The sequence below is a fragment of the Sebastes umbrosus genome, chromosome 21 (assembly GCF_015220745.1).
Source record: "Sebastes umbrosus isolate fSebUmb1 chromosome 21, fSebUmb1.pri, whole genome shotgun sequence".
NCBI classification, from domain to species: Eukaryota; Metazoa; Chordata; class Actinopteri; order Perciformes; family Sebastidae; genus Sebastes; species Sebastes umbrosus.
The window spans coordinates 20,320,473-20,608,830 of NC_051289.1; the positions used below are offsets into that span (position 1 = coordinate 20,320,473).

General features: G+C 41.0%; 3 protein-coding genes, 1 long non-coding RNA gene and 1 other non-coding gene across 13 annotated transcripts; 3 read left to right on the plus strand and 2 right to left on the minus strand.

Annotated features, from left to right (window-relative positions):
• Window positions 1–33,835: 33,835 nt before the first annotated feature.
• c21h11orf65 (chromosome 21 C11orf65 homolog) lies at window positions 33,836–38,693 on the plus strand. Of its 5 annotated transcripts, none has more exons than XR_005205030.1 (10): window positions 33,852–33,925; window positions 35,339–35,429; window positions 35,525–35,617; window positions 35,691–35,744; window positions 35,848–36,057; window positions 36,337–36,467; window positions 37,725–37,895; window positions 38,036–38,091; window positions 38,285–38,346; window positions 38,461–38,693. XR_005205030.1 is itself a non-coding variant. In XM_037757529.1 (10 exons), the coding sequence occupies exons 1-9, from the start codon at window positions 33,921–33,923 to the stop codon at window positions 38,293–38,295; spliced, it is 822 nt and encodes a 273-aa protein (XP_037613457.1). In that variant the 5' UTR covers window positions 33,852–33,920; the 3' UTR covers window positions 38,296–38,342; window positions 38,461–38,693. The 5 variants fall into 5 exon arrangements, 3 of the variants coding, with proteins under 3 accessions (XP_037613460.1, XP_037613459.1, XP_037613457.1); XM_037757529.1 differs by having other exon boundaries at window positions 38,285–38,342; XR_005205031.1 differs by lacking the exons at window positions 38,285–38,346; window positions 38,461–38,693 and adding an exon at window positions 37,486–37,517 and having other exon boundaries at window positions 33,844–33,925.
• A 329-nt stretch (window positions 38,694–39,022) lies between these two features.
• Window positions 39,023–39,094, minus strand: trnac-gca. Its single transcript has one exon. It is a non-coding gene; the product is annotated as a tRNA-Cys (tRNA).
• Window positions 39,095–39,219: 125 nt separating this feature from the next.
• LOC119480901 (proteasome maturation protein) lies at window positions 39,220–42,971 on the plus strand. Its single transcript, XM_037757533.1, has 6 exons — window positions 39,220–39,369; window positions 39,668–39,765; window positions 41,134–41,194; window positions 42,187–42,288; window positions 42,430–42,523; window positions 42,618–42,971. The coding sequence occupies exons 1-6, from the start codon at window positions 39,310–39,312 to the stop codon at window positions 42,683–42,685; spliced, it is 483 nt and encodes a 160-aa protein (XP_037613461.1). The 5' UTR covers window positions 39,220–39,309; the 3' UTR covers window positions 42,686–42,971.
• Window positions 42,972–46,991: 4,020 nt separating this feature from the next.
• Window positions 46,992–214,384, plus strand: LOC119480373 (matrix metalloproteinase-16-like). Of its 5 annotated transcripts, XM_037756529.1 has the most exons (13): window positions 46,992–47,176; window positions 60,397–60,601; window positions 98,437–98,582; window positions 151,545–151,693; window positions 153,478–153,492; window positions 153,856–153,978; window positions 159,860–160,164; window positions 182,619–182,780; window positions 187,090–187,307; window positions 197,380–197,518; window positions 202,689–202,839; window positions 203,852–203,967; window positions 209,128–209,462. In XM_037756529.1, the coding sequence occupies exons 4-13, from the start codon at window positions 151,590–151,592 to the stop codon at window positions 209,460–209,462; spliced, it is 1,668 nt and encodes a 555-aa protein (XP_037612457.1). In that variant the 5' UTR covers window positions 46,992–47,176; window positions 60,397–60,601; window positions 98,437–98,582; window positions 151,545–151,589. The 5 variants fall into 5 exon arrangements, with proteins under 5 accessions (XP_037612457.1, XP_037612455.1, XP_037612456.1 ...); XM_037756527.1 differs by lacking the exon at window positions 60,397–60,601; XM_037756528.1 differs by lacking the exon at window positions 60,397–60,601 and having other exon boundaries at window positions 98,437–98,570.
• On the minus strand, window positions 206,478–223,178 carry LOC119480374. Its single transcript, XR_005204902.1, has 3 exons — window positions 223,168–223,178; window positions 220,495–220,496; window positions 206,478–206,522 (listed from the first exon to the last, which is right to left on the minus strand). It is a non-coding gene; the product is annotated as an uncharacterized LOC119480374 (long non-coding RNA).
• Window positions 223,179–288,358: the final 65,180 nt, after the last annotated feature.

Consider the following 288,358-nt stretch of genomic DNA (forward strand, 5'->3'; position numbering starts at 1 on the left):
CTCAACGGAGAAAGTTTGGAGTGAAAGTAGGATGAAAGTAGTAGTTGTGGTAAAAGCAGATTTGAAATCACTGTGTCATCATTATAGTAGTTGGTATGCACCCATCGCCTGCGGAGCCACCAACACCCCAGAATTTAAATGCTGCAGACGTCATGAAAACTTGAGAGTTGCTGTTTGAGTTTTAACAGACTTCCTGTGGAATTATATAACATCCACACGGCTGATGGTAGATCGTTCGGCAGCCTGGCACCCAATTCATACAATCAGAAAAGTCTGATTTATATGGGACTCATATGAAGTTACTGGAGGACAATTATATGGTACCACTTTCTGATAAGGATTTTTTAGCAAAATTTGGTAACACTTAATTTTACAGGTTCGCAAATATCATTGTAATTAGGTGATGATTAACAAGTAACCTATTTGAAATTTCTTTGGAATTACTGCCAAATTACCCCAATATTTACCTCAAAATGTATCAAAAATTACTTTATTCGTATATATCCCAAGAAATCAATTCGTATGTAATCCATGTAATTGTAAACCAGGAAGTATAAAGAGCGTCCAAAAAATACCAGACTTTTGCCGCTGTTCGTGTTCCATGTGAAACAAAGAAGTCAACGCTGATTTATTTGTTGCGTACCTTTTGTACATTACGCCACTTCCGGAGTTATTTTACCCCAAACCACGATCTTTTCCTAAACCTAACTAAGTAATTTTGTTGCCTAAACCTAACCAAGTCGTTTACTATGAGGACAGAACTTTATTATGTAAAGACTGTATGCATGTCACGAGCAAAAATTGACCCGTGTGTCACGTGTTGCTGGATATTTGTAGGAAAACGCGCAAAAAATTAGGAATAACTTGTTGTATGATGATACGTTGAGCGGTATAGTGTACCGTGGGCTTTTGGAGCTGCATGACTTTTATTTGTAATAGTTGATTACAGTTTAGAAGTGGTGCTAATTTTATACCGAATTTCATCCAGTATCTGTTATTTACACTGTTAGACTTTATATACAAAACGTTTTCCTATTAATATGTCATCCATCCATTTCAGCTCTGTCAGTAATTTACACTTACACAGAAGTTTAAAGTACTTCATTACCCAGAAATTATATAACGTGACAGCCTCATAAGTTTCAGGTCTTCCTGTGTTTGGAGAACTTTTCGTGCCAGCGCCAACATTTCAATGGGCAAACTGGGTGGATTCAAAGTGTCCCATTAAACAGGGATGGGACACTCCTCTCTGCTGCAACCCCACATCCTGATTTAAGATGATAACATTTGTATTGTGTGTTTTTTAAAAATCGTCTATAGTGCAGCTTTAAATCACTGCCACTTTTATATAAACTCACCAAGAGCCGGTTCCTCTGTTTATGTTAAATCATCCTGAGCTACATGAAGAGTGAGGAGAGTAAAGGGAGATATTTCACCTCAGTCTTTGTGACAGTAGATCCAGATATTAGACTCATTACAGGCATTATATTCTTCAGGCAGATAGGACAAACTAACATCTTTGCTAGGCTTTAGGAGGCTTGTCCAGACCTAATTTGCAATATTAATTAACTCTCCCTTCATCCACTCCCTCCTTCCTCTAACTCTACTCTCTTCACCTCACTGCAGTCGTCCTCTCCGTCTTCCCCACTTGGCCTTAAAATGTTTCTTGCATAATCTTTCCCGTGGGTGGGTAAACTATACCCCTGACCCAATTTGCTCTCTGACAAAAGAGCATTGGCCTGTATGATGAAATCACACACAAACATTTGCACAGCATACACTGGCAGTTTTATAGTTTGTTAGCCTGCTCCATCTCTTGGGAAACAGGAAGTTGACTGGAAGCTACTGGCTGAGGTTCCCATGGAGGATAGTTGTAGGATATATAGGTCTGTGTCTTAGACGCAGAGAGTAAGATAAATCAAATAATACTCATGGGGTGTTGATTAAGTACTTAGGGTACCTGCACGCAATAAATATGAATAGAAGAAGAAGACAAGAGGTCATGGAATAAGGGTGTAACAAATTTTTGTTTAACTATATCATAATTTATATTAAAGTTGGTGCCTGTTGGTCCCCACTATGTACCCTATAACTACATCCGTTCTCATCCCAACTCGTCACATACTGACGCTTTGTCAGGACCCCGTGGCGTCACTTTCTAACGCACTGGGTAGCCCAGCGCGTCAAACTCTGACGCTTAGGTTTAGGCAACAAAACCGCTTAGTTAGGTTTAGGAAAAACATCATGGTTTGGCTTAAAATTACTACGTTTGTAAAGTAAATATGAAACTGAACAGCCGATTGTAACGTGAAAGTGAAACTTAACGCACGGGTCTGGAACAGCGTTCTCCTGGATGAAAGCCTTGTGTGTGTTGGACCCATCCACCTCCGGTCCCGCCCGCCCCTTAGTGTGTCTTTTCACTCTCTAAACTACATCACCACACTCCCGGAGCACTTTCTCTGAGCATTTACTGTTGCTACGGATGGGTTTACATTGTAGTTAATGGAAAGAACAGTGCGTTTCATACAGGCACTAAAAGGTGTGTGACAAAAGGGGCGTCACAAAGCATCAGTAATTGACACCCTGGGAATGAGAATGGTATCTGACATGTACCCGACAGTAAAGAAAGTACTTACAGAGTAATTTGTTTCTATGTCCGTCCCCTGATTCCCTTTACTTCTTACTTTTTTACTCACCAGTATGTACTCAGTATGTATTTTATGGTACCATCTATGTACAAAATAGTTATTTTCAGGCTATAATCTAAATAGTTACTGATCCCTTACATTTTATATGTATTCAGGAAGTCAAGCGAAGAACTAATTTAAATTAAAACAGTAACTTCAAAACAATAAAAAACATCTGCATATTTCATGGCTCTGATGTTAAAACTTTTTTTGCTAATTTAATTTCCTCCCTCCGGACAAGCTTGCTGCTCTCGGCTCCCCGCGGGGATAAACAAAACAGATGACAGCAATTTACTGCTCACTGCTTCCTCGATGAAGGACCAGACTCCGAGTCGGCCGGTGTGTCTGTTTGTGTGCTTTAAAAAAAGTTTTTTAGTGACGCTACGCTGCTCCCCGACAGCCTGAAATGTCCCCTGATTATATCAACACACTAAACTAGATTACAGATGGTTGTTTTTGTGGATGTATAGATTTTTCTTATGAAAGACATCAATCTCAACGATGTAAACCTGTGGTTTGTTTATTGCAGGACACAGAGAGTAATGAACGCCCAGAGGAAACAGAAAAAGCCTTTGAGTTATGAATGCAAATTCTCACATTTAGACAGCGACTCATATTGCTGTATTCCATCATAACACAGTCAATCTGACAGGCTGAGTTTGCAGATAGTGTATATCTTCCTGGGCTTTTTAATGCCTGGTTGGATATGGTTGATACCAGCGTTTTAGGGCATTCAGAAAACACACAGAGAGAAAGAAATCTGAAGAATTTAGATATCAGCGAGGTGTTGTGCTGATAACTGACTTTTAAAATCTCCCGTGAATGCGGCCTCTGCGTCTGACTCATCATCTTATCTCCCTTGCCGCTCCGTCTGAACACCTCGCCTCAAATGGCATCAGCTACGTCTGTGTGGGCCTCTGTTTGTCATTATGCAATTACACATCCAGTGACATTAGACAGGTCGTGCTCCAGGTTTTTTTTTATGAGCAGCTGAACACCTGTGTCCTCATGTGTGTGTGTGTGTGTGTGTGTCAAATGCCATCAGAGCCCAGTCGGCACAGAGCAGGTCAGTGACACTCTGTCAAATGGCCTTTTCTTGTCCTTGTAGGAAGGGAACAAAGGTTTTTTAATGTCACATAATCTGACGTCACTCAGTGCTTCTGAAATATCTTTTATAAGGTTAAGAACAAGGGTTAAAAGACAAGCTGTGAAGTAGTTTTTTAACTCACTTTAGTCTGTGCAGTGTCTCTTCTCATTCTTCTTATTAACTCTTATTATTAGCGTTTCTTTCAGGCCTCATGTGGCCCTAACTCATTTCCTTTCCTCATTAGCTGCTAGGCTACCATCAGACTGTAATTGAATTTCCAATTAAAATGTGTTTTTTCTTTTATCACCTCAAAGTCTGTAAATGTTGTAGTTGCACACTATAAAATGTATTCTATAAATTACGAAACTTATGCTAAATGTTGGCGAGGGAAAAACTGTCATGGCCATTTTCAAAGGGGTCCCTTGACTTCTGACCTCAAGATATGTGAATGAAAATGGGTTCTATGGGTACCCACGAGTCTCCCCTTTACAGACATGCCCACTTTATGATAAGCACATGCATTTTGGGGCAAGTCATAGTCAAGTCAGCACACTGACACACTGACAGCTGTTGTTGCCTGTTGGGCTGCAGTTTGCCATGTTATGATTTGAGCATATGTTTTATGCTAAATGCAGTACCTGTGAGGGTTTCTGGACAATATTTGTCATTGTTTAGTGTTGTTAATTGATTTCTAATAATAAATATATACATCCATTTGCATAAAGCAAACATATTTGCCCACTCCCATGTTGATAAGAGTATTAAATACTTTACAAATCTCCCTTTAAGGTACATTTTGAACAGATAAAAAATGTGCGATTAATTTGCGATTAATCACGATTAACTATGGAGAATCAAGCAATTAATGGCGATTAAATAGTTTAATCGATTGACTGCTCTAGTTTTTACTAAATCTAACAAAGTAGTTTTGTTGCCTTTTTTTGTTTTGTTTCAATTTAAATTGACTTGAAAACTGAGACCGTAATCCGGGAGAAAATAAGTTTCCCTTGAAAGATAATCGAGAATGCAGTTTAGTTGTATGTGAATGTATTTTTATAGGAGACAGGGTTGATTTTTCAAGGCTGGATTTTTACTTATTAGCGAGTTTGAAATGTCAGTGTGATTTTAAATGAGGTTTTCTCATTTCTGCAGCAGAGTTTTTCCTGTTTCTGGTCTATAAACAGTAGGCTGATATGTTGGGTGACAAGGGCAGTGTGAACTCGCCCAAGTGCATAGAAAATTGCCATGGCAACCTATTGGACCAGATCAACCGAAGTATGGGTGAAACCACTCTTTTGTAATGTACACTGCTCTGTTGCCCTTGTTTTGATACTCTCCATTGTCCTGATACGGCTCAAACCTATTTCCCGGGAAAGCGTCACATTAGCATAAACACAGAGAAGGCCAAAGTCCCGACCTGCTTTAATAACTTCTTTACCGCGGCGTCTTGTCCTGTCACGGTTCCCATGTGCTGGTACACATGGATGAGGTCAGAATCTGCTGACCTGTGTAAAACTATAAATGGTTTCCTCGCAATGGTCGCCCTTTCTTATTCATCTCCGGTCACATGTGTGCTGATTGGAAGGTACAGTAATGAGTCTTAGTTTATGCTGGCAGTGACCGCGACCCTCACCTCCCGCTGTTAAGGCATTGTGTGTATGTGTGTGCGTGTGGAAGGAGGTAAAATAATGAGTCAAAGTTTACCTTTCCTTATGCACCTGCTGGGTTCAGATGACCCTGCAATGTGCATGACTGAACACGCACACATGTCAGGAAGTGATAAGCATGGCTGAATGTGATGGTGACTGTGAGCACAAGGAGCAAGGAGACGAATGTGAGAGCTCAAATTAATTTAAAGAGGACCTATTGTGCTCATTTCCAGGTGTTTACTTGTATTTTGTGTTTCTACTAGAACATGTTTACATGCTTTACTGTTCAAAAAACACTTTGCTTTTCTCATACCGGCTGTGCTGCAGCACCTCTTTTCACCCTCCGTCTGAAACGCTCTGTTTGAGCCCCCCCTCCCTCCTGAAAAGCCCAGTCTGCTCTGATTGGTCAACTGGCCCACTGTGTTGTGATTGGTCAACCAAACTTGAAAATGTGTCACTTGGTGACATCACCACATTGCAGAAGAAAAGGCGGGACTTCAATCAAGGCGTTTCAGGCAGTTCAGGAGCAGTGTTTCTGTGGGGGAGAGTAATGCCCTTTGGTGTGGACTTTGGGCTTTGTAACTTTGCAGACCTTTCACACGCACAAAAAAACTATAGAACACACTAAAGGAAACGGAAAAAAAGCACAAAAGCATAACAGGTCCTCTTTAAGTCATTCATCACATTTGTGTATTCACACATTCCTACAGTTACATCACTTCATTTAACAACCCTGCTTGCATTTTTACCTCATTACTCTTCAATTAATTTAACCTTGAAATGAAATGTTTTGCTTTTTTCAGTTGAAGCTGAAATGTATTTTGACTTGTTGACTGCATAGTGACTCTTGAAATTCAAATTAACGCTATATTTGGCCCAGTCTCCAAAATAGTCATACTTTCACGAAAAAAAAAAGTCTAATATTATGATGTAGTCATAATTTTATGAGGAGGAATCATTATATTATGAGAAAGAAGTTATAATATAATGAGAAACATTTTGTTATTATGAGAACAAAGTTTTGAGTAAAAAACATATATTATTTTGAGAATAAAGTCAAAAAGTTATGAGAATATGTCATAATAATATAATATTTAATAATAATAACAAAATATCTAATTGAAAATGTAATTTTTTTGACAATAAATCATAAGATTATTAAAACGAAGTAGTAATGTGTATTAAAAAAAACATTTTAAGAGAATAAAATCATAATACTGAAATCTGTCAAATCAAAATACTATTTAGCATTAAATCATAATAATTTGTCAAAAAAAGGAGCCTAATTTCTTTGTAGTAAAACTTAAGAGCAACCATGTCAGAATGAGGGATGTGGGATTATTTGTAGGACAATGACAAAATTTAGGTTAATTACCATCAATGTTTTCACCCTACATTCATGAAGTTTTACCCACTTTAGGACATCTAATGGATGATGGATAGAAATGCATCTATTTTGCATTTGTTTCCCATTCGGAAGCTGTCTGATCATCCATCACATTTCGGCAGAACGTAATGTAATTTCCCATAGCTGTGTTCTGCCATTTTCAGAGCTGTATTCCACAGAGGAATGGCAAGCTTCTGCTGCGAACGTCCCAGTTTGTGTCTCTGATATAGTGCTCGATTTGGTAAGAAAAGATGGATGGGAGAGAATTGAACATGCACTGAAACCCCTTCCTCGCTGACTCAGTGTACTGTAAAAAATAGGGTGTATATACCATAGAAGACAGACAAGCAATATGAAACGTACAATGAATGGATGAAAGTTCTGTGTTTCAGCATTGTGGGAGGAAAAAATGAAAGCTAGAAAGAAGGAAGCAACGGTGTGATTACATAAACGCTTCCATCCAACCAGCCAGTCTCCACCAGTTTTTCTGTTATTCACTCTCCTGGACACATCCTAACATTTCTCTAAACAGAGCCGGCATAATTCAGTCATTATCCCCCAGCAGACTTATGAATACCGTTGTGACAAATGATCCGAGATGTACCCGGAGGTGTTCAGCCAGATGGATTATTATGGGATCCTATAATGGCTTCAGTTAGAAAAACAAAAGGACAAAATAACCCAATTTCAGATTGAAAGATGGCAAACGATGGTGTGTTGCTGGTGAGGTGTTCTGCCAAACTAAACTACTTTTTAAATAATGCTGTTGAATTGATTGAAATAGAATATCAATGTAAGCTTTCCCTCACAGGCTTTTTATCTCGGTGTAAGTTTGCTCTTTAATTGGATTGTCTTCAGCATTTTATCCTTTGACAAGGTGTAAAAATAAGTCATATTACAAATCTCTCCTAGTGAAGATGAATATAATCCCGTAATGGGGTAAGTGCAGTAGATCGTCTCGTCTGTTATCCACAGAGTGCTGTGATGTGTGGGGTTATGACAAGCCAACAATGCGTCTAGCTGTGCAGGGCCCCTCTGTCATCCTTGATTCCTCTTCTCTTTGACTCTTTGCCCTTTTCTTAACGTCATAGATCTCCTAAACCCTCTCCCTGTCTGAAGCTGAGGTCCCATCCAAGTGTGTCTCACAAATTATTATTAGGAATGGAAACTCACAAGGAAAAACTGCAGGTTTTTATAGCTCGTCCTCAAAATCGCAAAAAAAGTCTTGGCATATTTTCCAATACCAATATAAATGTTGTGATGTCTTGAGGTCATGGAGATTTACATGTCGTATTGAAAAACCTTGACCGTCTGCTAAACCCCGACCCCTTTTACAGCTACTGCTACTACTGCTGTACCAGAGCATTATTCAGCCAATCCTACTCTACTGTTCCACCTGCTTTTTGAACATGTTATCTGTCACTCACCAGGCAAAACTCACACACATAACCAACACTGCTGCCAGGATAATTTGTCTCCCCACACCCAACCTCACAGAACTAAACAACAAAGCCATTTCACGCATTGCAATCTCAATAGCACAGGACATCACACATCCACTCAATCACCACCTTACCATAATGCCCCGCTCCGGGCACCGGTACAGAACACTGAGGTGCAATAGGGCTCGCTTTGGGAAAAGCTTGATGCCTGCAGTCATAGCCGCCTTAAACAACAGGCGTCGCTGAATAGGCCTGAGTGTGTACTGCTGTCCGTCATTTTCTGTTGTTGTGCTGTTGTATGTATTGGTGTCTGACAAGTACAGTGCTGTGGAAAATAATTTCCCCTTGTGGGACAATAAAGACAAAAAAAAAAAAAAAAGTAAATTTTTCCAGCTGACTAGTTTAGAAACAATTATGCTGTAAAGAGTTTTGAATATGATATATTATATTGTGCTAAAACACCAATATAGCCTACGTGATCTCACAGAAATATGTGAAATGACCACGACCTCTTAACATTAAGTGGTGGCGGCACGTAATGTGATAAAATGACTAATTATTTTGCAGACCCCCTGACAGAGTACCACGGACCCCACTTTAAGAATCACTGCAATAGGACATTTTTTAAACTATTGGGGTTTTGGAAAAATGGGCTACCAATAGCATGGCACCGCTCAGATAACCTGAGGTTGCAGGAAATTTCCAAAATCCAATAGAGCCGGACAGAGCCGCTAACTTTAGCCAAAACTCGGTAGCATCCAGGACCAGCTTTCATACAATAGGGAAATACAGTAGGCTACACAGTGGGCTTGTGAACATAACCTGTAACCCCATAAAATAAAGAAGTGTGAAATGCCCCTGGTCTTGTAAGTACATTATGCTTGGTAACAACTGTAGGTAGTAAATGTAAGTCAACTTTTACATGCACACAGCACACACAGTGAATTAGCCTCTGTATTTGACCCATCCTATAGGAGCTAATTAGCCGAACATGCAAACAACAGCAGTTTGTGTTAGCACAGACACCTTTTAATCCATTACTTACTCTTTTGCTCTTGTGTTTTTGCTTTTGAAGTCTAAAAAAGGACACCACCGACCCTTTGAGGTACCGAATATTGCTCTTATTAGAGCCTCCTGCATAACCTTTCAGCATGTGGAGAAATCCAAAGATAAGCTGTTCCTGCAGTACCTGCTCGCGGTTGCTAAGATATGATGAACACTCGCTTCAATTGAGGTTTTCCTACATTCAGGACACAGACTAGTCTGGATTAAGTACTGATTAAATAAGTATATTTAAGGCTTTTCCTAGTATTAGAAAATGCTAATTCTGCACAAAGTTATCCCCTCCAACAGCACGGAGATTACAGGTCTTTGTTCTGCTCTAACACTCATCTCTATTTCTATTTCAGTCCCATTATCGAGATGCAGAGGAAATGGTGGAAAGCTACGTTGTCATAGTGCCAAAATGATATGTTATCCTCAGTCGAAATACCGTTCAAATTTAATCGGAGGCAGGAAATATTTAGCTTAATAAAATCACTGTAATGTAATTTTCTTTACATGGCCTTGAGTCAGAATGGTGTGACGGCCGTTTCCTGGTGTCTCTTGGGGCTCCTTCTCCCTTGTGTTCCTCACTCCTCTTGTCTTCTATGTCCTAGTTTGTGTGTGTCCGTGTGTGTGTGTGTTCCTGTCCTGCCAGCAACCTGGGCGGCTCACCTGCCGTCAATCAGCTCGTCACCTCTCCAGGCTCCCTGCTCTTGACACACCTGTCAGCGATCCACTCATCAGCTCCTCAGTATTTCAACCCTGGCTTTCCTCCCAGTCCTCGACAGATCATTATGTCAACTAATAGGGTGGCAGCGCTCAGGCCAACTTTTGTTAGTGAATCATTCACCTTGTGTTCTTGTACCTGAACTAATTCTTGTCTGTTTCCCATGAGACAAGTCTGCTTTTGCAACCTCAGCCTGCCCACATGACTCACCCTCACCCAGCCCAGTTTCACAATAATGATAACAATGGCTCATGGACTAATCAGTATAACCTCATCTCATCAGAATTCTAACACTGTGAGATGCTAGAAAGGATCCGTCTTGTGTAAAACTCCCACAAGAGTTCAACTCCCCACTGAGACAGACTGTGCGTTTCAACACCCACACTACCATGCTATTTAGTATGCAAGAAACATATTTAGTATGTCCCAAGACATAGTATGTCAAATGCAGTATGCCAAAAATACCAGGATGTATCACTACATCCGGTCATATTTTGCAGTATGCGAGCCAGCATGCTTTTCTGGCTATTCTGACCCACAATCCTCTGCACAGCTGATATATGAGCGTCAAAGTTAAAGATGCAATGTTATAAGGAAGTACTATGTCCCATTTGTATGCATACTGCATGCAACAGTATGTACTTTGTGAGAGCAGCTGCAGTATGTACTAAAAGTAAAAAAGAAAAAGTATGCACTTTGGAACGTAGCTAGAAATCCCCCCCAATTAACACTAGCTATACTTTACTCTTCATGTTATCTTTTTGGCGCTAGCAACCTTATCTTTGCCCATAGATTGAAGCATATATCCTCCTGCCAACCACCATCAATGGTGTTCCTTCAAACATGTTGTATGTCCCATTTAGTTTTTTACACAAATTAAGTTCTGAGAAAGACAGCATAATAATCTATTTGCCTTCGTTCGTCAGATAACTTCAACTTCAACTTTTAGCCAAGCTTTAAAATGTCTGACAATTAACGACAATCATCAAAATTCTCATCCCTTTTGCCAAAGCATTTGTTCTCATTGGTCATTACAAATTTCATCTTTGTTTCCTTCTTTAGTCATCAAAATCATTGACACGTTTAAAATGATTACTTGGTTGTCATCCATAGCCCTTCCCTGTCACTGAGCTTCCCGCCCACCTCGAAATCCCGATCCCTTCTGAGCCTTTTTTTATCGTCACAGAGTCGCTTCGATTGCCACGAGAATGTGACATCACTCATAAGACGGACCGTTTCTAAACCGACGCAGGCAGGGAGAACATGCAGACTCTATCTAATAATAAATCCAAGAAGTGGCCATGCAGGGTGTGAGGGGGGGGGGGTGTAAAGAAAGATGAGGAGATTGGGATGATGAAACGGAGCAGGTGAGGGATGGTGCGTTTTCTACCATCAGAGTAACTTTTGCCAATTTCACGACTTTCTCGCTCGATGAAGCAACTTTTCAGACCCTCTTAGCGACTTCAGTGAGCACGACTGTGCTGGCAGACAAGGGGATTCAGTCTCTCTCGCACAGATATAGCTGTCTCACTTTCAAATGGTTTCATTCAGATGTAGAGAGACGGTGGGTTTTTAAAGGAAATATGATAATGATCTCGTAGCTGATACGGCCATGGCAGTGGCTGTGTTAGTTCCAACTGTGCCTCTCTTTACACTGGTTTTATTACTCCTGATCCATTTTGGTATGTTGATTGAGTTAACGCAAACTTCACTGTCAAATGTCTGTTAAAAACCATGAAAATAAACTCCCTGATGTTAACACGATGCTGCACTTTGACAGTCAGTGATTACTTCCGTGAAAAATCCCCCAGGAGAGAGATATTGAGAATGAAATGTTAATGTGAAGCAGACACCACCACAGCTGGTCCAGGCTTTGCCCGAGGTACTGTTAAAGGCCAGTTATTACAGCTTCAACAAAGCTTAATCTGCAAACTAGAATAAAACAAATATACTGCTGTGCCCTCAACTTACTGCTTTGGGAGCGTTTCATAGCATCTTTCAGCACTCCTAGGCTTTGCCAGGATAAAACATTTAAACAAACTGCAACATGGCCTTCATGGAAATTGCCTGAATAAGCCTGTAAAGCTCTGATGACACAAGGGAGCAGCTGAGGCTGTGCAACAGGAAGAAACACACTTTTACAGTTTATATGTCTTATAAAAACCATTGATTCAGAACATAACACATTATAAAGCTTTCAAATTTGCATTGTTGTATAATGCGTATGGATTGACTACAATTGTCAAGGTTTATCTAACAACCTGGTAATTCAGTGTGAACTGACTCAGAAAATGCATCCCTGTGTGGTGTGGGAGGATTTTAATCAACAGTCTGTAAAACCTGTGATTGCCTCACCCTGCCTCAAGGAGCTGTCCACCTACGTTAATTAATATCATTAGCACGACTATCAAAGGAGAATTTAAACCTCCCATGGGGACCCGTGTCTGCTGTTTCAGAGGCATTTCCACCTCATAATGATAACACTTCAGGAGTAAGAGGATTACAACCTGTAATAAAATAAAATAAAAATAAATAAAGGGTAGGCGGTGGATTGAGGGGTGGAGGTTATTGGCAGCTTTCATCCAAGACTATGGAAGCCCATCTGTGCCAGGAAAAAAATATTTAAATGGAAAAGTAAGTTCTGAAAATAAAAATGTCTAAATCAAAACCGTGAGATAAAATCAACGTTATGAGATAAAAAGTCAAAATGTTGACAGGTGGGGGTTCAAGCGATAAATTTGCACGTCAATATATTTTTTTTAACTGTTGTTTTTCTCATGAATACTTTCACACAGAATGCAAATATTAGGCGGCAAATAAGCAACGTAATTTTTTTCCGGAACGAGGTCGATAATAAAGGCATCAACTAATCATGTTGTGCGGAACGGGATGAGTTTTGCCTATATTTATGAAACAACAACACAGAGACTCCGTAGACCAAACCAAGACAGCAAACTTTATCACTCCTTTCAACCTTGAAAAAGGCGGCGCAGACCAGATCCACTCCTTCCGTTCTTACCTTCCACAATAAAAGCCCTAGACATATAATATTTGCAGGTGAGTATTTCGCATTTTCGGGTCGTTCATTCATCACAGCCCCGGTGTGTATAGGCCTTAAGTCAAAATTATCAAATATTGCATCAAAATTATGAGACAGTAACTCAAATTTGTTTTGGTTTGACTAGTACTGTCAAACTTAACGCAAATTTGTTTTAAAGCCACTAACTTCTTTAATAATAACGAATTAACGCAACTTTCAGGTTGTAGCGGGCTCAGTTTTAAAGCTAGAGTGAAGATATTGGTATCATATGAAACTAGAAAACCTTAAAAAAAATCATTGGTATCAACCATGTCATACTAGCTTATCGAGAAGGAGGCTAAATAACGCTCTAATTTTGCGCTAAATTTTTGGCGAGGAAAAACTGGCATTGCCATTTTCAAAGGGGTCCTTTGACCTCTGACCTCAAGATATGTGAATGAAAATGGGTTCTATGGGTACCCACGAGTCTCCTCTTTACAGACATGCACACTTTATGATAATCACATGCAGTTTGAGACAAGTCATAGTCAAGTCAGCACACTGACACACTGACAGCTGTTGTTGCCTGTTGGGCTGCAGTTTGCCATGTTATGATTTGAGCATATTTTTTTATGCTAAATGCAGTACCTGTGAGGGTTTCTGGACAATATTTGTCATTGTTTTGTGTTGTTAATTGATTTCCAATAATAAATATATACATATGTTTGCATAAAGCAAGCACATTTACCCACTCCCATGTTGATAACAGTATTAAATACTAGAAAAATCTGCCTTTTAAGGTTCATTTTGAACAGATAAAAAATATGCAATTAGTTTGTGATTTAACCCTGACGGACCATCATGCAATTAATCACGATTAAATATTTTAAACGACACCCCTCTTTAAGACTGACTTTTTATTTGTTTGACTTATTTTGCTGGTGAAAATGGGCTTCCATACAAATTCCAGGTCCTCCAAAGATTGCCTATTTCTTCGATGTAAATTTCATCTCCCATTGTTCATCTATTTGCAGGTGTGCCTGTAATATATGCAAGTGTGTGGAGCCTTTGTGCCGATGTTAATTAAGAAGCACGAAAAAGGTCACATGTTTATCAGCAGCACATGTTCCACAACATGTCTCACTGTGAGGGTGCTGCCCTCACACCGTCATCTCTATTATAATATTGATCATAACACATGTTAATGATGTTCGCAGCAGCAAACACAGCGGGATACAGCAATGAAAAACACATTAAACATGTAATGTATTGAAACCATGATGCTGTATGTTATTCAAAATTAAAAATGATGAAAAATATAAGAGGCTAAATGGGCTGCACCTGATTTGACTGTTATCAGGCCATATAATGACATTACCAGTCACTATAAACACCATAGATGTGGGTCATTAGGGGCCTACTATGCCTACTACGCTGTAAAAGTGAAAGTGAAACTTAAAAGCAACACGTTCTAACACATTGTAAAACTGAATGAAATGTCACGTTTTGAACACAAACAAAAATGCTTCTTTAGGGTTAGGCAACAAAACTACAACTTATTTAGCTTTAAGCAACAAAACTACAACTTATTTAGGTTTAGGCCATAAAACTACAACTTCTTTAACTTAAGGCAACAAAACTACAACTTCTTTGGCTTTAGGCAAAAAATGTGTTTTGGGTTAACATATTTTACAAATAAAAAGACAACTACATATTGTTGGGGATGCAACGTCCAGTCTCCTGTGTTTAACCCTGTGTTTTGTGTCCCATCCATCATCCCCAACCTCCACTCCTTATGGAGTTTCACGCTGTCTATACTACAGCGCCCGACTTCCTCTTCTGCTCCTTTCATAAATACTACGTTCGCTAGACGTCGCTGTTGTGTTCTTTTATACCTTCTTGCGCTGATCTACCAAGTGAATAGATGATAAAACCTACTAGTGGGTGTAGTAGGGCCCTATTGACCCACATCTATGGGGCTTATAGCGACTGATAACGCCAGTCTAATCGGCTGCTGAATTGTAGTACATTCTTCATGTTAAAATAGTGAAGGTAGTTTTCTATGTGAACAGTCACTGGATTCTGATCCTGTAGCACACTGAGATGCCTGTTGACATAGAAAGCTACCTCTTAACTGCTGATGGTAATGATTAAGGTGTATTCTATCTGAATTATTACAAGTATTGTGTTTTGATTTTGCCTGCCTCACAGCTCATAAACCCCACAAGTCATGGTTTATGATATTCACTTTCGTTGTGTGATTGAAACACACATTTCAGCCTCTACAGAACGCTCACCGTGGGAGTCCAACATCCGCCGGAGCTCGACATAATTATGACAGATGCCTGGCAATCAAAACATTCGACGAAATCATTCCTCAGCTTTACAAACGGTGCGGCGGCCAGTGTCATGCTGCCTCCACTCAGAAAACACAAAGCAAACATCATGTGATTAATGCACACAGGCTGCCCAGAGGCATTTATGGTAATGCATATCATGATGAGGAAAATTTGTTTTTATTTCACCTCCCGTGCGTTGTGTAACTATAGCACCATTTGTTTTCAGGGTAACTACTGTATACTTTTCTCACATACAAGCCACCGATGTAACAGTTGCTTTCAGGTTATCTCAAATGGCGTTCACTGCTGCTCAACTTCATTTAGGTTATTATACACTGATAGATTTTAGTGTTGGCCTCGTGAGGACATTATGAACAGAAGTAATTGGATTAAAAGGATCCTTGATGGATCTATTGAGACCGCTGCAAAAGCAAGAAGCATCGGAGGAGAGGATGAGGACATAGATGTTGCATAGAGAAGGGAAGGAGCAGACAGAAGGACAGGAGAGAATGTGAGGTAATGTGGAGGAGGCAGCAGGGGAGATCAGAGGACTGATGTGCCATGAAAGACAAAGAAAAGGGAAAGACTGAGAGAGAAAGGTAATTATAGGACTGGAGGCGACCATAAGGGAGGGATAGAAATGAGAGAGAGGGTACAGACAGCTAGTGGGAGGTGGAAGAGGAGGATGTACTCCTCTCGACTGCTGTACATCATTCAAAGTGAACTCTAAGAGATGCAATGAGGCACAAGTACAAAGACGTGTAGAGGTTAGTGTAGTCGGTTTGTCATCCACTTTACTTTTTTTGGCATTTAATTGGAGGGTCTCCAGTATGAAAATGTCATCGACTGATTTAAGAACTGTATCTGGAAAGACAGTGGAACTGAATTTGCCAACATTGACCTCAAACCAAACACAGGTCCAGATGAAAATGCTCAGCTTGTTCGACCTGTGTGTCAGTCAAAATGTTTTTAAAGGGGCAAGGTCGTAGGATTGGTTTCAAAACTGGTTAGGGACACAATTGAAGCTGAAGTAGGCGAGATTGGAGCAAATATGATTAAAAAAAGTTAGCTTTATAAAACGGTCGCTATATCGTGACAGTAGTACATGAAACAGGTAACCTGAAAAATATCATGTGCCTCTGTCCTCCGGTGCTCCTAACAGCATCTGCAAGATTTCACAGACCGGAGGAAAATAAGCAGTAAGAGCTGATCTGAGGTCTGCTGTCCAGCTTCCGTCTATGAGAGCTGGCTGTCAATCACTCGCGAAATCCGACCAAACGGTCAAAATAGGCAGCGCTGAACAAATATGAATCAATATTATGTGACGTTAATGTCTATTTCTCGCCTCAAATGTTTTCAGAATCATCTTGTAGTGCACAGTTTAACTGTAAAATGAGAACGTTAGTGAAACGGCCATTATTGTGAAATCTGTTGAAGGAACGCCAAGTTTCGGTCACATGACCGGAGCACATCGATTTTTTAAAGCCTGAAAACAGAGCCATGAGGAGGTTCAGAAGTCTAGTTATCTCTCAGAACACTTGAATTACAATATGCTGAAAGGTTATTATGGAATTTTTGCCCAATGATGCTAAAAATATACTGTAGTTCCCGGTGCTTTACATGGCTTATCTTTGACTGATGTTCAATTCTAGGGTATTTTTAGGAGAATATAAAAATGAAAATTTGCAGCTTCACTGGCTGCTGCTCGTTACGCTAATTGCTTTGAGCTCATGGTAATAACTGACGGTGACTCAGATGAGCGTATCAGCATCTTCATTAACTCAGATCTTCTCTCATTTGGACTGTGGTGGTAGGACAATGTTCAGACAGACTTTAGTAAGAAAATTAACCTGAAACAATAAAAGTGAGGGGGACCAAATGGGATTTTGTAAAACGAGCCACTGGTATGGGTCAAACTCGTATACTGTATACAAGAAGTGGATGTAGTCACCATTACGTCACCCATTTTTTTGTGGACTGCCGTTTTGAAGTCTACAGTTCAGCATTTTGGCCGTCGCCATCTTGTTTTTTGCAACCAGAAGTGACTCCAGAGGGTGGAGCTAAGTGCAACCGAACACTGAATAAGGCAACCTGTCAATCACAAGGTAGCCCTGCCCTAAGGCATACCCTGCTTTATTTGACACTAAATGGAACCATAATTTACTAAATGAACATCAGAGACCATAAACTCATGTTTACAATGTGTACTGAGGTAATAAATCAAGTGAGAAGTAGGTTCATTTTCTCAATCAGACTTCTTTTTGCAACCAGAGGAGTCGCCCGCTGCTGGCTATTAGAAAGAATGCAAGTTTAAAGCACTTCCGCATCAGCTTCACTTTTCAGACCCAGAGGTTGACAACAGGTCAAACTCCAAATCCTCTGGATCTTCCTATAATGCAACTTGATGGCATTTTTTGTTAGCCTTTCCTGCATGCACACATTTTTCAATCTCCACACCCCAGTTTATAACACAGGCTTTCTGTTATGAAATTGAAAACTCCTATCTAAACTAAACTGAGATCACTGAAGTGATAATCACTTGAGTTTTCTCAGATTTGAGAAAGCTCCTCCAGAGCCACGGAGGACATTAAAATACTGATTACATACAGGCTGAGTGGTGCCCCTCGGACATGTAGGCCTACTGTGTCTAACTTTATGCTGAACATCATATTACACAACACACTGTGCATGAATAGCATTTTGTCTCCAGCTTCACCAGAGGGCTTTAACTTATTCCATGGTCTAGAATATATTAAGATACTCTCATTTTATAGTTACAAAGTATAAATTATTGTTGCACATTTTTAACACAGTAGCTCCCAGCATGCATCATCCAAAAGTTGCCTCTTATAAAAGAGCTGGATCAGCAGTTTTGGGGAAAGTAGGTAAATTGAAAAGCTCAGCTGCCTGTGTAGCTCCCGTTAATCATCCTCCAATAGAAAAATTCCAAATCCATGAATGTTAATGCTGACATGTAGATATAGCCTAACGTATTATGAAGCTGAGTCAGAACGACAATGCATGAAATCATATTATACTGTCCAAAAGCAGCCATGCATTATTAATAAAACTTCCTCACGATGTAATAATCCTACATATATCCTCCATTGTTACACTAGGGACCATTTTGTCGAAAAACTGAAAAGCATAATAAAATGTAATCTCATTTCTTTACAAACTGACTACATCAGCAGTTTGTATATGATTCCTGGTTGTATAGCGCCCGGGATGAGTGTATAACATGGGTGAGTGCACACTGAGTGTCAACCAGTAGAAGCCACCTTGTGACACATAATAAACAGCAGCTGCCAGGCTCAACGTTGCGCAGTTGACAGAACAATTACAACTCCTCACTCTTAGAGATGCTGTCTGGAGCCAACTACAAGACATGATGATGGCAGAGAAGCCTCTAGAGAGGAAAGCTGAAGGAGATTATTCTATACTTACATATTGTACGTACAGAAGTTTTGTATAACATTAGCTGTTTGTACTGTAGGGAACAGGGAAGTCCTGTCCATACTTGTTTTTCATCCCATCTTTCCAGCTGTAAGTTATTCTCTATTGACTCAGTATGTCAATAGCTTCCTCTCCTAATGGTTATGAGTGATGACAGCCATTTCCCTGCTGTCTGGACTGCAGTTATACGAGACTGCTCCCTTGTCATTTCCAATTTTCGAAGACTGAGATTTTAGAAATACAAAACAAAGCCTGTTGGATATTATAGCACCGATCCAAATCTAGTGAGATCCCTCAGAACAAGATGTCGGATATCCACCAATACACCTCTGCCTTTAACAAGCCTTTATGACTCCACAGGTATTTTTGAAGTTAACTTATTGCCAAGGGCAACAAGCTCCATAAACTTACAAACATTTTTGTACCCAAAATGTTTCAATGTTGCTCGTCCAGGAAGGTGTCCACTTTGGATTTAATTGCAGTGGTGATTATCGATCAGCTCTGCTGATAGGTCGATCTCTTCATCCTCTGTGACAAATAGTCCGTAATTTCGATGTTTACTGAGCCGACACGCTGCAGAGATTGTGCACAGTTTGCCAGTTTGCCAAATTTAGTTTTGGGCAAAGACAGACAATTCATTGCCCAAATGTATACAGACACACGGACAATGATCTGTCCCCTTCCCTTGTCAGAAAGGGAGGCAGGTATTAACAACAACCACATGTCTCCTGAAACAGTTACAATAATTTGATTTCAAGCTAAATGTGTTGAATATTAAAGGACCAGCATGTTGGATTTAGGGGGACTTTTTTGGCAGAATGGAATATAATATTCATAACTATGTTTTCAAGTGTGTAATCACCTGAAATTAAGAACCGATCCTTTTATATGATTATAACATCAAGTTATTCTGATTGCATACATTTTGTTTTTCAGAAACATTAAACAGCCTTGGTGGTAATTGATGCAATCTTTGTGTTTTCAGCTCATTCATCTCGGTGTCCCTGAGTTGGATAAATTGGTTGTTCTGGTGGTTTTATATGCACCTCACAAACAAGAACCAATAGAACTTATTAGAAAAACATACCGTCAAATGAGATTGATGCTCCTATTATATCTCAATCTTGCTTATTTCTAATTCTTTAGCGATAATTCTCGGCTCACAAATGCTCACACGGAACCCCGGGGATAAATAAAATATCCATCTACTATACTCTTTTTTTCCTATCTCTTTCTTGGATGCTTTCCATAATATTACGTATTTTGGAGACGAGGATGAAGAAGAAGGGAGGTGGTTTAGCCGTGAGTTCATTGCAGGTTAATTTTCTGGTGTGGCCTCAACAGCAGAGCTCACAAACAGAACACGTTAGAAGTTGGTTTACTTGGTCAATTGATGAAACAGGGTGACTGACTGGGTGTTTAATGGCATTTTGTTCACAGTTTTTAATCAATAATGAGTCATTGAGAAGGGAAAAAAAGTTATTCGAGCTAGCTAGCATGATAACTATTAGTTAACAAACTTCTGTCTAATAACTTTCTGCATACAAGTACTATTTTATGATTTTATGGAGCAGTTTACCCCAGTGGCAGGTTTGCCTGAATAAAAGATGCAACGCAGGTATATATGCTGCGATAGCTTCCTCTATATGGTACTCTCTAGCTCTCTGTTCCCTCAGCACTGTTAAGATGGTTTGCTGTTGGTCAAGGGGGAGAATTTGCATGTCAAAGTCCACTAACCTTCTTCAAAACATTTGTGTGGATATACCTCAGTGATGTCTACATTTGCACTGGTAATTTGTGGCGAGTTTTTAGCCACTGTCATTTTTAAATTTCATACTGTCCCCCACACAGGTCATGTCAGGCAGTCATTAATAACCCAGACAGTGTCTGGAAAAGCTGACATTTACTAGGCTACGTATCGTACAGATGGTAGACTGTGCTATGACTCTTTTGGCATAAAGATAGGAGAGACCTCAGGGAAATGATCACCAGAGTGCTAGGATTCCTAGGGGATCTGTTGAGGTCATATAATCTTTTATAATCTAAAAGTCTGCTCTGGTCAAGTGTGACAGGATCTGGCTCATTCTCCCTCCTGTGTCTCAGTGGCAGAAACCATTGGCAGGTATGTTTATTTCACACCTGCTGTATGTGGAGTCTCTAAAACACGAGAGATTAATTTCTTTTGTGCAGCGAAGGAAGAATAAAGGCTTCAGAAAGCAGCTGGTGAAGGAGCTTGAGGGCGCACCTGAGCAGCCGCATCCAACTCTGTACATCAGTGAACGTGTTCCAACTCCCATCAAAGCAGCAGACAATGTAACTTTGAAGTCAACACCAGGGAGGGAGACAGGCGAGCTGCGTTTGATTTCTAGGAAGTCTGTGAGAGCCGCCATCGATTCTCTCTGCCTTATCTGCCTCCGTCAAGATAGCGAGCAAATAAATTTCCCCAAATGTGAAAAAATATATTGACTTGAGGGCAGCAATACATTGAGGAGACTTGTAGAATTGTAGAATTGATATATATCTGTCAAGTTGATTTGTTTGAAACAACATCCTGTAACATCCATAGCGTATAATGACCTAACAGCCCTGTAATTAGATTTGTGATGGTAACTGATTGCAACTGAATACTACTGAGACCACATACATTATGTAACATAATACCACATAGTAGTAAATATAACTCGGCACTGGTTGTCCTAAGAGGTATCTGCAACAATTTTGGGAGGCAGATTTTTAATGTTTCAGGAACTAAAGCTTATCAAAAAGGTCCTTCATCCCTGTGATATAAATGATTCAAGACACTGTATAAGAAAAGAAACCATGCTGCCAATTATTTTGACCAATTTCCACCTGGTTTAACATGTCATTTGTACCTGCATACTGTAATTGCATCCGATCTTTGGTCCTTTGCATTTCCACCTGGTATTATAAGAGTCCTCATTGTCTTGATTCTGCCTGCATAAACTTTCTCATTTTACAGCTAAACAGTGCGCTACAAGATGATTCTGAAAACATTTGAGGCGAGAAATAGGCATTAACGTAACATAATATTGATTCATATTTGATAAGTGCTGCCTAGTTTGACCGTTTGGTCGGAGTTCGCAAGTGATTGACAGCCGGCTCTCATGGACGGCAGCTGGACAGCAGACCTCAGATCAGCTCTGACTGCTTGTTTTCCTCCGGTCTGTGAAATCTTGCAGATGCCGTTAGGAGCACCGGAGGACACCGGAGGACACAGAGGCACATGATGTTTTTCAGGTTACCTGTTTCATGTACTATTGTTACGATATTGTGACCATTTATATAAAAATACCTTTTTTTTTAAAATCATATTTGCTCCAATCTCGCCTACTCCAGCTTTAAGGAACAAACAGCATCATATTATTTACAGGTTCCATAACTCAAATGTGATGTAATGACATTGATTAGATACGACTGTGCTTATGATTGTAAGTAAATCACAAATGAATAAAGAGCAAAATAGAATACTTTTTTTTTTTTTAAATGATCCATGCATGAGCAGAATAAATTCAACAAGTGCAGCACTCTGAGTAAATTGAATAAAACTGCGGAGAACAAGGCATTTCATGGATTCTCTCTGTAAAACACAATTACTTTTTGAGAACACTATCAGTGCATTAAGCACCCCAAATCCCAGCCTGATTGAAGTGAAATCTACAATTCAAGCACTCGATTTATGGACTGAAACATTACAACTTTAGCTGAGTGAAGAATAACCTTTTGACTCTCTGTTGATAAACATCTTAAATTAACTATATTTGTGTATTCTGAGATCTGTGAGGATGAAAAAGACACGGTTCACTTGTAGGTAGCTTTCGGGCTCTCTGAAGCTCTAAGAGAACTCATTTCATTTTGAAAACAAAAGATCAATTAATGCAGCTTGAAAATGAAAGTGAACCATAACAGGAATAAATTATTTCTGTTGCCTTGATGCAAAGTATAAACAGTGCTAATGATAAAAAAAGAATTAAGGGTGAACATGTTGGCATACATATATTTTTTGTTCGTTAAAGCTCTTTAATCTTAGGTATTTCTCTTTAACATTAAATATTCAAAGCATTTTTCCTTTCCATTTATTTGCATTCATTATCAAGCTGCTGAAGTTGTTTAGAATTCCTACTGGTCCTATAGAGGTGATGAATTACTTACAACCTCTTTAAAACGTTTCCTCTTCCTTCATATAGAGGATATGGCTCAGTCTGTGAACTTTGTTAAAGTAAAGTTAGACTGCAGACTGTATAACAATTAAGATGCCAGCAGCACCTGGAGCTGTACACAGATGTGTTCCTGTTTCCTTTAATATTCAGACCTGTCTTCCTGCCTTCATCTACAGTATACTGCAAACCTCTCTGTGCTGGCTGCTGGAGCTCTTTGGGAAGTTCTGGACGGACTGGAAAGCCATTAACAGGGTTGTCTTGCACGTGCCGGCACTGAGTCACCCGTCCTGTGGAAACTCCTCCTGTATCTGTGTGAAGAGTGATGGCTGAAAGACAAGAGCTCAGTGTTGATGTTGTCTCTCGCTGTAGCAATTTTTACTGAAGTCCAGCTCCAGAATATTACTTTATAGACTTTATAAAGTAATAATTTTGCATATTTTTATATTTGAACATTCTAATACAACAAAATAACAATTCTCACGGGATTCATTAACCCAATACTAAAACCCAGTCTCATGGGAAGGCGTATAAATAGCACAACATTACAAATACATTCTGCGTGTCATGAAGACACATTTTAAGCTTTTCACTTGTTATTTGTGTGCCGCTTTTTGTGTCATTTGTATGCCGTGCAACAAAACTACGGTAACGTCAGCAGTTAGGTTTAGGCAACAAAACCACTTAGTTAGGTTTAGGAAAAACGTCATGGTTGGGCTTAAAATAAGTACGTAAAGTAAGTAAAATACGTACAAAAACAATGTTACATAAGTACGGAAAACTTGTCACAAACATCACTAAAAAACATAACATAAGTTACAAAACAAAACACAGGTCTCCTGGTTGAAAGTCCTGTGTTTGTTGGACCCATCCACGTGCCCACTTGCCCGCCAGAAGCAGTCTTTCTCACTTTTTATTCTATGTCACTAGTTCTGAGCGTAGCATATTTAGGCGGATGTATTTACATTGCAGACAGTACAGACTACATAGCGTACACATTATACGCCAAATGCAATAATGGTGTTCTTATTGCCCGCTAAATGCCTTGCACATTATCGTGTCATTCATATGCCTTTTCGTAGGAACGGGGTAAAAACTAATACAGAGGTGTTACACATGATCCTATTTACTCTTTACTCATGCTATTTGGCTGGAATTAAGGGTTACTAAGTGTCTTTTGTTTTGTTGATTGCATTTGTCAAAAAATCATTTCTGTTTGTCCTGAACACCCTGGGATTCTGCTAATGCTGCTATTTGCAGTGATTCGACAATTAGCACAGTGGGAAAATGCGATACAATCAGTGTCTCTATTCAAACCTTTACAATGGTCGCAGAGGGGAAGAAAATATTGTTTTTTTGTCCCTGTTAAGGCCATGTTAAAATAGCACAAAATATGCGACCCAGGAATAACAACACCGACTGAGGCTATTTGTGCTTTTTCAGGCTTTATCAAACCTCTCACGAACAGTTTTGAACCTGTGTGTTAATCTGGAACAATGGGGGAAGCCGTGACTCAAGCAGCTAAAAATAATAAGAAAAAACATATCTGGACACAATCTGGATGTGTGTGTATGCGTGTGTGCTATTGATATCAGTACATGTGAAGTCATTTTCTTAAGGGGGAAAGGTCAGTGGAGAAAAGCTGCAAAAAGAGGAAGCACCTGTTCTCTCTCTCAACACACACACACACACACACAATGTGCACCATGTTCTATAAATGCTAACGTCAGCATGCTAATATTGACACAATGACAATGCTAACATGCTGATGCTAAGCAGGTGTCATGCATGGTCACCATCTTAAAATACCAGCCCAGTCCCACAGCAGTTCGTGAAATAGTCATAATATTTAATGTATTGATTTGTGTACATAGACACGATTTAAAAAAAAAATTGTGATGGTCAGCACGAAATCAATTCGTATGTAATCCACATAATTCTGAACCGGAAGGTATAAAAAGTGGTGAACCCCGCGCACGGAGGAGGATGGGGCAGATGGGTGGGTCAAAAAACACAGGACTTTCACCCAGGAGACCGGTGTTTGTGTTCGTGTTCCAAGTGAAACCCCAACTCAGAGAAATTGACACATGCGTCCCGTGTTGCTGGACATTCAAAACACACTAAAAAATATGTTGTTAAAAGTCGCGCTGAGCATCACTAAAAAAAATGGGAAATTTGTGTCTATGTACACGAATCACATAGATTTCGTGACTATTTCATGAACTACTGTGAGACTGTGTTGTAAATACTCCAACTACAAAACAGTGATAACTTGCTTGGAAAAGGTTGAATAATTAATTGACCTTTTTCAGCTTTTTCAGCTTGTTAATTGGTCACTGTTTTGCCTGTAGGCGTTGTTTTCTGACTTTTTAATCTTACCATTCACAGAACATCTTGTGTTTTATGTAGCTGCCCACAGACTTTATTGTGTTCTTCAGTATAGATTAATTTGCACGCGTTGGAACATACTCACCACAGCATGGTGCCAGGGATGAAAAGCAAACACTCACCGGGGGTGCAGTCATATTGAGCTATAGCTGGAATTCACTCTGTTTTCTTCCACTTCCTGCAAATGGATACAAAAACAAATTTACAAGCAAACTACAAAATGCTGCTTATGATTAATTTGCAAACATGTCACACTTTGTGAAAAATGAGCCAAGCTTTTCTGTTCCATTTGCTGCTGCCACAAGCACAGTGTCTGTTTAGGAGGCTTTCACTTTTGTGGGAGAAATGTGTTAATTAGTGATACACTCCTGCTGTTTCACACCAAGGAAGCTGAGAGGCTGTTTTGACAGAAGCTTTTCAGTGGCATTAGGGTGACCCGGGGATAAAAAAGGCACTGTCTGTCCTCCACATGATCCAGGTTTACATGCAAAGCTTCAGTGCTCTCTTCCAGCCTTGGAAGTGTTGTCCTGCAGCTGATGATGTGATATTGAAAGAGGAAAAGGAAAGAAGAATTTCCTTTCAAGGAGCATTAAAGAAGCACACTGTTATTATTCATCCTCAAGCTCAAATTGGCTTCTTTTGTGCTGGCCTTGAAGGAAACAATTTCCACCTTGAAGAATCGGCACAACTTTTCCTCACGGTAAAAGAGACACCCACACTCAATACATAAATAATCAGCCTGCCACTTCTATTGAAAATGTCTTCCCTCAGCCTCAACCTGCTATTCTTAGCCAATTTGAGTTTGTTTATTGCTTGTTTAGGTGCCAGTGTGATGGAAAGGATGGAGGCTGCCTATAGGTTTGGTACAAACCATACTGAACACTGTACACACCAAACACACCAAGCTAATAATGTACACACCAAGCTATTAAACAGATACAGGCCATAACATTCATCTGATAATTGTGAAAAATGCCCACAAGTTTCAGCTTGCACACAGTGATAATTAACATTTCAACTAACCCAAATAAATGCATACACCCTCAACACACGGCTGCTATTTTGACAGAATATTAAATTCATACAAGAATATAAATATTCAAGACGTCACACCTCGCTGGCCACATTTATTTAACAACCAAAAACCCATACCACCAGTGAGTCATTCTAAAATACATTATGAATTGTCAGTAACTATTAAAGGAAGTGGTAGCGAAGACCCTCGGAGGCCGCTTTGTTTACCGCCGGATATTTGTTTACATTCAATTACATTCTGGTGGAAAACAGGAAGGCTTTGCCTAATGAAGCCTTGATTCCTGTTGGGCTTCTGCTTAAACAAATTAGAAAACTGAGACAAGAAGGCAGCGGTCTCAGACAGGCTTCTTGTGGTCTGTGATGATGTGTGTGTACGAGTGTGGTTGTGCAATCAACCCTCTTGTCGGTACTGATATGGACAAAAAAAAAGCTCTTGATTGCATACACCTCCACCACACACATACACACATCCCTGTATTCCCTATCTTTGTGAGGACGTGCGTCGACTTAATGCATTCCTTAGCCCCTTAACCCTAACCTTAACCATCACAACTAAATGCCTAAACCCAACCCGTACCCTAACACTACCCCTAACGTAAACCTAATTCCAACCTGAACCTTAAAACCAAGTCTTAACCCTCAAACAGGCCTTTTTAAAGAAGTGAGGACCGGCCAAATGTCCTCACTGTGTTGGTTAAAAACTTGTTTTGGTCCTCACTATGTAGCAAGTACAAGAACACACATACACACACAAGCACCTTCCAGCATGATTACGAGCTTCTTGAATTAGTTTTGCAAGCTGTGATTACATCCATATACAGCATACATTCAATATACATTTAAAGGAGACAGCAATTAAAGTCAGATTAGCTTCTGTTCCTATAGCTTCTGGCTCTCAGTGGAGAATATTATGCAGCAGATAGCATCTTTAATTAATCCTCCCAATAAGCTGAGACATGACACTTCTCTGTCCATATTCTGTGCTTAATTGTGCTGGGCTGTGTCGTTTTAGCTTTTTAACACGGTACCAAGATGAAAACAATTATTTTTCTATGCATTCAACAACTGCAGCTCACATGAATATTAGCCTCATGGCGTAATGGCCTCCCCCCCACCCACCCACCTGGTTTGGAAGTGTTGTGAACGTTGTGCGGATGGATGAAAGCAGATTTAATTGGAATTAATTTAAATGGATTATATTTGCATAATGTATTTATATTTTCTTTTGCTAAAATGAGATATTTACCCAGCTAACAGCCATATTTAGCATTACGAAAATTAGTTAGCTGACGTTCGCGAGAGTGTGTCGCTGAGACAGAGAAAGGTCTCAAACAAAGCTAATTTTCTCCTGATTTGTCCGTCTGAAAAATGCCCTTTTAGTGTCAGAATGTTTGGAAGATATGTGGCTTGTGAAAAATGGGTCCAATATTTACTTTGGTGACTATGGGGCAAACATTCAGTCATAATCTGTGTTCACGTTCACGTCTCCCATTGGAGTTAATGGACTCAGGACATGCCGCTAGTCTCCTAAAGGGGCGGGGCAGTGGCACTGGTAGTCATAGTAAGACCTGTTACAGGAAAAGAAAAATGTTATCAATTAAATTAAGAAAGTGCTATGTCTGAAATTAGTTAAGACTAAGAAAAAAATGCACTCAAACTGACAATATTTGATGTTTTGTTGAGAATTTCTTGGTCGCTTTAACAACCTTCCTGCTTGCTTTCAGCATTTTTACATTGTACAAGTATCAGTGGCTGGTAGGCACCATTCTCAAGAAGCTTATCTCTTTGTAGAGCAGCACATTCTCCCTTTCAGCAAATGGACTGCTGGGATGATAACCAGAGTGAGGGGGTCACTGGGCGGTTCAGAGAGAGACAGAGGGAGGGGAAATAGGCAGACAGAAAGAAAGAAGGCAGATAACAGCGAGGCAGAGAGCAAACAGACAGATGGAGGAAGTGTAGATACAGTAGGTAAAGATTGACAGGCTCTTAGAGGAGCTGTTGGCTTCATGTTCTTTTAAAACAAAGAAGGGAAAAGAGAGGGTAAATAATGAAAAAAGGCAAATTAGTGTTTTCGTCAGTTAGTCTATTTAATCTGAGATGAAGTGACACGCAAAAATAAAAAGAGCAGAGTGAAGAAGGATGAAAAACAGTGTCATTAAAGGAAACTGCATGTCGCCTCAAACCACACGGTGTTGTCACTCTCAGATGACGAGGAAGTTAGGAGGACAAAGACGAAATGAGCAGACGCTGCTGGAGAATCAGAGCTATTAGAGAGGCTGCAGAAAAGATGAAGATGAAAGAACACAAAGGATAAAAAGAGCAAACAGTGGAGGTGAGGAAATGGCGAGGAACAAAAGAGAATGAAAGGACAAACTATGAGCTCCGCCTCTGCCCTCCTGAATCTATTATTAGTTTTATTGGAAGAAGCTCACTATGTTGTCCCACATATTGATTTAAGTGTGTAAGTGCTGAACAGTCTGATGAAGCAGACACACATGGCTTTGTTCTCTGTATTTCTGCTACGTCTTAAAGGTCAGTACAGTAGCATTTCATCTATTTCTTGACATTTTGATGTACAGTCTGCTACTGGAGGACATCCCAGCAAAACATAACCATTGAATTTTAAAAAATAAAATCAAGACAAATGTCTAACCAAGTTTGAAATGAGCCGAGCTGATGGATTGCTGTTTGGAAGTGATGAAGTGTGTTCAACACGCGGTGTAAAAGCAATTTTTCTACCACCCAGAACTTTTGTTGTAGCCAAGTCTCGATAGGTCACGATCTCCTCCTTTCTGCCTCTGTGAGCACATTATGCACATATACTTCTTTGCAGGTTGATGTACGAGCTCAAACATAATGAATAAATGTTTGAAAATCATTCCATAACTTGTGAAAGTATGAAGAATAATGGCCTTGGGCTGAAAACAAACACTATTCAGACTGAAACATCCCAATTTCTGAATACCGAATGAGATCATTTGTACTGTCTGTAGCAAAGCTAGTTTTGATCTTGGAAAAAACGTGATGTGTTATTTGATGCACATAGAAAATAATTGTGTATATGTGAGTGTTTTTGTACATGTGGCCACATGTGTGTACAAAGTGTCATGTTTCAATACCAACGTAGCTGTTGAGTTGAATAATAACTGTGTTCGTCTCTCTTAAGCCTTTTTTTGCAACTGTGCCTGGCAGATTTGATACTGGGACCGGAATGTAAATGCCATTCTTTAAAGTTGCTATAATCAATATTTTTATATTAACAATGAATCACATGACCACCTGTATGTGAAAGGGGTCGCTAGTAGTGACAAACCTATAGAGAATTGTCACCTCAATCTGCAGCTCTACAGCTATATTCTGTAGCACCTTTCCATACTTTAAAAGTTATCGAGTACTGACACCCAGCCCAAGTAGTCAGCCTACTGTAACTGGTTGTTTAATGTCAAGTCAATTTTATTTATATACCCCAAAATCACAAATAATAAATTCTCCTCAAGCTTAGCTACTTGCTTTACAAGTTGTACAGCATACATCCTCTATCCCTAAACCCTCAATTTAGGTAGTTATTTTGATGCTAGATGTGCTAAAAATCTGCACAATTTGTGTGGTTATTTTCCTCCTAAATATAAATGTCGAATTTGAAAGCATAGAGATTATGATTTGGTAAATATATGGCCAAATCATAATTTCTATGGTTTAAAATTAGCAGAGCTACTCTACTATCTTGACATCCTCATTCATTAACACCATCCTGTTCACTCCAGCAAAACAAATGCGGTGATGCTGTTGTATTCATCACGTCTGAATAGAAGGTCTGATTTAAAAGCATTAATGCGATCTCCTAATACAGCACCACTGCCTTTCTGCCTTTGCTTTTTGGTTTTTATCATCACCATAGATCATCAATAATAAAGAGACGTAATGTGTCAATCTACTTCTAAACCAACAACAAAAACCTAAATACACTAATTCATACAGATTTTTTGGAAAGATTGTATGCCAGATGTGTCTGTCACGGTGAGCTAAATATGCATAATCATATCCAAAAACAATCTGGTTTATGACGCATGTAAATGCCACGACCGGGACCTGGATAGGTGATAGATGAATTGTTCAATGGATCGATGGATCGATGGATCGATGGATCGATGGATCGATAGATACTGCCAGAGTGAATGGGTGCATTATTATTATTTGTAGCCTAAATGTAATCTATATAATTCAAAACTTCTTGTAACACTGTTGTTTTCCCAGATGTCTTTACACCTTTGTAACATGTGCATTAGTCTCATACTGCCCCCTACTGTTTAAGGCATGAACAGTTTCCCTCCCTTTTTGTGAATGGAACAAGTTGCCCTGCAGTCGGAACAAACTGCCCTGAGGAACGCTCTGGTTGGGACTGTGATGGCAATTTTCATATCTGCAGTTTAACACTGTACCTTTAGATAATCTCAGGGCCTCACATGTTCATCTTTGTCACCATAGGACAGTGACCTGACATTTTAGTTCTCTGTAACTGCAAACAACAGATTGCTGAAATACTTGTTATGTCTTGTGATGCTCTGTTGTCTGCTGTGTGCTGACGCATTGATACACTTTCTATCCTTCTCTTCTTTTCTTCTTTGCACTTATCTTCATGTTATGCTTTAAATGTATAAATACTGACTACTCTTTGTATTCGGGGCTCACTTGCCACAGTCCACAACAGGTGGCTGTGCTCGTGAGTCCATCTGCAGATGCTTTAGTTATTAATGTATGCCTTTTTATTAAATTCACTGAAAGACAAGTTGTTACGTTGGTTTGTGTCTTGTTTTAACAGAAACTGCCACCACAGGACGTACAGTAAATGCTAATGTCCGTGAAAGAATGCAGTTTTCCCTCGGCTGTGTGAGCTCCATAAAGTGATCGATGGTGTGTAATTGTGTTGGTCTTGATGACAAAGTGTCTCCATTTGAGAGACTCCATCAACATGGCTGTTGTCTCTCCTGGGGCCCTGAGGAATGCTCCTAACAATCAGCAATCAAAGGAGGAAATAAAAACACAGCTACAGTATGAGGCTGATGAGGAGAGAAATCATTCAGTGACACGCTGGCTGTCTAAATTTGGCACATCTAGTTAATATGCAGAGTTGATGTGAAAATGACAACGCCCGTGGTAGTGGAATGAATATGAATTGTGTCCTTGTGTCTTAAGGACACGGCATATTGTCTTCCTGTTCTCATCAGCGGGTGTGCCAGTAACAGGTCAAAGGCAGCTTAATGATACATATCTGTAAATCAATCAGAAACTATATTTTGTATTCCACACATGCAAAGATCATTTTCATTCTGTTACAAAACACTCAAGGGAGAACAGCAAGGCACTGAAGTGACTAAAGTACCATCACAAAAATCACCTCTCCCTCCATCTGAGACACAATCTGAGGTGAAGTTAACAGCAATTTTCTTTTCTCGGGTCCTATGACTCTTTCAGCAGGTGTTTGAGATGTGGCTTGCTGTTGTGGCTCTTGGCAGCCAAACTCCAATTAAAATACCAAGCCATCAACAAATTAGTAGAGCTATGTTTTCTGGTAATCACACAGGACAGAAATGTCAGCTGTATCAACAGCGAAGCTAATACGCAAAGCCAATTTAATTTCACACTTATTTCCCTTTTATAACACCGATTTGTATCACGCACTCGGATATGTATTGGATTGTGGGTAATTCATTGTGATAAAAGCTATTTTCTCCTCTTCTGCCTTCACGACACACATTGTCAAGTCAAGCCAAAGGTCTAGAAAATATTTAGAAATTTAGTGAAGTTATATTTCCTGGAGTATGAACAAATAAGACATTCTCCTTTAGTCTGGGAACCAGGCTGATACAAGTGTCTGTCCTTGTTAGGAGTCAGGATGACAGAGCATTCCCCCTGGAGAGAAAATAAACAGACTGAAAGAAGAAGAAAACTGCTTTGAAGGAACATGGATTGAATTTTGTTGCAAGCCCGCAGCAGGCTTTGGGCGAGGAAATTCATTCTGTGGACATTTGCATAATGGACATGTCTAGTTAGCAATTCTTATCAGCAGCTGTTTTGGCTCTGAATTATGAGCACAATTTGTCTGGAGAGCAAACAAGACTATTGCTAGAGTTATCTGTGTGAGCCACAAAACTGTGCATTTGAATATCCAGCAGCTCATAAATACAGAGAGAGAGTTTCTCATTGTGGATTCACCTTCCCGGTGATTTAAATGTTTGGTCTGAAGCTGTCACAGCTGAATGGGCAGAAATTTAATTTTTCTTTTTTTTTGTATGTGACTGGAATCGGCTGTAACTGGGTTGATTCAGTTGGGTTTGGCCCACATGCTTGGTTGGTGACAAGTTAGTGACTGGCCTTAATAACGTTTAATCCACTGAAAACGTGAAGCGCCAGACATTACGTTGCCAGGAAACACTGCAAATCTGGCACAGGTTGGCCTGTTTGAGGGGCTGGTGCTGTGAGAAATGATCTCTTTTATTTCCCTCACTATAGGACCTTTTGTTGCAACCAGCCCTCTCTAAATGATTGTAAATTCAATTTCACTGCCATTAAAACTAATAGTCATTGTGAAAATTAAAATACGGAAAGCAAAACCATGTGTTTGTGTGTGCATGCATGTCAACATGTATGCTTTTGAGTGTTTCTTTACTTTCTATAAGACTCTCTCAGGCTTCATATGTTTAACTATAGATGCATAAAGTCACTTGAAGGTCTGATTTGCTTATAAGCAGAGAGATCACACACACACACACAGCCTGGGGGATGACACTGCTCAACACTGTGACCGACTAACTGAGAGAGTGGATTGGGGGCAGAGGGCCTGGATATGCATTAAACATGTTCAAAGATCCTTTGGTGTGTGTGTGTGCGCTGCAGCTTTCACAAGCTCAATGTGTAATGTGGAAGTGGTAGAAAGTCAAAGAAAAGCTGCAGGTACTTATTAAAGAGCTCCATCTAATGGCCAACAGGTAAAAATGTCTTTTTATTCACCTTGACCTGCACTCAATATAAATCAAGTCTGTGTTTAAATCAGTTGTTTTTTTATTAAATAATCATGAAATAATTAATAATACAATCAACTGTGTTGTTTGGCACTAGTTTTTTCCAACAGAGTTCAGTGTGTGATGTCTAAATCTACTACCTGATTGTCAGATGACTGTGGCTTCAAAATAAAAGCATGCATGTTGAGAGTGAGGTTGTCTTGAAAAACGAGCACGTATATAAATACCACAAAGGGAGTAATTTACGTTTTTTTGTACTCGGGAATCTACAGGTACTGTATTTGATTAACTTGACTGCCCCATTGTCTACAGTTATTTTTATTCTGAAAGTATATTCCGGAAACCGTGCTTTATTGCAGATCTGTGGCACTTTGACATACAGGTTGCTATAGCACTGGTTGCTAGGTAACCTAATGAAATAATTTGTCAACTAGCAGCAGGCAGACATTCAATTAGAGAGCAAGTCATGAGGTAATATTACTGCTTTCTTGTTGTATGACTATTTTAATGTGTATGCAACATATCTATGTTGTTAAAGCTCATATAGGTTATTAAATAGGTGTGTAGACATTTATTCCCTTACATATGAACAAATAGAAATATTGATTGAATTATATATCACAACAAACACTTAAAGGGACTGTTTGTAAGAATCAGAAATGCTTAACAGCGACACCTGTGGCCGTTAAGTCAACGAAAGTCAGTGTCCTGTTGCTCGCGCTCGCCCATGTGCACGCGCTAACTGAATGTGAGCGATCCGTCAAAACAGTGAGGCGACACACGTCAGCTAAAACCACAATATCACTCTATATTTCAGCTGCTTGGCAGTAATGTTAGCTGACCAGACGAAGGTCTCTCCGTGAATCAGTGCTGATCCTAGTGTTGGCTTTTCCCGCTTCAGCCTCCCGACCACGGTCGGAGGGCGAGCTGAGCGAGCGAGAACGAGCGCGGTGTGTGAGTGAAGGCAGGCAGGCAGAGGAGCAGAGTACAGCAGAGACTCCGGCCCTGGAGACCAAAGCTACGGTCTCCTCCGCGTCCTCCGATCGCAGCCAACACTGTTTTGCAAGACGGGCTTCACTAGATATAACTTTGCGGTTTTGGTGCTTCCGTGTTGTTTGTTTTGGAGTCTGAGTCTGAACAGCGTAGTCACTTGTGAGCGCGCATGGGACACTGACCCGGATTGATTTATACTGTAAGAAGTTACAAAAAGTCCCTTTAAGAATCAGTCTTATCAGACATCTCTTGTGTGACCTGACCTTCATATCATTGACCCCATGTTGGGTCCACACCCAGATCTGGTCTAGCATATTAAATTCAATGTGAAACAGCCTACAGATGCTATACTTAAAGGGACTGTTTGTAAGAATCAGAAATGCTTGTTAACAGCGACACCTGTGGCCGTTAAGTCAACGAAAGTCAGCGTCGGGTTTGCTCAAAACAGTGAGGCGACACACGTCAGCTATTGTTATTGATGCAATAATTGGTAAGCAGCATTTTAATGTTGTAGCAGGTGAGGTGGCCTTACTTTCTATACTCCTATTGTTGGGTAGATTCATCTGTAATGATTGATCATATTTTATAAAATGATCAAATGTTTTTTGTGTAAAATCTTAATTTGTGAAATAACTACCAATCATAATTGGTTAAAAAATATAATATTTCTCTCTGAAATGTAGTGGAGCTGAAGTACGAAGGAGCAGAAAATGAAAATACTTAAGTAAAGTACAAGTGCATACCTCCCATATTGTACTTGAATACAGTATTTGAGTAAATGTACATTCCAGCACTGGCTGTCATTAAAACAGTACTCCTTACAAGAAATATTATTCAAAGTTTTAGTATGACAAGTTACCTCTTGCTGTCTGCCTTCTCTTCTGCCACCAGCTTACAGGAAGAGGGTCCCCAGGAGCCCCAACAGGAGACACTGCAGCAGGTAGCAGCCAGAATAGTTCAGAAGGCCTGGAAAAGATATGTGGTGGGTGCTGCTGCTGTTGTGTGGGCACTGTTGTACATGGAGAAATTAAAGTCAACATGCATAAACTAAAACTCTTTTTCCTACACAAACTGTAGTACAGACAGATCTTCAAGTATTTCAAAGAACTTATCAGCCATTGCAACCTGCTGGATCCCCAGACCTTCTTCAAAAGTGTGAATCCTCGAGAGGTAACAGAAACAATGCTCTCTATAAAATGAAAACAAATAAAATAAATGGTAAGATTTGATATTCCTGTGGCAGGCAGAGTTGCTGGATGCTGCTGCTGGCGTGTTCATCAGGTTTCGACTCGGAGGGGTAGGAGCTGAAACGAGAAATACACTCAACATCACTCAACAGCTATGTGAATATGATAATACAGACATACCTGCTTACATCTTGCTTATACCTTTGCCCTCAGATTACCTTTCCCCCCAGCATCTATTACAAGATCTTCACCCATCGACCCATCGCAGACATGTGTGCCAGCAGCCCGAGGGACTACACACAGCTTGGCCTAAAGAAGCCTGTGGCCCAGCAGACCAACAATCGCTGGCCTCTTATACAGGAGGACCGATCAAGATGGTACCAGCGCAAGGAGAACAACGGCTGGAGGCTCTTCTGTAGCAAGGTGAAGGAAATGTTCTGTTCTGCCTGTTGTTTGTACAAATACTATAGTGAAAAAAGAAAATAAGCACCACCACAAGAATCTGACACACTTGAATAGATAGAACAGCTACAGCAGGCATTTCATGGCAGCATTTTGCCTTGATCGTACCAAACTGTATTTAGCTTCGGACATTGTGTAAGCTGAATCATAATGCTCTCACACATTGTCTATTTAACGCAAAAACTGTTAACCACTAAAAGTCATAGTCTGTGTTTATGTGCTTCTTCTACTCTCTGATAGGTGGATCCCATGGGTGAGCCCAGAGAGATCGGTGCTAACAAGAAAATGGAGTTTCACTATTCCAGGTTGCGCCGGCAGCAGGATGTAGACAAGTGGAGGAAGAAGAGGAAAACTGAATGGCTGAAGCAGATGTGAGTTTTATATATTTGTCTGTCCCTCAAAGCAAGTCTTTTGCTGTGCAACGGCCGCTGTGGCCTCAAATGATTACAGGGTAACGGTAAATGCTAGCCTCAGTTAGTGTCTATTGTGTATTATAAAAGAGGACCTATTATGCTTTTGTGCTTTTTCCCTTTCCTTTAGTCAGAGTGTTATATCGTTTTTGTGTATATAAAAGGTCTGCAAAGTTACAAAGTCCAAAGTTCACACCAAAGAGAGTTCCTCTCCCCCGCAGAAACACTGCTCCTGAACTGCCTGAAACGCCTTGCTTGAAGACCCACCTTTTCTTCCGTAACGTGGTGATGTCACGAAGTAACACTGACATAATACCTACCTAGTGGATAGTTTGGCATGCATCAAACAAAGCTAGACAGAGGGTGATAAGAGGTGCTGCAGCACAGCCAGTATGAGAAAAATAAAGCGTTTTTTTGAACATTAAAGCATGTAAACATGTTCTAGTAGAAACCCAAAATACAAGCATGCACCTGAAAATGAGCACAATAGGTCCTCTTTAAATTCCAGTCACAGAGCTAAGCATGAGTCAATTCCTATTGACCTTTGAAAACCCTAGGTCAATTAACAAAACACTGCTATTTTAATGGTATATTGAAAGTTGTGACTCTTTAATCCATGTAGACACACAAAAACTAAAAATGACTGAAAATATCAAATAATTGGCAATGATTAATATGGACAAATAAAACCGTACAAATTATTGCGCATATTAACCAAGGGCATGGGCAATTTCTGGGTTCTATCTTTATCTAGATTAGAAAATGGACTCACAAAATATTTTTTTATTATGCAGCTAACTGAATATTTTATTTGTTCTGAATGGACAGTTAAACCTTGAAAACAGTTAAGTGTTGCAAAATGACCTTATGGGTTTTTAGCCATAGTGGTGTGACCACTTTGGTCCAGGAAAATTACCATGAAATTTTGGTCCCCAGAGAATGAATCCTTCTAACTTTGGCGGTCTGACTTTTCCTCTAGCGTCACCATGACAGTGCAAATTGTGGTTTTGAGTGAGTGAATCCAAGGATTAGACTATTTTTAATACGTTAATAAGTCTGCCAATCGTCAAATAAATATTCAAAACCAGTAACCATTTATCCATGTACTCTAATCTCCTTTTATGCTCTTTTACAAAATGTGGACGATACACATCTGAGGCAGGGTTATGTGTAGCCCTGTGTATAAGTGTGTGTATGTCCTCTCTCCCTTACATAAAGGTATAACCAGGGGCGTCTGCAGGCTCATCCAGCGCATCAACACATGGCGACGCTGGGGGTGAATTCCGCCCAGGAAGTCATGGACGCCATTGAAGAGAAGGGAGATGATGAAGTACTGGAATGGGAGCTGGATGAGCTGCTGGATTGGACCAACACTCTCAACTTTGAGGAGTAAGAGTCCTCTGCTCACTGTTGACTAGTAGACAGTCTGATGCTTTCTGTTGAATAGACTGGTTGTAATTCAAAACTGGGTCAGAAGTGATTAAATCTCTATCATTTTGTAACATATTTTTGCTCCTTTGCCTGTGCAGGTATATGCGAGAGTGGAGAGGTTTGGCCTGCAGTCGCTCCTCTGAGCCAAGCAAAGGTGAACATTTGTAATGATAGCTGCATGTCTTTGCTGCTTGTTATTGCTACCTATTCAATGCTTTATGCTGTAACGCCATCTGCTGTTTAAATTTAGGACTGATAAAGCTGTATTTCCATCAGTGTAAATCTCACCTATTGTAATACAAGACTTATTGATGACTATGTTTTTGTTTACATACCCCTCTTCTCAGGTAAAACATGATCTTTGGTCATTTTGAAACCGTCATATGAGTGACAGTGACATATACAGTAGGTGTGCATTTATCATGTTTAAACATAAGAAATATCACTGTCACACACAGTCACTTTTTGCTGACATATTTCTTGTTGAATAGAAAATATAAATAAAATATATTGTTTTTGACAGGTTTCAATGTTGAAAATGCATGCTTCTACCTGGGTCTGTGTGAAGAGAGGACTGCTGTGTCTGAAGGATACAGGAAATGTAAGGATATACTGTAGCTCTTTCCAAGTACAGTATATACTGTATATGTTTGTAAGTTTGGGATAAATGCAATTTGTTATAGCTTTTAAGTGGACATATTGACACTGAGAGCAATCATTTTATCTTAAATAAATATCTCTTTGTATCTGAAAAAAGCTTGTGTCTGTGTAGATTTGTTCTTGTTCCAGATATTCTAGCGACATATCTGACTTGGATTACTCTATTTATATTATAAGCTCAATGTATTTTCACCTCTGTAATAAAAGTGAACACTTTTTGTGTGAGAAGGTGTCATATGAATTATCTATTTAAAAGTATGATGGCCTGGGGGAAAAACTGTTCCTCAGTCTGCTGGTGAGGTCTAAAGATATTGTTTTGAGTATTTACAGTGTTGTAAAGTGGCGATGAGTCATCAGAATTACACAATTTAGTGTTCAGCCATCCTCAGTAACAAAACAGTATGCAATTCCTACCTCTGAAAAAGAGGGGGCACCCGGATTTGAACCGGGGACCTCTTGATCTGCAGTCAAATGCTCTACCACTGAGCTATACCCCCATACAGCAACATGGTCACATAGACAATTTATAAAGACATCTATGACTGGCGTTTATATCGTTGCTGTGTTAAAGTGTGGTGAAATTGTTAACGTTATAAATCATACAGTACTTAAAAACAAACCAGATACCAATATAGTGTACAGAAACATAATACAACGGGTTTTTTTTAATGGTACATCGTACACAACACCGGTTTGTACCGGATGTGTTGTCATGAAAACGCGACCCAACCGGATGTTAGTAATAGAAAGTGGAAGAAACGGCATCACCATGGTACTGTTGCAGTCTTATACTCATTTACTATGATTTATACTATCCTAACCATATTAGAAACATTACACTGTATTATATAGTTATACTAATAGTTATTTAACCTGCTCACGGCTTTGTCTTTTGTCTTTGTGTCCTCTGACGTCCATCAGCTGTGAATGTGATTAGTCACTGGAGCTAATGCTAGTTAGCAGCTATGAGGCTCCTTAACGTGGCTGAAGATGATTTCAGCTTTCTGTGTGTGTCAGTGACTAGATATTAGTGGTTGTAAACTGTGAATGTGTGTTTGTGTTTGTTACAGAATACCCGAGGACTTCGCTCTCAGCTGAAGGACAGCGTGCCTGTGGCCGGCTTTAATCCACAGGGAGCGTATGGAGTGCAGGACTCTCTGAGGAGCGGGTGAGACGCTGCAGCATGTATAAACCTTCTCCTGTCAAGTTAGCACAAATAAACCAGTATATCTCTGGTTAAAAATGCCGGGTTTAGTCGTATTTTTATGATATTTCGGCTAGACGAGATCGACTGAAATAATTTTATAAGATAAGATAAGATATTCCTTTATTAGTCCCACAGTGGGGACATTTGCAGTGGACATCAGCAAAGGGGGTAGTGCAAAAACATCAGTAAAAACAAAAATCAAGATACACAGTGCAAGAAGCAAAACAAAAGTAGACAGGCATATAAAATATGAACAATTTAAATAGAAGGAAATATAAAAAATAGGATCAATAACAAGGGGAATATTAAAAATTGGAACAATATATACAGTATTGACAATAAACAGACTATAACACAATTGCACAAGTTTGATGAGTTAAAATGACTAAAACTATACTAATATAGCTACGTTTTCTTTGACTAAGATATGACTAACATGACCAGACTTTTAGTCAAATAAAACTACGCTTAAAAAAATAAACAGGATGAAGTTGACTAAATATGATAAAAACTAGCAAGGACATTTGACACCCGACTAACACCTCTTCCTAACTGGACGCGATGCAAACGTGCAACTTATTTTCACTGGTCAAAATCAAAGCTGACAGTTAATCAATATCACTCTCTCTACGTCCTAGAGATTGACACCGCTTGTATTCTGGACAATTTTTGGTATTACATACACACTGGGTACTTGTCAAAAAATGATTTAACATAATGTATGAGTATTTACTTTTCAATGTATGTTTAAGTATTTATTTACTCACTGGCTTTTAACAAATATAGTACAATTGTCTCACTTTTGGGCAGTGTGTACCTGATTATCCATAACATCTAGTTATCCAGTCTGTCGTAGAGCTGGACCGATGAGTCCTCCAGGCCGATATTAGCTTAATACAGATATATCAGTATTAAGTAAGAAGAAATGACTGGACGAAAGACCCATAGATATGTTTGAGATCTTTTAAAAACAGCTTTAAAATTACACAGTTTGTCAAAACAGAGAGGACTGAGTTTATTTTTCAACTGTAAAATATCCTGCTCATCACATATCCTGAAATTAAAAGCTGTGTCAATATCGTTATCAGCTTAAAAATATTGTTGGTCAAGCTGTGCTACATATACGCTGTTGTGCTGCTTTACAAGTTCGTAGTAGACTTAAACTTTTTTACGTGTAATAACACAATGATGTAGTTTGTGTGACAGCTTTCTCTGTCAAGAGAAGCTGCAGTGTGTTAGTTTTTATTAGTCCCACCCTTAAGCCAAATTACATGTACATAATACAGATTTTCATCTCCTGCTTGTTCTATTTCTTCTTTTGCTATACAGCTTTACCAGCGTAAAGAATGAGCTCCTTCCAAGCCATCCACTGGAGCTGTCTGAGAAAAATGTGAGTAATCTAAATTATAAGAGCTCCTCCACAATTCATTTAGACTAGGCCTCTTCTTAAGACCGTGTAGGTGTTATGGAATCTTTTTAACAGCAGACATTTTGACTTGTGGTATGTGTAAGCATAGGTGGAACTCATAACACTAACAAATGGCTCGGTTACATTTAGATGTCCCAGTAATCCTTGCCAGTGTGCCAGCCAGGCCAACCTGTCCTATTTATGTAGCAGTGCATTTTGTTAACAAAAACTATCTAATAAATTTGTCAACGACTTTTTTTTCCATTACTAAGAAGAAATGGAAGTAAATATAAAAATAGGAACAATAACAAGGGGAATATTAAAAATTTGAACAATATATACAGTATTGACAATAAACAGACTATTAACACAATTGCACAAGTTTGATGAGTCAAAAGGACTAAAATGAATGAAGTTTTCATTGACTTAAACGATACTAATATAGCTACGTTTTCTTTGACTAAGATATGACCAAATCAAAGCTGACAGTTAATCAATATCACTCTCTCTACGTCCTAGAGAGTGACTTTGCTCGTATTCTGGACAATTTTTCGCGCTCACTTCGCCAGAGTTTGCTCACTCGCTGTGTGTTAGGAAGAGGTGTTCGACTACTTAAAATAAAACGACTGACAAAAGTAACATTATTATGTTGTCAAAATTAATGTTATTAATCACACCTGTGCCTTTTCTACTCTGACATGTCAAAATGTCTTTGTAACATTATAATATATGTGAACAGCCATTATTATTATTGATTCAATATTCATATTAATTTCAACAAAAACAATTATATCAGGGGAAAAAAAACAAAAACAATAAAACAGAATGACCTGTACATTCATGAAAACAGATAGCCCTGTTTTATTTGTTACAAGCAGATCAGTAGCAGTAAGAACAAGGGAAAGTTTGATGGTGGAAGTTAAAGTTGTTGTCTTGGGGGGACTAAACATTTTATGTGTTTCTGTGATTTGCAGTTCCTGCCAAACCAGGACAAGATGAATTTCTCTACACTCAGAAACATCCAGGGTCTTCATGCTCCGCTCAAACTGCAGATGGAGTACAGGGCAGCTAGACAGGTAACACACACAATGCTGCATGTCCCAGTGATCCACCTCCTCAGTTCTGATAGCGCTCTTCCTTTGGCTCTTCTCACTGTTTGTTTTTAAGTCATTGTTCTCGCTCCATAACTCTTGATGCCTCCCTTGAACTCCTTCCAGATCCAGCGTCTGCCGTTCTTACCGAGTTCAAACCTGGCTCTGGATACGCTGCGAGGCAGCGACGAGTCCATCGGCTTCGAGGACATCCTCTGCGGTGAGAGCCTCATCCCTTCACCTTTTGTACAGCCATACGCACAACTGTCTGAATATAATATCTAACACTGTGTTTGTGTCCTGTCACCCTGCAGATCCAGGCCAGAGTGAAATGATGGGCGAGCCACACATGATGATGGAATACAAACTGGGACTGTTTTGAAAGAAGATGGACACGCATAATACACAGTTACTCACATAGATTTAGGTTTATTATTTGTCTGCATACATTTGTTTATTACCTCAGAAATCACCAACTGAGGTTTTCTCTCTCTGTAATCTTTTGGGAAAGAAAGGGGCTTAATGGTTGTGTGTGTGTGTGTGTGGGGTGGGGTTACCCTGTTAATGACATAGATCTGGAGTGTTAAACAGACAAGCAATCAGTGCTGCTTTTTGTATGATTCCAATCCGGTTGGTATTTCTAATAAACTTCATAACCTTCCTCATGATGTGGGTTCATTTGACAAATTATTTAAAGGTAGAATATTTAACAGTTGTCAGTTGCTGTTTGTAAACGCAATGCGATGTTCGAGCGAGCTATAGAGTGACTGAAGAGAGAGAGCGGCGTTGGTGAGAACAAAGCAGCGAATCAGAGAAATAAAACGCTATTTTCTGATTGTTTCACGGCGGTTATGTTATAAAACACAAAACTAACTCCACATAACTCTGCGGGAAGATGCCAAGTTGCCGGATTTTGAATGAATGCAAGCTTCCTGTCCGCTGGCTCTGGCTCAGCGCTGCTCTCGTTAAACTACAGACACACACCGATCATAGCTGCATTCACAGCTTAGAGAGGAGCAGGGGGATCACTGGAACACATGCTAGGGCTGCACAATTAATCAAATATTAATCGTGATCACAATTAGATGAACATGATCGTCTGCGATATTGATGTTAAATTGCGTGCTCTGCTCATAGAAAACTGCTGCTTAAATCAAGCGCTTAAACTAACCGCTAGAGATGCAGCGTCAGTCAGAAGCCGATCGAGGCCCGCCGGGTTTCAGCAGTCTCGTATTCACATATCCAAGTTTTTTGCCAGTCAGACACACATGTGCAGCCGCCACATGATGGTTTTACGTCGGCACACAGCGCCACTGTCAGTAACGTTTCACACACATACACACAGAGACACGCACAACATGTTTTCGGTGTGGAAGTTCTTCAGCGTGAGTGAAGAAGACGTAAAGCTGCAATTTGTTACTACTGCAAGTTCAAAATAAGCTGTAGAGGAACAACCTTAAAACATTCGGAACAACTAACTTAATCAGACACTTATTATATTATTATTATATAGCCTCGGTATCAGAAGCCGAAGGGCGTGACAAAGCAGTGGCATTTGATCACCTGAACAGGCTGCACTCCCTGCGTGCTTAGGTTATTGGCTGTCACGTGGGGCACAAAGCCCCCAAGAAGCGTCCTGAGTAGAGCAAAATAACAAGAAAAGTGAAAATCCAGGCAGAGGGCTGCAGTGTCTCTGCAGATACAGACACCACCACACACTTCTGGGGCATACATAAGTGATGATTGAGAGGGATTATTTTTGTACCAGTCCATGCTTTGTTTTTCCCCCAGGCGATGTACTCTTTTCTAAATCCCCAGACCTGCCATCAAACTAGAACGACCTCAGACTGTCTTACCAGTCCTGGTCACCTGACATCCCCCCCACCTGATTAAAATATTTTAGCTATCACAGTATTTGCGAGTTAAGGTCAATTATTGCTTACTTTTGACAATGTAACATCATGTGCCCTTAGAACACATTCAATAAATAATATTTTATGTTAATTTATTACCAACAATCATTGTTTGAATTCGGAAGTGTCAACAGACGGATCAAACCAAAGTGTAAAGCTGTCTACAAGGTGAAAATGTGTCTCAGACATAATTGGAGGTGACATTTACTCAACTTTGCATTGACAAGACCCTTCAACACTTGATGCCCCACACCTCCAGTCTCCACGCTTCAGGCCCTATAACCCTGACGAGTCTAATTAGCCTTCACATACCGTAGCTCTTCCTGTCTGCAGTCCCATTCTCAGCTGTTGTATTAAGAGTTGGCCTCTGACATCGTCTTGTTCTCCTGTCATTCTTTGTTTCAGCCACCTGATGTGTCCGTCTACCACATGTCACCAACCTGTCAGTAAAAAAACCTCACCTTGTGTGATTGATTAAAGGATTTATTAGACAATCTGAAGAATCGTGCATACAGTGTGAATGCAGCTTCACCATCAACTAAGCATATACAGCATGCAATAACTTGAGAAAAGGTTCTTTGAAAATAGTTTTGCGCTTGATTTTCATTTTTTCTTTACAGTGAAGAGCTGACCAAAGTGGAGAAACAAGAATTCAAAAACTTGAGCAGCACATTTCCTCAATGATTTTTTTAGTAATATCATTTACATAACATCACATAGCAGTGCAAACAGTGTTTTAAATAAAAAGTGAAAACAAGAATAACCATCTCTGTTTGGTTTCTCAAAACTCAAATGGCAACAATCTGCAGCTTTTCCACAATGCACTGAGAGTGCACAATATTTATTGTGCCACCCATTTCCAAATGTCAGCTTCAGTTGAACTAATAAATAAAATAAATAATAAATCTCACAGTTTCTGAGAAATCTACATGTCGGAGACTCAAAGCTCTTACCTGACATTATAAAATCAAGGTGTATTAATAACAATTTCTTTGTTTTTATTCAGATAGTCCACAAAAACTTCAGGACTATTTCATATTCAGAAAATACAATTTAAACACAGCATTCCAGTATAATTCTGTTGCTCTATCAAAGTCTAATATTTAGTTTATTCATTTATTCAAGGGTAAATACACACCATGTACAATACTGTATTCGTTGAATATATAATGCCACACTTTATATGTTATATATATGTGTTATTTTAAAAATACATAACACAACAAGAAAATACTGTAGACTACTGTAAACTGAATGACCGACATGACCTCATGACTACATGCATCATCAAATTGTTTCAATCTGATACATACACACTCATACATACTCATACTGTATAGCGGCATACTTCATTTATACACTGAAATACTATTACACTACTTTATTTACAGTTCATTGCACCACTTGGCCAGCATGCAGCTTTTGTTTTTTTACTTCTGTGATTATGAGTGTTCTACAGTATTGTTATACTACATGGTACAAGAGTTTGTCCACTACTTTAAAGTCAAAACTGCTTCACCAAATGAAAATCTGCTCAAAGATTGTAGGTCAACCCCTTGAGAAACTCTATGAATCAGCCTATCATAATAACATATTAAGGCTGGCTAACACCATCGTCTCTGACCCCAACCATGTTTTGAAAAGTGAATATTAACTATTACCATCAAATCGGAGATACAGGGTTCCACGATTTAATAAGGTTAGACTGAAGCACTCTTTCGTACTGTGGCAGCTGCCAATTCTCTGGTGCTTGCTGTTGTTTCCCTTTTCCCTGGTGTTTTTTGGTTGAGTTGCTGAGTGATTAGAGGGTTATTCAGTTCACCTGTTGCGCAGGGTGTGGGGACTGGCTCTTAAATGATAGTTGAGAGCAGCTTGGTGCATTCCCCTCTTGGCCAATCAGGGTGTAACGACGCCCTTTCTGTAGGGCTTAAAAGAGGAGGGAAACTGCACACCCAGGGTCATTCTGATCTCTCCTTCACTCAATGCAACATGTGTTATCAACTTTACCAGAAACTCTGGTCTGTTTTGGGCCCTTTTGGGATTCTGTGATCTTTGTGTTTTGTTTGTTGAGAGTGTTGACTCCTAGTTGGGGAAACAAGTTAAGTGCCAACCAATTAGGTTACCTGCACTGGGACGATTAGGTACTATTTGTGCAACAGCTGGCTTGCCTTACAATAGCCTAACGCCTGCAGGCTGTATTTTTGTATTCTATTCATTTGTTGATTTTCAATGAAACCCTTTATACCCATTTCTTTTAGTGTATTTTATTTGGGAAGACTTTAAAGGAGGGTAAAAGGAAAAACACAAACCAATATTTCAGTTTCCTTAATTGTTTGTTAATATAGAGGCATTTGTTCATTATTATTATTAAGAAGGCATTTTATTTTATATTATTATGTGGATGGGAACAGTTTTTCAGTCTTCTGACTGAACAACTAAAGTCTGGGGAACTCAGTACCGCCACAGTACACCAGTCAATCCTAAAACTAAATATGGAGCCTAATCCCAGATCAAATGTACTTTGAAGGGCCCTGAATATCGTCTCCTGTGATTGTAATGTTTAAATATACATATCCTTGTTTCTTGTCTTTGTCCTTTCTGTGATGTTGCAAATGGAGCTGCTGTGATGCAAAACACATTTCAGACCTGTCTGACAATAAAGTATTATGGTATTATCGTGTCATATGGTATGTATGGTAAGTGACCCTAATTACACCCCTACACCCTTATTAGTAAACCAACAGGTGCATTGTGGGTGATGCTTAAATACTAAATGGTGAACTGGCGACCCCTCCCCTCCACAGGTGTGACAGCAGAGCGCGTTTCAGCTCGAGTGCGGTCGGACAAGGGCCTGAGTGGACTGGTTATAGTGGGACAGAGAAGCCGAGTGAACTGGTTATATGCTGCACTGAGGATGAACCACCAGAGAAGTTGAACCTGGAGGACTTCAGAGAATACTTGTGAGTAGCAGCTAATCATTGTGTGTGCTAGCTAAGTCTGTAGCTGCTGTGGAGTTCATATTGTCTTTACATGTCAGTGTTGGCTGCCTTTGTGATGCTTTAGTGAGCTGATAAAGTGGCAGGTTATTTAATTTATGTCCTATAATACTCCTTGTTCCACCTTTTATGTGTTGTTGGTCATCTTTGGATGATTGGGGCTCTGTGGTAACTATGGGGACGGAGTGATGTTGTTCCAGTAGTGTGTGTTGACATGTCAGTGCACTTTATTTCGTAACTTAGCTTAAAGAAGGTGTTTAATTTAGTAGTTCGGTCATATCACTCGAAGTGCAGTTTATCAGAGTAACATTTTTACCTGGGCGCCCCATGTGTGGGGGTTCAGTCGTTGCCATAGCGATCAGGTGTTCGAGTCTGACCAACCATGTCCGATATCTCTCCCTTTTTCAATACTATATCATTAAAGGTAAAAAAGCTGTTTTATGGCTTATGAAATAAAACTAACAGACGTCCAGCCCACTGGATGAAGCCACCATCAACTTACTGTCTATTTATGACTAGCTGTTGTAACGTAACGACTTGTTATATTTGCTTTAGTGTAAGATCTTTGTGGCCCGCATGCAGACGGATTTCTCTCTTGACACCTACATCATCTTTGATATCCAGTCAGCCGTGCTAGCCACAAAAATTACGTTTTTATCGTCAATAAGAGCTTTATCACTGTATTGTTTGCATTTAGACGATAGTTCAGACTACAGTTTACTCGTTCAAAGCTCATATAAATACCAATACTTGCTGTTTATTAGTATATATGCTTTGTTTATACGTCACACGTGGTTTCCCAGCATGCTGTGCAGCTCAGGATGGGTTTTAAATCTGCCTGTATCATCTCTATAAACAGCAATAGATTTGTTGTATCGCCATGGATATTGTTTAACGGTGTCTACACAATCCACATCCGTTAGTGGACAGTCATATTAATATGTTTACCACCGTGTCTGATACAAAGGAATCAAGGCAGCACTATAAATACTGGAAGTAATCGTCTGCTCCTTTGGCTGGTCCGCTGGCGGTGGGATTTCAATTGATTGCTACAGTGAGTTACAGAACCTCTACGTTTCTTCTCTCCCCTCCCTCACCGCCGACTATGACTAGCTTTTTCACCTTTTTAGCTTTATTGTTTTGAATAATCACACCCCGACATAATTTATTTTTATTTTATTTCATTTTATTTATTTGCGCATATATAAAACTGTACAAAATCCAGTCAATGAAAAAAAAAAACAAGAACTGTGTCAGGAGAGGTTAAGAAGCCACAGGCTTATTTAAACAAAGGACCTCCTCCCAACCACAGGAGAAAAAAAATCAATAACAAAAAAGGAAGAAAGATCTAAACTAACATAATTTTAAAAATACAACAAAAGTTAAACAACAACAACAATAAATATACAAAATGTGCAGAAAAACCTAACCAAACAGTGGAAAACAATCCAATAAAAACGATGAAATACATACAAAAAACGGTACAGAAAATAAGAAAATGTATCTAAACATATCAAAAGATAACAAGACATCATTAATTAAATGTGATGATAATTTCCTTTTAAAATGTTCTAAGGATAATGGAATGGATTTTTTAATGGAAAATTAAATTGCTAGCTTTTACACAACATCTCGTTCCACCAGCTTATTATTTTATATGTATTACCTTGGTAAATAAACAAAACATGAACTCTAAAGCCAGAAAAAAGGTCACTAGAGCTGATTTTGAAGCTTTTATTTTTCAAGAGTTAATTATGTCTTGCTTGTTTTCATTTTATAAAGCTGGAAATCCCACAAATCATGATAATGTAGGCTGCTCTACTGCTGCAACAGAGATCAATGTGACTTGCCAACTGCAAATAAATGACCCTTGTATATCATCTTTCAAACACGGAGGCAACTCAAAGAGCTTAATATGAGGTAATGCATTTAAGCATCATTACATAAACAACAAAATGAAGAGAAAATAATTTATTTTATTTTATTTTATTATTATTTATTTATTATGTATTTATTATGTTATTGTTTTTTGTTTTATTTATATATGTATTTATTATTTTATTGGTTTTTTATTTGATTATTATTTATTATTATTAATTAGTTATTTAATTAATTAAATAACTTAAAATATTATAACATAAACAGACCGAACAGTTTAGTTACAGTATATTTGGGCGGCAGTAACATGGAACGGACTGTGGACTGGTAGCTGGAGAGGTGCCAGTTCACCGCCTGGGCACTGCCGGGCTGCCCTTGAGCAGGGCACCGGACCCCCAAACTGCTCCCGGGGCGCTATATAGTAGCTGCCCACTGCTCGTAATACTAGGATTGGTTAAATGCAGAGGGTAAATTTCACTGTGTGCTGTGCTGTGTACAAAAAACAATGTGTGACGAAAAAAAGTTGAATTATTACATTTACGTTTACATACACCCACTGTACATACATAGGCCTACAGTAAGCTTGCATATCTATATAACATTAAGCCCTGGTGGTTCTGCACTTTTTCTCCATGATTCACACTGAGGTGACAAAACCCAAACGGTCACACACTGAACACATATGTACGTAATATAGTATTGCTTTAAGGATTTTAATGATGAACCAATAACAGATAATTTCAGACCAAACTGATGCAACTCTGCTAAATCTGATGAAATGGCAAGTCTATAAGTGAGCTTCAAGTATATGTGAAACTTCCCTTTTGATTAAAAATTAATATAATACACTTGCTTAGGAAACGCTTGTCAACATAAACAACTCACACTTTAAAGCTACTTTTGATCATGTCCGTAGACAGCCTGGAGAAGATAGATTAGACCATAACAAACACAGATTATTGCGTGGCTTGTGTAAAGTGTAAAGGGTTTCTGACAGTATTTCTAAATAGGCTTCATATTTGTTGTATTGTGTGATGATTAAAAGTAAGGAACTTGACCTATTTTGGTAAAATGTTATTATTCTTTTTAATAGGCACTCTAGATTCAGAACAGTTTTATAATTGAATTTAAAGCAGGCTATTATTATGCCGTATTGGTAACCTGTCAACATCCATGTTTTTATATTTTAAAATAGTATTTTTTAATGTATTTTTTCTATTCTATATTAATTTTTCTTGTCTAATATGCTGAAAACCTACTTGGCAATAAACTGGATTCTGGTTCTGATTTGTTTAAACTGAGCAGCGCATTAAAGGGGCACTCTCAATTTAGTACTATACTTCCATAAAGTAGAAAAGAATAGTCTTTTATGCCCTATTGGGTCAGACTCCAAAAACAATACACTTCCCATAATACAACACAGTAGCATCTTTCATTGAAGCCCTCCTCCCCATGTCTTTCAAACTCCGTCCAAAGAACGTATATTGCCAAGAAGTTAAAGTCAATTGTTTGTTCTATTACAATATCAGCGCTCAGCAGCAAAGCTGCGCTTCCGCCATTTGGGACTGAAAGTGACAACCAGACGGCAGTAAAACGTTCGCCTACAAAGTGGCGTTCAAAAGTAAAACAAAATTATTTGTATTCTACCGAAATGGCCTGAGTTGAACAATAAAATCTTATAAATATAAACGTTTTCAGTCCAAAATGGCTTAAGCTATTGTCAAAACAACACCTGGCGTTTCGTCTCTTTGCTTCTATACTCTTTGCTCCTTCCCTCCAGTATGTAACATAGGCTTTCTGTTCAAGTTTGTAAAGCATTATCCAAGCCCAAGCCAAGATAACCCCGGTGACATCACAATGACATCGTCAGGGTTATTTTCTCTGACTTTACAAATCTCCTCCAGAGCCACAGCAGACATTATACAACTGTTTTCACAGGCTGAGCAGGACAAATGATGAAGAGTAAACTGGTCTTCATTTAAAAAATTGGCGGATTGTCCCTTTAACATAACAAGAAGTGACTACAGACTTTTTTTGTGTATATACTGCGTGTGTATATATGTGTATGTATGTATATATGTATACAGTATATATATATATATCTGCATATATATATATATATAAATAGATTTTATTTTATTTTATTGTTTTTAATTTAATTACATTTTTTACTTGTCTATTCTTTTTACTTATTTATCTATTTTTTGTATATAATATGTTTTTCCTGTATCTATACTGACTTATTTTATATTGATATTAGGTTTGTTTAGTTTCTTTGTACCTAGAATGTTATTATTGGGGACGTTTGTGAATGTTTGTTCTGTTGTTTCAAAATGCAAAACCAAACACTCCCCTTATTTTGTTCAGATAAAAATTGTATACATGGTGTCCTCAGTTCACTCAAATTCACTCTTCAACCACAAGATGGCAGTATTAATCCACACTGAGCTGCCCACACTGGCCTCCAGTTTGTTGCTAACCCACTTTCTGACCCAGCACACTAGTTAAACAGGTCTTGTGTTGGTAAAGGCTCCGCCATGGACATTTTGTCTTGGTGCCTCAGGGGACTCAGCTGACAGCCTGATGTCACTTTTCATACATGGCTGAAAAGAAGCTTTAGCCCGAGGCTGTTAAAGGCTCATGATGACAACAAATAACGCTCCCTGTGGGTCGGCTCAGGGCAGCTGGTAGCCATGATACATACTGTAATACATTAGATCTGTTTGCACCCCGCATGTCCAATCCCCAGTGAATTCTCCACTAACATTGCATATGCTGTCATGGAGCTAATCCACATTATATGGCATGTGAATGCCTGAAAGTACACAATATGTATAAAAATAGTGCATTGATACTGAAGGGAAAAAACATATGTGCAACATAACACGTAAAAATAGAAGTCATGAAGCTGAGAAGTCATTAACATCAGTGTGTTTTGTAAACTGTCAGTGCTGTATGTTAATTAATACAGTTTACAGACTTCTACTGAATAATTAGAAAATAGTTTCCGAGCCCGTGGGCAAGGTTTGAAAAAAGAGAAGTCAACCGAGGTGATTCCTCTGAATGATTATGTTGTTGGTTCTCACTTCTAACGTATGAAGACATTAAAGTTAAGGTTGTCTATTTGATTAATTGGGATCACAAGAGTTGTTTATGCAATGATCTTCACCACCTATTTATTTTTCTCTACATATGTATATAGGACATGCACAATAAATATCCTCACAGGGACAATTTTGACTTTAATATTGCGGGTAAATCCTGAATAATACATTTATTAAACAAAAAAAATTTCAATCACACGCTGTATTTGCTGAGGCGGTGATATCCGTATGAGTGCATGTAAACCCCCACCCCACCTCCCAGCGCATCTGTTCTAGTCGAAGAATGAATTCATCAAGTTCTTATGTCATAAGCAGAAAGTCCTGCAGAGTGCTCCTTTTAAATCCCCATGGAGTTAAACGTACCCTTGTAGTGTACTCTAGTGTACTAGCGTAGTCAGCAGAGTACAGACGTACCTCACTTTGGAGTGCACCCAAGAGACCCTGTGATTATTTACTGTAGGGATGTAACACTGAAGCTGTGGTCGAACATGATTCTGTACCATTACTACAAATTGAGCTTGACTCAAAACTTTTTTTTGTGGCTCAGACTTTAAGTAGAAGATGTGGCACGGTACAGTGTACAAGGCTGTATCCAAGACTGGCTTTTTAGCCGCACATGGCTCGAAGGGTGGCCATGTTGGTTGGTCGGTTGGTTGGTCGGTCGGTCGGTCAGTTCACCATGGTGGTCCATGCTGAAATATCAAGATGGGTTGTCAGGAAATTTGGTCCAGACATTCATGGTCCCTGTAGGATGAATCCTATTGACTTAAGGTTGACATTTGTTGTTTTATAGTAAAAATCCCCGCCAACTGTTTGATGGATTGCCCTTAAAATCTCCTAATTTCCCAGGAAGTTTCCTACAATCCTATTCAGTATGAATTGTAATAATGTGGTGATCCCCTCATCTCGCACCATCATCAGGTAAAAATTTCAATTTGGCCAAATATCTGCAAAACTAATGAAACATCCATTAGCCTTAGCTATTTGTATCAACAAATGTTAGCATGCTACCAAAATCAACTACACCTGTACGAGCTAAACATCAGCACGTTAGCATTGTCGTTGTGAGCATGTTAGCATCACTGGCCAACCTCCCGGTCTGAAAAGTGAAGCCAGTGCGGAGGTGTCTTAAACTTGCAAATAACTAAGACAGTGGCGGCCAAAAACCAAGATGGCGATGGAAAAAATGCCGAACTTGAGGCTTCAAAACCGTAGTCCACAAACCGATGGGGGATGTCACGATGACTACATCCGTTTCTTATATACAGTCCATGGTTAGCATGCTGATGTTGCTCAAAGCAACACTGTGCTTAAATACAGCCTCACACAGCTGCTAGCATGGCAGTAGACTCTTGTTTGGCAGCCTGGTCTCACTCACATGGGTAGTGGCTCTTGGCGTCTTGATATCTACGCACAAGGCACCCTTTAGCGTTTGCATGAGAGGCACCAGGCTAACTCCAATGTAAACCCGTCCGCATCATTATTAGATGCAGAGCAACGGACGTAATATTTAAGAGCAAGAAGTCCGCTAAGGGCGCGTGGGAGCGGTGGTGGATGGGACAAACAAACACAGGATTTTATTTTGACGCGATGTTCGTGTCCCGTGTGAAACCAAAAGTTGAGTGATTTTTACTGACGACGCTATGCCACCGAGTCACATGACGTTACGTCTGTAGCTTACGTTCTGTTACAAAACCATGATGTTTTTTCTAACCCTAACTAAGTGGTTATGCTGCCTAAACCTAACCGCCACGTTCCACCATTTCACAACGTTAACCACGCGCGAACCTTCAATGTCAAGATACTATGCAAAAGGCTGCCCCCAGGGGGCTTAATATGATGAGTAGGGATGAAATCACTTTGCGTTTGGGTACAATGCAATCCTGGAGACACCGTGTGACCATGAGAAATTCATTTGAAATAAATAAATGAATGAGGTGAGTGAGGTATTTAACCTTTTTAGAACAAAGAAAAAGAGAAATTGGACTGAAACCACAACATCAGTAATGTAAATGATATCTTGCAAGACACTGCTACTAAGCATTCACCCACTAACTTGTCAGTCTCAGGGTGGACACTGATCAGTGTGAGTATATTTTAATTAATCCACCTCATCTTGCTACACAACAACCCCCTGCTGCGATAGATCATGAAAATAAAGAAGGGCCGTTAAGACCTAGTTATGATGATGTTAGGGAGATAGATGTATTAGGAGGTTTCGATTGAAATCGAGTTTGTTTCGAGGGCAAAAATAAACCTTGTTTTGGTGTTGGGAGGATGAGAGATCTTTCCCACACACTGCCACTCTGATTTAGCTATTGTTCCAGGGCACTGTTCGCTGAGCCGCTGTGCTATTTTTAAATCCCAGTTAGTAAACCAACACACTCTCAGCTTGACTTTTCATTTCATATCTCAGCTCCGGCGCCCTTCTTTTCCATGACACTCGTGAAACAATATCTCCTAACCCCAAAGCAAACTCTTCCGCCTCTCTTCCAGCTTCACCTGACACATAACGTGTGGTTTAATTTCCACTCCAGACTCGGGTCGTCCTCACCATCCGTGAGTGAGTGCGCGCGCTATAGCAGGCACCGCGAGGATGTCACGCATTAGGCGGGACACCGACTTGTCTCGCTGAAGTGCTCCTTCTCCTCTAGCTGTGTGGTAATTGCTCCACAAATCACAATGACTGCCGGAGGAAGTGGAGAGACAGCGGGCCGCACCGCCGCTCACCATTTGGGAGTGGGTTGCCATGGCCACGGATGCACTTCAACTCGCTGGGAACGAAATTAGTCTTAATTAATGTTAATGATCAGGCAACACGCATGCATTTCGCTCGATACAGCCACACGGAATCTTTTCCTTCTTAACAGTATATCAATACCCTCCTTTACAATATAGTTTTAAGGCAGAAAAACAAGGATTTCATGTATATCTGGGGCTAATAATCACACGTTCTCCTCCTTTTTATTTATACCTGTTGTCCTGTGCAGCAAACAACAATCAAATGTTGTTTTCTACTGTCTACCTTCACAAGGACTTGAACCCACACTCGGTGCGCTACAGTCTTTAAATAGCTGTTGATTGTTGCACTAGAATAGCTGCGTTCCTGCGGAGCCTCAGTGGGTGGTGGATGCTATTCTCCGTGCTGGTTCTCTCAGCCTCTTTATTGACGGCCTGCGCCTCAGCATCACCCACTGACAGGAAAAACCGGAGGCTTTTATTGAGACTTATATAAAAGCTGCTTGAGTTGACTATTTCGAAAACTCTTAAATCGAAGCGTCAATAAGCAGAAAAACCGTAGGTCGCAGTGCAAACGCTTGTTAACGGGAATGTTGTTCCAAGGCATATAGGATGTGTGCAATCACAACAGACAACTTCCTGTCTTCCTTTCATGGGATTTTGAGTGATGTTGCGCAGCCTAACATCAATTTGTTGTGGGTGGTGAACTCTCCCTTCTTTCTCTCTCTTCATCTCAGCCTCTTAGTGGGTGGTGGACGTCTTTCCGTCAATCGCAGCGCAGTAACACAATTTGAACCTGCGTCCCACACCTTGTAAAGGACAGGGCCCCTCCCACTCTGTCATTAAATGCCAGACACCCTCACAGCCTTGCTTTGGCTTCCACGCTGCTGCCGTCTGCCGCTTTGGCCACATCTCGCAGATAGCTAAAATGTCATGCTATTTGTCTCTCACCTGCCTCATCTTTTCTTTTCTTTTCTTTCCTTCTTTACCTGGTCAAATGTCAGTTCAAGTCAGACAGGTCCGATCTTGTGCGGACCGAGTCAAAAGTGGGTCAAGTCCAAGTCAAACCCAACAGAAGATCAAGTTGAGTTACATTACTGACCACAATGCTGCCTGACAAAGTTATATATTTGGTCAAAATGGAGTTAAGAGGGTTAGCTGACTTTTCGGCGTCTGTTTATGACACAAAAAATATTATGCCATAAATGAACTGCCATTGCAACAAGGCAGGCTGGCTGATGCTACACACCTAAAGCAAGAGTTACCTGGTGAGATAGCCTTAGCTAAAGCTAAAATTAATATTACTTTTCCTTTTATCTGTAAATAAAAAAAAATATATATACATTTTTAACACATTCTCACTCCAAACTCATCAAATACGCTCTACATACCCCTCTAAACTTAAACTGTATTTCATTTGTCATATACGTACAGGTACATACACAAAATTTGACCTCTGCATTTAACCCATCCCAAGCATCTAGGAGCAGCGGGCTGCTATGAAGCACCCAGGGAGCAACTTGGGGTTTAATGTCTCGCTCAAGGACACTTTGATATGCAGACAGTAGGAGCCGGGGTCAAACTGCCAACCTTGCGGTTAAAGGACGACACCACTGAGCTCCAGCCGCCCCCAGTGTCAGTTTTGCATTTGTCAGTTTTCGCTTGTTGCATGCATACGCTGTCTTTTCAAAATAAACTTCCATATTTACAGGAAAAAACTTGGTTAGGTTTAGGCAACAATACTTCTTAGAGTTAGGAAAAAGATCGTGGTTTGGGTTCAAATAAGTACCTCTGTAACGTAGTTAAGTAAGTTATGTTAAGTACACTGCGTAACTTAACTTACGTAAAGTTAAAGGTCAGGTCGGTAATGCTGAGAAACTAGCAGAAGTTGACCAGATTTGAAAAGTTATATAAACGAAAAGGCTAGTGTTGCCAACTCTTTTCCAATGAAAGTAGCTAGCAGCACCAGCTTCAAAAATCCCTAAATCTAGTCAGCAACACTGACAGTCCGTCCCTTTTGGAAGCCTCTGGTGACATGCAATGAGTGCACGGGCAGAGTGTGAACAGGTTGGCAGGTAGACAAACAGGTAGCCCGTTACTCGCTGCCATCGCCGCCATTGGTGTCTTTGTGTTGGCCACCGTAGTTCTCCTACATGCTTGGCACACGGGAGAGGCTTCAGTTGGTTGTAATCTGCAACCTCACTGCTAGATACCCCCAGATCCTACACACTGCACCTTTAAGTAACTTTCGTACATATGGATGTTATAATAAATTCCTTTAATTTATTTATTGATTTCAATATAAATATTAGTAGTAGACAGAGCAAAGCAGAGATTTCATTTCATTCCTCTGAGCTATGGACAAAATGCAAAATGTCTTTCCATATTTCTTAAGTCTGAGAGTTTCTCTGTCACATTATATGGCATGCAAACCATTTTCTGTAGCTCTGCAAAGGCTTGTTTATTCATCATGACAGCTATTGCTCTGCTTCCCTTGCTGACGCTAGAAAAGGAGACACGTGGATGCGTGCCACATGTAAAAGTGTCCCTTTAATAAAATATATACACGGAAATTCATTTAAGGCGGCAGTAGTGGCGTGACAGGCGTGACTGCAGCGCTTTCTTAAAAGCACGCCGCCCGACTACAAGCCTTCATATAAAACAATGTTAGGAGATGAATAACCCAACATGAATCTCTCCGAGTCCGGACGATGTTCCTATTCTCATCAAATGTTGTCTTTTTAATGAGATAGAAAAGAAAACTGCTTTGCCTAATGTTATGTGCTGATCCATCTTCATCAAGCACGACATCGAGAGCCACGCCGGCATCCTCCTCGACTGAACCGCTGCCAATAAAACCAATCAGAGCGTGGAGAGACCCCCCTCCGGCGGCCGAGAGATGGTGGGAGACGGAGAGAAGACGGGAGGGAGAAAGAGAGAGAGGCATGGAAGGGAGGAGGAGGAGAAGGGTGAAATGAGGGAGCGGAGGAGGAATAAAAAGTCCTTGAGTCACACTCCATGATACCTCTCAAGGACACAAGGAGAATTCCTCTGAGGCTTTTGTTTGGAGAAACTTCTTGCTCGAACAGTATTCTCGTTACTACCCACCTCACATAAACGCAGCTCAGCATATCACAATGAACCGCGATAAGTCAAAGGGGAGGAAAAAAAAGTGCTGTTGCATACGTTATAAAACCCCAGTGTTTGATATATTGTGTTTTGTTGGGTTTAATGGTTCACCCGGGAGCCTTTGTAGATTCTAATGTCGTTAGATTTTAAAATTCAAGGCAACTTTATTCTGATCTGTATTGATTTTCAAAGGCAGATAAAGTCTTTGAACTTGAAATTTGAACACCAAAGCCTTGTTTCAGCTTTTTAACATTTATTCAACATTAAAAAATGTACTTGTTAAAACACTACAATACAAAAACAACACATTCTATAATAAACAAACTGCATCTTATCCATTATACCGTATTGATCAGAGGTTTTCAAAGTTTGACAACTACACCCCCCCATTTTTGCAAATTGGTGTCATTAAAAGTATGCTGAATTGGCTATATAGTATTTCCCATTTGCAGTGATTCCATAGATGTGCAGACGACTATCGCTGCATTATGTTGATACTGAAGGAAACGTGATGATTCTCAAAGAGCGTCTGATCGCTGTGATTTTTTTAAGCAATTTATGGGTGTGTATTCAGAGATAATGAGTCACACTAGAGCTAATGATATGTGTATCAAGTCTGTATGTGTGGATTTGATTGAGTTATGACTCAGAGAATGAGTGTGATTTTTGACGCAAATAGTGGCAATCGGAAGCTAAGGCTTTTAAAATATCTTAATTGCTTCCTTGAGCTGTGTGTCACAGCCTCCGCTGCTTATTTTTAGCAGCAATTTATTTTTATTTCTCTGCTGCCTATTAATGTTAAAGGGACTCTATGTAAGAATAAGAAATTGCACACAGCTAAATAATAATAATTACGGAGCCGGGGGAGGGGGTTTATATTCTGAGAAAAAAAATCCAATTTCCAAGATTTAAAGTGGCAAATTTAGGAGAAAAATCTCACATGTTTGCGAGATTATAAAGTCGTACATTTACGAAAAACAAAACATGGAAAAATAGTGGAGTGCAAAACCGTGGTGATGACAAATAGAGTTTTTTTTTTTTTGTTAAGGAACCACATCGCTTCACTTTGCAAGATTGGATCAACCTCATCACACCACATATGCCACTGCGGTAACATGAGCCGCCGAGTGAAAAATATATTAACACTATATTGTAGCGGACTATCCATCCATCCATCCATCCATCCATCCATCCATCCATCCATCCATCCATCCATCCATCCATCCACGCATCCGCGAGGGTCGCGAGTGTCCATACGGCCAAAGTGACGTAACACCATCAGAGTCAAAATTATTTATTAAAGATATTTTGGGAAAAATCACAGAGTTTTTTCTCAGAATATTGTCCCACTCCCTCAACCCTTGAAATATATATTTTTTTTAACCTATAATGGCCCTAATACGACGTCCCTACTAATACGCTGTCATATAAATGGCCTTCAATAACATACACCGGTTGTACTATAAATGTATATGTAGGAAGATAGAACAATGGGTAAACTCTGGTGTATTGTATATTGTATCCCAGAGGTCTACCTTGAACATTGAACCCCCCCCCCCCCTACCCTGGGCTCCCCTCTGCTTTCTGTCCTTCTGATAAAGTCTGAAGGACAGAAAGCAGTCCCCACACTTAGTGGAGAAAGTAGTCATCAGAAGTCTGTTTGCATGAAGAACTTTACTCACAGTCAAGAGTATACAGTCCCACAACCTTTCTAACTCTTTTACAGATCATCCCATCACACATGTACAAGAATAATACTGAAAATATACTCATCATATATGAAGCAACCATTCAAACCTGAGAGCAATATACAGACAATATTATTAATATTATTAATATATATTATTAATATATGTAAATCAAATGCTCTGACAAAAAAGGAAAAAAAGCAGGTATCTTTGGCTGTTGCAGGACTGTAATGAACCCGTTCAATCATTTCCTTCTGTCCAAATTAAATGATTGGATGGTCTGCCGACTAGATATAGCAACTTTTGGAGCTACAGTATGTGCTGCTAGCGACTTTAATTGGAAAAGAGTTGGAAACACTGGGCTGGGTTTTCGCTTGGATAATTTTTAGGGGTGTAACAATTCATCTACTACATCGATGTATCGATTTTATATTCCTACGATCCAACTTCATCGATAGGCACTTGGCAAGTTGTCCTTCACGGGAGACGTATATCGATATTAATTCGATTCGAAACACAAAAATCGATTGTATCGTTACTAAGGATTTGCACCTTGTATTTAAGGACGACAAACGTTATATGAAACTGTTTTTTAGCACTTTTAGTAGTAAAGAAATGTTAAACGTTACTCCGGTTCACTCTCCAGACCTGCGCCAGCTTGCCAGCAGCACGCATCCATGCCGTGCACGCAGACGAGCGGCACACTGGACTCCTCGCTCTATCACCCGGTAGCGGCGTGGAGGGAGACGGGCGTCGGTCTGCATGAGCTGCTGGCGCTGCGGTGCTGAGGAGCCGGTCGGCAGAGTTTCAGGCGCTATTAATCCACTCGACGAGGGCGGCTTCACCCACAGGTGCTTTCCCCGTGCGCTGTTGGTTTTACATTCAGAGAAAATTACTTTCCTTTCCCCGTCATGATATCTCTGTGCACGCAGCATCAGACGGTCTGCGAGGCAAATTATCACGAAAGTAAAGTACAAAACAAAACATATTCAACTAACGTTAGTCTAACATAGTTTTAAAATGTTATTTTTCTGTATGTTTTCATGTATGAAAAAAACCCAAATGAACACAGTAGGTGGACTACTTGATTACTATAAGCAAATCATTTAAACAGCGTTTGTATAGGATTGATTCTGTCCCAAGCTGTTTGAGCACTGTAAGCGGTTGATCTCTGAATTATCACTCTACAGTTTATATTGAAAATGAGGACAGAAGCAGCAGGTTAAACCACTGTTCATTTAACTTGAATAGAAGTTGGTTTATTATATTTTTTGTTAAATATTGCACTGCCTTGTATCTTGAGAACTGAGGCAGCGGGTCCTGCAGTTGCACTTCTTATTATTTTCTAATAAAAGGTGTACGTATTTGCCATAAATCGTTGTTTACTTGTTTATATCCATAATTAATGTATCCCTGATTCCCTTACAAGAAAAACTTTGAGGAATAATGGTGAAAGTTATTCCCTCTGCTAAAGCACCTCGCCGTTGCCGTGTCATCGGATCATTTCTGCATGTGGTTCGCTTCACTGTTGCAGGTGAAGCTATACAGAGGAAAGAGAAGAGGAGACAAAGAGAGAGTTCCCTGCAGAGACTCTGTGCTGCTCTAACTCTGGTCTCAGTTTAATTGTGGTCTGTCAGCGAGACGGCCCAACATCTATTTGATCATGTCAGGGTTAAATTGCAACTCCCTCAAGTTCTTGGCCAGCAGATTGAATTGTGAATAGTCTTTTCTTCCAGTTTCTGCTCCTAGTGTCTCAGCCTTGCCTCATGTTTACAGCTGGGTATCAACCATCTCCACAGCACACACTAATTAGTATGAACTGCACGCTGTGAACTCAAGTGATGATTCATCAGTATATGATTACCAGGAGATTACAGTATACTCATAACACGAGTCACCTTTTAACTACAATGATTCCTGCTCACATACCGTGCATGGTTTATATTAGTGAGATTATATAACTGTTGATACATTACATTGCAGTTGCCCCCGGAGGAATAAATCTCAAATGTGTTCCTTGTCAGTTCGCATAAATATGCAAATAAAAATCAAGAGGGCACAAAGTTATTCTCGTTAATATCTTTCCTTGAATATTTGTAATGTAAATGTAATCAGTAGAGTTTTTGATGCGGGAACTAGAAAAACGATTTAACAATTCTGCACTGACCTGGAGGCATGGCTGCAGAATAATGATTGTTTATGTCATATCCCAGTCACCGTCGTTGCCAGTTTTAATAGCGTCACGTCATCATCCAAGCCATGATTACAAAAAGGAAACTCTGATTTTACTGGAAGCTTCGGAATATCGGACATGGCACTTAGATATAAGATATTAGTTCCTTTTTTAAAGTTTAAATTAGGGCTGTTAAAGTTAACGTTTTAACGCAACTTGCGGATTTTAGGCTGTAGTGGGCTAAGTTTTAAAGCCAGAGTGAAGATACAGGTATCATATAAGACTAGAAAAACATAAGGAATCCATTGGTACCAACCATGTCATAGTAGTTTGTTGCAAAGGAGGCTAAATAACACTCCAAACTTGTGCTAAATTTTGGCGAGGAAAAACTGTCATGGCCATTTTCAAAGGGGTCCCTTGACCTCTGACCTCAAGATATGTGAATGAAAATGGGTTCTATGGGTACCCACGAGTCTCCCCTTTACAGACATGCTCACTTTATGATAATCACATGCAGTTTGGGGCAAGTCATAGTCAAGTCAGCACACTGACACACTGACAGCTGTTGTTGCCTGTTGGGCTGCAGTTTGCCATGATATGATCTGAGCATATTTTTTATGCTAAATGCAATAGCTGGACAATATTTGTCATTGTTTTGTGTTGTTAATTGATTTCCAATACTAAAAATATACAAACATTTACATAAAGCAGCATAGTTGTCCACTCCCATGTTGATAAGAGTAGTAAATACTTGACAAATCTCCCTTTAAGGTACATTTTGAACAGATAAAGAAATGAGGGATTAGTTGTGATTAACTATGGACCATCATGCGATTAATCGCGATTAAAGATTTAAATCAATTTATAGCTCTAGTGTAAATGTAAACCACTTTGAAGCTGCATTGTATATGAATTGTGCAATATAAATGCATTTTCCTTGCCTTTCCTGAAAAAACAAACAAATATGGATACCTCACGACAGGCCAGCGTTTGTCGTTCAAGGTAATCAAACCTAAATTGAATGGATATAATGCTATATTCTCATCACATGACCAACTCTGTCATTACACGACTGTCGTGACGGTGGTGGGTCTGTGTTTGTTTCTTTAACTGGTTCTATCAGTAGGATGTTGGCAGCTCTGGTGAATGGCTCATCTCGGAGTGTACGGACCCTTCACTGATTATAGACTGATTAACACTGATATTAGCGTCAGCTACTTTATTAAAAAGTGCCTTTTAATATGCATGCCAAGAGAGAAAGTGCCAAAACGAGAAGCACTCTACTTAATTTCATTGATTGCCTTTAATATGAGTGAATATAACTCAGAGACAGGGAGAGAGCTGGTGGAGGTGAATGCAAGTCTGTATTTAAAAGAGTTTGATGTACTGGTGTACCATCCTCCGTGTAGTCTCAGTTGTGCTGGACAGCAGTACTTTAGGACATAAAACACATAATTCACTACAGCTAACATCTGTGCAGTTGGTTTAATGGCTGTTTGAGCCAAATTAAAGGTGCTCCATTTCCTTTAAACAAGGTTATGTTTTCATTCAGTGTTAAGGCCTTTAAACACTGGGGGCGTTTATGCAGTATAAAGAGTGACAGAGGGAGGAGCTTGGGGTGGATTAGACTTTCCAGACTTTCACCCAGGAGACTGCTGTTCATGTCCCGTGTGAAACCAGAAGGCCATGTTGACTTGTCACGTAACTTCCTTAATGAAGTAACGCCACTTCCGTAGTTATTTTAACCCAAACCCTGATCTTTTCTTAAACCTAACTAAGTAGTTTTGTTGCCTAAACCTAACCAAGCAGTTTCCTGTGAAGACGGAACTTTATTTTGAAAAGACTGTATGCATGTAGCGAGCAGACGTGCGTCATAGGAGAACGAAAATATGAGCGAATGAGGAATAACTTTTCGTAAGATATCATACAAACCATTGTATGAGGATATGTTGTTCTAAAACATACACAAAATGGCTTTGATTTGTAATAAACATATGATTGAACGTGTCTTTTAATATCACCAATAATCGTACTACACTAAAGAGAGAGAGTTATAATAAACAGCAAGACGTGCTGTCCTTTAGTCTCCAAATAAATTGTCGAGATCTGAGTGGCTTTTAACAAAATCTCATCCAACATCGAGGCTGAATTATTGTTCAGAATCTGACAGTCGATCGCAGTGAAAAGTTCAGTTGAGGCAAACTTCTCGGTTGACGGGCTTGTTGACATCGACTGCAGTTTTCCCCCCCGGTCCCTCGGCTCTGTAGGAAATTAATGAACTTCCTGTGAATTGTTGATCGTGTTTCTCACAGAGCAAATGCACCGCTCGGGTTTAATGATTTGTCACTCCTGTTTGAGTCAATGCTGTTTCTGCATCCTTGCCCCCGTACTTCAGATTTGTTGCGTTGCCCTGCGTGTCTCCAACATGCAGCGGGCTCTCTTTCCTCTTTCTGTTTTTTTTTTTTTGTCTTTCCTCTTCACAGGTATGGTTTCTGTGTTTGTCCCCCCTTTGGCTAGCTGTAGGTGGTGAGCTGTTATTCTTATCACATTCTTGCTCTGAAGTCCCCCAAAAAACTCTCTCCGGGCCCTGGAGAACCGTCCTAACCCAATTTTACACCGGCCCACGCTGTGAGGAGCTCAGATGGGTCAATTCTTTTTATTCTGTAACAGTAAACACAGTGCTGTAACTAAGGTGTTTGACAGACTATATATGACACGGCACTTATTGTTATGCTATGTTAACAACACTGGTTTTGCATAGCTGTTTTAACATGAGCTTTTTTTTCCGTGTGCACCACCATTAACAGCCTGCCACACAGGACGCACTCAACATCTATTAATGGAACGATCTGCCATTTCTGATGATGCGACATGTGAAAATAAACTCCAGCACGCAGGCTGAGGAGCTTGGGAAACGGACCCCCTACTGTACACTTTCGTGATTCACGTCCGCCGTTGCCCTGACCTTTTATGCAAATGTGCAATTAACTCATCAAAGACGTCAATAACAACATTTTGAGTCAGTGTATCAGGACATCTAATCTGGCTGGAGCTGGAGGAAAATAGAGTCTAAATGAAAAGGGTAAAGGAATGAGCCAGCACGCAGGAAATGCCAGCGTGTTCCTGGATTCTTGCGGAGGCGAAAAGTTTAACTACAGAGCTGATTTGATTATTGCAATTCCTTGAGCACAAGTCTTACTCACAAATCAATCACTTTCAGCACAGTGAGACCGCCTTACACCGGCGGGGTATTGTATTAGTAGATTTAAAACCATGGTTACAGCTGTATCTGATAATCCTGCTTTAATTAATTTATGATATCATTTACAATTCAAATGACAGCTGTGGTTGTAGTAGACCAAGTATTTGCAGCGGTAGCCTCAGTAGCAGAAGCAGTGGTAGAAGTAGTAGCAGCTGCAGTATTGATGTAATAATAATAGTTATTATTAGAGGTAGTAATAATAATTATAGTGATTATATTATTGGATTTTTATTACTGATACATCTGTGTGTAAGTATCATTTTACTGTTGTGCTTTATATTAGTAAGTATTTTATATACTGTTGGGTAGTTTCATCTATCACTAGGACTGTCAATCGATTAAAATATTTAATCAAAATTAATCGCATGATTGTCCATAGTTAATCGTGATTAAACGCACATTTTTTATATGTTTAAAATGTACCTTAGAGGGAGATTTGACAAGTATGTAATACTTTTATCAACATGGGAGTGGGAAAATATGCTCCTTTATGCAAATGTATGTATATATTTATTATTGGAAATCAATTAACAACACAAAACAATGACAAATATTGTCCAGAAACCCTCACAGGTACTGCATTTAGCATAAAAAACTCTCATTAAACTCTGTTGATGTCATGCTACAAGCGCTACTAGCTACTGGCCGATAGCCGGTTGTTTGGGAACAGAGACGCTAATACGTCTACCACGGTACAGGCTTACAGCGTACAGCCCCTGGGTGTATTATAAGATAATAAAAGTGATGAATTACAGCCAATATATCCATTATTACAGCCTCATACAGCTAGCAGGAACCGGATATGTCATATGCAGGGCGGTGCGGTCCCGTGGGTCTGATGCACGTTCATTATGTCGAGGAAAATAACTCTGGATTGGGCTATTACTTAATTTTACAACTTTAAGGACATAATGATTTAAATGAGGGCTATTTAAGTGTTCGTACTTATCCTCTGATTTACAGATGTCTCTTTATACATTCATGGCTATGGACTCATTGGCGTTTTCAGTCCAAAACGGCGGCAGCGCTACCGCAGCACCATATAGAGGCCATTGTCAAAAAAGCACCGGAGTTTCGCCTCTATATTGCTTCTACACTCTTTGCTGTAGCTTCATCCTTAACGGACAGATATGAGAGTGGTAGAAATCTTCTCATCAAACTCACAAGTGCCTGGAGGAAAGTAGTGAATGCTTCAAAATGAGCAATTTAATCAAGTGGACTATTAGCATAAATGGATATATTTGCTTTAGGGGCTTGCTTTTAATGAAAAGAGCCACATAGTGTTGAAAACCATCAGAATTCTTTAGATTAGACAACCAGAGAGCTCTTATTTAGCACATAAACATCTCACTTACCAGTTTGTCAGCTCATGCTTAAGTGTTGCATTGTTTTCTATTTTAGAGAAAGCGTCGCTATGGCGGTGTGAGAAGTCACTAAATCGAAATTGTCAGCAGCAGTCGAGGTTAAATCGGGTGCAAACTCCGAGAGGCGAGACAGTGGTGTCTAACTTTATGTAGAAACAAACTTTTTTTTCACTCAGTCTGTCCGCAACTAAACCACAACAGTGCCTTTTTTTTTTCTAACGTGACTCTTAAATCAGCACTAAAGCAGCACACACAGCGGTGCCCCCTTTTCCACCGTGGTCACCTCTGTCCTGGGATCCCCCCCAGCCAAATAGAGTCTGTCCCCTGCCAAGCTTCAGCGGCGAGGCCAAATCAACCATTTGTTTCTGTTTAACCTTTCACATAAATGTGACATACAGGAGCTGGAATGGATGCTGGCAGGTAATTTGTGTTTGCGGGATGCATTTCCACTGGTGTGTGTGTGGCGACTATTTCGCTGTGTGGTGCTCTACTCCTCCATCTCTCTCTCGCTAATGCAATGAGTTCCCTGGCCCATCAGTCTACGGCCAGAGAGACTGCAATGCTGCATCGGTCTGCTCATTATTCTCTTTGCTTGCTGTCCATGCTCGGCTTGCCATCAACGTGAGTGCGTGTGTGATCACGTTTTGGAGCTGTCATTTGTCCGGACAAAAGAGCTCTCATAAAGTTCCATAGTTTTTTTCCTGACACCTGAAGTGGCGTACAGCAGCGGTCCCCAACCTTTTTAGCGCCAAGGACCGGTTTAACGTCAGACAATATTTTCACGGACAGGCCTTCAAGGTGTGGCGGATAAATACAACAAAATAAAATGATACGACCGGCATAAAAACAGTGGTATATTGTAAATATAATAATAAACGTGAATGCACTGTGTACTCATATGCAACTTTATTAGCAGCGTCCTCTTAACATCGCGCCAACAACATAACATGAGTATCATCCTCTCTGCCCCCTAACGCTCTCTGGTCGCTATGGTAACGTTTAAACATGCCTACAAAAATAAGATACAGATACACCACAAAAACGAATATAAAGTGCATGAAAAAATTAACTCACCATAACGCTAAATCAATGTGAGCCCTGAGCTTGTTTCTCTGCAACGAGACGGTCCCATCTAGGGGTAATAGGAGACAGTGACACCCGAAGTGTGTTGCTTATGTCCAGTCTACTCCGTAATTTAGTTTTGGTTGCTGTCACTGCAGAAAACCCCGCTTCACACAGATAGGATGTCGGAAATGGCAACAGGGTTTTCAGTGCTGTTGTGGCGATCTCAGGGTATTCTGCCGAGACTTTAATCCAGAACACCGGCAGAGTTGTTGTCTCGAACACACTTTTAAGGCCGCCGTCATTTGCGATCTCCAGCAGCTGATCTTCTTCTTGCACAGACATGCTGGATTCTCCTGGTTTGTTGACAAATGGGTCGCGGATCCATTCCTTGGCAGTTCGTGGGTCTTTTGTGGTTGGGAAGTAGCGCTCGAACTCTTTTAAAAGCAAAGACAGGTGATCGTGCACCAGCTGGGAGAATGAAGGCTCGGGCTCAGTCTCACCCAAAATCCCCGCTAATGTTTGAAACATGTCCAATATGCCTCTGTTCACGCGCCGTCCCCACAAATCCAGTTTGGCTTTAAATGCAGCTACTTTATTAACGTATCACTACGATGTAACGGAGAGAATCCGGTCATTTTTCAAAATAAAACATCATTCAGATTCAGATAATAAATAAAACGGAAATAATGTAAGTTATTTATTCTTTCTGTGCGGCCCGGTACCAAATGACCCACGGACCGGTACCGGTCCGCGGCCCGGGGGTTGGGGACCGCTGGCGTACAGCATTGTTGATTTGTGCATGCTATTAATTAATGTGCCAATACCCCTGGCAGGGGTGAAAGCACGCTTTTTGGAAGAGAGACAATACACAAATGAACACCACGGCAGGCCTATTTCACAAAAATCACATCACACACGTGAAAGAAAAATTCCCATCCCTGAAATATCAATTTGTGTCGTCTTTTTGATTTTTTTTTCTTTATGTTTTTTCATGTGTTTCCTGCTTGGTACGCCACACTGCCAGCGCCTGCAGATGCAAACTGTGCTGAGTCCGTTCTTGCCTTGGCACAGGCACTACTGGCAGATTGGCGGCAAACAAAATAAAACCTGTTGAACCCCCTCCCCCCCACACCGCCCGAGAGCTTGCTTAAACGTCTTGACGGTACGGCGTTTGCAAATTGTGAAGGCATGAAAAAAAAAAAAAGGCAAAGCCGAGCCAGGGGCTGCTTCCATCTGTGGTCCTGGAGTGAATCACCGGGAAGTTGGATGACACTATAACTAGCAAACGTCAAACATGGCGTCGAATAAAGACCACCGCAGCAGAAGACGGATGGTTAAGGGCTGGAACCGTAAGCTGAAAGAAAAAGACAGGATTTGAAATGGCTTGTGGGTGTGCATATGTATGTGTGCATAGCTGTGTCTTTCACCATGTGGGCGCAATCGCGTGGGCACGCTAACAGGCATAATGAAAGTTTTTGGAAGATGTGCGGATGACAAGCTGACAGCCAGCACATTAAGCAAATCTGACAGGAATTCAATTACAAGACACATCACTTGTCTCCATGTGGCAAACGGATGCCAGTCTTTCTTCCGAGCCGCAGAAGCAAAGCCCTATTTTGGGCTGTTAGCTTTCCTTTTTTTTACCATTTTTTTATTTGCTGAAGTTTTTAAATGGTAAAAAAATGCTGCAGGTTAGCCTCTTTGAGAGGATTGAAATGAGTATTCTCCTCACTGAGCATGACACATTTAGACTCCTGCTTTGATTTATGCCTCCTATAGGCTGACCGAACACATGCGTGAGCGGTGTATGTATGTTGAGAAGCGTCGAGAGGGGGAAACATCTGTGGGTTTAAAGTTCTTTGTTTTGATCCGCCAACCGCCGCCACAACAACTCCTCGCCTGCTGTCGGTGGATTTGTTTGTGTTTGCCGACATGCTCCTTGTTAATATGACGTGTGAACTCGCCATCGCGTCAGCCGACTGGAGGGTAAATCCGAGATCTCAGAGATGCTTGACGTGTAGGGAAAAAAACAACAAAACATGCTTATCCTAATGCTAATCTGTGAGCCAGATCAGGGATTTTTAATCCTGGGTGGTCGGTGATGGGAGCGGGAACCAGAGAAAAACCTTTTGTTATGTGTTCATCAGAATATCAGAAATCAAGCATATGGCACCTTTTTAAAAAGTTAAAAAAAAATAACTCAACCACAATCGCATAATCACAATATGTGGAGGTGATGAAAATACTAGGGTTGTCAAAGTTAACGTGATAATAACGCGTTGACACCAATTCGTTTTAATGCCTCTTCTTTAACGCATTAACACAACCTGCGATTGGTAGGTTGTAGTCGAAACTACTAATTACCAACCATGTCATACTAGCTTGTCGCGAAGGAGGTTAAATAACGCTCCAAACTTACACTACATTTTGGCGAGGAAACACTGTCATGGCCATTTTCAAAGGAGTCTCTTGACCTCTGACCTCAAGATAGGTGAATGAAAATGGGTTCTCTGGGTACCCACGAGGGATGAGTCATGATTTTCGATTTTTCGAATAGTCGTTAAGTTATAACATCTTAAAACATATACAGTATATTTCCCTTGTATTAACCGTTGCAGGCGCTGCCTGGTAGTAACGTTACTACAGTATGCATGTGTCGATTATTTGAATAATAATCGACTAATTCCCAGTGATTTTCGAATAGCATTTTTGCTTGGAATGCACATCCCTAGTACCCACGAGTCTCCCCTTTACAGATATGCCCACTTTATGATAATCACATGCAGTTTAGGGCAAGTCATAGTCAAGTCAGCACACTGACACACTGACAGCTGTTGTTGCCTGTTGGGCTGCAGTTTGCCATGTTATGATATGAGCATATTTTTGATGCTAAATGCAGTACCTGTGAGGGTTTCTGGACAATATTTGTCATTGTTTTGTGTTGTTAATTGATTTCCAGTAATAAATATACACATATATTTGCCTAAAGCAAGCATATTTGCCCACTCCCATGTTGAAAAGAGTATTAAATACCTGACAAATCTCCCTTTAAGGTACATTTTGTACAGATAAAAAGGATGCGATTAAATTTGTGATTAATAGGGATTAACTATGGAATTTCTTCCTTTCAGTAATGTAATGCTGCCAGATAAGGTCAAGTAAAATCCAAAGGTTTTGTCAGGCAAAGGGTGCTATAAGGCTAAATTTGTCATGTTTTCGTCTTTTGCATAAGATGTTGAGGTGAACTCCGGTCAGACGCTTGATTGTGTTTGCCCTAATGACACAGATTGCAGATATGCTGGCATCCGCACCGCAGGCTGTTCAGGGATCAGCCGTCAACCCCCAAAGTGTTACTCTTAATCTCCCCCCACAAGTCTTGATGAGATTTAAGTCCTCTCCACTCCTCAAAATACCGTCAACAGCAGCTCTGAATTGGGAGAAGTAGCTCCATATAAATAGATTTCAAATCAGACAGGGATTAAAGTCCACGGAAACTGACTGACTTTGGACATTAGGGCATAATCCATCGACGGCAGAATCGTCGCATTCTTCGTTTCTCTTGTTTGGAGAGTTCATTTGTGGTCGCAGCCATCCGCTAAAGCTCTGCCGTGCTGTTTGTTAGGGGAGAAGGAGGGTTTTTCCAGGACACTTGGATGGATTTTTGAAAGCTTAGATACAGTAGACTGACAATTCTTCCACCCATTTATAACAACTTCTTATCAGCATATTCACAACCCTTTCCTTATGTATTATCAAGAACAAAACTGTTTTTTGTTCCTTTGTAAGAAGAGATAAGATGAGCTGTGTTGTTCATTAAGAGGAAACCTTTCAGAGGGAAATTGGCTAGAAATAATTGTCATTGTGTTGGCTGGTGATTGTTAATTAACAGATGTTTAGCACAAAGCTGCTGTTACAGTTACAAATTTACAGTTTCTGTACAACAGAACGTTTGACATGCATGCGTAGGTGTGGAATATTTTTTCTTTCCGGATTAAGTTTGTATTTGATGTATCTCGAATAGGTTTTATCAAAGTCTGCGCAAGTTTCCGTAGGGAGGAGGTTGTCAAACACGTGACTTTCAACCAGGAGAGAGGTGTTTGTGTTTTGTGTAAAACCAAAATTAACGTATATATTTTTACCCAAAACATGATGTTTTACTAAACCTAACCTAACTATAACGCCAACCGGATCTCATGGGAAGGTGCATAAATAGCACAACAGTTTAAGGACATTCCGCAACTCATTTTAGGCTTTTCACGTGTCATTTACATGCCACGTCTTTACCGTGAAACACTCGTGGTTATGTTTAGGCAACAAAACTACAATAACATCCACAGTTAGGTTTAGGCAAAAAAACACTAGTTAGGTTTAGGAAAACATCATGGATGGGCTTAAAATAAGTACGTAAACTAAGTAAAATACTTACGTAAACAATATAATACGGAAAACACGTTAATATTTTATTCTGAAGACTGGATTGCTATAGAGCCATTTAAGGTTTTTAGAACTTCAGAATCAAATCATTTTGTTAAATGATGCTCACACCACTAAATTCCTTCGTGCTATACATAAAAGTCAAAAGCTACTTTTTACATTGACTCAGAACGTTGCCATTGGACATACTGTATGTAAATTGCGCACTTCCGAATCATCCAATATGAATGTCATTCCTGGTGATACTGATGGACAATTCATACCCTCACATGTTTACTTACACAAACGTTTCTCTGTGCTTCAGTGTTGATATGACAAATAGAGGTGTTAGCTAGTTTAATCAGCAGAAAGCCCACACACAACAAGATAACAATAACTCATTGACGCAATGTCCCTCAAGAGGAAGAATGAACAGGAAAGCCAATAAATCAACAAGCAAAATCAGATATCTCTATGATACCAGAGTTTTATGCTTACAGGAATGCCATTTCTACATCTCTGTAAGTTCATAAACTCATGGACAGCCCTTTACCAAAAAAAAGTTTATTCAAGTGTGCTATTAGTATACTTCTTTTAAACTTAAAATAAGAGAGTATACTTTCAGTTTACTTTTTATGTACTTATCAGAGATAAGTATACAGAAAAGTCTAAGTATACTTGGCTCATACTGACAAGTATACAGAAAAGTCTAAGTATACTTGGCTCATACTGACAAGTATACAGAAAAGTTTAAGTATATTTGGCTCATACTGACAAGTATACATAACAGTCTAAGTATACTTGGCTCATACTGACAAGTATACAGAAAAGTCTAAGTATACTTGGCTCATACTGACAAGTATACAGAAAAGTCTAAGTATACTTGGCTCATACTGACAAGTATACAGAAAAGTTTAAGTATATTTGGCTCATACTGACAAGTATACATAACAGTCTAAGTATACTTGGCTTATAAGCCTAAATGTACTTAATCTTTTGATCAATATATACTTAAGAAAAGTATAATTAAGTATTCTGGGCTTATAGGCCTACAGAAAGGTACTTGGCTTGTAGTTGTGCTTACTTTTTGATGGAGTAGCCTATTAAAGTGTAACGTGATATTTTATAATGTTTTTAGGTAAAACATGCCTCTGCCATTGAAGTCCACTCATATGTCTTGAACATCAGGGAATCTCTCGGCTCGTATTACATCATTCAATAAGCAAACCTGATTGGTTATCTATTTCCAGTAATACTACACACAGTTGCCGAGATGTGACCATTAGTGGACGTGTCTTAAGGGAAGGCGGTGGAGAGCGCGGACGCCATGTCAACAACTGATGGTAAAAGGAATAAAGGTGAATTTAATTATAACAGCACTTCAGGGTATAGCAGCCCGCTGCTACTCCACATTTCTCTGCGTCTAATGAGAGGTTTCATTTACAGAGAATCGTTTGATTAAATTCACCTCACTCCAGCAGAGCTCGTGTTGGTGGAGGAGCTTTATTTTGTTAAGATATGACTGGCCACACAGCTCATGAAAAATTCAGAATTCAACTGCGAGCGATTCTTTTCCTTGAATATGTTAATGCTGATATTCAGAATTCATAAATGGATAAATTGGATAACGATCACGTTCTTAAAGTAAGATGTGTTTTCTGATGCTTAAATTGCCTCATGAGCTGCAACCTCACTGACGTGCACTCCAACTCTCTGAGGATGTACAGTATATGAAGTTGTTCCAGCTTAATGCAAGCTGAAAAACTGGGCCTCCATACTGTTGAACTTATTAATTGTTGACTGAACATTTTTAAAATCAAAACACTGCCAAGTTAACTGTTAACCGAAAAGTGAAGCCAATGCTGAAGTGCCTTAAAGTTGCATTCTTTCTAACAGCCAGCAGGGGGCGACTCCTGTCTATGAGAAAATGACTCTACTTCTCTCTTGATTTATTACCTCAGTAAACATTGTAAACATGAGTTTATGGTCTCAGTCGCTAGTTTCAAGTCTTCTTCAATACAGCATGATGTTCATTTAGTAAATTATGGTCCCATTTAGAGTCAAATAGACCATAAAGCAGGGGATGCTTTAGGGCGTGGCTACCTTGTGATTGACAGGTTGCTACCACGGCGTTGTCCGGTCTGGGTGTTGTTCTACAACTTTAACCCTTTCACAGTGTGTTTTCAGTTCATGAAAGTTAATTGTAACATTTTGGATGCCTAAAAATGTCTTATTCAGCGTTCAGTTGTACTTAACTCCACCTTCTCGTGTCACTTCTGGTTGCAATAAAAACAAGATGGCAACGGCCAAAATGCCGAACTCGAGGCTTCAAAATGACAGTCCACAAACCAATGGGTGATGTCACGGTGACTACGTCCACTTCCTGTATACATTCTATGAGTAAACCACCACACCACTGCTGCTGAGTAATGCTATTGTACTGTATGACTGGATCTTTAGTCATTTGCACTCAGACGTCAGTGTGGTTTTGAATGACGTTTTCTCACTTCTGGAACAGAAGTTCTGGTTTCACTCAAGCTCTCTATTTATCTATTTCACATTGAACACATCAGGGCTCCACACAACAGATGCTCGCTGTCAATCACTCAGGCACGTTGCTGCGTGGGGAAAACAAATCAGTCGGACCGGCGTTAACTTGTCACTCTCCTCACACTTCTCTGTCCGGCTGCTGCGAGCTGATAACAAATGGAAACAATAACCATAAACACATCATACAAATAAAAGATCTCCTTCCCAAACACTTTGCACTCCCCTTCATCATTTTAAAAGTGCGGGGCCCAGTCGGGCGTAAACAGATCCTAAGGAGAAACAAAGACTATAAAAGCCAAAGAGATGTGCTGCTGCAGATAAACATAACAGACAGACCGTGGGGAAGCAAAGCAGCTTTGAGTGGCCTGGGGGATTTATTTATTTTAAAGAGAGAGAGAGAGAAAGAAAAGGGTTTTCCCATACGGAGTGAAGTGGTGTTTGTTGTGAGCCGTTGGACGTCCACTTAACTGAAGTAAACAGCATCATAAAATATCCGCAAAACAAACAACGCCATAAAACAAATGAGCAATGCAGATAACTAACCTAATTGCTGTGGGGTATATCATAAAAGCAAGCAATTATGTTTTTTTTTTTTAAAGTTCCAATTGTGCTCGACAGGAAGGTGAATGACTCTGTCTGCTAGTTCCCTTTATTCATTATTAAAATATTGTTATTTTAATTTGGCCCCGGAGTTGTTTATGCACACTGCAACACGCATTATCCTCTGCAGATAAGCATGGATTATTGCCAGCTAATCTAATCAATATTAATTACAGCAGAATTAACGATTCAGAATGCTGCTAATCATCTATCATTCCCAGCGTGTGGCTTTATATCTCTTCTTTTAAAGCCGTACAGTCATTTCATCATCAGAGTGAATCATCGTGCCGGAGCCGTAAGCCATTTTTTTTATACAGGGGTCAGATGAGTTTTTGAATTGAAGGTCCTGCAGTGCAAAATTGACTTCTCGTCTCTCCTCTCCTGTTGAATGCCATCTTGTAGCTAAATGTCCAGTTGAGCTGACCTTTTTCTGCCGATGACTCATGAGCCTGTTTTTCTCTCTCTCTTTCTCTCTCTGAGCTCCTGTTGTGGTGAGTCAGCAGACAATCACCACTGATCGCTCCAAATATCACATCCTGTCACAACAACAGAAGCTGCACTCGGGTTTGGGGGAGAAAATCCGCTTTAATAAGAGAGCAAGGTTGATTTTCTTTTAGCTGTGAGCTCACAGACTACATGTATGCTGTGTTTTGGTGTGAATTAATTATTTCCATTTTATGCTCCACATAAATGTCTGTCTGGCTATTTTCTATCATCAACTTGTGATTCAGCATATTGGCAATTCCAGAAAGCGTTGTGAACCCCTGGTTGCTGGGTCATCGTCATCTCGCCTGCAGTTTCCCATGAATAAACAGAGCAAGAGCTAGCAGGTAGACATGTGCTCTAAATTCAGATGGAGTGACATATTTGTTATGGAAAAACAGTGAAGAGGATTCTACAATTTATTAGTTCTGGCAGGCAAGAACCTGGCGATACGATACGTATCGTGATACGAGGGGTATCCCTTCCCGAAAAGCCCAGTCTGCTCTGATTGGTCAGCTGGCACACTCTTGTGATTGGTCAACCAAACCAAACTCTTCGGACTCCACTCTAGCTCCGCTCGTCCACGTCGATCCTCAATGTCACTCTTCCGACAAACAGTGTGTGTGTTTGTGCTACGTTAGCATCTGTAGCACTGCTGGTAGCGTCATGCTCACCATTGTATGTGTGTAACTTTAGCGAGTTCTCCGACAGACTGTGTGTGTGTTGTCGGTGGCGTTATAGCTGTGAACGTAGGTGTAGCAGACAGTGTGAGTACAGTTTATTTGTCGGTGGATAAATGATACGAGGCTACAACTCCTCCGCTTAAGCCAGCTATAGACGGGAGACAACTTCCTGTATCTGTTACGATGGCTCAAACTGTCTTAAGGTGGGCTGTTAAGGTGGACCAGCTTTTCTCCTTTAAGTGACGAGTTTTTCTTAGCTTTTTAATTAATCATTAACATTTCTTTTAACCACGTTAACTGATAGCATTAATCAGTTAAAAAGCTTAATGTTGGTTAACAGTTAAACGGTTAATTATAAAAATCCCTAATCACCACGTTACGGAAGAAAAGGCGGGACTTCATGCGAGGCGTTTCAGGCAGTTCAGGAGCAGTGTTTCTGTGGGGGAGAGTAACTCCCTTTGGTGTGAACTTTGGGCTTTGTAACTTTGCAGACCTTTTTTTACATGCAAAAAAACCTATATAACATACTAAAGGGAAGGGAAAAAGCACAAAAGCATAATAGGTCCTCTTTAAATGTATTAGAAAACAGTCAGTGGTACTGTACCAGAATACACAATAATGCAAAACACCAGTAGTCCCATAGCTTTAAAGGCTCACCATAGGGGGCATATAGGCTTATTTGTATGCACATACTGTCTAAGTGAGTTTGTGTATGCAGTGTGTGTACTGTGTGCGCTGATGTGTGAGGTCATTGCGATTGCATGTGCAGCAGCTTTAATGCATTTTATTACGGTAAATGAACGGCAGCGGGGGTCCTGGTGTCAACGTGGTTAACATAAGTGTTTTGGTATTTGGGCGGAGGTTGACGCGCTGAAAGGTCAAACTCACCGTAGCGCCGCTTTAATACGAGCAGAACGACGACCTTCACCTCTCCACTCTCCTCCATCTCTCACCGACAAATAGACACGTGGCTGCTACACGGAGAAGGCTGAGTTTTTCAGAGTAATGCCTGTCTGTCTCCGGAGTAAAGAATTAAGTTGTTGAGTTCCTGAAGAACTCTCTGGGGAATTAAAGGCTTGCGTACAATAGAAAAAGTGTTTTCTATTGATTGCCTGATGGAAATATTTCAAGGTCCTTCGCTGGCTTCTTTGAACATGTTATCTGCCAGAATCTCGCAGTTGTGTTTCTCTCCGTCTTGATGCATTTTTTCTCGGTACTTACACTTCTCAGGCGGTGTTTGTCACAGCTCTTCCTGGAACGTAGACTCTCTCCCCCTACAGTTTCTGCTTTCATGTGTTCTGCTATTCTTTACTTGCCACTGATTTCACACCTGTCTACATGCAGCTCCTACTGACGTCAGTCTGTTATTTTTCCCCCACCTGAGAAGTCCTTCGGGGACACTAAATGCCATATGTGAGACAATCACTGTTCCATGTTTCCCTCCATTGTCATTATTTTGTTCTTCAACTCGCTCATTGTCCTTTTTCTTGCTTTCTCTTCGTTCATTTTTCTGTATTAGTCACCTTTTCTTTCTCTTCGTTCTTTTTCTTGAAAGTTCACGTTTTTTGTTTTTTTTTTCACAATAAGGATCGTGCCGAAGCAGAAAATCACCAGAAATGTATCGGAAATTCAAATAAAATCTGACAATTTCAGGACATCTGCTGATCTAATACATAATTCATCACAATAACAATATCTTGCCAGTCATTTGTTGTTGCTCCAAGAAAGAAAAAACAACATGGCAACTACAAGAGGATTTGCAGAAGGCGTGACTCACTTGACATTTTAAATTTCTCATAACCCAGTGCAACACATGTATTTGACTGTAACTGCTCTCCTGGCTGTGAGATCATGTTACCACCGTGAGTAGGTGCTGTATGGATTCATGCTACACTCAGAGTGATATCATCCGGTGACTTTCTATTGGATGATTACACCTCTGATGTGCCTGTTTGGCCCTGGAGTTAATTACCTGATACCCGATCTGAAAGTTATTGTAACCTGAGAATGCAAAGGTGCATCACAGGAACATGACATCACAGACCATGTAGTCACTGTGTGAGAGTTTCAACCCTTTCAAACAATACACTGTAAACTGTATATGAGAGGTGGACGTAGTCACCGTGACGTCACTCATTGGTTTGTGGACTGCCGTTTTGAAGCCTTGAGTTCAGCATTTTGTCTGTCTCCATCTTGGCTTTTTTGCAACCAGAAGTGACTCTTGCAGGTTGAGCTAAAACGCTGAATAAGACATTTTTAGGCAACAAATTAACTTTCATGAACTGGAAACACTCTGTAAAAGTTGTAAGACAAAAACATGGACAACACCCAGACCTGACAACGCCGTAGTAGGAGCCTGTCAATCACAAGGTCGCTACGCCCTAAAGCATCCCCTGCTTTATGGTCTATTTGACTCTAAATGGGAACATAATTTATTCAATGAACATCATGCTGTATTGGAGAAGACTTGAAACTAGTGATTGAGACCATAAACTCATGTTTACAATGTTTACTGAGGTAATAAATCAAGTGAGAAGTAGGCTCATTTTCTCATAGACTTCTATACAATCTGACTTCATTTTGCAACCAGAGGAGTCGCCCCCTGCTGGCTTTTAGAAACAATGCAGGTTCAAGGCAGTTCACCATTGGCTTCACTTTTCAGAACCGGAGGTTGCCGCCTGCCAAATACCTGCAAAACTAATGACATCAGATACCTGGGTCTGTGTTTTCGTCTTCGAATTTTAACCCTTTCACAGCGTGTTTTCATTTCATGAAAGTTAATTATAACATTTTGGTCGCATAAAAATGTATTATTCAGTGTTCGGTTGCAGTTAGCTCCACCCTCTAGTGTCACTTCTGGTTGCAAAAAAAAAGATGCCGACGGCCAAAAACCAAGATAGTGATGGCCAAAGTGCTGAACTCGAGGCTTCAAAACGGTAGTCCACAAACCAATGGGTGACATCACGGTGATTACATCAACTTCTTATATACAGTCGATGGTATTTGGTCATGAACCAAAGTCTAGGACAAATGAAAATGTTTTCCTGATATTTGCGCTATATGAAAAGTTTAGGGGTCATGGGGCTCCTGTGTAGACCTCTTCCTCTGAGGAACAATGTACAGTATATCACTTTATATTGACTAATAGTGCATCCTTTCCCGGATTAGTTTAACAGTACATTAACACTTGCAGTTTAAACATGATCATTTTTATTCCTGTTCTTTCTTGTCTCTACGTCTTACTTTGCCTTTTTTTCCACCATGTGTTTCCCTCTCAAACAAATGGCCGTCTTTCCTTGACCTCGGAGGAATTAAATCATCTCTTTTAAGAAAGGGAAGAGAAAAAGACACATAAAATCCACCCCCAAGGAAATAAATAATAGACTCAGTAAATAACGGACTGAACGGCTATACTTATATTGTTGTAGAGCAAAAACTAAATTAATAAAAATCTGAAAAAACATCTTGTTTTAGTCATACTTATATAAGATTAATGATATAATAAGGCATAATAAGTCTAAATATGTGAAGATGTGGACATCAGCTTTACATTAAACACCGCTCTGACTCCTTTAGGATGTCGGACCATGTTGACTTTCACATGTCGGACTCTTTCCACGGCCATACATATTTAATATAGGAGCATATGGTTGTCATCGGAGGAGGTCAGTGCTAGAGGCAAAGCTGTGGCTGCGTCCTGTTGGCTATACATCTGCCCTCCCCTCTTTGGACGGGGTGAAAGGGGGGAGGGAGGAAAGTACTTTAGGAGCTGAGAAAAAGAGGAGAGACACTTGAGCTGCATGTAGGACTGACTATGAATAAAACTCAGACAAAATAAAACTTCAGTGACTGTATTATTATCTTAAAGGGGCACTCCCAGGTCAGTTTAGCTCTCTTTTGAGTCTCCCAGCTTTATGAGAGTGCAATACCAAATTGTTGGAATAACCCTTGAATTGAAAAAAAAGGAACCATTAACACACCAGCAGGTGAAATAACAGTCAGCACAACTCAATTTTGAATTGTGTTGAGTTTCAAAACATCAGTGTTTCCATGAAGGAAATGGAGGAATATGATGACGCTGTTTCGGTCTTATAACAAGATCTGTAGCATGAGAAAGGACAGCCCTGGCCTTTTATTCAAAAGCTTAAAGGAACAGTGTGTAGCATTTAGGGGGATCTATTGGCAGAAATGGAATATAATATGTATAAGTATGTTTTCTTTAGTGTGAAAATCACCTGAAAATAAGAATCATTGTGTTGTCGTTAGCTTAGAATGAGACGTTTATATCTACATATGGAGCAGGTCCTCTTCACAGAGCCAGCCGCCATGTTTTCTACAGTAGCCCAGAACGGACAAACCAAACACTCACTCTAGAGAGGGCCATTTGCGTTTTCGCGTCGGCCACCGTAGTTCTCCTACACGCTTGGCACACGGAAGAAATTTCACTTGGTTGCAATCTGCAACCTCACCGCTAGATGCCGCCGAATCCTACACACTGCACCTTTAAAACTTATGTCTTTGTCTTCCTTCTGCGGTCATGCCAATAATGACCGTCACCCTCAGAAAAATGGCAGTAATAGCCGCTTACTGAAATAACGAAAGTTTACAGTCAGTTGCAAAAGCTCACATGCAATAACATTGTTATATCGCACAGGAAGTCCAAGGGAGGAGGTAAGAGTGAATATGGGTGGATGTACAAATCAAGTAGCTCAACTCATCCTCAAACAACGGTTCGTATGATATCTTATGAAAAGTTATTCTTCATTTTTAGTGCGTTTTCCTACGAATGTAGCGACACGTGACGCACGTGTCAATTTCCGCTCAAGTCTTTTCAAAATAAACTTCCGTCTTCAGAGGAAACTTAGTAAGGTTTAGGAGAGGATCGCAGTTTGGGCTAAAATGACAGCATAAGTGGCATAACTTAAGTACACAAGTTGTGTGACAAAAACGACTTAGTTAGGTTTAGGAAAAGATCGCGGTTTGGGTTACAATAACTCCGGAAGTGGCGTAACTTAGGTACAAAAGTTACGTGACAAATAAATCAAAGTTGACTTCTGGTTTCACACAAGGTACTAACAGCGGTCTCTTGGGCGAAAGTCCGGTGTTTATTGACCCACCCATCCACCCCGACCTCCTCCCTACACAGCACTCGTCACTCTTTATACTTCCTGGGCCATAATTACGTGGATTACTTATGGATTGATTTCGTAGCTATACCTACTTTTCGTAGGTATAACTACTAACGGTGTATGAATACGGCCTGAGTAGCTACAGCACCCATGACTGAAAGATAACTACAGAATCTTGCGAATACCCTATCCTATGTTATCTGTTGGATAATAAGACAACTAACTATTTAAAGCTGTATAAGCCCTAAAAACGCTGCCTTATGCATTGTTTTTTGAGCAGAGAGATGGACTTTAATGGATGGCAGCACTGTTGCATGGAAAGTCTTCCAAATAAAAAATAGAATACACACTGTTGTAGGGAGGCATGGAGCAAATTTAATATACTTAAGCTTTAATTGAATGCACATGCCCACACACACACACACACACACACACACACACACACACATAGTATAGTGGTGTGTTCTTCTGCCTTCTCATGGCCAGTTATTGCAGCATGGCAGAGGTTGACGTGGCTGATCTTCCTAATGCACCCTCCTCTGCAGAGGTCATAAATTAGTCTGAAATACGGAGTGGGCTGCCGCTGCCAACCTCATCTGCAAAGTGAGTGAAGTGAAGCAGAAAGAGACAGCCCTGAGATGCAGCGTCAGGCTGTTCTCAATACAGCAGTCTGGCATGTCTGCTTTTCTGACTCAGAAATGAGATATTACATTCTGTCATGTCGGAGTCCTCGCTTTGCTCCGCAGCTATAAGACCGCATCCTGCTCCGACTGTAGATAATATTGACCGATTGGCCTCATTTTTTAAACCCGGCATTAATTAGAATTTCTATGAGTAATAAAATGTATTGGATTTCCATTATTGTGGAGAGAGAAAGATAAGGAGCTCTTTTTGTCTGAGCGGATTTTCTTGGCTTTGCACTTCTCAAAGCGCGAGCAGCTCTTTAAAAGTGGAGAACGAAGAAGAGATACGACATGAAGCAGACATTGCTTTTTCTAATTTTCGATTGTAATTTCATTTCCCTAACCTTTTTGGAGCATTATGGAAATTGAAAATCAGGCATTCCAGAGAAAATACTAATTTCATTTCGACCCCCCCAAAAAGCAGCCTTTTTATCTACGTCTTTCTATTGTGTTCCCAAATGGTCTCTTTGTTTGGTTTGATTGGAAGGTAATTGTGCACTGATTGATATAAACTCAACAAAAGTTGCTTTTATTGCGCGTCTAGTCCAAGATGTCTGTTCAAATCGACTATGATAATTAACAGGCAACTAAACTTAATTGATTCTACATCCACCCACTGCCAGTAAACATTACTGTTTAAAAAAGCAATTTAAATAAGCTGTTTCTATGTCATGCTCTACCATTTGAATGATTTGTGAATATTTACCGAAGGCCTCCACGATAAAAATGAAGATCTGTGTGTACATCAGCACCTCAGAGAGTTTAAGGTGGAGTATCAAATCAGCATTCAGCAGTCTAGACCGTGCCTGGACTATTCCCTGGCTGGGTTGTACAAACACAATTGATTAGCTCCCCTTTCATGTGCCTGGACAATAAAACATTTTTGATGATTAAATATAAATTAAAAATGTGTCTGGTTGGTTGGCTGCATTGCTGCTGCAAATGTGTTGGCTTTTGATGGGAACCACCTCCTCTAACAATAAACTGAATTGTTCAGGCAGTGAAACATGTTCATGTTGCTTGACTTTTGCTCATTTTCTTGTTAGAAAAGTTGAAAATAAGTTATTATTATTATAGATTATCTGAGAACTGTTGTTCTGAAAAGTTTCAGATAATCATAATGCAAACAAAGCAAACAGTTTTTCCTATAAAATATTACAAAGTCATTTTTGCAATGTATTTTTCTACATAATGAGAACTTTTATTTTGAAGTAATATTTGCTGATAATACTTACTTTCAATTTAAGTGAAGGATCGCCACTGTGGTCGTGTTTTCTGGATGAGTAGGTACACCACACACACACACACATGCAGGCAGAGCAGAGTTCCTCTTCCTGTCTCACTCAAGCGGCAGCAATCATTTAACATTTACGGTGTTTAATCAGTAGAAGATGAAGGAAGTCAGTCACCAGATTAGTTTAATCAGCCTCTTCCTGCTCCTCATCCTGGCTCATTACAGTGATCAAGGTGCACATCAACAGGTGAGGCTGATCAACCTCAGAAACCTCACCAGACATCAGCTCTGTTTGGCCGCCTAATAATTCCCAGCACTGAATTATATAGAATTTTAAGAATATGATGCTACGACCACCAAATCTTATGAATCAAAGTTGCAGTGTGTAGGCATCTAGCGGTGATTGCAACCAACTGAAACTTCTCTCGTGTGCCAAGAATGGCCATGTGGTGGCCGGCTCCGTGAAGAGGACCCGCTTCCTATGTTGATACAAATGGTTCATTCTAAGCTAACGACAATACAACAATTCTTATTTTCAGAAAACATTCTTATTAATATGATCTTCCTTTTCTGCCAATAGATCCCCCTATATCATACAAACTGCCCCTTTTTAAAGGTACAGTTTGTAGGATTTGGTGGCATCTAGTGGTGTGGTTGCAGAGTGCAACCAACTGAGTACCCCTCCGCTCACTCCTCCCTTTCCAAGACGGCAGTAACGTGAGCCGAGTGCAAAATTGTGGCAACGCGTTTCGCCTCCCTCAGAGGTCATCCTTACCTTAATAACTCTACTTTAGGAGCAACGGAAGTCAGACGACGGCTGGCGCTACCACGGTTTTGCACTCTGCATCTCACGTTACTGCAGTTTCACAAGCATGTTGGAGAACTACGGTGGCCTTCGGGTAACGTAAAAACGCGAAAGGCTCTCTCTAGAGTGTTTGATTTGTCCGTTCTGGGCTACCGTAGAAACATGGCGGACTCCGTGAAGAGGACCTGGCTCCCCATGTAGATATGAAGGGCTCATTCTAAGCTAACGAAAACATGTTTCTTAGTTTCAGGTGAGTATACATAATGAAACCATAGTTATGGATATTATCTTCCATTTCTGCCAATAGATCCCCCTAAATGTTACACACTGTTCCTTTAACAGAACAGTGATGATAAGTTGTGTAACGTTCTGCCCCTGGGTGTATATTTCTGATGCAATAATCAGACTTTAAAATTCGGACCAAGTAATGCATTACTTTTTTAGAATAACAATATTGAATATTGAACAAGCTCACAGGAACGGGCACGTCAGCCATCTTAATCAGACGCCTCACGTCCTCTCATTAATTAACAGTGTTCTGCGAGATCTTCCCTTTTTTGAAAAGCTTGTTTCAGCAGTCTTTCCCATCGTGCATCAGAACGCTCCCCGCTCACTGTCTGCTGCAGACACACTTAAGATAATGAATAGCTGGAGGAGGCTGGCGTTCTTTACTGCAGCCCAGTAAAAGGCCACCCTGTCTGGATCCACCAGGCAAAAAAAAAAAAAAAGAATTCCGGTAGCATCTGGTTGGACTGTGCAAATCAGCAGGCTGAATCTCTTTCAGATTTCAATGAACTTGGATGGTTGTATTAAAGATGTGCTCAAGTCATCATTGATGTTGCTAAGAAAGATTTGAAAAAGGCCACCTGGGAGGAGATGAAATGTCTTTATCCACACTCTTTTTCCATCATCCCCTTCCTGTGACTGTCCATGACTCTGCACAGGATGGTCAACTGGATCTGCTCATTGCCAATAACTAAAATAGGTAAAGGTTAACTCGAGACAGGCTGGGGGTTTTGGAGGACCTTTTAGAAGGGGGGGTGATGAAACCATTGGCTTTTAATTGTCATCATATTCATCTGCCAAGATGTTGTTGGCAGCATCTTCGAAACCTATTTCAGCGTTAATGAATTCATCTCAAATGTGCCAAATTGTGGGTATCGGCACTTTTAATTACCCTTCTTTGAGCCACAAGAAAAAAAAAGTTGCAACATGCTGCAGGGTAAAATGTGTTAAAACTTATTTTTTGGCATCTTTAGCGTCATATTTGATAAGTTCTTACAGACTCCTGTTACAAAAACCCCAAGTAAGTTTGATCCAGCTTTCAGTTGTATTTATTTAATCATAATCATCATAAAAAAAACTACAATTTAGGCGTATAATTAATCACTTCATACAATTACATGAAAGAAGAAATCATCAAATTAATAATTTAACCAGCAGATTTTTTTGTTAGCACTTTCAGTTCAACCTATCCTCATACAACAGTTGGTATGATATCTTCCGAAAAGTTATTTATTTTTTGTGCATTTTCCTGCGAATGTCCAGCAACACGTGACACACGTATCAATTTCCACCTCAAAAGTCTTTTCAAAATAAACTTAGGAAACTACTTAGGTTTAGGAAAAGATTGACTTGCTTAGGTGTAGGCAACAAAAGTACTTAGTTAGGTTGAGGAAAATATCGTGGTTTGGGTTAAAATAACTCCTGAAGTGGAGTAACTCGAGTACGGAAATTTGAACGACCTCCTCCCTACATTGATTTCATGGAATATACACGAATTACAGTGCAGTACTTTTGTGTAGGTATAGCTACGAACGGTGTATGAGAACAGCCTGTTGAGTTACATGTCATGTATAAATATAGTTGTTCCTAAATAAAGCCTGGCACAGCCGTAGCTCCATATTGCATGACTCCTATGGGTAACTGGTGGTGAATCATTCCTTTGCTCCTAGAAAGTAAGACTGTCTTAACAGCCTTATATCAGTCAAAAATCACATTAGACATGCCTTTTATGCAAGACAGGGTAAACCGTCTGTGACGAAAGCCTGAAATGGGTCATTTAGGGACAAGACGGTGCTCGGGGAGTGAAGAGGTGAGGATTCTGGGGGATTTGAGAATCTGTTTGTTTCATCAACATTTGTTATTGAAGCAGAGGGGATTATGGTGCTGGACTTTTTTGTGGATGTGAATTTCAAGGTCGCTAATTTACTGTAAACTGCTTACATAATGAACTCCCTGGATAGTTGGTGTTCCCAGGCTTGTTCAGGCTTAATCGTCAACCAGGAAGTTTAAAGAATGACAAGCGCTGCGTAGGGACGAGGTCATGGTGGATGGGTGGTTCAGAAAACACCAGACTTTCATCCAGGAGGCCGCTGTTCGTGTCCTGCGTAAAACCAGAAGTCATTTATTTGTCAGATAACTTCCAAACTCACTACTTCCATAGTTATATTTTAACGCAAACCACGATCTTTTCCTAAACCTAAGTCGTTTTGTTGCAAAAACCTAACCGAGTATTTCAAGCGTAGTTGTTTGAACCCAAACAACGATCTTTTCCTAAACTTAACTAAGTCGTTTTGTTGCCTAAACCTAACCAAATCAATCTTTTACTAAACTTAACCAAGTAGTTTTGTTGCCTAAACTTAACCAAGTCGATCTTTTCCTAAATCTAAGTAGTTTTGTTACCTAAACCTAACCAAATCGATCTTTTCCTAAACCTAACCAAGTAGTTTTGTTGCCTAAACCTAACCAAGTAGTTTTGTTGCCTAAACCGAAACAAATGGTTTCCTGTGAAGACAGAAGTTTATTTTGAAAGGACTGTATGCATGCAACGAGCAGAAATTGACACGTGTTGCTGGACATTCGTAGGAAAACGCACGAAAAATTAGGAATTACTTTTCGTAAGATGTTGTACGAGGATACGTTCTATATTGTTTTGTTGTTGTTGTTTGTCGCCTTCTTTGAAATGCAGAAATTCCCTCAGTAAGAGTCACCCACCTCTGATCAGATGAAGGTGTAGTCATAAATAAAATAATTTCTTCAAGAACACGGTGCATATGAATTTGAAACGGGATGTTGGAGCACCCACTGGAGGACCTACTGTTCATCACTGAGATGAATTATTAAAAAAAAATACAGTAAAGCACATTACCTCTGGTCTAGTTGCATGATCTTAAACTGTCAACGTACAGTACTGGTCCTTTCATTAGATTATTGGGGCTATTTTCAAATATATTATCAAAACGGAACCATATGGGCTCATCTTTGTCTGTGCGCATTATTGGCACTAGATAGCGGAACACTACAAACATGATCTCTCCCGAGCGGAGGTTTAATAAGGGCGATGACAGCAATAAATCACGCACATGCTGAGAATTAGGCGTACAGGGAAGATGTTCCAAGGTATATAATTACACGGATCACAAACTTTTTTGGAGAGGGCGTGTGTCCAGCACTCATTTGAACAGTATTTCTTATGAGATAAAAATCAAAAATGGAAATTAGGTTATTGTGACAACAAAAAGTGATATTCAGACATGTAAAAAAAATATATATACAGTAGACCAATAATATCCAAATATATCCAAATATTAAATATAGAAGGTAATATGAAGTGTCTGGAATGGAAATTCAATGGAAAACTGAATGAAAACTGTCTTTAACTTTGGACCAAAATTAATTATTTCCATTTAACTAGATAACTTATCTTGCCTTTGCTTTTACAATGAAAGCTGCGGAGTATGAGAAATTGGTACAGGCCTTTGGTGTGGGTCTTCAAACACCACATATCGGCTGTAAAATAAAACTTTGAAAGCAACAAAGCTCATATTAAAAATGTATAAATATAAAAGTTGAAGTTATTCACTCACTAAGTACCTCCGGGTGTCTTTAGCAGCCTCGTGTACCGCCAGTATCACAGATGTGTCCCCGTTGACTTATTTCAGTCCCTGTATACAGGTCAGGCAATGACACACACTGTAATGCCGAGAGGCTGCGGACACTTCTATCTTCACACCGCAATGCTATACATGAACACCACACACACACACACACACACACGCACACTGTAGGCACGCATGCATGAACTTGCTAGCAAACACAGACGAGCAGGCATGTACTCACACAAAAACACACATATGCAGCCTCGCGCTTACATACACAAACACGTATACGGGGTCATTTCTCGCTCTGGCGCGCTTCCACTCGCTGAAACACACACATGCTGAGCGAGGAGGCCAGATGGAATCACAGCGTGGGCTGTTGGCCTTTCACACTCTGGAGACTTGATTTCTCACTGTTTCTTCTCCTTAGCCGGCCTCTTTTTCCTCTCCTTCCTCATCCCACTTACCCCCGTTCTCCTGCACTCTCTCATCTTTGTCGACGCGTCCTCGCCTCGATTTCACCTTTTTCTTTTCTTTCTATCTGACCTTTTTTTTATTTGTTCTCCGATTTGCCTTCTCATTTTGCAAACAATACATGACAAAGGTCGATTGTGTTGAGCAGTTTGTCCGACTCACAATGAGGCAGGCTTTTTTTTCTGAAGACACTCTTTGACTCCGAAGGTATATGAAAGGTCAAGAGTTATCGCATAAAAAAAAAAACATCACCCAGTTGTCCTGCGCTATAACCAGGAAGCGCACTTTCAGTCTGGCTGCAGTCCTCCTTAATCAAATCAGAGGCAAGAGAAAAGAGGAGAAATGCTTAGTCCTCCAACCCGATGGGCTGTCTGTGCCGTAAATATTGATTACAGGTTAAAGGCAATTAGAATAATGGAGCAAAAACCGTGCAGCCTCTGCCAAAACCCTTCTTGGCTTTGGTGTGCAGTTTATAGAATAAAGATGGTGGAGAAAGCTCGCGAGCAGGCCGGGTTCTGATTTAAAGAGCTGGAGTGTCTTAGCGAAATAAGCCCTTAATACGTCTTACAGAGGATAATGCACATTATACACCACCGATCAACATCCTGAGCAAGGGAAATCGCCTGCCAATGCCCAAGAGCCGAACTTAAAAGGTAAACTCAAAATTAGACGAATAAGTGTGTAAGGAAATCGACTACCCTGAAAACACTGAAGATTTAATTAGCGAAAACAAGTGAAGGTGTTTAAAGTCCCAATAGTCTCTGTTCAGAAGAATAGGAAGCCAGTTGAAGGCAGACATATCGTATCCTGTAGACCAATGGTTCCCACACAGCCCTATCATATGAACTAGACACTAAACACATCTTCAACACCACTTGTCTTGTTCCAAATGTTCATTTTAATATATGTTGGATATTATTTAACACTATGGACTATTTAAAAGTGGATATTGTTAGAATATTTTTTCATACAATTGAGCTTTCAATGTTTAGGTCAGTTTGGTTTAGTATATATTCATACTACTGTACTACCACTTGGAGTGAACTTTTAACCTTTTATCTATTAGGCCTACTTTTTGTATTTCAACCATTTATCCATTACTTTTAGCAAACTATTTAAACTGTTTATCTTTAACCTTTTCATCATTTATTCATTACCCATGAATAAATAAATGATGGTTGTTGTTAGATATTAGCTGATATTACCATTAGCTAATGACTATTTAATATGTTTATCCATTAGCTAACTATTCAAACATTTGTTCATTTTAGCTTTTCACCATCTATTCATTCGCTGTGTCTCAATTTGCGTACTTCCATACTTACACTTGCTATATTGAGTGCATAAGTGTGTTCACACCGAGAAGTATGGCAAAATGCAGTGCACCCTAAATAGATGTTGTACTCAAAACGGTCAAAACGTTGAGGGTGGGAAGCATTCCACACTCTTTGCTTCATAGCGGAAGGGGGGGCACCAACCTTTTTAAAACTTGCGAAAATGGCGGGCGAGGAAGCTGCAGCGGTTGCAATTGAAACCGAACTATACACATTTAAGCCATACATGTTTTGTTTTTTTATAAGTACCACTATACTGTAGTCGAATAGAAGCCATTATTAGGTTAATTTATCAGTCTGAATTTAATTACTGCCGATACGACGTGATGTCCGTGGCTGACTATCAACAGCTGATCTAGCTTCCAGTGAGTGCACAATAGCCGTGTGCGATTTGAGACAACACTACGCTGTCGAAATTCACGCACTACACAAGTTAGTCCATAGTGTGGACAGTGTACTAACGAAAGTATGCGAATTGAGACACCGATTGCCTTTAAGCTAGCTAACTATTTCATCTGTCAGCTAGCTTAACTCTTACTTTTAGTTAGCTAAAAGATACTTTAGTTAACTTTTTCAACCATATCTATTTCTTTTAGCTTTTTCACCATTTAAGCTAGCTAACTATTAGTCCTATAGCCGCCAAACGTGATTAAAGGCCGCTCTATCCCCTGAGCCACTTTTAGCTATTTTAACTATTTTTTAACTTTTTAACTATTCCAACCGTTTATTTGTTACTTTTACCTAACTGAACTAATCCATTTCACTATGTATCCATTAGCTTACTTTTAGTTCTCTGTTCGCTTGATAATTAATTTTCACACACTCTCAATTGCCACACGTAGTGTTCAAGTGTTGCAGCTGACTCGATATGAAACCAAAATCTCTATTTTGTCAAACTGAGCTGCTCCACAATCTTTTCACATATCCCCTTGTAACTACAGGAGTACCCAGGTGGTTGGTAATCGCTCCTGTAGACAGTTCAGTACTGTGCTAGTGTTGTTGAATTGAGTCTCAAATCTTTAGTGGCAGCACTAAAGATGACAGGAAGTTTAGGTATTTGCTGTCAAAAGGAGAGCAGTAAAACTTAACATATGACGATGGGACATGTCTTCAGTGGAACATTGACCATGTACCTGATGGCATATCATGATATAATCTGTGAGGAGGCCTCTTGATGCCAGGCTGCAGATGGCAGACACCCCAGGGTCCTGATTCAAAGCAAAGCATGGGGAGCAGTCCAGTTCTGTCTTATAGTGTGCCATACAGCTCAGGGCAAAGTCTGTATCACACACTCTCTCTCTCTCTCTCTCTCTCTCTCTCTCTCTCTCGGCACAGGCTCTGTGTCAAAATGTCATATAAATATTTAAAGTCTGATCAAGGGACAGTCAGGCAGCCGGAGATTCCCGGAGGGTCCAAACTCCCAATTTCTAGCTCTCAATGCAATCCATTTTCTGGTCAGACTCCACGCGTTCCCACAGGTCCGAGAGTGATCGACTCCAACATACATACACACACACAGTCACTTTCTTTATCAATACAACCATTCAATCAGCAGCACAGTGGGAGTGCTCTGTGGAATATGCTAAACCCACATTGGACTGAAAAAAGTCTACACGAGATAAAGCTTAGCTCTATACTGAAAACTTTATTTTTTTTCCGTTTAAAATGAAAACTTCTCCCAGAACGGCACCTATTCCTTGTTCATCGACCTACTGTGAGTTACTGTTATTTTTTCCAACTGAGGCCAAATAAAGCGTACCATGTGATGATGATTCAGTCCACATCCATAAAGATCCTGCGGCCCAACTCAGCTCTGGTTTTACAAATAAATCAGCCCTGCTTGTCCATTCAGTCCCACCGAAGGGCAGGAATGTGAACCGGGTGACGGTTTCACCTTAAATAAACACGGGGACCCCCGTGGCCCCTCCAGTTTCTCCCTATAACCACCATCCTGCCCTGTGAGGAGGTTTTTAAGGATGGACTGACACATGGCTACTCTCAAATTGACAAGGGGAGTATGTGCAAATGCAGGCATGTGGGGGGCGTGCGTATTTGCTAACATTAATAAATAAACATGTGCAAACATGTGTCCTCCATGTGACTGACTCACCTGTGTTTGTGTGGGTGTGAGAGAGGGGATGTTGTCCTACTTTTATGAAGGCTAATGTTTCATGCTTCACTGGTCCCATTAGGGGTTCGTCATCATTAATGACACACGTTTGACAGAATAGTTTGACACTTTGCAGATAGTTAGATGAGAAGATTGGTACCACTCTCACTTTTGTTTGTCTGCTAAATATGGAGCGTCAGGGGTTCTTAAACCTTTTGGGGCCGTGGACCTCTTACACAGGAGAAAAATGTTCAAGGACACCCTCATAATTGTACTTTTAGATGACATTGGAAGTATCTGTATTCTAAAACCTTTCAATCTAAATACTTAGACCAGTTTCATAGTGATATAGAGAAAAATATTTCAATTTGATTCATTTTAATACCTTTGTTTTGCACTGATATTCCAGGTGATTTGTAATCAGATGTCGCTCTAGCTTGGCTGGCTTCATGGCTTCATTCGCTAGCACCTGAAGACACGTGACGCATTTTGGTCTCCTGTCGCTGGATATACCGTCATCACATTTTCTCAATTTAGCTAGTTTGGTCTTAGCGTCACTTGACGATGCAGACTGACTCAAATATTTCTCCATGCTTGCCAGCTAGCTAGCTGGCTAATACGTCAAGCTAAGCAACAGCAAGAACGGTTTGTTGCTCCCTGAGTGAAGTGACTGATTCATGACAGATTGGCGTGATGTGTCCTATAATCATATCAGAGTTTCTTTTGGCTCAAAGCTAACGTGGGTGGGAGTAATGGACACAATGTGCTTGTTTTATTGGCGCAAATGGTCTCCATCTGTAGATTTGTACTTTTTAATGATATAGCACAATTTTATTAATTATAGCAAATTATTTTGCAGACCCCCTGGCAGAGTGCCACGGACCCCTCGGGGTCCCCAGACCCCACTTTGAGAATCACTGCTGTAGGTGATTAGCTTAGCTTAGCTTAGCTTAAAGTCTGGAACGATTGGAAACGGCTAACCTGACTTTGTCTGAAGTTTTAAAAACATCTCCTTTCAGCACCTCAAAAGCTCAATAAACATGTTATATCTTGTTTTTTTAATCCTAACTGAAATGATGTAATGAAATGGAAAAACAAGTCTACTGTAAGCTAAGCTAATTACATGCTTTATCTTAATATTTAGTGCACAGACACGTTTCCACACAGAGTCGAGGCCCAAGCTCCCGCAGTAACTGGGCTAACATCATTTCACCAGAAATTAATGAAACAAAATGTAGTTATGAAATATTCAGGGTTCAGCCCTTGCCAGCGCTGACTCACAGCAGCCTGGCAGACTGGTCCCATGGAAACTAGACCACATTGAATGCTAATTTTGTAGATACTAACTGGTAGTCTATTTGGTAGGCTATATGTTAACGTTAAGAGAGCAGACCCGGCGTTATGGGGTGGGCCCCAGGGTGCCGGGCCCACCCATCCAGGAATTTGAGACCCAAGAGTAAGGCAAAATGGAAAGAGTTCATCCTCAGAGGAGTATGCATGTTCTCAGTCTCAATGAATCTCACCATTAAATTTGATATCTCTGATGGTAGGATTAGAGGAAAGGTTAGAAGGAAACCAACAAGAGTCAAGCTCTGTGAGGCTGTATAGCGGTATTTTTAGCAAAATGCAAAAAAAAACAGCAAGGCAATAATATGTTAACTTGATAACAATGCTAACACGCTAATCTTTAGCAGGTATAATGTTTACTATGTTCAGTATCTTATTATAACATGTTAGCATGCTATAATTAGCACTAAATACAAAGTACAGCTGAGGCTGATGTCATTAGTTTTGCAGGTATTCGGTCATAAACCAAAGTATTGGATAAAGTCCAATTTTCACCTGATGTTGGCGCTAGATGAAAACTTATGGGATCACCAAATTTAATGCAATTCATCCTGAAGGGGACATGAATGTGTGTAGCAATTTTTATGGTATTCCATCCAATTGTTGTCAAAGCATTTCGCTCAAAACCGCAAATGTCAACCTCATCGTCGTGCTAGAGGAAAAGTTAGGGGATCACCATAGTTTGTAGGATTCATCTTCTGGGGACCAAGAATGTCTACCAATTTTCGTGTCAATCAATCCAATAGTTATTATTTCAGCCTGGACCAAAGTGATGGATAGACCAATTAACGTGGCCATACCTAAGGCAATGTCAACAAAAAACATAATGATTCATCTTCTGGTGAACATGAATATCTACAACTAATTTCACAAGAATTTGGCCTTTTAATTTTCAAGAAAACCTTTAATGACCAAATTGTTGATCAACTGGAAATTTATCCTGGTGGTCGCACAAGATAAACATTTCATGGTAATCTGGCTAGTATTGGTTGAGATATTTTGCACTAGTGTCTGACAAACACACTGACAGATCGGATCAGATCAGAAGTGACATTGTTACACAAGCTTCATGTACGCCATTCAAAGCACCAGCCTTTTCAAAGTAGGGGTGGTATCGTTTGACTTTACATAATCTAAATGAAAACAGTACAAATGGATCATCTTTTAGCTGACAGGAGATCATCTCAGATCCCTGAACTGATCTCTAAACCTCTGAGTTCACTCCCTTTGATCCTTGATCCTCTTCTATCCTCCCTTTCTCTCTCTCTCTCTCTCTCTCTCTCTCAAAAAGCCTCAGTGGAGTTTGTGAAACAGAAACACATCAGGCAGATCAAACAGGGGCCCTTCAATACGGAGACCATAAACGGGCTGAGAGTAGAGACAGTGTGTGTGTGTGTGTTTGGAAGGTGAGATTCTGGGAATATGCTAGTAGAGGGGAGAATGGAAAGTAGTCACTGATTACGTTTGCATGCACAAAATATTCCTGGTGTTTGCCTTTATTCCGAGAAATACAATTCTCCTACGAAGCTGTTTATATTGCTAATGACAATAAATATTCCACTAATATTCCTGTTTATATGCAGCCGTGCATGATCTGCCAACATGACGTACGCCCTCCTTTTTCAACTTAAGTCATGTTGCTCCCATTGTGTACCGTTATTGTCAACGGTTTGGAAAACTGTGTTCGTCAAGCTATTCTTTTTACGGCTATGCACGAGAACATACTCCGACGTATACGCATGCACAGAGTTAGCCATAAACAGGCAAGTAGCGCAAACTTCTGTAAAAACCAGTGGGCAACCTCCGGATCTGAAAAGTGAAGCCAATGCTGAAGTGCCTTAAAATTTGATTATTTCTAACAACCAGCAGGGGGCGACTCCTCTGGTTGCAAAAAGAAGTCTGATTGTATAAAAGTCTATGAGAAAATGAGCCTACTTCTCACTTGATTTATTACCTCAGTAAACATTGTAAACATGAGTTTATGGTCTCAGTAGCTATTTTCAAGTCTTCTTCAATACAACATGATGTTCATTTAGTAAATTATGGTCCCATTTAGAGTCAAATAGACCATAAAGCAGGGGATGCTTTAGGGCGTGAATACCTTGTGATTAACAGGTTGCTATCACGGCGTTGTCCGGTCTGGGTGTTGTCTTACAACTTTAACCCTTTCACAGTGTGTTTTCACTTCATGAAAGTTAAACTTAAAGTTAAATTTTGGTCGCATAGAAATGTCTTATTCAGCGTTCGGTTGTACTTAGCTCCACCCCCTTGTGTCACTTCTGGTTGCAAAAAAAAACCAAGATGGCGATGGCCAAAAACCAAGATGGCGGATGGCCAAAATGAAATGCGGAACTCAAGGCTTCAAAACCGTAGTCCACAAACCAATGGGTGACGTCACAGTGACTGTGTCCACTTTTTATATACAGTTTATGGGAAAGAAATCCGATTGAAATGCATATTCTGAATGTGCTATATAAATGTCCAAAGAATGCTCTCAAAACCTGAATAACATATATATATATATATATATCCCATATGTCTTCATCGGAAAATGCTACATTCAGAATAAGGCCTAATTCGGAATATCCAAACGGATTATACTGTTTACATGACCCGTATCAAATTCGCAATATTGTCATAGTTGGAATAACAGTGGAATATCAGCGTGCATGGAAACATAGTCATTTGCATGTATGTACATTAAAGGTGCAGTCAGTGATTCTAATCCAATACAGTTTTTGTCAAATTCAGCCAACATCTCCACACAGTCCGCTAACTGTCCGGTGTTCATACACAGCCCTGGCTCTGTAAATGGGAAACAAACACAGCACTACTCCAGTCAGGACAGGGGAAAGGTCATGGATGTCTTAAGAGAAAGACAGTGGGAGCGAGAGGGACGATAAATGTGGAGGGGAGTATTTGTTTAAGTGTTGAGTTCAAATATCAAAATCTTTCTCCAGAATCGCTGACGCCACCTTTAATGTGGCATGAACGCTTTCATATATCCAAGTGTGGGTGGGTGTGTGTTAGTAAAAAAAAACTACTGTAAATATGCTTAGTGTGTGTTTGTGTTTGCAAAGGACAAAGGTTGTGTGATATAGGATATGAGCAGAGCGTGGGGAGAGAGAGAGAGAGAGTTGGCAGACCCACTTGGCTAAAATTGCTTCCAGCTTTAAAAGAAAAGAGGAAATACCATTCTGGGAGAGAGATCCTCTGCGTCTGTGTTAAACATCATTGGCATTGTTCATGTCTGCAGAGTCTAAGCTGAAACACCTGCTCAAAGAGGCCCCGTCAAGCTGAAAAGCCACTTTTTCTGTGTTCATTATTGAAGTTTGTCTTTCATACAAAAAGATTTGGACCGGAGAGAGTTGTCATGTAATGGCCTCGGTTAACCTGCCGGGGCCATTAGCATTCAGTTTGACTCAGGAAGGCAGAAATGTTCCACAGACTAAAGCACGCTGGCAGTTTAAAGAGAAAATCACAAGGATCTGCTTGTATTGAACATGTGCTGCAGACAGAATCTTGTAACTCTTTCAAGGCTACTCCAACAACTTCTGTTCTGTTTTTATAACTATGTAGAGAAGTGGGCATACATAATCCACAACTGCTGAGCCAGTTCCTTACTTACCTTGCAAGGCAGCTTGATTCTCGCGATATCACATATAGGGCTGCACAGTTAATCGAATATTGATCGCGATCACAATTTTGGCTTCCCACAATTAAATGAACATGATCTCCTGCGATATTGACATTTATAATGCATGTCTGCTCATAGAAAACGCTGTAGCATATCAAATCAAGCGCTTCTTAAACTAACAGCCAGCCACCGCCAGTGATCGAGATGTTCTGGCTTCACTTTTGGGAATAGATATTATCTATAAAACAAATGTGTTTATGATTAAATTAAGAGTATAACATTGGTTATCTAGCTCTAATTGTTGCTAATTTTGCTCTTGAAGTGCACCAGATTGAAGCATTTAACTTTAAAATGTAGCTAACAAAGGGGTTTTTTCCAACATTGTGCAGCCCTAATTCGACATTAACAGGAATGTAGCACAGCATGGAAGTGAAAACAGTGCTCTGTTTATGTCAATGTGAAAGTGCAATAAAAATGTTGTCACTAAAATCAATGAATAATCGTGATAAATAATCGTGACACCAATATTGATCAAAATAATCGTGATTAGCGTTTTGGCCATAATCGTGAAGCCCTAATTACATATCACACAAAAATCCATCTTGTCAGGCTTCAAGTAATGTGTTTGTGTCCGGCCAATCAGTGACTGGACCAATCTGCGTTCTGTGAGGAGCTACTGGCAGCTGCAGGCGTGGTTTATGTGTGTGTGATGCGACACAGAGAGGTGATTGTTCATTCAAAACAACAATGGCAGCTCTGTCAGAGGTTAGCGTAGATGCAATAGCATCAGTTATATCAGAACTGGAGAGTATTTCTTCGTTAAAAGAAGAGCAAAAAACGGCATTGAAGGTTTTTCTCGGTGGAAAAGATGTCTTCGCTCTTCTCCCGATTTGCAACGGCAAGAGTTTGATTGACAGATGGTTCATCCAATCACCTGCCAAGTTGTTTTTAAAAGTGCCTGCCCTTTTCCAAACAGTTTCCAATGAAGGCTTCTCAGATGCTTCTGTGTAACAAACAATCCGCCGCTCCTTACTACTACTAATGCACAAAAAAGGATATAAAGATATATAGCGTCAAAACGATATGAACATGTTTATCGTTAATATTTTTCTATATTGTTTCTATCGCAATATAGGCTAGGCCTATAATTATTTTTTCTCTATAATTTCTGTTCATTTTGCACTCAAGTTCTTAAAATGACAAAATACTCTATACTCTATTCTCAATACTATTCACACAGGATTATACAAAAATAGGCTTTACCATGTGGTTATTTCTTATATTTATTTATTAAATTACCAGAAAACTTGCTATATTGTGATATATATCGTTATCGAGATATGAAATTACCTATATCCTGATAGAAGATTTTGGCCATACCGCCAAGCCCTACTGTCTAGAATTGCTCCACCTATAATAAAGCTTGTTTGTTGTTGTTGTTGTTGTGTTCTTCTCCCAGTCGCAGTGCAGCATGGCGTATGACCAGTGAAGAGAAGCGCGTGCTGGATAAATCGAACGACAAAGTGTGGAGCGACTTCAGACAGGCAGCCGAGGCCCAGAGACAAGATTTTGGCGAAATCGCCTAGCCCTAAGGTATGACATACTGTAAGTATGACCTGTAATGTATATGGCCTTATAACCATGTTTTTGGGTTTATGTTTTTTTGTGTGATTGAAGGAAAATGGTCATAGCATTTCACTAGGAAAGTTCACTGCGGACATTACCATAATAGTCTTGTTGCGTGGCGTACAAATGACACACGAAAAGCCTAAAATGCGTCCTCCTGACATACAGAATGTCCTTGTAATGTTGTGCTATTTATATGCTTTCCCATTAGAACGGGTTGGATCAAATAGTATAACTATACTGGTAAGTAATTTTTCTAACCAACACACAAACAAAAAAAGCTGTACTGTAGGACTCATGTTCTCTGTATTTTAAAAATCCTGGCTACGGCCCTGCGTATATGGAGTTTAAAACCCTGAACATATTGTGTTAATATATACAGTTAAGCAGACGTTGATTGAAAGGATCCGTAGAAACTCAGTGTTCAGAATGTGCCGGCTGATCCAAAGTACAAATGCATTTTTGTGGTGAAGCATATAGAAAGCAGCTGAAAGGCAAATCCCATTAAACAGCTCCGTGTACGCCAAGAAGAAAAAAAAAGTCTGAGACATTTCCTGAAAAGAGGCTTGTTGCTGATAAAATCAAACACACATGTTATGCATACCGTGCCAGTGATCGAGTATAGATGTATAGCTGACAAACTCGAACCGTTTGGGGAAAATGTTCTGTTTTTGACATCTTTTGATGATGATCAGTGGACAGGTTGTGATGCCTAATGATGATCACTCAGTAGAGGACGGAGTTCACCCACCCACCTCGTCTTATGTACAATTCTTTGGCTCTTCGTCTCTGTCTTTCTCTCTATTGAGTGCACGCAGTATCTCGTCATCGGCCATTTGGGACCAGACTGCAGCGCCAGATGGATAAAACAAGAACCTTTAAGACTGTGAAGGAAAAAGAACATTTTCTAACTGGTGAGATAAGAGGCAGGATGTTTTGACACGTCCAACTACTTTTTACCAAATGGCTTTTTATACAACCAGCTCCATTGATCACAAAAGATTAATTTCCCCACAATATTAGTCAAATAGTGAGAGCTTTTATGAGCACTGAATATGTTATGTGCAGCACAAGACTAAAATGTCTCTTGCCAAATCTCGTACTAACATAAGTCACAAATGGGGCTGCTGTGCACCGGATTCGACTGTTATCAGGCTATTAAATAGGCGTTATCGTCGCTATAAGCACCATAGATGTGGGTCAGAAGGGGCCTACCACACCTCTGAGGTTGTAAAAGTGAAACTGAAACTTAAAAGCAACACGTTCTAACACGCCGTAAAACTGCATGAAACCACTTAGTTAAGTTTAGGGAAAAACATCGCGTTTTTAGCTTAAAATAAGAGTTTCACGCTGTTTATACTACAGCGACTGACTTCCGCCTCTGCTCCTGTCATTGTTACTACGGTCGCTAGACATTGCTGTTGTGTTCTTTTATACCTTCTTTCTGTGATCTACCATGTGAATAGGTGATAAAATCTACTAGTGGGTGTAGTAGGCCCCTATTGACTCACATTTATGGGGGTGATAGCGACTGAAACGCCACTTTATGGCCTGATAGCTGTCTAATTGGCTGTGGGATTGGTCTCAAGCTAAACCCAGAGGAGTATTTTGGTGAGCAAATTTCACTGACCAAAACTAGACTGAAATTCTGAAATTTGTAGCAAATAAAAATAGACTAAAACTAAATCAAAGGTATCAGATGCCAAAACTGCTATTCAGCTGGTAAAAATCATCATATCACCTTGGTGCACCTGGCTACCGTACATTTCCAGTTTTATCCAAGGTTGCTTCTACAAAGAGCTATCGCCATGTTGCTGCAAACACAGCTCTCTTGTGTGACTTTTAAATGAATCTATAGCCTGATAGCCTCACATGTCCTCCTGTTCACCCCAAGGGGCCTTTGAAATAGATGGCATTCTGCAGTGTCTCATTGAGCCAATCGCTCATATGACGAATAAGCTGTTTGAAGGCAGTGATACCCTTGAGGGGCACAATTAACCTAGTGAGTCCACAGTTATACACAAGGATACTTATATGGAAGCACCAACCCTTTGAAAGGCCTAATGAGACTGTTGCTTGGCGAAGACATCATTGATCACTGGAGAAATCATGACGCAGCCCGGTTGCATGAATAGGCGTGTGGATGACACGATAACGTGCGAGGCAAAAGCCTGTAATACGAACGCCTTCCTTGCTTTAGGCGTGTCATGTGTACGCCATGTAGTCTGTACTGACTGCAAAGTCAACACATTCTCACTCCCAACTCGTCAAATACCGCCGCTTGGTCAGTGCTCCTCGGCTTCCGAGACCGACGCACCCCTCTTGCATTACTTTTGGACGGACGAGGGACGGCGTATACGCTCGTAACATGCATAAGGTTCTTTCAAAATAAAGTTCCGTTTTTCACAGGAAGTTACGTAACACAACTACTTTGTTAGGGTTCGGAAACAGTCGTGGTTGACGTTAACTTCTCTAACTAGCGACTCACGTGACTCATGGGGTTGACGATACTAACAGCTCCAACAAACACAGGACTTTCAACCAGGAGACCGGTGTTTTGTTTTGTAAGTTACGTTAGTGACGTGTTTTTTACTGATGTTTGTGAAGTGTTTTCTGCACTTATTTTATTTCCGTATGTATTTTACTTAGTTTACATACTTATTTTAAGGCCAACCGTGACGTTTTCCCTAAACTAAGTGGTTTTGTCGCCTAAACCTAAGTGAGTGGCTTTCATACATGCGTGTAATATTCACTCTTCGGCGAGGCAAAACGTGACAATGGCGCTGTCCTCTGGTGGACATGCAGGTCTATTACACGCTTTGGCTGGTTGCATGACGATTGACGTATCTGCTGAGATTCACATTGGGTTCACGATGAGTTGGAGTTGGATGTTATGTGGCGGCTGGACATTTGAAACTCTGCTTTCAGCCATGGTAATATGAAAGGGAGGCAGGCAGTAGAAGAGAGAAGGTGAGAGCTCAGGAGAGTGAGATGAGATGGTGACGACAGGTCAAAGGAAACCTCATCGGGGGTATGTCAGATATAAGTCAAAGGCAGAACACGGCTGTTGACAGGACTGAGTGCCGTGCACTGCTGTCCAACCCTCCCACTTATAGATTTACAGCTTACTTGCCCTTGACAAAACCAGCCCCGAGACACAGAGGATTATTAGGAGCAGAGTTTGTACTGGAACGTCGATGCGGCTAGAGCGAACGAGACCTCTCGACAAGACAAATTCGGAGACTTCAACTTTCAGCCGAGGCACAGTTAACTGCACATATTGAGCTGCAGTTAACTGCACATATTGAGCTAAATTGTAAACTGTCTCAGTTGACCTCCCTCTGAGACAGAGTAGCATTCCTGCCCGGTGAGTGCCGTGAAGTTGAATCAAATTCTAGTCAATTACTTTCTCCTATAAGTGCAACATGACCCAAGTAAAAGAATATACAGTACTGCAGGCGTGGAGGGAGATGGGACTCATTCTGACTATCTCCAGCAGAGTGTCAGGGGTTGATAACACCCATAACCCCCCAGTGTGTCCAATTTTTCAAGGTTTCACAGGGTTTGGACATAAAAACACTCCCCCTCCCGAGGCAATCATACCGGCTTGATTTTTATGCCACAGTATACTCCGACTCCATAAAAATCATGTCCTCTCATAACTGGCATTGCCACACAAGCAGCAGCGTATTCGTTTTTTTTATTGATCATGATTAGGTGTTTTTCTTTGCCTCCAGCCACTTTCATGGCTCCTGCCTGCAGCACGCGACACAAGCAATAGGGGGTTAATGTCTTTTTTTTAGTGGCGCCTTCATAACTCCTTCCTGCGTATTAAGATTAGGTTTATTATTATTGCTCTCATAGGTGCACTGTCATCGTAAAAGTTTCCCCCAATTCGGTGATGCACGAGCAGCAGTGACGGCCACAGTGCAGGGTTTCAGCGAGTTCGGTTTGCCTAAAGGACAGATAAAAAATAATGGAAGAGCAACCTGTTGTTTTATGATCCTTTTCATATTTGTCAGAAAATAAACTTTGGAAGACTTTCAGCTCTTCTTAATACACTTTTTTTCCACTGCACGCTACACAGCAGCTATTGCTGGCTACAGGCAAGCAGTTTACTGGTTCATTGGATGTAATGTCTAAGTTGTGATGAAGAGCTCTTCTGACTTCTCGAAAGCTAATTTACAGTCATGCTCTTGAAAAGGCACTTTGAAAAGTTTGGTAATGTTGCATTAAAAAACTAAAATGAAAGGAGAGGACCAACTTGAAAGAAATAAAATCTCTCAAATCCTTCTGCTTTTTTCAAAAGTCACCATAATGTCTCACTCGGGTAGAGTATGGCTGACAAAGGTCATTCATTTGTAACTTCTCTTCAAGGTACTTCAGAAAGAACTCCTCTCAGGATGAACAATATATGAGTGTTTCACGAGGTTGAGTCGACATAGAATGAAGCTGGACCGGAAGAGCTATATATGGGGCTAGTGCTGCAGGATTTTTCTACTACATTAAACATATTTTTTTGACACAAGGCCTGCAACTAAAAATTATTTTCATTATTGATTAATCTGACGATCAGTTTCTCGACTAATCAATTAATTGTTTGGTTCGTAAAATGTCAGAAACTAAAAGAAATCACAATTTCCCAGAGCCCAGGTTGACGCGGCCAGAGGAAAAATATTTTCGGGTTGTCCGTCTGTCTGTCCGTACAAACTAACGGCTGGAGGGAATTTCTTCAAATTTGGCACAAACGTCCACCTGGACTCAAGGATGACATGATTAGAATTTGTAAATGGTAAATGGACTTGCATTTCTACAGCGCTTTGAGTGGTCGGAAGACTAGAAAAGCACACTACATGTCAGCATTCATCCATTCACACACCCATTCATACACAGATGGCAGAGATTGCAATGCCAACTTTGCCCATCAGGATCTAATCTAAAAATACTCATTCACACACCAATGGCACAGGCTTCGAGAGCAATTTGTTAAGTACTGTATCTTGCTCTTGGACACCTCAACATGTGAGAGGAGGGAGGAGCCAGGGATCGAACCACCGACCTTCCATGGTTGACAACCTGCTCTACCCTCTGAGCCACAGCCGCACCCCAACAATTGCAATACATTTTGGTGGTCAAAGGTCACTGTGACCTCACAAAACATGTTTTTGGTCATGTCAAGTCATGACATTTTGGACAGACATGGATGCAACTTGACCGGTATGCAACCGCCAGGCAGTAATTCTAGTTTGCCTGTTTATCAACAGTCCAAAACCCACGGATAATGAGTATAATATCATAAAGGCCTCGTAGAAGACTATACATTTTAGAAGTTTTTGGGGCATTTTGTTAAATTAAATGCAACAGCGAATGGTGCTAGATTTAAAGGAAATTCGACCTTTGGATATCCCTAGTAGTTCAACATTTTGGGAAATTGGCTTTTTTTAGAGAGAGAGAGAGATGAAAAGATAGATACCATCAAATATCTGTCTGGTATATACAGTATGAAGCTAGAGCGAGCAGCCATTTAGCTTAGTTTACCACAAACCGGAATACTAGAAACAAGGCAAACTGTCTTAATGCTAACTGCATGCTAACTGGCTCTTAGTTGTTGCTTATTATGAAACCACTTGCCCTCAACCTGGTTTAAACCTCAGTGTTTTCTTCTTCTCTTCTTGTTTAGCGTGGACATTGCTTATTTGCTATGTAGTGAAGTAGCAGAGATGGTGGTAATGAATCTAGTGTTTGAATGTTAGACTGTTGCTCCTTCTGAGACGGATACCTCCTTGTATTGCTGTTGAATGTTGATCCTATGTCCCATTGCAGCTGTAGAAAGACTCTGATTCTAAGAAACTTGCAAAAGACCACTAAATACATGTTGGAAATATTTTTCTTTTCTTAAAATACAGCTCTTATTTCTTGAAAATGTAACTTCTTTGCAAGTAATATCTGCAGCAATTAAAATGTTTCAGTGTTTTAGCCACTATCTTAAGATCTAGGTTATCCATACAGTATACTAAATGGCCTGTAAGATCACGTCATGTTTGAAATTGTTGTATTGAGGACATTTTCTGTTGATTGCAGGCATTAAAACAGGGAATAATTCAGGCCAAGACTTTTATAAACTTTTAATGGGAACTTGTTTAAACCAGGTGCTTTGCCAGAGGGCATTAACAGAATGTCCTCCCAGATTTCTCCTTGGTAAAATGAACATTTGGAGGAGCCGGTGTTCATATTCTGACACAGCAGGCCGCGAGCTCCTCTCCAAGTATGTCATTAAATCTTCTCCTGAGCCTTTACTTCACTTGGCGGTGAAGCGGGATTTATAAAAATCATAAAATGTGCTATTAATGACCACAGGAGCATCGTCTAAGTAGTAGGTCTCAGACCTTTTATTCTGTTCTGTTTCCAGATGATTAGTAGCTGACTGGGCCTGCTTCCAGATTGGTAGTAGCCTATTTTTGTTTATTTACATGTACTGATTTCTTGGCATGTAGTCAAGACTGGTGAGTTTGGGTTGTCTTGCCAGTATGGAGTTTTTCTCTAAAATTTCTGCTCAGAAATAATAATATAAAGTATTCAATGTTTGGTAATTGATCCTTCGCTAAACCCCTTGCCCAACATCGATCAAGTGTCGGTCGTGTCTAGAAGGGAGCCCGCAAATTGCGAAATCTGATCTGCAAGAACTCTCACGATACTCACTGACCGAAGACCTATCCTAACTTTAACTATTCAAGGTCAATGCCTAACCTTAAGCATTCATCTTAACCATTAACCATCTTGCAAGAGTTTCCCCAGTTTGCTCGCTCCCTTGTAGCCACTAACATTGGTGTCCAGTCGTGGCTTAGCAACCGTAACTAGGTACGGCAGGACTGTAGAGCTTTCAGGTTTTTTTACACAGTTGAAGTGTGTCTGTAGTAAGACAGATAGAGAGAGTCTGCATGGTGTGTGTTTTTTTAACTCTTTCCAAAACCAAAAATACAAAAGCAAAAGTTCAAGGAATGGATTAAAAAGCTTGTTGCTCTACCGTAAACTGCACGCGTTAGCATGTCTGGCTAACTAGCTCACTTCTTACTATTAATTCCTCTGGTCTGTGAAATCTTGCAGATGCCGTTAGAAGCACTGGAGGACACCGGAGGACACAGAGGCACATGATTTTTTTCAGGTTACCTGTCTCTTGCACTACTGTCACGATATAGCGACTGTTTTATAAAAATAACTATTTTTTAATCATATTTTCTCCAATCTCGCCTACATCAGCTTTAAGGAACAGTGTGTAGCATTTTGGGGGATCTATTGGCAGAAATGGAATATAATAAATATGCTTTTTTTTTTGGTGTATAATCACCTGAAAATAAGAATCGTTGTGTTTTTGCTACCTTAGAATGAGCCGTTTATATCTACATAGGGAGCGGGTCCTCTTCACGGAGCCATGCTTGTCTTCATGGAGCTGGCCGCCATGAAACTACAGTAGCCCAGAACGGACAAACCGAACATTGAATCTAGATAAGGCCATTCGCATTTTTGCGTAAGCCACTGTAGTTCTCCTACACGCTTGGCACAGAGATGTTTCAGTTGGTTGCAATCTGCAACCTCACCGCTACCTGCCAAATCCTACCCTACAATGACAGAGGCATTTCATTCTAACTCATGGAGCTAATATTGGCTTGATTAGCTAGCTAGCTAGCTACAGCCGATAAAGACTGCTAGCGACAGCTGGGCTGTAACTCATAATGTGCACTAAATCTGTATCTTTACACACATGGTTAAAAATAAGTGATCATTTATAGTTTGACCATAGCGCAGGTGACTAATCTAAATTACCTTCTGATAACAAAATGTTTTCTATCGTACTGCACTCATATTGTGCATGCAGTGAGTATTTCTTGCTCTAAAGAAACTCTTCCAGTTAAGTGGAACCACTGTTTTTGTTGAAGAAATAAATATTGCAGGATAAATATTCAGGAAGTCCTGAGGCAACTTTTTTATCCACCCCAAGAGTTGAGAGAGCACTATTCCTCCATGGCCACATGTTTGGCCTTGGTTTATGCTCGCACGTTGTGGAGTGAGAAGAAAAAGCTGCACAACACCAGTTCTCTCTGAGAACCTGGAAGTGCAGCTGATGCCTGTACAGAATGTGAGGGAGGACATGTTTTGAAACTGACCTGTAATCCAATCCAAACTCCACAGTTCCTCCCTGATGGGAATCCCTCGCCAGCCTCTGTTGTTTTCATTTTTGACAACATGCCGAAGCACATTTCATCTCCGCAGTGAGCGACCTCCTCTGCAGGATCACCCAGTACACGTTACGCCGGCGTTGCTGAGCCAGGTGCCCTCGTTCAAAGGAGAACATACATTTCCAGCATGGTTGTCTCCTGCGGTGAGCAAAACCGCAGGCTTTTACAATAACAAGCTTTACCGACTGAGCTGCACAGGACCAGAGTGTTGTTCATAGCTGGGTGCTCTATTTATTTATACTGCATGGCTAGACGTTCATACCAAAATCACAAATGAATGGAAATACAAAACTTTTATTTAATAGGGTTATGAACGAGAGGGAAGTGGCCGTAGGTAAGCCTGTGTAGAAGGCTTCATGTAATAGCTCAGAGTTTTATATTCTTGGAGCTCTAAATATCCTCTGCTAGCAACCAGAATATTTTGAAAAGTTCACTTTGAATTGCAAATATTACAGTCATGCATTCACACTACAAATTCACCTAGAAGTTTGTTTGAACAAGCAGTGAAACATTTAGTCATCACATCTAATCTAGACGATGAATCAGTGCAAAGATATGCGTTGTAACTAACATTTACTCCTGCGAAGCGAGTAATGTAACTGAAAAATACAGGTATGTTTACCTTTTTTTCATCATCTTAGTTCAGCTTATTAGCATGCTAACATTTGCTAATTAGCACTAAACAAAGTACATCTGAGACTGATGGGAATATTATTAGTTTTGCAAGTATTTGGTTATAAAACAAAATATTGGACAATTTGACCAGATGGTGGTGCATATATCATAAACGTGATGTGTATAAATTAGGGATGTCAATCGATTAAAATGTTTAATCGTGATTGATCGCATGATTGTCTATAGTTAATCATGATTAATTGCCAATTAATCACACATTTTTAATCTGTTAAAAATGTAAAAAAAAAAAAAAAAAATTTCAAAACTAATTTAGTTTAGTTTTTATCAGAACTTTGTTAAAAAACACAATATAATCAAAATAATCTAGGGCTGTCAATCGATATAATCAATAAAATATTTAATCTCGATTAATCACATGATTGTCCGTAGTTAATTGCGATTTATTGCACACATTTTTTCAAAATGTACCTTAAAGGGAGATTTGTCAAGTATTTAATACTCTTACCAACATGAGAGTGGGCAAATGTGCTTGCTTTAACCAAATGTATGTATATATTTATTATTGGAAATCAATTACCAACACAAAACAATAACAAATATTGTCCATAAACCCTCACAGGTACCACATTTAGCATAAAAAAATATTCTCAAATCATAACATGGCAAACTGCAGCCCAACAGGCAACAACAGCTGTCAGTGTGTCAGTGTGCTGACTTGACTATGACTTGTCCCAAACTGCATGTGATTATCATAAAGTGGGCATGTCTGTAAAAGGGGAGACTCGTGGGTACCCATAGAACCCATTTTCATTCACATATCTTGAGGTCAGAGGTCAAAGGGACCCCTTTGAATATGGCCATGACAGTTTTTCCTCGCCAAAATTGAGCTTTTGGAGCGTTATTTAACCTCCAAGCTAGTATGACATGGTTGGTACCAATGGATTCTTTAGTTTTTTTTAGTCTCATTTGATGCCAGTATTAAAGAAATTAGTGGCGTTAAAATGAATTCGCATTAATGCGTTATTATCGCGTTAACTTTGACAGCCCTAATTTTGACCTGATGGTGGTGCATATATAAGAAACATGATGTGTATAAATATATTTTCAGTATGCGTTGCTGCAAGAAAGCACGGTTGTTTCACTACCAGCATCAAATATCTTTTGTTTAACTTTAAAGCAACTCTTTACGGTTCTCTGCTTACTCTACTGGACACAGAGGACAGCCGAAGGTGTTCATTGATATTTTTTCCCTCTTTTTGCCCTGCAGTAAATTTTTCTGCAAAAAGTAGGGTGCACAGCTAAAGCTTCCTTCGCCTGCGACGGCTCCATCTGGGCACCAAATGCCGAGTGGGTGGAGAGAGGGGGAGAGAGAGATAAAGGGAGAGAGAGAGAGAGAGAGAGAGAGAGAGAAAAAAAGAAGAGTGCAAAGTGACCGGAGTCCCTCCCCAATGTCAGCTCTGTAACAGAGACAGATTGCGGTGGGAGGGACATGTCCCATTTCTGAGTGTGAGTAACACTGAAAACAGATGACAGCGTGATCTCAATCAAAGAGGCTGTCAGGGATGGAGAGAGAGACCGAGACACTGAGCCAAAGAGCTCGATGTAACACTGCACACACACACACACACACACACACACACACACACACACACACACAAAACAAAGATTTTTTTTTTTAAAAAAAAATTTAAGTGGGGCAAACCAAATCTGAAACAATTTGTTGGAATTTAGTTTATTTGACAACTGCTTTGCAAATTAACTATTCTGTTCTATCCGATAATACCTCAAAGGCAAACTGAGGCAAACTTTTTTTGTGTAACAAATTATACTAATGGTGTTGTGTGCACGTTTTTTCTATGTTTCAAATGCTCTCGATGGGGATTGGGGGGTTGTTTCCCATGACAGCTGTTGTTGACATCTGAGGGCTGGCGTTGCTAGGAGACTTTCCTGTTTATGAACACCGATAGTCTTTTTCAACAAATCCACGTGGCGTTGATATCAACCATTAGGGCTCTAGGACTGGGTATCGTTTAAAAAATTACGATACCAGTACCAATACCAGTACTCTTAAAGTGATACTAAGCTCAATAGAGTACTTAATTTAATACCTTTTTTCCCCACTTCATGCGATACCCATTGTGTGAATGGAGGCTGTGTGTGTCACGCTGCTTAGCTAATCGCAGCCGCTCTGCACTGCGCTCAGATGGGGGTTAACGCTGATAACGCCAATGACAACACCACCATGGGTCGGATTGGCAATGTCATGGAAGCGCAACGCCCACCTTCCAGTTCCTCTCCAGGTTAACAATGTTTTTTCTCTGGCAGCACTGTTGCGGCTGTTAGCGTTGTTCGCGCTGTTAGCACCTTTAGCTGCTAGCACCGTTAGCTGCTAACCGCCAGCTCAGCCATCTCCATGTTGAGAGATGTGTGCAGGCAATCCCAACATTGGCATTGGCCGACATTTGGGTTGTAGTTGTAACTGTGAGTCAGAGGATAGAGCGGGTCGTCCTTTAACCACAAGGTTAGTGGTTCGATCCCCGGCTGCTCCTGTCCGCATGTCAAAGTGTCCTTGAGCGAGATACAGAAACCCAAGTTGCTCCTCGGGTGCTTTACAGCAGTCCACTGCTCCTAAATGCTTAGCATGATAGATCAAATTTAATGTATGAATGCATGTGAGCTGCTGCGGTAGTGGGCCAATCACACGTCGCGATGATTGGCTGCAAGCAAAACCATAGATATAGTTTTTTTTTTCTCAATCTTTGTACAAAAAGGATCGAGTGCAGTATCGTTTAACTGGAGAAGTTTGGATACTACTTGGTACTGGTTTATTTATACCTTAAAGGTATCGAGTACTGATACCCAGCCCTACTAACCTCACAGTAACCCAACACACTAGCACCCATGTGCCAGCAGAGTGATTATTCTGTTCCCACTTGTAACATCTACCCTGCAGCTGGCCGCAACACTCAATACCCACCCAGACACGTCGCAAACGACCCAATCAGATAACCCAATTCCACCTGGCTGTCCAAATGACCGGCTGAGCTTCCTTGGATGGTTATTAGCCATTGATTACAGCACTCACAGATTGCCTATCATAGCTTTAGATAGAGCTTCAAGCACCCATGTGCTGCACGCCCATACTGGGTCAAATGGATAATAATGCAGATAGCAATGATTGTAAGATAGGAGTTGCAGCTGTTGGGCTCAGCAGCAGGCCACCAGTAGAGGACAACATATACTGGAGTAATTACAAAACGGAATGGGAGCAATTGAGCATTATTACTGTCAAATATCACTGTTTGCTTTTATAATGGGGATTAATGATGATGAGGAAGTCAGTCGGCCCTCGCAAGTCCATCACACAAAAAAGCATACATACACCCAACAAATAGGTACTACATATTGATTAAATCAGTTCCTACATGAATGTATTATCATCTCTCACTTCTCTAATGCTTTCTATAAGGAAATAAAGAAACGTAACCGTGCAAACTCTGAGCCTCCATCTGCATGCAGACGCCTATTTGTCGACCGGTTGAACTTCTGTATGTTTGTTCATCTTCTGGACACCCTCAAAATATTCAATACATAGATAATGTAATATTTGCAAATATCTTCAGCTGTCTGTTTCAGACAAGCCTGACCTTTCAAATGAATATATCATCTTATCATGAATACACTTTTGATAGAATTGTTTGAACCTGTGCCGCTGCCACGCTGCATACAAACAACAGCGCTCCCTTGGGCTGCATTTATTTGCCGTGGCATTTCCATGCGCCCCGCTTCGCGCTGCGAGCTGTTCATCAGGGCCAACTCATCATCCTTGGGGAGAAGAGATCGCTGACCTGCAACGGCACAGTCGAGACGAACCGAGCGGAGGATAGAAATCTGCTCTCCCACCTGGGGTCAACAATCCTCACCGAATCCACAAATCTGTCTAGAGTAATGACAAATTTACAGTGTGAAATTTACTGTCGGTCAGTGTGTCGGTCACATGGCTCAGCTCAGTCTAACACCATCAGCTGTTGTCATGGTACTCACTTCTTCCATGTACCCAACATTGGGGATCTACCAACATCCTAGTTATATAAAATAGAAGTAACCGTCTAAAACTGCCAATAGAACATCTACAGTATGTATTTGCTGGTTTATCTTTCTCTTGGAATTGTATGCTTATCCACGGACAATAATCTGTTGTGTGACTAGTTGTGAAGCCCCATTTGGTGTTTGAAGCTGCCTTCTCTTCTGCTAAATTGTCTTTAAATATATTGAGACCTGTACATGGACAGCATGGAAGTCTTGTTTGGAGTGAGGACCACTCCACATGAAAACTAACCTGTTTATTAAAGGCAGGGCTTTCATCAGTGCATTATTTAGTGAGAGGAAAACAGGTCTTGCCGTACTTGAGATGGAAAATCAGCTTGATATGCATGATGATCCATTTGGGTTATGTACTCAGATTGATGGTTCAAGTGATTTATGTTTCTATTGTGATATATACACCGATCAGCCATGACATTATGACCACTGACATGTGAAGTGAATGACATTGATTATCTCGTTACAATGGCGCCTGGCAGTGGGTGGGATATATTAGGCAGCAAGTGAACATTTTGAAATTTGAACTTTGTGTTGGAAGCAGAAAAAATGGACAAGCGTAAGGATGTGAGCGATTTTGACAATGACCAAATTGTGATGGCTAGACGACTGGGTCCGGGTATCTCCTAAACTGCAGCTCTTGTAGTGGTCAGGACCTACCAAAAGTGCTCCAAGGAAGGAAAACCGGTGAACTGGCGACAGGGTCATGGGCGGCCATGGCTCATTGATGCACGTGGGGAGCGAAGGCTGGCCCGTGTTGTCCGATCCAATAGAAGAGCTACTGTAGCTCAAGTTGCTGAAAAAGTTAATGCTGGTTCCGATAGAAAGGTGTCAGAACACACAGTGCATCGCAGTTTGTTCCGTACGGGGCTGTAGCCACAGACTGGTCAGTGTGCCCATGCTGACCCGTGTCCACCGCCAAAAGCGCCTACAATGGGCACGTGAGCATCAGAACTGGACCACGGAGCAATGGAAGAAGGTGGCCCGGTTGATGAATCACGTTTTCTTTTACATCATGTGGATGGCAACGAGTTCGAGGTGTTGACTCGGCCTCCAAATTCTCCAGAACTCAATCCAATCGAGCATCTGTGGGATGTGCTGGACAAACAAGTCCGATCCATGGAGGCCCCACCTCGCAACTTACAGGACTTAAAGATACCACATCATACCTTCAGAGGTCTAGTTGAGTCCATGCCTCGACGGGTCAGGGCTGTTTTGGCGGCAAAAGGGGGACCTACTCAATATTAGGCAGGTGTAAGTAAAAACAAAACTAACTTACTAACTATCCATTGATCAGGCTGTTCTTTTCTCACCATTCGTAGCTATACCAACAAAAAGTAATGCACTGTAATTCGTATACATCCCAAAAACTCAATTTGTATCGTATCCATGTAATCGTGAACCAGGAAGTTTATAAAATGACAAAGACAAATGCCAGAATCGGCAAGGCCAGGGCTTCATTCATCCAGCTGAGGAATATTTGGTAACAAATTAGCCAGACCACAATGACAAAAGTAACATTCATAAACATTCATCAGCAGCTGCCTGAGGTGGATTTACCATCAGCAACAACAATCTCTGGCAGAGAACGGGCCAACAACCTGTGGAAGAGGAGATCAAGAGAAGAAAATGGGGATGGATCGGCCACGCGCTCTGGAAACCCCAATGCCAGCATCACCAGGCAGGCCCTTAGATGGAACCCAAAGGCACAAAAAAGAGAGGCCAGCCCAAGAACACCTGGCGAAGGGAGCTCGAAACTGTCATTGAGAAGAGCAGGCTGACAAGGAAACAGGTGGAGAGGAAAGCCCAGGACAGGAGACTCTGTCAAACTGTGGTCAACAGCCTATGCTCCATGAAAAGGAGCAATAGGCACAAGTAAGTAAGTAAAGACACTGTGCAGAGAGGAGCTCGGGGTTGGTTTAAACCCAAAAAACAATCTTTTCCTAAACCTAACCAAGCTGTTTCCTTCGAAGACATATATTTTTGACACATTTTAAAAGGACTGTATGCATATAGCAAGGGGAATTGACAAGTGTTCCTGGATATTGGTAGGAAAACGCACAAAAAATGAGGAATAACTTTTCCTAAGTTAACATACGAAGCGTTTTATGATGATACATCGCATGAATGCATGTGTTGAATATGATCAAACTGTCACTGTAGTGACATTTCATCTTACAAGTTTCCCATGAGTGTACTGTTGATCACTTCTGTAGTAAACCCTATGTTCTAATTCTGCAGTACATGATGAGTCAGACTGCGTGGTACTTTATGTACCGGAGGAAGATCACACTAACTGGATGTGACTCGTCCTAAAAGGCCAACATACAGTAAATATCAGAGGATGTGACCTATTACGTCCCCTCTGCAGGGATTTAACGCTGATGCAACACACACATAACCGCATTGCACATCATTCTCACCCCAGTTGGCAGTTTGGTTTATGAGTCAGGGTCAAAAGCAGCAGGTGAACTTCCTGTGATGCCGTCAAATGTGTGTGCAGGGGGGTTGCCAGGAAATGACATGTTGTCTAAGAGGCGATGCTGCCAGGTTGCTCTCTGACATACACTTTGTCCATTTCACTGTGTACATATCTGTGTGGCTCCCATATGTTTCTTAATACTATCTATGTACCTTATGACATGATGCTTGATGTCATTTTATCCATGTCCTCTCCATATGGACCACATGATCTCATGCTGCTGCTGCTGGTGGTGCATGCAGGGTGATGATGTGGATGTCAATGGAGCTGCAAGCATCCTTAAAAAATAATATTTATTCTCCATGGTTGAGCATTTGACAAATTTGTGGAAAATAGGCAACTTGGTGAGCTGAGAGATATAACCCTACCAACAGGCTCTGAAAATATAGCTTCAAAATATTTCTGTAACTATCAAATATTCATGATTTAATAAGCAACAATCAAAGACTAATTGTGCAGCCACACTAGCAGCTCTGGCTGTATTAGGCACAGCTGTGCTTTGAGCTAAATGCTAACGTCAGCATGCCAACATGCTCCCAATGACGATGCTAACATGCTGATTTTTAGCAAGTGTAATTGCCATGTTTGCTTGCTCAGTTTAGCACATTATATAACATTTGCTAATTAGCACTTAGCACAAAGTACAGCTGAGGCTGATGGGAATGTCATTAGTGTTGCAGCACTACTAGTGCTGTACTGGACAAATTTAGATTTTGACCTTTTAACGTTAGGCGCTTAAGGTAAATTTAGGGGATCACCAAAGTCATAAGGGTTCATCATCCACCATGAATGTCCCATCTATCCATCCATCCATCCATCCATCTATCCATCCAGGGTATTCCAGACGTCGCTTTCCCCAGCAACATTTTCCAGCTCTTCCTGGGGGACCCTGAGGCATTCCCAGGAAGATATATAATCTCTCCAACGTGTTCTGGGTCTACCCCGGGGCCTTTTACCAGTTGAACATGCCCGGAAATCCTCCAAAGGGAGGTATCCAGGAGGAATCCTGATCAGATGCCTGAACCACCTCAGCTGGCCCCTTTCAACGTGAAGGAACAGCGGCTCTACTCCGATCTCCCTCAGGGTGTCTGAGCTCCTCACCTTATCTCTAAGGCTGAGCCCAGCCATCCTATGAAGGAAGGTCATTTCGTCCGCTTGTATCCGTGATCTCTTTCTTTCGGTCACTACCAAAAGCTCATGACCATAGGTGAGGGTTGGAACGTAGATGGACTAGTAAATTGAGAGGTTAGCCTTCCGGCTCAGCTCCCTCTTCACCACAATGGACCGCCTGTCCATCTCCCGCTCCATTTGACCCTCACTCGGGAACAAGACCCCGAGATACTTTAACCTCCTCGCTTGGGGCGATGATTGGCGCAATCCACCATTTTCCGGCAGAGAACTAAGGCCCCATGAATGTCTGTAACACATTTTATAGCAATCTATCCACTAGTTGAGATATTTCTGAAAGGACCAAAGTGGCCACTCCGCGAGTGTGGTTAAAAATGTAGGTAATATTTTTTAGTTAATACAGTTATAGTTATACATTCCAAAACATGTTGCAGTCCTCAAGACTGTGTGAAGTCGTACTGTAGTGGATTGTCTGACATCACACTCTTATTTCAGTTTAACGTCTGAGCTGCAGGTGCGCTCTGTAAAAGAAATATTTTCAGGACTGCATTATTTGGTGTTAACAAGCGCAGCGAGCCGCCACTCCTTTTCCTCTTACTGCTCCCAGTAGTGTTTCCACTTCTCCACTTTCATCCATCTGGAAGTTGGCAGTGTTTTCAGTCATGAGTACATTCTTGTATCTGTGTCACAGTGAGACACAATACCGAACCCTTTGTACTCCCCCTGACTCCTCACCAGTGTTCCCAATTCACCCAGCTCATTAGCAAGGCACATTTCCCCTTGATGATCGCAGTCTGAAAGTCTTCATATCAGCTGCACATCTGTAGTATCGCCTCCTCATAAAGCGTTTCTTAACTGTTGGAGCAATTTTGGCTTTGAAAGCCCAGGGCTTTTTTGCTTACAATTAACATTTTTAAAGGCCTCTCATGTCATAACACCTTTGTTTTAATGTGATCATTCAGCTGGGAAGCATCTGCAGGATAATGGCTTTCCCATGGCATATTTTCAGCTCACGATTATTCTTGGCCCAGGGCTAATGTAGCCCATTACATTTTTTACATTTACATTTTAGACGTGTAGCTAAGACTTGTAACCGGAGCTGCTTACAGTGAGAACTGGAGTAGGCTTCAGTTTCAAAGTCACCAACATTACCAGCGTTATTTAAAAAATAGTGTAAGGCGGGATTTAACCCATATTTTTTATAAACCTTGCTGCCTCAGTTGCACAGTTGCAGGACAAAAGGAAAGCAGCAAATTAAATATATTAGAGTTAAAGCTGCTTTACTCAATATTTTTATATTCACAATAAGTCACATGACTAATGTGTAATGTGAAAGGTGACACTCATAGTGACAAAGCCACACAAAATTGTCACCCAACTCTGCCAGCCCGGTCGCACAAAAAGCTGTGTGAATGCCACGATTGCAAGGCATTTAGCGTGCAATAAGAACTCTTCTTGCTTTTGGCGTATCATTTGTACGCCATGTAGTCTGTACTGACTGCAATGTAAATGCATCCGTGTAAATATGCTAAGCTCAGAGCTAATGATGTAGGATAAAAAGTGAGACAGACTGCTTAAGGTGGGGTAAGGAGGTGGATCTGTCCAACAAACTTTTAATCAGGAGACCAGTGTTTTGTTTTGTAAGTTATGTTTGTGGCGTGTTTTCCGTACTTATTTTACATTATTTCCGTACTATTTTACTTAATTTATGTACTTATTTTAAGCCCAAATATGACGTTTTTCCTATACCTAAATAGTAGTTTTGTTGCCTAAACCTAACTGCGGACCTTACCATAGCTTTGTTGTGTGGCGTACAAATGACACAATTGTGACGTACAAATGATAGGTGAAAATCCTAAAATGCATCTTCATGACACACGGTATGTCCCAACGTTCTCAATGTAGACAGTGGAAAAGCCACAATTTGTTACCTGCCCAGCACGAAACGGCAGACAGACATTTAGCAGACAAAGATAAGTAATACATAAGTACCTCAGGAGTTCGTGGAGATCAAACCAGAACTAAAAGGAGAGTGAAAATTGGACTTAAACTTGTCAAATGAATGCAGAAAAAACGTTTAAATTTGTTAAACTTTAGACATACGTACATACACACATATATATATTGCAAGAAGACATCTGTGAAGAAAATGAGTCCTTGAGAAAATGAGTCTACTTCTCACTTGATTTATTACCTCAGTAAACATTGTAAACATGAGTTTATGGTCTCAATCGCTAGTTTCAAGTTTTCTTCAATACAGCATGATGTTCATTTAGTAAATTATGGTCCCATTTAGAGTCAAATAGACCATAAGGCAGGTGATGCTTTAGGGCGTGGCTACCTTCTGATTGACAGGTGCTACCACGGCGTTGACCAGTCTGGGAGTTGTCTGTGTTTTCATCTTCGAACTTTAATCCTTTCACAATGCGTTTTCAGTTCATATAAGTCAATTGTAACATTTTCGTCGCTTAAAGTTGCGACCGCCCAAAACCAAGATGGCTTCAAATCGGCAGTCCACAAACCAATGGGTGACATCGCAGAGACTACGTTCTCTTCTTATAGGCAGTCTATGGTGTGAACAAGGATGAACACTCCATTTTATGAAACCTCTATTACAGTAAGTCATTTGAAACGGCGTTAACATTTGTCCAATGCAGAGCATCAAGAGTTGACCTGATGCAAACTGTTAGTTTAAGTGGGCATTTTTGTTGAAAGTGACTGTAGTTCCTGTACATTTTCTTTTCCCTCCCTTGAGCTAAACTGACAAAAACTTTCTGTCTGCTAAGTCTTGCACTGCTTCACACTACATGAACCTGGCCAGTCTGGGCCAACAATCCAGACACATTTTAAACATCATGGGGCTGCGACTGGAGCCTGGAGCTCTGCTCTGCAGTCAGGACGGTCTATAGGTATTCACTCTTCTTCAACCCATCCAGACATACAGGCTAATCTGCGCCGACAGCTGGGCTACTGCAGTCACACTCGGAATAAGAATAAAACTCATCTGGCGTAACGTGGCATTAATTCATGTGCTAACTGTGACAGGTCTAGGCTAACCACTTCTGCAGGCTACAGTCTGCTTTAAAACGTCCCCGTGTGAAATGGTGCTTTGCCCAGAGCCAAGAACCAATTTAGTGCACGGAGAGGGCCGTCGTGAGAAACGCTTCAGGGAGCTGTAATCAATCATAATTCCTCCAAGTAGGGTGGTAAGTGCATTGCTCATCTTTCTGCCGTGGCACTGCTGAACTTGCACCATTCAGCTTTTATTCAGCGGTACGTTGAGGCCTGCGACAGGCGGCGAACGGCATGCTGGAAGTGCTTGATCCGTCATTGAGAGTATTCCCTCCTTAACATCAGGTGCATTAAAGCATATTGGCCAAAGTCTTATGTCATATTATTCACACAAAGCCTGTGTGTTTTCCTCTGAGTCTCAGGTCACGGCTTCATCACAAACACACACAGACATTTGAAGGAGATGGTACAGATATCATTAGACCCTGACTGGTAAATTATAGATCAGTTGGCAAACACAGCAGCACGCTCTTTCGCTGCGCTACAGCATTTTGTGCTTCTTCACCACAACATTTAGAAAAAAAAATACACTAACCATGAATAATGCATTATTGGCGGTAATTCATACTCTTTTTATTTCTGTCTCCGTACAGAACACATGCACTGATGCTGCTTCTAATATTACTGGCTCATTTGGAGTTGTATAAACGGTAATTGTCACTGCCAAGAAAGCCATATTTTGCAAATTTTCGTAGCTTTTTTTTTTTTCCATCATTCATCATCATTACACTGAAGGTTAATTTGAAATGTTGTGAAAAATTGCGCCTATTACTATTTTTTGGCTGGAAAAGCAAATATTTCCCAAAATGTCAGACTTCTTTCTTGAAGCTTTCAGTAGGTCTGCCATTTCAGGAAAATAAAAAACACTACCATATCTCCACATTTTTATATCTTGTCATAAAGTGCAGGAGATGGGAAGCGCCATTGCCTTCTTTAGTGTTGTACTTCCCCTCCAAGTTTCTCCCACTGAAGTTATTAACAGCTCCGTTATGGCATCAGTCTGCCTTATTCCCACAAGCATAAGTTTGAAAAAGAAACTGTTGGCCACACTGAGGGAGAGTGAGAGTGAGTTAGAGAGAGACGGAGTTTGCCAACAGCGCCAATCGACCTACTTCCGATTTTGCGGTGCGGATCAGTTTCAGGTTTTTTGGCCAATGGGTGGCTGCATGGTACGACTGTTTACCCCGTACAGGAAGGGTGGAAACGTTTTCGGTGCAGAGCGGAGACTCTGGGTTTCGGAGCCGCTGTAACCACAACCAATCACTGGGGAAAATCTCCCCAAAGCCATTTTTCTCTCTCTCTCTGTGTGTGTGTGTGTGTGTGTGTGTGTGTGTGTGTGTGTGTGTGTAGTGAATTAGTTTCCATTGCCTTTGACTTTGAAGATTACAGTTTCTAGCCTTATCAGATCTACGGGGAGGTACTGCAAAACTATTTTTGACATTGCAGTGGCTGTCTGGGAGGTAAAGTCAGTGTAGGTTTGGGCTGATACTATCAATATATGTTAATAGTGATTGATGGATAGGTGTCTCTTCAAATTCACTACTGTAGTAGCAAAAATATAAAGAACATTGATTGAAAGTGCTAATTCCCTTATTCTTTACTAAAACGGTTGGTGAACTAAGTGTGAGCGTGTTTTGGGTTTACCCTCCATATTATCATGAAGCTTCCAAGTTCAAACATCTGAATGAAAGTTTTGTTTTGTTGCATCTTTCAGCCCAGTATCAGCCCATAATCTCATATATGTTCATATCGGACTATTTTGCCTATTTACATTAATGCCTAAGTAATGTGTCCCACAGTGTATTTATTACAAATAAGTAATTTGAACCGTAACCATGTTGTTTCCCAAACCAAATTATGTCATTTTTATATATTGCCGTTGCCGGAGGCATTATGTTTTCGGGGTTATCCGTCGGTCCATCTGTCCGTCCCATTCTCACGATATCTCAGGAACGCCTATAGGGAATTTCTTCAAATTTGGCACAAATGTCCACTTTTGGTGGTCAAAGGTCAAAAACTGACCGTCACATTCTTGTGATATCACAGGAAAACCTTGAAGGAATTTCTTCAAATTTGGCACAAACGTCCACTTGGACTCAGGGATTTACTGATTAGATTTTGGTGGTCAAAGGTCATTGTGACCTCACAAAACATGTTTTTGGCCATAACTCTGCCATAATATATATGCCAATTATGCCAATTTCACACAAATGTATAATAAGATTAAATGATGACGTAATGACATTTTGATGACATGGATGTAAACTGCAACTTGACTGGTTGGTCGGAGGCATACAACAGTGAGGCGGTAATTCTAGATTCACTTGCATTTTATTTTCTTTATTGTAATTGTGCACATTGTTGGTCATGCTTTTAGGGATTTGGGAAATGCAGAGTCTGCACATATTAGAGCAGGCAGCACATTGGTCCTCTTGCTGCTGGCTAGTGTGGTTAGCTTGCAAGTTTCTCCACAAGTAGATCCATATTCAGTTAACTACAGCAGCTATCCTCGGGTGCTACTCTATGTGTTTACTCGCGGTCAAACTCAGAGAGAAGTATTTGATATTATTTCTTTACAATAGAAGTTTGCATGGAAAGGTTAAAGCTGAAGTAGGCGAGATTGGAGCAAATATGATTCAAAAAAGTTATTTTTATAAAACGGTCGCTATATCATGACAGTAGTACATGAAACAGATAACCTGAAAGAAATCATGTGCCTCTGTGTCCTCCGGTGCTCCTAATGGCATCTGCAAGATTTCACATACCAGAGGAAAACAAGCAGTCAGAGCTGATCTGAGGTCTGCTGTCCAGCTGTCGTCTATGAGAGCCGGCTGTCAATCACTCACGAACTCCGACCAAACGGTCAAACTAGGCAGCGTTGATCAAATATGAATCAATATTATGTTACGTTAATGCGTATTTCTCGCCTCAAATGTTTTCAGAATCATCTTGTAGTGCACGGTTTAGCTGTAAAATGAGAAAGTGTGTGACGCCGCCGCCATTGTGAAATCTGGTGAAGAAACGCTCTCTCAATGAAGTGATTGGTCACAGTCTCCTGTCACTGGCTAGATTTTCTAAAGCCTGAAAACAGAGCCATGAGGAGGTGCAGAAGTCTAGTTTTCTCTCAGAACACTTGAATTACAATATGCTGAAAGGTTGTTATAGAATTTTTTTTCCCAATGATGCCAAAAATATACTGCCTACTGCCACTTTAAGGATGCTCAAGTTGCTTGTCCTGTTACATTAGCGAGTGTAAAGTTGGCATAGTCACATGGCCGCAACAATGAGAATACGACCCAGTTTGAAAAATACCATATTGAACCTTAACCATACTTAATTTATTTGCTAGCCTACTGTCCCTTCACCATATGATGACAGCTGAAGTTGAGTAGAAAGAACTTGATTGCACCGAGCTAACTCACACAGTACACTACAGTACCTACTCCATGCTTTACTTCCCACACAACTCCTCCACACATCCTCTTCCTCCCTCTTCCTCTTTATCTTTCGGTCTTTCATCACAGGTTCCTTTTGTTTGGGATTTTTGCTTTCATCAGCAAAGAGACCGGTAGGACTCTAAAGCCAAAAAAAATCAGCTGTCTCCCCCCCCCATGCGTCTTCAACTAATCTACTGCCAAATCAGCTGACAACCCTCGTACTTGAATAGCTTCGTCTCATTCATACAGCTTCCTTCTGATCTCTTTAAACAAACTCAAGCTACATCAAGTTCTTCAGTCCATACAAGTGTGTGAAGCACGCCACACATGTGTTACCCCCTTTCTTCTCTAACGGTACAGATAACAGGGACCCTAATGCTTCTGCAAAGTGAATCTGGTTTCTCGCTGGTGTGAAACTGACTGCACGACTAAGCTTATTATGTAAATATCCAATCTGTTCCCAGCGATGGCAACGTGTGGGCTGTAATCAGGTTATTTTTACACCAAGCCGACCCATTTCTGCTGTTTGTCTGTACGTCTGTGTGTCCAAAAGTTTAAACAAATCAGTGGCCGGCTTGGATGGAGCCACATGGCGGGGGCTCGGGCGTCACTGCTGGGTTAATAGAGATCAGCTCTTCGCCTTATGTTAAAACTTCCTAGAAGAGACGGTGCAATCACATCAGTGATGGGTCTGTGATCAGAGCCAGAGACCCAGATGTGTTGATTTCCTGTGTCATTTGGCCCTGGGAGCTCAGCCAAGCCATGATTCCAAATGGCAAAACTACCGGTTTTTACATCAGTGCACATGCGGTGCTATATTCGGGTTGGGTTGATGACTTCGTATAAGAATGCACGTGCAAACTGTAGTGGGGCTTTTTTAAGCTACAAGCAGGTACTTGCATAAACTCTCTCTTTGAAATGTGAAAGGATTCGATGCAAGTTGGGAAAGAGAGAGTCAAAACCTTCCATGTTTTATTGAACTGAGTGACTAAATGTGCATTGGCAGACTTGGAATGCAAACTCCTATAAATTCAGTAAAAAGGGTGAAATTAGAGAACTAATGAAACACATGAAATAAAACTTTGGAGCAGAACTTGACATTCTTTAAAAAGATCGAAATTAAGTTCTGTAAAAATAAGATCCAAGAAACCTTCTTTATAAATATGTTTTTATAGACAATATTGTGAGTACTTGAGAATTTTTAGAGCAGGGGTTCTCAAACTTTTTGGGGTCAGGGACCCAGTGTTCTAAAACTTTTCAACCTTAATACTTCAGACCTGTTTGATAGCGATAAACAGAAACACATTTCAATTTGAATCATGTTAATACCTTTGTTTTGCCCAGATATTCCAGGTCCTATGTAATCAGATGTCAGCTTGTCAGCTTGGCCGGTTTCATGGCTTCGTTCGCTAGGTCCTGAAGACACATGACGCATTTTGGTCTCCTGTCGCTCGATATAACTGTCATCATATTTTCTCACTTTAGCTAGTTTAGTCTTAGCTCCACTTGACGATATGGACTGACTCAAATATTTCTCCATGCTCGCCAGCTACCTTGCTGGCTAATAACCTGAGCTAAGCAGCAGCATGAACATGAAGTTTCTATTGGCCCAAAGCTAACGTGGGTGGGAGAAATGGACACAATCTGCTTGTTTTATTGGCGCAAATGGTCCCCATCTGTAGATATGTACTTTTTAATGATACAGCACCATTTTTTTAACCTTGGGGGTCCCCGGACCTCACTTTGAGAATCACTGTGTTAGAGATGAAATTGAAAATAGTGGCACGAAATAAACAAAACGCCTTGCTGACAACTGCAAACCATTTGTGGTTAGGAAGAGTTTCCATGTGAAAGAAAGCAACACTGTGATGGTGAAAAGCACCCCAAAATGATTTTTGGGTTCAGCCCCAAGTAAAATGGTCCAACTGTGAAAAAGGCTCTTGTTGGAAGAGAGCAGTTATTTCTTACTGGAGTGCCTTTTCCTTTTAGTTGGCTTCAGCTGGCCGTATGATAACACGGCAATCAATCCGAAACCTTGTTGAGAGGGCGGCTTCTCGCTGTGCTTCCAATCCGACCCCAGAGCTTCATCTGGAGAGAGAACGTGATCTGATCGTGATCCCACCCAACCTCAGGAAACATTTTAGGAGTTGAACACGCTGTGAAGTCTGGGTTGAAGACGAGTTTTACTCCTTAATAATGAGGGAAATGTCTCCTTTTGTTGATAAATTGAGGCACGTTTGAAATTTTATTGCGATGAGCAAAGCAGAAGTGCACAGGACATTTTCATTCCCAGAACAAATGTGGGCTTACTTTAGGGTTTTGCAGTACCTTGAATAAAACAATCACTTGGGGTAAACTCGGTGCTTCGTTGCAGATCTCTTCATCTTCCCCTCATACTCTTTTTTTAATTCCTCTACTCGGAGAGAAAGGGAGACAGACGGGAGGCTTTGGATTCATGCTGCCAGCAGATCCAGGAGGTCTGACTGGGAGCAGATGCAGCAGTTATGAGACAGAGTCATGTTTGGAAAGGAAGGCTTTGAGGATCCTGGCAAGGATCTGCACTGGTGGGAGGGCCAGTTGGAAAGGGCCAGAACCTTTTCAGAAAGGGTATTCAGGATTATCGAGTGAGAGAGGAAATCATTAAGAAGAGGAGAGGAAGAGAGACGGTGAGAGCGAGGGAGTTGGGAAAGGAGAGAGGAAGTCAGGATGAGAAAACGATTTAACCAGCCAACAAACTTCTAAATAAGCACGAGGAGAACAAAGAAAGGAAGTCAAACTTTCACATTGGAAAAAAAAATTATTGTAACCTTTTATCACCGCTAAACGCAGTGGAATTAATTAAATCCAAGGGATAAAGAGAAGGGACTTCTGTGTCACAACTGCTACCTCGTTTCGGCTGTGTTGGTGCAGTTTTTTCGCCAATGAATATTCAACCAAATGCAATGCAAATTACACATCATATTCACTGATTTTAAAGGAGCACACAGATGCTTTCAGACATAGAGCAAATGGGTCAGCATATGATAATAAAGAAATAAAATCTCTGTATCATCTTGATAGTAATTGCCTGCTCTGTAGCTCAGTGCTAATGGACCAGTTTCCAAGTGGCATCATCATAAGAGGCCTGTCCACGCGGGGGGGGGGAGGAAACAAGAACGACAGAACAACTACAAGTTGGTTTCGTGCCATAAACTGAAGAAAATGCAATAATGTGTGAAAATCCCAAGAAGGTATCCTACCAACTCGGTCACACCGCCGATTGGGCAGCGCCGATTGGGCAGCGCTGAGCCGATTGAGCAGCGCCCCTCGTCATTGAAAACCGACGCACAGAGTTACCCTTAAGCGACAGTTTGTGACGAACCGGGCTTTCAACCAACTCCAATGTAAACCCACCTGCAATGCTATTCGACGGTTGGACATAGTATTAATAGCGTGAAAGTCTGCTAAGGGCAAGAGGGATTGGTAGTGGATGGGTCAAACTAACACAAGACTTTCAACCAGGAGACCGGTGTTCGTGTCCCGTGTGAAACTAAAAGTAACGCTGACTTATTTTGTCACGTACGTCGTTAGTTACTTTACTTGTTGGTATCGTCAGTCCTGTGAGTCACGTGAGTCGATAGTGACGTGACTCGTTATCGTTAATCCCGTTAGTCACTAGTCCCGTGAGTCGTTAGTCACGTAAATTGAGTCAGTGAAGTGAACATCAACCACGACCGTTTCCTAACCCTACCTAAGTGGCTGTGTTGCCTAAACCTAACTTTCGTGAAAACGGAAGTTTATTTTGAAAGGACACCATGCATGTAAAGAGCACGTCTTGATACGCTGTTCTGTCCAAAAGTAACGCAAGAATTGCATAATGTGCATAATTAGCTATTAGCATCTAGCTATCTGGTCAGAGCCCTGGATTTTAATAAGGTGTTGGATAGTTTGTACAAACAGCAGGAATTTCACGCCAACATATCTTTTCTTTAAATGTTAACATTACATGCGTGGACAGTGACAGGTAACTTCTCACTACTTGTAGAGCTAACTTTGTGTAGTCTTGGTTAACATTATTACTTCTACAAGGGTTAGCAGTATTACTGCTACTAGGGTTAACATTATTACTGCTACTAGGGTTAACATTATTACTGCTACTAGCTTCAGTTTCTCACTGGAATTCCATGTGTCGTGTTAGCTAGCTAAAGTCGACAGATGCTGTGTTGTTTGGGATAAAAATAACTTTGGGAAATGCCAGAATTTTTTTAACCTCTAAATAGAAATTGCACTTGTTTCCAGCAAGACACACTATTTTGAGTGAGAGAAGGACGTTAGCATGATCTCAACAGTGAGAAGAAATGAGAACTTGTCAGGTTAAGTTGAATCATTGATCCACTCAGGATTCCCAGGGTGTTTTTAGTGTCTATATTCTCATCACTTAAGAGGTAAATCAACCATCGCTGTGTCTCCCATAAATCTCTACAAGTCTAAACTGGGGCTCAGCTGTTAAAGTAAAAAGTAAATTAACAATTCACGAGTCTGCGATCCGCTTTGTTACACACAGTGGGAACTAATGGCTGTGTGAGTCAGCAGACCTCAGAGCACAACATATCCTTTATCCAACCTTGTGACGAACTGTGTCACATGTCATCGCTGCAGTATCACACAGCGTTTCTCACATACTGTATCTAGATGTACATTTGATTCACGTGTAAACTGTGTTATTTGTAGTCCCAAAAGTGACTTACAGTGACCATGACAGTTTTTGTGTGTCCCATAGAAACTCAAGACATCACGGGTCACACAGGGGTCAAACAGATCATTGTGATAAACAGTTGCATTCCTGACTGTAAAGTTGCTGATGTTTTTCTAAACTTTAAATGGAGTTTTCCATTTAGTGTGATCGTTGAATTCCTCAGAGGAGGGTGGTGTGTGTGTGTGTGTGTGTGTGTGAGTGTGTGCAAATTGAAACCCCATCAATTGGCTAATGGTGCGGCTCACCTAACTTTTCTGTAGCACATACACACACACTGACACACACTGACTTGTTCCTCATCCCCAGGTGTTAGTCTAAGTGGAAAATCATTGATCTGGCTCATTAGATCTGACCCTTCTCTATTATCCGAGGAGATTAGAGAGAAAAGGCTTTTTCATTAGATCAGGTTTTGTTTGTGTATTAGTTCTTTCATCAGGCAACAGCACTTACATCACATATTTTTACTTTCAAAATATGACATATAAAATCATCACAGCATGCTTTATATCTGTGAAGATGATTAGACCTTGATGAAAGGTTTGCCTGTAAAAGCAGGACCTTGAAACCTTGATCGCATCACTTACTCTACTACAGTAACTGCAGTGACAGTCGATGTCATCATCATCACCTACTGGAAACGATGCTGAGACACAGAAGGGACCTCTGGGTACCATTGAAGACTCACTAATACACTGAGGGTTGTGCTTATTTGAAATAAGCACTGAGCCTATCATCACCCTCTAGTGGCCTTGAAGGATTTATACATTAAATACAGTAACAAGAGAGACAACAACACACACAGAGACAGAAACACAATGATACAACATGCAGTTTTATCATCATCATTTAATGAGAAGAAAAAAACACCAATAAAAAGAAGCAATGTAAACATAAAACAGCTTTTTGAGGACTCTATATTCTTGTATAACTGACAGTGTGTTTATGCAATTCACTGAAACATTTATATCAGGAAAAAAGTAAGTAGGCTATATTAAAGCAATGCTTCAACCACATTTGTCTCGATATAGGTCTTGGTTGTAACAATAAGCATTTTCTTGCTGCAGTTTTCCGAATATTAAATTCATAAATATGCCCAAAGTAAGCCAGGTTCAGCACTTTGCTGAAACCTTTGAGCTGTAGCCTAATGTTAAAACAAGTGTTTGGAAAGTGAAATAATGCGAGCATAAACTACATTCTGCTTTTATTTTGAAAGTTATGACCAGAAGTTGTATCTGTATTCTGGTATCCTGTCATGGGGTACAAAGTTAAAATCATACAACTGTTAAAACATGTGTTTGAAAAGTGAAATAATGTGAGCATAAACTACATTTTGCTTTTATTTTGAAAGTTATGACCAATAGTTGTCTTTGTAGTCTGGTATCCTGTCCTGGGGTTCAAAGTTAAAATCATACAACTGTTAAAACATGTGTTTGAAAAGTGAAATAATGTGAGCATAAACTACATTCTGCTTTTATTTTGAAATTTATGAGCAGAAGTTGTCTTCGTATTCTGGTATCCTGTCCTGGGGTACAAAGGTAAAATCATACAGATGTTAAAACATGTTTTTGGTAAGTGAAATAATGTGAGCATAAACTACATTCTGCTTTTATTTTGAAAATTATGACCAGAAGTTGTCTTTGTCCTGGGGTACAAAGGTAAAATCATGCAACTGTGCATGATTTTTAAGTGCATAAGATAAAAGATAAAGATAAAAAGGCAAAGCTAAAATCATATAACTGTTAAAACATGTGTTTGAAAAAAGTGAAATAATGTGAGCATAAATTACATTTTGCTTTTATTTTGAAATTTATAAGCAGAAGTTTTTCACTTTACATTTATTGTAAAGTGAAAAACTAGGATCTCCAAATTTGTAAAGTTGATTTAGTGATTATTTGTATGAATAAAGGAGCTATATAATGTGCCGACAGAGGAAACACCGTCAGGACTGTGTTTATAGGAGAGTTTGGATGGGGAGTGGGATGGTAATGGGGGGGGTAACGCATGCGCATTGGGTGGGAAACACGGTTGAAAACGGGCAGCTATGCCGCGCGGTGCAGAAAACGGGCTGGACGCGTCTGCTTGGAACAACGACCGGCGTACCGGAGGACTGACCCGGGGACTGCGGAACCGGGAGGAGGCTGCTGACTGCAGGCGTTAACGGAGAGACTTTCCCCGGGGAGAAACCTCCTCCTCCTGAAGAAACCACCGCGGCGGAAGCAGCGAAGCGAAGCGACGAATCCCCTCTTTCTCCTCTCTTCCTTTCCTCTCTCCTCTTCCTCTCCTCTCCTCTGCTTGAGAGACACCGAGACACCAGCAATGTTGCTGCTAAACGTGTAGGATTTATCCCCCGCTGTCCATTGTGTTTTGTACCGACTGTAAATAAAGAGCCGAACAGAGACAGTAAGCGACACCAGCGGTGGTTCACTATGGTTTTATTGGCGGTCCGCAATAGGAGATGTCTTAATAGCTGCTGTATGGGGACGCTGTGCTTGCAGTTGTTGCTGTGGATTTTATGCGCCGTGAACGGAGAGGAGCAGCCGTTCAGTGTAGAGGTAAGAACCCTTATTATGTTGACAATATTTCATGCTTTTCCTCCTATTAGTCTGCAGTATTTCTGTTGAGTTATTTCAAAAGAATAATGCATTTTGTTGCCCATGTTTAGTCTGTGTTGATGTTCCAGTATAACAACAGGGTCTTTGTGAGGTGCCCAGCTGGGCTGCCTGGACTCCCATCCTATGTGCTTTTCTCCACTTTTTTTTAAATTTATTTTGTTAAAAGACATTTTGTTATATTTTAGTATGAGAGTATGTATAACAGCATAATAACCTTATTTATTATCCCTATCTGGGCTTGTTTATGTTCTCAAAGTGGGCTATTATTTCAGCTGAGAAGCAGTGTCACCATGCAGAATAAGTTTAATTTCATGATAATATGTCCTCCAGTACACACTCAACATTGGTTTAAATTTAATAAACTCTAATAGTCTTATCTCCATATAAACTTTACATGTAATTCAATATTAACTACAAAAATCTTCCCAGAGAAGTCAAATAATCAGAGTGGCTTCATGGATCTTTGTGTTTTCAGAGGTCTGTGACTTGAAAATTGAAAAGGAAATCCACTTTACAGCATTCAGATAGTATCACATGTGCCATTATAACAAAAGCAGCACATTGCTCTGAGACTTAATTCTGTTTAAAGTGATCTTATGGGTTCAAACAGGCAACAATGTGGGCAGCTAGAGGAGATTTCTAACTGAGAGACAAAGGTTTCTTTTCATAGGGCGCTTTTATTCAGCTCTGATAATGGATTGTTAAAAGCCTTCTGGCCGCAAGTGTTACGCCAATAAACTTTAACACTTAACCAGCCTTTAAAAACAATCAATGTGTTTGTCTTTCAAGAGTCTGCAGAACTAACACTTTCCTCCCCGGTGGGCAAAAAGAGAAATTTTAGGGTTTTATAAAGGGCACATCTGTCTACATCCTTTTGTTTGTTTTTATTTCCGGAGCAAATCGCCTCTGTTTAGCCAAAGTTGAATGCATACAGCTATCATAAAGTGTTACACTGCAACCCCCTTTGCTGTCTCTTTCACTCGGCTGCACACACACACAGAGACACCACACAGGAACATCCTGGCATGTCTACTGACAGTCATTCAAGTCCCACATCCACACATCCACATGATTTGCAAGCTTGGCGTGCCGCTGCTCCCTTTAGAGAGGCAGGGAGCAGATTTAGTCCAGATGCTACAGGTTATTCAGTTAGAATGTCCAAGCTCACATGACAGACAGACAGGGGGAATAGAGATGTTAAAAGGTTTGTTCTTTGTACTCAGTTGATATATCTTATTCTGGGCTGAGTTAGTAGACCAATGTCCCCTAAAATGACCATAAATAACCTTCACTCTGGGCCAATCGGATGTCAAAAACCCATGCTTTCCATTAAGATCTAGCCTTGTTCTTTGTTTGCAAGACATAACGGCAGCTGGTAATATTATCATTGTCATATTTTCTAATTTATTTCAAGCTCCTAGCTTGGCTTCACATTCCCTTCTCCCACGACGTCCTCTGCCTTGACTTGCATGATATTTTCCTCCCCCAGCCTGTGCATATTGCCCTTTCCTTTCCAAGATCGTCTTTGTTTAACTTGCAAGTGAATGTACTGTAGTCAAGTCACTCTGATCTTTCCTATTTCATATTGGCTACTTGTACTTCAGAAAAGTCAGTCTGTGGCAGTGACCTCCTTTGGCTTTTAAATGCGTGCTGCTTTAGCTTTAAGAATAAGTTTTCATAGGGAAAAATGTAGGAATAACAGCCAATACATTTCTGCATATATAAGAGTAAAAGTTCTGATGGCAGCCTCCTGCAATGCCTGTCATGCGTCCTGCCAAGAGAATGCAGAACATGTGTTTACAGTAGTTTTCGAATCTGTGATCTCTGTGTTTCCAGCTTCCTGACATGATAGTATGCGTTGCAAGAATTCAACGCTTCCAAGTTTGTGGCTTTTCGCTGTAATGCGAGCCACTCGTGGCCCCTAATTTCACCATCATCATTGTCTTGGGTGTCCCAGAGGTGAGCGGAATCTTAAGCCTGCCGAAGGGCGTATCGCGAATATTTTACCCCTATTATCTACATGATGCCCTTGAGCAAACTCTTAAAGGTTTGCGCATCAAGTTGCCAAAAGCATGAGTGAGAATGTGCTGCTTTCAGGTGTGTAACTGTATGTCCAGTAGGACGTCAGTGAAGATGAAAATGCACACTCGGTGGACTATGAATTGGGTTCAATAGAATGCAGAAATACAACTTTATTTGACCGTAAGAGGTAGTTGAAGCAGGGCAAAGCTATAGTCTAAAATGCAAGTGCTTTGTAAACCAGTGTTGCCATGTCTGGCTTCAAAAGCCTAATCCAGCAGTATTATTATGCTGCAGTTAGACAGTAATTGTACAGCCAGTAGCAGGATGAGTAATGTCCCTCTGTATGGCTGTGATGTTTCAAACAGTTTCTATTTTGTAAAGACTGTGGACGGTGTTGAACTGGTTTCATTGGAGCTATTTACTGGATGTATAAAGAGAACTGGATACATATTGGAGGCGGGGTCCTGTTCATTCCTATGAAAGTTGCTCAGTGGCGCATGAAGCCAAAAAAGTTTGGCTTTCAGGTATAAAACTATCCGGATCTTCTACATCTGTGGGGCCCGTAGAGCAGGCGCACTAACATTTCCTTTAACCTCGCCTACAAAACCGCTTGGTCAGGCTACCTTACATAAACAACAAACACGTTCTCATCCCAACCCTCCCGCTTTGTCACATCGCATGTAGTCACTTTAGGTTTAGGCAACAAAACCATTTAGTTAGGTTTAGGAAAAAACAACATGGTTGCACTTAAACCTACTACATTTCTACACTGAAAATGTAGTAACGTGAAAGTGAATATTATAACGCACGGGTCACGAATAGCGGTCTCCACAGTCATTTCCTGCACACTTTCTCAGAGCATTTACTGTCGCCGTGGTTGGATTTACATCGTAGTTGATGGAAAACCTGGGGCATTTCATACAGATGCCAAGGGGCGTGACAAAGCCTCAGTATTTGACGGCCTGGGAAAGAGAACAAGCTGGAACAAGAGCATGAAAAACAACTCTGGATTCAGCTATCCTTTTACAACTTTTAGGACCTAATGAGGGCTATGTAAGTGTTCGTACTGGGAAGATGATTTATTCGCTGATTTACAGCTCTTTCACAATATAAGTCTATGGGAAAAAGTCTTTTTGGGCCCAACGTGACGGACTCAGAAGTCGTAATTCCATGGTTTGGCCACTATGTCAAATTGGCTCCGAAGCCCGGCGCTGTTCCTTGGTGACTTGTTGTGTAACGCTTACACCACAGGTTATAGAGAGAGTATATCCTCTAAATAACAGGTGTGGTTTGAGGTGGGAGGTCACCTAAACCGTCCCTGTAATTGCTGGTCAGACTGCGGTCTCTTAGAAAACTTTTCGGATGGCAGCTTTAGTGCTGACTTCCTGGATTCGACTTCACGGCTGAGTTTACTGTATTGCCAATTTTCTCCTTTTCTTACAATTTTCTTTGCTCTGGATTACATTTTACAGAAAGCACAAGCTGTCGCTGGGTGATAAAGCAGTAATTAATACCAACTTGTAACACCTCACTTCAGCCCAGCACTACAGATCTGCCAGTCTGTACTTACTGCTGAAATATTTCCCAAAGCTCCTCAGCTTTTTGTTTATCCGATTGTCTTCCCCTCAATAAGTAGTTTTCTCTGCAAATTAGACAATGTCATTAACAATGGCACAGCCACGAGTTAATTTCAGTCATCTCCTTGTGAGTTTTCGTATAAAATCGATATGGATTTAAACAGAAAATAACAAAGTCATTTTTTAAATGCTTTCTCTTGCAAGGCCACATACGATACTGTACTGTAGGTGGGCTGTGCAAGCAGTCGAGCTATCTCGGGTTATTTTTATCATTAGCTTTTACATAATGCAGAGTAATTAAAAGAGAGATGATGGATTTTTAATCTCTTTTTTTCCTGTCTGTGTTCAACACTGTCTCACAGTTGGGATGAAATTTCACTTAATATTGCATAAGAGAGTTGTCTCCGCTCATTGCCACAAACACACAGCCATCCTGAACTGTGTCTAACCTCCTATTTTATATAAAGTTGTGGTTCTAAACTCTTTCTGATGCTTTAAGTCGTTCAGTTCAAGATGCAACATCACATTTAGCAGATTTAAAGGGATAGTTCGAGTGTTATATGAAGTGGATAATCAGTGTATTACCTACACAGACCTTTTCGACGGGGAACGGAAGCTGCTGTATCTATCTGTGCTCTCGCCAAAACCACCATACTCCATCGAAAAAAATGGTAATTTTACCTCGCAGAACGCGGGTTGCTGCCTTGATCAGTTAGATTGTTTGTGGTATTATGTGACTTTGGTGTACAATAACACAAACAAACCAACCGATCGAGGCAGCGGAAGGCTAGCAACTTTCGTGTTCAGGTAAAATTACTGTTTTTTTCAATGGAGTCTGGTTGATTTTGGCTAGAGCACAGATGGATACAACGGCTTCAGTTCCCCGTCAAAAACAGACCATATAGCTGTCTTACGGCAAGATAAACCGGCTCTTGAATGCAGGCACCATGTGACCAATAGACTATGTTCATTTTTAAGAATTTGCAAGCATTGCAGTGAAGCTGGAATAGATTCATTTTCTTTTGTTTCCATCTGTGTCAAAAAAAAAAAATAGTCTGGTTACATAAAATCTTCATTGTATCACTCACAGCTATTTCTGTGCTCTGTACTCTACCTTCTTTGTTATTCTGTTGGGATTTGTGATATTTTGACTCATGGCTGATTTTTCTCACCACAGTAGCTTTCCCTAGGAACACAACAACAACACAGTGAAAGCACCAAAGCCCTCATGAGCATCGCGTCGCCTTGGTTAAAAAAGCTCAGTATTTCACAGCGAGGCATCAGGTGCAGCGCTTCGCTCTGAGCCACATTAAGTGTTTGAATCACGCCACTCTGCTCGCCAGAGACAAAGCGAAGTTGCTTAGTCAGAGAGATAATCTGCTGTACAACAAAGAGAGCGTTAAGTTGCTCTGGTGTACTCCCATCTGTTAACACATCCTGTCTCAGATGGATGAATGAATTAATAAAAGCTGGCTGACTGTCAGTTGTAATGATTAACTCCACCAAGGGTTTGATCTGTTCCCTCTTTGTCTGTCAGCGAGTTATCTCGAAAAAATCTGATTTCCGTGAAATGTGGTGGACAGACCTTGTGTCAGAAACAAAATTGATTATATTTTGGTCGTGATCCAACATTAGTCAGTTATTGCCTTTTAGCCATGACTATGAAACAGATAAGATCAGAGACTTATGATTACAAAGTCTATGTAACGTTAAATAAAGGAATATGTGTTTGGGTGTAATTGTAATTCAATATTAATGTGTATCTACTTCAGGTGGAATCGTATTGGGATATGATTATATTAGGGCTGCCAAAGTTAATGCAATAATAACACGCTAACGTAAATTGGTTTTAACGCCACTAATTTCTTTAATGCATTAACGCAGCTTGCGATTTTTAGGTCGTAGCGGGCTCAGTTTTAAAGCTAGAGTGAAGATACTGGCATCATATGAAACTAGAAAAACCTAAAGAATCCATTGGTACCAACCATTTTGCAAGGAAAAACTGGCATGGCCATTTCCAAAGGGGTTTCTTGACCTCTGACATCAAGATATGTGAATGAAAATGGGTTCTATGGGTACCCACAAGTCTTCCCTTTACAGACATGCCCACTTTATGATAATCACATGCAGTTTTGGGGCAAGTCATAGTCAAGTCAGCACACTGACACACTGACAGCTGTTGTTGCCTGTTGGGCTGCAGTTTGTCATGTTACGATTTGAGCTTATTTTTCATGCTAAATGCAGTACCTGTGAGGGTTTCTGGACAATATTTGTCATTGTTTTGTGTTGGTTATTGATTTCCAATAATAAATATATACATACATTTGCATAAAGCAAGCATTATTGCCCACTCCCATGTTGATAAGAGTATGAAATACTTCAATGGGAGTTCACCGGGTTTAACATCAATTTAATTATTTTATACAGGATGTTACATACTGTACATAATAAACTATTCTTGTTAATATCATGATGTTAAATTCAGCCGTATCGCCCTACCCTACTCCACCAGTCACATACCATTGACATTGTAACTACTGTAGCGGTTCCCAGCACTATTCTAATGCCTGGCACAGTCCAGTCCAATGCAAACTACTTAGTGCTGTTGTCACCATGTGGGGAATGGTAGAGCTTCATTCCCGTCACAGCTCATGTTACCAGTCGGCATGCTCGGCCTCTGAGTGACATCCGAATAATGGAAAGCAACTGGTGTGAATGTGAATGTGTGTGTAAACAGTTGTGGTCTCTCTCACTTCCGTGGATTTTTGTCATCACTCACTCCTCACTGTTTGTGCATGTGTTCATTTGTCTGTATCTGTGTGTGTCGGTCTTCCCAGCCATATTAGCATGGGACAGTGGCTTCATTGCCCTCACAGGCCTGTTGGTGACCAGAGCAAAGAAAACAGTTGAGGGATTTCTTTATCAGGACTAAACTTAGGCTTAAATATTTATACAACTCAAAACAGTGTTAAAACAATATGAAAGATCTTATTTGCTATTTTTGGTGATAAGCATTCACTGGCATGGTGTTTTTTTGTTTTTGTACCACATTTCCCAGAAATCACTTGCCAGTCAAACAGCGTACATGATACTTTAGTGTGTTTTTACTTGAAATTTCTCTTGGTTTGAATGTTCCTTCACTTTCCTGTGTCATGGAGGTTGTCAGTACTTATATGTATATTAACTACGCTACACAATTGTCCAAAATGGCCTAAAATTGAAAATGCATCTCTGCGTTTAGAGCATAGACTTTATATATATATAGATGGACGCCGCATCTCCACTTCCTCCGACTGTACAAAAGTGAAGCCAAAATATCCCTGATACGGGAGCTGCCTTCTTCAGATTTTGACGGCATTTGGAGCCAGAGACGTCGCAGTAGTGATCGGGGGGGCTGGAGCTGTGGTATCGAGGTCCCGCCCACACACCTGCCTGAGCCAATCACGAGCCAAGCACAGTCGCAGCTCGCTAGCATGAGCCACATAGCTGCTACGTTAGCGCCACGGTAGCTGTTTGGCTAGAAAGACACAACAACTAACCATAATATCTTTATATCTACATTTATGATTGACAAATTAACATGGTTATGGAAAGTTAAGTTACATCTCCTCTCTGGTACATTCCCAAGCATCTGGCTGCGATTTCTTCACTCAGAACAGCTGTCAATCACAGCTGTCAATCATGACTTTTCAGCCCCTTTTTATAGCATCAAATAACAAATTAAAACCAAACTTATCAGAAAAATGAACACTTGAACATTCATCAGCGTGAACTACCTAAAATGACAGAAACCATCTTTGGGAAAAATGTATTTGACGTGTACTTTGACTTTTAACTTTTTCTGACATGGAGGGGGTTGGATTTATGACCTATACTGCAGCCAGCCACCAGGGGGCAATCGAGATGTTTTGGCTTCACTTTTGGGGAGCCGTCATGTTGTCCATCTTCTATGGTTTAGAGCAGCAAAAGTAAAAACTACTGTTACAATTGCCTTTATGTTTCATCAATCAGTGATAGTCTTTAGGCTTTTATTTACATGGAAATATAGTCATTTATTCCTTTAACAGTTTTCATTCTTGTTTTTGACAAAATAGATCCCAAGTTGTTGCTGTGGTTTCCATGCAGCCATATTTTTCTCCTACCTACGGTGCACTTTGTATGTATGGGCTTACCTTCTGTGTCTGAGTGCATGCACGGGTACTTATGAGTGTATTTATACTTGTGTGCTTCGCCCTCGTTTCTCACTGAGCAATCACACGGATCGCAAACACACCCAGCATCCTTGACGTCATTTGGCTTTGGTAAGAGAGCAGATTTCGGAGCCACTGGGGTGTCTGTGTCAGTCTGTTCACCCAATTCTAGAGAATACACAACACCTGCACTGACCTAAATGATTCATAATCACGCACAGACGCCGACACACACACACACACACACACACACGCCCAGTTTTCCTCAGCAGCCACTTGTTATTGTTAAGTGTTGTTGTTCCCAATCTTCCTCCCTGCATGTCAACACAGTCTTTCTCTCTCTGTGAGATGTATCTTTGGTCACAGCTTACTGAGCTGTTAAATCTTTAATGTGACTGACAACTGCAACATTAGATGATGCCAATGGGGCATCACATGTAAGGCTGTCAATTAAGCTGTTGACAGAAACGCTCGGGGGAACGTTTGAGTGTATTTCTGTGCACTGCACAATTTTGTGATTCGTGGCAATTGTTGCAATCTGTTTGTGTGTGCGGCGATATAATCTTATACCAACATGTTTGAATATATGATTACAGTTCATCCCAAAATTAACATAAGGGTGTGTATATGGAGGTTTCACGATCTTTCTGCAGAGTCAATTTATAAGACATCAGCTGGTTTCAGATATCATAATCCAGCCTATTTTGTCATTTTCCAACATCTTAAGTCATCAAAATGCTTTGGGAAAATCCCCAAAAGATTATCCACCAGAAAAGGCACTGTTCTGATCAGTATGTATGATCAGACTGTGACATTTCAGGGTGACATTTTTGTGACATTTTGTCCTAATGGGGCCACGGAGACGGCGAACATGGTGTGCATTCGGTATTTTCTTCAGTGTGTGTGTGTGTGTACGAGGTGCAGATGTTAGTTTCGCTATCATTAAAAGTCATGTTGAGTCTTTTCCAAATGCAAATTTTACAGTATGAATCCAAGTGCAGCAGTTAAATTATGTGTGTACGCGTGTGGGTTTGTGGTTTAGTGGTGTGGGCAGGAAGGCTGCGGTTGCCTTGACGACCCTGGCTGGCACACTCGCCAGTGGTTCCGCGTGTAACCGATGAATAATTCAGGATGGTCAGAGGTGGGCAGGCTTTCCCAGGAGGCCGGGATCGTGTTCCCACGAGTCACCTGTGCCCAGAGCGCCGGTCACTCCCAGCTGCTCCGTCCCGACTCTGTTACTGGACACATGGATCCACTTTTTACCATCACCCACATGTTTTATCATACAATCAGAAAGATCAGTGCCGAGTTGCATGGCACACTCACTGGATGTTGTAATATAATATCTCTGCTTTGCTAAATACTTAGAAAAGAGGTAATTTAATTTAGAGACAAGGTGACATTTGTTAGTTGTGACATGATTCTTTTTCATTGTCTGTTTTTTACCCACTTTAAATCTTAAAAACAGATCTGCGTATCACAAAAAAAAATATTTTTTGGCTGGACCAGAGAGCCCTACAAGCGCTAAAGTCTATCACTGAGTGACCGACTAAGTGATGAAGTTACACGATTGGTCAGCCGAGTGTTGGAGTTTCCTCATTGGCGGTCGCTCTTTCGAAATGAAAAGGCAGGAACAGTCTTTTGTTTACGTTTTCAGGGGGGTTTGTCAGCGGTTCCACTCACTGGTGCGACTGCTCCTCTATCGGCACATTACCACCAGATCCGGTGACGGAGGGCATCTCAACGCTCTTAAAGTTGAAAAATCTCAACTTGATGCAAATGAGCCCGTCCAGCGTGACGCGTCCAGCTCACAAAACTTGGACCAAGCTGTCAAACTGGGCGATCTAGGCGAAACGAGATTCAGCAGTTGCATAGCCTGTTTCTCGCCTAAAATGTTTTCAGAAGTATATTTTGGTGGATTGTTTAGACAGAATAACAGAAAGTTTACGAGCAGGCCGCCCACGTCGTTTCCTGTTTGAAATGGCGAGCAGAAAACCAGGGACCAATCAGGTGCATTCCACGATAGGGTACGTCACCGCTTGAACGGCCAGTTGAGTGGAGCGGCGCGTCCCCGAGTGTCCTCGCCGGACCTGGTGGACATGTATTTAATATTATTGACATGACCACTGACTATTTGTGTAACAATTTAGCCACAAATTCACAGACTGACCGTACACTGTCCCGCCATATACTTGGTTCTGACTAAGTCTTGTTTCCTAATAATCCCCATAAATATCAGGGCTGCATTCCAAACTGTGATTTCTTCTTCAACTTTTTAATAACTGGTACGCCTGATATTTGTGGTATGAAAAAAAAGGACTTGGGGCAAGGTCTTGTACTGCTTGATTTTCTGTCCTAGCAGGGAGCTAATTGTATTCACTCAGCATCGCTGGGTGTAAATCATTCTCTGATTAGATGAGTAGACTGAAAACCGGGAGGGCTCTGAGGCGAGCACTGACAGGAGCTCGGCCGTAGCGGAGGAGAACTTATTGACACTTTGCAGCCCACAGGCAGTTTTAAGGCAGCGTTTCTTTCCTGCCAGCCCTTCGCCCGTGTCACTTGAAGTTTGTGAAGTTGTACCGAGTGACATATGGCTCATAATTTGGCTTCCACATCTGCTAAATTTATTTGGAACATTATCCCTGAGTCTGGAGTTACCACTCTTATTTTTGACAAATTATATTCTAAATTATGAAAGAATATATAGAGCGACAAGATCCAAAATAGCATGCACTTACATTGTGTGATTTTAAGATAATTATACTATCATAACAAAACTAATCTGTTACCGTCAGAGATGTAGTGTAACTAATTTATTCAATTTTACTCTACTTAAATACAATTTTAAGATACTTTTACTTCACTTGAGTATTTCCACATTCTGCTACTTTATACTTCTACTCCGCTACATCTCAGAGGGAAATATTGTACTTTTTACTCCACTACATTAATCTGATAGCTTTACATATTTATAATTTGTATTGATAATCTGAATCAACTAATACATTACGATATATTATTGTAGATTATGCTGCCCAGCTGTTAAGTATTTAAAATTTACCACACCATAACCAGCTACAATATTAATGTATATAATAAAATATATATAATCCAAATATAATTATAATCCATTATATTATATTATATTATTGGATTATAATATAATATATATTATATTATTGGATTATTGATGCATTACTGTATACATCACATTAATATTTCAGCTGGTTATGGTGTGGCAAATTTAAATAATATAATATATATTATTCTGACATGGGCAATTCTGCCTTATTATAGCCTAATAAGTACTTTTACTTTTGGTACTTAGAGTATATTTTGATTCTAATACTTTTGTACTTTTGCTCAAGAAAGATTTTGAATGCGGGACTTGTAACTGAGTATTTTTACACTGTGTTATTACTACTTTTACTTAAGTAAAAGTTCTGAGTGCTTCTTCCACAGCTGGGCTCAAACAGCTAAACTATAAGCCAGATGCATGATGGGGTATCTAATGTTGCTGATGCATACTGTATGTGCATATACCGTAGGTATATATATAAACATGCAGGAACAGTGTGTGTACTCGAGGTGAGTAATACTGTTTAAATATTCGAGGTACAGTTTATGTCCCTCTGTCCCATTCTGCCTATAAACCTCCTCTGAGTAGCTCAGGCTTGTAAACACACTCCACTCCCCGAGCAGTTCATTGACGGTCTGTGTCGCACCACAAGCATAATTCTGAGATTTTATAGAACAGTCTGAGCCTAATTACCTCCAGTATTGCAGTGTGTATCACACACACTCTGTGAAAACCCGTGAAATAGCGTGCAATTCGTGGTACTGTCACAGAAATTGAGGTATAAACTTAGATTTCAGTGAATTAAAAGGACATGCTGGGGTAAAGTTTTTTACGAGACCTAATTTATGGTAGAGCCACTGTCACTTTATCACACTGTATATGGCTTCCCATTAAATTTTTAAAGTCACTTTAATGTCAGAAGTCTTAACTGCCACGTCCACGACTCACCATAAACAATTAATGCACATGTGATCTGCGGCACAAGTCTCATGCTGTCCCCGTAACCTGAGGGGGACCGAGCTCCTATCAGCTGCTTCGGTGACAAACATCAACAGCCGCCACACAGCGTCGGCGCGTTGCCATGCCGACCGGGCTTCCTGAGGCACGTCTCATCCATAATAGAGCAATTCCATCGCCTTGCAGGCTGGCCTTTTGATGGCACCATCATCTAATTGGCCCGCCTTCTTCTCGTCAGGTAGCTGGGCCAAGCCGGCTGGCTGAGAGGTGGTCCGGGGACGCGAACGCTCCAGGTTCGCCTCGGTTCAGTGCTTGTGTGAGGCGTCTGGATGAGGACAAGGCCTCTGAGTCACTCCACCGCTCTGCCCCCTCTTTACTGATGCGTGGCGTCGGTGTGTTGGTAGCATAGGGAGTTTACCTGAGATGGCTTTGCTAAGTCTGATCGTGTTTTTTGTTCTCTCTGTTGGAGACTATTCTGTACCTGGAAGGTCGTATGTGGCTGCATAAGAGCCTCAGAGAACCAGCATATTGCGTTTTCTATAGATACGGTTGTTTAAATGAACTCAAGTGTCCTTTTAGGGTCGCTATGAGGGCCAAGATTTGAAACCTCAAGCTGTTTTTTTTTCATAGTGTGACAAAGGTGAAAATGAAATGCACTGTGTGAAGAAGAGAGTTCATGCCAGGCTCTTCTCCCATCAGCAACACGGGAGAAATCTACTTCAAAGCGGAGTGAAATCAAGTGTGGCAAGAACCCAAAAATAGGCACTGAAGCATTTCACATTTTAGCCTTCATCAGGGCACGCTGGTGGACTCCTTATCTTTCCACTTCAAGAGCGCCTTGATTTCTGGAGAAGTTTAACCTCCATTATAGAACGCCACTCTTTCCGGAAGACTCGCTATTTTTCTAACGGCATAATTATTCGATTACACACTAGAGACTTATTTTTGTTTTATGACGTGTTCACACTTGGCCGGGTTTGATTCGGTTGCATCATGATGTGGTTGAGAGTTGGGGCGAATGGATCAAAGAGGCACGCCAAAATGAGAACTGGTTCGTTAAACCTCAAACATTTTTATCTGATGTCAAGATAGCTATAAGTCAACTACATGTCATACATATCCTTTGTTTCCAGCTGCCTTTGATGTTCTCTTTAACGGATCAATCTTCCTGTCTAACTCTTGGCAGGAAAGTGAATAAACTGTCAAAGTTAACACGATAATAATGCGTAAATTAGTTTTAACGCCACTAATTTCTTTAATGCAACTTGTGATTCATAGGTTGTACCAGGCTCAGTTTTAAAGCTAGTGCAGATTCTGGCATCATATGAAACTAGATAACCTAGGGAATCTATTGGTACCAACCATGACAAACTAGCTTGTCGGGAAGGAGGCTAAATAACGGTTCGAAGTTAAGCTACATTTTGGCGAGAAAAAACTGTCATGGCCATTTTCAAAGGGGTCCCTTGACCTCTGACCTCAAGATATGTGAATGTAAATGGGTTCTATGGGTACCCACGAGTCTCCCCTTTACAGACATCACTATGATAATCACATGCAGTTTTGGGGCAAGTCATAGTCAAGTCAGCACACTGACAGCTGTTGTTGCCTGATGGGCTGCAGTTTGTCATGTTATGATTTGAGCTTATTTTTTTATGTTAAATGCAGTACCTGTGAGGGTTTCTGGACAATATTTGTCATTGTTTTGTGTTTTTAATTGATTTCCAGTAATAAATATATACATACATTTGCATAAAGCAGCATATTTGCCCACTCCCATGTTGATAAGAGTATTAAATACTTGACAAATCTCCCTTTTAAGGTACATTTTGAACAGATAAAGAAATGTGATTAATTAAATATTTGAATCGTCTGACAGCTCTAGCAGAAACTTATTTCCCAATCGGCTGAGTTGAGTGCTTCAACTCTAAATGGGCAACGTGGGCAGCACTAGATGAAGTACGGTTACGGCTCCATATCATTATTATCACAACAACAAGTAGTCCATTGCAGCTCTGTTGAACAGCGCCGTCTATGCCTACAAGCTCCCTCGTTATCCATTTTGCGGTGAGAGAGGACGGAGGAGGAATTTCTGTCTTATTGAATAAGGAGGGCTGTCGAGCCGGAGCCTCCTGCTCTCAGGAATCCTTACATTGGCAGAACACCGGGAACCATAGATCATGAAGACAAAGAGTGAATCGATGAGAAAGAGAAGAGGGCAGCAGAGGGGGGAGGATAAAGAAAGAAAACAGACAGAGATAAGTACAGATAGGAGAGTGAAAGGTAGAAAAAAAGCAAAGAGCTCAGTCAGGATCTACTTTCTCTCTCTCTCTAGGATTATAAGAAGAAGATGGGTTTCACGCCTTAGCAGTCAGCTCTGTGCTGTACTGTAGGCAGTATTGTTCTTTTAGCTATCCCCCCGTACTTTCTACAAGACCCGTAATGTAATAATTCAAGCTCTGTCTATTTTTTGAGTACTTCCAAAAGAAGTCATGAAATACTAATAACGTGAGTCGAGACATAATCCATAAACTTCGGCACGATGATGGAATCAAAGATCAAAGACTTGGATTCGATCTTTGAAAGTTTATGCAGTATTAATAATATTTGAGCCTTGAACTTTTGCATATCTTTGAATCTTGAAGATGTTGCATTTCGATTCTGGAAGTGCAACTTTTGCAACTTTGGTGCCTGTTTGACCACGGAAGTTTGAGGCTTTCTGTGTGACTGATGGTACTGAGGAAAGAGACAAGCATTCATTATGGAGGTTATGAAAATCATGTAACTGAAATATTGTGTTTTCCTTGCATAACGCATTTAGAATTTATTCACTAAGGTAATCACATATGCATTATAAATGTACGTACATTTATAGTGACATGGGATGAATTACAAAAAAAATTGTGGTTTACAGTTCTAAGAGTATTCTCCTATAGACAGAACCCTTAAGAAACAAGAAGGTTATTATGGTTTATAATATACAGTTATTTATTATCAGAACGAGTCTGGTCACTGAGGGTTGATTGAACATGTACAGTATACAGTATATACGACACTTCTTGTTGGCCGTCACACTGCTGTGCACTAGGGATGGCAATGGGGATACAATAATTCAATCGTGCGACTCTTCTAGACTTTCCAAATGTTATCGGACTGAATTAACCAAATACTGATAGTGAAACAAGTCGTTTTGCGCAGGATGTGACGCTCAAGACAATTTATCCTTCGTTTTATAGCCGCAACGTTACCGATGGAGTAGGCTCTGCGGAGCCTACGATGTATTGGCTGTTCGTTTAGTTTTTTTGCAGGTAGAGGAAAACAGATTAAAAAATAACTTTATCGAAAATAAATCTCATAAATTTATCATCGTTATTGCGGAAGATTTAATTGTGAAATTTTTCAAGATCGCTTTACCGCCCGGCCCTAATCTGAGCAGTGTTCCAGAGATATAAAATATTTAACTGAACAAGAGCAATTTCTCAAAGTTGGGTATACAGCGGCTTTCTGCGATAAAACTTATCCAAAGTTATGGAGGGACTGTGTCAAGTTTGAGAAAACAACCCTGATGATGTCATAGTGATGTCATCAGGGTTATCTCTGCTAGCAAACTGGATGTGTGGAGCTTGAAAGATGTGGACACTTAACCAGGCAGGAGAGGTATAACAAAAATATGCCATTTGTTGTATTCTGGGAAATGTAGGTGTTTTGGGAACTTGACCCATACTAGGGACTAAAATTAGGACTGCACGATTAAAAAAAAAAAAAAAAATCTAATCAAGATTATTTTGACTGATGTTGCAATTTTGATATTGGAGGGAATGACCATATTTACATCATTGTTCTCATTTTCATTGAAAAAACATATTAAGATGATTATGGTGTGATGTTTTCTTAAGTGTGTAGAATATGATGTGTAGGCCAGGACATCTACAATCAAGTCCCCCAACTTTGTTGAAGCGCAAAACCCCAAAAAATCGGAATACTCCTTTAAGCATATGTACAATCAAGATGCCCCAGGCCAGTATGTATGACATTTATCTGTAACTACACATCTCTGCTCTGTTCTGCTATGTTCCTTTAATGTGCTGTGTTGCTGTTTCCCTGCAGTGTTGTATAAAAGCAACCGGTATGACCGCCACACCCTCCGTGTCCTGCCAATGTCTCTCCATCTCATTCTCTGAACAACCCCCCCTCACCCTCACCTCCCGCATGCAGACACACAAAAACGCCGTCCAATATCCTGTCAACGTGTGAGTGCCAGACATATCTAACAGCAGCCTCGGCTTTCTCCCTCTCCGTCGCCCTCTTTTCTAATACGTCTCTGTATCTGATAATGGCTGCATTGTCTGAAAGCCCAAACACATCACACCGCCTCACTTAATACATACTGCCAAACACCTCGCCGTCTTGTTTTCGTTGCAGCTCCTCATTTACATAATAGTCATGTAGCTCGTACTGCAAATACATTTCATACACACTTTTTCTTATCTCCTGTGCAGGATTTCAAAACATCTGTACACACGGATGACATTTGTGTCTACACAGCGACGGTAAAGTCGTGAATGCAAATTCATTTTAATTTAATAGGCAGTTTCTATATGTAATCGCCCACACAGAAAAAGTGGTCCAACTCTTTCAAAACCCGTCTGACGTACTGAAGCTTGTGTTGATTACTTCTCCACCAGTTGTACAGTATTCTAAGACTGCAGGGGGGAAAAACAACCTCATAGCGTTTTGGATTTTTGTTTGGCTAAATATGCAGTGCCACGTCTAAACTGTATGCTTTTTCATCAATATCTTTTTTTTTTCTTCTCTTTGACCCAAAAAGCAGCTGGGAATTTCACCGGCGGGGGCAGCGGTTATAGGACAGAGCTAAACATGCATATTACAATGAAAAAGCCTCCAATGTCAGAGAGGAGACGTGAGGGAGGGACGGGGATGATTACAGGACAAGAAAAGGGAAAGTAGACATTATAGGAGGAAAAGGAACAAGCAGTAGAGAGTGACGTGACGGAGAGAAGATGCATCACAGAGAGCCAGAGAGAAAAAGTCAAGATCTCACAGTGTGTGTGACACCCGCTGCTTTAGCCCCTTTGAGACCCACGACTTTACTGTCTTTCAGAGGCTGTAATAGGTTCAGTTTTAGAGCTTGAGTGAAGGTATCATATGAAACTAGAAAACCTAAGGAATCCATTGGTACCAACCATGCCTTGTTAGCTTGTTCCTCAGAAAGGAGGCTAAATAATGCTCCAAAGTTAGGCTAAATTTTGGGCGAGGAAAAGCTGGCATGGCCATTTTCAAAGGGGTCCCTTGACCTATGACCTCAGGATATGTGACTGAAAATGGATTCTATGGATACCCACGAGATTCCCCTTTACAAAAATACCCATTTTATGATAATCACTTGCAATTTGGGCCAAAGACCATGCAGTTTTTGAATGCAGTATAAACGTGTTATTTTCGCCTTTTCTAAAATGATGTATTTGAATATTTCTGCATACTGGGGTCCAAAATAGTCATGGAATTGCATAAATTGGGTATCACTCTAAAGCTGAGACTCTTGTGGCCATTTAATTGCCAAAAAATGTCGAATGTTTTTGATACCAAATCACAGCATGGCTTGTTCTATGGTGTTCCTCAAGGTCTTGGTGTCTTAATGTGGTATTTTTGGAGGGATTATTGATCATTTTTATCGATTCTTGAGTGGTAAAAAATGGTTAAATTTAGCACCAAATCTGTATAACAAATGGTATCATCCCAAAAATTGCTGCAACAACTTATGAGACATAATAGAGCATGGGAATGACCATGCAGACAAAAATGGGTCTATTTGGGTCTCAGAGGGTCAAGGGATTTGAATGAATTCTGCTTTATTATGGGGCTATAAAGATGATTGTTAAGCATGCCTGTATTTGAGTATGAATATATAATATAAAAGTTGCTTGAGATATAATCAGATTTATCGTAAAACTGAAGATTTTGGAAGGATAGGAAGTTTCAGCTATGATTTGGAAAGTTAAAAAATCCGATTTGAAGGATTGAATGTAAGATTTGAATGTCTGAAATAGCTGCTCTGTACTCGTAATGTTTGCCGTGTTACAAAGATTTAATTTAAGTTTGTGTGCGCACGCCTCTCCGAGATCCAACTCACTTCTTCTTCTTCTTGTTCAGAGATTAAACATGCCCTTTCAGCTTTGCGCGCTTGTATCTATGATACTATTCTAACAGGGGAAAGAGCTGAAACTCCGGGAGAAAAAGCAGCTCAAAACAAACTGGAGTTGGCGGGGTGTAACTGAGGTTCAATCAATCGTTTGTGCCTTAAATCACAGCTCATGCTTTCAAAACCTTGCTTTCAGTTTTCTGATTTTTACCTCATAACATCGTGGCTCCACCAAACCAGACGCCATGCCACATTAAAGCTGAACATACGAGTGTGTTTTGAAGCAAGATTTGTTGTGTGGCTCTAGTATTGTCATAGCTGAGCGCTCTCTGTCAGCGTCATCGGGCTTTAGCGTCAGTGTTCTTGTGACAGTGCAGCTTGTTTGCAAGTGTTTTGTGTTTCAAGTGTATCTCTGTCTTCGTCTAAGCTTTCACATACGTGTGTGCTGTATGTGACTGTCGGATTACAGAGCTGCAGTTTCAGTACCTGAGCAGCCAAATGGAAATCTCACCCGTGCCCTTCTCTCCCCCAGAGTTGTATTCAGAGTGTAAGAACCTGACACACATCATAATGTTATCACCCACTCGCTGAGTGCGAGTGGAGGAGGGTTGGGGGAGAGAGCGTAGATGGAAAAAGAGAGAAGGAGGGAAATCCATGAAATAGACCAGAGCACCCAGCAGAGAAAGATGAAAAATTAAAGAAAGTGCAGGAGTCAAAAGGTGGAAGAAATGTGAACCGTGACATAACATTTTGACATCTGCCACGCTGATGAGAGTCGGGCATGATAAGTCATCGCTGCAGAGTGTGCATGTGCCTACCTGCAGTCCTCAGGGGACGGGAAGTAGGGAGGCACAGCACCGGGGATTTGTCAGTGTGTCAATCAGATAAACTACAAAGATGAAGTCTGGCTTAGATACCGTAGGATCCTCTCTGCTGATCCCTTTTAATGGAAACATGAAAGACTTTTGATTTATGTATTAGTGCGTCTTGGGTTCTTTCTGTAATATCTGTTGTAGTAGAAGATTCAACATGCTGCTGTATTGGTTCGTTTATGACTACAGCGAGCCGGTCGAGCACTGGAGGGGTATATTTCACAACAACGCCCCACTAGCTGTACATTATCCCACTTACAGTATGACACAGCTACTTACTTAACGCTGAAGTAGGCGAGATTGGAGCAAAAAAAAGTTATTTTTATAAAACGGCCGCTATATTGTGACAGTAGTACATGAAACAGTTAACCTGAAAAAAAATCATGTGCCTCTGTGTCCTCCGGTGCTCCTAACGGCATCTGCAAGATTTCACAGACCGGAGGAAAACAAGCAGTAAGAGCTGATCTGAGGTCTGCTGTCCAGCTGCTGTCTATGAGAGCCGGCTGTCAATCACTCGCAAACTCCGACCAAACGGTCAAACTAGTCAGCGCTGATCAAATATGAATCAATATTATGTTACGTTAATGCCTATTTCTCTCCTCAAATGTTTTCAGAGTCATCTTGTAGTGCACGGGTTAGCTGTAAAATGAGAAAGTTTGTGTCGCGGTAGCCATTGTGAATTCTCCTGAAGGAACGCCAAACTACCGGTCACATGTGACTGGAGCACAGCCAATAGGAACGCTCTCTTTCTGAAATGACCTGTGATTGGTGATTTTTTTAAACCTGTAAACAGAGCCATGAGGAGGTGCAGAAGTCTAGTTTTCTCTCAGAACACTTGAATTACAATATGATGAAAGGTTATTATGGAATTTTTGCCCAATTATGCCAAAAATATACTGCTTATTACCACTTTAAAAAATCAATAATTTGACACAAAAATGGTCCACCGGAGTCCGACATAAGAACTGCGTCCATAGCAACGGTCTGCTATAAAGAAATAACAGACCGTAGAACGCCGTGATTGACAACAAAGCTGTGTTGCAGATTGCAACCAACTGAGTATCCCTCCGCTCGCTCCTCCCTTTCCAAGACTGTGGTAGCGTGAGCCACCGAGTGCAAAACCGTGGTAACGAGTCTGTCCGAACCATAATAACATTACTTTAGGAGCAGCAGCAGTCAGACGGCAGCTGGCGCTACCACGGTTTCATAATTAATTCACTACTTGAAATGTCTCTATATATTTAGCAATGCATGCTTGCCTATATATACATGTTGAGCTGACCTGCTGTGGGTACACTGACTAAAATACTCTAGGTCACAGTAGCACTAGAATTAATTTACTGAAAGTTGAACACTGCCTGTCATTTCCTCCATGATTAATACCGCTTTGTACTCCGTTCCAGGAACCTTTTTAATGAATTCACAGTAACATGTCAGTTCTTTTCTAGGATATCATAGGAAACCATAGGACCTACAAAGTGAGGTGTCTTACATTTTGTCTTATCCAGATCTATAAAGAGGCGTTACAGTAAAGCCACTGAATTTCCTGAGACTTTTCAAGTGTTATAGCGCAATTAAATGAACAGCGAACCCGGCCAAGAAACAGTCCGGCCCATAACCTCCCGTAAAACCACGACTTTCTGTTTTTACAGTTCGGATTTTGTCCAGATTAAACAAACGAGATATAACGTGAATTTATGAGCTTTAGAATTGCTGTTTGGCAGATATTTTTTATATATATATTAGCTTTGAGCAGAGCCAGGTTTTTTCCCCCTTGCTTCCAGTCTTTATGCTACGCTAAGCTAACCGTCAACAGATAAGAGTGGTGTCAAACTTCTCATCGAACTCTTGGTAAGAAAGGGATTTTTTCCCCCCAAAAATGTCGAAGTATTCCTAAACTAACTACCAATAGTAATCCCCACATTATACTGTATATTCATATTAAGATTAAAAGTGTGGCTCTGTCTACTTCTTGAAAATGCCCACTAAAGCTATAGAGTCCAAGCATGTAGTTGATGCGTGTTTCAATAAAACACCGTAGTCCATGTTCTTCATTTCAACCATTTACTGAAAATCTACTGAAAGTACAAAAAAAATGGTAACAAAATATCAAAAACATAAGCAGTGAACAAGCAAGAATAGGTATATTAAGCACGGTCAAAGACTAGTGTGTTCTTCAGGCTCCATAGCTTCAACTTTTACGAGCACCTGCAGCACAATTTAGCTTTTACCCAATCAGAAGACGGTGCTGGCTGTAGTCAAAATCGGTCCTGATTGAGCACACTGCAATGAAACTATAGAGCTAGATATATTAAGCAAATAAAACAAAACAGAAATCATCCACAGTTATTTCTCTATTGTACAAATGGCTCTAACAAAGGTATTTGTTTTCAACAAGGATTGCAATATTGGAGTTTCTCAGCACTGAGCTACTAAAATTCACTGCTACATTTACAACTATGATCTGCTTTGTATAATCAGTATTCAGCCATTTGCCACTGATTGTACATAATCTCCAGTGTTCAGGGAGGCACCTGGGCATTCCTCTAGTGTACTGTATGTAGACACTGCCAGCTAGCTGAGCAATAATCTCAATATAACTTTTAGGCAACCGCAACCAAAAAATCACAAAGATTTCCATCTTTTTACCGTAACAGGCGTCTTTTTTTTCTCCCAGTTAGTAGCGCTTCATGAATATCTACAAACAGCCCGTCCAATGAGTTTCTAAAGAGCTCATTGTTGCTTCCTGGAGCCCGACGCTGAGGCTCGCTCACTGCAACAGAAGCAGTAGTAGATTCACATTTGTACCATTGTCGAGTAACGGTTGTGCCTTTTATTGCATTCTCCTCGCCCGCTCTCACACCATGCTAGTGAGTTTCATTCTCAGTATATATGCAATCCCGAGCAGCAGGCCCTCCGGAACGACTGACTACATTGTGTACGAGAATAGCGCTCGGGTTTCATAGCACAGTGTTGCTGAGTGAAGAATAAAAAGCCCGACAGCTTCACTGCGTCTTTGAGATTTCTGTTTTTGTGTCGTTTCTCTGCACTTCAAACAATACCATTTATTTTTTTTTATTGGTTGAATTTTCTTTTTTTATTGGGTGGTTGGCTTTGTGTTGCTAAATGCATCAAATCTGTTTACCATTTTTTACGATGAAAACTGAGAGAATACAGAGAGAGGCTGGGACAGTCCAAATCCCTAAAGCCTCTTCTGTGGGAAGCCCGGCCGATCCCCCATCTTCTCCCTGGTCCAAAGATCTGAGCTGTGATTCCCTCTGGCAGGATTTTATAGAGACACTGAAAGCTCTATTACGGCAAAGCCTTCCCCTGACAAGCCAAATGACATGATAACAGATGACATTTTGCACTATAAACTCCTATAGAGATTTCTCTCTTTCTACTCGTGCCCTTTTCCTTACCACAATGTCTTGAAAAAGTGCCTTTAAATCTGTTATTTGCTGATCTTTCTCTTACATTCCTGTCTACCTCTTATGTTAAATTGTATCTTGATGACATTTAAATGGTGTTCTAGGTCAAATAGCACAGGGAATAATATATATATTGTTTTGCATAGACATTAGCCTCTCACCTGGAAGCCCTTTACTGTAATGTCTCACCCTTCCCTCTCTGCATGTTTTTGTCCACAGGCATGGCTCCAGAGGTATGGCTACCTCCCTCCTGCAGACCCCAGAATGTCGGTGCTGCGTTCTGCTCGAGTCATGCAGTCCGCTATCGCTGCCATGCAGCGCCGCTACGGCCTCAATGTCACAGGGTCTCTGGACACCAGCACTGTAGGGTGAGTCACACTTTAAATACCTTTTAAATAGGCCGCAATATAGGACTTTTGAATTCTGAGCTTGCTTCATAATGAGTTTCTTCAAAAGATAAGAAAACATTGGTGGGAGTTATAGAAAAGTGAAGGGCAAGTTCTTCAATGAATCCATCTAAATGCACATGTAGCCCATTTTAGGAGTTACATGCAAGTACAAAGAAACAGCAATGTTTAAAGGGGACCTATTATGTTCATTTTCAGGTGCATACTTATATTTTGGGTTTCATCAGCTGTGCTGCAGCACCTCTTTTCACCCTCCGTCTGAAACGTTCCGTTTGAGCTCTTACTCCAACCCCCGAAAGGCCCAGTCCGTTCTGATTGGTCAGCTGGCCCACTCCGTTCTGATTGGTCAATCGAACCAAACTCTTCGGACTCCGCTCCAACTCCACTCTAATTAGCTTTGTCTGAAGGCGTGCCAAACTAGCCGCAAGGCAGGTATTATGCAAATGTGTTACTTGGTGACATCACCACGTTACGGATGAAAAGACGGGACTTCAAGCGAGGTGTTTCAGGCAGTTCAGGAGCAGTGTTAACTCTCTTTGGTGTGGACTTTGTAACTTTGCAGACCTTTTACATGCACAAAAAACAATATATAAAACACTAAAGGAAAGGGAAAAAGCACAATAGGTCCTCTTTAATTTACTAGTGTAAATGTTCATTTCTTGTATTAGCTTGTCACTACTACTTTGGAAATCTAGTTTATAGTGTGATTAAATTATTGAAATACCAAAAAATCCAAAAGACAGACGTCCCTCTCAGATATTAATATATCGATGTTATTTGTGCTTGATTTTCAGTACAAGCTGAAATTTGAATTTGCCCAGACATAAATAGATATTCCCCAACAGGAATGAACAACAGCCAGGAGGTAGAACATGCAGTAAACTAACAAGTAGTGCTAACAAGATTGTTGAGACTCACAAAGACATCTTCCAAAAAGGGGGGGAACAAATGGCAGACGAGTCTCTCATTCATCCCCTGATTTGCATTCTGGAGGCAACCAGAGTCATTTTGCCAGACACTAAGTTACGCTAACATGGATTAAGTGGGGCGTTTTAATTTGATCAAAGGGGGCCTTTTACTGAGAGTACACCTCTGTTGTCAGATCAAAGGCTGCAAAATGCCAAAGTATTAATACTCAGTGGAAGAGAGAGGGAAGAAAGGGGACAGCGTCTGGTTGCTCCTCGTACGATCGGTCCAACCGGCTGACGAGGATGACGTGGGGTTTAGAGGAAGAACTCACTTTTTTGTAGCTCCAATGACAAGAAGAGTCTTTCTGATGTAGCCTGTTGTGCATACACATAGAGGATAAACCCACCTTACATAAGAGGTATCAAATTATACTCTGCATTAAGAATCAAAGTGATATTAGTTATTTGAGGATATTATAAATAAACCACATTGGATAATATACAGTATATATGTGTGTGTGTTTTTAAACCCACTGCAGCTCAGATTATACCCACTTTTAACCCCTCGGGCCTTAACCAGACATCCTTTTACCTGCATATCACTAATAGCAGTGTTCACTGACATTTGTCCCCGCTGACACCGAAATGCCATCCGTGCTACAAATAGCAATGAGCTCAAATTGGCCGCTGAACTGTAACGCGGCGATGCGGCGGCCAGCGGTGTGAACGCAGACTAACAGCTGTCCAACCGCTGGGCTGAAACAGGGAGTGAAATGTGATAAGCTAACAGTACGCCTGTGTTTCTCTCTCCTCCTCTGCTTCTCTTTGTCGATGTAGCGATAGCACGATAAGGTGAGGCGTCTTTTGTGTGTCATACGTGAGTGAATGTGTGCTTTTGTACAGTATGAGAAATATGAGAAATTGCATGTGCTGTGTATTTGTGTAGTGCATTCATTCATTATCATGTATGTGTTTTGTATGTATCTCATGCCAACACTTTGTCATGTTACATTTACTTATACATACAAATGCTTTGAGGGCTTTATATGAATCATTGCACATTCATCTACCTCTGTTCATAAATATAAAGAGCCACATTGGACCAGAATTGGTTGCTAGTCACCATGTCGTTTTTATGAAAAATATGCCCCCATAGCAGAATAATCAGCATATCTCGAGTGTTGATTGATGTCTCTCCTCTCGTCTCTCCTGCAGGTGGATGAAGAAGCCCAGATGTGGGGTTCCTGACCAGGTAGGAGGTGCGTCCAAATTCAGCGTCAGGAAACGGCGGTACGCCCTCACAGGACAGAAGTGGCAACACAAACATATCACATACAGGTGGGTGTTTTAAATTGATTATTTATAGTATGCCCGGTCAAGTTCGTTAAGCTTAATATGGAGTCGGCGTTATTACAGCATTTTATAATAATCCAATTTCACCTCCAATGCCCGTAACCGCCACCCTGGCATGCACAGAGAATCCCACACACACTGACTCTACCCATCAACGGGGCTTTTGTCAAGTTGTGAAGACATCCGGTCAACAAGATTAACCCAGTATCTGCCCACAGCCCCCAAAGAAATAACTTCATCTGCACACACAGGGACAGGGCTCCAGGACTTAACCAGTGTCATTGACCTTTTCATTAAGAGACACATTCCTTTGAGAGAGAGACCAAAAAAGAAACAGCCAGCCATCTTTTTTTATCCTCCGTATCTGCCTTTAATCTGACTATGGCAGTCTATTTGAAAGGGTCACATCTTTTGTGCTTAAACTTTTACCCATTCCCTCTCGTGGAGCAACGGAGCCTTTACTGAACACAATGTTTGTACTTACATAATGAACAGAAAGCTACAAAACCAAAGATCAAACCACTTCAACATTGCTTTAAACCTACAACCGTTACACACAAGAGCGCAGACCGTGTCCTCCGAAGCTCGGACTGCACAAGAACCGGCTTTATCCTCTTAACATGATGCAAAAATGGGAAAATAGTGTACATGCAGGATCCATATATGCACCAGTGATTTTCCAATTTCATAATTCACAAGCACATTTTCTGGCGTTCAGCTGCATGAGTAATAATGTATAGGATTATATAATATATTCCCTGTTGATGTAGAGAGGTCAGTAGCCCACATTCTGTAATATTTTATACATGCTATACTTGCCCCACAGCTCCATGTTTCATTGGATAATCCTTAAGTGGGCTTGTTTTTTTATTTTTTTGCTCTGTCCTGAGGATAAATGGATAAGCAGTATTACATGCTGAATATAATCTAGTACATCGGCAACCTACAGCTGAAGTAGGACTGTACATCACACTGATGGCAGAGCTGCCCAGATTCATGCTTGTGCATTTATTCTTTTTAAAAAAATTACACCGGGATTGTTTTTTGGAGTTCGTTTCACGAGTGCTCGGTTCATCTGCGACGGCACAGATTTGAAAAGAGGAAAATGAGCCGGCTTGATGAAGAGTGGAGGAGTAGATAGGTGGAAGTGAGGAGGAGGAGGAGGAGGAGGAGTGAGGAGGAGGAGGGAGGAGGAGGGAGGAGGAAGGAGGAGGGAGGGTGGTGTTGGAGGAGAAGCAGCTGCAGAGAGAAAGAGATGAGCTGAGAGGAGAGGAGGAAACCCCAGTGGAAAGCAGAGGGTGCTCTCTGACAGATTAGGGTTATGTAATAGGATGGGAGCATTTTGTGTGTGTGTGTGTGTGTGTGTGTGTGTGTGTGTGTGCGCCTGCCTGCCTGCCTGCCTGCCTGCCTGCGTGCGTGCGTGCGTGCGTGCGTGCGTGCGTGCGTGCGTGCGTGCGTGCGTGCGTGCGTGCGTGGGGTACATGGATGTGTGCCTGGCCCCCAGTCAGTAGTCAGATGTGCCTGCAGCTGCTCCTTTTAACTCAGATTGGTGCAATGGAGGTAGTTAGAGAACGTAGCGCATTTTATATCATCTAAAGACATCATAACTCGTCATGGTTCAATGTGTCGTATTTCCATATTGATTACGATTTGCCAAAATCGTAAAAATTTTGGCCATCGGTTATCATAATGTTGTTCTAACCAAGTGAATTTGCTGTAGATCTGTGAATGGTGACATTGCTACAACAGAGAAACACGAGCAGTCAGACAGGTCACTAAATGCAAACACCACCTTGAGTCACTCAGTTGCTGCAGTTGCACGAAGTTAGGGCTGCAAAGTTACCACTCGCTTAGTTAACTGGTTATAAAAGTGTTTGTTAATTTGTTGTGATGTCCAATAGATGACACCACAACAGATAAGGTGGAACTAGGTTTTAATTAACAGTCTTATTTTTTGATTTTTTGTAATACAGCAGTATTGTAATTTGCGTTTAAACAAATAAACTGAAATAGTCTTAACCAACAAATCTTCACTTTTTTCAGCGTTCTTTAAATTGAAATTGGAAGTTGAAGTAAGATTGAACAGAATGCTTCCATATATGTAATGTGCGTCACATTTTCATAATCATAGGAGTCGACGTTGATTTATTTGTCACCTCACTAAGTTGTGTCCTGTTAAGACGGAAATTTATTTTGAAATAAACAAACGTGTTGTTGGGCATTCGGAGGAAAACACACAAAAAATTAGGAATAACTTTTCATAAGATATCATACAAACCGTTGTATGAGGACACGTTGCCAGGTTGGATTAGATGCAACTGTCAAACTGCAGTGTTGAGGGTTTGAATCCAGTTTGAGGTCTTTGACTGAAGTCACTCGTTCTTCCCTAAAAAACCTTCTTTATCCTTCAAACGATAAGCCAAAAATAATTATTAAAAAAACAAAAAAACTCTGGCATTAGGGAAGTATAACAAAGGCATGGCAGCCTCAGGTGTGTGCTAGTTTCCATGTAGCCACATACAGTACTTGCTGTGGGGAGGCACTAATTAGCTTTGGCATCCCTACAGTTCTCCCTGCATGCAGGTACTATTATAGCATCCGGAATCATTATCACCTCACTACATGGAGTTTAATATTTTATACGGCCTCGGAGCAGGTTGGGGATTCTTTCATTTGTCGTTTTGCAGCTTCTCTCTGCACGTGTTTCTCTCTCTTGCCCTGAAAATAGGACACACACACACACACAGTGAGACGGGTAATAAAATCAAATAAAACCATCTTTGTATTCCTCAAGAGGCCACAGTTGCTGTTAAGGTCTTTCGTTGTAACCCCAGACAAAGCGAGACAAGGACGTTCATAGAGAACCCTTGAGGTGCTATGGTACAACACTTTTTTTTTCATTTTTAATCTCAAAGAAAACATTTGTGCCTCCGCAGACGCTCTCTGGGTCAGCTGATATTGATTTGAAAGCTGAATTGTCTTGTTCTTTGCGAATCTCTTTCTGCTCTACATGAGCACTTCAAAAGACAAAAGGGCCATTTTGTGTTGCCTCCAAGTGGCCCCAATCAGACAGAGACTGTTTGCTTACTCAACAGCCAGCCATCGCACTAACACCACTTCAGTTGGCTTTCAAGATTGTTTCTGTAATTCAAGAGCGCTGGCAAATAGACGGGAGCATTTATTACTCACACTTGTCTCAGGGCAGTTGAGGACACACAAATTTCCAAGCTATTATTCATTCACAGTTTATATCACTTACAACAAATCTGATTACGATCAGCAACAAGCCATCAAAACAGGGTTATTGTTGCTTTCAGATTTTGGCCCTTTTAGCGTATTTCAGGTCATTGTTTTGATTTAACGGCCCAGAAATTGACTGTTTTGGTTCACTCTCATCAGCATGACCAGCACCAAACGGCACACAGACAAAGCTAGCGACTAGTTGGTGAACATAGTTTAACATTTAGCAGTTTAGGAGTCAGATACGTCCCTCAAGAGTTGGTGGAGATCGAAACTAGAGCTAAAAGAGGCGCGACTAGTGAAGGACTGGGCGATAATTCAATATGATAATTTGTCGTCTTTCTATGGAATCATATCGTGATGAAATCATTTATCGAGATATCGTGATATACACTTTCGTTAATCTAAATATATAATAACAAAAACATACTAACTCAAATTTCTCCAAAAATCTGATGTGCAATATTTTGGAAGAATATCATTTGACGATTGCAGTTTTCTTTTTTTTATCACACTTTACATTACCACTCAATTCAATGCGATCAATAAACGGTGTATATATGGTAATGTTTATTTTTTTTTCTCTATAATTTCACATGCCAACTGTTTATGTTCATTTTGCACTAAAGTTCTTAGTTAAATGAGAAAATACTCAGTACTTTTTATTTGTCTAGTATTTAATTCACACGGGGTGGTTCAAGTGTAAAACTTTTTAATGCAGCATCAAATTGGTCAAAAATTTAACAGGAATTCAAATTCCAGTCTATAATGTATATATAGTATATAAACATAGAATTGTATTGAATAGATTGGCTCCTTTGTCACAGATACCCGACCCAGCTATTTCAGTCAGTATCGGTTTACATGGGATGCACCGATACCAATACTGGATCGTATATCAGTGCATCCCCAGTAAAGACTCTGTGAGAAACTATTAACTTAAAACAAATGTGCAGATAAATGTTTAGGTCACTATTAGTCATGTGAGAACATCAGCTGACCCAAACAAAGACCAGTTGGATTCATTCCTTCAGGTTCCCTCTGCAGATCTACCTGCCACACTATTGACTATTAAAACTGCTTACTCCATCATTTCTGCCACCAAAAGCTCTGCTTATTTTCTTAACAAGTACATTTCTGATGGTTTGTTTTTGTAGACTTGTCTTTTAGAATTACATAAATTCCATTTCTTTGTGTGCGTCTGTCAAAACAGAAAATCATCAGCTGAAAGTGAAAGTTTTGCTGAAACTTGTGAGAGCGTATTCAAAGCAAACACGTCTTCGCTAAAGTGGTAGTCGGCTGTCAGCGAGGCCGTCCTGAAAGAGCAGACATAGAAATAGAAGCAGTTTGTGGTGTTGGTTTAAGCAATTTGAACATTTTAAATGAAATTGCAGGCTATTCTGTGGCACACTATTTATATTTCATAACCAGCCTTTATGCTTCCCCTTTTCACTGAGTTTGATTCAATAATTAATCCGAGCTTACATACAATATTAATATGCAGTATATAAATGTGCCTGGCAGCGGTCGACGGTACCCGCCGTGCAGAAGGAGCCGAGCAAAAGACGTTCTGATAATATTTATTCCTATTATGGGAAATGACAGGCAAACACAGACGCTGTGAAGAAGTAAAAAAGAAGAAGGGAACAAAGGAGAAGAGGTGACGGGGAGTACGCCGAGGAAAATGGGATCCTTGAAACTACTTGAAACACCTGAGTAAGAGAACTAAGAGGAAAAGAAAAAGGAATCGGCACTTTATTGACACACTTATCAACCGATCATCAGCCGACCTAACTTCCACCTAACTCCGACCCAGAGTGTTGTGTGTTTACAAGCGTCTAAGTTGGATGATGTAAACTATACCTATATCTGTTTATCCCGAGAGAGAAACCACATTTTAATAGAGCGTGACAGAGAGAGATTTTTGGAGCGAATAAAAGTGGAGTGGGGTCTTCCTGATTGCTCCAAACCAGACTGGGGTTCTCAGCAGGCAGTGGGCTGTTGATAATCCTTAATTAGAAAATAAATTCCAGTGGCAGGGAATCGTCCCGTCCTCTCCACACCTGCAGCAACTCAAAGTCGGCGGGGGAGGACTCAGCTGTTTTCTCTCGCAAATCGCTCCATTTAGCTCTCTGTTGGCGAACACGATGAGCGTGAAATGGCAGCACGCAGGGGGAACGATGATAGTGATTTTTTTCTCTTTTTTTGGCATAGTGTGATGTAGATTGACGTGCAGCAGTGTGCTCTTTTTACAGCCTTTGTGTTGGTAACACTTCTACCAAAGTGTATTATTTTCTATCCCACCATATCTCATGCTTCAGAGGTGTATTTACTCTGCCCGATTAGATTCTAATCTTTAATTTTTCCTCTGAGTGGACATCCAGCAGAATAAGCCAACTCTTCGGTGTGTTTGTTTTACCAAACACACTGAGAACCCAAGAGTCTTATCAGAGCAATTTACAATAGATTTGCTCATCCTGACAGTTGAAGGAGAAATCCCGATTTCGAGGCTTACCGCGGCACGATGATAAGAGAAAATTATCTGGCTGTGTGAAATGTTTACAAAGACTTCTAGTGTTTTTGTTTTTTTATCAGTCTAACTTTTTCCCTCCCCGTGTCTCTACAGCATAAAGAACGTGACGCCCAAAGTGGGCGCCGAGGAGACCCACGACGCCATCCGGCGAGCCTTCGACGTCTGGCAGAACGTGACACCGCTGCGCTTCGAGGCCGTGCCCTACAGCGAGCTGGAGAGGACCAAGAAGGACGTGGACATCACCATCATCTTCGCCTCAGGTTTCCATGGCGACAGCTCGCCCTTTGACGGCGAGGGCGGCTTCCTGGCCCACGCCTACTTTCCAGGGCCGGGAATAGGAGGCGACACGCACTTTGACTCGGATGAACCGTGGACGCTGGGCAACCCCAACCATGACGGTAAGCAGTGATTAGTGTTCTTGGGAAACTTAATGATGGCGAGATGGTGTTAAACATCAGCTAAAGCCAAGTTCACACTACAAGACTTTCAAAGTCGGCAGTACTGTTCGCACTACACAACTTGCTGTCTTGTAATCAGAAGTCTTGAAGTCGTTTTGGCTACATGACTGACCGGCGTCAGTGGGGTCACACACTACAAGATCTTTCACCGGGAGGAACCGTTGTTTTGCCACGAAAACACACGCGAGAAATACAGTAAATGATGTGACATCATACGCGAGACATATTGCTGATGTTGTTGTTGGCACAAAATAGCCTGTTTCCACCGGTTTCCTCACTCTTTTATTTTATTTTACCCGTGTCTTGCGCTTTCATTGGCTGTAGGTCGTGGCCGGAGTCCTCGACAGGTCCAGATATTTAGCATGCTAGATATCTGGAATGTGTCTGTGAGGCATCGGCTCTTGGTTTGCGCCTTTGAGGAGCTCACACATGACGCTCGAGCTCCGATGTTTGAGCGGCGAGCCAACGCTGATTTGCCTCTGATCTGGGAGCTTTTGTCGGGGAGCTCCAAAAAACTGTCAGGGAGCGGAAAATCAAGGCTAAAGTCGTGTAGTGTGAACTAGGCATTACTCACATGGAATGGATTAACATATGAACGTAGAATGTGTTGACATTTTGAGTCGTCACTCCCCATAAAGAAACAGAGCTCAGCATAGCAGGGAGTGGAGAGTGACGATAATAACTTACCCCCTGAGGGGAACGCAGTCTCAGAGCCTACAGCTGGATGCTGAAGTGGAGCTGGGGCTTTTGAAATGCTGTATAAACAGCAGCAGCAACAAGTGACAGCGTAGCTTTCAGGTGAGCGGTGTGGCAGCAAAAGAATGAGTAGAGCCCCGGCTGCTTATGTACACCTCCATCTACTCTCACTGAACCACTGACGCTCTGCGAGCAGGTCTGATGCATTGAAGTGTCATGCCTGCTGGATATTGGTTTTGCTGGTTAGATTACCACTCTTATCCGGTGTGATTTGAGTTGAGGCTTGCTCAGTCCTCTCTCTCTCTCTTTTGAAAACATCAGAGCTTGCTGAGGGGATATCTTCCCCCTGGTGAACTATGGTAATCACAGCACCTCTCGCTCCACTGCGACCTCGAGCTTGTGCCCTAGCGGAGTACTTGCCCCTTGGAGCTTTACAGCTTGTCAGACTGGTGTGTAAGCCTTTAGCGGGGTCCGCGAGTCATTCTGTTGTGTGGGTTGCATGTTGAGCAGCTTCGTTGCTGTTCGGCATTGTGGTGCGGTCCAACAGGTCTCTACTGGTGTGTGTGTGTGGAAGAAAGTCGACTAAGCTTACTCCCAGGATGACCTCTGACCCCTGTGCAGCCTTCAGTGGGATGATGAAAGGGCTTTGTAAGAGAGTAGATGGAGAAATAGATGGAGGAAATACAGAAAATACTGTAAAGTAGACATAAAGTCAAATAGAGCAAATCCAAGCAGTGAAAGTTGAATGGATTCTTGGTTAATATTCTTGTCGCAGCAGGACAACATGTTTCCAAATTTGTGTTCACAACTGTGTTTTCAGCTCTCATCTTTGAATTCCTCATTAAATCTAAAGGGGCGAGCGTGCCCCGTGGTCCACCGAGACGACTCAAGAGGAGTCATCGCCGTTAAACCGAGTCACGAGTCAAAACAATGACGGAGACGACCGACGCGAGAGAGACAAGAAATGAGGACACGAATGAGAGGAAACGCAGACGAGTTAGTAGCAGGAAGCGAGCCGAGATGAGAGAGAGTGAAAAGAGAGGATGAGAGAGAATGGCGGAGCATCTCTAGACAAATATTGGAGGTTCAAGAGCTCACAAGAGAGACAGACGGAGAGGGAAAGACCGAGGAAGCAGCGTAGCGAGCAGTAAAGAAAACATTTGAAGAGGAGAAGGGAGAGAGGAGAGCAGAGGAGATGAGTGGGAGCTGTTGAGCACTACGCGTCGGAAATAGAAGTGAGGGAACTTGCTGTCGAAGACTGAATTTTAAGCAGGAGCGGAGGGGCTTTTGTTGCCTCAGATAATATGTCGTGAACGGCTATATTTAAGGCTTTTGAGGATGCGTAGCTTGATCGAACTGACAAGAATCACTCCCGCAGGTTGAGCAACACAATGGAAGTGATGACCTCGAGTAAACTATTGACGCTGCTGCTGTTTCATCGCCCGCATGATATGCTCATCATGTTAAACATATTTAAACACACATATATATACCCAGTCTGAGATGGGCTAACACACACACACAGGGTTGTCGTCCCTGCTGTCGCGCCTTGGAGGAAGGAGAAGCAGCTGTCATTGAAGGCAGTGATTCACCCCCTTCAACAACACTCACATACTCTCTCTCTACCCCTCAGTGCAATATTAATACAGCCTTGGTGCGGCCCACACTTCTGTGAAAGCATCCCATAATGCATGCAGTTCTGTTACGCACTCACAGCTGGCTTTTTTTTTTTTTGCCAAATATGAACACGCGCCGGCTGAATCCTGACTGCTCGCCGTGGCGGGACTCGAGGTGCTCTTTTTCCTGCATGAGTGTTACACTGAGATGAAAATCTGAAGGCTCATGCAGCTTGAAGCTGCCCATAGACAGGATTTTTTGCTCGAGGTGTATCTTCAAATTTCACAAATCCTATACCAAAAAATATTCAAAATATCAGGCAGTGGTATTGTTTCTTTGTCTTGCCGCAATAGCACAACTTCCTCGGGCGGGGTTACTACGAATTTAGCATCGTATAATGATCGTGTGTGCAACCAGTGTAGCATTTATCAGCTTAATATGTCCTGTAGGGATGATCATTTTGAAAAACATTGTTAACCGATAACTGACCCTCGTTTACAGATTATTAACCGACAAGATTAGTGTGTCGCATGCAGCGGTGCGCCAGCTGCAGTGTGTGAGCACAACAGTTTTTCTCAGCTTTTTTAATCATTATTAACATTTCTTTTAACCGATAGCGTTGATCGGTTAAAATGCTTAATGACGGTTAAAGGTTAAACGGTTAATTATTAACGTCCCTAATGTCGTGACATAATTGTGAAATGATATCGATCCTCTGCAGTATATCTGAGTCGGCACAATGCTTTCTTTTCTTTTAGTGAACACGTTTAAACTCTGAAATGCCTTTATAGCTCTTTGGCATTGAGAAGAGGTGTGTGGGTGTATTTATGTGTGTGTGGGTGTATTTATGTGTGTGTGTGATGCATTTCGGTACACACTGTTTAATCTTAGCCGTCTGTAGAACTGAAAGCTTGTCATAATGCAATAAAAAATACATTACAGGTTCGATTCCTGCTTTGTAAAAAATACAGCCCAACCGATACTGGATTCTTGAGGCCATTATTGATATCAGTACTTGATTATGATTAAAATCAAACAATATATTGAACTAATATTTTTTTTTACACAACTATAAGTATTGCGTTTTATTACCTTTTGTTTCAACTGTAAATTATGCAGCTTGCCAACATCTGATTTATCTGATAAGATACAGTTTTCACTCTGTTCATCTCAGAGTTTTCATTCACATATCTCTTTCAAAATTGCCGTGCCAGTTTTTTCTCACCAAACTTTGGCGTAAGTTTGGAGCGTTATTTAGCGTTCTTCTGACAAGCTAGCACGACATGTCGGTGCCTTTTAGGTTTTCTAGTTTCATATGTTATCAGTATCTTCACTCTGGCTGACTGAGCCTGCTACAACCTCTGAAAGGCAGATTGATAGCGGATTGTTAAGAGGTTAATTGTTTATATAATAAAAGATTGATAACCCTATTAAACTTCTTTATATCATTCTGAATAATATCTATACATAAAAAGACCTGGAACAAAATATAATAATAAAGTCAAATATGCATAAAATAAGGCCTATAAAATAATTATTGCTTCAGTTTACTGCTCTTTTGCATAAAGGTATATTTTCCTCGTCACAGTAATCAATTAAACTGCAGCATATCTATCAGCCAATATCAGATTTTTGACACCGTATATCAGCCTAACCGAAATATGACCTGTAACAGCCAGTAGATTGGAAAGCATTGGCTCATAATGTTATTTCAGTTGGACAAAATCAATTTGGTTATATATATTTTTCATCTCCAAAATACATTGTTTGAATAAAAAGCAGCATGTTAGATGTTCATTTTAATCTATATATTGTCTCATAATCTCTGCAGTACAGTTAGATAATTCAATATATTTCCAATGCAACTAGCTTCAAGGATTTGTAATCCATCTATCATCCATCTCCTCTCCTCCTGTATCCATGCTTTGTAGGGAACAGCTGGGAATGATGTAATTTTACCTCAGAACAGCACATGATGTCTGTGTGTCTGGCTTTTTTTTCCTTTCTCATCTCTTCTTCTTTTTAGTCTCCTCTCCCTCCTTTTATGTGTTTGAAAAGTTACATACACACACACTGGAGATGAGATCCCGTCCAGTAAGCTGCCCGTGCCTGTCACGCCTAATCCCCCTACGCCGTTGTTGAGAGGGATCAGTCGTCCCGGCGACCGTTGCCAGCATCGCGCCGTGGATGTTATTGTTGTTGTTTTGGATGATGACGTCACTGATGCACACTGGAGGATTAATCCCTGTCTGCATGGCGATAAACACTCTCAAACACGGGTTAAAGTACTCACACATACACTTTCTCTCTCTCTCTCTCTCTCACACTCACACATGCACATCTGCACTGTTTTGTCTGCACCTTCGCTCACGCTGCAACTCAGGCATCTGAGGATAGAGGATTACTCCAAAGTTACATTCAGTGGGATTTTTAGCACACACAGCAGAACGAGGTTCTTATTAGGATTAGCTAATGGCATTTTTACGACAGATACACAGTGCGCAGCGGCTGCTTTCTGTACGTGTGATGCTTTTATCGTAGGGAAGAGAAAGTGGTGTGATGTCAGCAAAATCAAACACATTAAAAAAAAAAAAGGCACAAGCATCAAGAAAGTGGTTCTGATCTGAGGATTTTTTTTTATGCAAAATGTTGATTCCTTCTGGAAACAAGTAAAACAGTTTCTCAAGGTGTTGCATATTTTAGTGGCTGTTTGTTTTCACCGTAGCGTTGCATTCATCTGCCAGAGCCCATGCTGTTTTGAAATATCTACCTCTTGTGACTTTCTGCTACATCACCTTCATCAAGACAATTATTTGACTGTAGACATTATCTCAGCCAAGTAACCAGAATCCCAATCAATATAAGCACCTGGATTCATCCTCAGGCTTTCTTTGACTTAAGTTTGATCTTTTAATTTGATCTTGAGTCCCTTTTTAAATATGAACCAATAAATCCATATGAATCAGCTTCTATCATATAACAATCAGCATGACATGGATATTCGATTATGGCGTGCGTGTAGAGCTAAATTAATTCATTGATTGATCGATAAGACGATCAAAAGAAAATCGTTTCTGTTTGTATTCTATATTATTTTATTAGTTTTTTTTTCGTCTGCAATTGTTGCACGTTTACTCACCGACCCTGAAACTTTCGTCCGTCATTAAAGTTTTGTTCGTTTATCCACGTTTTTTCACATCGGATTAAAAAACGCATTCAAAAAATACGGACTTGGTGTGCAAAGGCGTTATGGTACGTGTCCACAGCCTCCGTCCTTTCAAGGCTTCCCATTCATTGTCTGTAAGCAGCCGTGCAATGCATTCTGGTAGCGTGGCGGCACGATTCGAGAGACGGGGCGTCAAGTTGGCCGCTCCTCATTTGCACAAAGTTGAGGTCTAGTCTACTTTATGCAAATCACGGGCGTCCGACGGGACTCGCCGCCTCTGGAAACTCCCTAGAAACTTTTAGACTAACCGTTGTTGATCTAAAATAAAGACAGATTTAGCAACTGCATGACTTATTTTTCACATAAAATGTTTTCAGAAACAGATGGTGAACTACTTTCATGATATAAGAGAAGAAAGATTCCAAAGGAGGCACCATGTTGGTTCCAATTTGAAAGCTGGGAGCAGCAGCCCACGAGGGAAAGCGTTTGTCCAATCAGGTGCCTAGTGACCTGCGTCTAGTGGCAACCCATCAAGCGTCCAATGCTGGGAAGCAGGGCGATCCCTTGCGACGTGGCATTAATGCAGTTGCAGCACCTGTAATGTAACAACAACAGCAGCAGTGTTATCTGTGCATCATGACCATGAAAGATCTCTAGGGAAGTGAATCTCACATTCATCCTCTGTCAGGCCCGTGTTATTCCCTTTACTTCACACTAAACACGTGCTATGGTTGTCAGTGGACTCCATGATCACACCACACATGCCAGACAAACCCCGGCGCCAGAACCTTTTATGTGCAGCATATCATGCCTGAGAAGAAGAGTTCAGAGCACCAGAGAGTGAAGCGTGTTTGACACAGCGGTTTGGAGAAATCCTTTTTCTATGAAGACTAACTGACGGATTTACCCATTTTCCACCCTCCCTCCTTTCTCTCTCATACGCTACAAAGTGCGTCTCAGCCTTTGGTGCTGCTTGAACAACGGAGCTTGCAGTTGAGGGAAAAGGATTTGTTTAAGCAATATTTAAATGAAGCAACGTTTCCAACAGTGGATTATAGAGGCACTTTTGGCTTGAGGAAATTGTTTGTGGGTTTCATTCCATCATAATCAAACTCTGTTCATATCAGATCGGTCTCGTTAACGAAGTGGAACACATCTCCAATTGACAGAGGAAGTAAATTGGGTATCTATTCCCTGGAAGTTGGCAAATGAGAAGTTGTACTTGACATGTGCGTGGATGCTGTATACGAGAAAGATCAACATTCTTGTTAATTTCACAAAATTGAGCAACATCCCGGATGATTTTTTTGTACTGTTGATTGGAGTATCCATGCTGGAGGTAGATAACAACACTGTTATGTAACCTGTTGGCACCTTAGACTGATCAGTTCCATGTTTTTCTGTCTCTCTTTGAGCATGTCTATGAGGGACAAAATCAAATATCAAGAAGAAACACCGACTGATGTGGTCTGTTCTTGGATTTTTTTTTCTCTGTACATCCCACTCTCTGTCTATATCATCACATTATTGTGTTAAGGATTGCACAATGATCGCTGCTAGCTTATTTTAGCCAGGATGATGCACAGTGAGAGACAACAGGGAAGGAGTGCGCGGGGGTGGATGATAAGCCAATTTTCCCCATTGAGAGTGCAACATCCCTTGGGGGCAAAACCAGGAGAAGTGGTCCTGGAGCTCCTGTATAGCTGCCCTACATTCCTAGACTGCTTGGCTTTAGAGACTGATGGATGAATAGCTGTGAGGGATCAATAGATGGAAGGATAGATAGGCGCATGGGAGAATAAACTAAAGACATAATAGGTTACAATGAGGGAGGGCAGGGGTTGGATCTGAAAAACTATGCAGGGAGAGTAAGAAGATGAAATACGATTGGATGAAACGTCGCGGAAAATGTTTGAACAAAGGTAAAATCGTGATGGAGAGCGCTGGAGGGCAGAAAGGAGAGGATTGTGGAGGGATTTAGTGTGAACACAGGATAAGGGGGAAAAAAACCTGGAACTGGAGATAGAGATGATTAGATTGTCTTTTCATCAGAGCTCAACGTGCCACAACCACTTTTGAAAGGGAGCGCATTTGCAGGAGGCGTTTTTTTATTTGACAGTTTTCCATTTCTGCACAAAAAAGAAGAAAGGCCAACAAGAACACGCTCATCCGTGCTTTATCACAAGGTCATCTTTGTGGGCTGAGGCCGCTGTGTTTTTCTTTGTGAAAAATCAAAGCGATGCACGCAGGCATAGATAAGACAGATTCCATTTTGACTTTCAGTCACACCGAGGCTGATTGGATTTTACAAAACAAAAAAACAGCTTGGCACCAGAAAAAGTTTCATCAGTGCCACTGCATACCATGACTGTACACAAACACCCAGAGGGTGACTTATAAGGCCTGGTATGCCTTCAAGGACCTCCAGTAATATCAGTGAAAACTATGTAACATAACACAGCGTGCAAGCTAGACCTACACACAGGAAATGAGAGATTCCAGGGCTTTATTATTTTCTTCACCCTTGCCCCTCAAAATGAGCCAAAGGGGTTAGAAAAACACACGGTCACCAGGAGGAAAAATACGCCAAGAATTTATGTTTCCAGGTATTGGGATTAGATAACGGGGGATGGGTCGGTGGGGCACTCAATAACAGAGTGATGATTGGCCGAGGGAGGGGTTGTCGGGATGGGCTCGACATCGATCAGCTGATTGATTGATGGTCGCGGGAGAAAAGCTCGGCTCCCCGGCATCGATTGGCAGAACGGTTTATCATTGACGTCCAATCCTGTAACTTGATTGTACATTCAAAGCGGCCGTCATTTTGGGTGTTTTTACTAGCAGACAATGAAAGGAGATCAATCTTCTGCTTCTTAGTCGTGGACAGTGCAGGCATTGTTACGTGGAGCAGCCTCTGTTGAGTCAGGGTATTGTGCAGAAAGGAAAAACCGAAGAATAGATACAAAAAAAGTGTGGAGATGTTTAGGAGCATATGGTGTCCTTGCATTTTATTTTTAGGTTGCTACTCCTCCCGGGTTGATGAGGAGGAAGCAGCGGACTCTTTTCCAGCCCTTTTCTCTTTTTCTTTTGTTCCTCACTTGTCACTCTCGCACTCACACTCTCCATCAAGTTCAGTGGGCTTAGTTGGCATGTCGCTTGATGTGAGTTTCCAAAGCACAGTTAAAGCTGTTGAAATATTAATGACTAAAGAAGAAACTGTAAAAAAAACAAACGAGAATAAAAACGTAACCGATTCAGATGTGCGGGTGACTGTTTATCTACAAAAAAGCAAAAGAAAGAAATGGAAAAACCCACTTTATTTGCTTGATTTACTTGATGATATTTCCTGCATGCTGTCTATTTTTTTTGTGGCAGGCAGTAACTCATTTAACAGCCAGCCCTACCCCAGAGTGAAAAGTAATTTCTCCTTGTTGTCCAGACATTGAAATCACAGTGTATTATTTTTCCAAATGGAAAGAATGTCTCTTCATGTTGGTTGGACAAAGTTTTAGGAAATTAAGTTTATGTCTGGAGAGTGAGGTCCGTCTGTCTGCTGTCAGACTACGGTCATTCAGTCTGTACATCATCTTTTTTAGGTAACACATCACTTAGTCTGCCGCTGAATGTTGTTCCCTTGCCGCAAGAGGCGTGTTTTTGTTTTTCTTTAGTTATAATTTGGTCTAATGTTCCGAGTGAACTCTGTGTCTTGTTTGGTTTTGTTTCTATGTTCACTTCTTCGCAGGACAGGGCTTGATAATTTTAATTGGTCGAGTCATTATTTTTTATGTGAATCCAGATCTTTTTAAATGTTTTTTAAATGTTAGCGTGAGTGTGTGCTCTGGCCCTTAAAAATTAGTTTGCAGTAGCGCTGTCGCAACAACAGCAATATAGACAAGCCAACTGCAGGGGATGGCAAGCAGCCGCCACTCCCGCTATGTACACGTTTTTTTCTTTTTTGAATTCTTTACAATGGGAGTGCCGCATTTTTACACTTTGCTAAAAACAGCAGCAGCGTTATGAGGTGCTGAGCATCTATTCTGTGCCGAATGCTGCATGTTTGGTGTTTTTTTTTCTGGTCGCAGAGTTAAAAATGTTCAACTTTGGTTAAAACTCTACAATGACCAACTGCTACATTTTACTTGTAAGCTACAGGTGCTGAACAACAACAATGGAATAAAAATGAATACACATAGACTGACGGGTCCGTCCAGTAATTTGCAAAAAAAACGTTGCAATAATACCATATAACCCGTTGTCAATCATAATAACCACAGGGGAAATTCCTTCAGCCCTAGTTTACAGAACTCTGTGTGCAGAGTTACAGTTAGATTTTTGTCCCAAGACTAGAGACCAGAGCCCCAATATGTCACTGAAACACAGTGCATTACATTCTTTGAGTAAATGAAATTTTCTATCCCAGTATGATTCAGTATATAAACTGAACATACAAACATACAATTATGTATTGCAATACATAATTGTATTATTTTTGCAACACCTCTGTCCTTCGGACCAAACAAAACTCTGAAGATTGTTCAAAAATTGTAATAATATGAAACCCATGAACTATCTTAAGTGGTATTAGGATTTGAATTGAATCCTGGTATGGTATACAATGAAAAAATAGAAAAAAATAAGTGTATAACTAAACAGTTTATGCTATTTGATTTCCAGCTGTATGAAATTATAAGTCATTTTAGAAAGTGAGTCAAGTTAACTTTGACAGAGTGCACGTTTGACCTCCCTTCTTTAGTCATAAAGAAGCGTGTCGTCTGCGTAGAGGATTCGCCTTTTTTGTATTAAATTAGATGAGCTATTCGTAATTCTTTTTATGTCACAAACCCATTGGCTAGAATATTGACAAAACTGATATCCAATCCTGTTGTTTTTGTCTTCCTGCTCTTGCTCAATTAAAGTGTAACCAAGAAAAGTTAAATAATTCCTCCCTCTTTCAAGGTTGTTCAGCTTCTCAGATAACCTTCCTTCATCATGCAGCTAGAAAGCTCTTCAATCTTTCCTATGTCCTTCTGTCTCTATCTTTGTTCCTCTATCTCCCCTACTCTGCTGCTGCCTCATGCTATCTCTCGGAGAAAACAAATGGGGAGAATCAGATGCTTTTTCTTACCACAGGAGCAGATCTTTATCTTTTACTGGAAGCATGTGTGTGTGTGTGAGTCCTGAGGACATCCAGCATGGCTACGTTTGGGCAGGCAGTAGGAACAGTATTGATGGTTGGGTTACTGTAAGTAGAAGAGTTTGTGGGAGGACACAGGCGGTAAAACAGCACAGAAAGCTACACACACACACACACACACACACACACACACACACACACACACACACACAAACACACACACACACACACACATACACACACACAAACACACACATTTCAAGGGTGCTGGAAGAACTCACTACCTTGTAGGCAGTTTATCTCACGGATGCAGTATGACAGTTGACATTACATGATGTAACACTATGATATGATACAGCGCAATATAATAGATCAGTGTAGGACACTACATGATCCAGTCCAGGAACATGATGAATATATTTGATACATTATTTTATACCACAATAGATGGATATTTTACAATATACAGCACATTACATATCTGTGAGATATGATAATACTGCTCAGCAAGTTTTTTTCGTCCCTGACTGTGCCTGTTGGGCAACATTGAGGCTGTCCTAACCTGTAACTGGTGGAGGTTGTTGGGGCAGTACATAACCTAATTTGTAACATTTTGGTTGCTTAAAAATGTCTTATTTAGCGTTCAGTTGTACATAGCTCCACCCTCTCGTGTCACTTCTGGTTGCAAAAAACCAAGATAGCGACGGTCAAAAACCAAGATGCTGTGGCTTCAAAACCGTAGTACACAAACCAATGGGTGACGTCATGGTGACTACGTCCACTTCTTATATACAGTATATAGACAAGACAAGTGCAGACACTATTCAGGGATGGAAAGAATACTGTCACATTCTCTGCATCTTTTCACAATTAAAAATATGAATAAAATACTCAGTAAAAGACAAATAACATTCACATAGTTTAGAGACCCTTGACTTCATTTTGTCCAGCCCATTTCTGAATCCAAACCTGCGCTATTGGAGGCATCAGTGTTATTAGAAACCAGGACTGAAAATCATAGTACCCTGTACCTGTGTCGGAATATCACTTGGTTCCCTAGATAGTAAATAAATAGAGACAGACTGCTTTATGGTGCAAATCTGGAGCTGAATATTTCAGACTTTGCAGCACTAGCAGGTGGTGACTTGAGTTAAAGACTCATAGAGGAAAAAAAAAATTCCAGTGTGTAAGCTCTTTACTAAAGCCAAAGCTGCCAGTAATAGGGAGGGGTGAGGTGCAGAAATTGTTTTTATGGCAGAAAGCCACAGAGTTTATGGGATATGTAGTTTTTAATTTGAATTGTAGGTAATATTAGCTGTGACAATAGCACAGGTGTGAGATAATGTGTCTTGACCATCTATATGCTAGTGTTTTAATTAGTTAGATACAGCACCTTTTAATACCTTTTTTATTGTGTGCAAAAACATGTCGGTGGTTGCACACCATGTTGGTTTAATTTCCAACTATGAATACCACTTTTGAGAAAGATAGGGGATTTGAATAATTGCTCTCACAAAGAAAATGAAATGAAGAGAAAGAAAGCAGAGATATATCACCATGCGTTCCTGCCCACCAGGCTGCCACTAGAAATAGACGGCCGCCTACTGACAGCAGCATCAACTTCCACGTGGGCGGCCGTACTCTCTTCCGCCCCCACACGAATACACACACGCACACACTTAACACTCTGAGAAGCACACACACACGCGCACCTGGGGAGGCTCGCCCTCCCACTAGTCAGTCAGATGCTTTCATAACCTCGTACCCATAATCCTTAGCAAACAAAAAGTGTAAACAGCCCTGCCTCGTCCTGAGAGCACAGTTTTATCACTCTTCAAGGAATGTGTAGCTTCTTTAGTGATGTGTGGTCTGTTTTTGTATTGAACGGATGAATTAGCCATGTTATTATCGATGTTATACATTTCTAAGGGAACATTGTTTTTTAAATCTTACGCTTTGGCACACTAGTGACCAACTGAGCAGCTCATAAAAGCTCAATAAAAATCGCACCCTATGTTACTATTTACAACATTAAAAGAAAATGTGTTTGCTACAAACCCAGACAGTCACTCATAACCTGCGTGCATTAAGACCTCAGGCTAGTGACACATCCACAAAGGCAGCCTTTTTCAGTAAATATCAGATTTGTAGTTCTGCATTCCGGAAGAAAGTCTCACCTAACGATGCTCCTTTTGGTCACAAAAGCAGGGAGGGGTTTTGGCAACAGTTTGAAAGCAGTGAACATTTTTATTTACTCCACAAAAACATAGAAAAGGCTGAAGAAAATGTGTGTGCTCCCTGCTTAGATTTTGCAGTTGAAACATTTGAAATTGCTGAACTATTAAGATGACGAAAGTTGAAGCTTTTGTTGACAGTTGAAATACAAATGCTGAAAGATGTTGAAATGTCAGCTAAAATGAAAGTGCTTACTGAAGTCGAAGTGTAAGTGTGAAGTTGAGGTGAAAGTGCTGAAAGGAGTTAAATATTCAGTTGAAGTTTGAGCATTGTGAGGAGTGGAAATGGCAGCCGAAGTGTCCGTGATAAGTTCAGCTGGAAGTGTCAGTGAAAGTGGAAGTCATGAAAGGAATTGCTGCAAGTTCAAGGGCATAAACTGGAATGTAATGACTTTGGCTAAAGTGCAAGCACTGAGAGCAGTTGAAGTAAATTGTGTATGAACAGTGAATATTTTGTGAGTTGTTGTTTTTGTTGTTGTTGTTCAAAGAGACTTGAGACCTGAAAGGGTTTGAAGTGTCAGTTGAAGTGCAAGCATTGAGAAGAGAAACATCAGTTGAAAAGAAAGAGATGAACGCAGTTAAAATATCAGCTGATGTATAACCACTGAAAGCAGTTGAATTATCAATTGAAGAGTAAGAGATGAAAGGAGTTGAAGAGTAAAAGATGAAAGCAGTGGACATGTCAGCTGATGTGTGAGTGATACAAGTAGTTAAAATGTCAGCTGCAAAGTTGAAACAGATTGAAACTTCTGAAACACTTCCATTTTAGCTATTTTTTTTACTTCTCAGTATTCATATTTCAACAGCCACTTCAACTTTGTAGTAAGCATTGATGGGAGAAGTGCCAGTTGGCAACTGTGGAAAAGCAGTGAAGATTTTATTTTTTTCTCATAGAAGATAGTAGTAGCAATAGAAGTAACAAGCCAGGAGTCTGTAAAAGTTGAGGATGTATTTGGTGGTGGGTTATCACTTGTTTGCTGAACTTAGCGGAGAACCTTAATGACTTATGGAGGGTCCAATGTGAAGCTCTACAACAGTGCTTCCCAACTTATTTTCCCTGAAGCCCCCCTACTTGTATCTAAGAAAAGCTGATTCCCTCTGACATCATCACCAAATCCTTGAACAAAATCCTCAATTTGAATTCAGTGTGATTCAAATGAGTTCATGAGTTTTTATTAAATCAAATTTCTTTAATGAATAGATCGCGTCAGTTTTGTCAACATGATTAAATTGTTGACATCTTGACGGATTCGCCAAGTAAATGCAGATACATAATATGATCTCTTTTTTTGTAACGACTTAATGAATTTACTATAATAGTGTTAGAGCCAAAATTTTGTTTTTGTTATTGTGGTTACATAATTGTAATTTGGTTGTGTTGTTAGATTACTGCTAGACCGCCCCGTTAATACAGGTGCGGGCCTCCCTTTGTGTGCGTCAAGCGGGAGAGCAATACGTTTTTGACCGTAGTGAAAATGTTGTTTTTGAAAGGCTAAACGCCAACAAATATGGGTTGAAGCAGAATATTTCATCAGATTTTGCTACTAAGTAGCAAAAACATATATCTTTTTAAATAGTTTTTGATGTACCAACCTTTGTATAAATTATCCAGTAAGTGTGTTATTATGATTTTAGTTATACATGAGCACATATCATTTTGACAACCTCAGAGCAGACAAATCCTGGCCAGGTTGGGAACCACTGCTCTACAAAGTTTACCTAGACCACATTAAATGAAGAGCATTATTGAACAAATTGATCAGATCTGTACTATATTTTTTTGGCTTCTTGGGTTTTTTCTTAGGTTTATTGAAAACTGTGTTACATTATTATGTTATATCTCTCTGACTAGTTTACTGGTACACACTGAGTTTCGAAAGTTTTCTCCAGCATTGTTTTGGGGAAGTAACATTACTGTTTGCTGTGTCCATAGACACAGCTGCAGAAGTGTGTGCTGAACCATTGCTTGCGAATGCATTATTAATGATTAATGATCACAATGAAAATGTACACACATCCCCGTCTCGCTCACAGGTGCTGCACAGAGATAAACATGACAAGAATAAAGGATGTCCTTTCCTTGGCAGCATTTTTTTTTTCTCTCCTTTCTGTCGGTTTATTTTCCTCGAGTCCACAGGAACGGCCAATATTTGGATCCCTGGCAACGTTCCACACACAGAATTTACTCTGTAGCAGTCTCTGTAAATAAATAATTACTCCAGTTTACATATGTTGCTCCCGTCAGCCGGGGTTTTGTTCTCTGACAAGCTTGTGAGAATTAAGTGTAATAGATTCAACAGCACAAGTGTTGCTCAACCAATGTCAACAGCCTAGAGCTAGGGGAGCTGAGGGAGAGAGAGAGGGCAGGCAAATAGTGAAGGGGTAGAAGAAGAGGGGAGGGAGGAGAGCAAGTGGAGCAACAGACCGGTCTCTATAGGATAGTGTTGCTCAATGGATACTGCCAGGGTTAGGACATTGATTAACACTGGGGGTAATCGTGCCAACAGTGGATTCATCAAAGTTTCCACTGGTCATCACCAGTGGGCAACCTCTGGGTCTGTAAAGTGAAGCCGATGCAGAGTTGCCTTAAACTTGCATTCTTTCTATTATCCAGCAGGGGGCGACTCCTCTGGTTGCAAAAAGAAATCAGATTGTATAGAAGTCTATGAGAAAATGAGCCTACTTCTCACTTAATTTATTACCTCAGTAAACATTGTAAATGTGAGTTTATGGTCTCAATCGCTTTTTCAAGTCTTCTTCAATACAGCATGATGTTCATTTAGTAAATCATGGTCCCATTTAGAGTCAAATAGACCATAAAGCAGGGGATGCTTTAGGGCGGGGCTACCTTGTGATTGACAGGTTACTACCACAGCGTTGTCCGGTCTGGGAGTTGGGTGTGTTTTAGAACTTTTCACTTCTGGTTGCAAAAAACCAAGATGGCAACCGCCAAAATGCCAAACTCAAGGCTTCAAAACAGTGGGTGACGTCACGTTGACTGGTCATCACTGGTATTTTTCAAATATCAAACAAATTCCAAGCAGAAAGGGTCAAATAATATGGTAACTTTAGTGTGAGGTGATAGAATTTCAGGGAACTTTACAAATTTATTACACTTTATATCATATTAGGTGGTGTTTTCTAACTTTATTTGTAATGGAAACTGGGCTCACTTGAAAACTTGTCAAAGCTGACTGAATACTGAATAGTGATGGTAGGGTGCCACATCTAATCACCACTTTTTATTGGTTGCAAATACATAATCTAGGCCACCAACAACAACTGTGCCCAAAACAAACCAGAAAGGAATGATATTTTCACTCCAACTTGGTTCCTGGAATTTCACATGTGAAAACCTCGGTGTTTATACTCGTGGTGCTGTAAGTTGATTTGTAAGTTGGTGAAATGCAGCAAATGGCACACTATGTGTTTCTGTTTTGTCCTGTGAGGGTTGGAAGCAGAGAGGGTGTCAAAGTGAGGCAAGCAGCAGAATGCACCCATTGTACTTTGGCTGCATTCTCCACAATGGTCACTCTGTCATGTCAGGCACACAGCTCTGTTTTGACAGCCAGCAGAGTTCTGTGTGTGTGCCCAGGGCCCTCTGAGCCAGGCACTGGCTGAACCACTTGGGTCGAGATTCTCTGGCAGCTTGTCAGTACAGCACAGCACTCCTGGAACGGCCAGTGCTCTCGCTGCTGCCTCTCCGGACCCTCTGCTTTTCCTCCTCACTTCACATATCTCCAGCTTCCTTCGGGGTGAAGGTTGTTCTGATTTCTGATGACGTATACCGGACCGGCTCAGAGAAACAACCAGTGTCACAGTATTGTGAACTTCAACTCCGCTAGTGGATAACAGTTGATTTCCTTCCTTTTCCTTTTCCTGCTCTCCACTGTTGAGCTACCAGCCAGTGTCAGAGACGGTAGAATACCTAACAGCAGTGTCACTTCGCATTTTAGCTTTTTTCAGGTGGTTCACCCCCTCTATTCCATGTAACTGAGGTTCTGCATGAACAGGACTTTGACATAAATTAAAGATTTGTATTGACGCTGCTGTTACATAAGATGGTTTCCTCTCTGTGTGGAATCAAGTCACATCAATTGAACTCGAGTCAGACTCAAGGCACCAATTTGATGAGTTGAGACTTGACTTGACAAAATCAGAAAAGACTCGCAACTCAACCTGGACTTTTACACCAGTGACTTCACCTGGACTTGGTCCCATCTCTGCCACACAGATTCATGAAATGTGTTCATCAGTGATTCCCAACCAGGGGTGCAACACTAGTCGACATGTTATAATTGATAGGGGGCATGAAAACAACTTAACAAGTGAGCAGAGTCTAAGCAGTTAGCTATTAGTAATGGATAAATGGTTGAAACATCCAGATTCTGCCACTCCAAATTGTAGTAGTAGAACTGCAAACTTGACCTAACGCTTCAATTGTATGGAAAAACTTTGTAAAACATTATCCACTTTTATATAATTAGTAGTGTTAAATACCATCCCGTTATATGCAATAAACTGAACATTAGGGATGTCACAAGAACCAATACTTAGGTATCACATCAATACTAAATAATACTAAATTGTGCTGCTTCCGGGCTGCTAACAGCTAACGTTAACTGGCTCTCGTCTTGTCGATTTCAACGCGGGGAGGTGCCATTGATTTACATTATGATGTAATCAGGCTCTATTCAGTAAAAATGAGTATTGGGAGAAGGTAAATTCCGATGTTATCATGATGCGGTCAAATGTAATCTTGTAAAATGTAGTTTCAACATGATGGTGGTGTTGACGATTCATCTCTCAGGGCTGTGGGGAACATTAAAAAGATTTGGAACCGCTGCCCTACTGCCCCAAAAGGTTTTAATTAACCCCTTTTTGCACTTACTTTACCGTGCAGCACAGATTTTTCCAAAGACCTTTCCTGAAACTGCACTGTCAGCCGGCCAGGGAGTTGTGGGAGCTGAACAATGGGAAACATTTGAGGTCTTCTGGGACAAAGAGAGTGCTTATGCCTGCTTAGACTTGGACGGAAAAACAACAGCAATGAGATAACAGCGGTAACAGTCGCAGCTGTGTTTTCTAAAGAAGGGGTGGAGGAGTTAAACATGTTCGGTCTCTGCTTGGCACCCATAATTGGAGGTTGTTATAGTGTTGTTTGCGGGCTTTCGCAAGTTTAAGATGTTGATATTAACGGTGCAGGGGTTGTTGAGTTTTTTGAAAGCTTTCCTGACTGGAGAGAAAAAAAAAATGGTCTCTTGATAAATCAAGACGAGCGTGATAATGAACATCCGAAAGGGAAAACTTGCATAGAAGAATCGAGAACCCAACAAGTGGACAGCCTACCGGGCTGACGTCAGATGTCATGTATTGACTGAACCGCGGGTGCTTAGTTAAACAGTAAAGAAGCAAAGAGGGTTACAGGCCCCTCGAGGCCCGCGCTGACAACCTGAGCTATTATTGCAATTGAACAGCGGCGTCCAGGGCCCCATATCTGATTTGTGGGCCGGTGTGTGTTTGTTTTCTGCGTGTTTATGTCTGAAACCCCCGGTATTCCCATGTCACATCATGCGCCCCCAGCCAGCAGACGGGCTGTAGCAGCAGTGGCATGTGTGCAGGGAGGCGGTAAATTATGGAGAAAGAGGCAGGTAGAGGTTTCTGGTTCCTAATCACAACCCCTGTTTACTTTACTGCAACCCTGTGGGGGAAAGACAGAGAGCGGTACGTCTGATCATAAATCTCCAGCGACTCTCCTCCTCCACCTCTTCCACTTTATCTTCCCTTCTTTATTTATTTATTTTTCGTCTTGGCTACACTATCTCATTAGCAGCAACCTTGACCTACCCTGAGGAGAGAGTCGGCACTGCTGCTGCGAGCTGCCACTATGGTCATTGCCCACTTAACATGGGAAAAACTTAATTTATCAGTGCTGGATTTTTTTGTGTTTTGTTGCATCAAATGTAGCTTTTATGATTTAAATAGCTGCTTGGGATGCACTCTTTCTTTGCTAAATTCTTGCCCAAACCAGTGGAAGGCGCAGATGTATGATAAGAATGTAGGTCTTTTTTTTTCCCCCCACAAACAAAAAAACTGTTGCCCTCAGTGGGTTATCACACAAGCTCTGCACAGCTTTGTAATGTATTTCCTCTCCTGGTATTGTTTTCTTCGACTGCATCCTGCTGTTTCTGCTTTATTTTTCGAGGGCTGAGATACAGCCACTGACAGGAGGTTGATGTTACAAATGCCAAGGTCGAAGGTCACAGTTCTGTAATTCATCAACTGCATCTCTTGTGATTGCGGAACATTAGAACATCTCACAACATAACAAATAGTCTCGAGCCTTATCGTTTTCCTTGCCTCAGTTTGTCCCCCTTCTCTATATCATCCTGTGTTTTTTCCTCATGCAGCTATCACTCCAAACGCCCTTTCTCCTCAGTTTACCTCGCCGTTTTTTTTAATCTCTGTATTTATCTACTCTTTGTCTCCCACTCATCTCTTCCTCCCTCCCTTAACTTTTTTTTCTCGCTGCTTTTCTCCTCTTGTACGCCATCCCCTCGCATTACCTCTTTGTCTCTTTCATCCTTCGCTGCCTGCCTCTCCCCCGTCTCTCTCTCTCCGCTCTCTACCCTCCCCTGTGTGGGCTCTGCATATACCGTCCAGCTGATAATTAGCCAGGCAGTACAAGCCTCCTCGGCTTTGTTTGTGGCCCCGGGGCCAAGAGGACGTCCCTGTCTACCACAGCGTGACTTACATAAGCAGCCAAAACAAAGTGACGACACTGAACTCAAATGGCCCCGGGAGGCAGAAAGGCTGACTCAAGATTGAGGGATAGAACAAGACGGAGATGGAAAAAGACAGACCGTCCTTCCCTTTACTCGTACAGCTGATGTGACCGGAGCATCTATAGTATCAGGACCTGCACTGGCCCAACAATTTAATGAGTAGTAGCGGGCTCAGTCTGAAGGCTAGAGTGAAGATACTGGTATTATATGAAACTAGAAAACAAAAGGAATCCATTGGTGCCAACCAATGTCGTGTTAGCTGGTCGGGAAGAATGCTAAATAACAAAACAAAAAAGTTAACATATCACAATATATCTTATCGCAATACTCAACATATCGCAAAATGTTTAAAATCACAATAAGATCATATTGTGATTTAAGTATCTTGATAATATCGTAATGTTAGGCGCCTGGTGATTCCCACCTCTAAATTCCAGTATAACACAGTGGTAAGATCTCCACACTTCAAAATACACTGACAAACTATGATGACATGTTCAGTTATGAGTTATTATGAGTTGTATCGTGCATTAAAGTCTATGGAGTCCCATTTTAGTCATATTATTAGTATGTATAATAATTCAGGACCTGTTTCAAATTTTAATTCAAATCTCAAATAGCTCACTCTTGCACACTGATCTGTGTAGTTTATGAGTTGCTAGTGCAGTGTCCGTTTGGCCGATTGCTCGGCCTCCGGTGTTGCCGCTTGCAGCTTTCTCAAGAACCGCTCATCCAAACAACTTCACACTCGACACTGCACTTCCTCGGGTCCTCGGCAATACACCCGCCAAGTGTGAAGTTGATTGGATGAACGACTGTTGAGAAACCCCAACATACAGAGACTTCTTCTATTGTAGTTAGATATACTGTACTGCATTGAGGACTGATGCAGAAGTGTTTTAAAGCCTCCATTCACTCCCATAACTCAGCCGTTACATTAAGGTCAATGAGTTTTCATATTCAAAAAGTTGTTTGTGTAGACAATCCTTAGTTTGCACCGACAATACATCTACCATAAGAAAAAAAACTACTAGTTGACACTGACCATGCTCTAATTTCTGTACAATAATTGCACTATAGCTTCTTTACCACATTTAATTTGACAATGATATTTTGATGTTTAAAACGGCTTCATTGAGCACCTCACTCCCCTGGTCCTACTGCCATCGTAGGAAAGAGACGGATCCTCAGCTGCAGAGGACTGACCCTGTTTCCTCCTCAAGTGATTCACTGAGCCATTTCTCTCTTCTCTTTATCTCCCTTCTCTTCTGAGCCTCTCTATATTTCCTATAAACTCTTATCTCCAGACACTTGTTCAATATTACAAGCTTGCATAAATTTTGCCTCAGTTTCTGTACTTTTACCAGCCATCGATGTATTTCATTGGAAGAATTTGGCTGAATAGCGGAGCATTTTCAGCAAAACCCTGGATATTAATGCAGTCTTTTTTACACCCGTGCAATGGAGGCCTTTACATCAACCTTATAAAGACTCACTGACATGTATACGGTCAAGTATCCTCCACACGTCTCCAATAAGGCCATTTCTCTGTGGTAGTCTGGTCCGTAAGTTCTTAACGTATTGTACTGTACCTGCTAAGAAGCGATCTGAATCACCGTCTGTATCTGCTGATGCGTTATTCATGTGACAGATTTGCAGCAGATAAGTGCCTCACTTTAGTAGGAATTGCAATGAATAAGTGATGCTCTTTTTCATTCCTGTCGAGTCTCTCGGCGTGATAAGAAAGAGAGAGAAAGGTAAAACTGAAGAGCGTTGGCAGCGGGGAGGGACGACCTTGAGACAGAGAATTTAAATCTTGTGAAAACATTTGACCGGTCCAATTCCAAACTTCTATTGAAAAAGCCCCATTTTTACCAAAGTACTGTATCTTTAAATTTATGACTTTTAATACCAAAATTTCCCAGTTTGCCAAAACATTTTATTCATGAAAGGGTGGATAAGGGTCTCCTTTGAAGTACATTTATTTTGAGTTATTAGATGTGTCCTTGGAATCCCATTGATAGCTTTCCACTGACAGCCAGTGTACTGTTATAAATTATACATCAGACATAGCAGTAACTGTACACCCATGAGTTTCTCAACAATGATGATGAGTTTCTTAATGGGTTGGATTCGACATATTGGCGAAACATCAGAGAGGAGGAGTGGTTGTTGTTGTTGTTTTGGTTTGCCAGTGACGCAAGTTGAAGAATTTTGAATGGGACACAAAGGGGGCGACTTTAAATCCCAAATATGCCAAACATAATACAGTTGGGATCGGGCTGGGGCTTGGCTGTCGGCCACAGAGGGCTTCTGAGTCAAAAGGTCAAACCCAGTGTAGTCATCGGCTTACCACAGCTAAAGACTAATTACAGAGCGGGGGGTTTTCTGTGCTCTGTGAGGGGGAGTATATGAATGTGTACATGTGTACAGGCCTGTGTAATATGTCCCATCAGTGGCTGTGGCTCGCTACATAATCCACTCATGAGATGCATACCGCAAGTAACGGATTATCTATGCTCATACAGACACATTCACATATTATAACCATGAACAAAGCCAAAACTTTTCCCTTAAAGGCTGTTTATTTAAATCAGGCAATGCAAAACTTGGCTTTATTTGGAAGGAACCACACTGGCACCGCCAAGCAGAACAGGTGCAACTTGTGAGAGATATAAAATGCTACAAACACATTTACTGTTGTGCACAGCACTCAACGGAGACCGCTCTCTCCCTCTCTCTCTCTCTTTTTCTGTTTCTAGGTAACGATTTGTTCCTGGTGGCGGTCCACGAGCTTGGCCACGCGCTGGGCCTCGAACACTCCAACGACCCCACGGCCATAATGGCTCCTTTCTACCAGTACATGGACACTGACAACTTCAAACTGCCCATGGACGACCTGCTGGGCATCCAGAAGATTTATGGTAAGGCCTCCTAGGCTTCGTTTGGATGTACAGAGCAACTATTAGTGGGCAACCTCCAGGTCTGAAAAGTGAAGCCAAGTGCCTTAAACTTTCATTCTTAAACTTCTCACTTGATTTATTACCTCAGTAAACATTGTCAACATGAGTTTAAGGTCTCAATCACTAGTTTCAAGTCTTCTTCAATACAGTATGATGTTAATTTAGTAAATTATGGTCCCATTTAGAGTCAAATAGACCATAAAGCAGGTGATGCTTTAGGCCGTGGCTATCTTGTGACTGACAGGTCGCTACCACGGCGTTGTCCGGTCTGGGCGTTGTCCGGTCTGGGCGTTGTCCGTGTTTTCGTCTTCAAACTTTAACCCTTTCACAGTGTGTTTTCAGTTCATGGAAGTTAATTGTAACATTTTGGTCGCAGAAAAATGTCTTATTCAGCGTTTAGTCACTTCTGGTTTCAAAAAAACAAGATGGCGACGGCCAAATTGTCAAACTCAAGGCTTCAAAACCGTAGTCCCCAAACCAACAGGTGATGTCACTATGGCTACGTCCACTTCTTATATACAGTCTATGGTAACTGTCACTGAAGTTAAGGTCTTATTATTTGCTGTTGGTCAACAGTGCAAATTTGAGTGCACCAAAGTTGAACTTGACACAACAACAACAACAACAACAGAATTGTGCAAATTTACTTTCGCCCCTGCCAGCAAATCCACTAATTGTTGTGATTCAATTGAAATAATTAGATTTCACCGCAAAAGAAAAAAAAAAGGTTTTTGTTTTAAATGCTGTGTGACCTAGCCTGACGTTAAAGGGGAACACCACCCAAATGAAGAATTCCAATATGTTATCTCCGTGGCCCAGGAAAGTTAAATCAATATGTGTGAATGTGAGCTCCTCTCTCTCAAAGCCAGAAACTAGAGAAGTCTCAAACTTGTGATGTAATAGGGTATGAAGTCTGGAGCTGCTCCACAGACAACGAATCTGAGGTTGATTTTGTGGACAGAATGTTTGATTTCTTTTTTTTATAGCCAAATGAGCTTTATTCTATCGTAGTGTTCTCAGTTGTGAAACACAAAAAGTACCCAGAACATTCCCCTGGGTGCTCTAAGTGTCATCTAGAACATCTCTCCCAATTTATTGTCTATGGAGCAGCTCCGCACTTTATAGTTTTAGCGCTCTAGTTTTTGGATTTGGGAGAGAGTTGTTATGTTTACTAATATTTTTGGACTGTCTTAGACCGTAGGAATAACATGTATGAATTTTCAAAACGGCGTTGTTCCTCTTTAAGCATCATAACTGGGTCTCTCATAACCGGAATAGTGTGTTGTCTGCGGTATACAAAAGATCACTCTGATAACCACATAAAGCACAGATCTGAGATTAAGACCTAAAATTAAGATCACAGGAGGCGAGCGCTTCATCGTCGGCGCACCTACACGCTCCTCATTGACACACATTCGGAGCTGTCAGACGCTGATTGCGGCGCTTTGTCTGCTCATAAAGCTGATGCAGCTCTGGGGCGGGTTGTATCAGAAGTGTGAAATTCAATTTGACGGTAACGGATTTATGTAAGCATCAGTGTAGTCTTCATTTCTACGCTCTCGGAGTTGAATTAAGTGGCACATCGGGGTGGATGTTGTTGCTAAGACCCCAATCTAGACGTGTGGTTTTTTTTACGTGATTCGTTGCGGAGGAACCCAACATTTTTAGATTTATGATTTTTTTTTTACATCCATATTGTCGTCTCAACCTCAGTTTGACATCCAAGTTCAAAACCAACTTGGTGGGGAAGTGACAGTATTGTCCCGTACAGCTGTCGAGGCTGTAAACCAGTCACCCTCCGCTGAGAAGACTCCGGTCTGTCACATGAATGGCTGCACACACACACACACACACACACACACACACACACACACACACACACACAAAAGAACCTGCCATCTGCTTACATGGTCAGGGCACGTCCCTCTGGGAGTGACAGACCTGGGCAAGCGATCAAATCTCTCCTCATCCCTCTCGCGTTTAACTCCTCTCCGCTGCTGTCCCTCCCCTCCTCCTCTCCGTTGTACCGAGAGTTGAAGGGCAGGACAAGTGATGGCAGCTCCTCTCTCAGTCTCATTTTTCTTTTTCCAGCAGCAGTTGGCCTCCTTTTCTTCCTCGTGGCAACAGCGATGAAGAACAAGGTTTGAACGAGTTTCCATAAAGAGAGGGTATAGTGAGAGATGGGAAGAGAATTATGGGTGAGGTGAAGAAGCCAAAGAGTTTGAGAGATTTACATAAAACGGGAAGGAGATGTTGAATTCAGGACTTTGATTTTGCAGTCAGTGGGAGCCAGGCAGTGAATTGTGGGAAGAAAAGGTCTGACAGGGGTAGATTGAGCTTGATGTGGAGGATCGATTCACTCTTGCACTTTTGGACATCTAGCTGTTCTTTCTGTTTCTCACCTTGGCGCTAAAGTCACAGCAGTAGAAGAAATGCCTGCTATTTGCATTTATTCCTCCGATTCCTGTTTTACAAACCCATAATAATTTCTCATGAATAAGACTTCACTGGGTATTTCTTGGCTAAAAAACTAATGGAAACTTCCTGTTTACGCAAACAGCAGAGTGAAGTACTCATTACTGTACACTATAATGCCCCCCCGCCTGATTTTATGGAAGTAAATTGCTGGATCGCCCCTTTAAGGACACTCAGAAAGGCTCTTCAGACTCCTTTGTTTTCAGTCTAGACTCGAGGCTATTGGTTTCCACCTATGTTCCATTAAGGCGCAGAAGTTTCACCGTGGCCAATCGCCACACCAGCTGAGCTCACTGATTAGATTCCTGCTCTTTGGTTTAAAGTGTATTTACCAGTGAAATGAGCTGCTGCAGTGATTGGCTGGGCCTTGATGGCACATGGGTGACCACTTGTCCAATCTGTAGGAACACCTGAAGATCTCCGCATCATTGGGGAAAAATATAGTGGCTAAAATGAGACTGAAAGACCCCGAATGTGCCACATGCCATGTTTAATTTCCCTTTTCAATGGGTTTACCTAATGTTATGTGTGTTTTTGTCTACATGTCCATCTGACGGCGAGTCTTCCCAATGCTTACATAACAGCAGAGCGCTTTGGCTCCACTAATCTGGGATGTATTTCAGGGGATTTGATTCAGTCAGTGAATGGAGTCTCTGGTGTACAGCCGCTGATCAGTTGTGCGGACCGGCGGATGTCTAGCAGCGTGGCGTTCCCTCTCTTAATCCTATGATCAGCAGCTAGTTTGACGACCTGTCTTCATTTCTTTGTTTAATTGCTCAGCTATATATCGACTCCTTCAGTTAAACGATCGGTTGCTCACTCAGTTCGTTTTAATCCTCTCTTCATCCACTGACTTTTAAATCATTTGTCGAGCCGTTTAATCATTCATTCATAACTCCTGAATGTTTACAGTAGCTTTCAGGGTCATTATTTATACATGCCGCCATTACTCATTGATACTTTTCATGACTGGGGTGGAGGGGGTTGCTTGTCACATTTGCATCTTTCATATTGCCGTCATCTATTCCTGCATCTGTTGGCCCCAATTAACACATGGCAACTCATATCCTGGTTTTCACAGTTACACAGTGTGTTGTTCATGCGTCGTCATGTGCTCAATTATTCATACACACAACCCACTCGCCTGGCCTCCCTCTACCTCTCCTCCTCTGCTCTGTTTTTCCCTCCGTACGTCTCTCGCCCTCTTTCTCATGTAAATCATGAATGACATTTGGGAGGGAATTTTTATTTTTACCTCTACGGTATATTTTTTATTCCGTATGCTTTTTATTTCTGTTTTATTCATTTTAACATATCAAATTATGCTTCGGTGAGCTGCTGAATCCTTAAACTTGGCAGTGTTAAACTCTGCCCACTGATTTTCGAATGAGCTCATCTTGTTTTTCCATCTTCTCTCTCCTTTATCTCTCAAGTGTTATTTCTTTTTGTCTTCAAAACTCCTTGTTGCAAAAATTTCCTTTTTCACATCTTACCTCCTTTGCAACTTTTTTCACTTCCTGCCACAGTTGAAATCTCTGCGCTAAATGAAGGAATAACATTTTAGATCTGATGTCATTCAATGTTCGATATATTTTACAGAAAAAAACATTATATACACGGTAAATTACAGTGTTCGAATTACACCGTAGCTTCTTGGGGAGCCCTGTTTTTTGAGCCCCCAGAAATTTGGTCCAAAACAAAAAAAGGTGGAACTTGGAATTTCTGGTTCTTAATAGCACATGTTGCAGTTATATGTATCATAATAAATGAGATATTTTTCTCTGACTTCCTCCAGGGCCTCCCGATAAGCTTCCCCAGCCCACCAAGCCTTTGCCGACGGCGCCCCTTCCCCGCTCCCATCCTCCATCAGACCCCCGTAAGCCAGACAGGCAGACACGACCTCCGAGGCTGCCCCCGGGAGACAGGCCGTCCCACCCCAACGCCAAACCCAACGTCTGCGACGGAGGCTTCAACACCCTCGCCATACTGAGGAGAGAGATGTTCGTCTTCAAGGCAAGTGAAGAGTCTGTGATATCAAAACAAACCTGGGGGCATTTTTCACTATTTGTTTGTTTTTGAAGTCATTTTTAATCCAGGAGCTGTTTTACCCCCCAAACTTCTTCATCTCTTAGCGGTGTGAAAAGCACTTGCAATCACTCTTACCGGGGCCAAAACAAAACGTGTGAGATCTTGCTAGAAGGGTAGTTTCATATCATATTTCCAAACCAACAATATACGTCTGAAGAGAGTCCTTTTCCTGCTATGAGATTTCTGGCTATAACGTAATCGGCTGATAAATGCGACAAAAGAAGGACTCATCCCTCGATTCAGACCAATGGAAATGGCCTGCAGGTTTGAAAACACCCTGTGGAGAGAGAGCTTGCTAGAGAGCTTCGAGGATTACATAAACATACAGAGGGTGGGAGCTTTTCTGCTAATCTGCTTCATGTTCAGTATGTGCATAGTGGGCATCATGTGGGAATGGCACACTTGCATGTAACATAAATTATTTGTTTTTTTAGTTTTCTACACATTAGCAGAAAAGTTGACACAGTGGATGTGGCTTAAAACAATAAATATGGTGGATTCTGTGTATTTCAGTGCATACTGTAATTAGAGCAGCTATTATGTCTAAAAGGAGCTCTACCCGGATTACTTTGGGCCAGTTGAGTTGAAGAATTTGGACCAAATGGTTATTTTACTAAGAAGAAACACCATGCCATGCACAGTGCAGCACAGTTTTCCCTCTCTCCCAACAAACGCAGCCTGGTTTTCATTCCTGTGCCACAGAAAAAAAGGTACACATGTCCCTTAATGCATCTTTATCCTTGGTCTTAGCTTGTGAGCACAAGACCTTGGCAACATGCGGTAAGGAACAGAGAAAAAACCTTGAGGCAACACAAAGATGTGCTGTGTTCTCCACAGAAAGGAGAAAAAGAGTGCCTCTGATGCTTCATGCGAGTGTGACTGTATTTTTCTGCAGATATAAATAGATAGTATTCAATGGTTAAATAAGAGGCTTGTGGAGCTAGGGGGGGGGAAACCCTTTCTGTCCTCTGTGCACCCGCCGCTCTCCGAGTGTGTTCTTTAAACTCAAGAAGATAAATCCATGCTTGGATCCAGAGCTGTGAAGGTGTTTAACCAAAATTAGACTCAAAGCTCAAACTGTCTCTTTTTTTTTTTTGGTTGAAAATAATATCTTCTTGTAACAATAGTCTAAATACAGCCCCCATGGTGCCTTCAGTAGCTGCTGTCTGTCACCCTTCATTACTCCCAGGGCAGCAGCCAGGGCTGATAGAGTGATGAGGATCATGGGATTTCTGCAGAACACAGAGGTTCTCTGGAGACAAAAAGGACGTTCAGCACTCAGCCAACCTTTTTTTTATGAGTTCAGGAAGCGAAGGATACAAGGCCAGTCTGGCTCTAAATACACCTCAAGTGTATCTTTGGGTTTGACATTGAATTTGGGTGCATTGGTGCACCAAGAAATTGTCTTGGCACTACTTTTTAAAGAATAATTTATGTAGTTTGAACATGCCAGTCCCTTTAACCTATTATTATTTACTAAAATTCATCATTTTAACAAGGCTTCCTTTCACAAAGACCTCTCATGTTTTTGTTTTTTTTTGTAATCCAGGCAATTTCTCCAAATATGATTACTTTCCTGATGTTAAGTCCTTGAAAACATGCATTAGATAGGCATCTCTTTGGGTTTGTTTTTTTTGTATTTGTGACAGTAACACAGTCCAAAGTATAATATGAGTGCCATGTACTGTTCATTGATTTTACTTTACAATTTACATTTCTTTGTTTCTATAGCTTTTTTAATAGCATTTTTTGCCTTTTATATTTTATAGTTCACAGCAGAGGGAGATAGAGAGAGTGCTAAGACTCGCAAAAAAAGCTCCCCAGCTGGACTCGAACAAGGAACGTTCCAGTTTTATTACGTGCTCTAACATCAGGCTACCAGGATGCACTTACATTTAATACTTTCTATAATACCTGAGTTGCTGAGATGTGATGTTTTGTGGCCAGCGAGCAGCTTTAAATGCGACAACGAACATTTTAGTGTGCCAGATTTATCTATATAATTCCTATTGTTTGTTTTGTATTGCACGTACACTACTGTACAATTAAAAACCTAAATAAAAGTTTTTAGAAGCCTTTATGTATGAACTGCCATACAAGTTAAACTGTAGCTTAGTTCATAATAAAAACTCTCACAGTCCTTAGTGTTGTGTGCCAAATGAGTCTCTTTGGAGGCCGATCCACAGGGGCCGCCCATGTAAATTGCTGTTCAGCATAAACAGCACGGCTCTCCCTCTTTGTTTGAACTCTCCGCTTATTACAGCCAGCTTTCCAGTTAATATTGTAAACTAAATGTACATAATTAACTCATAAGCGAAGGGGCAATGAGGTATGGCAGTATGTATCTCCAGGAGTGCAGCATGTGCTGTATAGATGAGTGTTGCATTCAGATGGTACTAAAAAAAAAACATGCAAAAGACATTAACAGACATGTTTATGAGCTTTTTATATCTTTCTGTAGCTTCCCAGTGTTGTTCCTTCTGTATTCAAATCCCAACATTCAAATTCTGGTCCAAGTAGTTATGTTTTAGCGTCAAAATGCTATTTTCCCAAGCCCTTCTAAAAACATTTCCCTCCTGACCTGACTTAGGCATGATGACGCTGCATCACGTACAGTATATATACAGCCTTATAGTCAGTGTATTAACGTTACATACATGGCGGTTGGTATGCTCCCAGTTTAGAGAAGCAGACGGAAGTACCGGCATGGAAGCTAAGCAATGTACCGCTGTGGACGCCACGTTCAAATCCAAAAGTCACACAATAACACAAACAAACTAACCGATCGATGCGGCGGTAGACCGGCAACTCCCGTGTTCTGCGAGGTAAAATTACTGTTTTTGTGAATGGAACTGAAGCCATTTCGCTCTCTTCAAAGCCACCAGACTACATTCACAAAAACAGTAATTTTACGTACAGCCCCACTTACAGCCCAGCTCCAGCTAACTTAGACCCACTTATTGCTAGCGTTCACATTATTCATAACCTTATGGATTAGCTTTGATTAGCTTACTACGCTAACCTACGTCACTGCCTTTTGCAGCGGCTGAGTGGACGTTTCCATTTGAAAAAAACAAATCAGAAGGCAGATAGACCCGCCCTTCAAAACAGCGAAGTGTACAAAGTAGGAGTGTGAAGTGGGCATCACCACTGATGTGTAGAGGGGCTTTTCGCTCCACCGTTTTGAAGGCTTTGATGAATGTTTCTCTCTGTTGGCCTTTTTGAAGTGCTACCAGCTCCCATTTTTTTTCCAAAGGTATAGAGGAGTGGAGGGGAAAGATCGACAGGGCAGGATGATTTGTTACAGGACACATGTAAGTGCAGCTGTAAATCCACTGCGTTCACATCATTAGGACCACCGGTAATATTACGACTCATAAATGATTTGCTCGCCTTTTTTTTTGCAATAATCCACCGCGCCTCAGCCAGTGAATCAAATGTGTTTAGAGAGTGTAATCCATGAGGGATCCCCGGTTTGACTTGGATCCACTCTGTGAGTGTTCTTTCGCCGGAGGAGCAGGTGGTCCTAATATTTCTTGATTCTCAGTGAGGGTTTTGCCAATTTTCTCCCAAGAAGACTGAGGTATCACGTTAATGCCTCCTTTCCTCCGGGGTAGGATGGAGCTGCCCAACTGTAAAACGGTTGATCTGGAATCCTAATTGGAGATGTTTGTGTTGCTCCAGAGCTTGATATATTCCCTTCAGAGCATGCCAAGGTCTACGTATTAGACTAGTTAAAATGATGGCTGACAGACAGAATGGGAATGATTTACAGCTCGGGCTTACTTCTGGTTTTACTTGAATTTATGTCTCTTGTTACTGCCATTTATAAGGGTGATTTCTGACTCTTTTTTTTTGATTATACGATTGATTGTCCGCTTGGTTACTTCATGCCGTTTGGCCTGCACAGCTTGGCTATACTCACCAGTCCCCATTTGATTGTTTTGGAAGAGCAGAGTCAAGTCGATGCCAAGTCATTATAGCGGAGATCTCGGCAGTCTCACGGCCCCCGAAGTCCACAGGTGGTCCAGCAATGTAAAGCAGGGGGGGTTTAGAGAGTTTATCTGGTGGAGTACACTGAGAGCACTGAGAGGTTTCCTATGAAGCAAAAGCTGCATTTATACCATTGAAAGGTATTACTCTGACTGAAAGTGGTTCATCTTGTGCTTTTGTTTACTCCCACAAAAATGATGACCCATATTAGGCTTTTGCAACACAAGAACCAAACATTTAGAGTCACATCGTCAGCATTTTAGCACAATTCAGAGTGGAACCTTGTTGGTCTCCAAAAGGGAAAAAAATAAGGCTAGAAAATAAGATTAATTCTGTCAAAACGTTGGATCTGATTATTCCTGCTTGCTTCTTTTCTGCCTTTGAAAGTATATTGAAGTCTACAGATTTTTGTAAATAGAACATTTTTCTCAATCTATTTTTGCAATATATGGGATGGCAGGAAGTTACAACAAACGTGTTTTTGTTTTTGACAACCAAAAACGTTGAAAGCAGCACTTTGCCCTACAGAGACACATTATTGTTTTAGGAAATATTTCAATGTTCCACTTTCAGAATCACAAAGTAGTGCAGCTCATCAGGAACTGTTGAGAAAAAAGGTTCCATATGCAATATTGTAGAGTCATGAAGGCAAATGTAGTCCATATTACAGCAAAACTTAGAAGTTTGTTATTATCAGTCAGGTAATAAAACAATAAGTAGTAGAGCAAATTACAAATTAAGTTTTGCACTTCTATAAAGTTGGCGGACACAAAAGAGTCAGATTTGATTTTTTTTAAAAGAAGAATAGTCAAAACGCTAACGCAAAGCAAACTTTTCGCACAATGCGATTACATATAAAGTCAATGCAAAGAGGCGAATAGACGCGAGTTTGCGAATGGCGCAATGTTAGCATAGCCTAACACTGATCGATCTGTGCACTATTCAGAAAACAAGCATTTTAAAAGTTGTTTGCTTGTCGTCTTGTAAACAGACCTGACAAAGTATGAATTCAGACTTTTTACATAGTCATTATGTAGTTATTTCGGCATCATTTTAATCAGTTTATTGCAATTAAACCACAGCAAAATCTGATCATTTTGGGTTCATACCGCTGTAGAAAACCAGATTTATTCAACAGACGTGATGCCTGCTAGATACAGTGAATACAAAGAGCCTCCGGATGATGTTATGAAGCCAGACACGACGCCGTTTGGTTTTCCGACGTGTCTGGGACTTCCACGATGTTTACAAAACAGCAATAGCGGTTATTTCGGCCATAGTTGATGAAACGTTGTTAGTATCTACATGGACGTAAGAGCCGCTCCTTCTCTACAGCGTGTATAGCGCAACTGATGCGAAAGAAAACAAATGATCCCACAGTCATTGTCAAGTAGTCAAGTAGACCTTAGTATGTGTCAAGCTTCGAAAGCTCTGGATTCTACACTTCCCATAATGCAACCCAATACCATCTTTAACTAGACCCCCCTGCCTCCTATATGACAACTTCTTTCAAATCCCACACCTTCAATTTATAACGCAGGCTTTCTAAAAAAAAAAAATGGTGTTAAGTTTAGAGCCCAAGCCGACGTGACCCTGATGACCTCATCAGGGTTATTATTTCAAACTATGGAGAGCTGCTTTACGAGCCACAGAAGACATCATACTACTGTTACTTTTAACTCTCCTTGAGACGTGTAAACTGAACTTCATGTGTAAAATCCATTTAGCGCCCCTTTAACTTCTGTGATAACGTTGCAGTTACCACTAAAGGAGGTTAAGGGTTCATTATTTTTTGTTACACCTTCCAAGTTTTGGATTGAAGTTTAAATAAGCAAACCCGACTGAACAGTAGGAGTAATAAGTATTGTTCCCAGCAACTCTGAGAGGTGCCTGATTTATCCGAGGCCCGTTAATCTACAAAGGCAGGTTAGGAGTCGTGCTTGTTAAGGTGGTAGTTTTCCGGTCGATAATTTTTCTCAGCGGCGGGGTGACAGAAGGTCGTCTAAGGTTCACGCAGTCATCCGTGTGGCCGCGTAGATCCAGTGTCACCAGTAAATGCCTCAGTGAAATTACACTGCTACCGCTTTTACGACCGCAGGCACTCCGGGTTCAACTTTCTGTGAACCCTCAAACCATATGGTGTCCCATCGGAGACAGAATCACTCATTCATGTATATATGTACATGGCCGGTGCTTTTTTTACCTCCTTTAATAGTGCCTAATTACGATGCATGGTTCACCTGCTCAAACATTTTTAGATGCAGACCAGTACATAGATGCAATCAGAGCCTCTTGCACTGCCTGCAGTCAGATAAAATAGAGAAGAAAACACACTTCCCTCATCAGTCCAGAGCTCATCCCGAGACACTCCATAATAAAAGAAACTGCCAGCCTCTTCCTCCTCTTCCTCTCCGCTAGTCCCCTGCGTTCAATCACAAGGGGTCCTGCCCGTCACCGAGAGACCTTCCTTCCTTGATGTGGACAGATTTAGAGCAGGGGATTCTGGGACGCCGGAGGGCGCCTTGCAGTTCAGAATTGGCCACTTGGCCGCTGATTTCGGAGACGAGCTTTGATTCCGACATCCATTAATGAGAACACAGCGGCGAAGTTGGCAGCGAGCTGTCGACTCTTCTCAGCATCTTTCCCCTTTCTGTCAGTGGGAGGAAAGAGATGGAGAGTCCCGCCATAGCAGGGTGCCTCGGAAGAAGATGTGAGAGACTTTTTAATGCCACCAAGGACATTTTGTACCTGTTTTTAAGTTAAAATAATAGCTAATTACAAGTACAATGTAGATTTTGAGTCGTTTTCAGACGTTAAAAGATTCTTAAACACCCCACACAGAAATAGAAACCACATGCGCTAAATATAAAGCTGCAACCAGGAGACAGTTAGCCTAGCTTAGCGTAAATATTTAACTTGCTGCATATTGCGCTCTGCGTGCTTTGTTGACATTTATTGGATTAGAACATTTATACCACATGTATAAACTGTAAAGCACGAACAGTAATGGAAAGAAACAGCTGCAGGTTTAAAAGTTGAACGAGTGCTTCTCTCTGCAGCGACTGCATTTCAAGGTCATACTTCTTTATTTACAACAGTCGGCGTTATGGAGAAGTTTTGTTCCAGTCTATTTAGTAGCAGGGAAAACACACAAATGCACAACAACAACTCTTCTGCAGTTATTTTCCTCTGTGGAAGAGGATTTTTTTTTATTTTTTTAAAAGACATCCTGATAGCTACTGTGTTCTCAGGCTTCAACCCTGATATCCTCCACCCCTCTGAATTATTTACACCTGCATTCTGCCCTCAGCCAAGCCAAGAAAGTGTGTGCGTCACATTAACCGAGTGAGAGATCAGCAACACTGTCGTCTTAACGCCGCTGTCTGTCATATTCTCACCTCTTCACTCACGCAAACGCCCACATGGCAGCAGCAGATGCTCACCCGGGGTTGACCTGGATGTCGGTGATGACGAGCTTTTAGGTTTAACCTCATTTTTAGAGTTTTTTAAGGACACACTAAAAATATTTTCCATGCATCTTCATTGACTCCGCTTGTCATTGTGGTGCTTTGTTCTCCTTCTTATATGTTTTCTCATCTGCCAGTGGCAGGACTTCCTCCCTGCTCTAGTTTTTTTTTTTTCTATTTAAGCAAATTTCTTATTATTTCATCCCTATTTCACATACAGTACAGATTTCCTGCAAATATGTAAGGATTTTTAAATGAAGTTAACTTTCAGTTGGCTCTTTTGGCATTTTTGAAGTGTAATTTTTAGAAGCTCAAGCTGATAAATGGGTCCAAGCTTTGTTAGAGCCACTTGTTGGTCATTTTATTTTACTAAATCAAAGGTGATGAGAAGAACTACAACAAAGTATGTTATAGCTCATCTGAAGTAGATCAATGATGTTCAGTCTTTAGGAACCTACAGGTCATACTTTTACTTACTTTTTGTGGTTGTTTATGTCTCTTTGTAGTCATTTAGAGTCTCTATTGTAGTTGGTTGTCTCTTTTTAGTCATTTACAGTCTCTTTGTGGTCGTTTACGTCTTTTTGTAGTCATTTACGTCTCTTTGTCAACATTTTGAGTCTCTTTTTGTAGTCGTTTACATCTCTCTGTAGTCATTTGTAGTCTTTATGTAGTCGTTTACGTCTCTTTGTAGTCATTTGGAGTCTCTTTGTAGACATTTGGAGTCTCTTTGTGGTCATTTATGTCTCTTTGTAGTCATTTGGAGTCTCTTTGGAGTCATTTGGAGTCTCTTTGTGGTCATTTATGTCTCTTTGTAGTCATTTGGAGTCTATTTATAGTCATTTACGTCTCTTTGTAGACATTTTGAGTCTCTTTTCGTAGTCGTTTACGTCTCTTTGTAGTCATTTGGAGTCTCTTTTTGTGGTTGTTTATGTCTCGGACAGATCAGTAGTCCAGGTGCTGCTGTAGCACAGACAGTATGAGAAGAATAAAGCGTTTTTTTTAACATTAAAGCATGTAAACTTGTTCTACTAGAAACCCAAAATACAAGTATGCACTTGAAAATAAGCATAATAAGTCCTCTTTAAGTATCCATTAAAGGCAGAGCAGTTACCAATCTTGTGTCTGAAGCTAAAAGTCAAGTGAGCGGGCCAGACACCTCCTGCAGTAAGGTGATGTGTTGTACAGTATTAACTTTGAGCTCACAGAACTCGCAGGGCAATTTCTGTAGTTTGCGTTCCGCTTCAACAAACTCTCCTCGACGCTGACAAAAACTCATCGGTATCCAGAATTTACATTCCTATAGAGAGCATATGGTAATTTCTACCTTATTGCTCTGCATGCATTATCATGAGACAGTATGCCTGACAAACCCTGCACTGTCCTGACACATAACATTTCCAACTCCTGCTAAGACTAAACTTGTTGTGATTGTTCCAGACGTTCCTGTCATTGCAAAGTGCCGGCTGAAACCTTTCTACAAGTGAAGTCTGAGCTTTATTTTTCAGAGTGGGAGAGGGACGTCAGAGCGGGGAGAAAGAACATTTTCTCTTTTATAAAGTCAAAAGGATTCAAATGGGTCGAATTTCACAGTTTGATCTGTTTTCAATTACTGGGCCGGGCCGCGTACAGAAGAAAATGCTGAACAATTGAAATCTATAGAGGCAGTAGGTATATAGAGAGAGAGGGAGAGATGAGGAATTGGAATGAGGGACAAGGGGAAATGAAAAGAAAGAGGAGGAAGAACCCGGGGAGAGAGGAGAGTCCCAGAGAAACAATTGGATTAGACAGAGGGAGAGAAAGAGAGCAGTGCAGAGAGTGTTTGATAAATGGCCTGTTTATTTAGCTTTCACTGTGAATGAGGCAGGGTGTGATGATGTGTTATCTCCCCTCTCCGGCTCTGCGTCCCTCGCTATGAGGTCAGGCCTTTTGGCCCGAGCGTTCGGCCCGCTCGGGAGACGCAATCGGCCGTTTATTGCCAAAGGGTGGGACATCTCGCTGTGTCCTAATGGCTTTCACAGCTGGGTCTCCCCACGGCTCCCTCTGTCATCAAGTTTCATCCAACATCAAAAAGACACACCTTCCACTTGGCCGCGCTTACGTTCCCCCACTCCCCCGGAGGAAATCAGAGACTCTTGGCTTCTCATAAAGCTCCTGGCTATCACTTTGCCCCCATTACTTGATGGTTTTCCCAGTATGTTCTTCAAGTTCTACGTGCGTAGCGGCGGTCTCACGGGCTTTCCAGGCAACCTGAGAAAGTATATGTGGATCTTAAAGCCATCAGGGCTATCGCAGCAGCAGCTTGGGTGGATCATCGCCAGCGGGCTTTGTTGTGAGAGCGGAAAAGCGAGGCGCTGGCCTCAATTCACCGCTATCAGATGTTCTAATTTACCGCCAACTGTGTTACAATATGCAGAATTCATTATATATATTTTTTCCTGGTTCAGGGCAGTTTTGTTGTTTGGTGGCAATAAACTTTTAAGCGACCTTGATCACGCTTTTTTTCCTGTTTTTTAACAGCGTTCTTTGTGCTCTTTCAGGATCACTGGTTTTGGCGCGTGAGAGATAACTCGGTGATGCCAGGATACCCCATGCTCATCAGTGTTTTCTGGAGGGGCCTGCCGCCCAAGATAGATGCCGTCTACGAGAACAGCGAGGGAAAGTTTGTCTTCTTCAAAGGTAAGCTCGCGTGTTTCACCTCCACCATCACCGCTCACTGTCATCCCGCCGCTGGATAAAGCTCTTTTCCATTAGAGGCACGACGGAAAGCTTTGATTCATCTCCATCCAGCAGTTTTTGAAGCCCAGTCCAAATATTGTGTCTGTCTTATTCATCCACAGGAATTTCTTAGATATGTTCTGTGTACATGGCTGTCACGTTTCTCTTTTTGTATAAACTGTATGCACATGTCTTTTTTAGTATTCAGCATGTGTTTTTCTATGCGTGTCTGTATTTAAGAACAAACCAGAGGGGGTTTTTATCTTTAATAACTGCTGTATGTTGTCATGCTCACTCAAAGAACTGCCTTGATCTTATCTGTGTGTGTGTGTTCAATGTAAATCTGTGGAAGATTAAGCAACTAGTGCAGTGCCCGTTCGAAGCGCGTGCCCGTCGGGAATGGCCAGAAGTGGTGCTCGCAGCGTTGTCGAGAACGCGGTATGGCTGCTCGCACTCGGCAAGTGTGAAGTTGAATGGATGAACGGTTCTCGACCTATGCGAAGGACAGTCGTGCATACATACACAGATAGACAGACATTCCTTCCTTTATAGGTAGATGATGCCGCTACAGCGCCACCTATTGGCCAAATGGCACTAAATTTGGAATGGTCACGCAGACATGATATCTACACATATCCACCAAATGTGATCGCAATAACACAAGGTGTTCAGGATATATGACATTTATTGTAACATAAACCCTTTACACCCGCCAAGTGTATCGTATGTACGGTTCTCGAGATATGTAAAAAGGACAGGCAGATATTCCTTGCCTTATAGTTAGAAGTTTTGCTCACTTGCTCCATATTCTACCAGTTTTCACTTTTAATAAAAACTGTAAGTAATATATTTTAGTTTTAGTCTTCAACTTTTGCTAAACATGATCAGTATGCATACTGTAACTCAAGGAAATCAATGTCACAGCATGTGCCAAAGAACTTCAATACTAAGTTTGATTTTTTTTTTACCTTTCTGAGGAGATTTGTCCACATATACAAATCTAAAGCTCACTCCAAAAGATTCAAAGCTAATTATGTCTAAAGCCGAAAAGCCACTTAAAAGATACAGCAAACAAGCACAGCAGTCCTGTAAACTCCTGTTTGCATACACCCCCCAGAGCGGGAGACAGACAGGCAGAGAGAGAGAGAGAGAGAGAGGATGTTGATGAAAGGAGACGTAGGTAAGCAATGAAAGACTGCTGAGATAAAAAAAAAAATACAAATCTTCACTCCAGCCCGTTCCTATTTTCAACACCAAACAATTCCTTGAAACGCAGACTGCTGGTCCCGCGCGCGCCACAAGCTCTGGAAGTTTGATTTCGCCGCTTCATCCTCCGCCCTGCTCTTTTTCCGGGGCTGTGCAGCAACAGGAGTGCACAGAGATTTAGAGAAATTTCTGCTAACAGAATGCTATTTTTCATTTGAACACGCACAGCTGATTTCCCAGAAGGCCTTATTCTGTCTGTCCCCATTTGGAATAAAACATCGGGAGGAAAGTCGGTCAGAAAACAAAACGCAAGCACTCTAGGTCCTCGTCTAACCAGCCGTTCTGAATATCCTCTAACGGCGCCCTTGTCTGATGAATTCTCCTGAAATAAACGCACAGATGGAGGCTTTAGAGTCGAGTTGTGCACTGAAGTCACGGCTGACACGCTGATTAGCTCAGTGCTGTTAAGGCATCACAGAACAGGTCAGTAAGCAGACGCGACTGGTATACATTAGAAATAGATTCAGCATGTGTTCCTCATTCTTACAGTGCAGCTGTGTGGCAATTTTAAGTCAGCGTTTGCCTGTTTCCATCCTTCTGAGACACTGGAAGTCAAGAACGTGTCATCAGCTCGTGGTGTGAAAACCGTGGCCTATTGTCAGCTTCACTAATCAGACTGAACGTCTTGATGTCGATGACAGCACGCAGACAGATTTTGAAGAATTACACTTAAAAGCTGCATGTGTAGAAATATTTGATTAGCCTAAATCACAAGGTAAGAAGTTGCATTATGAATTCAAACTAAATTAATCAAATAAAATGTTGGCAGTAGCAGGGTTACACGTGCAGCAAGATCTATATGTCAATATGCATTTTCCTCCGGGGAGGCAGGATCCAGATAGAGCTTGATTGGTGCTTTTTGCGTCAGTCAGAGCTGCTTGCTTCATTTACGTCTTGCAGACATGTCTGAGAGCGTGTTATTTTAGATTAAAGCCAATAATAAGCCGGGCCAATGTGTCTGCTGATATTTGCTTATTACACATACATCAGTATTGGCGTGTGCACATTATGAGACGGAACAAGAACTTTCAGCACAGACATGCCAAATATAGATTTCAGGTAAGTTTGCAAACAATGTCAGTGTTACATAATTGCCCTCCAGAGAGCAGATACAGTGACAGTTACTGTTGGACACACATTCAGTGGCAGATTTACCACTGAAAATACTTGATTCATTTAAAGAGGACCTATTATGCTTTTGTGCTTTTTTCCCTTTCCTTTAGTGTTTTCTATAGTTTATTGTGCATGTAAAAGGTCTGTAAAGTTACAAAGCTTAAGGTCCAGGCCAAAGGGAGTTCCTCTCCCTAATAGAAACACTGCTCCAGAACTGCCTGAAACGCCTTGCTTGAAGTCCCGCCTTTTCTTCCGTAACGTGGCGATGTCACAATGTAACACACTTGCTTATTGCACGGCTTTGTTGAATATTGGATGCTGATTGGTTTATCGCGGCGTTCTACGGTCTGTGATTTCTTTAAAGCAGACCGTTGCTATGTATAACAGACCGTTGCTATGGACGCAGTTCTGATGTCGGACTATGGCGGACCGTTTTCGTGTCAAATTATTGATTTCTTAAGTAAGTAGCCGTGTAATAAGCGGGATTCACAACAATGACCCGCTAGCTGTACATTATCCCTTACATAATACCTGCCTAGCGGCTAGTTTGGCACGCCCTCAAACCAAGCTGGTCAGAGCGAAGCTGGAGTGGAGTCCGAAGAGTTTGGTTCGGTTGACCAATCACAGAAGAGCGTTTCAGACACATTTGAGATAAAATAAAGTGTTTTTTGAGCATTAAAGCATGTAAACAACTGGCACCATGTTTTGATAGGTCCTCTTTAAAGAAATAGTTTTCGAAACAACAGGTCTCTGATTTCAGACAGAGGTAAACAAAGGCAGGCTTCCCGTTTCTAGCCGAGGACTGTGAATTCTGTCGGCTGAAATGACGACTGAAGCTAGCAGAGTTTTTCAGCTGTAGCTAGCAAGTATGACGTTTCCAACCCCATAGACGGAGGAGTGGAGAAATTTAAAGTCTGGCTGGCGGGCCGGATCTTTGATGAAGTATGTGGACAAGGTTGGAGTATGTTGAGGAACTTCTGATTAGGTGACTTTACAGGAACATACCAGAATGTACAGTATGTCACACATTTCTACACACATTCCTCGCATTTGATGGATACCAGCCCAACTGTTTAGCGTCAAACTGGACACCTTTTACAAATCAGGAACAAAAGATTTAGGTCAGATACACAAAACCGTGGAAAAGTTAAGCAATCTCTCCTCAGGGGTCACATTGGAAATTATGATGCGTTTATGATTGTACATAATAATTTCAGTACACATGTGTGATTCATTTGGCGGTACAGTGTGTGTTTGTGTGTGGCCTGTGTAAGGAGGAATGGTCTCTTTCTGGAACAAATCTTCATCCTATATAACACTCTTCATACAGTGTTGAGGGCAAGCAGGGGATTAGTCATTACACTGAAGCAGATGCCAGAGCTGCCACTACATCAAAGCAGCCCTCGCAGCTCTGAAGATGGAGCCAGACTTTTATGTGGGGGGCTATGCAAGTCGACACCAATTTTATAAAAAAAAGAAAGAAAGAAAGAAAGGAGAATCCCATTAAATGTAGGACAGACAGAGAAGGGATTTTTTTTTGTGAATCAAGTTTTTGGGGATGGGAGACTATCAATCTCAGGGTGTGGTGTGTTTGTGTGTGGGTGTCCGGGCCAGAGGAAGTGTGACCCAGAATGAGTGGAGCGCTGTAAGAGAAAGAGGTGAAATGACAGGAATTTCCTTTCCAAGAAGAGGCCACTACAGGTCTCTCCTTCTCCACTTAACATTCAGCCAACGCTCTGTCCTACCTTTCCCTCTATAAATCTCCCCTTTCTTCACCTCGGCCGTGTAGTGCGAACACTTCTCGAAGGCTAAATGTCAGACGTGCAGCCTTTTGTGAAGCAAGAGAACAGGCGCTGGGATCATGTCTGCTTTATTTCACACCCATTTCCTGTATTTGTTAAAGAAAATTGTACGGGTCATCTTTAGAGCTGACCTTGCAAAAGGCCGTCAGGTTTATCTACCGTTCAAGTAGAGTAAAACGTGTGTGTATGTGTGTGTGTGTGAGACATGATTCTGCAAAGACTGACAGGCCTAAATTTTTCCTATCCTTCGTTTTTCCCCATTCTCTACCTTCGTCATTCCACCTCTTTCTTTTTTGTCTCTTGCAACATGCTATTCTTCCACTCGCCCCCCCTCACTTCCTCCTGATACACCCTACACCTCCACTAGTGATGGAGAAAAGCACTTCCTGGGGTCACGCTGTTGTCAAAAACGTGCTGTTTAACCTACTTACTCATCAGGAAGGAGGATTTAAAGAGAAAGAAGAACATACAGAAAAAACTCACGAAATAAAACCCACATTTACATGTTTTTTTAAATTGTTACAGTCCTCCCAAAAATATCCGAAAGTTCAGGTATTTATTTGTCTCCTTGGGGTTCGTAAACTTATTAAAAAAGGTTTTAATGTGACTCTTCGGTCGCCAATTTCCCCACAAGGGTCGTTGCTGTTTCTTTTATCTCAAGCCGAGCAGTTACCGGCTCAGTTTGCCAGCGCTGAAAAGTTTCCAGAGTACCTCTAAGCAAGGGCAAGGAGAACTTGTCACCATGTCTGTGTCCTATTTTAAATTAGGGAAACATCAACATCAAATACAGTAATACAAGGCAACAGGTTATTGCCTGCTATTTGTTACAAGGCTTGTATCTGTCCTTGTAAATCTGCCCTTCTCGCGTGTTGCTCCTGGAGGGCAAACCCAGCTGTTGCTTGTCCTTCTTCTTCTAATTTATTTCTCCCTGTGTTTTTCTTGATGTGCAGGGAAGCAGTTCTGGGTGTTTAAGGACACGGTGCTGCAGACTGGATACCCCAAGGACATCGCCCAGTTCGGCCACGGCATGCCGGCCCAGAGCATCGAGACCGCTGTGTGGTGGGAGGACGTGGCCAAGACCTATTTCTTTAAAGGAGACAGGTGGGGCGCTAATGGAGGAAGAATGCTGTTTTTATAAACAATAAGGAACCTTTAAAAAGCATCCAAGTATTCAGAAATTTAGCAGCTGCAAGTCCCTTGAAACTGCAACAAGAAGGTCGCTGCATAACTTAGTATTGCACTTCTATAAAGTTGGGACTTGTGAGAGACAGATTAAAAAAAGAACGGTCTGACATGTCACCTGATTAGACTGTTATAAAGCCATTAATTATGTAATTAATTGGTCACTATAAGCACCATAGATGTGGGTCATTATGGGCCTACTACGCCCAATAGTAGATATTATCATCGATTCACATGGTAGATCACCGAAAGAAGGTATAAAGGAACACGACAGCGATCTCTACAACCGCAGTGATTATTATGACAGGAGCAGAAGTGGAAGTCATGTGCTGTAGTATAGACTGCGTGAAACCCCATATGGGGTCAGGGTGATGGACCCCGTGTGGAACCAACAACGTGTTTTTGTGTTCCAAGCCAAAACACAATATGAGTTTTTGTTGTTTTTTTGTTGCCTAAACCTAAAAACGTTGTAGTTTTGTTGCCTAAACCTAAAAACTTTATAGTTTTGTTGCCAAAACCCAAGTGTTTTTGTTGCTTAAACCCAAGGGTTTTTGTTGCCTAAACCTAAAGAAGTTGTAGTTTTGTTGCCTAAACCTAAAGAAGCGTTTTTGTTTGTGTTCAAAACGCAACATTTCATTCATTTTTACAACGCGTTAGAACGTGTTGCTTTTAACATTTGCTTTCACTTTTACAATGTAGTAGGTGTAGTATGCCCTTAATGACCCACATACTGTGTGTGGTGCTTATTGCAACCAATAACACCTATTTAATGGTCTGATAACAGCCAAATCGAGTGTACATGTGGTATTAAGATACAAGATATGAAACGAAACACCATCTGTTGTCAAGTCAACCTATTTACTTAAGCTGCATTCACAGACACACAGTATCTGCTTTGTCTTCCTGCCGCTCATCATTTGTTCCTGTTCAGGTACTGGCGTTACAATGAGGAAATGAGGACCATGGACCCTGGCTATCCCAAGCCTGTCACAATTTGGAGAGGTGTGCCTGATTCGCCACAGGGGGCCTTCGTCGACAAAGCCAATGGTACGAGTTGTCCTGCCCGATACTCTGATTTGGCAATAACAGCGCTGTTCATGTGCCAGGCAGCATTGATTTCAGCTGGTCACTGGCACACGCTGTGCGGGAGGTAAACCAGGGCTGCATTGATTGAAATTTGCCCCAGTTATTATACTGAGTCTTAGCGGGTGGCACGCTTCCATACATGCAATATCAGGGGAAGCAGACTGATAGATTGTTTGTGTATAGCAAATGAAAGATGAAAAGAGGTCAGTTTTGAATTGTTTCAACCAGCAGAATGTTCCATAATCAGTCCATCCTGCTCAGTGTGCCATAAGACCCAGTTGGAGCGGGATTGTGGAAAGCAGAAAGGACAAGACCACCGCTGGGCGCTCATTCCGGTTTAAGCCAGTTGGCCCTCGCCAAGGGGTGGGGAGGCGGGATTCAGAAGTCTCAAAGAGCTCACCCATAGGCCAGTCAGATGGTGTGAAGAGGGAGAAAGCTTTTCCCATTGGATGTATCGTGCCAGGTGGGTTCGGGCCTGGTTCTTGGCATTGCCTGGGTTGGAAAAAGCAGGGCAGGTGGTGCTGAACGCTCAGGCCATCTGTTCCGCGCATCCGCTGCCAGATCTGTAGCCGGGCGTGTCTGCCGGTGAGGCCAGGTGGAGCGGGCATCAATCGGAGCATGAAGGGTGGATTGATATCCAAGGGGATGATGGGTGTTCGCGTGTATTTCCGCCCGGTATATGTGTCGACCTGCGTTTATTTGGCGGGGCTAGCTGTTTGCAGACAAGTGTGTCAAGTGGCACGCTCATAACATTGACCCAGATAACCGGGCTTAATTGAGTCTGCTGCCGATGATAGTGTGTGTGAGGCAACACGTTTCCGAGTAGGAGCCCCAGGGCGACGTTGACCTGGCTCTAACCCACCGTAGCCCAGGCTGCCTCACCTCTCATCCTCCCTCCACCTCTCTCTCTCTCTCTCCCTCTCTCTCTCTCTCCCTCTCTCTTAATATTCATACTGTGTGTTTGTGCTCATCTATCTGTTGCTTCATCTGGATCCCTCAGTCTCTGAATAACTTCCCTTTTCACTTCATTTGTGTTAAATGTAGGAGAAAAGTGTGGCAGGAGCGGCTGCCAGATTGGAAAGGGGGAAAAAAGAAAATATCCCATTACATTTCTTCAGCTAAACACAATACTCAGATGAACTCTAAATGAGAGTTTGAACGGCGTTGTGTGTAGATTGGCTTGCGTTTCGTTGCCGACACAACCGCATGTTGCTCAGACTGTAACCGGTCTGGTTTTGAGGACCGAGCTGGGACTCTTCATGAAAGGAAGACTTGTGTGTGTTTCTTTTAAAGCAGTTGAATTAAATTAATGGAATATTTTTATATTTTGTGGAAATATGCTTATTGGCTTTCTTGCCAGGAGTTAGATGAGAAGATTGATACCACAACGCTTTGGGCTAGGAGGCAATTAGCTTAGCTTAGCATAAAGACTGGGAGCAGGGGGAAACGGCTAACATGACTCACTCCACTGTTTAAAACAAATTGCCAAATCTAAAGCTCACTAATTAACAACTTGAATCTCATTTGTGTAATCTGTACAAAAACAAAATGAAAGAGATACGTGTTAATATGTGAGATATCTGGAGACGGAGCCATGCTAACTACTTCCCCCTGCCTCCATATTAACAGATGACTCTGGACTAAAACCTAAACACATTATTATTATTTCTTTTTTTACAGATATAGAAAACTGAATGGATAAAATTTACAGATGAACAATAATTACAGTTGCATCCTATAAACACTCAAAAATCTGTTTTTGTCTCACAAACTCGTACAAGAAGATGTGCAAAGGGACTACACAGATTCAACTAGTTTTTGATTTTATGTTCTTTCCTCCCAAGATTAATATTTTAAAGCTTCATCCTGCTCTTCTTCACTTCCTCTCCAGAAAACATCTTCACTTAACAAGTGATTTAAGAAGCCCTGGCTTTTACAATCGAGCCATTCTGTGTCAAATCAGATAGAGGTTTTTGTTTATATTTTATATTTTATTCCGACTTTATGTGTATGCTTTTTGACATAAAAAAAAGTGCAATGTTTTTTGACCCTGTGAATGTTGACATTTTCGCCCCCTAAAGAAAATCAGTTTTAAGCAGAAAGCCATTTTTAGCATTCAATATCTTCAGAAATAAAACTCCTAAGTCATGAAACTTGGTAGGGACACAGACTAATCAGTGTACAACAGATCCAAATGATTGAAAGGCACAGGCAGATGGCATATTTTTCATTACTGGCCCTTGAAATTGGGAACAAAAGGGCTAAATGGGTGGTTTTGGGGCCCCAGGCCATCCCCCAAATATACAGTACAAATGGACTTTTACATACTTCTGGCTAAAAATACAGTATTTGATTGATGTTAGACCAAATTTCAGGAGCTTTAAAATAAACAGTATCTGATTTGGCAAGTAGAAAAAACCAAGAAAGTTCCTTCCTGTTTAAAATGAACAAGATATGAGGCTTATTTTGCACTTTCTTCCATTTTCAAGGGCCAGTAATGAAAAATATGACATCTGCTTGTACCTTTTAAAATATTTGGATCTGTTGTACACCGTTTTGTCTGTGTCCCTAACTACTTTCATGGCTCGAGGAGTTTTATTTCTAAAGATATTGAACCCTGAAAATGGTTTCCCGTCTAAGACTTTTTTTCAGGGGGCAAAAATGACAACATTCCCAGGGGCAGAATAAATATGCAATTCTCACAATTCAGCCAAAATATTTTACAGAACATATTTTTTTTAACAGCATATACATAACGTTTGAGCAAAAACCTAGAATGTAAACAAAAACCTCTATCTGACACAGAATGACCTAATTGCCGTCTCGTCATCTGACTGGAAAATTTGAGCATTTCCTCCTCTATTTTCCCCGAGAGGAGTGTGCATCATGAATAATAAATCGCGAGAAACAAAGTGTTGAGGGGGCCAGCGAGGACGAGGAGAGCTTGAGAATCCAGCCAGGCTGTCATGCTCAGTTTTACACTGAATATATTTTCCGAAACGAGCATTTCAGGGACAGTGACAGTGCAGAAGGCAGCGAGGTTCAGTGTTAACCCAAATAGACACATTTTCAAACATTTTCACAATAAGGTACAGGAAAAGTTGTCACATTAAGACTCCCAAATGTCATTTCACTCCTTTTTTATGCCTTTTTTTCAAACTTGATATTGTCACATTACAATTTATTCATTGTCAAAATGTTTGCTGGAATGGTTGTATATGTGTTTGAATAATACTTTCTAGTGTCTGTTGCCATTTTCATTGCGAGAAGTGTTTTTTTCTCTCGGGGAGGGCATCAAAAATTGACTCACCGTGTAAGTAGACTTATGAATTTGTGTGACATCGGGACAATTGCCCACACATCCCCGTAAAAAAAAGAAAACCCTGCCACTCTTGTGATTTGAAAAGCGCCACAGCAGCTTGCTTGGAGATGACATTTGTTGTGCTGTTGTGTGATATTAGCTGTGGGGTTTGGCTCCTGGTTGGGTGTGTTTCCTCTTTTATGACCAGATATAATTAGTCCCGAGGGACTGTCAGAGACATCTCAGCCGAACAATAGAGCTGAAAGGGAAAACGATGGCTCAACAGCAGAGCGGCAGACACGATTGTTTGAGGTGCGCTTGTTTTATGGCACTGGCAGGTTGTCGTCACTTCGATTTCACTTCAATCAGTTCTTTTTTCAATATTTTAAATAGAAAAGATGCTCTCCCTGAATTGAAAGTGAGCTGAACTTTGTCCTGCTTGGCGAACATACTGTATGAACAACCTTAAACTCAGATACGCCGCTTGCCAGGGAAAGAGATTTTAGTATGTTTAAGGTGTTTATGAGGAATAATTGAACTGTGTTTTGGCAACCAAACAAACCGAAATGGCTCCAACACTAAGATCAGTGGTGGAAAACGTGGTTATATTAAGAACATTTACTCCAGTACTGTTCTTCAGTACAATTTCAAGGTACTATTATCTAATTAATAACATTATACTACCCCACTACATTTCACAGAGTATTATTCATTACTTTCATTTGACAGCTCTGTGTACCAGTTACTTTACACATTAAGATTTTCCACATAAAACACATGATCATCTTAAAAGATAGGATGCATTGTCATCAAATAAACGCTGTGTAAAGTAGTTAAGGTTAGCTAGATTGGATTACCTGCTTCAACATTAAAATGCTGCTTACGTTACTACATCTCTAATTATATTAAAATAATGTTATGTATAAGTCTTAGGGCTAATCTGCTGCATAACAAGTGCTTTTACTTTTGATACATTAAGTACATTTTTGCCTCTATTGACTTATGCACTGTCAAGGTCTTTACACACCGGGGGCGTAACAAATAAACGACATGATGTGAATGAATGGAAAGGTCTAGGGCTTTTATTGTGAAAGGTGAGAAGTACCACTTTAATTAAAGAAACCTGAATTAAAATAACCTGAATACATCTCTCACCACTGACTTTGATATTTATATATTCTGCCAATAAGACACTTGAAACTGGCGACCTTTCCATCACTTGAAGTAAAGTGTAATTGAGTATATTTTAAAAAGAGAGCGATGGCTCGTTGTCCAGTTATTCTTTTGGCTTACATTGATTCTAATTGTGGGTTTTATATGTCAAACGTTTTAAAGAGCATCTATAAACACCCTCTAAAAATCCTGTTTTTTTGCCAACCTCCTGTGGTCTAACTTGCTGCAGTGATGTAGAAGTGTACTCCAGGGTGTGTCGGCACACTGTGACATCACTGCTGGGTGTGGCAGACGTGAAACCGACGTTGAACTAGAGCTGCAACGATTAATCGATTAGTTATTTGTGATAAATCGCCAACTGTTTTGATAATCGATTCTTTTCTTTTTTTTTTAAAGTTCAAAATTCTCTGATTCCAGCTTCTTAAATGTGAATATTTTCTTGTTTCTTTCCTCCTCTATGACAGTAAACTGAATATCTTTGAGTTGTGGACAAAACAAGACATTTGAGGACGTCATTTTGAGCTTTGGGAAACACTTATCGACATTTTACACCATCTTATAGACGGAGAGGGCAGTGAAACGCTGTTTTTTCAGCCTGCTGTTAAATTAACTCACAGGTTTCTGTTTCTTCTGTTTCCTCCGCTCAGGTTACACCTACTTCTACAAGGGTAAGGAGTACTGGAAGTTCAACAACCAGCTCCTCCGAGTGGAGCCGGGCTACCCGCGTTCCATCCTCAAGGACTTCATGGGCTGCGACCTGACGCCCGTCGACCCCGCCCGGCCGCCGGTCGACGACGGCACCTCGGACGTGGTGATCGAGCTGGACAACGAGGCGAACACGGTGAAGGCCATCGCCATCGTCATCCCCTGCGTGCTCGCGCTGTGCCTGCTGGTGCTGGTCTACACCGTAGTGCAGTTCAAGAGGAAGGGCACGCCGCGCCACATACTGTACTGCAAACGCTCCATGCAGGAATGGGTCTGAAACGCCGGGGAAGAGACGAGAAGGTGGGGGCGAGGGCGAGGGCAGGCGGGAGAGACGACAGACCCCCCACTTTCACAGAGGAGGACTTGTGGACTTTGGGACATCTTTAGTGAAAACAGCCACGCCTCCTCCTTTTTGGGTGATCTGATACCTTCGTTCAGAAACAACCTGTCGGCGACCCCCTCACACACAAGGTGACCCCAGGACTTAAAGATGACTCCGCTAACCCTCAGCCTTTTTAACAAACAGGGGAGCAGAGGGACACTTTGTGGGGGATCCTGTAAAAAAACAGGAGGATCAGTATCACTTTGTATCTCAGAAACTTGACTTCCTATCCCATTCCTTCTTTTATTTCTTCGCCCGACTGCTCTTAATCAGAAAGAGGACTTTCACGGAGGAAACGCACTCTTCCCACAGGGCACTGCATTGTCATCTGTCATATCAGGTTGTTGACGAAACAACACTTTTATATTTTCTGATCTCGGTGCCCCACCTCCTCCAGCTTCATACCGCGCTCAAAAGATAAACACGAGTTAATCACGTTGCCGATCTTCAATTTCTGTAGTGTTTTTATTTCAATTTTTTGCATTTGAATTCTTTTTGAGAAAGGAGGTCCTCACCGTTCCCTTTAACACGCTCCTGAGGAAGAGACCAAACGAAACCAAATAAAATCAATTTCTCTCCAAAGAGGATTACATTTTTTTTCTTCTTTTTTTTTTTGTTCTCATTTCAGTTCATCCCTTTTCCTTCCCTTCTCTGGATCCTTGCAGCGATTAAGAGTCGGGGAGCTCTGACTGTTGTGGCAGTCTGTTTGAGACACAGGGGCCAAATTATTCTGCAATATTTTAACTCGCCTTAATTATAGATCATACTACTTGTGCTTTGGTTTTGCTGTTCTTGGAGTTGTTGTTTTCTCTTTTTTTTAATTTGTATACCGCTTCTGTTTGTTTGTTTTTATTTGTTTGTAAAAAAGAAGCTAATTGAGAGCTTCTTGTGATTGCTATTTTATGGTTTTTATTACCCAGAATTCTCAGCACTGGCTTGCTGAGCCATTCTGGACAGAATATACAGTAGGGTCAGCCTGTATTGAGAGTAATGTATTGTATCGTGCAAAGATGTCGGGAAGGTTCTGGAGTAAAGCCACTATTTTTTTTGTGTGTTAAGCTATTTGTTATCATTTCCATACGACAGAAATCAGGCTAATTGTGAGCTTGAGAGCTTGTTATTGGATTTGCTGATGTTATTTTGTTTTGTCCATGGCCCATAATTCCCCTCAGTTTAAAGACATGTGCATCCAAAATGGTTATTTGTGAATGGACAGACCATTTTTTTAAAAGAAAAAAAAGAATCCTGTTGACTGCCTTGTTTGAGAGAGCTCACAGTTCCCAGAATGCTCTTGTCTCCTGACTGAGGACCCACAAAGTGAGACACCAAGTCAAGATCAGTGCCTGTGTCAACGTGCATGCAAGCATTTACTGTACATCCAACAACCGGTTCTGCTCAACGTGGCGGGAAGTTTTCTCTTGAAAATACTGTTTGCATTTATTTTTGTACATTTTAAGTGTTCCCCTCCCTCCCTCCCTTTACCTCCAGGTACAATTAAATCTAAGAAAAAACCTTTAAAAGATTCAAGTGGTACATTTGGGAAATCTTTGGGAGATCTAGATGGGTAATTGGCAAAGTGAAATTGGCTTCAGCAAGCAAACCAACCGTTCTGTAGTGTCCTCGCTGGCATGGCGAGCAGTCTTTGAATGTGTGTCTGTTTTCATGATCACATACTGGTTTTTCTTTCTTTCTTTTCCTGTTTTCTGGTCAAAACAAATTGGACATCTCACAATGACTTCTTTGTGTAAGACTTTGGGACAACGGGGGAAACGTGTCCTGACAGAATGAATAAATTGATCAATATATGATTAAGAGCTGCCTTCGAACTCTCTGCTCGTCTTTTAACTTGCATGCAGAGTATGTGTGTGTTCAGTGCTGGTCTGGGCTGTCTGTACATAATGTGTTCCCCCACATCTGATTTGGCTGTGTGTTTGCTTGTGATTCTTGGATGATGTGCACCCTACAGTGGTGTGGTATTGGTTTGGTTTGAAACAAGCACTCGTGTGTACCAATCAGTTGATCTAATGATGATTTACTAAGATATGAAAAAAAGCAAATATATTTTGTAGTGTGCAGTTCTATGTGCTAACATCAGCATGCTAACATTCTCAGAAAGACAATGCTGACATACCGATCTTTAGTAGGCGTAATGCTTACCCTGTGCGCCATCGTAGTTTAGCATGCTAACATTTGCTAATTTGCACTTAATACAAAGTACAGCTGAGACTGATGAGAAGTATTGAACAAATTTAGATTTTACCTGTTGATGCTGAGTTAAAGTCAGGGGATCACCAACGTTATTAGGATTTATCGTCTGGGCACCATGGCTAGCTGTACAAAAAATGTCATGGCAATCCATCCAATAGTTGTTTCGATATTTCAGTCTGGAAAGTGGTGGACCAACCAACTGACCAGTACAATGATGTTTCTTTTACAACCACCACATTAGCTTTCATGCTAAAGTCACCTTATTATCTAACTCGCATACATGAACACACGTTTTTTTCCTGCACCTGAGCTTGTTGAATGAGCCACCAAAACAAACATCCTCCACTGCTGCTAACGTCAGCTTCTCAGCTGCAGTACGTGAAACAGCATGTAAACGTAACTGCAAATGTCACTTGGGTCTCACTTGGGTCTGGTTAGATGCTGGTGTGGTCCTTACTCTTCAACACCACTAACAACACCGCTATCTGCCCATGATATGTACACGCTACAGCGCTACTCTGTTTACTTTGTGTCTTGTTCCCCTGCCGGGGCTCAGCCTGCCAGCTGCTGTCAATCAAACGCACCGAGACCCCCCTCTAGCAGGCTGATATTTACCCAAAGACCTTTTTTCTTACTTTTAATACTTAAAAACTTTTCAACAACACATTAAAAAAAAAAACATGTTAACATTATTTTTTACTACAAAAAGAGACGACTAACTGTGATTTCAGTTGGACTTTAAGCAACTTGAAACTTGGCTGGAACCAGTGTTGTGCAAACAGTGCAGACAGAGGGCCGACCTACAGTGCATGAAGGCACTGGCTCAAACTTCGGTGAACTCTGAACTCCAGAGATAAACTCAGCCAGCAGCAAGAAAAGACAAATAAAAAAAGTAGCATTTGATTTAGAGAAAAGTGTGTGTTGATCTGGGCCTGAGAGCTCAGCAGTCCTACAGTATTGTGTGCTGCTGTATTTTTGGGTGGAGTGATAAAAATCAGTGCTTTTAGATGTACGATCCCAGCGGTGCAGCGCTGGCATTTATTGCGGATTGTGAAAGTGAAACATGTTGGTTTTTAGTGTTTACTCTAGCTTTGCCGGGACACTTTTGACATACAGTTACAACAAAGAAGGTGAGGTCAAGCCAGTTTGCTGACTGTGGTCACTGAGTGTGTATGTGTATGTGTGTGTGTGTGATGAAATTACACTCTTTGGGATAACACTTTATCGGTTCTCATCACAGGACTGTTCAGTGGTGAAATTGCTTCCAATCTGCTTTTGGACAAAGGCATTATATGCTCGGCTATGTTTAGATCGGTGCTTTTTCCTTAAGGCTCTTACTCATTGTCTATTCTCTCTCCATCCCTGTAAATACAGACTGTGTGTCCGTGTGCCTATTTGTGTTCTGCTTCATGTTCCCTACAGATGCGTGTACTGTACGAACCAGTCCTGTAGCAGTAATACATGAGGTTTCATTTTAAAATATCCGTCAGCACTTTTTTCTTTTACTTCTATTTGTGTACATGTGTGAGCATGCTCTGAACAGCAGTGCGGGTTTTTAAAGAAGTAATATGTTGATCCACAAACGCCATGTTGCTTCGCCAGCCTCGGTGTGTCTGTGTCTCAGCCTCTGCATCTTGGTCCTGTGCATGCTTACCAGACTGTGTGTGTGTGTGTGTGTGTGTTTGCAAGCATGTCAACCTCACAACTGGAGCCTGGACAAACCCTGTGGGCCCAGCCGTCTCTTTTGCGACTGCCAGGCTAAAATATTGGTGCTAAACTGACCTACACTGGCCAGGGCTGTTATTCTACGGTGCTATTTTTGTCAGCCCTCCTCCTCCTCCTCCGCCTCCTCCTCCTCCTCCTCATCCTCCTCCTCCTCCTGCTGTCATTGGCTCAAAACTTGAGTGATTACAACGGCAACCGAAGTAATACATTTTCATTTAACCCGTGTCCTTACAGTGCACTGTTTAATGGCTCCTCTTTGGTTAAGGACAGTATATCCTAGTGCTGGTTATTAGCGTGGCACAGTGAAGCAGCTGAAAGGAGCTTGCTGAAGGTCAGCAGGAGTCAAGCTGTTGCTTTGGCCCTGATAAAAAAGGTTAAACAGGAGACACACACAGAAAATAATGGTTGTTTATTTGTACTGTCTCTTGCAGCAGGGCGGCCAGTGGATCATCCATATTCAGAGATAGCGTTGTTTGCATCTCCTCTTGCCATTTTTCTATTCATTGTTTGTTGGATCATTATGTTAATGTGATGACATTTAAGGTGTGTACTGTATGTGTGTGACATCTCAGCACCTCCTTTTCAGCTCATTCATTGTCAAAAATTGACTGTTCGCTAAACCCCTCCCCCGACTGTCCAGTCTTAGCAACAGTAACCAGGCACGGCAGGTCTTTTTTTTGCCTTTCCTAAACCAAAATCACAAGAGCAAAAAAAAAGGATTGAAATGAATGGTGTGTTTGTCTGCTCTAGCATAAGCTACAATTGCTAACATGTCAGGCTAACTAGATTACTGCCTAGTACAGTAGTAACTAAGGCCAAGTGGCACATCATTAGCCTAAATTTGTTACGTTAAAAAAAAAAAAAAAAAGCACATCCATTGTGTAGTATTTCCTATCCGTGGAAGCACCCGATTTGAATGTTATCAGGCCATTAAATAGGCGTTATCTGCCACTATAAGCACCATAGATGAGGGTCATTAGGGGCCTACTACGCTTACTACATTGTAAAAGTGAAAGTGAAACTTAAAAGCAACACGTTCTAACGTGTTGTGAAACTGAATGAAACGTCACGTTTTGAACACAAACAAAAGGGCTTCTTTAGGTTTAGGCAAAAAAAATCTACTTTTTTAGGTGTAGGCAAAGAAAAAAGGTTTAGGCAATAAAACTACAACTTCTTTAGATTCTGGCAAAAAAAAACACTTTGTTAAGTTTAGGGAAAAACATTGTGTTTTGGGTTAAAATAACTACAATCAAAAAGTCAACTACACATTTTTGGTTTCACACGTGATGCGGACTCCGGTCTCCTTTCACACTGTCTATACTACAGCACCTAACTTCCCCTTTGCTCCTGTCATAATTACTACGGTCGCTAGAGGTCACCGTTGTGTTCTTTTATACCTTCTTTCAGTGATCTACCATGTGAATAGATGATAAAACCTACTAGTGGGTATAGTAGGCCCCTACTGACCCACATATATAGGGCTTATAGTGATTGATAACGTCTATTTGATAGCCTGACAGCAGTGAAATCGGCTGGTGGAAGCCAGACGTGGATACAAAGTTTAGGCTAACGTTAGCAGCTCTGTGCTGCTCTTTATTGAATTGGGGGAAGTTTAAAGGTGCCTTTAGTGCATGTTCGTGCATGTGAGCGTGCCCCACTGGTTAGCTCACCGCTGACAATCTGCACTGCTCTCATGTGATGGTTACAACTGTTAGCTCTGTCAGCCCTGTCAGCACTTTCGCCTTTGTTTGCAGCGCTGTTAGCACCGTTAGCGGTAACCGTAAGAGTCGCGGCTCGCCGTCGCCACGTTGAGAGGCAATAGAAATGCTCCCAATTCCGTATTGAACACCTTTGAGTAAACCCAGCCTATGTAATGTGTCATTAAAAGTGACAATATGAACAATAAAGCATAGATCTAACCTCTGTCATGTCCAAGTATGTTAGCTAAGCAGCTAAACAGGCTTGTGTTGGAATGAAATAGTCTGACATTACATATTTCCTTATAACAGGCCTGCTTATAATACTAACTTTCTTTACACTTCAATACAAGAACAGTGCTGTTTCTGTTATTTCCATGACTATAAAACAAGTAAATTGGAAACATTAAGAGCTTTTTCAACCATTCCATGGAGTTAAAATTAGCTTAAATAGCTAGCTAGCTGATCAGTAACAACAGTTGTCATTTCAGCTGACAAAATTGACACCGACCCAAAATGAGAAGCCTGCTTCTGTTTACTTCTGTCAGAAATCAAAGACCCATTGTTTCAAAAATGACTATGAATTTAGAGAGGAAAAAACTGCCCCCGTTATTTTTATAAACTGCATGTGTGCCGTGTGAGAAGAAAACGCTTGACAGGCACAACAACTATGGAGGACAGGGCTTAGCGAACGCTCAATTGACCTGTCCCGTCATGTCATCGTGCGTGGGGAGGCACTCTGATGACACCCATTTCAAACAAATGTCAATTCTTGTTATACCATTTTTCCACTGAATGTCTCTGTGTATCATTCTTCTGTTTTAGTCCATCTTTGGAAGCTCCGCTCTGTCGATCAATAAATACATTTGAAAAAGATGTCGCCACGCATCCTCGTCTTGTTCGTGCCCGTGTTCATGCATGCGTGCATGGTCATGACCCGCCGCCATTCCCTGCAGGAATACAGCCACTCGGTCGTTACATGACGCTTCAACATGAAAAAAGTTACAGATGATCAAGAAACGGCAGGTTTTTGGATACACTTTTCTTCAACTTATCTATTTGAATATGAAAGAAGCATACCTGGGAACTAAAATGTACTTTTTTGTCAACTTTCCTTTCCTTTTTTACATATTCACAGCTTGATCATATGTCAGCCTTTCAAGTCAGTCCTCCCACATCCATTTAGAGAACCTCTATCATTCCTTCAAAGAGGTAAACGGAGCCGTGCCATGATTTTTTCATTTCTTTTTTTGTGTGTGTAGAGAAGTAGAATAGTTACTGTCACTATGTGGAGTGTTACAAATGAAAGCCATCTTCCAATCTCCCCCAGGTCCATTCAGATGCAGAGAGCCTTTCTCCTCGTACCACGGAATAGTACCATCTTCATATTTCCGCAGCAATAAAGCACCTCCGTAAGGACAGGAGAATTCAGATGGAGGATGAAATGCCAAAGTTTCTAACGCAGCGCCACGTAGAATGATATTGAATGTACAAATCAATGCCGCAATACGCCAGGCTTCTGCATCCACAAAGAAAATACCCACTTCTGTGTGTCCGCTGGCTTTGAACGAGCTGCTCGGGCCAGACGGGCCCGTAATCTGTTTCCAATTTCTATCATTCCCATCATTGGTTCCAAATGGTTTTTCGGCCGTGCACCTTCTCCCTGAAATCTGCTTGGAATAACACCTACATGCATTATGAAAACACACCCAGGGCATATTGTACATTCCAGACACTCAAAATGAGACACATTATGCTTTTGTTGAAAGTATTTCTGCACTAACAGTATTAGGTTCTTTTCTTTTTTTCTAATTGCTGACATTTTGTTTAGGTTTCCCACCATGTTTTGACTGAGAGCTTTCTGATTCTCCAGCTGTCTCCGGCTATGTGTGCTATGTTCACATCATTAACTTCAGTGGTATGGGGCTGATGGATTGAGACGCAATGGAAACGAGAGTTTAATACAGAACAGACACAAATGAAGTAAAGAAATAGTTCTTTTCTGTACTTTTGCTCGCTCCCTGTAGCGTCCATTTGCTATCCCTCCCACTATGCATTTGGTTTAATGGTACTGAGGGCACAATATGGCACAACCTCCAATCAGGCTGATGAGCTTGGAGCTGCAGGCATTATCTTACTATGTAGATTAAGGTAATATAGATTCAGGCTAAGAGTCGAAGACCATCTGCTCCATTATATACTGACACTGATTTCACTTATAAAAGCTGCCCCACTCTGAGGACTCCGATGTTACCTAAAACTTCTGCAAGCTACTACTAACACCACTACAGCTAATACTTAACACTAAATATAAAAATAATGATACATTTCAATAAAGGAGGATGGCACACTCCTTCACATTTTAGCCTGGCAGGTATATTTTATAAGAATTTATTCTCTAAAATGCATTTTGTTGACAAACTTTGTGCAGTTTTAACTTAAAAATCAAATTTTTTCAATGCACCTGAAATAAATCTCCTTTCACCTTCATTGTATTGATGTGGTGGCTCGAATCTCAGATGATGATGGATACCTCACAACGTTACCAAATAAAATCAAGACTATCTGCATGGCTGGATACCATTAGAGATACGGTAGAAATATGTTTTTTGTGAACTATCCCTTTAAAGGTGCAGTGTGTAGGATTTGACGGTGCGGTTGCAGATTGCAACCAACTGAGTACTCCTCCACTCACTCCTATCCATAATAACACTTCTTTAGGAGGAACAGAAGTCAGACGGCAGTTGGCGGTACCACGGTTTTGCACTGAGCGGCTCACATTACCACAGTTTCACAAGTGCTTCGGAAAACTACGGTTTGTTTGGTTTGTCCCATAGACTGTATATAAAGATGGACGACCCGTCTCTACTTCCTCCCACTAAGTGAAGCCAAAATATCCCAGATACGGGAGCTGCCATCTTGACATTTTGACGTCATTTGGAGCCAGAACCGGTGCAGTAGTGATTGGGCAGTGGAGCCGCAGTATCGAGGTCACCCACCTGGACCAATCGCGAGCCGAGCATGGACGCAGCTTGTCAGCAAGAGAGACTCACAGCTGCCAATCATGGTGTCTCACGCCCTTTTTATGGCAACAAATAATTAATTAAAACAAAATGAATCTGAAAAAATAACACTTGAACATTCATCAGCACGGTAGGTATTACCTAAAATGCCAGAAACCGTCTTTAGGAAAAATTTATTTGACGTGTAGCCTACTTTGTCTTTTTAGTTTGACCCATGTCGGAGGATCTGCTCACTATGTAGATATGAAGGGCTCATTCTAAGGTAAGAAAAACACAAGGATTCTTAGTTTCAGGTGATTATACACTAATGAAAACATAGTTATGAATATTATATTCCATTTCTGATAATAGATCCCCCGAAATGTTACACACTGTTCCTTTAAATAGTGATTTAGAGAAAGGAAGAAATGTAGTACTATACTCCTCATGAAGGGACAATCCAGTAGCTCAACAGTTAATGGAGTCACAGAGCTCAGCTGACTCATGTTGTCAGCCTCACACATCTATTGTACAAGCCCCTGTGGGCTTATTTTTTTTCTCTCCTCTCCTGCACGGGTCACAAGTTCATATTTTGTAGGGGTCGTCATGAGAAAACCAGCCCCGGAGGTTCCTTGTTTTCAGTCGTATTTCAAACAGTGGTCTCAGGTGGCCTTTGCAGCCATCCAACCTAAAGTCACAGAGAAGGGCATCACACATACGACCCTGAAACTGAGCTCAAGGTTAAGGTCAACGAGAGATGCTTTACTTATTGTTGCTGTTGGATGAATATGTCCAAAATGTCAGCTTTGCAATGGCTCAGAAAAACCAGCTTTGACCTTATGTTGACCTTATCTTAACCACAATGCATTTTGTGATTTGAAAGGGCTTCACAAGCCCATAACACTATAAGTAGAGTAAAAACATTTTAAAAAAGCCACCAACTGTCAAGGTTTTTTTTTTTAACACAAAACTAAGGTTGCATCACATAATTGCTGCTGTATGTGTTTTGCAGTGTCAGGCATATTACACTGCTAATTGGCCATTCACTGAATCTCAAACGGTATTGTCCAATCATAGCTTAGCAACCATAACTAGCAAGCCTGTCCGGTTAGAGCGGTGTGCATGGGGATCCAGCTCTCTTTATAAAGAGTATGGAGGGTGTACCAAAAACAAAAGACAAAAGTGTGAGGAATGGATTAAACAATGTGCTTGTCGGCTCTACTGTAAGCTGCAAACATTAGCGTGTCCAGCTAACTAGCTTACAACCTAGACAATAGTACCCTAACCTAACCCAGTGTTACTTTCTAGGCCATGACATTTAATACTACTTCTTTTTGTGGGGTTACAGGTTATGTTAAAGGTGCTTTATATGATATCCAGAGTATTAATATAGTAACAAACAACAATTTGCTATGTAAATATATAAGTAATGTCTACCTGAGCAGAGAATGAAGTCGCTCTCGCTCTGTGTGTGTGTTGTAATCCGAGCTTCTCCGTGCTTTCTTGACATAGTCGGGCCGACCGCATGTGTTTTTAGTGCATATTCGTGCATGTGTGCGTGCCCCACTGGATAGCTGACGGCCGCTGCTCTGCACTGCTCTCATATGGCGGTTAAAGCTGATAACGCTGTTCTGACCGTCGACGTTGTCGCGGAAGAGTAGCGCCCACCCTCCGGTTCACTTTAACACTGTTAGCTCTGTCAGCATTGTTGCCGTTGTTTCCACTGTTTGCGCCGTTAGCTGCGAGCCGCCGGCTGAGCCGTCGTGATGTTGAGAGCCGTACAGAGGCAATAGAAATGCTCCGAATCTCGCTTAGCACCTTGAAGAAGAAGCCAAGTTCATGGGGCTAACGTTGGCTAACTAGCTACAGCGGCTATACAAAATCAATGGTCGCCCGGTAGAAATGACAAGCCTGCTTTTGTCTACTTCTGTCTGAGACCAAGCATTGTTTAAAAAATTACTGACTTTTTTAACTATATGTTAGAATGCATGACAGGCAGAGCAAACGTAACCAATTACTAACTATTGTAAACATTTAGTGATTCTTTACATCCATATTCACATTTTAAGGTCAATACCAATTTGTCTGAGTTCAAGTTGTGAATTACCTTCATTTGATTTAGTGTTCTTTCTACAATTTTATTCTTGTAATGGTGAAAAAAGTCACTGAAATAACATATTCAGAGGCTAGAATTCTCCATCCTCTAGCCTCGTGAAATATTGTTACGAGACAGGTATGCAGGATAACAGTTCAAGTCAACACATTGTCAGGGGTGGACACTGTGGAGAAGGTCACGACTGTGAACGCCGCAGCGCTGCTTTCAGCGGCTGCTGCTGATAGCATCTACTCTGCGTGCCAAGCTGCAGTCCCAGAAGACTTGTCGTCCGCGGCTTTACCCTCCACCGTCCTCTGTCTCTCGGCGGGACTCTCATTAGTGAAGCAAACACATTATCCACGCTGACTTCCATATAGACAGGAGGAAGGAGGAGATGGAGAGCAGGAAGTAATGATCCGCAGTGTCCAGGTAAAATTAGCTCCATTAATCACACCATTGATTGGTCAGCCGCAGAATGCAATGCCCCTTCCCTGTCTCTTCCACCAGAAGCAGTTATGAGCACTGGAGACTGGATCTATGGTTAACTATAAATAATGCATTTTGATTGTGGAGGAATAGTCTTTGTTGAAACCTCTTTGTTTATCTGGAGGCTTTTTTTCTCGTGCTGTTTGTGTTTTTCAGACTTCGGAGGAACAGTCGATACCTGTCTCCTTGTAGATTAAGAAGAATTGGGCTTGAAAACTTCCTCCACCCCGGACTCATTCAAAGAAGCGAGACTCAACAACGCTTTGCCAGAAAACTTTTAAATCTCACTTTCTGCATCACCACCTTTTTCCTCCCTCCATCCTCCCCCCCGATGGATTTTCTGCCGGCTTCTTGACCCAGGCATTATGAACTGTTTTCATTTTTAGTGGCCCGATTCCAGAGCGGGAGCGAAAGAGCTTTCTCTTTGATTGATACTTACCTCTCAGAAAGATGTATGTGATTTCAAAATGGAGAGGCTAGAGAGGCCATTACTATGCATCAACCACTGGGTAAACCTCTGGGTCTGAAAAGTGCCTTAAACTTGCATTCTTTCTAATAGCCAACGGGGGCGGGGGGGTCTGATTGTATAGAAGTCTATGAGGAAATGAGTCTACTTCTCTCTTGATTTATTACCTCAGTAAACATTGTAAACATGAGTTTATGGTCTTAATCACTACTTTCAAGTCTTCTTCAATACAACAGGGTGTGGCTACCTTGTGATTGACAGTGAAAGTTAATTATGCCCTTTTTGGTCGTCTGAAAACGTCTCAATCAGAGTTTGGTTGTACATTGCTTATTTACAGTCTAACAACAAATACCTGCAAACGTATAAAAGAAACCCTATTATTTTCATTTATTTTTATTTTTACTACACAAATGCAACGGCAGAAATGGAGGTCTGTTTCGATTTTCTTTAAACAGCTTTTGCAATCCAATGCAGCCAAACAGTTGTACCTGTTAGTCCTGTTTGTTCCCTCACTGCTGACAGTCTGGGCATTAAACAAGCTGGAACAAGAGTTTGTCAGTGAGGAGTCATTTGTTCTGAATAAGAATACCTTCAAATGCTTCCTTACGTACAGATTTTACTTCCAAATTGTGGAGTTTCTGTCAGGGGTTCTTCATTGCTCATTCACAGTGGACAGTCCAGCACCTGGAGGGCCTGTGTTTTAAATTCTGCACGCCCGGCTGACACGCCGCCGCTGAACACGGAGCCGTGAAACAAGTGCACCCGCAGTTCTTCTGTTCATTATGAGTTTCTTCTCTTCTCACCCACAGCTAGAAACACGCCTATATGTACATATCTTTCAAGCAACATTTGGGGAAATCAAACAGACAAACTTACTATTCAGTTAAGAAGGCACAAAGTTTTTGCACTGAACATCAAATACCAGCAAATCCCCCACTTCATAAGTGATGATTATCAAGATGTCACATGTAATGTGGGTCAGAAAACTCTCAGGTTAGATGGAGCATTAATCTGCAACTTGTATACATTACAGGGGCTTGCAAGACACACACACAAAGAATGATCAATATTGATACATGGGAGGATGAAGAGAGCCAAAATGCTGGATCCTACATTTCCCATTATGCAATCATAGGCCGTATATAAGAAGTGGATGTAGTGACCGTGACGTCACCCATTGGTTTTGTGTACTGCCGGTTCATTTTGGCTGACACCATCTTGGTTTTTGGGGCACGGCCGTCTTGTTTTTTTGCAACCAGAAATGACACGAGAGGGTGGAGCTAAGAGCAACCGAACGCTGAATAAGACATTTTCAAGTGACCAAAAAGGTTATAATTACCTCTGGAGGATTAAAGAGAGAGGAGATGATAGAGGCATCATCAATTTGTGCAAAAACATAAAATGTCACAGAATGATGCATGTTTTTGGGATACAGTGTAAATATAGTACACACAACATTTTTAGCTTTATAAAATGTTTAACTATGTTGTATGTATGGAGCTGTAATGTATGCAATATCATACATGAAACATACAGATTTACAGTATCTATTCATCAACATGAACCTTTTTTCCTCTGTCTATCTACAGATAGACATTTATATCATATATCAGACTACATTGTGTTATCTAATATGATAATAAAGGAAACATTTACAAAGGTTGTTCAGCTGGACATGTGGCAACTGTTGGATAATGTAAGAGCTCGTCCAAATATAATGAAATTAGTTTATATTTCATTAAGTTTGCTAATAGCTTGATAATGTAATGAACTGGGACTGTGTTTCTTACTTTATGACAGATGGAACAGGCGACGGATGGATCTTTTAGCACAGATGAAAAAGATGAAAAGATAAGAAGTTAAAAAGGTAACGTTACAAATAGAAGATGTACAAACACGCTTTAAAGACAGATGCGCGTACATCTGGTGGTACCGTGAGGTGGTCGGCTTACTATTAATGCGGTGTGTTTTTGTGTAACGTAACGGTGCATGTCTCTCTCATTCAGCAGCCTTGTTATGTTCGTTTAACGTTACACTACGTTGTCCCTCACCGTCCCGTCATCTACCGCTAAATTCTTCCTCATCGTGAACGGCCAGCAGCTCCCGCACCTCGATGTCTTGCCACACATCCATGTTGTTCTCGTCCGTCGTTCACCTCAGGTGTGTCTGAAAACATTCCTCCTGCCGTGCTCCGTTTGTTTATGAGCCACGGTGACCTGTGACAGTTGCGTCACGGACTGTGCGCCCTCATTTTCAAGGTTTGTCCCGCTCCGTTTCTTAGCGACCCTGGTCCGTGCAATTCACATCGAAATCGACCCTGGTCCAACCCTGATCTGACCCACCTCTCGACCTGGGTCGCAAAGGCGAGTCGATCGACGCGGGTTAACCCTTTCATACACACAACCAACCCCGGTTGAGTCCTCGGTGGGAAAGGGGTATAAGCAACAACCCTCATGACTTTGTAAAGCTCACTCCAGAGCCACGGAGGATTTTATACAACTGTTTTTACTGACTCATTTAGCACTAGTCATAATGAGTAGACTGAACCTAATGCGTAACACTGGTGGAGTGCCCCTTTACTAAAGTTGCACTGTGGCTTTTACTGCTGAGAGTCTGCATTTTGACCTTTACAGAAGTAGATACACGAGCGTGAGAACATCAGAAGAGCAAAAATATCACTTTATTTTTTCCTACACTGATTTCACAGCTTCCTGTGACAGTGATAACGTTTTATCAGCAGGAGACATGGGATACAATCTCTTCATGTCCAACGCTACCATTTCTGAGGACCTCAGCAACAAATCTGCTAAATCAACACACTCCAGACGTTTTCCCTTTTTTCTTTCTCTCTCTTTGGTGATTATTTTCAGCCAGTGGAAACTCGGGCTCAGGAAGTGTTACGCATTTCAAACAGTCCGGAGAGGCCCGGCTGCAAGGCTACCCGCTGGCTCTCCGTCTTATTTGCTTTCCCTTTGCTTTGTCTCAGGACCTCGATGTGATGATAATATGAGGGGGGGGGGGGGGGGTTGATCTGGACTTTATAGCCATGATGGACCCCAGTTTAGTTCCAAAGACAATTTTCTTTTCTGTGCTCAGCAGAATTTGACTCAAATCTCAGGCAATTAGGATAAGATCTATGGGTTTTTATTAGCCTCAGTCAAACACCTCATAAACATTTTACTCCCATAAGTAGACTTCGACATGGATTAGGTCTCTAAGGAATACGTAAAGGCAAGGAAGTGGGGGTTAAAGTAAGATGACAGCCGGCTGTTTGAGACGAATGACTGTGGGAAAGACAGAAGCAGTCAACCTGATGTAAACGGCTCTTTACGGAGGAAATGTGGGCTGTGGCCTTGTAACGCAAAGTGCATGTTATGTATGTTGCTCTGTCTGATCGTAAAGGAACCGACTGAGGGCGATGAAGGGTATAGCCGCATGGTGTTGTACTTACAGGATGTATGGTCAGTGGCCTGAACAGCCTGTGTGTATATGACATGTGTAAGTGTATCTGAGTTATGTGCATGGATGTGTTTTCAGTATGACTCACGGGTGTCCTGGTGTGTATGTGGGTTTGTGTTTGGCTTCGGTTACTTGGTCACACACACACACACACAGCTTACTCACTCATGGCCTTTAGGCTGTGTATATACGTAAGACATATGGTCCATAGAGTCTCTGTCAGGTCAACTTACAGACAGCAGGTCACATGTATTGTTAACAAACACTTGGAGGGCTACATGCTGAGTGAAACTGGGAAAAGAAAATTTATGACGGACGTCATTTTTGGGTATTTTGAGCAGACAAAGAAGGTTTACTTATACATACACAAGAAAGATCTCTGTTTCGTTCTCTTTGGCGGCACCTACGGCGATAAGCAGTAACTGCAGGTATGTTTTTGGATCTCACTTCCCAGACAGATTGCTGCTTGGGATTTTTCCCATGAATGTCGCCACAGACACAAAGTTTACAATACTGCAAATGCAAGGGCTGTCATGAGTGGGACACAGGCTCAATCACCATTGTTCGGCGATAGATCGTGACTTAACAGACATTTATTCAAACGAAAATCTTCAAGACTATTACTTTAAGTAAAAGTATTGGCATTGAGGTACCAAAAGTAAAAGTAGTCATTATGCAGAATGTCCCATTTCAGAATAGTTTATATCATATTATTTGGTTATAATTATTGATGCATTAATGTGTAGATTTGACTTAATTTACTACTGGGTAGCTTGTGAATTTCCTCCTGGGGATAAGGTCTCATATTACTTTAACCATTTTAACCTATATTAATACATAATTGATTAGTAGATTAAAATTATATTTTGTATTAGTAATCATAATCTGTAAAGTAACTAGTGACTAGAGTTATCAGATAAATGTAGTGAAGTAAAAATTTCTTTCTGAAATGTAATGAAAAAGGAAGTATAAAGTATAATAAATACCCACGTTCGCACTAGCCTAGTTCATATGTATATGTGTGTGTATGGGTAGGTGGAGGATGAAAAAGAAGGAAAATGTATTATTAATAATGTTTCTTTTTGTACTTTTTCAATAAAAAAGTTGATTAAACATAAAATGGAAATACTGAAGAACAAGTACAAGTACCTCAAAATTGTACTTTAATACATGTAGCTAGTTACTCCTCACCAGTGATATATACCAGCATATTTGACACACTAAGGCAGGGGTCAGCAACCTTTACTATCAAAAGAGCCATTCTAGGCAAAAAAAAAAAAGAATCTGTCTGGAGCCGCACAACATTTGAGCATTGTGATGAAAGTAACACAGTTTATAGTTTTAAGTATATAATATATAAGTCTAATGCAATGAGGGCCAAAGAGCAAATGTACTAGCAAGTATCAGGGCCACAATGAGGGAAAAAACATCTTAGATTTCCAGAATGAAGTCATAATATTACGAGAAAAAAGTTGTAATATTGCGAGAATAAAGTCATAACTTTACGAGAAAAAAAGAAAATAACACGTAAAATTACTAATTTATAATATTATGACTTTATTCTCATAATACTACGACCTTTTTTCTCATAAACCTATGACTTTATTCTCATAATATTATGACTTTATTCTCATAATACTACGACCTTTTTTCTCATAAACCTATGACTTTATTCTCATAATATTATGACTTTATTCTGGAAATCTCAAATTTATTTTTTCTCCTCAATGTTGCCCTAATACTCCGTCGTACCATAGACCTACAACAATGATAAATAAAAATGAAAATGTAAACAAAAAATAGTTATTCATTTCCACTATTTATTTTTTTAAATCCACAGGGAGCCACTGGAGAGGAGCTGAAGAGTCGCATGTGGCTCCAGAGCCACAGGTTGCTGACCCCTGCACTAAGGCAATCAAAAGTGCTTTACATATAACAACTAATATACAAAATACATTAAATACATACAAGTAAATACATTTAGGAAACAACAACAACAACAACAACAACAACAACCAAACAGATAGCAAGCCTGCCCACTACTCTGGCTACTAAAGTGAGCTGGTACTCTGACCTCTGACATAACGGCCTTGCAGAGAGGTAAATGCAACGCACCCTCTGTATCAACGCGGTGTCTTTGAACGCATCTCGGTCTCCAGGCTGCTGCTGCTGCACCGCTCACCTGGCAACTGTCCTGACTGCTAACGGTACATCATTTATCAGCTAGCTTCCGGGCTAAAAGTCCGGTAAAGTCGCTTCAGGAGGTTTTTGTTAAAAAGTGCGCACTTCACCATGGACACACCCACACCTGTCTGCTGTCAACACCTGTGGAGGGAATTGTTCTCAACTGGGACGCCAGAGGACCAACAACAAGCTACACTTCAACAAGCTACACTTCAACAAGCTACACTTCAACAAGCTAGGTGTTGGCTGCTTGTGTTGTCTTTAACTCTGTTTAAGGTGCTCGTTTGCTTCACAGTATGAGGTTGTGAATGCTGCGTTCAGTGTTGTTGTTGTCCTTGCTTCTTGAGGGCGGTGACATGACCTTAGCTTAATGCTGTTTTCTCTGCTATCTGCCTATAGCCTATATGTGCAGTGTTTGCATTGGTGATAGCATCATTAGGTTGTTATTGACATGCGCAGTACTGCATGGCTGACTAACCAGTGGGGTTTTGCTATGTACAGGTTGACTAAAGCAGAGGTCAGCAACCTGCGGCTCTTTAGTTCCTCTCCAGTGGCTCCCTGTGGATTTATAAAACAATTAGCAGAAATTAATAACTGTTTTTTGTTTACATCTTCATTTTTATTTATCATTGTTGTAGGTCTATGGTATGATGGTACGATGGAGTGTTAGGGCCACATTGAGAAAAAAAAAGATGAGATTTAGAGAATAAAGTCATTGGTTTACGAGAAAAAAATGTAGTATTATGAGAATAAAGTCATAATATTATAAAGTAGTAATTTTACGTGTTATTTAATTTTTTTCTCGTAAAGTCCTGACTTTATTCTCACTATATTACAACTTTTTTTCTCGTAAAGTTATGATTTTATTCTTGTTATTTTATGACTTCTTTTCTCGTAAAGTTATGATTTTATTCTTGTTATTTTATGACTTCTTTTCTCGTAAAGTTATGACTTTATTCTCGTAATATTACGACTTTTTTCCCTCAATGTGGCCCTAATACTCCGTAGTACATTTGCTCTTGGGCCCTCACTGCATTAGACTTATATACTATATACTTACACTATAAGCTGTGTTACCTTCATTACAATGCTCAAATGTTTTGTGGCTACAGACAGATTTTTTTTTTTTCTTTTTTGATAGTAAAAGTTGCTGACCTCTGGGCTAAAGGAATGTAACATGTTGTCTTGCACATAATACACATATTGTTTCCCTGTACTTTTGGCTTCATTGGGAAGTCAGTGGGCTATGGCTTTAGTCCCATGCAAGGTTAGTAATCCCAACCACATTTTCTCCTCATACTTTATATTGAACTAAGCATTGGAGAACATCCCAGAGCTGTGGGTTTATAGCTTGCTCTACTACTCTTCATATTCATTGTATACCACTTAGCTCCTGTTTTTTGGATTACATTGTTACCACACTGCAACACTCATTGCTTTTTTTTTTTTCAGGGTAGTGTAAATGGATTATTATCTGCATGTTTAAGCTTTCTGCTGCATATCAGATCGATCGAAAATGTTCTCATGTTCTAAGATGCCCAGCTGGGATGCATATGTTTTTAGGGAATTATTGATAGCTGTATTGATACCAGTACTCAGTACAGTACATACTTTTATGAAATCTTAAAGAGAGACATGTTGTGAAAAAGAAAAGGTGCAAAGTCTGGTTTTGCTGCGGTTTCAGAACTTATAAAATAATAAATAAGCCAATTCTTGAGTTTCTCAAGTTTAAGGACCAATGTGTAACAATTAGGGGGATCTATCAGCATTCTAGCATTCATTTCTGCATAAAACTGCAATTTCCACATTACATTCACTTCATATTCTCAGAGCTAAACTAACTCTGTCTTCTACTCCACTGTCTCTCTCTCACTTCCCGTGTACACACAAACTCTTTGGTTCTGCTAGTCTCCAAATGACCTACGTTACTCTTACAACAACTGGCTTTGGATAAGGCCATTCACGTTTTCACGAGTCAGCCACCGCAATTCTACTACACACTTAGTACACAGGATCATTTTTAAACTGCAACCTCACTGCCAGATGTCACTAAATCCAACACATTGTTCCTTTAAGTTAAATAATTGTTAATCTTTTTCAAATAGTTCCTCACATGCAGTATTTTTCTCTGGGAAACTGGAATCTGGCATTTAGATATAAGGAATTGTCATATTACTGTAGTCAAGCAACACTGCTTTTACTTTTGTGAATTTTTTAAAGAACAAATACGACTCTAATTTACAGCTTTTACTTCCTTGTCCCCCTTTTTCCTCACCTCCTGATGTTTCATCTCTATCAGCCAATGGTGGACTTCTCAATGTCAACATCAATGTCATCCTGTAAATCGTATTTTATTTATAACTTATATTTTGCTACTGTCATTTATGGTAGAGTCTATTCAGGGTTCAACGTTAATGTTTTTTTTTTTTTACTTGCCCAGACGGGCAAGTGGATCAGAATTCTACCTGCCCGAAGTCAAATTTATGGATATCAAATAACAACAAAGACTAAAGTTAATTGTCATATTTAATCTTTATTTAAGTAAATTGATCTGGAGTTTCGCCCACATCCTGTAACGCCACCCATCTAAACTCCTTGTTTCCAGGATAATTGAAATGCTCGCTTGCGCTTCAGCTCATGAACTATGTCTTTACCTGTCGCCATTTTCTCGCGAGTTCCGATCGTCGGTACTGCGCATGCGCAACTCTCAACAGAGATGAGAAGGAAACGAGACTTCTCACTCCTTAGCCACTTCCATCATCAGCTCTGGAAAAAAACGATGTTTTAATTATTTTTTTACCACACAATTGGGCAAGTGAGTTGGTAGATTTACTAGCCAGATGTAGCATTTTACTTGCCGTGGGCAAGCAGGCAAGCCTTATTGTTGAGCCCTGCTATTTCCATTATAAATTGTTTGTGTACATGGTAGCATTTGGATGTGTTAGTCCAGATGTGGATCCTGGATAAGATTCTGAGATAGTTTTCTAGTTTTTGAAGTAGCATCCAGTCACATTGTAGCGTGCGTCTGTTGCTTTGTGTACCTAATTTGATGTGTGGGCTAGTAGCCTGGTGATGATGAACCACCTGGTGTAATTTTGCTCTGGATGAAATATGTATGGAACATGAGGGTACTTCTCTCTGAAAGTGTGTCAAAGCTTGTTAGACTCAACGTAATGTTACCGGCTTCAACAAATGAACCCTTCTGCCCTTCAAACTCTCAACTTGAGCACCACTTGACATGACGTTATAAATTGATTGAAGACATCATAATGGAATGTATTTCCATTATTAATGATTCAGTTGCAGGCATAACAAAACAGTGGCAGTGCGCCATAGATAGCCCTTTGTAGGGGAACATTAAAGCACCACATAACGGTCATTCGTTGAGCCTCTACTGTAAACTGGCTGCAACTCAGTTTTGTCACCTGCGCAGCGAGGACACAGGAAGATGTCTATTTACAGTATGAACCCGAGCTGTGGAAATGTGCTGCTCAGCAGACGGTGTGTATTTATAGTAAGCGCCTGTGTTAGCGGTGAGTAGCCGTGGCTCTCTGACAGAGTTACTTAGCAAACCCCCTGTGGGCTCAAACTATCTATCCCTTTTACAGGGAAGTCATTATAGAAGTGGATTATACACGACAGCAGAATCTCATTTCCAAACCTCTCAGGAGCGCGGGCTGAAACGTTTGGATTAAAATTCTCGGGCAAAGCTTATTCCAAATATGAAACATAAATTTGCACTCAGTGTAAGATGTATTTCTCAGTGGACACACTCAGCTATATTAATTCACCCAGGACTGCCAGACTCTACTTCTTGTTTGATAACTGAAGGCATCTCAGATTCGGATCTGATTTTAATCTCTCTTCTAATCCCACCGCACACAGACACTTTGACCTCCCAAAATGTATGAGATGATTATCCAGCCGTCTCGTTTCCTCATTTCTCGTCCGCTTGGGAATTAAGGCTTCAGTGATGTCAAGGAAGTGGATTACAAACAGTGTATTCAAACACGCTTCTAAATGTGTTTAGATGATATTCGTTTCATGTAAGCAAGATGTCAAAGCAGCAGGTTTTTACTATTAATCAGATATCAGTTTACACAGAATTTGAAATAAAATGATCGTTGTTTAATGAAAAGACTTCAACCCCAAAACGCCAATTTTTTTTAACAAACTAAATGTCTTAAGCTTGACCTAATTTTTTACCCAGTGTGTATTGTGAAGGGATTTGGGGATTTTAGGCAACAAAACAACCTAGTTAGGTTAAGGGAAAACGTCATGGTTGAGCTTAAAATAAGCATGTAAACTAAGTATAACACGTACGGAAACAATGTAATGTCAGCACGGAAAACCTACGTCTCTACAAGACACGTCATTAACGTAACAGTGGTCTCGAACACCGGTCTCCCTGTTGAAAGTCATGTGTTTCCTATTGATTCTTGAAGATATCCCAAGAGCATGCAATCTATCCATGACTACCTGGTTTCACCAAAAGCTTCCACAAAGGTGTCACATACCAGTAGGGGACAGTAAGGAAAATATTTGAAAACATTTTTGCTTATATAAATTGTGATTCCATTTATAACCTGACATCGTTGCCTTATTCATCTCAACCGAGACCAAAACAAAAACATCTCAGCACGTGGTCCTCCACATGGTTACTTGTTTTCAAACACCTTTCTTGGCCCTCCTCAGCTGATGGAGTTGCTCAGTTGTCATGGAGATGAAGTATGGAATTCCTGCCACATGATAACAGGTAGTCGTATATTGTGGAGTGTTGGTAACCCTTGTTTCTGTTAAAGAATGGTATCGGTTTTTGGTTGTGAATGGCCTCCTTGATTTGTCTCTGACCCTTCGTTGACGACCTATTCAGGGACCTTTGACCTCTTCTAAGGCCATGCTGTAGCGGTTTTTCATCTGGTGTTCACAGATGTATTGTCAAGCTGCTGTTTCAAGCTCAAAAACATAACATGTAGTGTGGGTGTTTGCTCAAAGTAAAAACAAAGCTATTGTCACAAATTAAATAAATTGTTAGATTAGATTGAAGTTGATGAATGTTGGCCAGAAAAGGTCATTTAGCCTCAACAATGACCGTGATTGATAACTGAAATAATGGAGCATCTACAGTATATTAGCTTTAGCCTCATTGTATCCTGTTCTACTGTTGCAATATCGTCGAGCATCGTAATAAAGAAATTTCCTTTTATCTGAATCAGGTCATTCCTTCACTTGAGTGCTCTCAGCGGTCACAAAAAGTTCCCGTCTCTCTCTCTCTTTCACTCTCTCTCTTATTGCTTTCATGAAAATGACTTCTATAAAAGAGGCTAATTAAAAATTGTACTAATTCTAACACTGACTATGGATCTTATCTTTGACGATCTGTGCATTGCGTCAAAAGCAATTAAGGAAACTGGATGGGCTAAGTTGGCTTTTGTTCCCCAGTCAGTTTAATTAGTGTGATGAATGAACAGTGAGAGAACCAGGATCTAAATGCCATTCAGCAGCACAGAACTCATCGGACGAAGTGTGTTTTGTGCTGAAAAACGCTTTGTCTTTGTCCTTTATTTCAAACAAATGGCTCTTTGGTAATACTTTGCCAAGAGAATGGAAGACTTAATGTAAAAGCAGCCCTAAATATTAAACATATTCATCACTTGCACGCTGTGATAGAACATGGGCTGTGTTAAATAAACACATGCAGTTTATTTCTCCCTTCTGATTCACTATAAATGCTCCAGTCACGTTCCTACTTTATGCTCTCCTTTAGCCGTAAATAACTCTACTGTTAAATTAAATGAGGGAGATTGTCCCATTGTTCACGTAATGAATAGACAACAAAATCTACTTGCGGTAATTATATTGTGATATTTTAATCCTGGAATATATATATGTCATGTGTATACCTCTCATCCCTGAACAGTATGTTCACTCCCACAGTCCCATCTCTCCGTGGCCTGAATAATTCAGACTTGCTGATTCCTGAGGTTGTGGTCACTGTGGCCCTGAAGTGGACTCATAACAACTATTATTCATGCTGTTGTATCACGGCTTTTATAACTACAATTTATTCTGGTACAATAGGCCTGGGCACTGAATGCATCTGTTTCAGTCTGTGTGTGTGTGTGTTTCAGTGAGAGAGGGCAAGAGAAATACATCTCATTTACTCGTTTCTCTAGAAATATTGATCCAGCCTCGACCATTGGAGTGATTTCCATATTATACAAGTCCCTCCATTATGGGTCCAGTTCTGCGGAATCCTCCTTCATGCGTCAGTGATTCCCCTCAATGATATCTGACCTTACATGTAATGTAACCAACCATAATGTCAACATGGTGTTTCCCATGAATAATGCAGTGTTGTACAGTAGTGGCTGGGCCACTCTGTTGAAAATATGTTTCTACATATTTGACTATATGTGGTAGAAAAGTGGTGAAACGTTGAGCATTCACCAGCTATAATTAATATTTTTCTATCAACAATGTATCTCTGTTTGTCTGTGTGTGTGTGTGTGTGTGTGTGTGTGTGTGTGTGTGTGTGTGTGTGTGTGTGTGTTTCAGTGAGAGACGGAAAGAGAAATACATCTCATTTACTCGTTTCTCTAGAAATATTGATCCAGCCCAGACCATTGGAGTAATTTCCATGTTATACAAGTCCCTCCATAATGGGTACAGTTCTGAGGAATCCTCCTTCATGTATCAGTGATTCCCCTCAATGATATCTGACCTCGTAACCAACCCTAATGTCAACATGGTGTTTCCCATGAATGATGCAGTGTTCTACAGTACTGGCTGGGTCACTTTGTTGAAAATATGTTCCTTCATATTTGACTGTATGTGGTAGAAAAGTGGTGAAAAGTTGAGCATTCACCAGCTCAGTCACATCCACTAGCTATAATCAATATTTTTATATCAACAGTGTATCACATGAGTTCTTATGTGTGTGTATAAGGGGTCACTTGTAGTGACAAACCAAGCCCCCAGGAAGAGCGCTGGTCGTTGATCCCAATTTCCGTAGTGGCCAAACGGCGGTACTACAACTTCCGTGTCCGTCACGTGATGCCATTAGGCCCAAAAAAAATGTTTCCCATAGACTTACTTTGTGAAAGAGTAACTCAGCGGATAATTTTTTTTGAGGTGAATCAACTCCCCAAAACGAACACTCTAATAGCCCTTATTTAAATCATTAGGTCCTAAAAGTTGTAAAACGCACTAATAGCCGAATCCAGAGTTATTTCCCTTCCTCCGTTCATGTGAATGAGGCCCAGACCGTGATGACAGCGTGACGTTGGGACCCCGTGACCGAGCCATGTGACCGAGCGGACAAACCCACAGAGAATTATCATTCTGCAGTTCTCCTCAGCTCTACGAAGCTTTTTAGTGTCTTTCAGCTCATTGTTTTGGTTGACTATCCAGCAACCTTACTGTTTTGGTTCACTCTCACCACTCTCATAGCATACAGGCAGTTGTTTTCAGTGGAACAATCTCTGCAAGAATGACCCCAGATGAATGCTAATGTTCCTCTGTATCTGCTGGATGTGTAAATAGCCAACTGTATGCTAATAAGTTTACCATATCAACTTAAAAGGTGATAACGTGTCAATGTTATGCTGGAATCACTTGAAAAGATTTATTGGTGTTTGAGTTGCATTGTGGGTAATTTGGCTCCAGATTTTGACAGTAGTGTTTAGAAGGGAACCCACAAGTTAGGGAAACTCTCGCAAGTTGGTGGTTTTAGGCATTGATTCCGAATAGTTAAGGTTAGGCATTGATCTTGGATAGTTAAGGTTAGGTTAGGTCGTCGGGCAGCGAGTTTCGCGAGAGTTTTTGCAATTTTTTGCAGATCTCCTATCAGATTTAACAATTTACCTTCTAGACACGAGCAGTTTTGACAAGGAAGAAAGATTGCGTGGAATAGAAAAGACGATGTTGCATTGATTTTGATCCTTTTTTAAACCGTCCGTCGTGAGTCCGATAATGTTATAGGAGCGCAATGCTACAGCAAATGGGTGGAGTACTATTTTTATACCAAAATTGCACTGGAATGTTTGATGACACACCTCTACTCCCTCTTCAGTACAGTCAAGTTTATGTCACCAGAATACTAAAATGTGCATGAAAGAAACATTCTGTGATGCCAAAAATGCCACTTTGCTAATGCAATGGGCAATTTCATATCTCAATAACTATATATATCACGATATAGCAATATGAAATAACCACATGGTAAAGTCTATTTTTGTATACTCCTATGTGAATGAAATACTTGACAAATGAAAAGTACAGAGTATTTTCTCATTTAATTATGAACCCTAGTGCACAATGAACATAAAGGTTTCAGGTGAAATTAAAGAGAAAAAAATTAATAAATATTTCCTGCTATACACCGACTATTTTTACATGCACACAAATACAGACTAATCAGATTAAGGCGATAGTTTGATTTAACTACACCGGGGTATTCCCATAAGCAGAATTCTTATCAATTCAGATTTTCTGAGAAATTTGAGTTAGTATTTATTTGTTATTATCAATTTAGACGACGCAATTGTGGATCACAATATCGCGATATATGATTTCATCACGATACGATTCCATTAAAAGACGATAAATGATCTTATTGAATTATCGCCCAGCAGTAATTGTAATTATTTATAGCGGGGCATCAGCCGTTACCTGGATTCATTTTCTAACATGTTCAGGCTTGTTTTCTAAAGTGGCAAACAGCTGATAACAGCCTATAATGTCTATTTCAGTCCCACTGCAGATGTCCTTAAAGCACTCCTATTAAATGATGCAGCGTGCTCCTACAATGAAAGCGTTAGCATTATGTACATTTCTACCGTCACAACTGGCTTGAAATGTTTAAGCTGCTCAATATGGCTGCTGAAAGAGACATATGGCGAGTTGTGAGTAATTTTATACATTTATTGCCACAGGCTTTTTTTCCACTCATTATTTAGAGAGGCAGATATATACGGAAATGTAGGCAGATGGAGTAATCGTTTAATAGCAGGACATACAGCTCCACTGATATCCCTCAGGTCCTGTTAGGCAAGCGTGGAGAAGCACATATAAACACACACACTGTCCTAAACAGGCCGCACTTCACACTGTCATGTAGGACATTCACAAATGAGTCAGAAATTATCTTCAGATTCACTCGCATCAGAGCCTGGACCAGCCTCCTGCATGATAAATGATGCATGGTGATATCCAGCCGGCTACTGAGATAAATGGAATGCATGTCCTGTGTGTGTGTGTGTGTGTGAAGATCACTGCTAATCATCATAAACGCATACATCTATATGCAGAAGCTGTTGCAGCGCTGGAGAAGATAGATGATCTGCACTTCGTCTTTTTATGAAAACATGAGCACATTCTCATACAGTGACAGATAGATGGCATTCTGTGGCCAACCCACCACATTAGAGTTGCATGCTATCCTCCCTCTCCTCGGCTCGGCCCACCAAACCTCACCCAGGGGGTCAACAACAATCTAAATTTCAATTAAAGTGGAAAATGCCGCTGATAGAGACCGAATGAATGTCGATGCTTCTTCGTCTGAGGGTTCAGGTTTCAGCGGCTGCTTGGGAAAAAAGCGTTTGGGGCAATTATTTCATTATCTCAAATCCGCTCGCAGCGGGCCGGGGTCACCGCCCCGGCTGAGATTAGGCGGAACCACAATTATTATTACAATTAGAAAGCGGACGGCCCCAGCAGAAGTGTTTTGCCCCGGGAAAAACTGAATGTCAACTTAAGACTGTTATTAGAAAGCTGAAGGTGAAGAGAAGATTGAGAATGCAGGAGGAGTGGGGGCAGGTTTTTGGAGATGTTTTTTTAATTGTTTGTTTTCCATGTTGTTCACTGGCTGCAGTGTGCAATTTGTGCTTCATTGCAGAGCCTCAAGTCTGAGGGAGGATTTAATGAGTTGAAGAAAAAATAAAGTGAAGCCTCTCTCCACAACCGCTTAACATTTAAAGTTAAACTGCATAAAAAACAAAAATGTACCCGCTACGGAGGAACGATCTAGAAGGTTTGACACATTGATCAAGTTTAGTTAACCTAAAATGATTCAGTGGGCTGAACTGATGAACTTTGGTCTACTGAACTAGCTTTGCTTTTTCTAAAAGGAATCACACTGTCAAGCTTGTATTCATTGACTATTTGGAAAAGAATAAGAAGAGACAGCTTTGATGCCAAGAGCGAGAGGTGCACCCTGTACCTAAGTAAATCAAATTTGCATTTGTATTACAAATTGAGTCCAGCTGCATTCTACGTACATCATGCCTCTCCAATTACTGTTAACAAAATAAGAGCACTCAGCAGTGCAGATCTGTCAGCGTGAGATCAGAGAGAGAAAATAACAAGATGTGAGGTTACGGAGGGATAGAGGAGGTGAGAGGAGATACTGAGAGGGGGAATTAACAGTGACTGGACGTTGTTACGGTGTAAAATAACAGTTCTTTAGATCCTATTGCCCTTTTACTAAGATCTGTCAGACAAAAGCAGACAAAAGCTGGGTTCTCATTTATAGCAGTCTGTCACTAGATTTTTATCTCAGGCCGACTTTTTAATGTTTCAGACTGACTTGTTTTAAAATGTGAATCTTGTAGAAGGGATCTTTTAAAAACGTTTTCTACTGATTTAGCATTGCACTCCAATAATTGTCTCACATTTCAAAATCTACGTATTTGATTGAGCTTCTTCTATTTGTGTGGATGCCATAATGAAAAACGTAGCTATATGCCTCTTGGCGTTTGGCACTGATCTGGAAAACACGTGGGCAGAACTAAAAAAAAATCAATCAAAATCAATGCAGCAGAGCCATAGATATTGTCTTTTTAATTCCATTCATCCATTCTCGCCTGCAGCAGTACTCCCCAATGCCTGTAAACAGACTTTGATGTGTGACATGCTAACATTTGCAGCCTATAGACCATTTCAATGGAGGCTAGGCAACAGCTTGGGTCCATGTTTACTACCTGTCAACTGATGTCATTCACAGAGACGGTTATGGCTAGAAAAGATCCGTCTTGTGTAAATATGATGTCACATTCTTGTTGTAATCGGAGCGACTCGGGGGGGAAACAACTCAGAATTGATCGAATGCCCTTCCCGGGGGAGAGAAGACTGTTGTATTAATGTTGTAAACAGACAAAGTCATGCAGGTTCAGTAGAAACTCCTTCAGATCACTTCAGCGGGGCCTCTGGCAGCAACCAGCCCACCGTGGACCGACCCAGATCAACCGACTTCTCCGCAGTCGCTGGAGGGAAGGGGAGGCACGAGAGAACCAGGACTGCGCAGGCCGGACTGTCAGACCCTGCTGCAGTAAAAAAATAGTTTTTTTTTAAAGGGGACTCTGGTGCTCGGAAACAGTAGTGCTGCTTATGTCTGTAGGGACCGCCAAAATCAACACAAAATGATAGTGAAAAGGAAACGAAGATAATAAAAGATAACCTTAACCTTGAACTTGATTCATGGCTTCATACATTACTAGAACCTTAATCTAAAACATATTACACACTGCATTCAAATTGGCATGTAAAAATGTCACACAGAACTGCAAATGCAACCTTCCTTCAAGTGTAGAGATGCAGGATGCCTGCAGAAGTAAATACATGAACACAAACTCTCGCGAGAGTTTCACACGAGACGGATCCTTTCTAGCCATAACCCAAATACACTGCAACAGGAAATAAACTGGGACACATTTGGAATGTTTTTGTTTACGACTAAGTGGTCTATATATTAAAGCAGAATATAAACACATTGTTTAATGTGTTTCTTTCAATTTTGCACTTCTATTTTTTGTTTTGGAAAGGTCAACTGTGTGTAGGATCAAGACCAAAAATGTAAACAATATTGAGATATGGAAATAAAGGACACAGTTAATACACTAGTAGTACACACAGTGCTTCTATTGGTCCATGAGATTAAAACAAATCTGTGCATTAGAGCGGCAGCAGCAGCTCTCACAGGGGAATTTATTGACATTCTGGTCTCAGTCTTTTTCCTTGTGTCTCTATTTGGAAAAAAAAAGTAAGAAAATTGTGTTTGGCAAGTGACCGATCACTAACACCTGTTTGTTAACGCTCTGCTATTATTCAGGCTGCAGCGGCGAGAACAAATTGCAACGCAATTACATATTCTTTGGTTTACAATATTCAAAACCTGTCAAGAAAACATTTCAACAGGTGGAAAACAATCTGTGAAAACAAACAATTTTATTTCAGTGTGTGTGCTCTGATGAGAAACTGAAGGGCTTTACAACATGTATACACATTCACACTCTTTCATGAATGTGAATTAGTTCTACTTAGCAGCACGGCTACGACGCTGTAAAGGCGGACTAGCATCAACCAGAGGGGTTTTTCAGTGAGAGGATGATAATTGGAGATCTGAAGAGGTCGTTCTACTCACTAATTGACTCCAGCTTAGAAGTGGACCCCAGCCGACAGTTTCCCGGCCGGTTCCTATCGATAGTTGATGTTAATGTCGCGGCGAGGTAGCAGAGATGGCATTCAGAGACGCCGGCGTAACTAGTTTTTGATTTGTTTCACGGCAGGGAAGGAAATGGAATGAGGTCTCCAGCTCCGGTGTGTGTGTGTGTTTCCAGCACCAAGAACACATAATGATAATCATAGTCATAACATTAGCGTCTAGGCGTGATAACGTTTGGAGCAGCGGCGTTAGCAAGAGCTAATGGGGACATAATAACAGTGGGTGTGTTTGCTGGGAGGTGGGATTGGTCTGGTGAACCGGAGAATGCTTTGTCATAGAAAGAGGAAGCTGAATATACAACAGATGCAACACGCGGCTTCATACAATGAAACTTTGTTGCTGGGGTGCCATGTAACCGTTCATTAGTTCATCTTTCACCAAACAGCAGGCGCAGTGTGGCATAAGTTTATTGAGATGAAGTTCATTAGACGTTGTTATTGATTACATTATTACAGCAAAAGTAATTTACTATTGTTCTACTTTCATCATTTACTTTTGGTTCCAACATAGGTTTACCATAAGGTTTTTACCAAAAATAGAATGTTAATAAATATCATATGAACAACATTAATAATATAGTTTAATTTCATTAAAAGGCTATGTTTTATGCCATGACATTTTTTAACCCCAAATATTGAAGTAAATGTAACCAGTTGGCACTTTCTTTGTGAGAGCTTGCAGTGACATCCAACAACCTCATCTCACGGGAAGGCGTCTAAATTACATTACAAGAACATTCCACGTGTCATGAGGATGCATTTTAGGCTTTCCGCATGTCATTTGCACGCCATTTTTCTTGTGTCATTTGTACACCATGCAACAAAATGACGGTAATGTCCGCAGTTAGATTTAGCAAAAAAAAACACTGAGTTAGGTTAAGGAAAAATCATAACGGCTTAAAGTAGGTATGTAAACTAAGTAAAATACGTACGGAAATAACGTAACATAAGAAACACCAGTCTCCTGGTTGAAAGTCTTGTGTTTGTTGGACCCATCCATCTCCCCTCCCGCCCGCCATAAGCAGTCTTTGTCATTTTTTATTCTCCGTCACTTACTCTGAGCGTAGTATATTTACACGGATGTATTTACATTGCAGTCAGTAGAGACCACATGGCGTACAAATGAAACGCCAAAAGCAAGAATGGCGTACTTATTGCACGCTAAATGCCTTGCGAATTATCGTGTCATTGATACGCCTTTTTGTGCTACCGGGCTGCATCCAGACATCGTAATATTGTCCTAAAAGGTCAGAAGAATTATATCAAATTTTACCACTCACCAACCTATTCCCTAAAAAAGAATCTAATTCAGAACCATTTAATAGAGAAATGTTCACCAAATGATCAGATTTATTTGGTCAGTTGCTCTTAATGCACAACTTTTGTCATTCTGCAAGTCATTCCTTTCTCCTTCCCCTCTTTCTTTCCATCTTAATTAGCAGTCAAAGCCGTCAGCAGTGATCTCACATTATGGCGAAGTCATGCAGTGTTGCTACGATGCCGGAAATCAGCGCCGAGATAATCAAGCTCAATGGAGGTGGATGCAGCAGGTCGGCGGGCGATCGGCTCCTGATTAGGAAGCTTTCTGTCTGAGTCAACCCTCAGCGGAAGAACTCATTATCAGGCCTTGGTAATATTCAGAAATGAGTCTTCCTCTTTGTTGATAAAAGGACTCTTGAGCAAATTGCTACATCAGAAAAGATCAATCATAAATGCGTCTGGGAAACACTTGGGTCGCAAGTGTGTGGGGGAAAGCAGTCATTTACAAAAAAAACTCACAAAATCAAGATGGATTGTTCACCAGGGTTGTTGTCAGGTTGGATGTTACATTTGATGTCAGTGTAGTATACATATGTCAATTTAGTTTTCTCATCACCAGATGAGTTATGGTTGTTTCTTTAGCACTGGTAAAATACCTATTACAATAATACTACAAAAAGTACAACCAAAATTGTACTGTTATTTAAGGGTGTGAATCACTAGAGGCTCCACGATATGATATTATTGCCATTTTGTACATTTGTTGCGATATATTGCGATTTATTAACCTTTTTCAACAGAAAATTATGCAGTTTGTCAACATCTGTTTTATCTAATAAGATACAGTTTTCACTCTGTTCATCTCAGAGTTTTCATTAACATATTTTGAGGTCAGAGGTCAAGGGACCCCTTTGAAAATGGCAATGTCAGTTTTTCCTCGCCAAAAGTTACTGTAACTTTGAAGCGATATTTAGCGTTCTTCCCGACAAGCTAACATGACATAGTTGATACCTATCGATTCCTTGGGTTTTGTAGTTTCACATGATACCAGAATTCACCAGCTAGCTCAATAACTTTAAGACTGAGCCCGCTACAACCTCTGAAAGATAGAATAGTGTCCGGGCCCGCTAGCGGGCTGTTGAATTGGCCAGAGGTTAATACTTTATATAGGCCTAATAAAAGATCAATGCTTGACGTCTGTGTATCGATACAATATTGCCACGTAAAAAATCGTCATACTATGCTGTATCAATTTTTTTCCCCCACCCCTGCTGGTAATATGAGGAGTGTGACTATAGTTCTGAAATACCCATGGAGGGTTGATGCCTTTCTTATACCTCTGTTAATAGTTGGAAGATATGTCAACAGCTCAGGTGCTGCAAGTCTGTTTGAAGAACACTGACAAGAAAACCTAAAATACCATATTTGTATTGCATATTTGTTGGACAGTCCATAAAATACAGACATGGGCACAAGTACACCCAATGCAACCATCTGATAAGTGTAGCTGATTTGTTTTTAAAGGGTCCAACAGGTGCAGAGCACAGAGGGCTTGTAATGCCATCAATCACTTTTATCACTGAGTCATCTGTCATCTGAGTCAGCCAAATGTCAGCACTGACATGCTGGTTTGTCAGTGTTATCGAACAGGACAGACACATGTCAGATAGTGGTGAGTGGGCTTGTGTTATGCATGTAACTCTTTAGGCTACAAGTCTATATGTTTTATGTATGTAACTACAGTGATTGTGTTTTGGGCTGTGAGTGCTGCTAAAACGCAGGTGACCTAAACAGAAGTATTGTGCCTGGATGCATCCTGTGTAGACACTAACAGAGGACTGAAGCTGCTGCTGTGCTGTTTTCCCTATGCAACTGTGTGAACACGGATGGCTATAAGCTGGAGGTGGCCCGAGTCATCTGAAATTTTGTAAAAATAACTGCATCAACCAATGATGGTATAATGAAAATTAAATTGAAAATCAGGTTTGGAAACAGTTTAAAATGCGTAAAGATTCCAGGTTGTGATTTGTTGAGATAAAGCAAGTCAAGGTCATTGTCATAGACTGTCTATAAGAAGTGGACGTAGTCACCGTGATGTCACCCATTGGTTTGTGAACTGCCGTTTTGAAGCCTCAAGATTGGCCCTCATCATCTAGGTTTTTGTTTTTTGGCCGTCACCACCTTGGTTTTTGCCCCTCGCCATCTTTGTATTTTTGCAACCAGAAGTGACATGAGAGGGTCAAGACCTTTTTAGGGAACCAAAATATTACAATTTACTTTCACGAACTGAAAACACACTGTGAAAGGGTAAAAGTTCTAAGACAAAAACACGGACAACGGCGTTGTAGCTACCTGTCTATAACAATGTAGCCACGCCTAAAGCATCCCCTGCTTTATGGTCTATTTGACTCTAAATGGGACCATAATTTACTAAATGAACATCATCCTGTATTGAAGAAGACTTGAAACTAGCGATTGAGACCATAAACTCATGTTTACAATGTTTACTGAGGTAATAAATCAAATAATAAGTAGGCTCATTTTCTCATAGACTTCTATAAAATCTGACTTATTTTTTGCAACCAGAGGAGTCGCCCCCTGCTGGCTATTAGAAAGAATGCAAGTTTAAGGCACCTCAGCATTGGCTTCACCTTTCAGAGCCGGTGGTTGCCCGCTAGTCATTGTACAGTTTTTCAATGACAGCAACTAGCCATTGGGGCCTTCATAATGGCAGCACACAAATGGTCTGGCAAAAAAGGCATTTTATAGACTAATATTAATTTGCTGGCATTTAACCAGTCAAGGCTGCAAACCAAGTATGGCTGATTCCAAATGAAAACATGGCACTGCTCATTGATGCCGTTAACCGCTCCCAATATTTTGCTGATTGCTTTACATTTATTTGAAGGTGTTAGACAGAAACATATTGGCTGACTGATGCTCTTTTAACTGACCTAGGGACAGCATCTGATCAACTGTGAAGTAAAACATTATCTGGCTAACCAACACGTGTTGACTGAACCAGGCGACGCGTCAACGATCTCCGTGTAAATAAATCACCCTTTTGCTTATTAACTTTGGAGATGGCACCGTGCCTGGCTCCATAAAGTGCCTTACTGCTAATTATTTATAAGTCCAAGCTATATGGATCTGAGGTACTAATGAGATGGCACCCCTTGCTTTGCTTCCCCCCACCCCCACCACCACCACCATCAGCAGCAGCGCCAGTCCTTAGTGGAGGTTTTAAACGCGTGCCATCGGGCCAACACGTGCCACGGACTCAGCTGCCAACGAGGCTCCGGTCATTGATTCAATGTGACTGTGAAATAGATTCCATTTTTTTTTCTCAGTCTCATAATAAATTCACCGGGGTAATGATAGGTGTCTGAGCTGGCTGTAGTCAGAGAACAGGACTGTTTATCTCTAATGGCCAGCAGTTTGCCCATTTGAGTGCACACACGTCTCAGTATACCAATATTACCCTTCCTTTACCCATCTGTCCCCACTATTACTCTCCTCAACATCACTCCATCCTTACATCCATATCTCCTCCTCTCAGTAATCCTTCCACTTTTTCTCTCCGATACTTTCCCCTCCTTCTATCCCTTCCTCCTCCTTCCCTCTTTTTCTCCAAATGGTGCCATCAGTCCTGATTGAGGCCATTGCCCAGGCTCATCACGCAAAGTGCCGCTGGCTGCAGCTGAATGCATCTCTATGGGCTGGCGGTGAGAGCCAGGGGACAGGCCGGAGGATACATCTGCCATGACAGTAATGCACTGACTCAGCGCTCAGTGCTCAACACTGTGGCGTGGACGCACGCCCCCGAGGGGTCTGGACACACATACAAACATGCACACAGGAAATCAAGTCAGCAGACACACCGTCGTGCGTGCATAAACAAGTGCACAATGGAAGTTTGTTTGGGTAGATGTCTGGAGATTCCCAAATGTTGAGGAATATACAAAGTCAGCCATGCAGTGGGACACCCCCCGGTCCCTTCACTGTCTCTGCTTATGTTCACATAGAAATCCAGACGACAGCCCATTTTCCAGCGAGCATCTGGAATACAAAAACACATCGACCCTCTGGCCACCCGCTCTCTGCCAAGATAAAATTTGCTTCCTTCCAACGGCGCCTTGTGTTTGCCTCTCTCTCCCTGAGCTTTATCTCCCTCCCATCATCGTAAATTGCCTCCTTTGTGAAATATACAGTGAGACGGAGGGATTCTTAGAAACACACACACTCACACACACTTGGGGGATTTTGCGGGGATACTGGGAGTGCTGCAGCTGTCGTCCTAACAATGATAAATAGCAAAGAGACAGGTTGAGATGCTTTTGTCTTTGTTTGCGCCCGCATCAATTGTCCCCCTGAGCAGAGCGGTGATAATGCCTTTAATGGCTCAATCTCCATCAACTTCATGAGCAAAACATGCACAGGCATGTGTGCCGGATGAGACGCACACGCCTACTGTGTCGTTACTGTGTCGCCCATATGCCGCGGTTCCCACGTCCCCCTTTCCTTCATTCCTGCTCCCTCTCAACTGGCCTTCATTCTCCAGCTCATCTGTGCTGCTCCCTCTCTTCTCTTTCTTCTCGTCCACTTTTTGTTCCACACCATCATGTGATGCCAAGGCCGCCTTAATGAATATCTCTCCCGTCATACATCCTACTTTCCAAAAGCAATGTGGAAAGGAAAGATGTCATAGATCAACAAATGTTGGGACAGCGGGCTGAGCGGGAGAGAGAGCACTGCAAAAAGTTATAATATTAGTTTTTAAAAGAGATTGTCATGTTTTATATTTATTCCTTTCATGTAAATTGTAACAGTTTTTTTCAGAACTGAAGACTTAAATTAGACTTTTTAATCAGTTTTGCCATATAGTGCTAATCTACTTCAAAAAACACAGGAAACAATTTACAGTACCGTTTTTCGATTGTCAAAAGTCGATGACATTGCATCAGAGCACTTAAATCAGGCTATAAACGTTTACATTTTGTGAGAAGGTCCAGTTTCATTTAACTGCATGCATTTGGAAGGAAAGAGACAACTATGTCCAAAATCAGTTACCAGATGTTGTCCGACACCGGTCTTTACAGTAGGTCAAGGGCTCTACAGTGCGAGTACTTCACTCGAATTTTCCCCTAAAAATAGAAAAATCGAAAAAATGATTTACGAGCACAGTGTGTGAATAAATATTACGACCTACCGTAATCCCCCCCCTCCTACAAAGTTCCACACTGCTACAAGCCAGTCACAGGAGAGTTTTCTGTGATGACACAGCCGGTGTCAAGTGAGAGAGCGGTGAACAACACTGAAAAAAGTATTGGTATGATAGGCTAAAAGTTAATGTTTTAAGTGTAGACATCGCTAAAAACTCATTTTTATTTTGTGTGAAAAAGAGACGAGTGAAAAGAGGAATCCAGCGACCATTTTCAAGGTCCAACTAACGAGGCTTCACCCTTCGCTTTAACTGAGGTGGCTAAGATTAACGTTAGCATGGTGGCTAGTAACGACAGGGCGGCTAGTGTTAGTGTCTGTATCTAGACACTGGGCATCATGCCTAACTGTTTTAATTTAGGAGCAAATGTACTCCTTGGGGGAAAAAGTGGAAAAAAAAACGAAGAGCCCTGTCTGATCTCTGTCAGCAACAACTGCTATTGCTCACAGGCTGCATTCTAACAGAAAAAGTGCTTTCATTATTTCCATCACATAATGTTTAGACAACGTTTATTTATCAGAAATGTAAACTAAGACAAGATAAGATAAAAACATTTCAAAACCTGAGAAAAACTAGAGGAAATTTGCCTATGAGGAAAATTTCTGAAACACACCGTGGACACAAATGAAACTACTTCATTGCTGTTAGCAAAGTGAGTGCCAGGACGTTGCAACAAGTCTTATCAGCAGGATAAAGGAAATTATCCTTGACCTTTAGGATGATTTAGACAGCTCTTTAAATCAGATTTATCCTGCCAAATGGACACAGTTCAATTTCTTTTTTCCGCTGTTTTTTGTTTTTTTCGAAATTCAAAATAAGCTTTTTTATTCATTTTACATTTCTGTCTGACTCACTGCATGTCCTGTTGCTTTAAGTAACTACGCCATTGTTGCTCGCTTTGCTAACGCAAAACTGTTGTGCTGACGTGTGGAGTAAAAAATCATAATCATGACACCAAAACCATCTGAGAAGTATCATGTGGAAGCACCATAAATGCACTGACTTCTTAAAATTAAACTGCCTTGACCCGCGGGTCTGGCGGGTGACAAATTGCCAAAGCAGCGTTCCAAGTAAGTTATTAATAACTTACAGAAACATTGATTGCATGCAATGGTCCACCTTCTCTTCCACTCTCTCTGTCTCTCTCTCAAACACACACACATGCACCAAACGTGGTGGTGGCACGTCATTTTAACACGTGGATGATTAACGCGTATTTTTGTGGGTCGGGTGGATACGGGTTATAAAAAAACATTGACCCGTGCATCACTATTAGCTTGTCACTGTAATGAGACAACAGAGCCACCATGAATTTGATTTATTCTGCAGCATAATTCAGGATTAGGCTGTGTGGGTTGCTCTGAATTAATTTGAACAGATCAAGTGTTGGTTCAAATGAGTTCAAACTTGATTGAACTACTCAGATGGAGATTAAACTAAGGCGGTTACTTTTTGCAGTGCAATAAACTGTGAGAACAAGGGAGGAGGAGGAGAAGGAGGAGGAGGAAGAAGAAGAAGAAGTGGTCCCAGCTGACCTCTCACTTGAAGCCAAAGAGACAGTAAAAAGTCATCTGTGTTTGTGTGCTTGGCAGCGAGCAGACCTTGTGTACACACCGCCATGGAGGCCTAATAATATTTTCCAGAGATGAATCTGTTTTTCTTTTTGTGGTCTCTCAGATGGACCTCAAACCTTTTTTTTTTTGCTGAACTAATGGAACAGATGGGATGTGTGTTGTTAACGCTGGCTCCAAACAGCAGGTTTGCACCGTGTTCCTCATCCCACTTACAGGAAAGTAGTATCAGCTAGTTGGCCTCACAGGACTGATGGGGGGGATACTACTGTAGGTCTGTGGACAACTGAACACAAGGCTCAAACACCTTGTTATTGTGTAGAGCGTATCGCCTGGTTAAAAAAAAGTTAAACTTGTAATAGAATACTTTTGTTAGGAGAACATGAAACAAAGTCAGAATCGGAGGTTCAGCCGTTGTTGGTGAAATCAGCTTTTTTTGGGATGTTTGCTTACTGCTGTTTTAAAAGTTCTTCAGTGTTTTTCGATTAAGTTTCAATCTGTCTCTTACTGTGCTCCAAAGGATTTCCTAGTAATGACTGTGCAGACATCCCAATGTATATAAGGCTCCTACTGTGGGGTGACTCTACAGCATCACAGGGCTGCAGCCCCTTTCTGTGATGTAGCCTCATAAAACAGCAGGACTTTTACTTATACATCTTCCCTTCTTCAGTGAATGTAGAAAACAATGTCAGAGAGCTAATGTAATACATTTTCATGAAAATGTTATACATTATTGAGACAGTTTAGATGTGTAACTTTTAAAAAATTATTTCAATATTGATCTCAATCTAATCAAAAGCATCTCTGCAATTACATCATTTGGCACTTACACGCCATAAATAGAATCTCAAAGGAGCCATCTTATTGGATTATGACCAATTATTACTATTATGAGGACATAATTGGTTTATAAACTTCATCAGTTGCCACAGAGTATGACCTCATGGGGCTGTAATTCTTCGCACATAGCAATGTTGCTACGGAGGTTGAAATTTCTGTTGCAGAGGCCTCAAAATTGTAGCACAAGTATAAAAGTATCAAGTAAGTCCACTGTAGTTTGAGACTGGTGACATTCTGTGTTGGGGGGGCGTGGAGCATTCGACAATACAGTTTAAAAAGAGTCATTTTCTATGACCTTTTAAAGGAATGTAGTACTGAAAAAATGGAACTACAGAGTGCATGGACTGAATAGTAGACATGATACAAAAGCTTTCTTTGACCGTAATGTGACTCTACAATTCTCTGGTTTATCAGTGAAGTATGTGAACACTGCAGACTGGATTCTCTAGTGTGACAAACAGAGTGTCGGCTGATTCATATGAACGGGTCAAGCGCGGGTTGAAAGTGCATCGGCAGGTCCGCGTTATATTACGTCTGGTGTATGAAACGTCTGTATCCTCACTGCGCTGTATTTTTATAAAATCAAATGATCATCTGGTCTCGTGTCACATCTCTCGCCGGCGTCCGAGTGCCGTCTCTCTTCCTTTTCGTCCCCTTGCAGTTCTCGTACTTATAGTACTGAAGTAACATCTAAGGAAGCACCGATACTGGCTCGGATATCAGGCCGATACTGGCTCTCTGACTGGCTGATCTATTCAATTCTATGTTTATATACATAACTGTAATTTTAATGCCTGTGCACTGGAATTATAATTGTTGTTAATTTTGAAGATTTTCTTTTTACCAAGTTACCAAGTGTACGATTTATTATTTTAGTAATATATTTTTAAATGTAATATATATAATATAAATGATATATCTATGTATTTATTTGTTATATTTTGTTTCACAAAGTTAGGAAAGCAGTGTTTAAGTCGAGCCTGATGTTGCCTTACACATAAAAGAATGATCCCAGTCACTTCCAAACAGTGATGCATACAGCTTATTAATTAAAGACTCGAGATCGGCCGATACCTAAAGCCCAGGTATCGCTCTCGTTATCAGGACTGAAAAAGTCGGATCTGTGCATCCTTAGTAACATCCAGTAACTACTGTTTTTTGTGATTTGTATTTATTTTTTTTGCCATGGCGGCAAAGATGTATGGACTGTACGCTGCCGGGAACATGTATTTTAATCGCTCGATAGACTACAGCAACCATATAGAATAGTGATACACATCATACACACAAACAACACACACACCCTGAACTAAGAACAAACAGGCATCTCTACGTCACACACACACATCGCACGGGTGCTACTGCGGTAATTTCATTCATCGCACAGACCAATTTTTTTCGTAGCATGTGCAAATGTACAGCCCTGCCTCACCAGAGAGTCAGAGAGCTCTGAACGATTCCAGTGAGTCAATATCGTCTGACAAGAAAAGTTACTGCTGAGAACGAGGCAGGCAAATTTACGGCATAAACACCAGCGCCCTGTCATTACTGCACCACGAACAAGATGAGATCGTTTCGCCCACGGGCACTGGGCCCCATAATGCATCGGCTGCAGAGGCCTGGTTACCTTTACCCAGCCCTGTAATGAGTCAGTGGTTGCTGGCTGGTAGGGAACAAGGGAACTCAGAGAAACGTGATTGAAAGTCAATGGGATAGAATGAGTCCCATTGATCTCTGTCGGAGATACACAGTGGGAGAACAGACACAGGCTGCCAAATGACCCCATTTAACTATAATGTGTAAAGCCCCAGTTATCGAATCACCCTTTCACATGCAAGTCACTATGCCAAACTGTCCTGCAAATTTAATAGCTTGTGTCTGACAGTGTGATGATAGTGAAGGCTGAAAAAGTAGTGTGAGCTAAACCTTTGGAGTGCAACGACTCATAAGGACTCCTTGCTGTTGGATAGTAAAACAAATATGGTAACATTTTTATTACATTTTCCTCCATGACAAATTGCTGTTTTGATTTGTGTCTCGGTTCAGTAGTTTAATTTAGACAGTGTGTTGCTGTAATCACCCCCTCTAAATAGTGCACTGAAGTTAAGTTTATCCAGAAACTATAATTTTCTTCGTCCCAATTTGTTTTCATCAGGATCAGTAGTCTCCACTTTTGGTTTTACCAGGCATGCTCTCAGCTTGCCCAACTACTACAGAAGCTACTATTAATGGCCCTTTCACATAAAGTAGAAGTGGCATTGGTTTTACAGCACCAAATTAAAGACAGGAACCAAAGCCATCAGCAAGCAAGCAAGGAACTCCCAAACCGTCACCAGGTTTTGATTCCAATATTGCTAAATTGCGATTATCACTTTTTTCCTACGGAGTCCTGCCTATTTCAAACCAGTAAGAAGGACACAATTATTTAAAAAAACAAACATATTTCTCATGTAGTCAGTGGTGGGCTCAGGCGGTCTGAGGGGTAGGGGTGAAACAAATAAAAAGCACACCAGCTGCATGCGGTGGGGCATCAGCGCCACGAAAGTTTGCATCATTGTGTCTCCATTTTAAGGCCACCTTAGAGGGCACTTCATCCCATTTTCTCTACTGGAAGGGCACTCTAGAGGGCACTTTATCATGTTTTCTCCATTTAAGGGCACCCTAGAGGGCACATCATCAAGTTTTGTCCACTGGAAGGGCACCCTAGAAGGCACTTATCATGTTTTCTCCATTTAAGGGCACCCAAGAGGGCCCTTTATCATGTTTTCTCTACTGGAGGGGAACCCTAGATGGCATTTTATCATATTTTTTCCATTTATGGGCACCCTAGATGGCCCTTTTATCATGTTTTCTCCAATGGAAGGGCACCATAGATGGCATTTTATCATGTTTTCTCCATTGGAAGGGCACTCTAGCCGGCATTTTATCATGTTTCCGTTTAAGGGCACCCAAGAGGGCCCTTTATCCTGTTTTCTCTACTGGAAGGCCACCCTAGATGACATTTTATCGTGGTTTCTCCAATTATGGGCACCCCAGACGACCCTTTATCATGTTTCCTCTACTGGAAGAGCTACCTAGAGGGCACATTATCATGTTTTCTCTATTTAAGGGCACTCAAGAAAGCACATTATCATGTTTTCTCCACTGGAAGGGCACCCTAGATGGCACTTTGTCATGCTTTCTCCACTGGAAGGGCACCCCAGATGGCACATTATCACGTTTTTCTCCATTTAAGGGCACCCTAGAGGGCACTTCATCATGTTTTCTCCATTTAAGCCAATAGCCAAAACAGTTGTTACTATGGAAAAACTTTGGACAATTGTGTTCATGTAGGATCGTCCCCCTCGCTCATAGTAAGAAGCTGATTGAAAAAATAGTTTTTTTTCCCACGTGAAAACATTACACGCTTCATTTCAAAGGGCGAAGATAGAAATAAGCAAATGAAAAGAGAAGAGAAGTTCCCTCTCAAAGTTCCCAGGCTGAAAATGAAACTTCTCTCAACAGGATTATTGTAAGAGCATAAAAACAGGTGGCTGTGTGTGTGTGTGTGTGTGTGTGTGTTCTCATGCAGAGATCTGGTAGTTGTTTGTCAGACCCTCCCAGGCTGTCTGGCCCGCCTGTAGGTCATGGTTGGCTGTCTTCAATGACACATCTGTCTCCCTCTCTGAAAGCCTGGCCCTGCAGTCCAAAGAGCCAGCTCTGGTTACCTGAGGGGCCTCCCCCGTATTCTGAGCCCATATCAAAGCAGGGAAAGGGGCCACAGTTCAGACGTCCAGAGGGAAGAGAGAGGGGAGCTGCTGAGAGACTGTTTTGCTTCTCTTTACTTTGGATACATCTCAATAGTTAGAGGAAGTGCTCTTTCCATGAATCCATTTCTGCAGCTTTTGTTACTTGTAAGAGATATAGCAAAGAAAGGATGGAGGGACAAAGTGAGAAGGGGTGACCTCAATCTGTTGAGCTGCGGATCAAGAGGGAATGACCTTCATCAAGATTATTATGGCCTGAAATGATCAAGTGCTGACAGTCCTCTGTCATTAATGAGCCATGATGAGGTGACATGGGGACAGATTAAAATGAGACACAGTAAAAGAGAGAGGCTGGTGTAGGGGGAGCTTATGGGACATTTTTTCATGTTGTGCAGTTTATTCTATAAGAATAATGGTAGTTTTGTTTGGTTCAATTGGATTCTTTCTTTGCCGGCACTCATTTGTTTTTTTCATGCCCCATCATGACTTCAGTTGCACTGCGATGTTTATAATGAATGGATTGGACAGTCCAATTTTGGTGTGCAAAAAATGTCAACAAACTACAATTTAATTCAGGCCGATGTAATTGTATATTTTCAGCCACAGCATTTATTAAAGGGGAAAAAATCGATACACTTATCTATTGCAATGTATTTTTTTTAAATCCCAGAATCAATATATTTGCTTCATTTGAGTCTATACGGAGGTAGAAGGAAGTTACCGTTTTTATTGTTGTAGTCTGAGAAACGTGATGTCATATTTGTTCCGTATCCATCAACCAAAACAAACCGCAGTGAGCCAAAACGAGAAAGTAGAAAACAACGGAGGATCCGCGTAGATATGACCTGCACCCTCAAATTTTAAATCCAAAGTGGGAAACACTGTGTTACAATGTATAAAGAGAACGGAGCTGACGAGAGAGCTAGCGGAAGTATATACATGGGACAACATTCAGTTTTCAAAATAAGGTGTAAGCTGTATGTACAAAATACATATATGTAAATAAGATTGATTAGATTATATTCACCAGAAGTATAAAACATGTCCTTTATAAATTAAAAAGAAAATACCACTAATTTGTGAGGGAAATATCTTTATTCTTTGATTTGTGGGTTGCTGGAAACTACATACATGCTGAAAATTAGTTAATTAAGATATTTTCCAAAGTAAAAGTCCCTAGCAGTGTATGATTCAACTTTTTCCCATGGTCTATTTTTAAAAAAGTTATCAAAAATCTTAATATCAAATCACAATACCCGTAGAATCCCGATACTTAAAAATTGCAATACATATCGAATCAGCACCCAAGTATCGTGATGGTATCGAATCGGAAGATGGGTGTATCGTCTTCCAGCCCTAATCCTTACTGTAGCGTGGCTGTAGCCTCTTAAGGCCTTTGCACACCAAGTCCGTATTTTTCGTATGAGTCTTTTTAATCCGTCATCCTATAAAAATAGTCACGCATATAAACCTTGCACGCCGAGTCCGATGCATTTTATTATTCTATTCGTTGCGAAAATTCGCAGTACAAGATAAAACTGAATCAATTACGTGGATGCAATGGATAGCGCTAGTCCCAGATGGGGCTAATGAATGAACGACATTAACAAGAAGCTATCGTTTTGCTGCCTCAGTAGAGGACAGACAATAGTACCACTACTGTCTGATCTTTCGTACATCCTTTGTTTTGCGACCATCCCTAATTTCAAGCTGTTTTGCAAACACCACCATATATCTTTGAAGTGAATGTTTATCAGATACTGTTTTGGATGATGACGTTTGCACGGACGGTGGCTCTGAGTGCAGAAATTCGAACCTGCTCCGAAAACTTCGGAGTCGGTGTGTAAACCTGATTGACACAACGCAAGGTTGTATTTATTTTTAAAACATGCGACTTTATAGGACGAAAAATATGGACTTGGTGTGCAAAGGTCTCTAGTCTTGTAACGGCATTAGTTGGCAGAATAACATACACAAGGACCTCTCAAAAACACATACAATCCTCTGTTTTCTTTCATCCATGTTTGCTGTAAAAGCTCACATTGCTCAAAGGCACCTTGTCAGATGTTTTTCTCGAAGGGAAAGCATCATCCACTTCCTCACCAGCATAATCTTAAAGGGGTTTAAAAACACAGCTTTTTGACTGCAGGTCTACTTCCCTAAGTTCGAGGCTACCACCGGCTGAATGTGGAGCCAGCTGTGAGCTTATACTTTGAGGATGAAGACATCCCAAGGGCAAAACAAACTCCTTCCCTGCAGCAACAACACACCTCAGCAGATGGATCATTTACTGTGAAAGCAAAACACTTTTCCCAGTTCCTCATTTTTGCTTTGCCTCTATCGCTCATATCTCCTACATTGCTTTCCACATGCTCTCTCATTTTCTTCAATTTTAGCCTCCATCAAGCCTTTCACTCTGGCTCTTTTCCCCCCTTTCCATGCCTCCTTCTCCCTGCTGCTCCATCTGCCTGGGATCGTCACAGGAGGGTCATCAGAAGACGCTCATATATCCAGATGCCTTCCATTACAAAAAATGCATTTCAGAAGAATTGGCTTTCAAGGCAACCATGCGAGACGGAGTCGAACATCGTCAGGCGCTTTGTAACATCGCCGCCAGAACACCAGCTGGCGCTCATTTAATTGCCCATTCGGTCCCGAGGTGCACCTCTATCCCCAAAGCTGTCAGGGCTGATGACATGATGGAGAGGTGGATAGTGGAGACAAAAAGCCTAGAAGGATCCCATACAGGACGCTTTTGAGTGAATCAGCACATATACAAACGCCATAAGCACTGAACAAATAATAGTAACAGGAGGTTAAATAATCTCAAAGACTTGGCAGTTGTAGAGTCTGTTTGCTCTGTCTTGGAATGGAGTTGTGTCAACATTGGTGTGCCAGTATTTCCACATCAGCGCTTTGGAAAACAACAGAATTCCCAAAAAATAAACATTTTCCATAATGCAGACCCGGATGTTATAGTTTCCAAAGTAAGGAAACTGCATAAATACAAGGTCGCACTGCCAAGGAGCTAACTACTGACCTCGGTCGCGTCGTAAAAATGACAACTGATGTCCTAAAGCCGCGTCAAGCGAGGCCTTGCATTCTCAGATATATTTCCCCTCTTCCTCGCCTCCCCACCGAAACAGGACCACTTCTCTCAGGATGGAGGCATCCTGCAAACAGCGGTGTAATGTCGTGGAACAAACTCCTTCCAGGCTCCGAGTAGCAGCCCATTTTGTCTGCTCAATCTACCAGTCAAAGGCTGACAACGAGATTTATGAGTGAAATAAAGGCAGCCATCGGCTCCGGGTAAACAACGGAAGTCGGAGGAAGAGGGATATACCTTTTTCTTTCATTATTTTTTAAAGGGACAAAACACAAAAGCACCTGGCAAGAAAATGTTCCCCCATCGATGCATCCAAAAGGCCTCCCAAAATATCAGAGCTGCCTTTTCAGGAAGTGTTAAGTGATGCAGCAAAAGGCAGGGAAGAACAGTTGGCAATAAAATATGGAGTGCAAGGGGGGACTATTTAATAGCATGTCAGACTGATAGGACAGCGTATAAAAAGGAACATTCATTTCCCCGCCAGGAGCCATCCCAAGGACTTTTATTTCTCACCAGATGTGAAAAGTCGGTTTGCTACAAAGTCTTATCCAGTTAGGATGAACATACCCTACACTCAAACTTTGTGGAGGCCAAGACGATCTCAGGCAGAAAGGGCTGAAGGAAAGAGGAAGAGGAGGGGTACAGCTCTTATGGTGGATCCGGAACAGGTGGCTCATGTTTTTACACTAAATCTCATTCAACAACACACCTTCTTCCTCCTTTCCCCCCCACCCACCCCGATCAACACTGGGATCCACTTTGTAATAAACTAAAACAGTGAGCTGTATCCTGTTTCAACTTCCCTATCCCCTCCAGTCATTATTCACCTAATTACCGTCATCCAATTCACCAGTTCCTGTGCTCTTCCTAGCATGTAAGTAAGCGTCACGCTACTGTATAGTGTTGGTATTTGGTGACAGCCCGGCTGAGATGGAGGGGAATGCTTGAATACCTGCATTGTATAACTACATTCTGCATTCAATGGTTCTAGTGAGGCATTTTAAAATCGAATCATATCCTAATGATTGAGCTGAAATTGTTTGTTGAACTTTCCTTCCCTCGAACCATATATTTTGTATTATTGGTCAGCTGCCTGGGAAATTGCTCAGCGCAGTGTTCAACTGACTGCGTGTAGAGAATCAATGTGGATTACAGGATGAAGTCAAAATGAGTGCAGCGTAAATACACTGGTAGGAGTAGCAGTGAGGAGTGGAACTTGCAATCTTGAAGCACAATGACAGGCTGTCAGAAAGCCGGCCCCCTTGGAGGGTTTTGAATCTCCACAAAGCATGAACTGTGGACACAACATATAATTACACTTTCCAAAATTTCAAATTGCCGCCTACAGTATCACATTATTGGTGTATGACAAAGAAAAAAAGTCTGGGGAAGAGAAACGGCTCAGGAAAAGTCTGCATACCTTTTAACCCCAAGAGGTTGCTGTGTTAATTACACCCCAAAATAAGAATATGTAGGATGATACAAACAACATACTGACAATTTTGCTATTGTCATGGTCCATGGTGGTGATTGTTATGCCACCATGGAGAGACTCACCATGCAACTCCCATCCGGCAAACCAGCCTTTGATCAACACCACAGACAGCATCCGGAGCATAAATTCATCAACGCTAATTTGACAGCCTGCCCAGGACTCAGCAGCCAAATGTTATCACAGACACAGATCACAGTATAGGTGCGCATTTTCCAATATATGAGAGGAAACAATTACATTGTTATGGATTTAAAATAGGGCTGTCAATTGATTAAAATATTTAATCATGATTAATCGCATGATTGTCCATAGTTAATCGAGATTCATTTTATCTGTTCAAAATGTACCTTAAAGGGAAATTTGTTAAGTATATAATACTCTTATCAACATGGGAGTGGGCAAATATGCTGCTTTGTGCAAATATGTGTATATATTTATTATTGGAAACCAATTAACAACATAAAGTAATGACAAATATTGTTTAGAAACCCTCAAAGGTTCTGATTTAGCATAAAAAATATGCTTAAATTATAACATGGCAAACTGCAGCCCAACAGGCAACAACAGCTGTCAGTGTGTCAGTGTGCTGACTTGACTATGACTTGACCAAACTGCATGTGATTATCATAAAGTGGGCATGTGTGTAAAGGGGAGACTCGTGGGTACCCATAAAACCCATTTTCATTCACATATCTTGAGGTCAGAGGTCAAGGGACCCCTTTGAAAATGGTCATGACAGTTTTTCCTCGCCAAAATTTAGCGCAAGCTTTGGAGCGTAATTTAGCCTCCTTCGCCAAGCTAGTATGACATGGTTGGTACCGATGGATTCCTGAGGTCTTCTAGTTTCATATGATAAGTTGCGTTGAGAGCCTAATTTAAATCCCTTATGGAGTGATCCCACTCCATAATAACAAAAGGAGACCTGTACTCACCCATTAGAAGTTCATCCTATGGGCCTTGTGCTTAGCAAAGTCATTAACAACACTGCTCAAGAACCGTGTCCTCTTCTATTGGAAGTATCTGGCCGCGAGCAACCGACTTTGAGATTAACTTTTGTCAGACACCCTGTTTTTATTTATTCCGGTAACTCGCCTTGAAAGCGCCGCAATGGACGGGGAACTGCTGAGTCATGAAGTTGAAACGAGGCGTTATCTACACGATAACTCCTCATTTCACTACAAAAACCTAAATAAGGTGACATAAGGAGGGAGATCGCTAGGGAGCTGAAAGTTTCCTCCTCTCTGTTGACTTTATTGTATGTCATTTCCAGTAAATATTACAATATAAAACGTGTGTTTTCTGTTTTAAAAAGAACAAGCGTAGGAAGATAAGTGGTTACGTCTCCAGACTGATTATGGGGCGCACAGCTGATAGGTAGCCTACGTGGTTTGTTTACATGATGTAACAGCAGTGCATGGTAACGGATTCAGTGTGGACAGAGAGCGTAGGAATGTTATAGTCGGACACTCTCTTGCTGATAGGACGTTTTAGGAAAGTGATTTTTGTACACCTGGCAGCTTCTGGCCCCTGTGCAGCTGCACCGGTTACACCGTCGATATTTACGCCATTGACTACAGTGAACCTGTAGTCAGGTGTCCATATTTTAAAAGGGTACTCTGGTGATTTTACCATGGACTATATATCCAAAGTGGACGTAGTCAACGTGACGTCACCCATTGGTTTGTGGACAGCTGTTTTGAAACCTTGAGTTTTGCATTTTGGCTGTCGCCATCTTGGTATTTGGTCGTCGCCATGATGCTTTTCTGCAACCAGACGTCACACGAGAGGGTGGAGCTAAGTACAACCGAACTCTGAATAAGATGTTTTCACGTGACCAAAGAGGTTATGATTAACTTTCATGAACTAAAAACACACTGTGAAAGGGTTAGAGTTAAAACACGGAAAACTCCCAGACCGGACAACGCCGTGATAGCGACCTGTCAATCACAATTTAGCCACGCCCTAAAGCATCCCCTGCTTTAAATGTGACCATAATTTACTAAATGAACATCATGCTGTATTGAAGAAGACTTGAAACTAGCGATTGAGACCATAAACTCATGTTCACAATGTTTACTGAGGTAATAAATCAAGTGAGAAGTAGTGTCATTTTCTCATAGACTTCTATACAATCAGACTTCTTTTTGCAACCAGAGGAGTCGCCCTCTGCTGGCTATTAAAAAGAATGCAGGTTTAAGGCACTTCAGCATTGGCTTCATTTCTCACAACCAGAGGTTGTCCACTGGATTTTACACACAAAGTTATAAGTTCACTTGTCGTGAGGAGATCTACTCAACCTGTGAAAAGCTGTAAAATGTCTTCTGTGGCTCTGGAGGTGTGGGGTTTGAAAGAAGTGGGCATTTTTGGAGCTTGATCGATCCATAGTAAAAAGAACCTAAAAGTCAGGATATAAATCTCGGCCCCTGCTGCTTTGATTGTAATCATTATTTTTTTAATACATCTCTTGTGAGTCCCCCAACTTTGTGGAATAGTTATACTAAAACAGTGGTATGGGATTAGTACTCGGTATCGACAGAGTAAATTAAAGTTTTTGGAATCAGTATCGGGAGAGAAAGCGTTTGATCATGGCATCCCTAATCTAATGAGTTTACTGGTATGATATATTGAAAGAGCACAACTGATAGTACCTGTGGACTAATCAAAAGAAAGTAAGATGAAGATACCAAAAGGTAGAGTGCATGTATTATCCTCTTCCATCTTTAGCGGCTGAACCTGGCCGGCTGCAGGATCAAACATGAAATCTTTCTCATTTCTTAGCAGCGGTTGAGACGGCCTCGCCCATGGGAGAACAGAAATGGGTCAGGGATATTATTTGGATGCCTGGCCCATTATTTGACGAAGTGCTTAAAGTTTCCCCGAGGTCTAAGTCAAGATTCTCTAATATGATTTCCCTGCTGGCTAATTACATCATGAATAATTTGTAGCCAGTCCACCACTCTGGCTATCACATGTGGAGCACAAATTGATAGAAGTGTAAGTGCTTGTCTGTGTGTGTTTGGGTTAAAAGTTAAACACAAGAGAGGGAGGGATAAAGAATTAAACAGAAAAGAGAGAAAAAGATTAGTCTCGGCGACGGAGGAGTGCACGGAGATGACAAGGTAACTGATGTAATGTCAGACCAGCGGGCTAAAAGGGGCCATAAAAATGGGCCATTCCCTCGACTGCAGACGATAATAAGACAAGATAATGCATAGCTTTCTAATAAAATCTTCATGAGAGTGAATCTATGCTGGGGCTCTTGTGTGCAGATCATTCAGTCTGGAATTAAAATGCAAATTGTCTGTACGAGCTGTGTAGTTTTTACATGGTCGCAAAAACTGGGTCTCAGATTTTAGTTATTTAAATGAGATTTCTTTTCTACGTGCACATAGCTACAAGTTACTGGCTATAGGGATGTCACGACACCAGAAATTTAGTAGTTGATACCAATTCGACACTACGGTAAAAAATGAAAATAGAACAATAAATCCCATGTACTTCAACATATACGTATCGCTGTGAAAACATTTGTTGCACATTTACTGTATTTAATTACAACATAACATTTGAACACATCATGATAACGTTATGATAACACATCATTCAACCTCCCATGTTGAAGTCGGTGGGTCGAGAGCTGGTTAACGTTAGCCGTTAGCAGCCGGTAAGCAGAACAGTCCTGCACGGAGCTAACGGCTAACGTTAACCAGCTCTCATCCTGCCCATTTCAACACAGATTTGTTATTCCGAAAACACATTTTCTATCGTCCCCGGAGTGACGGGACGCAGTTAGACTCGAGGTCTGACGATAAACGAGTACCGTCAACTTTTTTTCAGAAATTTGCCGACTTGGTACCGAAGTATCGGTTCTCGTGACATCCCTAACTGACTACTTCACAGCTCGTTGGAACTTCATACTCTCTCTCTCTCTCTCACTTGGTGCGTGTGTGTCAAACAGAAGCAGTGTAAATGACATCAAAACGCAATAAAGACTATCAGTATAACCAAGCCTGTAGTTTTTTTATGATATGACCATTTTGGTATAAACATTTACCTGCCAGTGTGGCGGATAACCATCCGAGATTTAGTCTCCAAAAGGAAAATCTACCCGCATTTGGCGCTTGGCAGGTGTTCATTTCGGACCCCGGTCACTAGCCATTTCTTTCAGATCTGTGAGTTTAAGAACGTTTAGTTCTGATGTGAGTGCTTGGGTACTCTACAATAATTTAATGCAAGTAGTACTCAATATAGAAACGACTTAAATTGGCCATCCTTAGTTTGTACCTCTAATATGATGGACATAATATTCTACACTGATCAGTTCTGCACCGATGCATCCACCGCTCAATACTTCATTCACAAAAAAGAACTGTTAAAGATGATAACGCCGCAGCTCCAAGGCAAATGTGTTTGTTTGTTTTTGCCAATGAATGATTCACTTGACTCATCACTTGGAGAGAAGCAGCTGTGAGAAGTACTGGGGAGGGAGGGGGGTGAGGGGGCTGCGTGAGGCGGTTCCACCTTCGTCTCTTTGGGTGTTTTTGACGCCACCGCTGACACAGTGTAATTTGTTTCCTTTCTGTTGTTTCATTTTGTCATCCATCTAATCGAGTCGCTGCGCCCATGCGTGTGTTTTTCTTCCCCGCGCCGACATGTAATTGGTTTGCGAGGTGGCTTTTTGTTTGTGACAGTTGCGCAGCATATGGCGAAGATTAATGGAAACTGTCCTAAAAATCCCTTTTAAAAACTGTTGGAGCGTGGTGGCATTAGATGTGCGTCCAGTTCAAAGAGTTGAATAAGACGGAATGAAAGTGTGTTTTTCTATTTGTACTCTCACTATACAGTTATCAGCCGGGCTCTTCTGTGTCTGCTGTATGATGCCTCAGTATGTCTGAAATAAGAAACTGACAACAGCATACAGTGTTTTGACTATCGTGTCGATACCGGTCTTATATCCTCCATATATTCAGATATTACTGGAGCATGCTCTGCACCAGAATTTAATCTACAATTAATCTTGAAGTGGCTTAACTCTACAGGATGAAATAAAAGATTTCTTATCTGGGAGATTTGGGAATCATACAGTTTGAGTGACAAGAAACCAAGAGGGTTTATCAACACAGTTCACCCTTCTTTTCTTGTGTGCGTGCCTTATATCATCCGTGTCTTTATCCGTCCCTCAGATTGGCGGTTAAGTGACAGATAGTTGAGCCGAGCAGAGGACAGCAGGGGTAGATAAGATGACGCAGAGGAACCGAGAGACTCAAAGTTTGAGGGTGAGGCGCTGAGAAGGAGAAGAAGGCGATGTAGCAGGGGAAAGTGACAGAGTCTCAGGAGGACAGGCCGACCATTGAGAAAATGAGGAGGAATGTCACGCTCATGAGCAGCGGTGGCATGGAGGAGACGAGAGCTTCAGAGAGACGGAACGAGAGGAAGAGAAGGGCACAGAAATACAAGAGAATACAGACCTTTTGAAGAAAGAAAGGACTGAACTTCAACAACAAATTATCTGGGTTTTTTTCTTAGCTCTATTATACTTTTATCTATTTAGATGGCAGATGGGGAAAGTTGCAGTTGTTTCATCTTAGTCCCAACACAACATTTTTGGAGTAATTTTGCTTTAACGTAAACTTGTAGCAGTTTCAAGTTAGTAACCAAAGGAGCCTTTGGTAGTACCCTCCACGTCTCATTCATTCTATAATCTACATCCTCTCTAGCGAATTCATTTATAGTCAAATTCTAACTATTCCCCAGTTGTCTGGAACCCCCGACATCACTACATATATGTTCAAAACTGAATCATAATGTTAGTTATTGTTCCTGATTTTGCGGTTGTATGTAATAGAGTTGTATCCAGTGGGCTACTGCCAGTTCTGAGAAGTGAAAACAATGCAGAAGTGCCTTAAACCTGCATTCTTTCTAATAGCCAGCAGGAGGCGACTCCTCTGGTTGCAAAAAGAAGTCTGATTGTATAGAAGTCTATGAGAAAATGAACCTACTTCTCGCTTGATTTATTACCTCAGTAAACATTGGAAACATCAGTTTATGTTCTCAATCACTAGTTTCAAGTCTTCTTCAATACAGCATGATGTTCATTTAGTGAATAAAGGTCCCATTTAGAGTCAAATAGACCATAAAGCAGGGTATGCTTTAGGGCGTGGCTACCTTGTGATTGACAGGTCGCTACCACGGCGTTGTCCAGTCTGGGAGTTGTCCATGTTTTAATCTTAAAACTTTAACCCTTTCACAGTGTGTTTTCAGTTCATGAAAGTTAATTATAACCTTTTTTGTCGCCTAAAAATTACTTATTCGGAGTTTGGTTTTACTTATCTCCGCCCTCTAGTGTCACTTCTGTTTGCAAAAAACAACATGGCAACGTCCAAAATGCCAAACCTGAGGCTTCAAAACACCAGTCCTCAAACCAAATGGGTGACGTCACGGTGACTACGTCCACTTCTTATATACAGTCTGGTTGTATCTCAGCTGATTGATTCAGGCTTTGTCATTGGATCTTCAGTATGTGTGCATGCTGATATGGGTCTATTTCTTTCTATTTGTGGTTTTGCTTGTTGGATCCTTAGTTTCACTTGAGTGCATACAATTCAGGATTGTATACACTTTGCTGTATTTTATTACAGTCTGATCTCACAGGATGCATACAGGGAGTCAAACAATATTAGTTTTAAGCACAATACGCAGCAAGTAATTCAACAGCAAACATTTGCGATGTTGACAGGCAATTTGCAGAGGACAAGAAGTCTGTGATCAGTTTCAACAATTAACGATGAGAGTCTGTTCTATATACAGTCATCACAATGAAAATCACTACTATAAATTTTCACATACAGTGTTTAAACAGTAAAAGTACTGAATGTCTCCAACGGCACATTAATCAGTATGTCACAGAAACACGACAAAGTTGGGGCGGAAAAAGGAAACTGACGAGGCAAATTTGGCTTGATTTATAGACTCGCTCCAGTAATGACAACATTACCACACCACCCACTGTAGAACTAATCCTGTCCACATTGGGCTAAAGACAACAACAGCCACCTAAAGCTACAAAGGACTCACACAGAGGGCCAATTTGGGTTTCAGCAGCAGGAGCAGGGCCTTGCACAACGCTGTGGGTTATTTAATATATTTAATGTTTCCAAAGCCGTTCTGGGAAAGGCAACGTGGAATTCATTCATTACTCAGTTTTTATTGTTGCTTTCGAAAAAACCTTCATAATCAGCATTTAGCAGGTTTTTCTCATAAAAAGGTGCCATATTTATGTCATATTAGCTCTTAAATGAGTGTGTATAAATCCAAATTTACAGTGAAAGGATTTAAGAGCTTTTGATGAATGACTCATGAGACACCAGTGGCAGCAAAAACTGGCAGTGCTGTTGCAGTTGGGATACCTGGCTGTGTCTTCAGCCTAAAGGCTTCCTTGCTGCTTTAAATGTGAGTTAACTGTTGGTTACAACGGCATTTAAAATAAAAGTCTGCATTATTTTTTTTGCATTGAGTTCAACTTTGGTGAACTTTGTCCCGCAAGTTAACCAACGGAAGCCCTCTTGACCGTGTTGACCTTTTACGGGAACGGAGAGCCAGAGAGTCCAAAAATGGATATTGTAGCTTATGAGCTGTGTTGCTCCATTCAACTTTATTTAACCTTCTCCGTCGGAGCATAAACTGCTCCATGAAAGAGACCTGGTTTGCAGGCGGTTTGGAGACATGAGTCAATGGCTTGCCATTTTGAATAAACTGTTTAAACTTTATGTGCCGTTCGCTAACAAGTTGCTAGTTGAATTTCAAGGATGCTACGTCATCGAATCCTGCCAAAGGACTGTTCCAATGTCAAGGATCTTTCCAATTCTACCGAGGACAGTGTCCTTCTTTCAGAGGATTTTGATGGATGCATGTGTGTATCCTCCACCCTCCTAAATCCCCAACAATTCTATGCACACAATGCATTTCCTGTCCCCCAATTTGGAAACAGGGGAAATATGTCAGTAAACTTTAAGTTATTTCACCTCAGCAGTCCGCCAAAACATGTTTCTGAACTAATTTGAGACGAGAAATTGCCAATCCAGTTGCTGACTCTCCACTCATATTAGATCTACATGCATAATTTAAAAGTTTGTTCAGATTTTTTCGGGGCTCCGCGACGGACTCTAGCTATTAATAGCACAGACGCACATCTAACTCTGTGAATTAAGGCTTTATTTTGACCAAACCAGTCGGTGATTGTTGGAAGTGGAACGACTAGGCTAACCAAGAGGGGTTTGATGAGTTTTATTTTGTTTCTGTCCAGTTTGAAGTGATTTACAATCGACAAAGAAAAAATTACTGTTTTTCAATGGAGTCTGGTAGCTTTGAGGAGAGCATAACGGCGGTTTCTTTTCACATCTGAAGTGGTGAATTAAGGGTTTATTTGGAATAAACCGGAGTAGGTGATTGTTAGAACAGTGGAAAGAGCTAACCAAGACGGTTTTGATGAGTTTTATTTAGTTTCTGTCCAGTTTGAATCAAGTGTGTTTGACAATCAGCGAGGTAAAATTGCTGTGTTTTTCCAGTGGAGTCTGGTGGCTTTGAGGAGAGCATATTAATTGTATGTTTATATATTATAATTGTCCCAATCCCTGTTGATTTTATTTATTTTTTGATAGGCCTACATGTTTTGAATCTGTTTACATAATTTTTGTAGGAATTCAAAAAACAATATTCCTACTAGAAATTGTAGTTAAAAAAGTGACCACACTAATTTCTTCCCCACGCTGGCACGCTAGCTAGACTGTTCCAATGTGTGCTCTCCGAATGTTAGGGAGGAGTCTTGCCTTGCCTTTGCAGGACCCGACTTGGACTTGGACTCCTACCAAGGAAGCCTCCTTGACTTTGAGAAACACCCACTATATCACCAAGCTTCTAGAAACAAATATTTTGCAAAGACGAACTTCAGATACTCTGTTTTACATTTTAGCAGTCAGAAGGAGTTTGCAGCATCAATCTCAGTTGGCAAAGTAAACACTGGTAGCACAGTGGTGCTCAATTGCCCCATTTAAACCCGGGAGAACATTCAGAACTATAATGTAATATTCCCTTCCTCCATACGGTGTACTGCCAGTTTGCTGTTTTAGTTCACTGTCCCAAAAGCAACAGAGTCGAGGGGGAAAACCAGGACTCAGACAGTGAACCAAGGCCAGTGACATGTTGTCCTCTGTCCTCTTTTCACACAGACACAGATTCCCATCACCCTTGGAAAACCATCAGATAGCAACCACAGTGGTTATTAACCTCTGCCACAAACCGTAGACCAACATGTTGGCAGCCGGTCTGTCGCGTCTTTGATGAGGTTTTAAGGTCCCTAGTTTCCCGCACAGAGGGAAAACACTGAATCTCAGGACAGCTACATCATGGTACAACAGTCTGCAGTTAATCGTCTTTCAGTGTGTTTGTTTTCCCATTTGCATCTCCAATTATCCTGTGAATATTGCATTTGATGTACTATACTCCTTCCATGAGCAGTCATTAGTCAGTGATAAAACAAACACAGCAGACAAAGGGAATTAATTTGAAAAAGGATTTATTAATGTTATTGCTATTTTCTCCTTTTTAATTGTTTACCAAGTAGCCACTGGAGACATTGTTTTTCATAGCATGTTCAGGGGTTGAAAGTCATATTCAGAATAAGTTCTGCAAGCGTATTGCATTATTCATGGGCTCCTTTTGTTTCATTTCATGGGTCTGACAGTGCTGTAAATAAGCTGCTCCGACTCTCCTGTTTCTGTTTGATAATGTCAAAAAAACATGTCAAATGGCTCTGTAGTACCAATGTGTTGAAGTGAGTTGTTGACTTTAGTTTGAGTCACTTTGTATTATATTTAAAGTTCAAAAGAAGATCTTATTTTCTCTTGTATTTTTGCTTCCAGTATAGGGCTGTGTATTGGCAAGAATCTGGCGATACGATCCGTATCACGATACTGTGGTAACAATTTAATATATGCAATATATTGCGATACTGCAACAAGACGATATATTGCTATTCTTTTTTTTTTTTTTTTTTAATTTTTGGAAAACTGTAATTGCATAAAGAACACATCAGAAATACACCATTTTAGAACAGGCAAAAAAACCCAAATCTATATATCATGCAAAAAACTACATGTTTTTTTGCCCCAAACTGCATGTGATTATCATAAAGTGGGCATGTCTGTAAAGGGGAGACTCGTGGGTACCCATAAAACCCATTTTCATTCACAAATCTTGAGGTCAGAGGTCAAGGGACCCCTTTAAAAATCACCATGCCAGTTTTTCCTTGCCAAAATTTAGCACATGTTTTGAGTGTTACTTATCCTCGACAAGCTAGTACGACATGGTTGGTACCAATTGATTCCTTAGGTTTTCTAGTATGATGCCAGTAACTTCACTCTCCCTTTAAAACTGCGCCTGCTACAACCTCCGAAAGATCAAATAGTGGTCGGGCCTGACGGCGGGCAGTAGGATTTTTAAAAGGTTAATAAAAAATGTATAGTGTTTTGGAGAATCGATACAGCACAACATAATATCGCAATACTCGTGTATTGATATTTTCTTACACCCCTATTCCACTGGGAGGTTTACCATGTTTTTACTGTGTCTTGATTGCTGTTTAAATGCATATTCTTCACCATGTTCTTATAATTAGAAGAGCAGACTGCCGCCCATTACTTTGAGCCAACCCTCAAACCCCAAATCCATCAACTTTTGCCATCATTCCGCCCAAAAGCAGGAAGGCGGTGAAGCATTTGACTTCTGTCTGGAGGAAGCCACTGCACCAAATGGCTGTGTTGGTTGGTTTGGACCATCAAGGCGGATTTTGTTTGCAGCCATATGGTTTTATTTTCAGCTGAGCCACTGAGCCTGAAGGCTGAACTAGTTTCTCTGTTGTTACTTTCAGTATTATTTTCTACAGTAAATCTGCCCTCGGTTCAGAATTTAGAAGTAGGCCTAAAGGGAGCCCAGAAGGTGCACTTGACCCTCTCGCCGTCTGTTTATGTGCAAGTTAGTTTTATATTCGGAGGTGTAAATCAGTCAACTGCTATGGCAGATTTATGGGTTTAGAGGCTGCAACGTTTGCATTAGATTTATTCAAAAGATATGATTCAATATTAAAGGTTCAGGGTTTACTCTCCATTGATACTAATATCAAATCTGGCTATGGGCTTGTACTGAACCCAAAACATTGTAAGCTGGTTCAACAATAGATCCAATGACAAGAACATTCCCCTGCTGCCTTAGAAACATTCATTCATTCATATCATAATTTCAGGTCATAAGCCTTCAAATCAGAAGAATTTAAATGGCTCTGAAAATGCAAATCAGAATTTTTCAATTGACTTGAGTTGATTTCACAAAGTTGCTGTATGGCGTTTTACATTATTAAACAGCTTTGGGCGGTAGCTATTTTTTCATACCTTCCTGACATTTCACAGGGGTAAGGTAAATGACGGTATTTGTGTAAAAAAAACAACTGAGAAAAACTTGGGGGAGCGGCTTGTCACTAAAATGAGAATAGCTGTTCTGGATAGCTGTGCTTTACTGTATGTGTAGTGTTTACCACTTTGGATTTAAAATGCGACGGTGCAGGTCGTATCCCGATGGGCGCTCCGCCGTTTTCTACTTTTTTGTTGCGGCTGGCTGCGGTTTGTTTTGGTTGACGGATACGGAACAGATATGACGTCACGTTACTCACACTGCAACAATAAAAGCGGTAACTTCCTTCTACCTCCGCACAGACTCAAATGAAGCAAATATATTGATTCTGGCTTTAAAAAATGAACTTCAAAATCGGAAAATCGCGATACATAGGTGAATCGATTTTTTCCCCCACCCCTAGTATTTATCTTTATTTTTTCCTATAGTGCTATAATGGCATTGTCAACTTTGATTCACAGGTCTATACTGTCACAATAAGTTATGAATCTCCCCTCCTTCACGTCTGAGACTAATAATAACACTAGGATGACAATAAATAACAATAGGCTGACATCTCATTCCGTTTTCCATCACCCGGGCCTTCAGCGGTACAGAAGTGAGATACACAAAAAGCAAAGTATCCACATCAATCTCATACACACGCGCAGATGCTGCTCAACACTCTCCACCTGCCTCGCCATGTCTGCCAAATTAATCTGTGTGAGGAGATGAGTTTGGGATGAATTCGTCTCTACTGGATGAGAGAGCAGCTCCCATATGTTGGGCCTGCTGGGAACCTGAGAGCCGTATCCTTATTTCCCCCGAGGCGGCAGTCGGTGGAACCCAGACAGAGGCATGGCGGCACTAAATGGAGTAGAGATAGGGGAGCGTTATCTGTGGAGACTGTTGAGAGCGCACAGACACACACACACACACACACACACACACACACACGGCCAAGCAGAGGTTCATATCCTTAATGTGACCTATTTCTCCTTATGTTACCTCGTGTTATGATGGATTGTTATCTTCTGTCTGTGAGATGATGGGGCATCTGAGGTGAACTACACTTGTTGAAGATGTTGCCTTTAATTTGAGTCAACAAAGAAGCAGAACAAAGCAGCACACAATGTTCCAGACGAGCGGTCATAATAGAAATGTGAAAAAAAGTGCATTTCATCTTGTCAACAAAAAGATAACATTTGTGATATCCCATCATGAAGTGAAGAGGACCTGAACAAAATACCAGGAATAATCAAACACATCAACACCAACCTCAACCACAGTTCAACATTACACGTTTCACAAATGTATTACATCGCATTGCTTTATTTTGTGCAGGCATTCATGTTAGTGTGTCCACCCCATTTTTTACCAGTTAATCACATGAAAAGAACTTTGAAGTTAGCATTTTATGTTAACTTCCTGTGGAATTAGCGAATTAATAACTGATTGATCAATGAAATACAGTTCTATTTATACATTTTGTGCATATTTAGCCAGTTTTGTAAAATATTTTGTTAAGACGTATGCATAGACCATTCATGCACTCTTTATGTTCAACACCTAGCATGCTACCAATGTTAGCCAAACATATTGCCAAACTTTTAACTTAACCCCCCCCCCCGTAATGTGACAGAAACAGATCAAATTGAATTGTCTCCCATGTCACACAATGGTGTGGAAACGAGGCGTAAACCCAGATTGCTCCCGATGAGGCCAGAGCCGGACTTGCATGGTAGCTCCATCACCATAGGTGTGTGTGTGTGTGTGCGTGCGTGCGTGCGTGCGTGCGTGCGTGCGTGCGTGCGTGCGTGCGTGCGTGCGTGCGTGCGTGCGTGCGTGTTTGTGTGTGTGTGTATGAATGGGCAATTAAGATGCAAACTGTGAAGCGTTTTGGATAAAAGTGCCATATAAATGCAGTCCATTTAACATTTAGTACAAGCTGCAGTTAATAGGGGACAAAACATATTGCCCCTCCACTGAATGAGTAGGACATGCGGGATATGCCGATGTTATTCAGGTTTTAGGAGCTTTCTTTGGACATGTATACAGCGCATTCAGAATATGCGTCTCAGTTGGGGTCTTTATGACAGTTTGTTGTACACAAACCAACTACGGACAGTTTCCACAGATGCATGCTCGAAAAAAAAGCCCACATTTCTGGTCGGAGGGAGAAACACACCTACTTTTAAACATTATGGAAGTCTGGGATATCAACAGGTTTTTGGATATGTGCAAATATCGCAACACCAACCTTTTCAAGAAGGTTTTTGAAGGAATGTAAGAGGGAGACTGTGTTGTCATGGTTAAACAAGTCCGCCATCAATTATGTTAATCGGAGTATGCACGGCTGCCTGTAAACAGGAATATTAGTGGAATATTCATTTTCATTAGCCATGTACACAGCTTTCTAGGAATAGTCTTTTTCGGAATAAGAGCAAAAACCAGAATATTATTCTGCATGTAAACGTAGTCAGTGATCCAGCTGTTCACAACAGTAACTTGCCAGCCAATCGGAGGCAATTATTGGTCAAAGTGTAAAGGGTTTTACTCATTGCCGACCGCAGCCAGTCAGTGTGGTCTGTAATTGGAGGCCACATAATGTAGTATGTTCTAAATAAAAAGTGAGTATGAATGAGGATGGTTCGGAAAAGTAAAAACAGTGTAAAAGTTGTGGACATGAATCAAACCTGAGTTGTTTTAAGGGAAATACATTCATCATCCACCACCTCAACCACATACGTTGAGTGAGGAAAACCTGTTTTTTTTTACTTTTAAAAGTAAAATATGGCGGTATCTAAAAAAACATGGTGTTCATTTCATGAACTTATCAAATCTTTTTTGTGACCTGACCACTGATGTAATTTGTTACATTAAGAATTGAGGAACATTATAAATGGATTTGTCATTATAATGAAACTGACACAGAGTCGTAGCCATTGCAATGTATAGCCCCAACAAACCATAAGAAACAAAGCAGCCATACTGGCCCTCATATATTATACTCAACACAGCCATGTCTGGATACGCTCAACTTCTTTTGTTATGCTACAGCTGTAAAACAGCACAGGACCATATGGAAGACATCACACATCCAAAGCCAGATTTGAGTTTCTCAGAGTTATCTCCAAGCATAATTTCCTTTTGCTCTTCATCCTCGTGCGAGACGTATTACATCCAATAGCGTCTTTGATCAAACAATCCTTTTTTAATTATTTCCCTCTGATTTATTAAAATTTCCTGGATCATTTTACAGTTTTGAAGCATGAAACTAATTCTCAGCCGTGACCCCGATTTCAAGGACACGCATGTCCATATATGACTTTTACTACAGACTTTCATAACTCATACTTGCCAAACTGTGATGGGGGGATAAAACATTATATTGAGATACATCTGAGCCCAGACTAAACATAAGCTAATGATTTATCATGTAAATATTATGGCACAGCTGCAAAATCTGAAAAAAGCATCTAATTCCTATATGAATTACTCGGACGTTGTGTCATAAGGCTACATAAATCAACAATGGAAACTTCCCCTGCATAGTGTAATTCAGATATAACTAAGCTTTCTGATAGCCATCTAATGGACAGGAAATTGGATGTATGAGTTTCGTGCCAAACAAAGCAAAAGCCAAAAAACAAATTGGTCAAACGTGGCTTGTTTGTTTTTGCCTTCTCTGTTACAGTCCTTCAAGCTCTATTTGGGTGCCTGCAGTCTGCAGGACAGAAAAAGGAAAACACAAGCACAGAGACGCGGACATGGACGGACATTTGGGATAGACGCGAACGCGCTCACACACCAGCGCAGACGCTGGAGTATGATGAATGATCTCTGGGCTCGGGTGGTTGCACTTCATTAGGGAGGAGGACAAACTTTGTGCCAAGCTCAGTGCACTGTTTATCCTTTCTGGTCTCCGACGAGCCAGCGGAGACATTGGGAAACAATGCTCAGTGTCAACAGGGGGGGCATAACACATCCGTGGCTGGACCAGATGCTCTCTGTACTCTCTCTTGTCTTTACTGTATTGTATGTCGTCCACACGGGTCCCTGAAAGTTAGCCGGTCAGCACTGCGATGATGGATTACCTATAAGGACTGGGAGTCAAGCCGGGTCTCGTGTTTCTTCATATGTCCTATGTTTATTATGGGGCACGGCGGAGAGTCATCTGTCAGCAGACCCGCCTCAGGCCGTGTTACAGATGCAGAGAGCCTGCACCGGTGATGTTTGACTAATCATCCACATCTGGGATTATGTTGATTATTAACGCGTAATGTATTTGTAGTAGACTGTGTGTGGAGTTAATAGAGCTGCTGTTCACACAGCTCTGTGCCACGAGTTGGCACATGACCAAATGAGAGCTTGCTCACATCATCATCGATGCAGTAGAGTCTCTGATTGTTTGGAGGAACACATGAGGCCTTTCTTAACTGTTCTTATCGTACAGTGTGTACGATAAGGTGGCATATAGCGGTGTGGTTGCAGATTGCAACCAACTGAGTACCCCTCCACTCACTCTCCCTTAACAAGACTGTGGTAACGTGAGCCGCCGAGTGCAAAACTGTGGTAACGCCGTTCGCCTCGCTCAGTGGCCATCTTTACCATAATAACTCTACTTTAGGAGTAACGGAAGTCAGACGGCGGCTGGCGGTACCACGGTTTTACACTCTGCGGTTCACGTTACTGAAGTTTCACCAGCATTGGCCTTCAGGTAACGTAAAAATGCAAAAGGCTCTCTCTAGAGTCAGTGTTTGGTTTGTTCGTTCTGGGCTACTGTTGAAATATGGTGGAGCAACATGGCGGACTCTCTGAAGAGGACCCACTCCCTATGTACATTTGAAGGGCTCATTCTAAGCTAACGAAAACACAATTATTCTTATTTCAAGGTTATTATGCACTAAGGAAAACATAGTTATGAATGATATATTATATTTCTGCTAATAGATCCCCCACAATTTTACAAACTGTTCCTTTACAATCCAATATAACGCCAAAGCGTGTAATAGTCCCCTTCAGTGTCACGTTTTGCCTCGCAGAGATGTAAATATTTCACGCCTGTATGAACATGCATTACCAGCAGGGGGCAATAAAGCTTACTTAAGTTCAGGCAAAAAATCACTCTTTTAGGAATAGACAACAAAACCACTTAGTTTGGTTTAGGAAAAACGTCACGGTTGGGCTTAAAATAAGTACATAAACATCAGTTCGTAAAACACGTGACAAACGTCACTAACGTAACTTGCAAAACAAAACACCAGTCTCGTTGTTGAAAGTTTTGTGGACCCATCCACCTCCCCACCCGCCCACCATAAGTCGTATTTCTCACTTTATATACTATGTAACTAGATCTGAAGTTCGACTTCCGTCACTACACAACGCGTGACAAATGTCCGTGACAGCCATCACTACAAAACACTGCACCTTCATGCAGGCGTGTAATAATCACATCTGTGCAACACAAAACGTGACACTGACACGCTTTCTTCTGATGGACAGACGGGTCTGTTACACGCTTTGACGTGAGACTGCACGGTCCTTTATGATGTCTGTACTTGTGCGAGGCGGCAATACTAGTTTTCATCAGACTTTTAACATAGAACTAGAACTCGGTGTACTTGAAGGCCTTATGTTTGCCCAATTAGCAGTAGCACTGTGAGAGGATGTGACAGCAGCGCTCTACATATGTAGATTTTGTTTGGATGGATATATTTCAGTAAAAGGAAAACCTTCCCTCTTTAATGTGTAACAGACCTTTGTTTCCTTGCTCTCTGCTTGGTTAGCAACAAGGTACTTTGGCAGCACATTATACCTCCGCTTTCCCCTGTAGCAACCACAAACACAAATTAGGTGTTGAGTGAAACTGATTTTCTGAGGCAACGTCGCTGCGGAGCACCGTATCATTCAGAGAACAACAATGGCATGCAAAGTGGAGCAGCTTGTTCCCCTGACAGTGAATTGAAAAGTGAAACATTTGGCCTATTGTTTGGTTTTCTTCACACACGGGAAGCGGTGGAATGAAATGCAACGGGGGAAATAAAGCCAACATAGTCTCTCTTGTTCCTTTGTTGTCAACTGGTATAAAGCATCACTGACTTGCGTGGTTGTTGGGTCAAAGCGTCACGTGAATGTGAGTAAACACATCGTGCCACAGGATTTCTGGGTATTGATGTTTTCAGTAACCTCACTGACATTTGGAGTTGTGCTGCAAATATTTTATGTGGATGTATATTTGTGCTGTAGGTACTCATACACCTGTGTGTGTGTGTGTGTGTACTTCTCATTTTAAACGATGACTGAAGACATATATTGGCCTCGGAGGCAGAGCAGCGATCACGCTCCAGCAGCTTGTCCGGATGTGAGGTCATAGGAAATGTGTGTTATATTTAAGGACCTGTCAGCTGGTTTCCTGGTGACACCTCCTGCGGCACCGGTGTCACTGCACCTAAGTGGACTGCAGTCCTCTGGCCTCATGGGACGCTTTCACAGGGTTTAGTCCAAATAGCGGAAATTACTTGGAGCTGACCCTCCCCTGTACCTCGCTAGGGCAAACAGGAGGCTGCACACACTCAGCAAACCTTTCAAACGCTGAGGGCAGAAAATGTGAATTTCCTCATGTTGGAATAATGGTTTCTGAAACTGTTTTGTGACTTTGTGAATGTCACGAAACAGTTTTTCAGTTTCTTGCCAAGACCTGTCAGCTGATTTAACTACTTTTTTTAAAAACTTGTTCCATGCAATTTTCAAGTTTTTGGACTGCACTCTAGAAACTGTCCTAGGGATGTCACGAGAACCGAACCCAAAATTCTGAAAACTTGATGCTACTTGTTTTTCTACAGCATTGTGTGTACCGTCAGGGCTCGAAACAAATGTTGTCTAAAATCCAAAAGGATACAGTAACTCACTTTTGACGTGTCCAGGGACGCACCCTATTTTTTCCCTGATAATGCTACATTCTGAACAATAAATCTGTTGAAATTGGCAGGAAGAAAGCTAGTAACATTAGCTGTTAGCAGCTGGTAGGCACATGTTGCATTGAGTTTCATTATGATGCATTCAAGCTGTATTCAGTAAAAATGAATATTAGGCAAAGGGAATCACAGCAATATAAAATAGATAATAGAGAGGGAATTATGACCTAACCTTGACCTTTCTAACACTAGAATCGTAGAATTTGACTGGCATAGGTATTGTCTACTAAAATTCTTGTATCGGGACATCCCTAAACTGTCCTACCAGATAGCACCCCGTTTGTTAAGAAAAACCTTGAGTCTCCACATTACCATTTAGTTTGTGCAGATTTTTAGCGTGGCTTTAGGGAAGACAATGTCGGTTGATCAGTTGGTCACCACTATAGTCCAGACTGAAATATCTCAACAATTATTTAACGGATTGTGATAAAATTTTGCACAGACATTCATGGTTCTTAGAGGATCAATTCTAATTACTGTTGATCCCGACATTTCACCTAGCGCTGTCATCGGGTCAAAAGTCCAGGTTTCCCAATACTCACATTTTAAGTTTCATGTAAACGCATCCCAAAGTGTATTTTTACACTTCAAGTACATTTTCTCCTGTTGAATGCATGCCGTATGCATCTTTTGTAGACACAGACGAAGCACTGAAATTGCTGCTCTGCTAACGTGCCGCTCGCGCTACGACACCTGTGTAGACTGGGTGATAGTCTCGTTTGATGGCAGATTCATACTGCAAGCACCACCTACAACCCTATCTTCCGGGATATGGACTGAACTAAAGTCACTTTCCTGATCTCATAATGCATTTTTCAACTCAAGGATTCCCCTAGAAACAGACCGTTAAGACTGTTGCCATGTCCAGATACTGTACACGCTGTCAGCACACGTTTTTGCTTTGCTGCTGTCAAATAAAGCTGAATTGGTTCCTAAAGGCCAAATGTGGACCAGAAAATGTTTGAACATCATGTTGGGGTGCTAACAGGTGGATTCAGTGATCCATGTTACGCTGAATTTTCAATCAGGATGTTGCAACAGACGTCACAATGTTGCAACATCCTGATGCATTTGCAGTTGTGGCTCACCTGCTTTCATGAGTCCTGCCTTTCTCTGACCTCTTTCAACAACATGGGGTTTTCTGTGGCTTGATGGGTTTTTTCCATTGCCGGTTTTCCATAAACTGTACACACTGTAGTGTCGGGATGTTTGATGCTGGAACCAGCATGTCTGGCACAACAATAATTTTCTGTACAAAGTCTCTTAAATGACATGCCTTACCCTTTCTACTGTTTAGTTTCACAATAACCAAACCGCTCTATGTTGACCGTATCCTCTATAATTGTGCTATGTTTAAACATGAGTCACTGTCTGGATGAGTAAGCCGTTTATACAAATAAAAGAGGAAGTGTACCAGTAACGCTTTATATTAAGGTCCTTGAAATAAGTATTGGGCCCTCAAATGTCCTTATAAGATGCTTTTTAACATTATTATGTTAATAAGACTATATAAGTGTCAATAATAGCATTACAAACATGTTTATTGTTAGATTATAAGACCTTTATAAACACTTATAAGAAACTTATTAACAGTTTATCGACTGCTTAAGAGCGTTAAACGCCCAGAGTTTCTTATAACTGTTTATAATAGCATTACAAACACATTTATTGAGTTTAATTAACTTACCTATTATATCATTGTTAAACCTTTACTAACTTTTTTTTTTGTTAAGCTTAATACATACTTTTTTATGCATAGTTTACTGCTAATAAATGCATAATAAAGTATGTATTAAACTTAATAAAGCAACAAAAAGATTAGGAAAGGTTTAACAATGAGTTGGTTTAACTCAATAAATGTTTGGAATGCTTTTATAAACAATTATAAGAAACTCAAAAGGCTTTTATTAAATCTTAAGCAGTCTATAAACTGTTAACAAGGGCTTATAAATGTCTTATAATCAAACAATAAACATGTTTATAACGCTATTATTGATACTTATATAGTCTTATGAACACATAATAATGTTAATAAGCATCTTATAAGGACTTGAGGGCCTTATTACCTATTAATTAATGCTTATTAGCCTTATAACAAAGGCCTTAATACAGTTAATTACACAGCTTTGTTGAATACTCGATTGTGATTGGTCAATCACGGCGTTCTACGGGCTGTTATTTCTTTACAGCAGACTGTTGCTATGTATAACAGACCGTTGCTACGGACACAGTTCTGATTTCAGACCATTTTTGTGTCAAATTATTGATTTCTTAAGTTAGTAGCCGTGTAATAAGCAGGATAATGTACAGCTCGCGTTGGGGTGCTGCATCGGGTTTATTTCACAACAACGACTGGCTCTCTGTACGTTATCCCTTACATAAAGCGTTACCAGACTGAAATCCGCTACGAAAGAAAGGTTAACTGGTTGATTATTTATAACCAATGTACCCAATAAAAAAAGAAATAGATGTAGAATCAAGCGGTGATGTTTTCTCCTTTCAGCTGATATTTCTCTGCACCAATGTCATCAGGACAAATTCCTTCACAATTATGAGTGAAAAACTCAGAGATTGCCAGTGAGATTAATTGCTTTTATTTGACAAGTCACAGAAACAGCAGCGACAGCAGCGACAGCAGCGACAGCAGCGACAGCAGCGACAGCAGCGACAGCAGCGACAGCAGAGACGCATATCTCCAAATGCATAACTTACGCCTGTGACGCGGCGGCTCGCCGCTAATGTCGGCCTTTCATCTGCCATCTCTGCTCATAGGAATATTTCCCCACCTCGGCAGATAAACTTGGACATAAAAGTAACGACTGGAGCAGTAATTACCTGATGCTATCTGAATCCGGAGCTATTTTCATCGCATCCCACACGGTGGATATACACCGCCGCAGCCGCGAGGTTGTTTTTCCTTCAGTCAGACGAGATGTATGGTGTATGAAGGGGGGAGCGCTCAGATATGATCAAATGAAAACAAATATGATCAAATGAAAAACGATGCAGGTCATTTGGCACCATGGTCTCAGTCTCTGGTCTCAGTCTCTGGTCTCCTTTTAGAATCAATTTACCCAGACCGAGGGGTCGTTCCAGTTCAAGATTACCAGAACCGTTGTGTTTTTCTACTGGGAATATGAGAGAGACCAGATTCTTGAAGAGGGTCAGTCCAGGTCTCTAAACAGTCGGTGTTATTTAAGGTCTTTGTTATTCTGTGCCTGAAATATAGAGATGAAAAAGGAAAAGCAAGTAATATGTAATGTCATTTCTTTTTCTTCTTTGTGCTGTCTGTCACATTGAAAGAAGTAGTGTCTGTACAGAGTGACCTTAATGATTAACCCATCAAACCAAAGAAAAACCACAGCAGTGAAAGGCAGGAAACATTTCGAGACGAGCCAGTGTCGAAAGAGCAAAACAACTTGATATCGGTCCAACTTCGCCCCGGTGGTCCGCATCCAGCTTTTAAAGACGTACAAAACGCTCAGTTCAGAAATGTAGTTTCTCTGATGCTCCGGCAGTTCGGAGCCGTGATGGATGGTTTCAGTTTGGATAATATATGGCGAGTGTTGTTGTCAGAAGTGGGATCTGCTAGAATGAAGTCATCCTGTAAACAGCATTAGGGTTTGGCAGGGAAACTTCCAGTGTTCATTTGAATATCGCAACATCTGGCTTCCTCCTGAGTCAAAGGCTGAATGTGTGTGTGCTGCAAAAGAGGGGTGAAGCTTCGGTCCATGGCTTAAAATCTACTTTTCACTCCTTCCCTATAATGAGATTCATATGAAGCACTTCACTTAGAACTTTTTATCGAATGGAGTGTATAAAACTTTAAATATCCACCGCACAAAGTCCACATGTGGCTGTGTACAACCCAGCATCTCCAAAACCTGGTTTTCAATGATCAAGCAGCTTATTTCCAGCTTAATTAATGATAAGTTTTATCACCAAAGTTTCCACCCACAAAGAATCATGTCTCGTTTCCACTCATGTAAAGCTGAGCAGACACTGTACGGATTTAACCAAGATTTTAACCCTAAATTTGGTCAGTTGGGCCTAATTTCCCTCCAGAAATCAGATGTCATTTGACGCTAAAGGGGAACACCACCTAAATTAAGAATTCCAATAGGTTATTTCCATGGCCGAGGAAAGTTCAATCAATATTTGTGAACATGAGCTCCTCTCTCTCAAAACCAGAAACCAGAAAAGTAAGTCTCAAACTTGTGATGTCATAAGGTATATAAAGTCTGGAGCTGCTCCATAGACAATGAATGGGAGCTGGATTTTGTGGACCCAAATGAGCTTTATTCTTTTGTAGTTTGTCAGTTGTGAAACTTTTTTCCATGTCCGTGACATATTCTACAGATATAGACATTGAAACTGTCGTAATGTTGCAGGTATGACATCAATATACAGTCAAAAATCATTTTCACTGTAGAAGCAAGAGATTCCGCAGCGCATACACGCTCGGCTGGTATACCCCTATGACATCACATGTTTGAGTATTAGCACTCTAGTTTTTGGATTTGGTGGAGAAGTGTCCATATTTACTAATATTTTTTGGACTGTCTTAGACCATAGGAATAACATGTATGAATTCTGAAAATTGGACGTAGTCCCCCTTTAAGTTTGAGCAGACCAGTATTCCTAGCAATGCTGGCTTTCTGGTTGCGGCTAGAAGGTAGGACGCAAATTGTGAAACTCTCGCGAGATGGTTAAGGTTAGGCATTGAACTCGAATGGTTAAGGTTAGGATATTTTGGTTAGGATTTTATTTGTCAAAATATGTGAGAACTGCCATTTTGTTTGAATAAAAGAAAAAGAAGCTTGGTAAAGTGAGTATGAGTTAACACAACATACAGGATTAATAAAATCTTCTTAATAGATTGAGCGTAGACGAGATGAGAGTTCAGATGTTAGCACATATGTAGCAAGAAATAAGCATGCTATTGAAACATATTCATGTTGAAACATTTTTTCCCACTTTAACTCATCATTTGAAGAGACTGGGATGTAAATAGACGAGATGTAAGATGAGACAAATTAACATCTTCAATAACATCTTCCCACGTGTTTACCCAACTCTGCCGAGAGCCTCTGTGTGTAGGAAAGAACAAAGAATACATCACAAGAAGTAAGACTCATTATCTACAACAGGAGAATGGATATAAATCAATGCCGTGCTATTACTTGAACTATCTCATGGGCACGTAGCTTGGATCAAAATTATAGGAAACAGATAACCAATCATAGAGTGAATTAGAGACAGGCAGACACCCAGACTGATTTGGCTGCGGAAACAAATCAAGGGATCGATGTGCATTATGTTTATGAATACAAACCGCCGCACGCCGGCGGGCCAGTCAGACTGCTTTGGATTGAAATCAGGGAGTGCATGCTGCGCGCTCATTATGTGCCTTACAAGACACATGCTCACGCACAAATAAAGAGGCACCTGCACACACACACACACGCACACAAATAAGTAGACTGACGGATGCATAGACAGTGTGGGCGCACTTGAACACACAATTCAATAAAGAGGGAATTGGAGCAGGAGCCTTTTTATTGGGTTCATTAGATCCTACCTCAGGCCAGGGTTTCTAAAAATAGACAGTCATAAAATAATGAAAAGGTTTTCAATTAGTCATTAAGGCGTGTTTTCAAGTGCATGTTCTACCTTTTGTGGTTGCAAATGACTTGTTTCCGGTTGAAGAAGCACACTTTTATTAGAGCCTATAAAAAGAAGGCAAATTTTGTCTATAAAAATGCATGACAAAAAATGTTCCTTTCAACAGCTGTAATAAAATAGCCAAGCATGATAGTCACTAGACTTTATTTTTTTGCAAGCCTGGCGAAAAATAGTATTATTAGAAGGAAGCTGATAGTCACTTCGCTCTGCTTTTGCCTTTATCTGTTCCCTCCCAATTCACCCACACCCACATCCACATCCCTGCATGGAACTTATTCCATTGACAGGGACCATACACACACACACACACACACACACCAAAAAAAACCAAGCAATCTAAGTTTAGGCTGTTGATGACGCAAGTGCTGATGTTCCAAAATTACAGCCCAGATTACTGAGCAGCAGCGACTAGCTGTAATTTATAGGACAGATTCACCCACTTTTCTCCCCCCCAAATCCTATATTAGGTCTTTTTCTTTACAGTTGCCAGACAACAGTTCTGGGATTTACCAAAAATAGATATTAAGGCATATTCCCAGTGTTTGGGTCATGTTAGGTAGAGAGAGAGACACACATCGGTTAAGCTCTTACGCTGGATATGAAGCTTGAAACCACTTCATACAACATGCAACTGGTTCTTGTTAAGCACGACATGTGCAGATGTGTTGTTAAAAAGCCGTAAGTAATTATTACATTGACAGAAAGTTAATTAAATATATTTTTTGTAAATAATCGTCATCAAGTAAGATTTCCATGATTTTATGGCAAAAAGGATGTCACATCATGTTGCTTTCTGGGTATTTACGGAGTCAATTCTCTATTGATATGAAGCATATTGTTGAAATTTATCAAAAGAGCAGGTAGGATGTCAGATCAAACTGACGAAGGATGCCAAGGAGTAATGCCACCTGCGCAACGACAAAAACCTTTTGATGGAAGGTCTCAAAGTGCCAACAGGCCCAGCATTGTAGTTCTCTTAATGTCTTGTTAATTCACGACTCCTCTGGTTGCAAAAAGAAGTCTGATTGTATAGAGGACTATGAGAAAATGAGCCTACTTCTCACTTGATTTATTACCTTTAATTCCTGTAAACATTGTAATCATGAGTTTATGGTCTCAATCGCTAGTTTCAAGTCTTCTTCAATACAGCATGATGTTCATTTAGTGAATTATGGTCCCATTTAGAGTTAAATAGACCATAAAGCATGGGAGGCTTTAGGGTGTGGCTACCATGTGATTGACAGGTCGCTACCACGGCGTTGTCCGGTCTGGATGTTGTGTCTTACAAATTTAACCCCTTCATCCATCTGCAACCGCTTATCCCGTTAGGGGTCGCGGGGGGGCTGGAGCCGATCCCAGCTGACATTGGGCGAAGGCGGGGTACACCCTGGACAGGTCGCCAGTCCATCGCAGGGCTGAAACAGAGACAGACAACCATTCACACTCACATTCACACCTACGGGCAATTTAGAGTCAACAATTAACCTAACCTGCATGTCTTTGTACTGTGGGAGGAAACTGGAGTATCTGGAGAAAACCCACACTAACACGTGGAGAACATACAAACTCCCCACAGAAGGGCCCCAAGCCGGATTCAAACCTGCGACCCTCTAGCTTTGAGGCGCCAGTGCTAACCACTGCACCACTGCACCACCGTGCAGCCCTGTGTTATCAGTTTATGAAAGTTAATTGTAACATTTTGGTCGCCTAAAACTGTTTTATTCTGCATTTGGTTGTATTTAGCTCCACCCTCTCGTGTCACTTCTGGTTGGCACTCGAGGCTTCGAAACGGCAGTCCACAAACCAATGGGTGACGTTACGGTGACTATGTCCACTTACATACAGTCTATGATTAAGATGTAAGATACAGCCTTGAAAATGGTAAAAATATTCTGCAAATGGTAGGCTTACTCTGCTCTATACATCCCTATAACTATGAGCTACTAAACACCTTTATTGGCTGTAGGTAAGGCTAGAAGCCAAAATAGTCAATGCTGCAACATGGATCTAGCAGTCACAGTTCAGACACTTCCTTTACCCCTCAAAAAAAACATTGTTTTTGTATCTAAAGACCACAGTGGAATATTGACCGCTACACTACAGGTTCATGTTACCAGTTCCAGTGAACCCTGACAGGAGAGAAACTCCGGTCATGGATGTGATTCTGAGACCACAGACACTAGGCAGTGATGATGTCCAACAGCTGGACTCAGCCTCCTCTGACAGGCTCACCGGCCAAAAGAGAAAATTAACCCTGCTGTACTTGCCAAGAGTGATTCTGCATATAGAGATATGGATCACCAGGAGAAGTGACTGAGTTCCTGACCTGAAAGAGGTACAGGTGATTTATTGCGCTGTATGCATGTTTGATTACATTTTGGGGACTGAAAAACAAAGTTTTACAGACTGCTGGGTAAAGTCCTGGTCCATCGTTCAAACCTTGCATCTGTGCACCTGTGTACATGTGCACTGTCTGCCTTGGCTTCACGTCCGTCATCCTGTCCTACCTGTTTGTCTATCCGTCCGTTAGTCCGACGTGATTACACACAAGCTGTGCAAGCATGGCGACGTGCGATCGTGGGATTCTAAAGGGATTGCGCCGGAGTGGTCAGCATCCGTAATGAATTTTCTTCTCCAAGTCAGGAATTGAGCCACGGCAATGATGGAGCACAGCACACGCCGGTGTAGTCGTCTTGGGAAACTGGCGGAATCCCAACACGTGTCTAACATGACACAACCACAAACAGAGAGAGGAAGGAGAGCGGGAAATGAGAAGGCGAGACCCGTGGAGAGAGAGAGAAAGAGAGAGAGCGCGGTTTGGTAGAAAACAAAGAGAAACCGCTGGGGCTGCTGGCAGGGAATTAGTAAGCTCTGCTGAGTATCAAAGCAAGTCAACTTTTTAGTCTGCGCCGTGATGCAGGTCTCACACACATTCACAAAGCAGGTTGGTGCACTACAAAGCTGAAATATCACTCAAATGAATCATTCAAACACAGTCGGATCCTTTGGGATTTCCTCTGTCACATCAAATGTAATGTCAGACAAATTGTATTTAAATGAGTCCCTGACAGTTGATGCTAATAATATCACATACTTATTTCTGACAGCTGGAAGTTGTTTGGTACCTAGGTACATTCCCACTACTTAGAGTTATTGACTTAAATACTCCCAGTTGATCTTCTCCTGGTATAAGGCAATAAGATACTAAAATACATGAAACACATGAAATAGTTCAGCAATATGAGACTTTATGAGACTTTTTTGTCTCAGCCAGCTGATCAGTTTAACAGTAAGATACATGACAAACTGACCTAAACAGTTAGACTACACAGCCTACTGCCAGCTTTAGTTTCAGTCTTGTGTAGCCGAGGGTTACGCTGCTCCTATACTTTATGAAGATAATAAATTAATAACACGGAGCCTCCGTAGTCTTCACCCTCGTCAAACACAGCGCATCACCGCTTCACGTCTTCCGTTCCTCCCTTCACAATAAACTCCCCGGACACGTATACTGAAACACGGCTTACTAGAGGGAACTAAAGTCATTCACAACTCAACTAAATAACTTACAGGTGTTTACAGTTAGCTGTTAGCCGCCAAGCTAACGCGCTGCGCTTGTGTAAACAGCAGCGGAGGATGAGAGACTGCGGACAGAACAGATTGAAACGTTGATTTTCCTACATGTTTAACCATTTCATCGTGTTCATGCTTGTTGAACAGGTGTAATAACGTTTCTTGGCTTTACACTTGCAAAGTTTTATTGCAATTACAGCAACGGGCATAGTTGTCAACTCGTCTCCACCGCGGCCTCTCTGAGCAGCTGTTCACTGACTGCGCTGTGTGTGGTGATGTGTGTGGAGCTCCGACAAGGCCTATTGAAGGAGGCTGGATTGCGGGCGGACATGGCACTTGGGGTATGACACATGCGCAGTGTAACTGAAGCTGCGGCCGTGCGTTGCGATTGGTAGTGATTGACTAGTAGTGATTGACATCTCCTGTTTCTGGACTAAAGAATTGAATGATATAAACATTTTCATTCACCTTCTTTACCTTCATTACTGACCCTCGACAAGCCTTTTGACTTCATGCCCACACTACACCTTTCTGTAGAAATCCCTCTCCAAAGACTTCAGCTCTGTCATTATTTATAACGGCCATTCAAATTTCTACGGAAGCCAATCCAAGTGGACCTTTCCTGTTGACCCCACTTGAGCTCGAGCACAGACTCTTGAGCACCACCTTGCTAATGATCAGTCAAAGATGTTAAAGGCTGTGTTGGGTGTAACTCTCTGGACATTTACTTTTGCTGTTTTCTTTCTCAGTCCGGAAAGAACGGCTTTGTCCCAGTTTCTCTCTGTGACTCATATTGATCGAGAGATAAAGCAAAATGACCCGCAGGACCGGAAACTTGTAAACACCCATGAATTAGAAAGTTAAAAGCTGTATTGTTTAAACTGAACCAGTTCTTTGCAAACCACTCTTTCAACCCTGGTGTTGAGAGACACTGGCCTGCCAAAGTAGGTTAAGTAAGCTCTGTTCTTCCCAACCACCACAAACAGTTGATCATCTACATCCTAAATTTATATCAGTTACTCTAATTTTCCGCTGAGGTTGAACTGTGGACTTGGGGTAAATATACATACGTTTATATCAAAACCACTAATTGTTTATCTGTGGTTCGGTGCCGGCGACGCAGCAATGCCTGTCCAAATCAGCTTTTGTTAATTTATTTAACCCTTTACTGGTTGTATTTGAGACGTTTTTGATGAGAATTTATCGTTATTGGCAGGAGACTATAGTAGACTATAATAGACTATAAAACACTATAGTTTTAGGCAAACGTTACTAAGAAAGGTAGAAACGGTGTATTTGTTGGGGACTATTTTCAGCTGTGGATGAATACACATTTGCTGCTGTAGTGAGTATTTTCTGCAGCAGGACGGTGTATGAGGGATTGAGTCAAAAACTACACTGCCCGTATTAATGGTAATGAAGGAACATATCACTCATTACAACAGTATGGCTGATAGGAGCTCTATCGCACAGAGGATTAAGCTACTTTATTGTATGTCAGGCTTTGGCTACACAGACAATACTGTAGGATCAATTCACCGTTGGTGTTGTTGGTCTTTGAATGTTAATAAGGCTTGTGATGTTTTAAATGTTTCTCTTTTCTGTAAACGGATGGCACCATGTAGCTAAAAGATACACACCCAATAGGGAGTTCAGCTGGCATCTACATGAACTTTTCACAATCGATGCTTGATTGGTTCTGCAGAAACGATGCTCGACACAGTTCCCGCCAACAGTTTCAGTGAACACTACTATTTATTTTCAGCACGATTCAGCATAATTGGCACTGACATCCACTGATTACCAATTGTTCACAAAAGCCATATTCAGCTTTAATTAATCTGGCCAACAAATACATTGCAACATAATTTGTTGCCAGAGGTGCATTCATGCTCTGTGACCCGAGAGAAGCCAATGTGATATACGGTGAAATTGTAGCTTTTCTTTCTTTGTTATGAGGAAAATTAGACCTCCAACAAAAATATGGGCGGTCGCCAGGTCCCATGTTACTATCGTTCTTTGTAATCACTGCAGTGTTTCAGATAATTAGGAAGAAATGACTTATTGCTTGTTTAACATTTCAAGAGTAATATTCTTTAAAGTGGCAGTAGGTAGTATAGTTTTGGCATCATTGGGCAAAAATTCCATTATAACCTTTCAGCATGTTGTAATTCAAGTGTTCTGAGAGATAACCACCTCTTCGTGGCTCTGTTTTCAGGCTTTAGAAAATCTAGCCCGTAACGGGAGACTTTGACCAATCACAGGTCATTTCATTGAGAGAGCGTTCCTATTGGCTGTGGTCCGATCATGTTACTGGTAGCTTGCGTTCCTTCACCAGATTTCACAATGGCGGCGGCATCGCAAAACTTACTCATTTTACAGCTAAACCGTGCACTACAAGATGATTCTGAAAACATTTGAGGAGAGAAATAGGCATTAACGTAACATAATATTGATTCATATTTGAACAGCGTGGCCTAGTTTGACTGTTTGGTCGGAGTTTGCGAGTGATTGACAGTCGGCTCTCATAGACAGCAGCTGGACAGCAGACCTCAGGTCAGCCCTGACTGCTTGTTTTCCTCCGGTCTGTGAAATCTTGCAGATGCTGTTAGGAGCACCGGAGGACACCGGAGGACACCAGAGGACACAGTAGACATGAAACAGGTAACCTGAAAAAAATCATGCGTCTCTGTCACGATATAGCGTCCGTTTTATAAAAATAACTTGTTTTAAACATATTTGCTCCAATCTCGCTTAATTCAGCTTTAAGTTAACTGCATGCTGTACAACCACTGGGTACACCCACCATCAAACATGACACCCACCAGAGTTCAGCTATGCTGCTATTAACTTTATATGTGCAGCTATGGCACTGTTTTTCTTGTAGACGATGACAAATCCCAGCGATGCAAACAACGCCTGCCAACATAACTGTCAAGGCAGACACCCTGCTCCTACTGAGCCTAAACATGTCTCCTATGACACCTTATATAATCCAGTCAGCAGTGTTGTCCTTTTATGATGTTGCCCAACACATGCATGTCACTCTGGATCAACAACTGTCAACAGTTTGTGCTCATATACTCAAACTAACAGTCAAACACACACACCTACACCCAAAGGACCACAATGGAAATAAGCTCTTGGGCTTTATTGTGTTTTATCCTTTTGACAAATATTTTACAAAGATATGACGCCTCCTGCTGAGGCAGTGCATTGTTATTTATCTATTGATGTCATATGTTTTTCTCAGGGCTCATATATTCTCATATATTTTTCTCAGGGCTGTCAAAGTTAACTCAACAATAACGCGTTAATGCAAATTTGTTTTCAACGCCACTAATTTCTTTAAGGCAACTTGCGATATTAACCATTCGGAGGTTGTAGAAGGCTCAATTTTAAAGCTAGAGTGAAGATGTCATGGCATCATATGAAACTAGAAAACCTAAGACATCCATTGGTACCAACCATGTCATAGTAGCTTGTTCCGAAGGAGGCTAAATAACGCTCCTTTTGGGCGAGGAAAAACTGTAATGGCCATTTTCAAAGGGGTCCCTTGACCTCTGACCTCAAGACATGTTAATGAAAATGGGTTCTATGGGTACCCACGAGTCTCCCCTTTACAGACATGCCCACTTTATGATAATCCCATGCAGTTTTGGGCAAGCCATAGTCAAGTCTGCACACTGACACACTGACAGCTGTTGTTGCCTTTTGGGCTGCAGTTTGCCATGTTATGATTTGAGCATATATTTTGTATAATAAATGCAGTACCTGTGAGGGTTTCTGGACAATATCTGTCATTGTTTTGTGTTGTTAATTGATTTTCAGTAATAAATATACACATAAATTTGCGTAAAGCAGCATATTTGCCCACTCCCATGTTGATAAGAGTATTAAATACTTGACAAATCTCCCTTTAAGGTACATTTTGAACAGATAAAAAAATGGATGAGTCAGAAAACATATTTTCAGCCTTTATAGAAACACAGGAAAGCGTAGGAGCTCTACATCGTTTATCCTGTTTGGGGAAAATACTTCAAGGCTTTTATCCA

Coding starts and splice junctions, on each gene's coding strand:
- c21h11orf65 (XM_037757529.1), top strand. Junction 35,618..35,690: donor AAAGTGTGAATCCTCGAGAG/GTAACAGAAACA, acceptor TTCCTGTGGCAG/GCAGAGTTGCTGGATGCTGC. Junction 37,896..38,035: donor AACACTCTCAACTTTGAGGA/GTAAGAGTCCTC, acceptor TTGCCTGTGCAG/GTATATGCGAGAGTGGAGAG.
- LOC119480901 (XM_037757533.1), top strand. CDS start 39,310: ATGAAAACGCGACCCAACCGGATGTTAGTAATAGAAAGTGGAAGAAAC. Junction 39,370..39,667: donor GAAGAAACGGCATCACCATG/GTACTGTTGCAG, acceptor TGTTTGTTACAG/AATACCCGAGGACTTCGCTC. Junction 42,524..42,617: donor CTTCGAGGACATCCTCTGCG/GTGAGAGCCTCA, acceptor GTCACCCTGCAG/ATCCAGGCCAGAGTGAAATG.
- LOC119480373 (XM_037756525.1), top strand. CDS start 128,855: ATGGTTTTATTGGCGGTCCGCAATAGGAGATGTCTTAATAGCTGCTGT. Junction 160,165..182,618: donor GGGCAACCCCAACCATGACG/GTAAGCAGTGAT, acceptor TTCTGTTTCTAG/GTAACGATTTGTTCCTGGTG. Junction 197,519..202,688: donor AAAGTTTGTCTTCTTCAAAG/GTAAGCTCGCGT, acceptor CTTGATGTGCAG/GGAAGCAGTTCTGGGTGTTT.